This window comes from Amphibalanus amphitrite, unplaced genomic scaffold (genome assembly GCF_019059575.1).
Source record: "Amphibalanus amphitrite isolate SeventyFive unplaced genomic scaffold, NRLGWU_Aamphi_draft 000067F_arrow, whole genome shotgun sequence".
Lineage (NCBI taxonomy): Eukaryota > Metazoa > Arthropoda > Thecostraca > Balanomorpha > Balanidae > Amphibalanus > Amphibalanus amphitrite.
The window spans coordinates 115,620-403,977 of record NW_024881563.1 but is presented as its reverse complement, the minus strand read 5'-3'; the positions used below and the strand labels follow the sequence as shown (position 1 = coordinate 403,977).

The 288,358-nt window shown below is 48.7% G+C and overlaps 6 protein-coding genes and 2 long non-coding RNA genes across 22 annotated transcripts; 5 read left to right on the top strand and 3 right to left on the bottom strand.

The window, feature by feature from the left end:
* Nucleotides 1-11,150: 11,150 nt before the first annotated feature.
* LOC122378892 (uncharacterized protein K02A2.6-like) lies at nucleotides 11,151-14,659 on the bottom strand. Of its 8 annotated transcripts, XR_006256100.1 has the most exons (3): nucleotides 12,467-14,659; nucleotides 11,989-12,135; nucleotides 11,151-11,792 (listed from the first exon to the last, which is right to left on the bottom strand). XR_006256100.1 is itself a non-coding variant. In XM_043360529.1 (2 exons), the coding sequence occupies exons 1-2, from the start codon at nucleotides 14,620-14,622 to the stop codon at nucleotides 11,778-11,780; spliced, it is 2,649 nt and encodes an 882-aa protein (XP_043216464.1). In that variant the 5' UTR covers nucleotides 14,623-14,659; the 3' UTR covers nucleotides 11,151-11,777. The 8 variants fall into 8 exon arrangements, 7 of the variants coding, with proteins under 7 accessions (XP_043216464.1, XP_043216465.1, XP_043216469.1 ...); XM_043360529.1 differs by having other exon boundaries at nucleotides 11,989-14,659; XM_043360530.1 differs by having other exon boundaries at nucleotides 11,151-12,135.
* A 15,738-nt stretch (nucleotides 14,660-30,397) lies between these two features.
* LOC122378898 (uncharacterized protein K02A2.6-like) lies at nucleotides 30,398-33,155 on the top strand. Its single transcript, XM_043360539.1, has 3 exons — nucleotides 30,398-32,638; nucleotides 32,786-32,940; nucleotides 33,062-33,155. The coding sequence occupies exons 1-3, from the start codon at nucleotides 30,398-30,400 to the stop codon at nucleotides 33,153-33,155; spliced, it is 2,490 nt and encodes an 829-aa protein (XP_043216474.1).
* A 4,624-nt stretch (nucleotides 33,156-37,779) lies between these two features.
* On the bottom strand, nucleotides 37,780-40,069 carry LOC122378891. Its single transcript, XR_006256098.1, has 2 exons — nucleotides 39,767-40,069; nucleotides 37,780-38,787 (listed from the first exon to the last, which is right to left on the bottom strand). It is a non-coding gene; the product is annotated as an uncharacterized LOC122378891 (long non-coding RNA).
* Nucleotides 40,070-41,091: 1,022 nt separating this feature from the next.
* On the top strand, nucleotides 41,092-42,111 carry LOC122378897. The gene has a single exon (XM_043360538.1). It carries the CDS (start codon nucleotides 41,092-41,094, stop codon nucleotides 42,109-42,111), a length of 1,020 nt encoding a protein of 339 aa, XP_043216473.1.
* Nucleotides 42,112-56,263: 14,152 nt separating this feature from the next.
* Nucleotides 56,264-86,968, bottom strand: LOC122378896. Its single transcript, XM_043360537.1, has 3 exons — nucleotides 86,548-86,968; nucleotides 84,660-86,495; nucleotides 56,264-56,325 (listed from the first exon to the last, which is right to left on the bottom strand). Exons 2-3 carry the CDS (start codon nucleotides 86,473-86,475, stop codon nucleotides 56,264-56,266), a joined length of 1,878 nt encoding a protein of 625 aa, XP_043216472.1. The 5' UTR covers nucleotides 86,476-86,495; nucleotides 86,548-86,968.
* Nucleotides 86,969-93,886: 6,918 nt separating this feature from the next.
* On the top strand, nucleotides 93,887-216,433 carry LOC122378890 (selenoprotein M-like). Of its 3 annotated transcripts, none has more exons than XM_043360527.1 (4): nucleotides 93,887-93,974; nucleotides 188,705-188,808; nucleotides 200,950-201,090; nucleotides 215,933-216,433. In XM_043360527.1, exons 2-4 carry the CDS (start codon nucleotides 188,716-188,718, stop codon nucleotides 216,086-216,088), a joined length of 390 nt encoding a protein of 129 aa, XP_043216462.1. In that variant the 5' UTR covers nucleotides 93,887-93,974; nucleotides 188,705-188,715; the 3' UTR covers nucleotides 216,089-216,433. The 3 variants fall into 3 exon arrangements, with proteins under 3 accessions (XP_043216462.1, XP_043216460.1, XP_043216461.1); XM_043360525.1 differs by having other exon boundaries at nucleotides 93,893-93,974; nucleotides 188,701-188,808; XM_043360526.1 differs by lacking the exon at nucleotides 93,887-93,974 and adding an exon at nucleotides 95,343-96,606 and having other exon boundaries at nucleotides 188,701-188,808.
* A 30,813-nt stretch (nucleotides 216,434-247,246) lies between these two features.
* Nucleotides 247,247-249,453, top strand: LOC122378889. Its single transcript, XR_006256097.1, has 3 exons — nucleotides 247,247-247,625; nucleotides 248,064-248,208; nucleotides 248,643-249,453. It is a non-coding gene; the product is annotated as an uncharacterized LOC122378889 (long non-coding RNA).
* Nucleotides 249,454-259,837: 10,384 nt separating this feature from the next.
* Nucleotides 259,838-268,074, top strand: LOC122378888 (uncharacterized protein K02A2.6-like). 6 transcript variants are annotated; one of them, XM_043360520.1, is made up of 3 exons: nucleotides 264,633-265,486; nucleotides 265,705-267,057; nucleotides 267,230-268,071. In XM_043360520.1, exons 2-3 carry the CDS (start codon nucleotides 265,918-265,920, stop codon nucleotides 267,563-267,565), a joined length of 1,476 nt encoding a protein of 491 aa, XP_043216455.1. In that variant the 5' UTR covers nucleotides 264,633-265,486; nucleotides 265,705-265,917; the 3' UTR covers nucleotides 267,566-268,071. The 6 variants fall into 6 exon arrangements, with proteins under 6 accessions (XP_043216454.1, XP_043216456.1, XP_043216455.1 ...); XM_043360519.1 differs by lacking the exons at nucleotides 264,633-265,486; nucleotides 265,705-267,057 and adding an exon at nucleotides 259,838-264,625 and having other exon boundaries at nucleotides 267,230-268,074; XM_043360521.1 differs by lacking the exon at nucleotides 264,633-265,486 and adding an exon at nucleotides 259,838-264,625 and having other exon boundaries at nucleotides 266,116-268,071.
* Nucleotides 268,075-288,358: the final 20,284 nt, after the last annotated feature.

The following is a 288,358-nucleotide window of genomic DNA, read 5'->3' as shown; positions in this document are numbered from 1 at the left end:
ACCTTCCACACGTTGGCGAAGAACCACAGCTCCTAATCGGGATCGACCACGCGGAGCTGATTGCTTCACAGTCACTTCGGCGTCCTTCCAAGAACGGTCCTATTCTGCAGAAGACTAGGCTGGGATGGACACTCACAGGGCGCGTGCTAGACACCGAAGACTCCAGAGCCGCGTGGCAGGTTCATCGGATCGCTCAGGAGAGTCCTTCCCTGGAGAGCTTGGTCAAAGCTAACTGGGAGGCAGAAACATTCGGCTGCAAGTATCAGTACGATACCCCTCGCAGCCCAGAGGATCGAAAATCTGAAGAGATTCTCAAATCCCAAGTCTACCACAACGGGGAGCGTTGGGTAACACCCCTGCTGAGAAGGGATCGAGGTGAAAAGTTTCCTCCGAGCCGTCAAATGGCTGAAAAGAGAGCGTTGGCATTCGAGAGACGCCTGGACAGAGACAAACTCTCTGGAGACAACCCCAACGGGTTGGCAGATCTGACAGAGGCGAAACTGCAGAAGATGCTGCGTAACGGTCACTTCCGTAAACTGACTGTGGAGGAGGCGTCACGAGAGCCACACAACACCTGGCACTTACCTCTCATGGCCATTAGGAACCAGAACAAGCCCAAAAAAGTGCGTCTGGTTCTAGACGCCGCAGCAAAAAGCCACGGAATGAGCTTAAACGATGCATTGATGCAAGGACTGCAAGGATGCCTGATGAACTCGCTGAGTGGCATCCTGCAGCGTTGGCGGGAGAAGGCAGTCGCTGTCACATCGGACGTGGTGGCTATGTTTAGCCAGGTCAGCATGGACGTAAAAGACCGCCCAAGCCTACGTTTCCTATGGCGTGGCTCACGACGCACCGGCGAGTTTGATGTTTATGAGTCGCCAGTGCTCATATTCGGTGCAACATGTTCACCCAGCGTGGGCAACTACTGCTTCAGGCGAACAGTAGAAGACTTTGGAGATGGCGACTCTGTGGTGGCAAGAGCAGCAATGGAAGACACGTATGTTGACGACGTGATCACTGGGACGGACAATGAAGATGAAGCAGCTACGCTCATCAACAAGCTGACAACAGTCCTCAGTCGGGGAGGCTTTGAGCTGGGTCCTTGGGCTTCCAATTCACACGCAGTTCTCAGCCAGCTCCAGCCCGAGCAACGGAATGATGAGGACATCGCGCTCAATGATGAAGAATGTCACCGAGCTCTAGGCGTCGTCTGGAAACCTGGACAGGACATTCTCACATATCGAGCTCATGAGCCGCCAGAATCCCCAACGAAGCGCCTCATTCTGAAGACCGTCATGTCTGTGTATGACCCGATCGGTTTCTTGGCTGGCTGGCATCTTCGAGGCCGGCTGGTGCTTCAACAACTCTGGGATTACAAGCTCGACTGGGATGATGGTATCCCATCTGACATCAACGCAGAGTGGCAGAGGTGGACCCAAGAGCTGCGAAGAATCTGTGATGTACAGCTACCCAGGCATGTCTTTCAGGGGCATCTGATCAAGGAGGTGGACTTGCACGGATTTTGCGACGCTAGTGAGAGAGGATTCGCCGCAGTCCTCTTCTACCGGTGGGAAGTAGATGGCGAAGTCCATGTCAGCTTTGTGGGAGCTCGAGCAAAGCTAGCCCCCACCAAAAGACTTTCTATCCCCAGATTGGAGCTTCAAGCTGCGGTGCTGCTCACTAGAATGATCTCCTGCGTGAAGAAAGAGGCACGAGTGGTGATCAAATCTACTCTGTGCTGGTCAGACTCAAAGACTGTTCTTGCGTGGATTCAGTCCAGCAGGCGAAGATATCACGTGTTTGTCAGCAACCGGATAGCTGAGATCCATGACGTCACGAGGCCGGAGGACTGGCGATACGTTCCCACTGCGCTAAACCCAGCGGACGCCGCATCGCGCGGTCAGAGTCTTCATGACCTGAGGCCGGAAAGTAGCTGGGCGCGCGGCCCTGACTTCTTGTGGCTTCCAGAGACAGAGTGGCCTTGTAGCGATCATGTCGAACCTGATGTGATCCTAAAAGATGATCCAGAGACCAAAACAGTACTGGCGACAGTGCCGTCATCGCCGCCACCACTGCCTCAGTTCTACCCGATCCAGACCGGTTCTCTCGGTGGACAGTGGCTGTGCGCGCTGTAGCGACAATGAGACGCTGGTTGACAAGCCGGCGAGACGGAGAATCAGGCGAATTCTCGGTAGAAGAGTTGACTGAAGCAGAACACTTATGGATGAAGTCAGTTCAGGAAGAACACTACTCGCAAGAGCTGAAGGACTTACGAGCCGGGCTGCCAGCTGATCCGAAGAGCACGATCCCGGGTTTGTCACCGATACTGGTCAACGGTCTGCTCTGTGTGGACACGAGGATGAAGCATGCTCAATCACTGAGCCCCAGCGCAAAGCAGCCTCCAATACTGGATCGTCGTCACCGGTACGTTCAGCTGCTGATACAACATCTACATGAGCGGATGGGTCATCGGGCTAATGAAGCTGTTCTCGCAGACCTGAGGCAGCGCTGCTGGATACCGCACGCGCGGTCAGCAATCCGCTCTGTGGTGATCAACACTGTCAAGTCTGTAAAAACCGAAAGGCTCAGCCTCAGTCAGCACAGATGGGGCAACTGCCCAGGTCACGCGTGACTATGCTGGATGGTCCATTCGCCTCTACTGCGGTAGATTATTTCGGTCCAATCCTTTCAACAAGGGGTAGGTCCACGGTGAAGTTGTGGGGCATTTTCTTCAGATGCATGGCGACAAAGGCGACCCACCTGGAGGTGACAGACAGTCTCGACACAGAGGCGACACAGAGGCGACTCTTATGGCGATCTCAAGATTTCAGGCCAGGCGCGGAAACGTGAGAGAGCTGTGGTCCGATAATGGAACGAATCTTCGAGCCGCAGAAAAGGAACTCAGAAAATGCATTGAAAGCCTAGACCAGAACAGGATGAGAGAAAAGCTAGCAGTGAGCAAGATCACTTGGCACTTTTATCCCCCCGCTGATCCGGAGGCCGGTGGTGTCTGGGAGAGAGGAATCCGCACGGTGAAGGAGACCCTAAGACTCATCCTAAAGGAGCAGAGGCCGAGATATGAAGTGCTGATGACACTCCTCTGCGAAGTGGAAAAAATCATGAACTTAACGCCCTTGACTCACGTTTCAGTGGACCCAGCAGATGATGACGTTCTGACACCGTTCCATTTTCTCATCGGAAGATCGACAGCGTCATACCCTGTTGGAACGGAAGAGCAGGACGGCGACTTGAGGAAGAGGTGGCGGTACGCACAAACACTGGCGGACCACTTCTGGCGTCGCTGGATGCGCGAATACTTACCAGCTATAAGCAGGCGATCGAAGTGGCTAAACAGCACGCGGAATGTGGAAATCGGTGATGTAGTCGTCGTGGCAGATGAACGCCATCCACGAGGGCTATGGCCGAAAGGCATAGTTGAAGAAGTGATGACGGGTCAAGATGGGGCGGTCCGATCGGCACGGGTACGGACCATGCACGGACATCTCCATCGACCGGTGCGGAAACTCGTCGTCCTCCCAATTATCTCGAGACAAGGCTCGAGGAGGCCGGGATGTTGAGGACGGCTCGAGCATCATTCATTCTCATTGATTCATTCATTCAATCATGTTTCATTTAGATGCGCACGTCCATCAGAGGACTGCAATGCCAGATTCATGCGCCTCTGCGCGAGGATCAATAAAATCAAGATCAGTGTGACAAAGTGATCATGTAAAAGAAGAGAGAGAAAATTATTGTTCATGGTGGATTTTAGTGTTTTGTACGATGCCGATTTTTACAATAAACTAATCCAGAATTGGAGGATCAAAAGCATGCGATAGCATGCTTTTGCATCCGGAAATTCCCATTGGTGGGTCGCTGAAAAAAAGTTCGGCTGAACCTGTTTGTCAGTGAGTATGTGAGTTTGTCCAAGCTTTTTTGGACCTGGAGTCAAAATGGGTGGACCGATCGGGACGAAAGTGGGACCGTTTGATTCGTCTCCGGCGAGGTAAACTTTTGGTGCTGGCCTCAGTTCGCTCGGTGCTTCGTGGCACATGCTATTCCGCTTCAAAGTTTCGGTGACACGAAATTTTTTGTCAAGGCTACAGGTCAACCCGAGGTCACGGGCAAAGCCATACTGGCGGGACACATCGGTAACACCTTGAACCAGTTTCCAGGGGGGTCACCGTCTGCGAGGGGTGCAGGCTGCACGTGCTGGGGTCGGAAAACTGTTTTGACGTGAGGTCCTCTGGCTCAAAGAAATTTTAAGCTATCAACCTCAAAATCGGTTCAATGGTAGTCCCAGGCAAGGCCTCCAAAAAAATGCACATTTGGTTGAGCTAAACTCTGTGGTGCATGAGCTATGCACGTGCAAGCCGATTGCACCCCTTCGTACGTTGCCACGCCTGCAGGGTAAACGGCAGCTCTAACTGGTTCAAAACTTGCAGGTCATAAGAAGAATACATTTGAGCACGACATTCCGGCGAGATAATATCCGAGGGGTGCAAGCTGCGCGTGCGGGGGGCGGATAACGGTTTTGACGAGGGATCCTCTGATCCCGGGAAACGTCGATCTAGCGACACAAAAGTCGGTACACTGATAGAACTAGACACACGCTATTAGAAACAGAAAGATGGCATGGCGCAGCCGCTATTAATGAAGTCATTGGGCTATGGATCCTCCAATTCTGGCCCAAGGCAACGCACGAGCGCTGCCGGCATCTAGTATGATATCGCCATAGAACTAACTCTCCCTGTACAGTACGTACGTACACTGTTGCAGTACGCAACACGGTGTCCTTCGATTTGGCTGAAAATCGGTATACAGGGCCTCCTCGATGGGCTGATGCCGAAAATGTAGCTCTTTGGGGTGGTATTTTCCACCGTTAACGAGTTAACGACCAATTAACATTTTAACGGGAAACGGCGGCGTCTTTCGATTTGGCTGAAAATCAGTGTACAGGGCCTCCTCGATGCGCTGATTCCGAAAATGTACCTCTTTGGGGTGGTATTTTGCACTGTTAACGAGTTAACGGCCAGTTAACATTTTAACGGGAAACAGCGGGGTCTTTCGATTTGGCTGAAAATCGGTGTACAGGGCCTTCTCGATGCGCTGATTCCGAAAATGGGCCTCTTTGGGGTGGTATTTGGCACCGTTAACGAGTTAACGACCAAATAACATTTTAACGGGAAACGGCGGGTCTTTCGATTTGGCTGAAAACCGGTATGCAGGGCCTCCTCGATGCGCTAATTTCGAAAATGTGCCGCTTTGGGGTGGTCTTTTGCACCGTTAACGAGTTAACCACCAATTAACATTTAACGGGGAACGGCCCCAGTAAACATGCCAACGTCGGCCCAACGTCGGTTCAACCTCGGCCCGACATCGGCTGGACGTCGGATATGCCCGCATGTTCCGACGTCCAGCCGAAGTCCAGCCGACGTCGAGCCGACGTCGGGCCGAGGTTGTTTGCCGAGGTTGACGAGATCGTTTGTCGTTGGACCGACGGGGCCGACGTCGGCATGTTTATTGGGACAACGCGCCAAAAATATCAACCGGCATACGGCATGTTTACTGGGACAACACGCCAAAAGCATCAGCCTGTGATGGGATTCGAACGCAGTGTCATTTGAACGCGAGGTTAGTGCGCTAACCACTACACCACGCAGCCAGATAGCGACTTTAGTTTGTTTTGTTGGGTTGTGCCCTTTCGGTCTGACAAGACCATTTCAGAGCCGGAAGGATGATAGGATGGAGACATTGGTCTTCTTGGCGAGCACCCTGGGTACAGTTCATATAGAGTCCCTGGTCCAATTGCTGTTACGTGACACTTATTGGAAAGGGCGACCCCACAATGGATTCATATAGCCACTCTTACATACCTGCACCAACGTTTCCCAAAGTATCCCTTTGATAAGTGGCACTTTAGCAAAGTGACACTTGCCGACTGGCCTTTCTATATGAACTGGGCCCGGCCCTGGTGAGTTGCCGGGGCTGAGCCTGACCAAAGGATAGGCCGAGCAGCCCCCAAGCACTCACCGCACCCGGCTGCGGGCGAGCTCGGCTTATTCCAAATGGGATAAAGTTTCCCGTCCAGTCTGGATCAGGGGGTTGCGGCGTGGAGGAAGATTTGAGTTTCCTGAGGATATTTTGAATACAGAAGCTCTTTATAAAACATGAAACATGCATTTTATATTATTTTAACGGTCAAAACAGCGGCCGATGTCGGTCCGACGTCGCCCCGACGTCGGCCCGACGTCGGCTGGACCTCATCAATTGATCTCGGTCCGACGTCGGCCCGACGTCGGCTGGACCTCGGCTGGACGTCGGAACATGCGGGCATATCCGACATCCAGCCGACGTCGGCATGTTTACTGGGGCGGGGTCTTTCGATTTTGCTGAAAATCCTACCCCAAAATACCACCCCAAAGAGGTACATTTTCGGAATCAGCGCATCGAGAAGGCCCTGTACACCGATTTTCAGCCAAATCGAAAGACCCCGCTGTTTCCCGTTAAAATGTTAATTGGCCGTTAACTCGTTAATGGTCCAAAATACCACCACAAAGAGGTACATTTTCGGAATCAACGCATCGAGGAGGCCCTGTATACCGATTTTCAGCCAAATCGAAAGACCCCGAAAATTTGCTGCTGAAATCGATATATGCTGCTTAAATGTTAACGGATCGTTAACTCGTTAACAGTGCAAAATACCACCCGAAAGAGGCACATTTTCGTAATCAGCGCATCGAGGAGGCCATGAGGCCATGAGTTTTTGGCCACACCTGCCAGTTTTTGCGCGTGTAAAGAAGACGGCGGCGCGCAGCGCCGCGAAACTGGATAAGCTTATGATACATCAATTTCGCATCGTGTGTGAAACTTTTGACCCCAGGTCACGTAAGGTCAGGTCACCAGGCCAAGTTAAGTAACCATACCTCTAAAAACACTTTATGACTCTGACATTCCAATAGTTTAAATCCCAGAAGCTTGAAACTCGGGTTTTTGCATTAGGTAATCAATATGAATAATTCCCACATCTCGGAATTTTTATGACGGTGACCTAAGGTCAGGTCGATTAATGTCAATTTTGTAAGTTCGTGACACAGGTAAAAATGACACACTGAACCGGAAAATTTCACCCGTGTGCCCCTTGTATGCCCCTGAGGTTATCTCAGGTCATGAAACATCTCCACCAGTTTTTTATCATAACTTTAGTTAGAAACATGCTAGAGCGCTGAAAACACCATAGGTGTGTTCAGCTAAACAAATTAACAATACTAATCGAATGACATGCAACATGACCTTTTCCGTGAGTGTCATAGTAGCCTCTTTGCTCAGGGCGTGTTCTATGAGGGTGTTCTATGATCTATGAGCTTTTCAGCTCCATGTATATCTCTTTAATAGTGTGTCGAGTGTACATAGGTCAACGCGGGACACGCGCAATAGTGAATTAAGGAAGTATCTTTATGGGAGCATTTGGCTCCGAAGAGCCGAAGAGTGTAATTTTTTTTTGTGTGAAGGGCTCAATTTTTTTTTTCATATGCAGGGCCACTTGACTTGGTGATCAGATCTTCGGTGCTGTGGCATCAAACTTGTTACACGGGCTGCAAAATGTATGTGTTTTTAGAGCTGTTTTGCCAAGTGATTTTGCCAATTTTCGCGGCGCTTCGCGCCGCCAATTCATACTCGAATCAAAAAGATACCGTGAGTTGTGACTAATAAAGCACTCTCGCACGCAGGTATGTATGCATTACATGCTGACATACACTGGCGGTCCCAGGGGGGGGGCCACGGGGGCCATGGCCCCCCCTTTGGTGCTGAAAGGTGGGGCCATACTACCTATCTTTTGGCCCCACCTTTCAGATCGAACAAAAGTCCTAGAAAAGCTTTTCGTATGTTTCATTTTCTTTCTTGCGCCATCAAAGGACGTAAATTTCACTCATGAGTGGGCTCAGTTTCGCATTCTGTCAATTTGGCGGTCAGCGTCGCTGGCACCGGTTCACGAGTATGGCCGGATCTTATATGGAATATCAGCGTGGGTTTACTTGAGGCTCTCGTAGGCCCAGCAATGGCTGGCATGAGACCCTCTTCGGCAGTGGTGGGTGGGCCCTGCTAAAGGAGATTGGCTCTAAGACACTAAAGTAAGACCTCATGGGTTGGTGCTGTGTACCTCAGAAGCCCGGTGGTGACGCCGTATGCCGGCTTGGTTTCTTAAGGATTAGCGTGGGAACTCCGGGGCCTGCATAGAGTTTGCATGAGCTAGTATGTAATCTCAGAGGCATGTGTGTAATGTGTACACAGTGGCGGTCGCGGAGGGGGGGGGGGGGATCAGGGCCATGCCCCCCCAAAGGTCAATAAAGGGGGCCATCTTATCATTTGCCCCCCCCCCCCTCAAACAACCAATGGGCCCCCATATAGGTGTATGGGGCCCTGGCAATTATTCGATCGTCACGAGGCTCAAAAAACCCACGTCCAGCTATTAATATAGCTCCCACACCGGTCTTTGAGCGTCCTACACTGACCTCTGAGGGAACTTCAGTGGCGGTCAAGCGCCCACGTTGACCGCTAAGAGCCTACATCAACCTCTGAGACTCCACATCTAGCCTATGAGGGCCCCTAACCGGCCTCAGGGGTCCCAACCGGCGTCTGAGGGTCTCACACCGGTCTCTGGTGGCCTTAGTCTGTGGTGTCCCAAGACGAACCTTTAGGTGCCAAAGAGGGCCCCGCACTGGCTGCTGAAGACCCGATGCCGGCCTCTAAGGGCCTGCATTGGCCTCTGAGGAGGGCCCATCTTGGCCTTTGAGGGCCCTCTGCTGGCCTCTGGGGTCCAACGACGGCTCATGCCGGTCTTTTAGGGCCCCACGCTGACCTCTGAGGGCCCATGTTGGCCTGTAATGACCCACATTAGCCTCTGAGAGCCCAACTCGGCCACTGATTGTCTCAAACTACTGGCCTTTGTAGTTTGCAGGCCCTGTACTGGTCTCTGAGGGCCCTAAACTGGCCTCTACGTGAAAAGATACATGGGTGGGTTTCTGAAGATCAGAGGGCTCACGCAGTCTCCGGCACAGCCTTACGTTGGTCCTGATCGAGATTACTTTACGTCCTGATGGTCCCGCGCAGATTCCCTCATATTTCGACGTCAAGACCCCATGAGCCGGTGTGGGTCCTGGGGCTGGCAGAGACTGATGAAGTCCTTAGGGCTCAGGGCCAGTCTTTTTAGCAGTAAGACTAGGCAGGTTGAGTGTGCCCCAATAGAGCCGATGCGAAGCCCCGCAGGAGTCGCGCGCGGCCCTCAGATGCCAATTTTGAAAGCTCGGAACCTGTGGGGGTCTCCAGAGGTCGGTGTACCTACTCTCTCCCGCCGCCACACAACTAGGTATGTTTAATGTTACCTATATGGGTAAATGTCATAGTCTGAAAATGCTCTCTGGGTTTCACATGCTTGTTCAAAGCAAGAGGTGTCTGTACTTTTCCGAATTGTTTTATAGTGGTAAGGTCATGAATCCGCGTGCCTGGCCTTCCAGTATACACCTATGCTACACCGATCCGTCGTCATGGTGCAGTGGGCCGACCGGTGGAAGCACCGTGGGACGGGAAATGGAACTGGTGATTTTGCCTTAAATTGAGCTTAAAGATTTCACACAAGAATCAGATGGCTGATGAAGCATAAGTAATGCCAACTGCGCGGCACCTCGTGGACGTAAAAAATTAGCCGATCACCCCCCCCCCCCCTCCCGGTGGCGGATAAATGTTATGTCCCGCGAGTGTGACTTTGGCCCCCCCTTTTGCTAGCGGCTGCGACCGCCAGTGCTGACATAAATATACAAGGAGTCGATGCAGGGTATCAGTCGATGCACATCACACACTTCACAAAAACAAGACAACAAAAACAAAAACAAGACTTCCGTTTTCCACAAGGCTACCTTTACCGGACTAGGATTGAGCTTCTTTAGTTTCGTCCCATTTTCCATCAAGTGGGCAGTCATCCAGTCATTTATTTATCGCGCCTACCGTTTATGCTCGAGCTACAAGCTCTTCGATCTAGAGCTAAGATCCCTCAAAGGTTTTTTCTTGGATAACGGTTACCCAAGGTCGTTGGTAGATGCCGCCATTGCCATGTTTCTTAACAGAAGGTTCATTACTATCACAAATCAACCACAGGTTGAAAAACTCGAAAGCTTTTTCACTTTGCCGTTTTTCGGAAAACGCTCAATTAAGCTCAAAAATGAAATAAGCGCTCTCCTACAAAAGTACTACCCATATCTAAGCCCGCGATTCATTCTCAGAAACAACTTCACTATTGGATCTCTGTTCAAGTTCAAGGACTCTATCCCTAAAATGTGTCGATCTGCTGTAGTTTATAAGTTCAGTTGTCCTTCGTGTGAAGGATCTTACATAGGTTCTGCCTATGTTAGGCTCCACAGCAGAGTTTGTCAACACAAGGGTAGGTCACACAGAACGGGCGAACTCTTATCCAGTCCAGTAGCATCGTCTGTACGGGATCATTCTTTGGCATGTGACACCCCCTTCAGTATAGACGATTTCAAAATCATAGATCAAAAACGCTCAAACTTCAATTTACGAATTTTAGAATCTTTACACATATTTGAAGCGAAACCGACCATCAATGACCGATCATCTGCGTTTAAACTAAGTATCGTTCTGTAGGAAGACGACCGAACCAACACGAATGATGTTTTATGTCTTGTTTTTGTGAAGTGTGTGATGTGCATCGACTGATACCCTGCATCGACTGCTTGTATATCTATGTCAGCATGTAATTGTGTACTTGGTCTATCTTAACACTGAAGATGACTTTGAATAAAGTCGAAACGTTTGAAAATGTATGCATTACCTATCAGACTGGTGCACGGGCATCACTTTCCGAAATTAATTGGTAGGGCTTTAAAAGTTAATTTTGGGATACAAAAGCCATTTTTATCATGCATCGCCATACGGTTAATGATAAAATAATGAAATCATTGGTAGGGCTCGGGCCCTACCAAGCCTATACAAAACGACACCCATGGACTGGTGGCACACTTCAGTCATCTCATACCTCGTAGAAGACAAAAGTCTAGTGCCGTTAACGGTGTTAAATTGAACCGGACTTCAGACTGTACTGTGTAGGAATTTGGTCTATTACTGTAAAGTCCGTGCCGAGCTCCTTGCTGTATTGGGTCCAGCTGCAGACTGCCGCGCGGTCGGCCGACCGGCCGCCGCGCCAGGCCACACAAAACCGCCCGAGGCACATGCGCCGCGACACGCAGGGACGGACACCGCGCAGGGACGGACACAGGGACGGCCGATAAGGGAGGAGCAGCGGCGCACTCAGGCCACAGGTGGGGGAGGCGTGAACCATAGTTCACTACACTGCCCCCTCACAAAACACAAGTAATATGAACAGAGCTAGGAACCAAAAAACTTAGTCTGCTTTCTCACTCTAGTTCCGCGACGAACACCACCACCCTCGTCCAACACACGAGACTGTACACCTGCACCAGCCTCCACTCCGAGCCCCGAACGCAGTGGGGTTTCCGTCCGTGCACCAGCGTCGCCGGCGACACACGCGGGCTCGAGCTCTGATGCCTCAGGCCGGGGCTCCGACGGAGCAGGCGCCGAAGACGATGGCGATGCTGCTGGAGCGCTAGGCGCCGCTCCAGGTGTGCTGAACGGCGGCAGCGACGCGTCCAAGCCAGACTCCCCCGGACGAGACGGCTGCAGCGCCGCCGTCGGATTCCGAGATGGCTGCCCTCCTTCCGCAGGAATGTCACCGGGCTCCGAAGTCAGCGCAGAACGTCCTGCAAACAGTTCGCCGTCAGACCTATGCCGAAGCTGATCGATATGTCGTCTCCACAGCCTACCATCTTCAGTCTCCACAGCGTAAGACACAGGTCCATCCACTCCGACGACAACACCAGCAACCCACTTCGAGCCAACACCATAGTTCCTTGCAAACACTAGATCAGCCACATCCAGTCTCCTGCCAGTGCTCACCTTAGCATCGTGGTTTTCCTTTTGGATCACCTGTTTCTTCACCTCAGTTCGCAGGTCCGGGTGCAGAAGGTCCAGGCGACTTCGGAGGACACGCCCCACCATCAGCTCTGAGGGGGCTACGGAAGTTGTGCTGTGCGGGGTGATACGCTGGCAAAGCAACCATCGTGATAGCGTAGTCTCCCAGTCACTGTTCGACCTCTGCAACGCTAGTTTGACATCTTGTACAGCACGTTCAGCTAGTCCATTCCCCTGACTATGGCGAGGTTCTATGGTCTTATGATGAATGCCGTTCTGGCGCACGAACTTCTCAAAATCTGCTGACGTGAACGATGAAGCGTTATCAGTTACGATTACGTCCGGTAGCCCCCACCTTGAAAACATCTGTCTCAGTTTGGCTATAGTCGTCTGGGAGCAGACACTGGTACAACACTCTGCCTCCACCCACTTGGAATAAGCATCCACCACGATCAGGACGTACCTTCCCTTCTTCGGCTCAGCGAAGTCCACGTGGATCCTCGACCATGCCCGCTCAGGCCACGGCCACATGCAGATTGGAGAACGTCCCGGTGCAGGTCGGCTTTCCTGGCAGGCTTGACAGGAGTTCACGATGTGCTCAATATGCTGGTCCAGTTGAGGCCACCAGACACAGCCTCTCGCCAGAGCCTTCATGCGGCGGATGCCAGGGTGCGCCACATGCAGCTCCTTCAAGACTGCTTCACGTGCCCTGCTGGGAACGACGACACGGTGACCCCACATCAGCACTCCACGACAAACAGACAACTCCAGACGCTTCGAGGCAAAAGGTGACAGGTCTGCATCTGTAACCTGCGGCCAGCCACCCCTCTGGACAAGACGCATTACCCGAGACAGCACCGGGTCACGAGACGTCAGGAGGGCTACCTTCCTGGCGTCAAACAGCTGTTGATCATCGACCAGGAGCACCAGATCCTCCTCCTGCGAAGAGTTCGAGTCAGGCAGAGGACAGCGGCTGAGGGCATCAGCATTGCCCATCTCTTCAGTCCGCCGGTACTGAATCTCGTATCGGTACGTCGAGAGCTTCAACGCCCACCTCCGGATTCTGGAAGACGCCATCTCAGGTAGGTCAGCATGTTCACCGAACAACATCACCAGAGGTTTATGGTCGGTGACCAGCGAGAACATGTTACCGGCCAGGTACGCGTGAAACTTGGTAACCCCGAAAACGATTGCCAATGCTTCCCTCTCGATCTGAGAATATTTGCGTTCACATGGGGACAGACTTCTAGAAACGAATCCCACTGGCTTCTCAGTCCCATCAGCTTCCCTCTGAGCCAAAACGGCACCGATTCCCACAGAGGAGGCATCACACACTAGGACTTGCCGTTTGTTGATGGCGAAGTGACCCAACACGGAGCCAGACGAGAGGACGTCACGAGCCCACTGGAAGCTGGCAGCCTGCTCTGCACCCCAGCGCCATGCCACGTCCTTCTGCAGGAGGAGATGAAGTGGCGCCAGCTTCTGACTGCGGTCTGGAATATATCTGGAATAATACGTCAGAATTCCCAGGAACGACTTCAGCTGCTTAACGTTCTTCGGTTCTGGCGCTGACTGTATGGCTCGCACCTTGGCTGGTGTCGGCCTGATGCCGTCCTTGTCAACGATGTGACCCAAGTACTCGACACTGTGCACCAAGAATCTACACTTGGCTGGTCTCACCTTCAACCCGGCTCTCTTCAGTCTTCCGAGGACGTCGTCCAGCGTCTTCAGATGCTCCTCCGTCGTTCTGCTGGAGATCAGGATGTCGTCCAGGTAAGCCACCACACCAGGTAAGTCACGAAGCACCCGCTCAATCTCCCTCTGAAACAGACTGACCGCCGAATTGAGCCCAAAAGGCAGACGAGAGTAACGCATCAACCCCTTCGGCGTGTTCACCGTCAGTACATCGCGCGAGTCTTCATGCACAATGACCTGGTTATACGCCTGTGCTAGATCCAGCGTAGTGAAGACTCGTCCCCCAGCAAGCTGCGCGAAAATATCCTGCGCGCGCGGAAGCGGATATGTGTCACACTTCACAGCCTTATTTGCAGTCAGCTTTAAGTTAGCACATACTCTGACAGTGCCATCCTTTTTCAAGACAGGAACTAGCGGAGCGGCCCACCTGCTGTGCGTTACCTGTTCAAGTACACCAGACTCTACGTCCTTTTGCAGCTGCTTCTCCACCTTTTCCTTATAGGCGTATGGCATGGAACGAGCTCTGAAAAACTTGGGCTGCACACTTCGGTCAATGTTCAGGCGGAGCTTCACATCCTTCAACTCCCCCAGACCTGGTTCAAACACTTCCGCATACTTCCTTCTCAACGCCGCTACTGACACATTCTCAACAGCACACACTTCCTTCCAGTCTAACTTGACAGCTTTCAACCAGTCCCGTCCCAATAGGCTGGTCCTATTTCCTTGTACCACAACAACCTTGAGGTTAGCATGCTTCTGGCCCTTGTAAGTTACTGCAGTTCTGAATTCCCCCAGGACTGAAATCACATCTCCTGTGTACGTTCTCAACCTGAGAGCGCTGGGTTTCAACCTGGGACGTATCCGTAGAGATTTGTATGTGTCCTCTCCTATCAGAGTGTTACCCGAGCCGGTGTCTATCTCCATGTCTACTTGCGTTCGCTGAAAGTAAACAGAACAGCGAAGTGGCAGAGAACTCACCTGGAGGACGCTTGCAGATTGTGGGCTGTCGCTGCTGGTAGCCGCCACCTGCTGGACGTTCCCGGCGTCTTCATCGGGCCAGTTGTCCCAGTCCTCGGTGTCTGAAGCGCTGACGGCGTTCGTCACCTGCCGACGACCCCTGCCGCGGCCGGCTGGGGGCCTGCCTCGACCTGCTCCTGTGCGGCGGGGCTTTGGACAGGCCTTGGACACGTGTCCAAGTCCGTGGCAGTTGTAGCATTTGGAGTTACGGAAGCGACAAACATCAGCGCTGTGATTGTCTCCAGTACACCGCCAACACTGCGGATGGGCCTGCTGCTCCCTACGAGAACCTGCACTCACTGCCTGTAAAGGCTCGGCCCTCTCACCGTTATGAGACATGAGGTGGGCGTCCTTGGTCGACGTCTCCAGAGCCAGGCAGATTCTCACGGCGTTGCTGAAGTCCAGGCTCTTCTCCGAGAGAAGACGCCGCTGCATCCTCTCGTCTCCGACTCCAATCACCAGCTGCTCCAACAACCTGTCCTCCACAGTGTCCTCAAAGCAGCAATGTTCAGACGCTTTCCTGGGAGCAGCAACATAGTCAGCTACAGCCTGACCCGGACGGCGATTACATGTTCCGAACTTGAAACGACTGACCAGTACGGACGGTTTGGGATCCTGATGCTCCTTAATCTTTTCAAGCAAATCCTTGAAACTGACTTCACCGGGCTTGCTAGGCGACACAAGACTGCGTACAAGTGAGTAGGTCTGTTTGCCACATACCGTGAGAAATGTCGCTCTTTTTCTGCTGTCCGATGTGATGCCGTTACTCTCCAAGAAGAATTGCAGACGCTCCTCCCACTCCGTCCACGAACCTGAAGCTGGCTCAAACGGCTCCAGTTGCAGGTGCCCCGCTGCTGCAGTGCCGTCTTCGTTCGACATCTTCAGCTCTTCACTCCACCATCAGCCGGGCCTGAAGTTCACCTCGTCGCCAGTGTAAAGTCCGTGCCGAGCTCCTTGCTGTATTGGGTCCAGCTGCAGACTGCCGCGCGGCCGGCCGACCGGCCGCCGCGCCAGGCCACACAAAACCGCCCGAGGCACATGCGCCGCGACACGCAGGGACGGACACCGCGCAGGGACGGACACAGGGACGGCCGATAAGGGAGGAGCAGCGGCGCACTCAGGCCACAGGTGGGGGAGGCGTGAACCATAGTTCACTACAATTACCATTGGACAGATGGTATCAGATGGCATCGGCCTGAAAAAGTACGGTAACAATACCTACAGTTTTTAGTCGGCTGATCCGTCCCCCTGTCGAAAACTCGTGGCGATGCCCCTGAATTAAAGGAAATAGTTCACTTTTTAACATGGGTTTTGAACTGGAATAGCAGTTCCGTAGCTTGGGCTGAGACGAGCATAAATCAGGAGCTTTTACAGCCCAACTATCACCCTAGGCAAAGATATTCTATTTCTCGTCCCGAAAAATGTGTCTTGCGTTGAGGATGTGTGCCTTGCATATATTCGCATCCAGTATGAAACGAGCATAGGTCCCGAAAATTCTTCAGAAACTAGAGAAATTATCTACGAGAACTCTAGAGAAATTCGCTCCAGTGAGGCGCTCCAGTAACAAAAGCACGAGCAAATCGCCCAAATGCCGGTGGCCGCGATAATTTCTAGTTTCTGAAGAATTTTCGGGACCCATGCTCTTTTCATACTGGATCGCGTGTGCCTTACAGAAACTGAAAAGTTCTTCCTATATCAAAAAGATAGAAAATAATCTTTTGTTGTAAAAAGGTTTTATTTTCTTTGCTGATCATTTTGAACATAAAAAATCACAAACCCATTGCAAAAAAAATAATTTCGTGAAAGTGAACTATTTCCTTTAATAGGTGCAGACATCCCAAAAGTATGGGAAGTTTTACTGCTGACTGCTGAGCCCCCCCTGACAATATCATAAAGTTACACCCCTGCACACTACCCGACCAGGTTTTTGCTGCTGAGGTCATTTCAGGTCAAGTTAGGTCAAGGTCAATTATATGTGTTTGTATGTCTGTGTGTGTCTGTGTGTATACTGATGTGTGCACCGATTGTTTATGTGTCCATATTACATGAAATCATGAAGCTTTTACCAAAAATGCAGTCAAAAAAATTCACAAAAAGTAAGTTCCGCTTGCCTAAAACGCAATTATCTTAGATGACCTAGGTTGACCTTGACCCTGACCTTGACATCTGTACATCGTCGAACGACATGTTCCATGATAGGTGGGAGGTAAGACTGGCAAAAAAGGCCGAAATCAAGGTGTCAAAAGCTCACAAGGCCCATAGCCAGCGCAAGATGTTGAGAATTGGCCATTTGGGTCATGACATGACCTGAAAAACAAGGTCATATCTCCGAAACCGAAAACCACAGAAACTTGAAATTTTCAGTGGACATCGAGAAAGGATAGAGGAGCAGCTATACGAAAAATCAGCCCTCTAGCTCTAAAAATGTTGAGTGCAGAGCAGAAAAACTACCTGGGGGATGGCAACCACCCCCCCCCCCATGTGCGGGCGAGGGTTAAAGGAAGGGGCGCGTCAAAAGTGCCTCAAGGGTTCGTCTGATCGCCAAAGTTAAGGGTCGCAATCGATTCATCGGGTCAATATCTAGCCGCAGCCTCGGGTTCCAGATGTGTGAATCTTACCCCTTACCCATTAATCGTCCCGAGGCGCCTCAATATCTAGCCGAACCTGAGGCTTCGGCTAGATATTGACCCGAGGAATCGATTGTGACCCTTACTTAGCGATCAGACGAACCGTTGGGGCATTTTTGACGCGCCCCTTCCTTTAACCCGGCAGTTGCTGGGGTATTTCGCCACCCACCGTTTGCTGGGGGGGGGGGGGGGGGCGTTAAACGCCCCCAGCCGATAACTCGAGAACCAATAGGCGCAGCGAAACGCACGAGACGGCAAACGAAAGAGCGCGACGAGACGCTTCAGATGAGTACTTTAAAGTTGAATTTTTAGGTCACAGGTCGGGTCAAGGTCATGTCAAACACCTGAAATCGGGCTTTCAGTAGCATGGACTTCAGGACTTCGCAATGGGCGCCTCTCGTCATAAACTCTGTCAAAACGGCAGTGGCGGCGGAATAGGGGGTGCAGGGGGTGCAGCTGCACCCCATCGAAAAACATGGGGATGCAAACATATCTTTTTGCACCCCCAAAATTCGTACAAGGGGCCCGTCGCACCATCCAATACATTTTCTCCTGAAAACCAGTGATCGGGAAACGAACACTGATGTGGAATCATCCGGGATGTCCAATTATGGTCAGGAGCACCCCGTGCTAGTCTTTGGGGCCCCCACACCGGCTAGAAGTGTCCCGAGCCGCGTTTGGTGCTCCATGCGGCATCTGAGGGCCCCCACGACGGCCTCAGAGGGCCCTTTTATGACGATCTCTGAGGGCTCCCACGACGACCTCTGTCCCCTGGGGCCCTACAACGGCCACTAAGGGCCCTCATGACGACCGCTGAAGGTCCCACAGAGACTCCAGGGCCCCAAGGAGACTCCAGGGGCCAGGTTGGCCTCTAAGGGCCCTATGACGGCCTCTGAGGGCCCCTACGATGATCTCTGAGGGCTCTCACGACGACCTCTGTCCCCTGGAGCCCTATAACGACCACTAAGGGCCCTCATGACGACCGCCGAGGGTCTCACAGGACTCCAGGGCCCCGCTGGTCTCTGAGGGCCCTCGTGACGGCCAAAGACCCAACTCAAGTCTGAGGGCCCATTTGGCTTCAGACGGCCCAGCGACGGCCTCTGAGGGCCCAACACAACCAGGATTCAGGGGCTATGCTGGCATCTGAGGGCCCTGCAACGGTCTATTGAGGGCCCTAACGATGGCTTCTAGCGGTCTTACCAAGGCCTCTGAGAGCCCTGCAAAGGTATCTGAGGGCCCATGAAGACCCTCACTAATCCATGGACCCTCATGACGACCTCTGATGATCCTCTCGAAGGCTTCTAAGGACCCTCACACCAACTTCTGAGGACCCCAGAACGGTCCCTGAGGGGCTGAGGGCCCTGACGACGACCTCTCTGGGCCCTCACGATGGTCTCTAAGACCCAACGCAAGCTCCAAAGGCCCACGCTGGCGTCTGAGGGCCCCACGACGGCCTCTGAGGGCCTCAACGCGTGCAGGCTCCAGGGGCCATGCTGACCTCTGAGGGCCCTCTTGATGGCTTCTAAGGCCTAACGAAGGATTCAAATTTCAAGGGCCAACGCCATGGCCTCTGAAGAACCCTACGACGGCCTCGGGGGTCTCAACTCAACGCAGGCAGGTGCCAGGAGACATATGCTGGCCTCTGAGGGCCCCGCAGAGTTCAGATTCAGAGGACCCAACGACCTTTGTGGACCTTACGAAATACGAAGGTCTCCGAGAGCTCACACAGGCTCCTGGAATTCCACAATGATTCTCAGGCCCCATGTCGGCTTGTCGAGGCACTTAATCTGCTCTTGATGCCCCGTCGCCGGCCTCTGAGACTCTCAATGTGGGAACTTATGGGGCCATGGGCCCTATACCGGCTTTTATGGCCACTACATCGACTCTTGGAACTCATGACCCATGAAATTTGGGTCTAAGCAGCTTCTAAGAATCCCCATGCTGGTTCTAGTAGCCGCCAGCCGAATATTTGGGCTCACACGCGAGCTCCTGGGACCCCGTGCATACCCCAGGGGTCTACCTGCCTCTAAGACCCCACACATACTTTTGGGGCTCAAACGCTTGCCCCACTGAGACCCCTTTCCTCTATTCAGTCCTCCATACCGGCTCTTTAGGCTAAACATCGGCTCCTGTGGCCTTTATCCCGGCTTTGGAGGGCCTCCATACAGGCTTTTTTGGGGTCCGATGCCGGTTTCTGAGAGCCCTCAAAAGACTTTCGAGCCTATACTGCCTTCTGAAACGTTCAGCAACTTTCAAGGGACCGACCCTGATCGGAGGGCATTCAGTCTGGTTCATGTAGGTCTCTGGAGGAGTCTCTATGTAGTCGGTTTCCAAGGGGCTTCTAAACACGGTCTTCTTGGAACGGTCTCGTAGGGCCCTCAATGGTCCACTGCGGATCCAGAAAAGTGGTTTGAGACGCTGCGGGTGTTGGCTAGACTAAAAGATTAGCCGATAAAAATAGCTGCATTTGCTTCTTTATGCTTTCATTATTTGAGATAGGTTGTAGCAGAATACAAGTATTAATAAGCAAATTCTTGTTTGTGATAGTCTAGATTTGTAGGACCGTAGTTGTTCTTGCCGTTCAACCAACCGATTCCAATAATAAACAGAATGTAAAATACAAAGTTGGGCCTGTATTCAATTCACGGCCACAGAAACAAAAGATAACAAACAAATTGACTTTGCCAAGGTCCGAAGACAGACTGATCCGCCGAGCAGTAAAGACAGAAGTGCCCGGCTGCAACTCTAAGACCGAAGTGCCCTACCGCGCGGCACCGGCCGAGTTCACGACACACACACACATACGTCACATATACACGTCAGACATACCGATGTACGTCATATCATAGCACCAATCAGCAGCGGGCAAGGACAGGCGTCGCAGGTGAGGAGTGAGGACCATATAAGGATATTGTAAGTGGGCGAGGGAGCTGGGCAGTAAGTAGGTACAGAGGGAGGTGGAGGACGGGGTAGGAACGAATTTCGTTACAACACAACGCGAGGTCCTTAAAGCTGCAATTTTGACCAAAATTTTCGGCTTGGGATACTCCTAATATGATGCATGATATAACGTACACAACACACGACACAGCACAAACAACACATAATACAACAATATACACAGCACCTTAACGCACAATTTCTCGTTTTTTCCGATCGTTGTAGTCCTCGTAGCTATAAGTCTATAGAGTCTTCATCATTGTCCGCTTACGAAACATAGTCTACTGTCCCACTCGTGCTCATCGATTCGGTTCTCGCTTCGCAATCACTGGTAAGATTCCGCTGCGGCACATCAGTTCAGGGAGTTCAGAGGGTTTAGGTCACCTTTGACGCTGCTGTCTGACACGTGTTTGTCAGTCCATTGTCCATTGACACCAGATCGTGTGTCAGGTGTCGACACGCTGTCGCCAGATGGCGTGTCAGTGTAACCTTGCGCTCGTGATAGTAAAAAAGAAATATAACCTGAATTCTCGCGTTGTGTTTTAAAAGAAGATGTTCCTTCTGGCTTTTATTGCCTTTAGCCAAAAGAGGTTAGTAAAAGTGTGGCCGCAAGTGACCAGGCCCGACAGTCGAATCCCGGGGGCTCTGCCCGCTCCGGCCCGGCCACGGCTCGGCCGGCGCACAATGCTACACGTCATACATGTACGTCATATCTCGGGGCCAATCATGAAAGGATTACCATATTAGGAATTAAAGCGGGGCGATCGGCAAGGAGGCTAATTGAGAGGACAGGGAAGTTACTTCGTTACATCACAACTGCGAGGTCCTTTTGAAATTTGATTCAAATAAATCATAATTTCAACTTCAATTACTTTATGGGAAAGGATATGACGTACAACACAAGTTAGTCATATCATTCACAACACAACACATAATACAACACTACACGCATACCACAACACATCCCAGTACAACACAACATAACACAATATAACCCAACACTAGCGATATATAAGAACAGAAAAGACGGTCGATGATATTTAAGTCTCGTAGTTGAAGAAGTAGTTACTGTTTATAAGAGTCCACCAGTTCAGTTCAAAGTTCACTTCTGGTTGCAGTTCATGTGACTCACTCACCCATTTCTGTCTTTGTCGCTCACACTATTGCTCAATGTTCATACTTTCAGTCTCTATCGAACCATTAAAAGTCCACTGATACTGTACCGGGGCACCGCACTATGGTTGGAAACGGCCTCACGGATGGCCGTGGGCAATTTCGGAATTTATGTATATTTGGGGTGTCATTCTGTTGGAAATTGATGAAATGTTTTGAATTGGGCAGAAAAAATTATTTAGTTGCGCATTTAGTCTCCATTATTGTACAGTCTGTCTTAAAAGTACCGCGCAAAGTGACGGTGGATCCATCAAGCCTGACCGATGAAGGACTGCCAAATTTGAGTCACCGAAGCAATGGACATCCTCGTCCATTCCCCAGCTCCATTGGTTCGGTGACTTTCAAATTATAGCAGGCCCTTCCTCGGTCAGGCTTGATGGATCCACCGTCACTTTGCGCGGTACTTTTAAGACAGACTGTACGTGGAATCGGGAGTTTCTGATAGTGGCTTTTTTGGTGCGCCGTCAAAGGTTTAAACAACCGCGCTGGTGATAGCATGTGGAGTACCTCCATGACGTTGTAAAACTGGATTATTATATATCAAAATAATCCTTGTTATGTTGGCTATCGAGTGGAGTGACTCTTTTTCCCATGCGTGTTCAAAATCAGGAACGGCATTGCATTCTGTTTGCAGTGTCACCACAGCAATATTTGCAAAATTACGTTTATGTTTCATTGGACATACAAAAAGTTCTCAATCGACCTCCATTGAGCTTTTTGGCAGAATAAATCTCTGTTCAATTCTGCGTAAGGGGAACGTAAAAGCAGACTGCGCACTTGTGCGCAAAATCGTCCGTGAAGCTTCATCTCCCGAGGCGTACCTACCCGTCGCTTCGTTAGCACCAGGTCGGCTCGTCAGTCTTGCAATCGCTTATCCTTATAATTGATGGTAAGAAGCAGGTTTGCGGAGTCGTGGTGGCGCCAAATCCGACTCCGACTACGACTCCGACTCCTGACTCGTTGTCATGACTCCGGCCGACTCTGTCTCCGACTCCGGACCCCTGCCAGTGTTTCGGAGTCGTGATGGAGCTGTTCCGATTCGGACCGACTCCGACTTCCACTGCGGGCTCCTGACCGACCCCGACTCCGACTCCGACTCCTGGCTCGTTGCCACGACTCTGGGCGACTCTGACTCCGACTCCGACTCTGACTCCGACTCTGACTTCGACTCCGCACCCCTCGTAAGAAGTAACTGCTCGCCCCTGCACCTGGAGTATGGATATCGTGCAAACGTGTATGGATATCCTGGAGTATGGATATGGATATCCACCGACAGAGCAGACATACAGACATGCTGTAAACGCCATTACACTGCCAATACCATGGCAAATCAAATGGCTATCTATGGTTTTTGATCATCGTTCTACATTTTCCAAAATCTTGAACTGAATGTTGGCAATTTCTCGTGACTACTTCACGACCATGATGCATGCATTTCTGAAATTGATCTTTTTCAACCAGCCACGTACTCGTATGATAACATGAATGTCACCATCGTGTTCTACGCCCAAAAGTACCCATAAAACATGTGTCATGCATGGGCTGCGAATAGGTACCAGTTTTAATTTTCGGGGTTATGTGCTTACCTGATTGACCTGACTTTGACCCTGGCCAGTGGCCTATGTTTGACTGACCCCTACATTGATCTGACACTCTTTTAGCACTTATATGAAGGGTTGTGACAGTTGTGACAGTTGTGACAGATTGTTTAGGACCAACTGATGACTGAATTTATTTAGGACCAACTGATGACGATATAATCGAAACGCGAAACGCGAGGCACCGATTGCGAGGTTCTAAAGTCCATGCTACTGAAAGCCCGATTTCAAGTGTTTGACCTGACCTTGACCCGACCTGTGACCTCGAAATTCAACTTTAAAGTATTCATGTGAATCGTCTCGTCGCGTTCTTCTTTCGTTTGCCGCGCCTCGTGCGTTTCGCTGCGCCTATTTGTTCGCGAGTTATCGGCTGGGGGCGTTGAACGCCCCCCCCCCGGCAAACGGGGGATGGGGAAATACCCTAGCAACTGCCGGGTTAATCTGACGCATGTTTTGTCATTTGATCGTCATTTTATTTCTTACTTTTTTGCCCAATCTAAAAAAAAAATCATAAATACTCTTTTTCTAAATTTTTGACCCTTTATGACCAATAGTAAGACACTGTGCGTCACTACGTTGATATTTCTCGCCCTAAAGCATAACAACAATATCCATTCAGTAATAGCAGTATTCAAAACATGTTCAAAATGCCTAGCGATATCGATAACATAACGAAAGACATAGGCGACTTATAGCATACTTGCAATGATGACGTCACACACGCGTGAGGTGACGTGACCTCGTCATTTCTGAGTTACTGTATGATGCACGAAAGACACTGGTATATCTATGCAAAGTTTCATCGCAGTCGGTCTACGCATTAACAAGTTATGGGCAAAACATTTTTTTCGCGTTGACCCCCGGCCATCCGTGAGGCCGTTTCCAACCATAGTGCACCGGGGCGATGGGGTCCAGGTGAACAGGTGTCGGGGACACGGTGCTGATGTAGGACGTTCCGCCGGCTGTGGGGTCCCGTGGGCGGCTCTGGTGCTCACCGCGCACCACGAGACCCTGAGGGCATCGAGTGTGTACCCAGTGCCGGGCGGAACGACGTTACCGTTGGTCAGCAGAGCACCGAGTCCGGGCGGCTTCGTTGTGTCGCCGTCGTCAGGTATTGTCAGCCGACGTCAGTTCTGTCACCCGACAGCAGCAGCGTCAGCTGATGCGCCGCGCCTGTGTGGTGTCACCTGGGGTACCCGTTGACCGGCGGCAGCCTGGCAGGTCATCTAGTATTTGTCTCCATGACCGGCTGCGACCTCGGCGCCAGTCAGCCTCTGTGGTGTCTGGCGGCCTCCGGGGCCCGGTTTCATATCTCTCGGTTCGATAGGCTGGTCTCTTGTTTCTGCCGAGACAAAGAAGACGAGCGGCAGTATCTTATGGGCGGTGACAGATGGGGAGCCAAGTTAGGTGTTTGTCGTGTCCTCCAGGGCTGGTGTCGGTCGTTTGGTCCGGTGCAGAGTCGTCATGAGTCGAGTCGGGGGTAGGATTTATGTCAGGGGATGAGAAGTCACAGGGGACAGAGGGGCTGAACGTCAGACATCGGGCGTACTTTACAGTTAGAAGCACTAACGCAACCAATGCTTCACTTATCAATGTTAACTACTTAGTTAACCATTATTTAATAACATATTTAACATTTAAATATATTAATTTCCGTAAGTAATTTAACTGGTCAATACACCGATGTCATCGGTGCTTTGAAAAACGACAAGAAACTTGGTAATTTAACATTTTAACACGGTATGGTAACTTTGACACATACGTCCACAATGTCTGCGTCGAAGTAGGGCATTGTATCGTCAAGTGATAGAAAAGTACATTAGTATAGACGGGTTGTTGAGATACTAGAACGATAAAATGATAAAACCAATCCGTCCACATCTGCAAACACACAACAATTCATGAGTTAGTATGGGTTAGACACTGGGTTGTCGTACAGACAACACGTCAATACCAACGTAAATTACACTTGACGACATTCCAGCCGTCCGAACCATCCGTTACATCTGACATACTAGCCAGTGTACTAATAATGGCACATAACGGCATTCTAGCCGTCCAAATCATCCGTTACATCTGACTGTCCGGTCAGTGTACCAATACTGCCATGACACATAGTTTACCGTTCTGGCACGTCTGCCGTTTGACGGTAGCGCGGCAGCGTCCTCTCAGTTAGGTAGCGCTGCGATTTGATGCATGAGCTCCTGCATCATGTCCAAACTACGAGCTAACAACATGTTTTTAGTAGGGTTAGTAGCACTCACACTTTGCACACATTCACCGGCTGACTGTTCCATATCAGAATCCACGTCTGACTGCCCATGACAAGAAAATTTCGACGGGGGGGCTTGAGTTTCAGAATCGGACGACAGTGACTCAGAGAGAACACGAGGCCTCTTGACAGGAAAGTGCGGCATCACGTCAAGCTTACGTTGTTTTTCCTTTTAATTTAAATTCATTACGAGGACAACATGTTTAGGTGATTCTGCAATTCGTTTGGACGTGTCCGATTTGATCAAATTTCACGCTAATTTTTTTTTTTTTTTTTTAAGCCGCCGCCCATGAATAGACGACCAGGAGTGTCCACCCACTGACCCGCGCGACACATAGAACCTTACGTTAACACCACCCCGAAACATAATACATCAAGTCGCGACACTCCCTGCTAGGAGAATGAAGAAAACAAAATCAAAGCTGGAATAAGCGCGGTAAGGCCCTTGTTAGTATGGTATATGGCTTAAAAGAGAAGCAAAGAAGTCAAGGCTAAATGTAGCTTGACTGACCACTACACCTTCCCATTTAAGAATAAGCCAAAGGATCAGTCATTCCATCGGTTAGTTAGGTTAATCGTGCAGCGCATTCACACATTTTTGCGGGGGGGGGGGGCAGTATCTGGTCTGGGTTCGGCAGAGTCAAATGCCCACTGAAAAGAGCCGCCGAGCTAAGCAAGCTTGTTGCTCAGCGAACTCAAATCAGCGGGCAAACGTCAGGGCGTTATTTGAAGTGTTACGTATTGTTACGTAGTTTATAAGCGGTCGAAATATATCATGTTGTTACAAACATGAATTCGAGAATGCGAACACAACACATACATGAGTGACTCCACGAAAAAGATATAAGGAAAATACACGGTAGCGTAACTAAAGAAAAAAAAATGGAAAGCACAAATACATTAAAGAGGTCAAAATACAATGATGACATAGTGAGATAACGATTCATCGAAGTAGGCCACCTCTCGCTCTGGTTTAGGTATATATGCATAATACCTACCTATGTTATTGTAAACACGCAGTGGCATTATGGGTCTCCTTCATTTTATCACATTGTATACAAATATACAGACAAAAACAGTGCGGGGGTGAACTGTGACAGCATGAAAATGTATAAAGTTATTGTAATATAAAATGCGTGGTCAATTGTGTCAGTTCAGTAAGAATCAAAGAAAAATTGTTTTAAGAGACCTTTGATAAGTCTCTTGGGGGTTGGAACGTCTCGTAGGTTTGGGAACTTTGGCCCCATAACTTGGTTCCAAAGCCTGGGTCCAGCCCAACGTACTGTGTGCGTACAGTATAATTTGTGTGTAAATGTTTCCTGGAAGTGATGAAGTGAACGGGTGGTTCGGAGCGGTTCAAAAACAGTAAAAAGTTCGTCAAGAGGCGTGGGCAAAGTACCATTCAACTTTTTATGCATCAATAGCATCATTTGTAGCTTGCCCATGTCTCTCAGACGAAGGATCTTCAGCTTCTTAAAAATGGGTGCAGTGTGGGCAAATCTGTCTTGTCCATCAATCATTCTTACTACACGCTTTTGTAGTTTTTCAAGCTTCTCAATATAAGTTACATGTGTATTGCTAAAAAGCATACAACAGTAGTTAATATATGGTTGGAACAGTGCATTGTACAAAAGTATGAGCTGCTTAGGCAAAAGAAAATGCCTAACTCGACTTATCAAGCCTACGTTACGACCTAACGTATGAGTAAGATAAGTAATATGGGATTTCCATCTCATATCATCATCCACATACATACCCAAATATTTCACAGTTTTAACGAACTTGATATTAACACCAGAGAGAGAAACAGATACACTTATATCGCTTTTAGAAATATTATACAATTGACAAACTGTTTTGTCAGTGTTTAGTGAAAGTCTGTTTGATTTAAACCAGTCTGTGATTTTAGGCATGGTGACATTGATGATGCTTTGAAGACGGTTTTCATCTTTGCCTTCTATAAAAATTGCCGTGTCATCTGCGTAAAGATACGCAGTAAAATCGTCAGATATAGTGGGAAAGTCATTAATGTATATAAGAAAAAGGAGAGGTCCTAAAATGGAGCCCTGTGGCACGCCTATGTCTACTGGGAGGAAGCTAGATCGGACATGATCTATTTGTGTGCATTGGGCACGATCCTGCAAATACGAAGTCATCATTTTATGCGCATCTCCACGTATACCATAAGCATATAGTTTTTTTAGTAAAACATTTTGGTCCACCGTGTCAAACGCTTTTCGTAGATCAAGATATAGGCCACAGACAACATTGCCTGCCTCAAAAGCTTGGCTTACCTTCTCCTGAACCAAAATTAGAGGCATATAAGTGCTTCTATTACTCCTAAAACCGAACTGATACTTAGATAACGTATCGTTGAGGTTAAAAAAAGTATCGAGCCGATTAAAGACCAGTTTTTCCAGTATCTTCGAGATAAAAGGCAGTATACTTATAGGTCTATAATTGTTAAAGCTCCGTTTGTCTCCGGATTTATAAATCGGCTTTATAACAGCTCTTTTCAGGGGCAGAGGGAATACATTTTGTCGTAAACAAAGATTCATAAGATATACAAGGTGTCTACGTATTACACGAAAAGTTGCTTTAAATATGCGTGCATTGATACCGTCGATCCCAGCGCCAACATTTTTCGTACATTTTACGATTTCTTCAAGTTCTACTTCATTTGTATCTGTGAAAGATGATAGTGTATTTCCTATTTCACTAGGAAAGCTTCCCAATGGGTCGATATGACTGGGGGGAATCAGTTCCTCCAGTTGTTTTCCAACCTGTGAGAAGTACGAGTTGAAAGATTTAGCAATCTTTTCTGGATCTTTGACAATATCATTGTCAATCTTAAAAGCGGTAGATATTTTTCCTTCAGGCGCGTTGCCTTTAGTCATTTCATTAAGTATTCGCCAGGTTTCTTTAGGACCACAGTCATGCAGTGCAGTTTGGTAGTAAATCTTTTTAGCATTCCGTAAAACTTTAGTGAACATGTTCTTATATTTCTTATAACTGCTTATGTTATAAGTAGTAGGATGTTTGCACTTGATACGAAACAGCTCATTTTTCTTATTAATTGAAGCGAGTAGGCCAGGAGTGATCCATGGCTTAATTGGCGTACTTTTGCGGGAAGGTGTATAGGTACTACTGTACCTAGCAATCCCGGACGTATACGCATCAATTAAAATTTTACACGCATTCTCTGCATTTGTTTCCTGAAAGAAGTCTGTCAGTTCCGTCTGCAAGTAAGATCGTAAATCATGTATCTTGTGATAATTAAATGAGGTAACAGTTTGTTTTGTAAGATTATGTCTGTCATTTTTAAGAGTGAGACCAACAAGGATAGGAAAGTGATCGGATATATCACTTATGATAATACCTGATCTTTCTATTATGTCAAGATTGTTGGAGAAGAAATTATCAAGGAGAGAAGCACTTTCAGCAGCCAGCCTCGTAGTTCTTGAGATACAAGGGAAATAGCCGTGAGAAGTAAACATGTTAAAAAAGCTCTCAACAGAGGATTCTGTTGATGTGTGAAAAAGGTCAAAGTTAAAATCCCCTGCAATTATAACATTTTTTGAGGTATGACCAATTTCTTCTAATACCTCTTGTATCGTGGTGGCTGCTGTGGTCACACCCCGCTCTATAGCCTGGAGCCGCCGCTGAGCCGGCGCCGGTATCGTATGCAGTCTGGGCTGTGGCCGCCCGGGCCACCGCCGCCCCGCTCGCTGAATACAGTTCTCGGCTGGTACTGGTGGCGTCTGCACCCTGGGGTTCGTGAGCCAAGCAAGCAAGCACACAAACATGGCGCAGCCTGCCTTCTGAACCTCCCGTGCCACTAATCAAGCAAGCATAAGCAAGCGTTAGTGACTTTTTTGTGAAGCGTGCATCTAATTATTGTGATTTTTATCTGCCGTTATTGAAGACCTTCGTGTAGCTGCTGTGCTGCATCGTCACTCAAGATGCCTGGTTTCCATCCACCAGAAGACTTTGACTTCACCTCTCCTGAAAAGTGGCCGGCGTGGCGTGATCGCTTCATCCGCTACCGACTGGCATCGGGACTTCACAAGGAGGACGGTGATGTACAAGTAGCTGCGTTGATCTATAGCATGGGCCCGCAGGCCGAGCATATCGTGTCAACTTTTAAGCTAACTGCTGAGCAAAGCAAAGATTTTGATTTTGTACAGAGCAAGCTAGACGAGTATTTCATTCCGAGACGGAACTTCGTTGCAGAACGTCACAACTTCGAGCTCCGATGCCAAGGGTCACACGAGACCAACGAATCGTATATCAGGGCATTGTTCTCTCTCGCCGAGCATTGTGGCTTTGCAGACGCTGACGAGCGGATCCGGGATCGTCTTATATCAGGGATGTCCGACAGGGAGCTGTCCCGCAAGATCCAGCTCAAATCGCTCGAGGAAGAAGTGTCTATGAATACGGTCATTACTATGATGCGTAACGTCGAAATCGTAAGCAGCCGTGACAGCTCCGGTCCATTTGATGTCAACAGGGTTCAAGCACCGACGCAGTACGGACAGCCGCGCCAGCAGCCGCAGCATGCCCGTCAGCGCCAGCGTGGCCATCAGCAGCAGCACCAACGGCGCCAGCAGCACGGGCGACAGCAGCAGTCACCTGTCACGCAGCCAAGACAGCAAGCGCGTCACATCGACTCTGCAACAACATGCAGGTATTGCGGGAGAGAGCGGCATGCTTCACCGAGGGACTGTCCCGCTAAGGGAAAAGTTTGTTCCAACTGTCAGAAAATGGATCACTTCGCAGCCGTCTGCCGATCACCTAGCGTCAGGCAGATAGAGCGTACAGAATCAAGCGAGCCGTTAGCGCCACATGATGCTTTCGTTGGTGAAATCGACAAAGCGTGCGCGCCGTGGAGAATCACAGTCAGTCTCTGCGGTCAAGAGGTCACGTTCAAAGTTGATTCTGGTGCCGACGTTAGCATTCTGTCTTTGAAAACCTACCAGCGACTGAACCTGCCCTCCCTTGAGCATGCCTCAAGCACGCTCACTAGCGTCGGTGGCGTGCTAACCGTAAAAGGAAAGCTGAATGGGACAATCATGTTCAAAAGCAAAGCAGAGTCGGAGGTGTTCTATGTAGTGGACTCAGCAGATAACCTCCTCTCCCGGTCGGCGTGCTCGCGTCTGGGTGTTCTCCAGTTCACAGGAGAGGTGCATGAAGATGTCTTCGGAGAAGCAGGTCTCATGAAGACGGCACCGATCAGCATCCTGCTACGCGAGGATGCCGTCCCGGTCGCCCTCTCCGCAGCAAGACACGTCCCCCTGCCGCTGATGAAGCCAGTGGAGGAGGAGCTGAAGAGAATGGAAGAGCAGGGCATCATCGTACCAGAGACTGAACCCACAGACTGGGTATCCGCGCTCGTCCCTGTCCCGAAGAACAGTGGTGTCCGGATCACAGTTGACTACAAAAAGCTGAACCAAGCCGTAAAGCGTGAGATCTTCCCGATCCCGACCCTGGAGCACCTGACGTCCAAGCTGGGCGGTGCGACACTGTTCTCCAAGCTGGACGCTTCTTCTGGCTTCTACCAGATCCCGTTGGACGAGGCAAGCTCCAAAATGACTACGTTCATCACACCGTTCGGCAGGAAGAGGTTCCTGCGCCTGCCGATGGGAATCTCACTGGCTCCGGAGTGCTTCCAGCGAAAGATGCAAGAGATGCTGGATGGACTGCCTGGAGTCATCGTCTACATGGACGACACGCTGGTTTTTGGAGATGCAAGCAGCCATGACGCACGTCTCGAAGCCGTCATCAGAAGAATCCACGAATCTGGCCTCAAGCTGAACAAGACGAAATGTGAGTTCCGAAGGGACGAGGTCAAGTTTCTTGGCATGAAGATAAGCAAGAATGGCATCGGCGTGGACGACGAGAAGCTCGAAGCGATACAGCAGCTCCAGCAGCCAAAGAACGTCACAGAGCTCCGGTCTCTGCTAGAGGTGGTCAACTACCTCTGCAGGTTCGTCCCGCACATCCAGGAGCGCCTAAAGCCCCTCAACGATCTGCTGAAAAAGGACGCTGCGTGGAACTGGACGCCTCAGCAGCAGCAAGCACTGGATGATGTGAAAGCAACCGTCACGTCCGCTCCAGTCCTGGCGTTCTACGACCCAGCGCGTGAGACAGTGGTCTGCGCAGACGCAAGCAGCTACGGAATCGGAGGATGCATCCTTCAGAAGCATGGTTCCAGCTTCAAGCCCGTCGCATTCTGCAGCAGAAGTCTGACGGACACAGAGACGAGGTGGGCCCAGATTGAAAAGGAACTACTCGCTGCAACTTGGACATGCGAAAAGATGCACATGTTCCTGTCTGGACTGCCGTCGTTCGACCTACAACTGGATCACAAGCCACTGATCCCGCTCATCAACACGAAAAATCTCGTAGATGCGCCAATCAGGTGTCAGCGCATGCTCATGCGACTAATGCGTTACAACGCAACAGCGGTGTTCATTCCAGGGAAGCAGCACCTGGTACCTGACTTCCTCTCGCGTCACCCACTCCAGAAGCACGATGCGATCGGCGCTGTGCTACAGGAAGACGTCCACAACTTCTGCAAGAGGGTCTTCGATGACCTGTCCGCCACACCGCAGCGTCTGGTGGAGATCAGCAGGGCTCAACAGGCAGATGAACTCCTCCAGCGCGTGGTTCAGCAGACTCTCTCTGGCTGGAAGGAGGGAGCAAAGCACCCCGACATGCTGGACTACTTCGCCGCGCGTGGAGAAATCAGCGTTCTCTACCTGACAAGCGGCACACTGCTGATGTACGGCCGCCGCATCATCATACCGCCTAGTCTGCGTGAAGAGATGCTCAACCGTCTACATGACGACGGTCACTTCGGGCTCAACAAGTGCCGCCAGCGAGCAGCAGAATCCGTCTGGTGGCCCAAGATAAGCATCGACTTGAAGCGCCACGTCGAGCACTGCGCGTTCTGCCAAGTGCACGCGCCCTCCCAGCACGCTGAGCCACTGGTAACGACTCCAACGCCGTCAAGACCGTGGACTCACATCGCAGCAGATATTTTCCACTTCAACAACAGCAACTGGCTCGTGACTGTGGACCTCTTCATCAGGTATCTGGAAATTCAACGCTTGCCCAGCCTCACAAGCACCGCAGTCATCGAGCGGCTGAAGCGCCTGTTCTCCAGACTGGGGATACCGGATCTGATGACAACAGACGGAGGAACGCAGTTCACTTCCAGCTCATTCGCCGACTTCGCAGCGTCGTACGGCTTCACACATCGCGTCACTGACCCGCACACGCCATCATCCAACGGAGCAGCTGAACGGGCCGTGAGGACCGCAAAGTGGATACTTCGCCAAAAAGATCCTCACCTCGCTCTCCTGAACTACCGGACAACGGCTGTGGAAGCTACAGGATACTCCCCAGCCCGCCTCCTGATGGGACGTGAGCTTCAGTCCCGTCTCCCCGTCGCTCAGCAGCCCGCCAAGAAGGCATGGCGGCACGCCAAACTCCGCGATGGGCGGAGAAAGAAGAAACAGGAGTCAACCGTCAATCAGAGGCGAGGCGCCCGCAACCTGCCTCCGCTGCAGCCCGGCGCCAGAGTCCGGATCAAGACAGAAAAGGGAAGCTGGTCGGAGCCCGCCATCGTCACGCAAAGGATCTCCAGACGCAACTATCTGGTGGAGCTGGGCGGCTGCCAATATCGCCGCAACCGACGGCACCTGCTGCTGATCCCTCCTGTTCCGTTACAGGTCCCGGCACAGCACGGAACCGGGCAACGGGCAGCACCAGTGCCACCTCCGGTGGTGCCGCCGACATCCGTGGCAGCACCACGCCCGGTGGTGACGCCACCACCACCACAGCAGCTTCCGCCAGCTGCGCCGTCACCTGAGCCGGCGACGTCTCCGCTGGCACCCGCTCCACCATCAGTGCAGCCCGCTGACGACCCGGTACACGTTAGCCCTCGTAAAACTCGCAGCGGTCGGATTTTCGGGGTTTAAGAAAACCAGCTTTGTGCTTGGAGTACAGCTTAGCTTTCTATAGGAGATCTTATTAGCACACGCGTAAGAGGGGGAGATGTATCGTGGTGGCTGCTGTGGTCACACCCCGCTCTATAGCCTGGAGCCGCCGCTGAGCCGGCGCCGGTATCGTATGCAGTCTGGGCTGTGGCCGCCCGGGCCACCGCCGCCCCGCTCGCTGAATACAGTTCTCGGCTGGTACGGGTGGCGTCTGCACCCTGGGGTTCGTGAGCCAAGCAAGCAAGCACACAAACACCTCTGTCATTTTTTCTATGAATAGTGTTGAATTAACTCTTGGTGGTCTATACACTACCCCAATTATAAACTTAATGGACTGCAGAGTACATTCTACAAATGTAGCTTCAGCCCCAGCTATGTTGATATGCTGCATGAGAGATGTTGAATTTATGCATTCATTGCATACATATAGTGCTACTCCTCCACCAGTTCTATCTTGGCGACTGTTGAACATAGATGTGTAGCCATCTAGATGTCTATATTGTTCGGTGCTTGAGTCCAGCCAAGTTTCTGATAAGCAAATGATGCTCCAATGTTTACCTGTAGTGTAAAGGAAAGTTTGGAATTCCTCGAACTTATCATTAGTTAAGATAGATCTGGTGTTAACATGTAAGATGAGGAGTTCAGTGCTGTGCTTATGTAAGAATGATCCAGGACTGGAGGATACAACATGTTGACAATCATTTCTGAGCTGCTCAAACCTCTGATGTTGAAACGAGAGCCCTGATGGGCCGATATTTTTGAATGGATCAATGACTTTGTCATTAAGGAGAGGTGGAATATGTTCATATGGATCTATTTGCATATGACACTATGCAAACTAGCAGTGATCCACACAAAAGGTGGGAAAAACAAAAGATACACTGATTGGGAATGGATGTCAGTAAGTTTAACATCCATGAACAGATGTAAAGCAAGTATAGGTAACACAAAAAGATTCATACCAATACAGCCATTCGCTGTATGACACGCTGCCTACATATTGATGAATTGATGAATTAACTGTCAAGTAAACCGATCCACAGTATTAAATGATCCAGCACTCTACCACGCGGCGCCACCGTATACATAGGTGGCGCTACTGTTGTGTCCCAGCTTCCAATAGGCATCAGGCAACCTGGCAGGTGAAAGGTGGCTGGAGGACAGCAGCGCCCATACAGTAGGTAAGACTAAGCCGCCACTAGGTAAAGGAAGCTGACATCAGAGTAGGGGAAGAATGACATCAGCTAGAATACATATATACGTATTATAGATATATGGCTGTCCCATTTTCCATATTGTGCTTAGGGCAGGCCGGCAGGTGAGCAGCTAGGGGTACGGAAACAGATAAGGCTGGGCGAAAAAAATTGACCTTTCTCATAATAAAAGGAAAAGCAGATCAAAGGTGCTGTGTTATGTTGAGTGTTATATAGTGGTGTCAATTCGCCACAGGTTGTGCATATCGTCAATATTGTATGCATGAGTGGTACTCAATGTAGGACAGCAGCGCCCATTGTCATGTATACTACAAACATGTAGTATCATATCATGTGCTATTTCTCACATAAACACTTAGGCACAGGTGTCGCCAGGTGCTCATTCATATCCCATACATTTAAAACAGGTTAAAATGACCCATCTGCCGGGTCAAGCACAGCTGGTGCAGACAAGCAGCCAAAGGTGCTCACTCATGCCATTCACTCATTAAAACAGGTTAAAATGACCCTTCTGCCAGGTCAAGCAATCTGCAAATCACGAGTGATCACACTTGCTCATTCATAACCCATTCTTATTAAAACAGATAAAAATGGCCCACTGCCTGGCCAAGCTCACTGGTGCTCTTAGAAGCACCAGTGGCTCACACATAACCCATACATTTAAAACAGGTTAAAATGACCCATCTGCCGGGTCAAGCACACTGGCGCTCACAGTGCATCATAAATCACATGTAGTGAATTACATTGTCATCAACACATCTGAGGAATCACACTTACAGCCAGTGTGTCAAATGTCAACTGTCATGACATCATGTGGTGTCAAACACAAGTAGCACCCTTGTGCGAGTGTGTGATGCAGTTGCTTTGGGGTGGATGAAAAGCAAATAGCTCATCAGAGTGTTTAAAGGAACTGCTAGTTTTAGGGTCTAGAACTGATAGCGGAATAAAGTCAGGATGTAATAATAACAGTTAAGGATGAAATAAAATAAATCAAAGTAAATAAATGTAACAACAATTAGGATAACAGAATAAAGGACAAGCACACTCCACCAGCCGGCCCACCGAAAGATCCAAATTGAATTTAAGCATCAGCCATCAGTATTATAAGTAGATACCTATCTACTTTGGGGTCTGGCGCTTTGAGCGCTTTGAGTCCACAACAAACTCACTCAGGTCTGCAGCACGTCCAGCGACATGTCCAGCTGGGATGTTGGCAAGGGTCTGGGATCTCAAAAAACGATCAGGTCCACTGCCAGATTGCCCTGGGCCCCTTGTTTGCTTCAAAGGAGCTGCTTCCATTGCCTTGACAATCTCCGTCTCAGAGAACCATGGTTCTATGTTTGCATATCTTTTTTCAGTAGAGTTCCTTGCAAATATGTTGCCATTTTTGGTATGGTAGTTCATCACCACATTTTTTTCCCTTAGTTCACCCAGAGTCCTAATCATGTTGGCCCTTGGTTCGGTGAGGTTTTCATGGATAATTATCCTATTGTTCCCCTCCCCTTCCTGTTCGAACCTGGCCTGGTAAACAGCATCACGGTCAGAGAGATCCTGGAACTTGACAAGGATTCTTTTTTTGTTTTTCAGTCTGTGGCATGCCACGATAGATCCCTGCATTTCTACCTTGAGTTTGTCTTTGATCGCTTTAGTTGCGATGGTCCTTGTTTCGGCTGGGGTCTCAACTCGGTCAGATGGGGGAACAGGAATTGTCTTACCGCTCAGAATCAGAGATGTTTTCCTGCTATACTGTTCATTTTTCTCTAAAGCTCTTTCCATGGTCATCATTTTTACCTTCAAGCAGCTATTTTCCTCCTTCACCTTGTCTAACTCGACACGGAGTGAGTCAGTCGCCTCTCTCACCGCTCTCTCTACTAGCTCCTTCACCTCGTCCATTGTGACACCCATTCCCAGATCACTCACAGACAAATTAATAACACGGAAACTATAGGATATAATTGAGAACCGAAGCACTAGTCACCGACAGACACAACCACAAGCACAATCACAGCACAACCACAGCACAAGCACAACTCACCACTCACAGAACACTCCCTGGAGAAAAAGAAAGAAGAGAATAGAAATTACCAAAGTAGACTAAAGAGACAAAACACAAAAATAACCAGATTAAACTAAAGATCCAATAAGGCTACCCCCACAATCACACAAACCACACAAAAGTCACTGTGCAAAGCGCCACAAACGCCCCGCTCAGACACGTCCTCTCTCTACGGAGTCCCGACACGGAGTCCCTAATTCAAGGCCATATAACCAGGTATGGTCATCAGGCTTTTTTTTACCGTCCCCCTACCGGGCCCGAATGACGTCATTGGGATGGTAACTCGCCGGCCGCCGTCCGTAGCCATTATGGAGGACGGACGTTTAAATACGTTTTCAGCGGATTTTAGTGCAGTTTTGATGTCCGATGCAAGGCAGAACGGTGTGATGTTTCCTCAGTGAAGCAAATCAGGACCAGCTGTTACTCGAACCAAAGATTTGGCGACATTATTGGGATCGGACCGAGCCAACGTGCGCCCCGCCGGTGATCCGGCCAGCACATCGGCGGCTCTCTCGTAGATGAAAATCGCCATAGTTTTGCGCCAGGCTTCGGAGTCAATGGATTTCTGGTGACTCTGACTCCAACCGCGACTTCCAAAAACCAACTCCGACTCCGACTCCGGGCTGGGTAATCAACTCCGACCGACTCTAACTCCGACTCCGCAGCCCTGCCAGATCTGCGGAGCGGCCAGGGCTGCGGAGTCGGAGTCGGAGTCGGTCGGAGTCGACAGTTGTGACCGGAGTCGGAGTCGGAGTCGACTTTAGAAACCCGAGCCGGAGTCGGAGTCGGAGTCACCGAAAATATGTCGACTCCGCAGCCCTGCTAGGTCTGCGGAGTCGGAGTCGGGAGTTGGAGTCGGTCGGAGTCGACAATTCTGCCCGGAGTCGGAGTCGGAGCTGGTTTTTTAAAGCCGGAGTCGGAGTCGGAGTCGCCGAAAATCCATCGACTCCGCAGCCCTGGCGGAGCCGATGGATTTTCGGTGACCCCGACTCCGACTCGGTTTCCAAAATCGACTCCGAGTCCGGTCAGAACTGTCGACCCTGACTCCGACTCCGCAGCCCTGGTTTTGCGTCTATTTCGCCCCATAATTAAGAGAGGTGTGAACTGCACAAACCGAAATTGTACCGTAACACAAGTATATGTACACATTCCAAACTTCTGACTGGAACGAACCAAATGCGTACACAATATACCGGTTTATGTCATACCATAAATCGTAGTTATAAAAAACCATATTGGACATATTGGTAGAGGACAAATAAGGCACAAGCCTAATCTCTTGCGACTTGAGTAGGTACAATAAAATGCTCCGAACTGTCGGAAAGTTGTACAAGATGTCGCCTCTCCAAACACAATGTGCCGATTGACTCCGCGACAGCCAGGAACCGGGCAACATAACACGTGAAACAGAGCGGTGGCACCTCAGCACAGGCTCCCCAAGCTCGTCAAGGCGGCGAGAAAGGTCCGGCAAGTCGGTAACAGGTTCACCACGGCAGCGACAGGTCAGGCAGGTCGGCAGCAGATTCACCAGGGCGGTGGCAGGTGCGACAGGTCGGCAGCAGGTTTACCAGGGCGGCGACAGATCCGGCAGGGCGACGGCAGTTTCACCAGGGCGGAAGCGTAGACGCGGCGGCAGGTCCGCCGGGGTGGCAGCAGGTCCAGGGCGGCCGCAGGCTCACCAGGGCGGCGACAGGTTCGGCAGGGCGACGGCAGTTTCACCAGGGCGGCAGCGTAGACACGGCGGCAAGTCCCAGGGCGGCTCAGGCTCACCAGGGCGGCGACAGGTCCGGCAGGTCGTCGGCAGGTCGGCCTCAGCAGCAGGCAGTCAGCACTAGCAGATTCTCGGGGCAGCCCTGGCTGAGGTGGGATGTCATCAGAAACTGCACGTCTGAGTGCCGGTGTCGGATGTCGTACAGACCACGCAGCGAGGCTTTACTGCGCAGCACGCCCTGCTGGCAGCGCAGGAGTGTCGGCAGCCCAGCGGGTGCTTTCGGGTCGCCTTCCTCAACTTCCTTTCGGAAACTGGCGCTCGCCACTCAGGGAGTCGGGCGACGTCTCCAAAGCTGGGAGACAGATGCTGAAGTCGATATGATGTGATTTTATGCCCTCAGCTCGGTGCCAGTCATTGTGTTGTTATGTGCAGGTAGCCACTCCTCGCCGTCCTGCACGCCAGAGGACCAGCCCCGGACCTGCAAAACACATTACCAAGTTTATTAACACAATACAACATGAAAAAGTTCACTAAGCGATGGCAAGCAAAAATAATCAATGCCCAAAGGTGCCTTTTCTTCGATTGCCTTTTCTATGTGCTGATATGAAGCCTCAAAACATGTACCATTTTATATTATGTATTGATTGCAGGCCTGACTCAGAATTCAGTTGAAACAAGCAAATAACACAATTTTTCATTATTATTTTGAATTTGGGTCTGGCATTACTGTTCCATGCACAGGTGCGTCTGCGTATAAAATCATATGAAGCAAATGCATTAGGTAAATAGTCTCAACAAATAGAAATTAGTAGTAGCACAGGTGGTATAAATAGAAACCAATATATAGACATTAGACAAGGATGAGCTTGTTTAGTTAGCAAATGTCAATGACATAACATTTACATAAACAAGAATGGGATTTTCAGTAATAAACATGTCAGAAATCCTTTTAAATTCAATTTTGAAAGTTTAGATACAGATTATAAAATCTGGCAACAACTAATATTGAAAAGAAGTAACAATGAGCTTCAACTTTGCACAAAAGATGTGCCAAAATTTTGGTGAGAAATCACTTGAGCTGAATTTTGAGACCCGAAAGCCCCTGGGCCCTGACGCATCTGACAGTGAGTGAATTTTTTTTCCAGTCTGGGAGGTAAGCATAGATTGATTTGTTATTTGATACTATTTAATTTGACAAATAAGTTGTTATTTTCACAAAGCATTAAGATTTATAGAAGCTAACCACTTCCGATCCGAAACAATTTACAACTATTCCATCTCCATTCTCCTTCTCATTATGTTTTAAACAATGCTAAGGTATTTTACAACTTAATATGAGATTATCATGCTCCCTTTGAAAGCCAAAAATGACAAAAAAAAGGTTAAACCGGGTTGAACTGAAACGTGGCTGATCTGCCTATGATACTCATGCTTATACAGTTGAATTAATTGAATACCTGAGCTGAACTGCTGAAGCTGGTCATTCTTCATGATCTCTGAGACGACAAGTGTGTGAATGCCACTTATGTATATGCTTTTCCGATCTTCAAACACATAAAAAGTGATATTATTATCAAATAAACAATATTCAAACTCCGTATAACAATACACGCAACGGCTGGAAAACACTGCGCCGGTGCGCCAGAATTGACAGCATCGCCTGAATCTCAGCGACCAATCAGCTTTCGACCATCCCAGTGACGTCACATTGGCAGCATTTGGTAGCAATTTTCCTCCTATGGCCCGGTAAAGGGACGGACCCCCCCCCGCCCTAATTGGCCGTCCGTCCTTGGTCTATGGGTACCACGATGTACCGCGTGGTACCTGCCTTGCATTTGTGACCGACTGTGGCGGTCGGCAAGGCGCGGTCGGGTGATATCTAGCATGTTGCCAGATGGCCTGGGTTGATGGGCATTGAGGCTTGGCAGCCATTACGAAACACGTTAGTCAAAACACTATACGGTTACACAACACACAAATCAACAAATACAATTTAACAAATGCAAAGTTGCAACACAAAACAATAAAGAGATGTGATCGAATTAGTTTAACGGAAAATAGGAAAGAAAACCGACTGACTGATGACTGACGAGTAGTAGTAGAAGATGACGTACCGTTAATGTTGATGAAGAATGAAGAAGAAGAATTTGAAGACGAGGCTTGTAGTCCCGACGTATCCGGGTCTCACGGCGCCAATTTGTAACCTTTGCGCTCGTGATAGTCAAAATAAATCCTGAATTCTCGCGTTGTGTTTTAAAAGAAGATGTTCCTTCTGGCTTTTATTGCCTTTAGCCAAAAGAGGTTAGCAAAAGTGTGGCCGCAAGTGACCAGGCCCGACAGTCGAATCCCGGGGGCTCTGCCCGCTCCGGCCCGGCCACGGCTCGGCCGGCGCACAATGCTACACGTCATACATGTACGTCATATCTCGGGGCCAATCATGAAAGGATTACCATATTAGGAATTAAAGCGGGGCGGTCGGCAAGGAGGCTAATTGAGAGGACAGGGAAGTTACTTCGTTACAGTCAGATGTTGACACACTGACGTTCCCACGTCTCGCGTCTTGTTGTGGGTCGTCCGTCCGGTGTCGGGCTGACCAGACCACGCGTCAGCGTAGTTTTATTGGGGCGCCCGGACGTTGGGTGTCCGATGCGGGGCGGCCCGATCTCAGTGGCGCTGACTAGCACCGGCGGCGGCTCGACCGAGTGTGGGAGCGCTGGAGCACGCTGCCGCTGCATGGCTGCCAGCGGCTGCGCCATCTCACGCCGAGCTCATTGAGCGCGAGATGAGGGCGGCCGCGCGGATCGTCACCGGATGCCCCCGCTCCACGCCGACACACGCGGTGATGGCGGAGGCGGGGCTGACCCCTATGGAAGAACGGAAGAAGGTCCTCGCCGCTCGGCTACTGGACCGTGCCCTGGCGTTACCGCCGACCGACCCCCTGTGCAGGACAGCTGAGGCCTCGGCGCCCTCGCGGCTGTCTTCTGTGCGGGGGTGGCGAACGCTGGGCCGCCAGATGCTGGCTGAGGTGGAGGTCACCGCACCAATCGAACCGGTGCTGCCTCCTCGCATCCCGCCGTGGGAGCGCGGAGGAAACGTCACATTCTGCCTGGACGTGGGGCCGCTACGAACCGGTGCGACAGAGGGAGAGAAGATACGGGCTGCCACCCGTCATCTTGCCACTCTGCCACAGAGAGCAACCTGGTTGTGGACAGACGGCTCCGTGGAGGGTGGCGTCAAGGACGGAGGTTCTGGAGCTGTGGTCATCTGGTCGGACGGGGAGGAGGAAGACCTGAAGACACCGGCCGGTCGACACTGCTCCAGCTACCGAGCAGAGATGCTCGCCCTGGCGTCCGGGTTTGAGCACCTGCTCGACAACCCACGAGACCGTGACATCCCCATCGTGATCTGCACGGACAGTATGGCCTCCCTGGCTACCCTCCGGGCGGGGCCAACCGCGCAGACGTCACCGCTAGGCGTCAGGATCTGGCGGGCGTTTTCGCGTCTGTCCCGGGAGGGTCACCGCCCGATTCACGCCCAGTGGGTGCCTTCCCACTGCGGGATCGAAGGCAACGAGCGGGCAGACGCCATGGCAAAGGAAGCGGCGGAGCTACCACAGGAGGACATCCCCGTCGACACCAGGACCATCTGCCGAGCAGTAGCCAGAGCCGCCAGAGAGGCTACCATCAAGAACTGGCCAGCCGGGTGGTTCCGGTCCGTGATGGGCGACCGCCTACCGCCCCGAGTTACCGGCTTGGAGCGGTCCAGCGCGGTGGATGTCCACCAGCTGAGGGCCGGGCACTGATCTGGTGCCCGGTCCTACCTGCACAGAATCGGACGCTCCCCATCTCCGATCCCAGGCGGATGCCAGGGGTGCAACAGAGACGAATGTCGAGAGTCATGGTGCCCCCTGTGCCGAGAGGAGCCGGACAAGCCGGACCATGTCCTCCTCCGCTGCCCCGCCCTGATGGGAACGAGAACAAGAACATGTTACACCATTCACCCGGAACCGGAGGAGGTCCGGGAGACCGCCGTGGTGGCGGCCCTGGCGGCGGCCGCCAGAGGCGCCCAGAGCCGACAGGCTACACTTCACTGAAGTGGAGGGAACAACAACAACAACAGTGTGGGAGCGCCGCTACTGGTATACCTCTGCTGCGGAGAAAGAACTCCTCTGGAAAATATTTGTATCAGACATCTGCGGATTTCTGAGAAGCGAGGGTCGGAAACGGTTTTAACCATTGTAAGCACGAGGGACTTGGGTCCGTGAGTTTCTCCCGGGGCTTGATATTTGGAGCTACACTTGACATTTGTATTGTATTGTATTGTATTTCATTTGAAGAGCACTCCACAGCAACAGTGGCTTTTACGGCTCTGAGTCAACAAGGTGAGCGATGCATTAAAAGGTCGGCATTTAAATCAGGCATACAAACACACTCGTACGTCAATAGACATGTCAGTTGGTACAACCACGGGCAAGGAAGCGCTTCAGCGCCCGGCGGAAGCGCTGTCCGTCGAGAGCAGTCACGACCGGTGGCAGCTGGTTATATAGTGTTGGCGCTCTGGTACAAAAGCGTCGTCTGCCGGTCTCGGTTCTGAAGCGCGGCACGTGCAGCAGACCGTCCTGCCTGGTAGTACGGTGTCGTACTGCCGCGTTCGGACGGAGGACAGTTGCCAGCGATTTCGGCTCTCCACTTCGGAACACTTTGTGGGTGAGACAGATCGTACTATGGTCTGCCAGCTGCTGCACGTCCAGCCAGCCCAGCTGCTTCCGCAGGTCCGCAGCGTGGTCAAATTTTCGCCTGCCGAAAATGACTTTAGCGGAGAAGTTCAAAATCTTTTGAATTTTTTGCTGCGTTCTTTTTTGACCCATTGCCGTAGACAGAGATGCAGTAGCGGACCTGCGAAAGCACCAGGGCTGACACGAGCATAGTAATAATGCCACGGGGTACTAAGTGGCGGGCATGGGAGAGACCTAGGAGAGTCCCCGTGCAGCGGCGGCTGACGGCATCCACGTGGCTGTCCCAGGTGAGGTGTTTGTCGAAAAGTACTCCAAGGTTCTTGACTTGATCAGAGGGAACAAGTCTGGTTTCACAGAATTTAACAGTAAATTTTGGCAAGTGGCGGAGATTTTGACGGCATCCAAAAACAATCAGCTCCGTTTTACCCGCGTTCACCTTAAGGGCGTTTGCGGTAAACCATTGATCTAAAGAGGCCAGAGATGTCTCTAAGTTAGAGATGAGCGTTTGTAGTTCGTTCTTTTTACCTGAGATCAGCACCTGGGTGTCGTCAGCGTATTGGACCACCGCAGCACCTTCAGCGTATGCCGACATGTCATTCGCGAACACCGTGAAAAGTAGCGGCCCGAGCGCCGACCCCTGGAAGACTCCCATGGAGTTGGGCAGCGGCTGTGAAACATTTTCGGCACCCGCGGCATTACGGAGTGAGACACTTTGTGTGTGGCCGCAGAGATATGCTTCAAACCACTCGGTGTCAACGCCGTGCAGCCGTAGTTTGTTTAAAAGTATTCGGTGGTCTACAACGTCAAAACATTTGCTGAGGTCGATCAAGCACATGAGGGTGATCTCCCCGCCGTCAGCGGCTGTGAGGATGTGGTCGGAGACCGACACCAGCGCGGTCTCCGTCGAGTGGTGTGGGCGGAAGCCGTGCTGGTTAGATGACAGGAGGTAATTTGAAGACAGGTAGTGGAAGAACTGCCGCTGAACGATGCGTTCAACGAATTTGGATATGATGGGAATTATGGATATAGGACGGAAGTTAGAAGGGTCGGAAGGGTCACCTTTTTTTGAAAATAGGATGAACGATAGAGTGTTTCCAGGATGAAGGATAATCGGCTCGGATCAGACAGGTGTTGATGATGTGTAGGATGATCTCGCCGACGGCGGGGAACGCGGCCTTCAGTACTCGTACACAAATACCATCTGCACCACAGGCGGACGAGTTGCGCATGCTCAACAGTGTACAGGTCAAAGTGTCTATATCGATAGGTGAGACGCTAAAACCACAGGCACCGACACGTGGAAGACGACAGGGTACTGGACCACTCGCGCCCCGGCCCCGGTTCGCCACCTCAGCGGCCACTCGCGGTCCGACGGACACGAAAAAGTGGTTCAGCTCCTCGCTGGTCAGCTGGGGCAGCACCGGTGTACCGGAGCGTTTACCGCCAACCACGCACTGCAGGCTGCGCCAAACAGATTGTGGCCCCCGCTCACTGATCCTGGCCTCTATGCTCTCACGGGTGTCACGGCGGATGGCTGAGCGGACGGCGCGGTTCAGCTCCCGGTACTCGGCCGAGCCCCTCCCGACGAGGCGTAAGGCAGAGCGGCGGCGAGACATCAGGTCCCTGGTGTCAGCCGAGAGCGGAGGGGCGGCAGGGTCCCTCACTCGCACCGAGCGGAGCGGCGCGTGGCTGTCCAGTATAGGTAAGAATGTAGATGTGAAGGCGTCCCATTTCTCAGTGACAGTCTCAGAGTAAAAGACGCTGCTCCAGTCGGCTAAATACAAATCGGTAAGATAAGCTCGGTGATCCAAGTTTTTCAAACGTCAAGATTGTGTAACTACCGGTCTGCGGCGGTTGCGAGGTAAAATGATGGTAGCATGAACGATATGGTGCGGGCTAAAATGGCAAAAAGTCGTACAGCATTGTGTGACAAGGCCGCGACAGGTCGTTATACAAATATCAATTAGAGAGCCAAAAGTAAAAGTGGGTGTGGTCACAAGCTGATATAGTGAATACTCAGATAAGAACGTCTCGAGTCGAGTACGAGCAGGAGCTGGTGCGCTTTTCAACAGATCGCAGTTGAGGTCACCGCAGATCAGCACCTGCACCGTCGGGTGACTGAGGACGACACTCTGTAGTTGATGTTCCAGGTCTCTGAAGTCGGCGTCGAGCGCCGCCGCCGTGTATCTGGGTGGTCGGTAAACGGAGCACAGCAGCAGCTGTCGGCCGCGGTCGGTCTTCAGCAGCGACCAGACGGACTCCAGACGGCTGTCCGGCGGGCGCTCCGAGGCCGGTTTCAGTGGCGTCACGGACAGGTCCTCCCTGGCAGCGATCGCCACGCCTCCGTATCCCCGCCCGTCGGGACGGTCCACACGGTGGATGGAGTAGCCGGGGAGAACCAATAATCGGTTTGGCACTGCTGGCCTGAGCCAAGTTTCTGACAGTAGCATTACATCATACTTCTGGCGGTGAAGTACGTCTGACAGTTCTGTCAGCTTGGGACGCAGTGACTGAATGTTGAGCGAGCCGATCACCAAGCCCGAGCTGGCCGACGTATGCTGCGGTCCCGACCGGCGCCTCCGTCCCCGAGCCCCGCGCCGCTGAGGCCGCCGGCCGCCGTCCCGGCCCCGCCGCGGCTCCCGAGCCTCCCCACCGCCGCCCGCCGGTAACGGGCCAGGTGACCGAGCACAGGTCGGCGGCGAGACACCAGGAGGGTCGGCCCGGAGCGTCCCGGGCCGCAGGGCGAGTCGGGTCACACCGCCGGGGGCGACGGCGTCCAGCCGAACGGACGGACAGCCGCGGCCAGCTGGCGGGAGCGGAGGAGCAGCCCGGCAAAGGAGAGGAGCCACCGCAGGCAGGCCAGGCGGCCGCGGCGCCGCCGATCGTCTCTGTGTGATGCGCTGACGCAGTGACCGGTCCAGCTCACGGTGACGCGGTGACCCCACCGCCGGTGAAGGTGACGAACGCAGGCGAGTGAGAACACCCGAACGACCGCGAGCAGGACCAGCAGCCGCGCGATGTCACGATGCATTGTCACAGTCCAGGTATGTTAAACCCGATGTCGGGTGCAAGGTAGCACTCAGTGCCGCCTGTGGTTGCAATCGTTAGCCTCACTTTGGACTCTTCACGTTCTCACTCTCTCTTCGCACTAACACAAGGCACAAGGCAGATGAACAAGGGAAGGAGCGAGCAGCGCTCGCGTCCGCACAGGGCGGCGCGCTCAGCTGAACTGGGCGGCGCGCTCCCGGAGCTCAGCTTCTTCAACAATAACGCTGTCAGGGGCAGGATTTTGAGCGGATACTTTCTGGGGTCGGATCATAATGGGTTTAAACACACGACATCGGACGTATAGAACAGTTAATAGCACTAACACAACCACAATACACGTTGTGACCGAGATGGCGGGGATAACGACAGTTTTTATTATGCTGAGCATTGCGTACTCGAATCTGCTGAATATGTTTCTTCAAGTTAGACAAATGGACACTTTTGTCCTGAAGTGGGGGAATGAAGTTTACTGCTTCGGGGAGTGAAACATCAGTTTCCGAAAGATCAACAAGTACATTTGACCCAACATTCATTTCATGGTCGAGAACTCTTACATCCTGATTAAACTTAGTAAAAAGCTGAGTTGCCTGGTCACTTCGCAATTGTTGGCGGTGCTCTGCAAATATACTACTGACTTTACTTTTAAAGAGCTTCACATGATGCTCCAGCTTCAATACAAACGTCCATGATGTCCTGGTTTCGATGGGGATGTGAAGAGTCCAGTGGTCATACGAAGCGTAGAGATGGCCTCGGGGCAGGAAGAGAACGTTTGCCGTTGTCGGAGATGTCAGATAGAACAGGAATGTCAGGAAGAACGGTCTCGCCCACATCTCTGGAACACACACAAACAACTATTAACGTTTCGCAAACATGAGGTTAGTACACGAACAATTGAACGGTTCACTGACCGAACGTAAAATGAACAACAAATAAATGGCTGCGGCATACTAGCCAGAGTCGGCATATCATTAAACACAATACAACGTTGTAACGCGATTACGTTGTCTTCGGCATACAAACCGGGACACATATAAAATCCTCAACACGACTACCACGTTTAGGCACACTAGCCTAAACCTACAAATCGTAGTCCTCGACAGATGGGCATTACGGCCCAATGACAATATTTTGGCATACTAGCCTATTGTCCACATAATCTACAAATCCTATTCCACAATCAATCCAAGGGCACTAAGGCCGAACGTCAAGGTTTAGGCATGCTAGCCTAAAATCTCCATAACTGCTCCATACTTATCAAAAACTTGCAAGGCACAGTTCTTTCGCACTGGGTTCAGTCACACTGGGATTAGTATGCAGTCATTTTCTCCTTTTCCAAATCCACACCATTCCACCAAGCTCAAATCCGTCCGTATCCGATTCCTGATCTGAATTCTGCTCGGTCATCATGATGTAATTTTGAGGTCAGTGGCCATGTAAAAGGGGCTGTTTGATGCGGTTTGTCTTTAACATTTTTCTGCAGCGTTGGGGTGAGCGAACGTCAGATCATGTGCCTCGACTACCTTTGTTCCTCCGGAAAGTTGACCTTTTATGACAAACGTAGCGTCACTCAAAACTTTGACTATTCGATAACAAGGTTTCCGATCTGGAGGTGACTTTAGAGACTGAGTGTTTTCAGTTGGGTACTCCAAATACACTATATCACCCACCTTCAAATTACTCGGTTTCACTTTTGTGGCGGTTTTCTCAGCCATATTGCAGACAATGAATTGCACAACAAGATACAGTTCAGTTGACACACGAAAACATCCACGTAGGTAACAGTCAAACAATGCAAAAATTACACAAATGTACACAGGCACAATAACAGTTGAGCAATCGAAAGCGAAAATGTGGGCGAAGACGTTCACGGAAAAGATAGGACAGAGTGACAGCTTACTGTTCGTAGACTTTTAGAGCAATTTCTTGCGGAACCAATTTCAATTCTTGAGTTTTTATTAGATCCGGGTCACGGCACCATTTGTAGCAGAATACAAGTATTAATAAGCAAATTCTTGTTTGTGATAGTCTAGATTTGTAGGACCGTAGTTGTTCTTGCCGTTCAACAAACCGATTCCAATAATAAACAGAATGTAAAATACAAAGTTGGGCCTGTATTCAATTCACGGTCACAGAAACACAAGATAACAAACAAATTGACTTTGCCAAGGTCCGAAGACAGACTGATCCGCCGAGCAGTAAAGACAGAAGTGCCCGGCTGCGACTCTAAGACCGAAGTGCCCTACCGCGCGGCACCGGCCGAGTTCACGACACACACACACATACGTCACATATACACGTCAGACATACAGATGTACGTCATATCATAGCACCAATCAGAAGCGGGCAAGGACAGGCGTCGCAGGTGAGGAGTGAGGACCATATAAGGATATTGTAAGTGGGCGAGGGGGCTGGGCAGTAAGTAGGTACAGAGGGAGGTGGAGGACGGGGTAGGAACGAATTTCGTTACATAGGTAGGTACACTGCAATTTCAAACCTTTTACAGAACTTGTGTGTGTGGGGATAATTTTCTAAAATCTTCGTTCTTCATAAATCAATAATAATTACTAAAAAAATGAAGGGGGCCCAAAACTTCCACAGGGGCCCCTTGAGAAAACTTTGCACCCCCATCCAAACTTACCTTCCACCGCCACTGCAAAACGGTGCACAATCCTTCATATAAGGCCTACAAGAGTGTCAGTTCCATGTAGGGGTCAGTCAAGCATAGGTCAGGTGTAGTGTTATGGAACCCGAACTGATATCTGTTGTATACCATGGCCAGGTGGAACGCAGACTGTATTTTCCCAAAATGGCGGAGTCACGTGAGGTCATGTAAAAAGCACTAAACTACTGCCATAGCGAACACTACACCCGCTGGCCCTTTAAGTTACACTTCTCGCCGATCACGTAAATCGGCGCGGCAAGAATCGGCGGCGTCCTCGGGAGGAGGCCGGCAACTAACGGCGCGGGGTGCCGCCGACGGGCGCCCTCTGAGGCGGGCGCGGCCCACCGGGGGACCGGTCACGAGCAGCGCCGGTGGCGGCCGGCAGCGCGACGTCAGCGACATCTGACGGGCGGGCGCTCTCTGTCGACGCTGTAGGTGGCGCGGTGGACGCTGTCGGCTGCGGTGGTGGCGGCTGGGACTCGCCGGAGCTCGGAGGAGCCGGGTCGGCCGGCGGCGGCGGCGGCGGCGGTTCCGGCCTGTCGGTGCTCGGAGGTGCTGAGCCGGTCGGCGCCGCGTCTGGGATGCGGGCGAGGTGTGCAGCGTTCCTCTTTGTCCCGTCGGACAGGATGAAGGTCGCCGGGCCGAGCTGTCTGGCGATTCGGCGCGGGCTGGAGAACCGACTCTGGTTCTTGGGCACGTGCCCCTGTCGCCGCACGCGCACCGTGTCGCCAGGCTGGAGATCTGACGGCCGGGAGGCTTGTCGCGAGTCGTACCCGCGGCTGTTGCGCTGCTGCTGGGTAGCGACTCGGTGCTGTAGCGAGCTGTCGCGCGGCGGAGTCTCTGTGGTGACCGGCAGGTGCAGACGCATGCGCCGGCCGTGCAGGAGCGCCGAGGGTGACTGGCCGGTGGTGCAGTGCGGGGTCGCTCGGTACAGAGCGAGACGCTGTCGCACGTGTCCGCTGAAGCTGGCGGCCGTCCGCGACTGCAGCTGTGTGGCCTCCTTGAGCCACACCTTCACTTCTCGGTTGAGCCGCTCCACTGCTCCGTTTCCGCGCGGCCAGTAGACGGCAGATGTGTGGTGTCTGATACCGCGCTGGGCCAGATACTGTCGGAACCTGTCGCTGGTGAACTGGGGTCCGTTGTCGGTCACCAGCTCGTCACACAGTCCCTCTCTGGACCAGGCCTGGCTCAAGAACTGGATGACGTCATCAGTCTCGATGGATGACGTCAGAGCGACCTCTGGCCACTTACTATGGTAATCCGTCATAGTAATGGCGTACTTTGCAGACGGTGGGGCGCCGGGGCTCGGGCTTACGATGTCCAGTCCGAGCTTAGACCAGGGCCGGTCTGGAAGCTCGACCGGTTGCAGCGGCGCGGGGCGTGCCTGCTGCGTCAGCACGGCGTCCTTTGCGTGGCAGGACGGGCAGTCGGCGACCAGTGCAGCGGCGTCCTTCGACATTCCAGGCCACCAGGCGAGGTCGCGCAGGAGCTGCTTTGTTCGCACGACACCGTCGTGCGCTCGGTGCTCCAGTTGGAGGTACTTTGAGCGGAGCGCGGCCGGGACGACGGCGCGGTCCGGGCCGCGCAGCACGACTCCGTCCTGGCGGACTTGCAGCTCGTGCCGCACGGCGAAGTAGTCGCGCGTCTCCGGCGTGCACTGGCGCGCGGCGGCGGGCCAGCCGGTGCGGATGACAGACCGCAGCTGCTCCATGACTGGATCGGCGGTCGACGCGGCACATACGTCGTCATCAGTGATGACGTCACTGACGTCATCGGTGAGCAGGGCGACGATCTCGTCGCCGTCCGTCTCGGCGGCGCCGGTGTCCGGCAGCGGCAGGCGCGACAGGGCGTCAGCCACTGGGATGCTGCGCCCGGGCCGGTACTCCACTGTGTACGAGTACGGCAGCAGGCGGGACTGCCACCTGGCGATGCGCGCGCCGGCGCGGTTGGACGTCTTCGGCGTAAGCAGAGTGGTGAGCGCAGAGTGGTCCGTCCGCAGGGTGAATGAACGGCCCCACAGGTACGTCCGCCAATGCTCGACAGCATTGACCGCGCTGAGGGCTTCCTTCTCGGAGACGGAGTACCGCGACTCGGCGTCGGTGAAGGAGCGGGACCAGTACGCCACTGGCCGCTCCTCGCCGTCCGGCTGGATCTGAGTGAGCATGGCACCGGCGCCGCGGTCGCTGGCGTCGGTCGTCACGATCGTCCGGAGGCGGGCGCTGAAGGGCTTCATCACCGGCCTGGCTGAGATGAGCCGTTTCACCTCGTTGAAGGCGTCGTTGGCCTCCTTAGTCCACTGGAACGTGGCGTCCTTCTTCAGCATGATGGCGAGGGGTCTCACCACAGCTGAGTACTGAGGCACGAACCTGCTGAACCAGCCGGTTGAGCCCAGGAGACTGCGCAGCTCCTTTACGTTGGTGGGAGGCGGGGCCTCGGCCACGGCCTTGGTGGTAGACAGGAGGGGTACCACCCCGTGTCTGGAGAGCTGATGACCGCAAAACTCCACCTCTGGCTGGCTGAAGGAGGACTTCTCTGTGTTGATGGTGACATTTGCCTGCTTGAGGCGGTCCAGCACGGTGCGGAGGCGCCTGTCGTGCTCGGACTGATCGCGGCCGGTGACCAGGATGTCATCCAGATAGTGTCCACAGCCGTCGATACCCTGCAGTAGATGACTGAGCAGCTTCTGGAACGCACTGCCGCTAGAAACCAGGCTGAACGGGACCCTGGTGTAGTGCATCAGGCCGTCTGGCGTGAGGAAGGCGGTGATGTCACGCGAGTCCTCGTGCAGACGCAGCTAGTGGTAGGCCGACTTCAAGTCGATGCTGCTGTAGAGGGTGCCACAGAGCTTGGACTCCAGCTCGTCGATTGTGGGCAGTGGGTGGACCTCTGGTACGATTTGGCTGTTCGGCCCACGCAGGTCTACACAGACCCTGATCCTGCCGTCCTTCTTCCTTGAGACGGTCAGCGGGCTGATCCACTGGGAGGAGTCGATCCTCTCGATGACTCCTGCTTCCAGCAGACTGTTCAGCTCTGCTGAGACCTCCTCTCGCACGGAGAGGGGCAGCCGGCGCAGCTTGTAGGCAGCTGGTACTGCGTCCGGCTTCAGCTTGATTCGGTGGACGTAGCCCTCGATGGCAGGTAGCTCTGACGGGGCTGAGCCTGCCACCGTGTAGACGCTGTGCGAGGCTGGGTGGAGGTTGACTCCCAGGGCCTGCAGCAGGTCCATACCCATGATGGCCTCCGTCTTCTTGGTGTCCACCAGGTAGAAGTTTGTTGGCACAGCCTGATTATTGTAGGTCACCGTGGTAGGCAGCGTTCCCAGGACTGGGAGTGGCTGCTGGTCGAATCCGTAGAGCCGTGAGCTGGAGGGGCTGAACGCCACGCCTCTGAACAGCTCCTTGGCACGGTTCACACTCAGGAGTGAGCAGGTGGCACCCGTGTCCACCTGGAGGGGTACCTCCTGTGTGACGTCACCTGCAGTCACCTGGACGGTACAGGTGAGGCGTGACCCAGTGGTGGCTGCACAGGAGAGCACGTTCAGCTCCTTCACTGCCTTGTGGTGCTGTCGTTGAGCTGGCCTTGCTGGGGCTGCTCCACTGCCGCCCCTGCACCAGCTGGCGAAGTGGCCCTTCTTTCTGCAGGAGTGGCACGTCACTCTGCGGGCTGGACAGACAGCATCCCTGGGTGCGTGATCGTCACGTCCGCAGTTGGTGCAGAAGTCGCTGCTGGTGCTCTGCTGCCGCTGCTGCTGTCGCTTCTGTTGTGGCTTCCTCGTAACTTTTGCCACGGATGAGACGGGTGGGGCTGCAACTGGTTGGGAGATGGCTGCAGCCTCACGCAGGGAGTCCTCGTAGGTCTCTGCGATGCTCAGGACCTTGTCCAGAGTGAGGTCCCGGTCCTGAAGGAGCCGCTCCCTCAGGCGCTGGTGGGGGGTCTTCTCCACCACCACGTCCCGGATGAGTTCCGACTCCATTGGGCCGAACTGGCAGGTACGAGCCAGGCCGCGCAGAGCAGCAACAAAGTCCCCAGTAAACATGCCGACGTCGGCCCGACGTCGGTCCAACCTCGGCACGACGTCGGCTGGATGTCGGATATGCCCGCATGTACCGACGTCCAGCCGAGGTCAATTGCTGAGGTCCAGCCGACGTCGGACCGACATCGGCCGCTGTTTTGACCGTTAAAATAATATAAAATACATGTTTCATGTTTCATAAAGAGTAGGGTGGCCAATTTTTTTGCAAAGTACACGGAATCACCGCTCCTAGCCTCGATTCTGATGCATTTTTTCATGCTGATTCCGAATCCGTCGAGAAAAATGAAAAATTCGTAAAAAAATTTGACCCCTGAACGCCCTTAAAGTTTTTGGATAAAGTGAAAATATCGACGTCTCATTGCATAATCGAAAGCTGCGTTGTGTTTAGGCTGAAAAGTTTATATGAGCGTGAAACATTGTTTGTTGGCGTCACAATGCCGCTAAAACCAGCAATATCACTCAATTGGTTTGGCGACAAAATTCAATAATATCCGCACCCTTCGGGTCAACTTGCCTCTGATGGCGAATATCGAACTAATAGTGATACGCGTCTGCCTGTAGGTGGCAGCACTGTTCCCCAAACTTCGATTCTTTGATAAGTCATTGTGATATCATTAACACGTTTTATCATCATGTCTTCCTTGCCAAAAGATACATTAACCATTAATATGTTCGTCTGAAAGAAATTTCAAGCATCATTATGTCATTTTCCTTACCTAAACAATGATTAAAATAAGGCTTTTTCTAACCAAAAGCAAACAATCTGGGTGAAACGGCAATGCCCCAGCAATGTAAGCAACGATTACACAAGGAATTGTTTATGACAGGCTTATTTCGTTTAGTGTCATGCAGGGGATGTACCTAGATGTTCGGCGAGCCCCACCGGCAAGTGGTCGTAAAACCCTGTGACCTGACTTCAGCCCAGCTGCCGACCTGCAGTGATGTCTTTGGAAGATTATGCAAGCTCAAGCTAGAGGCGATGGCGTCGTACGGCACTGATATGTATCACGTACCAATAAAGCCCATCACATGTCTCCAATACGCGTCCTCTCCAATTGCCTGTCTGGAGTGTGTGAGACTGCCGTCCGCGGCGCCGCGGAGACCGTGTCGCTGCAGACACTTACCGGGGTTACATGAGCAAGTAAATGCGTATCAGGAACGGATTTTCCTATTCGCTCACCATTGTAGTCCGTTTGTAATGCGTATTAACTCTGCTCATGTAACCCCGAGCACTGACCTCCGAGAAGAGCGGCCCAAGTCGGAGACGGCCTTGCTGGCTGTTTTTCAGCGGACCCGACCTGTCGCCTAACTATACCGGATTCACTGCCAGCCGCAATGAGCGAATTCCCGCAGAGGAAGTGTAAACGTAGCGAGGCAGAAGGCCCACTGAAGGGTGTCTCACTCTGCCGAGCAGCGGCACAGAGCAAAGGAGCAGCGCTGCCGGTTTTTCACCTGTCCTTTCCAGTATCCCGCTGTTGCCTAGCGACTGGCCGATGTGCTAATGCCTGGCACCGAGCTGATCTGCGAGGAAGGACAAATCCTCGGGATGTTCCGGTAACTGATTCCGGTGCGCTGTCAAACAGCGAGCTGGTCCCTTCAGATTGTGCAGTTGTTAGAGTTTGACGCTTTAACGATCTTGCCTATTGTTCGACAGTTCATGATTTTGGCCACCATTGAGTCAATGCGCTGGGCAGGCAAGTAAGTGCATAACCATACTTCACCGGTGACCTGTTAAATGATGGGGTTTATTGGTCCGTGACACATCAGTGCCGCACAACGCCATCGGCTCTAGTCTACGATTGCATAATCTTCCAACGACATCACTGCGGGCCGGCAGCTGGGTTTAATCAAGTCATAGGGTCTTACGACCAAACCAAATGCCGGTGGGGCTCGCTGAGCATCTAGGTGCATCCCGTCCCGTGTATGCTATTGAACGAAACGTGTCGTACACGATTCCTTGTGTAATCGTGTTTACCATGGGCTATTACCGTTTCATCCAGATTGTTTGCTTTTACCTTATTTTACCTCATTTTTAACATTGTTTAGGAAAGGAAAATGACACACTGATGCTTGATATTTCTTTCAGACAATCAGTGGCGGATCTAGGATTTAAGTTTAGGGGGGGCAAACATTGCGCCGCCAGGCAAGTCGGCGAGAATTTCAAACGTCCAGTCTTAGGAACAAAAAAAAAAAAAAAAAAAAGAAAACGAGCTACCCCTATTTTTCTCCTCGGATTTCGGGAATTATTTTTTTATTTTTTTTTTACATTTTTGTCAGTCCGGCCAAGCCAGGGCAGCGCAAAAAAAAAAATTTGCAGCCACCCTGACTCCGGGAGATAGTTAGAGAATAGCTCACCAGCGCTATGGACGGTCCGTCCTCTACCTCCCGCATCACCTCGGCAAGACCTCGTCCGAAAGGTCCGCCCGCGCCGGTTCTCAAGGGCTTCTGTATCCGGAGACCGATAAGGGTCGCAGCAGCAGGTTCATGTGTAAATGCCCACGACCAAAGGCCACATCAGCGTACCTGCGATACTATACGCAGTCAGGGTTGCCACGTAGTTAAACGTATTAACAGTTGTTTCCGGTAAAAGAAAATGAGATCAGTCGATTAAAGGAAAAGGGCCACCTTTAACATGGGGATTGAAACTGAGATAGCCATCTTGTAGCCCGTGTCCGAAAACCAGTCTGTCTACCTCCTTACGGCCGATTTCGGCCTCCATTCGTAGTTATCGGCAATTTTAAAAGAAAATACGCCAGGAATGCGTCCTTATCCCAGGAATGCGTTCTTATCCGACAATACAGCCACCCGTGGCGAGGCTTTGGTTTTTTACCAGTCAGCTCTAACCAGCTCAGCTTTAACCAATCAGCTTATCTGACACAATCCGACGAGTCTGTCTTCTGAACGCTGATTGGCTTGAGTGTGACGTCATCGCTATGCCATCATACAGTAGGTGCCGAAGAGAGTATCAACATAGTACCAATATGTTAAATAGTTTGAAATACTTTTTCGCGAATTGTGCACTTCTGGCACCAGTTTTAAAAAGAAAATGAAAAATAATAATGTCAAAATGAAAAACAACGATATCTTCATATTTCACGAAGGTGGCCCTTTTCCTTTAGGAATCCCAACAAGAAATAGACGAAGAACAGCGCATTTGTTTTCGGTCCTGCATTTATTGATGGAATTACAATGAACATTCCTTAACCTTGGGACTAAACTTCGCGAGCTAGCAAAAATTATACAATAAGTGTTACTTTCGAGAGGAGATAAACGATGCTTCTACAGACTACATAGGACCACAGCGCAACAGCCAACGGAATCACACTGAACAGCGTTAAGTTCCCACAACATACTGAGCTTCTCCATCACCTCGCAAACCAAAAGCTCTGACTGAGCCTTTCTGTGGTTGTCCCCGTTAGATAACGGTATGGTTCATGAAAAAGCCGCGATTGGTAATCTTCTTTACGTTATTCCTCTCAGAAACCTATCTCGCACTTGTTCTCAAAGGCACGCAGTACACCGTTCTTTCTGGCCATCACTGAGTGACACAGCGGCAGTAGCTCAACCATATCGTTCACTCAACCAGTTCTATCTCGCCTGCCATGTTACAGCTACCACCAGCGCAGCTTTACTTCACATTTCACAGCGTCTGACTGCCACATTGTTTACCCATCACTAATCCCCACCGAACTCATCACTAATCCTCACCGACACCCTCTCCGGGTCAGATAAGTAGCCGGACTTATTAAGTGTCCACACCTCTCACTCACCTTCAGCGAGGACGCCTTGCACCATCCAGGAATCGCCTGACGACCTCAGACGTGGCTGGTAGCTCGGTGCGGTGTGCTTGTAGCAGAATCAGCGACTCAAGACGTTCCTCGGTCATGGTCGCGCGTATGGCCGACAGGGTGAGGTTCACTTTCGAGAAAGTGCGTTCCGACTCAGCAGTCGACACTGCACAGTGGCCCTTTTTCAGAATTAGCACGCATTAATTCCCACATTACCTGAAAGTGGTGCAAGACATCACCACGTGATCAAGGACGTATTCCCTGCCAATGCAAAGACAAGAAAAGAAACGAACTGCCCAAGGAGATTCGGCCCAACAGCGACAGGCCGCTCGGCCCAATATTTGGCGCACGTTCGCACGGCTCGCCCGCCGGCCCAGGCCGCTCCGAACGCAAGTGTGGCGAGCCCGCCAGCCGACCGCGCTGCACTGACCGCCAGGACGCCTCAGGGCGTCACGTGACCGGATCTGCAGCTGTTGCCAGCCACCGTTAATCGGCCCCGGCCGGGCAGCAACTAAGGTCAGCGCGACGCGAACAATACAAACACATAGGCGCTTTTGACGTTAGATCTTAAGCCGACCACGGGACTTGTGCGGCTTGGACATCAAACGCGACAAGAAATCGGACAGTTTTTCTTGAGCACAGCGTTATGCCTATATGACATTTCAATAAGCACATCTTATGGCAAAAGTCAAGCCACATTTAGGCGCCCACCAGGTGACACCAGCTTCGAGCCAGGTCAATGAGCTTAGTCGTATCGAATAGGAGCCACAGCCGCTCGCGGACTGAACTGGCTCACGTTATTCACCGTAGAAGCAAAATGGCGCAAAATGGCGCGATGCCCTTTGGTGGACATGGTCAGAAGAGATCGGCGATTCGAACGATGTATAATACGATATGTCCCAGAGTGTGTTACTTAACATAAAGCTTCATATGTATGCCGCCATCTCCAGTTAATAATTGTCCTGTTATTGTGTCCACAATATTCGGCAAAAGTCGTCTATTTAAGTTTATACAATGAAAATTGTGGTTTCTAGGGCTTCTACGTAAACTCAGCTTCACAGCCATGCCACTAATTTTTAATATTTTCTCACCGAAAGCCTTACAAATTGATGTTCATCTCACCCTACTTTTTAGGGTCCGCCGGTGGTGTCCGCGCGCCTCTCGACAAACTTCGATTTTGCGGTCAGTTTTACCAAAGATAATTATTTTTTAGGAGGTAAAAATGGCACCATCGGATAGTTTGGAATGTTTTGCACACGATTAGACTGCTTGTTACTCAAAAGAAGAAAAAAAATATTTTGAATTTATGCGTGCTAATTCTGAAAAAGGGCCACTGTGCACTGGTAGCGTCGCCAGGATCCTCAGCATTGCTGATACCGCTGGGAACACTGTCTTGTCACAGGCAGCGAGTGCTCTGATGGCTGTCACTGGCCGCTCACTTGGCGGAGTTCGGGACCACCGTGCCTTCCAGATGGTGAACTCTGCATCGGTCTGTCTTTCCGACGACTTGACGAGTCCCTGGTACTTTTCCCATACAGGCTTGACCTCTTCCCGCTCACTAGTGTGGTGACCCCTGACCCCACTGGCGTCTGGCGGTCTGCTGTTGACGGTTTGTTTACTTGGTTCAAGGTTTCAATAAATCGCGTTTTTTGTAGCAGTAGCAGTAGTAGCACCGCTGATGGATGATGGACTGACATTCATGGGGCGGAGGACTTTTTATCAGCTCACAACTTAATATCACGAATATGACAACCTTCTACATAGTCCTCCATTTATTTCACATTTGCTTTTCAAACACCATATTTTTAGTATTCAAGTTGTAGTTTTTTTAGGGGGGGGGGGGGCAACAAGCTATGTTTGCCCAGAGGTTTTCCGTTTAGGGGGGGGGGGGGCAATTGCCCATTTTGCCCCAACGTAGATCCGCCACTGCAGACAATCAGATTAATGGTTATTATATCTTTTGGCAAGGAAAACATGATGATAAAACGTGTTAATGATATCACAATGACCTATCAAAGAATCGAAGGTTGGGGAACAGTGCTGCCACCTACAGGCAGACGTTTATCACTATTAGTTCAATACTCGCCATCAGAGGCAGATTGCCCCAAAGGGTGCGGATATTATTGAACGCTGTTGCTAAACCAAATGAGTAATATTGCTGGTTTTAGCGGCATTGTGGCGCCAACAGACCATATTTCACGTTCATAAAAACTGTTTAGTCTAAACACAACGCAACTTTCGATTAGACAGTTAGACGTCGATATTTTCACTTTATCCAAAAACTTCAAGGACGTTCAGGGGTCAATTTTTTACGAATTTTTCATTTTTCTTGACGGATTCGGAATCAGCATGAAAAAATGCATCAGAATCGAGGCTAGGAGCGGTGATTCCGTGTACTTTGCAAAAAAATGGCCACCCTAATAAAGAGCTTCTGTATCCAAAATATCCTCAGGAAACTCAAATCTTCCTCCACGCCGCAACCCCCTGATCCGGACTGGACGGGAAACTTTATCCCATTTGAGATTGCCCGTAAGCCGAGCTCGCCCGTAGCCGGGTGCGGTGAGTGCTTGGGGGCTGCTCGGCCTATCCTTTGGTCAGGCTCAGCCCCGGCAACTCACCAGGGCCGGGCCCAGTTCATATAGAAAGGCCAGTCGGCAAGTGTTACTTTGCCAAAGTGCCACTTATCAAAGGGACACTTTGGGAAACGTTGGTGCAGGTGCGTAAGGATGTCCGTCAAGACAGCCCATATTCAGCCCAGATTCAGCCCGGATTCAGCCCAGATTCGGGACACCTCCGATCAAGCTGAAACTCGCACACAATGTAGGCCATGACATGCCTAATCCACAGTCCAAGTCATTTGGTGGCACTCCCAGCCGTTTGACCTACAGAGGTCAGCAAAGGTCACGTGGCCCAAATTTGCACAGCAGATTGTGGCCCACCCAGAAGAGCTAGAGCGCTAAAAATGGCAACAAGCGACTCGCCAGCATCTAATCTTACTTTCCTGACACTCATTTGACCTCTCAAGGTCATGCGATGACCCAAGGTCATTTGTGGGCTATGTCGAAAATACACTTGCACAGCAGTTTTCGAGTACATGGATTGACAGAATTCCAAATCAAAGCACATCATCGGGTAGCCCATAGGCCGTAGTAACTTTCCTTAAAAACCGCTTTTCGATATGTGACCCCGTTTGACCTCGGCAGGTCAAAATGTGCAAATAAACGACACTCAATACGTCGCAGCCCGGATTCAGCCCAGATTCGGGACACCTTCGATCAAGCTGAAACTCGCACACAATGTAGGCCATGACATTCTTAATCCACAGTCCAAGTCATTCGGTGGCATTCCCAGCCGTTTGACCTACAGAGGTCAGCAAAGGTCACGTGGCCCAAATTTGCACAGCAGATTGTGGCCCACCCAGTAGAGCTAGAGGGCTTAAAATGGCACCAATCGACTCGCCTGCATCTAATCTTACTTTCCCAACACTCATTTGACCTCTCAAGGTCATGCGATGACCTAAGGTCATTTGTGGGCTATGTCGAAAATACACTTGCACAACAGTTTTCGAGTAGATAGATTGACCGAATTCCAAATCAAAGCACATCATCGGGTAGCCCATAGGATGTAGTAACTTTCCTTAAAAATGGCTTTACGATATGTGACCCCGTTTGACCTCGGCAGGTCAAAATGTGCAAATAAACGGCATTCAATACGTCGCAGCCCGGATTCAGCCCAGATTCGGGACACCTCCGATCAAGCTGAAACTCGCACACAATGTAGGCCAGGACATGCCCAATCCACAGTCCAAGTCATTCGGTGGCACTCCCAGCCGTTTGACCTACAGAGGTCAGCAAAGGTCACGTGGCCCAAATTTGCACAGCAGATTGTGGCCCACCCAGTAGAGCTAGAGCGCTAAAAATGGCACCAATCGACTCGCCTGCATCTAATCTTACTTTCCCAACACTCATTTGACCTCTCAAGGTTATGCGATGACCTAAGGTCATTTGTGGGCTATGTCGAAAATACACTCGCACAGCAGTTTTCGAGTAGATGGATTGACCGAATTCCAAATCAAAGCACATCATCGGGCAGCCCATAGGCCGTAGTAACTTTCCTTAAAATTCACTTTTCTATATGTGACCCCGTTTGACCTCGGCAGGTCAAAATGTGCAAATAAACGACACTCAATACGTCGCAGCCCGGATTCAGCCCAGATTCGGGACACCTCCGATCAAGGTGAAACTTGCACAGTGTCGGGAAAAGGTTGAGTGTCGGGAAAGTAAGATTAGATGCTGGCGAGTCGATTGGTGCCGTTTTTAGCGCTCTAGCTCTACTGGGTGGGCCACAAGCTGCTGTGCAAATTTGGGCCACGTGACCTTTGCTGACCTCTGTAGGTCAAACGGCTGTGAGTGCCAACGAATGACTTAGACTGTGGATTGGGCATGTCATGGCCTACATTGTGTGCGAGTTTCAGCTTGATCGGAGGTGTCCCGAATCTGGGCTGAATCCGGGCTGCGACGCATTGAGTGTCGTTTATTTGCACATTTTGACCTGCCGAGGTCAAACGGGGTCACATATCGTAAAGCCATTTTAAGGAAAGTTACTACGGCCTATGGGCTACCCGATGATGTGCTTTGATTTGAAATTCGGTCAATTCATCTACTCGAAAATTGTTGTGCAAGTGTATTTTCGACATAGCCCACAAATGACCCTAGGTCATCGCATGACCTTGAGAGGTCAAATGAGTGTTGGGAAAGTAAGATTAGATGCAGGGGAGTCGATTGGTGCCATTTTAAGCGCTCTAGCTCTACTGGGTGGGCCACAATCTGCTGTGCAAATTTGGGCCACCTGACCTTTGCTGACCTCTGTAGGTCAAACGGCTGGTATCGCCACAGCCAAAATTACAGGTCAGTTAAGTGAAAACTTCTTCACGCATTTAAGTAATATATTCGCAGTAATAACAAACAATAATGGTTAAGAACAGTTTTCGACGTTACAGTTTCGTTGTGGCGGGATTCAACTCAATTTTGTTTGGTTCTTTTCATTCGTTTCGCTTCGTTTGTTTCGTTCGAGTGAATTGTCTCGTCTTGTCTCGGTATATGTTCTCATCACTACAACTTCATTTCTTCATGTCCCTCTTCTTTATCAATTCTTCTTGCTGTTATTTATCTCTTCTTTCCCTTTTACATTTCTGTTTCTATTCTCAATTTCTTGGCTTTTCTGTTATTTCCGTTATTTTGGGTCACTTGAATTTGAAATATTTACAGCACAAAATCTTATTCAAATCGCGCACACAAATTTACGTTCAGTGCTTCCATGCGCGGAGATAAAATCACCACTGAGGGTAAATCGATTCCACACCCTCCCCCCGCGCATTGGGGCTTGCACGCGCAATCATGTCTCGGCCAGCACAACATGTCCTTGCTGGTTGTTGCTACCGTGCGGTACGTCTTCATGGACATTCTTCTAAACCGCATATCTTGGTGACTGGTCGCTGATAGGTGCCTCCAGCGGCTGCCTGCACCTCCACCGAGCGCACTTGACCGTCTTGTCCTGGAAATGTCTTGGTCACCCGTGCCAGTGGCCAATAACCTCTGGGTGCTGTGTCATCGACGATAAGGACTACTTGGCCGACTTCGAGATTGGCCGGGTCCTGCAGCCACTTGCATCTCTTCATGAGGGTGGGAAGATATTCCTTCCTCCAACGTTTCCAAAATTGGTCAGCGAGGACCTGTGCTTGGCGCCAACGACGGCGACTGTTTATTTCCCGATCTTGAAACTGACCAGGAGAAAGCAGCACCTGCGAGCAGCCGAGGAGAATGTGGTTTGGTGTGAGCGGCTCCATATCACCGGAATCTGAGCTGACGTACGTCAGTGGTCGTCCGTTGACCATTCCTTCGACTTCAACAAGCGTAGTGAGCAGAACTTCATCTGTCAATGTCTGTGTTCCTATGACGATCTTCAGGGCCCGTTTTACTGTACCTACCAACCTTTCCCATACTCCGCCCATATGGCTGGCTGTATGTGGCAAAAAACTTCCAGATAATGTTGTCCTGGCTCAACTCATCTTGGATGTGGGCTTGATTCCACGCAGCCATTGCTTCTCTGAGTTCTCTTTCCGCTCCAATGAAGTTTGAACCATTGTCACTCATGATCGTCGCTGGTTTCCCTCGTCTTGCAATGAAACGCCGTAGCGCCATTATAAAACTATCTGTGTCCAGAGCGTGGGAAACTTCAATGTGGACCGCTCTTGTCGCCATGCATGTGATTAGCAGTCCGTATCTCTTCTCTGTTTTTCTGTTTTTCTTCACAAGCAGTGGCCCAAAGTAGTCTATTCCAGCCGTAGCGAAAGCCCGCGTCATGTCAAAGCGCTCTTCTGGAAGATCTGACATGTACGGAGGTGTGGGGCGAGCTCTTCTCTTGCGACACACCGGACAACCGTGAATGACTCGTTTCACACGGGATCTTCCTTTCGGTATCCAGTACTGCCGTCTGACGTCAGTCAGGGTCCGCTCCATGCCAGAGTGCAGCACTCTGTGGTGAGAGTAAACGATGATGAGCCTTGTGACGTCATCATCCGATGATAACGCTACTGGATGTCTCACATCGTAGGACACTGGGGCACGATCGATCCGGCCGCCCACTCGTATAACGCCACTGTCATCAATGAACGGCGAGAATGGCCGCAGCTTGCTGTCTGGTGCCACTGGCTTATTGGCCTCGAGGGCGGCTAGTTCTTCGGCAAACGCCTGCTTCTGGGCATCTCTCACAATGCTCAATTCCGCGCCGTGTATTTCGTCCGCTGTCAAGTTGCCTGATCGAGAACTAGATGGCCTGTTTGCTACCTTCCTTGACTGCAGATCTATATTATGATTTATAACATGTCCGTGCGTCCATCCGTGTGTCAGACCTTATGTGTCTTATTGCGCCTGAAAGGCGCCGCATATCGGCGTGAAATTTGGCATGTCGAATCTGTGGGCGTGGGCGGCTTTGGTATTAAAATTTGGGCGTGATCGGACCAGGGGTGCGCCGTCAGCACGTGCAAAAGGGCGCCCTCATAGGGATACCATGGTGTCGGCGAGAGCGGCGGTCGGCCGAAAATCGGGCCGACACGGCTCGCTTTCCGGCTTGATATCTCGGCAATGGGTGGACGCAACGAAAAGCGGTTGCCACCAATGGATAGATGAGAGATGGAACTAGCGTATTGATATGGTTTCATAGTGTAGCACGCGCCACGTGCAAGACAGCACCCCCGGTTGTGAAAAAATGACCGATTTCGTGCATTGTGGGAAGAAAACCGATGCCGCTGGAAAACGGCTTGACGGAATGAAATCGGTGTTGTATCATTTTGCCGATAAATGTACGTGTAATCAGAGAACAGCAAACAAAAAGTGATGATCCATACCATTTCTTTAATAATGAAAAATTAATTGGAAAATTTGATTCGTTCGGAGCGCGATGTCCTTTACAACATCAAAACGTATTGAAAACGCTGATCAATCGCTATGAAACCTACATATTCGGAAAGAGCATTCTTTTCTGACCAATATCCACCCAAAATATTATCGAAAAGTCAATAAACGTTTGTGAAAATGACTCAAACATACGACCGTGTTTTGTTAACGTTACAGGTATTTTTCGACAAAATCCGATCGATGGCTTATGGCCGGCAGGCCATTCAACTTTTGACAATAGCTATCAAAGCATGGGCTGCAATGCACCGCTCGCCAAGGGGAATTCCAAACACTGAAAATAAGCGCCTACCAATAAACAGCACATTATTGTACTACGAATAACTCAGCTACTACTGGGCCGATTGCGCTGAAACTTGGACTGTGGGTGGAGGGGACAATAACCTGGCGATGCATGGTCATGTGTGACAGGTAGGGTGGATCGATTGCACGTGCGCACGTGAGGGGTCCACTAATACATCTCAAGAACGGCTGGGCCGATTTCGCTCAAATTTTGTTCACTGTTGGGGACAATTTAGAAAGGTGGCTGGCACAAGTCATCTGGAGTCTCAGCTAGCGCGTGCGCACGTGCAGTGGGCCAGTTTTATATCTCAAGAACGGCTGGGCCGATTGCGCTCAAATTTGGTACGTTACTTTAATCGAGTATGAGAAGGGTAACTACGTGTAGGTTATTAGTAAGGTAGGGTATGGGTAGGTAAGGGTAGGGTAGGGTGGGTTTGAGTGCGATAAAGGCAAACCATGAGACAGGCTCTAACAACCCGCAACCAGCACCAGCATACCATACCGTTCAAACAAACATCCAACTCCGACAAAATAAGACAAATAAAAATCACAAGCTCCCACACCCAAACTAATGCCCCATCAAACGCATCTATCAAAACGCACAGTTATAGCGCAAAATATGCCATCTAGTCTTACTTAATAAATTTCAAGTTGTCTCTGCGTCTGTCAGCCTCATGTGTCTTCTTGCGCCGGAACGGCGCCGCGTAGCGACGTGAAATTTGGTGACCACAAACTTTGGGTGGGGCGGACCATCGTATCAAAAGATGGGCGCAATCGGACCACGGGTGCGGCGTCAGCGCGTGAATCTCTGCCCCAGGCTGGCCGAGGCCGGCGCCGAGCAGAGAGCACGTGCTTTAGGCTCAGTTGTTCGCTTAAATAACTGAGTGAAAACGATGAGAGCCAGCTCGGGAGATCATTAAACTTTGAACTCTGTGGATATTAAGAATACAGGTTTGCGATAAGAATCAGGTATAGGCGCAGGTACAGGTATTCGGTACAGGTTTTACCGCTAAATAAAATAAATTTATTATCAAGCGAGCGAAGCGAGCAAAGTGCGAGCGAAGCGAGCAAAGTTTCGGATCTGCAGCGCTCCTCGAAAAGCGCATGTACAGGGACCCGCAGTTGCTACTGTACACATATATTACCAATTTAGAATTGTGCTATTATTTGCTAAGTGCTGGCCATTGGAGAAAGGAAATGTAGCGCAAAATATGGAGGAATAACACATGTTTCCTCCTAGGACGTATGTTTTGTATAATTCCTCTTACCGCAACATATATTCTTTCAAAACTACAATCGTGCTATTTTTCCGTGCCGGTTGCCTCCCCAGAGCCCGTCCTTGGTATCGCCTATAGCTTCCGTTCCCGCTACGTGAATGAAAGTCACGTGACTACTACACGTTTGCACTCAGTACTAACACACCTAGCCCGAGGGCCGGTCCGTAGCGGGGAGGGGTAGAACGCCAGAGCTCCAGCGCAGTGGAGGTGGTGGTGGCCCGTATCATAAAGAGGCAACCGTAAGCAGAACTACAATGCCGCAGTGTGAGGTTATGATAAAGTTTTATTTAAATGTATTGATTGACAAGAAAGTGCAATGCTTATCCGATATAATAAAACGGTGTCCAAGGCCTTGGAAGAACTATAAAACATATTCAGCAACGTATAAATTTATGATACAGGCCATGACCTTTCACCTTGCCTCCGGGGAGGACCGCTCAGGACTCCACATACCGAACGAATCGAGGCCTCGCAGCGCGGCGGCAGAGGAGATGGATAAACCATCGCCAGATCTTTCGGTTACTTATGTTTCCAGAACGAGGGGGGGTGGAGGGTGAGGGCTGTTTTCAACCCACTCACCAACCCTTTCCTTATTAACTTACAGCTTACCGAAAAAAAATGCAACACAATGGTGGCCGCCACGGATGTAGCGAATAGTGCCTCAGCCACACCGGTTTTGAGTAAACTAAGCATTGGAATTCAGGCCAGTGATCCTGAAGCATTATTTTATTTTTTTCCTTCATGCCGGGGTATGTCATAAGCACAGCACGAGCCGGGCAGTAAAACTATGACCAAGAAACTGTCGGTGTCAAAATGCCATGTTATTTGATAGGCCGGGCAGTAAACAAAAGTTTACTGCCCGGGTTTACTGCCCAGGGCAATGACCTCTGAACTATTGTTTATCGCATTAGCCCAGAGTAATTGACGGGGAGTGTATAATTGACATCATTATTGCATGATATTTGCCTCGTAAAATTAGAAAACTGACCTTTTTGGTAAACAATATCTGCTCTGCTCATCAAGGGTTTTGAAATATTTTTGTTCCGAAGTTTGTAGCCCTTTCCTCGAAAAAAAAACATGTAAAATATGTTAAATATAATGTATTTCACGAAGTTTAGCCATAGGGCATCAACAAAGTACGATTACATGAATAAAGGAAAGATTCTTGCAAGAGCACTGGAAAATTCACGTTTAATCACTAGAAATATTATACTTTCTTCTTGTTCTTATGTCGTGGCAAATCATTCATGTATTATGTTCCTTGCCGATATCAACTTGTTGTGCCATTCGAGTTGATGTTTTCAAACGCGATTCTTTTTGAAGTAAGGAGTTTGATGCATTTTCTTCTATCAATTTTCTTTAAAGCTTTATCAACAGCAGTAGCGCAATCACTGTTAGGAAATTATGGACAAAACAATCGTATAAAAGTGACACCAAAACCTGACGAAACTGCTTAAAGGAAATAGTTCACTTTTTAACATGGGTTTTGAACTGGAATAGCAGTTCCGTAGCCTGGGCTGAGACGAGCATAAATCAGGAGCTTTTACAGCCCAACGATCACCCTAGGCAAAGATATTCTATTTCTCGTCCCGAAAAAGGTGTCTTGCGTTGAGGATGTGTGCCTTGCATATATTTGCATCCAGTATGAAAAGAGCATGGGTACCGAAAATTCTTCAGAAACTAGAGAAATTATCTACGAGAACTCTAGAGAAATTCTCGTACTGATCAATAAGGACATTCAGCAGCAGCAGAGGCCTCTTGCACCAAACTACCTAGCTAGGTAGAATCGGCAAAATACCTACCTAGTAAAACTACCTACGACGGTAACTTCTCTTGCACCATCCTACCTAGCTACCTAGGTAAACTTGACAGCTCGCGTTTTTAGGATTTGTTTTGATTGGCTGTTCGGCGACGAATTATTCATGGGCGCAAACAAATAGTAAGCAAAGAAAACTAATAAATGGATATTGTTTCTATAAATATATATTTTGGTATTATGAAATCATTTTTCATTTATGTAAATACCGATGAAAGCTGCCTAGATATCAAATTATTTGAACAAATAGGCTTCGTTTCCATGGCAACGAGTGAGTCTTTAATGAGGCTGTTTTGTTACGGAGGTTTATCGCCTTGATACGGAGAAGCACCTCAGTGTACCCATGGAGTATGTGGTCAATTATATTATTATTCACTCATAAAGGATTGATTTATCATTGTCTTAAACATTTTATAATGCCTAATTTACATCAAAGTACCCGTGGATTATCATGTATTGTGCCTATTATTACTAATTGAATCATTTTACCTAAGGTTTTGCTAGTTATTTTGGAAGCCCGAGTTTACCGTCAAATCGTCAAAAATTCCTCCGCGAGTACTTCTTTCCGGCTTTCGGTGCAAGAGGAAAACAGCCGGTCGGACTTTAACAACTGGTAAGTTCCGATGCCGTTCGTTGGAATTTCTAGGTAAATTTTCACGGTAGCGTTTTTTGGTAGGTAGTTTGGTGCAAGAGAATTTAGGTATAATCGGAATTTACCTAGGTAGGTAGTTTGGTGCAAGAGGCCTCAGATCGCCCAAATGCCGGTGGCCGCGATAATTTCTCTAGTTTCTGAAGAATTTTCGGAACCCATGCTCTTTTCATACTGGATCGCCTGTGCCTTACAGAAACTGAAAAGTTCTTCTTATATCAAAATATAGAAAATAATCTTTTGTTATAAATAGGTTTTATTTTCTTTGCTGATCATTTTGAACATAAAAAATCATAAATCCATTGCAAAAAAAAATAATTTCGTGAAAGTGAACTATTTCCTTTAACAGGTATGCGGCATGTAGGAAAAATCTTACTGACCTCAGCCGTACGAAATTATTTGGAAACTCGGCTTGCAAATTTTGACTCCGGCCCTCGTGCTCCGCACTCGGGCCTCCGTCAATTTTGCAAACCTCGTTTCCAAATAATTTCGTCGGCCCGGTCAGTAATATACAGGGTGATCCAAAAAAATTGGAACCCCTAACTTAAAATGTCTATAAGTCTAAAAGTATTCATTTTATTGACAAATCGCAAACACCATTAGAAAGAACATTAAATCCTCTATAAAATCATGCCAACTTGGTGCATGTGTGCTGTAAAGTATTGACACACTGTTAGGTTTCGGAATGAGCGTCAGAAAACTGAGTGAAACGAAATCGCCAATTGTTAACAATGCACTGAAATCCGTTAGCTTTCCATCTGTTGTTTTTTACGAATAATACCACATCCAAATTCAATTTTATTACATAAAAGTTTTCGCAGAAGCACACAATAAAACAGATACACGCATCCTAGCTTCCGCTGTTCATCTCAGCATGTGCTCAAACCGAGCTCCGTGGGCCGTCACGCAGGCCAGCAGTCGCTTGCGGACGGCTCCAACTGCGCGGGCCAGCAGTCTCTGGGACAACTGGTCCCAGCAGGCCGTCAGCCTTTCCTTCAGCTCCTCGATGGTGCTGATCCTCTTGACCTCTGTACACCATTCGCTCCAGTTCGCTCCACACGAATTAGTTAAAAGGGTTGAGGACAGGGCTCTTCGGTGGCCAGGCATCTGGCTCGATGAAGGCCGGGCAGGCCTGTTCCTGAAACTCGACCACTGAGTGGGCCGTGTGGCACGGAGCACCGAATGACAATTTTTTTGCTCCTGTTGAAATTTAAATTCATTACAATAGCACGTGAATGAGATATTTTTATTCATGAGCCTCCGACATGCGACATGGTCAGAACAGCAAACCGCAAATCACTGATTTGCGGATAATGTTGAAAACCGTTTCACTGAGTTTCGTGACACAAATTTTATAGGCATATAACTAGGGTAATATTTATAGTAATAGTTAAGTTCAATTAACTTGGTTTTATAAAGAATTGAACGCTCTTTCTAATGATGTTGGCAATTTGTCAATAAAGTGAAAACTTTCGGACTTACAGACATTTTAAGTTAGGGGTTCCAATTTTTTTGGATCACCCTGTATAGTCGTGCATAAGCTGGGATGACGTGGGCCAAGTTGATTGCGAAGAAACGGTTTTAGTTTCAGAACATTTCTGAGGCTAGTCGCGCCAAATAGTATACGGTTGTTGCAAAATGTCAAAAAGAATGTTGACGTGCTATCCAGATGATGGAATTAATTTGACACAAGAAGTCAAAAAGTGGCGTTAGTCATCGTGCATGCGTGTAACTGTAAATCGATTCGTCACCTCGGTTCGAGCTCAATAGTTCTTTTCGCGGATGATCGGTTTCGTTTTTTTTTTGGGGGGGGGGACAGTTTATGAGCCAGCAACCACCCTCCCCAGTCCCCCCCAACAACAATTGTTGACAAATACTGTGATGGCCTAAAATGCCCTCAATTGTGTTACGTATTTGGGGCTCTCAACTTTGATTTGTTAAAGTTATTTGTCTATTCATTATAAAAGCTGTCAAATTTGCCGTATCATTAAACTTTTATTGAGTTTGTATTTCACACTTATCTAAAATGAACAATTTTATCTCTGGCTTCTTTTATGAATGGATGGTCGCATGAATGAACGAATGAATAGCTCTACATCCTTTGAGCATCAGCTGAAATCAATCCTAAAATTTAACCCTCGCCCGTATTGGGGGGGGGGTCGAACGGACCCCCCTAGGGTTTTCGCGAATAACTCGCGTAAAAAGCGGCCGATCGCAACGAAACTTTCAGTACCCTCGCTTTTATCAATTTTACACCTACCCTGAAATTTTCATGACCCTGACCTTAATGACCTTTGACCTGTGACCTACTTTTCGAGACCATGTTTGGCCGGAATCGCGATTCGGCGTATGTTGGCTCGCATTAGCCGCGCGTTTGCAGTCTTTTCGTGGTTTTAAGCGTCCAAACATGGGATATGATGCTGCTCCCATGCATTAGGGTAGGTGTCAAGGTCACCGGAAAGGTCAGGTAATTGACCTTTGATGACCTCGGTTCACTTTTTCGAGTTTTACATGTTTTCAGGTCAGTTTTTTTTAGCTGGATTCGAATTTAGCAACCATATGAACATTTACGAAGTAGTTTTGGCACCTTCGTAACATGTTACGAAGCTGTCAGAGGCGGTTGCCACCTACTACGAATACCCTTACTGGTTGACCTGACCTGACCTGACCTGGCCGAAATGCATAAAGGCATCATCTGTAATCAAAACTAACATGATATTCGTGATCAGCACCCAGAAAAACCCCACAGCAGCCACGCTTTACGACTTTCTAACAGGTCCCGATTTTCCCCGACTTTTGGGTCATTGACCTGACCTGGAAGGTCAACCGATGACCTAGGACCTTAAAATTGGGTATCATCGGCTTCCTCTCGTGACGGGCAACACGCTCGTTTTTTTTCTGCGAAGCTCTAGCTCGATCAGGGGCGAAACGGCAAGGGGGGTCCAACGGACCCCCCCCCCCCTTATACGTTCGCGGCTGGAAAAACACCAATACGGGCGAGGGTTAATCTACAAGTCTGCAACGAAAAGGTTTAAAAAGCAGTGCAAGTTAGGTGCAGTTCCTAATCTATGCCGTTTTTTTATTAGGTGTCTCATAGCTCCTAAATCTTGAGCCGCTTCTCTCACGATTCATTTTATGTGGTGCTTACATGCATTGTTCAAGAAGTTATAGTATTCGAGCTAGTTGGTCAAACTGCTATCGAAGTAAATTAAAGTGCTTCAGGCTTCGGCACTTAAAAAACCAATCGATATTTAACCCTCACCCATTTAGGCATTTCTTTTCAGCGTCTTACATGTAGCGGAGGGGCGTAGAATAGAAACCCTCAGCCATTCGGCCCTTGATAAAAAGAGCCAGAGCTTCGCTGAAAAAAGCAAAAAAAAAAAGCGAGCTGCTCGTGACGAGAGAAATCCGATGATTTGAGGGTCCTGGTCATCGCTGACGAGGAGAAAGCCAATTATTTTTATGTCCTGGTCAATGTTGACTGTTGAGATCCTAGGTCATGTTGACCTCCCAGATCAGGTTAATAACCCAGGCACGGAAAATTGGGTCTTGCTTGAATTTCTAAAAGTGAGGTTTGCTGGGACTTGGCTTGCTTCTGATTCCGAATTTGCACTTGCTTTGATCAAAGATGATGTATCAAAGCATTTGGGGTAGGACAGGTCACGCCAGATCACCCATTAGGCGTTCTGCCGGCTATCCATGGAATGTTAACCAGCACTTACAGCCTTGCAACATATTGCATAGGCACTATAACTGATACCTAAGTATGCCTAGTTTTCAAATACTAAAATGGGTGCTAAATTTCAAACCAACACTTCCTAAAAACCACAGTAAAAAGGTGTAAATTTAAGGAAGTTAACCGAGATCATTTCAAGTAAATGCCCTTAGCCTGAGTTTCACGTGACCTTGGCACCTACAACAATCAATGAAACAAACATAAGATAGTATATTTCACATGTTGACACGTCCCTAATCACGAAACGACTATGGAAACACACAGAAGATGTGCGCTGACTTTCAATTGCTATTCTGGCCTGACATGATCTTGAGAAAAATAATCACAGGTTAGAGGTAATTTGGTTCAGGGATTAAAAAATCTCGGAAAAGATGCAAAAATGATAGGGGCTATTTAATTTTCCGGGAAGTTGTAAAATTTATTAACGCCAGGGCACCAAAGAATCGTCGCAATCCTTCGCTTTGCCGCGATTTATTGGTGAAAAACAGGGGGCGCGGTCTATTTACCTCTACTTATATGTGCGGTGAGGGTTAATGTTCATTTTATCTGTGTTGATGAATGTTCAACAATTTCTACATGAACTGAGACCAGTCCATATGAGTATGTTTTTCTCACGGACAATGACAATATAAAAACAATGCGAATCAAACCAAATGTTTCGGACAACAACGTGCCTTCGTCAGTGGAGAAAAATAAGTGTAGGTTTAACATCAATGAGAACTATATGCGGCACCGTCTCGGTCTGGGCAGCCGGGTTGCCGATAAAATGCACAAATGTTTATAACCTTCCATGATGTGCTTAATAAACTGCTGAAAATATATCTAAAAAAGTAAAGATAACAACTTCATCGATTTTATCGAAAGAAAACATGTCAGCCTAGTTACTTATTTCTTGCCACTGACGGAGGCACTTTTGGTGTGCGAAACGTCTGGTTTTATTCGTATTTTTATTGTATTGTCATTCCCTGTGAGAAAAAAGGATAACTCTTCAGTTAGTAACCATAAGAGCGAAACGGCTTAATGTAACACAATTCACTGTGTATACGAAACCTGTAAGTCCCTAAATATAATCCTATTTACGTCTTTTAAAAGGATACAGCTTATACAGCTAAGGCATACATTTTTTTCTGCGTTAAGATAATATTCATTTATCGCCGCAGAATATGGTAAATTAGTGCTGCTGAAGTTCGCTTTCGAAGCGTCTCCTCCAAGCATTCTACAGCTCTCGTGCGATTTTGGATCACGGAACATGGCTGGGCGCGGGACAGGTCGTCTGCGAGCTTGGACGGACCACGTGACCACCTCCTCCCCTCCCCCTCACTCCCGTCCCCTTCCCCAGCAGGGCGTCCGATCTAACCGCGCCTCAGGCAGTCGGCTCGGTCCGACCCTCACTGGGCGAGCCACGGCCCGGTGCCGCCTGAGTTTGTGCCGGGTGCAAAGTTGGAGCAGTTACTAGCGCCGGAACTAGTAATCAGCACGACCATCGTCAGATGGCAGGAGTGAATGGAATAAGCGGTTCCAGGTTTCAGAAGGAATGGGGTAGGAAAAAGCGCTGAAAACAATGTTTTGCTGATATAGCCATAAAAAGTTAACTGAATTAGGAGAGCAGCACATCAGTTTAAAGCCCTTCAGATGATGGTTTTAATAAGCACACAATCATTTCCCAATTCGCCTGCAACGGTGTCACAGGCCAAGAATACGCTGAAATACTAGTGTGTACAGAAGCAACTGCGGGTCCCTGTACCTACATGCCTACCATACAGCTAAATGAAGTAAGTAAACAAAGTTAACCCTACTGGCATGAACATACAAGTTTTAACGGCCAAACTAATAATCCCCTCAAACATATATCTCGAATCTGTACAGTTATCGCGTAAACCTGTATTCTAGGCCGGCCGGCCGTGGTGACGCTTTTGCGAGGCTTATATCTCAGCAACCACTTGACCGATTTACATGCGGTAATTTGTGTAGGGTAGCTTCATTCTTTCTACCAAGTATTTGACTATTCCCAATGTACGTGGGTGACCACTTATGCACGTGCCACGTGCAAAACGAAGAGGTGTTGGTTTTGCAACAATTGCAATATCTCGGTAACTACTGGGCCGATTGCGCTGAAAGTTGGCATGTAGTCTTACTTAATAATGTGTCTCAATGCTTCTAAATCCTCTGCCGCTCATTCTCCGTCACTATCCACCCTAATCTGTGTTTTTATTTAGGAGTAGCAAACCAACTTTCAACACGGCATTGCCGTACAGTATGCACTCAGGCGGCTATAACCGCCAGAAGCGACATTGCGGTACAGTATGCAATCAGGTGTTTGATAGTTCTGCCATCTAGCGCGTAGAAGGAAAGGTGGGGCGGCGGACACGACATTGCGGTACAGTATGCACTCAGGCGGCTTTATTCGCCAGCACCGTCATTGCGGTACAGCATGCAATCAGGCGTTTGATGGCTGTGCCATCTAGCGCGAAACAGGAAAGGTGGGATGGCCACGCAATGGATAGTAGCCGGTTCACGACGGCCATCTGGTAAGTACAAATTTGATGCAGGTTTGGTGCGATTAGGTTCAGTGTGTTTCTTAGCAGCTATCAGCTAGGGTTACATTAATTGCTTATAGCTGTTCCTGCTTTTTCATAGTATCAGACATTATTATCGATCAACCCTATTACTGGTGGGGGGCCGATGCCCCCCACCTGTAGTATTTTTGCTGTCGATGGAAAATCGCCTTAGGGGTTCGAAATTTGGCGACTTTTCCTTAGCTAGAGGCGTATCCAGGATCAGTTTCTCGGGGGTAAATCTGGTCACACTTAAAACAAAAATAATTTCAAAGCAAACGTGTCCATCTGTATGTGTGCATATGCTCTAGAGACAGTATTGCGGTACAGTGTGCATTCAGGCGGTGATACGGCAGACGCGGCACTGCGGCACAGCGTCCATTCAGGCGCTTGACGCTCCTGCCATCTAGCGAGTAAAAAGGAATGTTTGGGCGGCTATGCGAGCCGCACTTATTGGGTAGGTATGCGCACTCGATTACCTACCTGGCAATCTTCAAGAGAACAACCTTTCACCATTTACTGCATTAATAATATCCATGATGTTGAACAAACGAATGTGATAGAATACAATTAGAGTAGTTTACAGTGCTCATGTTAAGAACGTAGGTATGTTATGTTACGACTTACTGGTGGTTATAGGAATGCACTAGAGTAAGGTGGGAATAGAGCCTATGAGTAGGGTATGGGTAGGGTGTAGGTAGCGTATAGGTAGGGTAGGACATGTATATGGGTAGAATAGCGCTTTTTTGCGGCGTTCCCGATTGGCGGCGGGTGGGCGGGCGATGTGGGCGATTTTCATTTTTGTGGCGTTTGCGGTTGGCGGCGGGCGGGCGGGCGCGCGATGCGGGCGGTTTTCATTTTTTCGAGGCGTTTGCGGTTGGCGGCGGTCGGGCGGGCGGTTTTCATTTTTTTGCGGCGTTTGTAGTTGGCGGCGGGCGGGCGTGCGATGTGGGCGGTTTTTATTTTTTGCGGCGTTTGTGGTTGGCGGCGGGCGGGCGTGCGATGCGGGCGGTTTTTATTTTTTTGCGGCGTTTGCGGTTGGCGGCGGGCGGGCGCGCGATGCGGGCGGTTTTTATTTTTTGCGGCGTTTGCGGCGTTGTTTGCGGTTGGAGGCGGTCATTTTTACTTTTGCGGCGTTTGCGGTTGGCGGCGGGCGGGCGGGCGCACGATGCGGGCGGTTTTCATTTTTTCGAGGCGTTTGCGGTTGGCGGCGGTCGGGCGGGCGGTTTTTATTTTGTTGCGGCGTTTGCGGTTGGCGGCGGGCGGGCGTGCGATGCGGGCGGTTTTTATTTTTTGCGGCGTTTGTGGTTGGCGGCGAGCGGGCGTGCGATGCGGGCGGTTTTTATTTTTTGCGGCGTTTCCGGTTGGCGGCGGGCGGGCGCGCGATGCGGGCGGTTTTTTGCGGCGTTTGCGGTGTTGTTTGCGGTTGGAGGCGGTCGTTTTATTTTTGCGGCGTTTGCGGTTGGCGGCGGGCGGGCGTGTTTTTTTTTTTTAATAATTCAATGTCCAAACCTTTGGATTCGTAGTGCTCCTCGAAAAGCCATCCCTACCTCCTATACAATTAAGAGAAGTAACTACCAAACACAACCCTACTTATATAAACATAAAAGTTTTGACAACCAAACTAATGGCCCCATCAGCGATATCTATCCAAACGTACAGTTATCGCGTAAACCTGTATTCTAGTCTTACTTAATAAATTTCAAGTTGTCTGTGTGTGTGTCAGCCGTATGTGTCTTCTTGCGCCGGAACGGCGCCGCGTAGCGACGTGAAATTTGGTGACTACAAACTTTGGGTGGGGCGGACCATCGTATCAAAAGATGGGCGCAATCGGACCAGGGGTGCGGCGTCAGCGCGTGCATCTCTGCCCCAGGCTGGCCGAGGCCAACGCCGAGCAGAGAGCACGTGCTTTAGGCTCAGTTGTTCGCTTAAAAAACTGAGTGAAAACGATGAGAGCTAGCTCGGGAGATCATTAAACTTTGAACTCTGTGGATATTAAGAATACACCTGTTTTCAATTAGGATCAGGTATAGGCGCAGGTACAGGTATTCGGTACAGGTTTTACCGGTAAATAAAATAAATGTATTATCAAGCGAGCGAAGCGAGCAAAGTGCGAGCGAAGCGAGCAAACTTTCGGATCTGCAGCGCTCCTCGAAAAGCGCATATACCTACATGCCTACCATACAGCTAAATGAAGTAAGTAAACAAACTTAACCCTACTGGCATGAACATACAAGTTTTAACAACCAAACTAATAATCCCCTTAAACATATATCTCGAATCTATACAGTTATAGCGTAAACCTGTATTCTAGGCCGGCCGGCCGTGGTCACGCTTTTGCGAGGCTTATATCTCAGCAACCACTTGACCGATTTACATGCGGTAATTTTTGTAGGGTAGCTTCATTCTTTCTACCAAGCATTAGCCCTCGCCCGTAAACGGCGATCTGCCACCTTCGCCCATGCAGGGGGGGGGGGGGGTTGGTGCGACCCCCCCCTTGGCGTTTGAAAACGGAGCGTCGTAGAGCTTAGCGGAAAAGACCAACGGATTGCTCTCGCCGAGATCTCGCGATTGGTGGTATATTTTTTGGTCCTAGGTCAACATTTGACCTACTTTTGACCGGTCAAAGGTCAAATTTTCGGAAAAATAGAATTTTTTCAACTTTCCGCGGCGATTGCGGCAAAACGGTGGGAGATATCGACTTGAAACCTTCACTATCGTGTTCCTTGATCAATTCTCTATCGTTTGGTATGTATTTCGTTTCCCTAGCTCTAAAAATGGCGCGTTGGGAGCGCCGGAAGTCGGCAAGGTCACAGTCGGCGGCAGAAATTCGAAAAATCAAAATTTTAAATTTTTGAAATCTGATTGTATTTTTGGATTTGGGAGGTCCATTTGCTCCCTATAGAAGCTAATATTGCTGCATATTCCCATTGAGGTGACAAGAATTAGCAAAATAGTGGTTCGGGCGCTTTTCAAAAATAGTACCGGACGCTGTTCCTCTTGTGACGTCATAGCTCCGTGACCTGACCTGACCCGGTCAAGTTTCTTATACCATATGATAGCCAATACTTGCCCCAACATGCATGGGAAGTTTCATCACGATCCATCAACCGATGTCTGTACCACCGGCAGGAAACCTCGGGCGTTGGCACTCAGTTTGTGAAAATCCGGCCGGAGGCTGTTCCCTTTGTGACGTCATAACTCCGTGACCTGACATGACCCGGTCAAATTTTTTTTTATCAAAAGATGCGCAAGGTTTGCCCCATAAGGTACCCAAAATTTGGCGGCGCTGCGCGCCGCCGTTTTTGCTCTATTTCCGAAAAACCTCAGGGGGGGTTGCACCAACCCCCCCCCCCTACATGGGCGAGGGTTAGACTATTCCCGATGTACGTGGGTGACCACTTATGCACGTGCCACGTGCAAAACGAAGAGGTGTTGGTTTTGCAACAATTGCAATATCTCGGTAACTACTGGGCCGATTGCGCTGAAAGTTGGCATGTAGTCTTACTTAATAATGTGTCTCAATGCTTCTAAATCCTCTGCCGCTCATTCTCCGTCACTATCCACCCTAATCTGTGTTTTCATTTAAGAGTAGCGAACCAACTTTCAACACGGCATTGCCGTACAGCATGCACTCAGGCGGCTATAACCGCCAGAAGCGACATTGCGGTACAGTATGCAATCAGGCGTTTGATAGTTCTGCCATCTAGCGCGTAAAAGGAAAGGTTGGGCGGCGGACACGACATTGCGGTACAGTATGCACTCAGGCGGCTTTATTCGCCAGCACCGTCATTTCGGTACAGTATGCAATCAGGCGTTTGATGGCTCTGCCATCTAGCGCGAAACAGGAAAGGTGGAGTGGCCACGCAATGCATAGTAGCCGGTTCACGACAGCCATCTGGTAAGTACAAATTTGGTGCAGGTTTGGTGCGATTAGGTTTAGTGTGTTTCTTAGCAGCTATCAGCTAGGGTTACATTAATTGCTTATAGCTATTCCTGCTTTTTCATAGTATCAGACATTATTATCGATCAACCCTATTACTGGTGGGGGGGGGGGGGGGGCATCGGCCCCCACCTGTAGTATTTTTGCTGTCGATGGAAAATCGCCTTAGGGGTTCGAAATTTGGCGACTTTTCCTTAGCTAGAGGCGTATCCAGGATCAGTTTCTGGGGGGTAAATCTGGTCGCACTTTAAACAAAAATAATTTCAAAACAAACGTGTCTATCTGTATGTGTGCATATGCCCTAGAGACAGTATTGCGGTACAGTGTGCATTCAGGCGGTGATACGGCAGACGCGGCACTGCGGCACAGCGTCCATTCAGGCGCTTGACGCTCCTGCCATCTAGCGAGTAAAAAGGAATGTTTGGGCGGCTATGCGAGCCGCACTTATTGGGTAGGTATGCGCACTCGATTACCTACCTGGCAATCTTCAAGAGAACAACCTTTCACCATTTACAGCATTAATAATATCCATGATATTGAACAAACGAATGTGATAGAATACAATTAGAGTAGTTTACAGTGCTCATGTTAAGAACGTAGGTATGTTATGTTACGACTTACTGGTGGTTATAGGAATGCACTAGAGTAAGGTGGGAATAGAGCCTATGAGAAGGGTATGGGAAGGGTGTAGGTAGGGTATAGGTAGGGTAGGACATGTATATGGGTAGAATAGCGCTTTTTTGCGGCGTTCCCGATTGGCGGCGGGCGGGCGGGCGATGCGGGCGATTTTCATTTTTTTTTTGTGGCGTTTGCGGATGGCGGCGGGCGGGCGGGCGCACGATGCGGACGGTTTTCATTTTTCGAGGCGTTTGCGGTTGGCGGCGGTCGGGCGGGCGGTTTTCATTTTTTGCGGCGTTTGTAGTTGGCGGCGGGCGGGCGTGCGATGCGGGTGGTTTTTATTTTTTGCGGCGTTTGTGGTTGGCGGCGGGCGGGCGTGCGATGCGGGCGGTTTTTATTTTTTGCGGCGTTTGCGGTTGGCGGCGGGCGGGCGCGCGATGCGGGCGGTTTTTATTTTTTGCGGCGTTTGCGGTGTTGTTTGCGGTTGGAGGCGGTCGTTTTTACTTTTGCGGCGTTTGCGGTTGGCGGCGGGCGGGCGGGCGCACGATGCGGGCGGTTTTCATTTTTTCGAGGCGTTTGCGGTTGGCGGCGGTCGGGCGGGCGGTTTTTATTTTGTTGCGGCGTTTGCGGTTGGCGGCGGGCGGGCGTGCGATGCGGGCGGTTTTTATTTTTTGCGGCGTTTGTGGTTGGCGGCGAGCGGGCGTGCGATGCGGGCGGTTTTTATTTTTTGCGGCGTTTCCGGTTGGCGGCGGGCGGGCGCGCGATGCGGGCGGTTTTTTGCGGCGTTTGCGGTGTTGTTTGCGGTTGGAGGCGGTCGTTTTATTTTTGCGGCGTTTGCGGTTGGCGGCGGGCGGGCGTGTTTTTTTTTTAATAATTCAATGTCCAAACCTTTGGATTCGTAGTGCTCCTCGAAAAGCCATCCCTACCTCCTATACAATTAAGAGAAGTAACTACCAAACACAACCCTACTTATATAAACATAAAAGTTTTGACAACCAAACTAATGGCCCCATCAGCGATATCTATCCAAACGTACAGTTATCGCGTAAACCTGTATTCTAGTCTTACTTAATAAATTATAAGTTGTCATCATCGCTGTGTCATGCCTTATGTGTCTTAAAGCGCCGGAACGGCGCCGCGTATCGACATGAAATTTAGTGACCACAAACTTTGGGTGGGGCGGACCATCGTATCAAAAGATGGGCGCAATCGGACCACGGGTGCGGCGTCAGCGCGTGCATCTCTGCCCCAGGCTGGCCGAGGCCGGCGCCGAGCAGAGAGCACGCGCTTTAGGCTCAGTTGTTCGCTTAAAAAAAACTGAGTGAAAAGTATCCGAGCCGGGAGGTCGTTGACCTTTGACAACCAAGGCCGACACAAGGCACCGCTCGCCAAGAGGATTCACAATTAACCCGGCAGGCGGTGGGCCTAGCAGCCACCTTCCGCGCGGTGGGGGGGGGGGGGGGGGGCACTTTTTTGCCCCCCCCCCCCGTATCTCCGAAACTACTGGACGGATCCGGAAAATTCAAACGGCGTTCGATAGCCCTGTCAAATTTGTCGAGGGAAACCAAATTTCATTGACCTCGGGGTAACCGATGACGTCACAGGTCAGGTCAAAGATAAAATGTTTCACCGTTCACGGGGCTTCTAGGGAAAGCGCTATAACACCGAGTAAAACGCATTTTGTCGACAATCAGCGATAAGGCGCCAGTTGTCTAGTACATATGTTGCTATTAGAGGTCACTGGTCATACCAGGTCAGGTCACAGGTCAGGTCACCAAAGGTCACCAAGGGTCACCACATGAGCCCAACTTTACTAAGGTTATGCGATGCATGTTTTATGGCCAGTTTTTCATTTCCAACTCAATGGTGTTGGTTATAAGACCATCAGGTACGGTTTAGGTCACTTTCTGGTGGAGGTCAGGTCAAGGTCAGGTCAAAAAAGGTCAAATTTCAAAGTTAATATTTTTGCATAAAATGGGTATCGATTCGATGCAGCTCGTCACGGGGAGTCTAATGGTGGTCTTTGTTTTGCGCTACGAGGTCTAGAATTGCTAAAAATTGAGTTTAAAAATTTGACGTCATCAATTTTGAACAGTTTTTTCGCTATAACTTGGCCAAAAAAAGAGGTATCGATCTCAAATTTGGTATGTAGAGAGAAGGCGGTAGGGGCTATCACATATATTCCGTTTTTTTTCGAAATTCAAAAAACTTTTTGGATTTTTTGGCTATTATATTCAAAAAATCTATTTTTTTATTTTTGGGGGTCAAAATCCAAAAAATTCGAAAAACCGAGATAGCAGTTTTGTAGCCCTGTCAATTCCACACCTTTTATGTCTAAAACATTTTTCTGTATCTCTAAAGCTGTAGGCCTGACAGCTCTTCCCGCGAAACCTTTTTTTGGGTCGAAAATGGCAAAAATGACGTCACTCTGACGTCATTAGCGGCCAACCTATCGTAGCCTTTGCAAAAATTTTTGGTCACCATGTGCGCTAGCTGCTCCCGGGAGGGTACTGAAAGTTTGGTGACGATCGGCGCAGCGGTTCTCGAGATATATCGAAAAAACTAAAGGGGGGGCAAAAAATTGCCCCCCCCCCACCGCCTGGAAGGTTAATTTGTTTTTGCAATATCTCAGCCGTTTCTGGGCCGATTTAGCTGAAACTTGGACTGTCGGTGGTAGTATAGTGTAGGGTAGGGTAGGGACTAGGGGTAGGGTTGGGTAGGGTAGGGGTAGGGTAGGGGTAGTGTAGGGTAGGGTAGGGTAGTGTAAGGGTAGGGTAGGGGTAGGGTAGGGTAGGGTAGGGTAGGGTAGGTTAGGGTAGTGTAGGGGTAGGGTAGGGTAAGGGTAGGGTAGGGTAGGGTAGTGTATGTAAGGGTAGGGTAGGGTAGGGAAGGATATGGTAGGTAGGGTAGGGTAGGGTAGGGACTAGGGGTAGGGTTGGTAGGGTAGGGTAGGGGTAGGGTGGGGTAGGGTAGGGTAGGGGTAGGGTAGGGTAGGGGTAGGGTAGGGTAGGGGTAGGGTAGGGTAGGGTAGGGTAGGTTAGTGTAGGGTAGGGGTAGGTTAGGGTAGTGTAAGGGTAAGGTAGGGTAGGGTTGAATTGAGTAATATCCTAACTTACAAAGGGCTCGAACAACTCGCATGCATCACCATCATGCTTTACAGTTCAATTAAAAGCAGTTACCCAGTTCTACACAAATAATACCAACAAAAATGCAAGTTTCTACACCCAAACTAATGCATCCGTTAATCATACATATCAAAACATACAGTTATCGCGTAAACCTGTATTCTAGTTGTGTATGAATCTCAACATCCAAGCAACAATCCGTCGGTACCGTGTCCAAGATGAGAATCTCTCTGGCGAAGGGAGCACTGACAGGCCGCCGGTGGTATCTCGCTGTGTGAGGAAGGTCGCCCTGACCTCTGGGTCATCTCTATCTTCTTGTTGTGTGATTGAGTTCGGAGGCCAGCCAGCTTCTTGCTGCTTCAGAAATTCTGGGCCGCTGAGCCAGTCCGTCCTTTTCAACAGATTTGCAGCTGAGGTTCCGCGAGAGCCAAGATCGGCGGGATTCAGTCCGCTCGGTACGTATCGCCACTGTTCAGGTGATGAAGAGCATCTGATCTCAGCAATTCGATTCGCTACAAATGTGTGAAATCTTTTCTCATCGTTTCGAATGTAGTGCAAAATGACTTTGCTATTGCTCCAGAATGTGGTCTTCACGGAATTCAAGCAGTTTAGTTCTTTCTTGATCGTGCTCACTAGACGAATTGCCAGTACTGCCGCCTGCAGTTCAAGTCGAACTACAGTGAGTTGTCGCAGTGGCGCGACTTTAGACCTTGCCATCAAGAAGTTACACTCGCCGGTGCCGTTCTCCTGGGCCAGGCGTAGATACACCACCGCCGCAAACGCCGTTTCCGATGCATCGCAGAATACGTGTAGCTCATGGAATTCGTCTGCGACTGTGCCGAGCTTGATGTTTCGGGGTATCTGCAAACTTGGTATGATCATCAAACCGCTCAGCCATTCACGCCATTCACCCTTTTCTCCCTGGAGGAGCGGATCATCCCATGCGCACTTCCGTAGCCAGAGACGCTGTACAAGCAGCTTAGCTTGCAGCACGAACGGTAGAGCCATCCCCAAAGGATCAAATAGTCTGGCCACTACCTGAACAATGCCTCGCTTGGATTCCAGCGGAGATGTTTCAACCTGGCGAAGGCTTAGCGTGTCAACAGATGTGTTCCACATGCAGCCTAGAACGCTTTCATCTGTAAAGTTGATTTCCTTTTGGGCGCGCTCTGTAGGATGAATTGCTTCCAATACGACCGGGCTGTTGCTCTTCCACTTTGTCAAGCGGAATCCTCCCTTTGCCAGCAGATGTGTGATGTCATTTTGCATAGTCTTTGCTTCGTGAACGTTTCTACACGAATACAAAAAATCGTCCATGTAAAAATTGTTGCGGATAGCTTCTGTCATTGCTCGTCGTTGTTGGTGACTTCCAGCATAGTCTTCCCCAGTGCGTCGGAGCACAAAGTTGGCAGACGCCGGGCTGCACTTGGCCCCAAAAATCGTAGCCGTCATTTGATAGACTTCTGGTTTCTTTCGTAAATCTAAACCTCTCCAAAGAAATCGCAGAGCCTCTTGATCTTCGGCACGGACTTTAACTTGATGATACATTTCCTCTATGTCTGCAGTTATAGCTAAAGCCTGCTGTCTAAACCTTAAAAGCACCCCTGTGAGATTTCGTAGTAGATCTGGTCCAGTGAGCAAGTAGCTATTCAATGATACCCCGGCGAATTGGGCAGCAGCATCAAAAACGACCCGTAGCTTCCCAGGCTTGTGTGGGTGGATAACCGCATGATGTGGTAAATACCACGTCCTTGGGCCGTGACGATTCTCCTCTCCTTGGTCTACCTTCCTGGCATGTCCCTTTTCAATATACCCGTTCAGTATTTTCTGGTAGGCCTCCGCCTTCTCTGGTTTCTGTAGCAAGCTTCTCTCAAGCGATTCTAGGCGACGTAATGCCATTCCCTTGTTATCCGGTAATGATACACCGTCATTCTTCCATAACAGGCCGGTCTCGTATCTAGATCCGATCTTTCTTGTTGAGTTTTCCATGATTTCGATTGCCCTTTTATCTTCCTGTGATATCGGTTGTGTGTAGTCAAATTTTGTCCCAAAAGCCTCTGTCGTACACCATTCTTGCAACAGAACATTGGATTCTTCATCGGCGGAGGCGTTGTGGACTACATGACCCGTCTGGCGCCTCGTGGTAGCCCATTCACTGAACCGGTCAGCGTCCATCCAAAGGCCGTCCTCAACGCCACTGGCTGACCAGATCGACCGACTCGAACGTCTTGGTGTAGAACCGCTTCTACGACATTGGCACCTAACAGCACCTCAATGTCGCCATCACAGCGGGGAATGTCCAGACCGTTGAGATGGGTCCATGAGTTTCGCTGCTCCTCTGAGATGTGATGAGCCAGAGCGTTAACGTTTATCCGTGGGGTACCAAAAGCTTCAGGCACCTGTATCAATTCCTTTGTGCCTGAAGCTGTTCGTGAGCTAACATCGAAAGCAACTCGAGTTGATGTTTGGGGAACTCCACTGCTTTCTACGTTATCAATGCGTAGTATTCGCTCAGGGCCCTTTAATCCCAAGTAGGGCATGAGATCTTCAGAGGTAAGCGATGTTTCTGAACCAGGATCCAGCAAACCATACGTGTCTCTAAGTCTCCCACCGACTCCATGGACTCGTATAGGAACGATCTGCAGCAACGTAACGGCTCCCGCACGATCCTGAACTGATGTTGCTATCGTACGATGTGCAGTTTTGCCCTGCCGACTTTCTTCTCGGTCGGGTGCTGACTCGCTCCTTTTCACTTGTGCCCCGTGCAGGCTTTCATGATGTTTGAATCTGCATCCGTCGATTCCGCAAACTCTTGCTGTCCGGCAATCTCGAGCCAGGTGATTTCTGCGCAAACATCCAAAGCACATTCGATTTTTTGTCAGAAATAGGAGTCGCTCGTCTGGTGTCTTCTGCTGATATGATTCACATGACTGAAGGTCATGGGTATCTCCACAACACGGACATTCTCTAGTCCATGTGTTTGTCACCAAATTTGTTCGTCTTACTGCCTGTCCCTTTGAAGAACAGCTCAATGCTATTTTGAGTTGTTTTCCTAGCCACGCATTGAAATCAACGAGCGTGGGTCGATCAATGTTCCTTTCAACAACATGCCTACCCCACTCCCGTCGCAACTCTCTCGGTAATCTGTCAACCATTCGCCGAAGGTTTTCGTAACTCTCGAGGTCACCAACGAAACCGAGCTTCTGTAGCACAGTCACCGTGTTGTTAATAACTCCGCAGAACTGCTCCATGCCAGCTGTACCAAACAACGTTGGTGGCGGGGCCGACAGCATTGCATCTAAATGTGATTGTACTATGTCCTGCTCCCTGCCAAATCTTGCCTTTAGCACGTCTATAGCCTGGGGATATAGTTCAGGATCGAAAATGAGTCCCGATATTGCTTGCTTTGCGCTCCCTTGTACAACCGACTGCAAATGAACCATCTTTTCTGTGTTTGATAAATCTGGCTGGTCGTCTATTAGATGCTTGAAAAGGCTAAACCATCGCGGCCATTCAAGTGGATTGCCATCAAATACAGGAAGGGTCAAACGAGGAATACTGTTAGGTGGTAACAGATGACCACTAGTACGCGAATGGCTAGTAGCTTTGTGGCCCGAATGGTCAAGTGCTCCACTATCAACCGGTTTGGAAGTGCTGTGGAGCTCATTCTCCTCTACCTGCCGTTCATCAATGTCTGGCAATGCACGATGCTGATCGAATTTATGTAAAGAATTAGAGACAGATTCAGATTCGGTCTTACCTCTGTTCGTCTGTTCCGCCTCTGCGCCCAACGCCTTCGGCCAAGACGGTAAATCATGTAATTCCGCCTGTTCTACAGGCGTCCCGAAGTCAGAATGGTCACATTCAGATCCGTCCGCTTCCTTTCTCCAATCTGCCTCCATTCTAGCCAACTGTGCAGCGTCTCTAGCTTCTTGCAGTTTTCTCTGGTGTGCCAATTCTTGCTCTTTCCTCTGCTCCGCCAATTGGCGTTCTAGCTGTTGAAGCCGTAGCTCCTTGAGTTTCGCCTGAATCTCGGCTTCTTTAGAATTGCAGAATCGTTCTTGGACAACTTCTGTCTCGGTCTCTGGTTCATGATCATTACTGGGCTCATTACTGGGCTCAACTGCGGTTCGTCGGCTCTTTAGATATTCTCGTATTTGCATCACTGTCTCAACATGCTTTGTCTCCTCCTCCTCCATATACCTTTCAATCTCACAACTCGCGTCATCACCGATCAAAAGCGCATACTCGTCACTCACCTCGATTAAAGATCGTAGCGCCTTGTCCGATTCTTCAACCAGATTCAGGAGCTTCGTGTGGTTACCGTTGCCTTCAATGATAGCAAGGGCCTGGTTGCGTAGCCGAGTCAAAGTACCACGATGCCTTCCTCTTATTTTCTTGATTTTTGCAATCTTCTGTTCTTCCATGGTTTTCGAACTGTTCTTAACTATCGCCACAGCCAAAATTACAGGTCAGTTAAGTGAAAACTTCTTCACGCATTTAAGTAATATATTCGCAGTAATAACAAATAATAATGGTTAAGAACAGTTTTCGACGTTACAGTTTCGGTGTGGCGGGATTCAACTCAATTTTGTTTGGTTCTTTTCATTCGTTTCGCTTCGTTTGTTTCGTTCGAGTGAATTGTCTCGTCTTGTCTCGGTATATGTTCTCATCACTACAACTTCATTTCTTCATGTTCCTCTTCTTTATCAATTCTTCTTGCTGTTATTTATCTCTTCTTTCCCTTTCACATTTCTGTTTCTATTCTCAATTTCTTGGCTTTTCTGTGTTATTTCCGTTATTTTGGGTCACTTGAATTTGAAATATTTACAGCACAAAATCTTATTCAAATCGCGCACACAAATTTACGTTCAGTGCTTCCATGCGCGGAGATAAAATCACCACTGAGGGTAAATCAATTCCACAGCTGGGAGTGCCACCGAATGACTTGGACTGTGGATTGGGCATGTCATGGCCTACATTGTGTGCGAGTTTCAGCTTGATCAGAGGTGTCCCGAATCTGGGCTGAATCCGGGCTGCGACGTATTGAGTGTCGTTTATTTGCACATTTTGAACTGCCGAGGTCAAACGGGGTCACATATCGAAAAGCGGTTTTTAAGGAAAGTTACTACGGCCTATGGGCTACCCGATGATGTGCTTTGATTTGGAATTCGGCCAATCCATCTACTCGAAAACTGCTGTGCAAGTGTATTCTCGACATAGCCCACAAATGACCTTGGGTCATCGCATGACCTTGAGAGGTCAAATGAGTGTTGGGAAAGTAAGATTAGATGCAGGCGAGTCGATTGGTGCCATTTTTAGCACTCTAGCTCTACTGGGTGGGCCACAATCTGCTGTGCAAATTTGGGCCACGTGACCTTTGCTGACCTCTGTAGGTCAAACGGCTGGGAGTGCCACCGAATGACTTCGACTGTGGATTGGACATGTCATGGCCTACATTGTGTGCGAGTTTCAGCTTGATCGGAGGTGTCCCGAATCTGGGCTGAATCCGGGCTGTGACGTATTGAGTGTCGTTTATTTGCACATTTTGACCTGCCGAGGTCAAACGGGGTCACATATCGAAAAACGGTTTTTAAGGAAAGTTACTACGGGCTATGGGCTACCCGATGATGTGCTTTGATTTGGAATTCGGTCAATCCATCTACTCGAAAACTGCTGTGCAAGTGTATTTTCGACATAGCCCACAAATGACCTTAGGTCATCGCATGACCTTGAGAGGTCAAATGAGTGTTGGGAAAGTCAGATTAGATGCAGGCGAGTCGATTGGTGCCATTTTAAGCGCTCTAACTCTACTGAGTGGGCCACAATCTGCTGTGCAAATTTGGGCCACCTGACCTTTGCTGACCTCTGTAGGTCAAACGGCTGGGAGTGCCACCGAATGACTTGGACTGTGGATTGGGCATGTCATGGCCTACATTGTGTGCGAGTTTCAGCTTGATCGGAGGTGTCCCGAATCTGGGCTGAATCGGGGCTGCGACGCATTGAGTGTCGTTTATTTGCACATTTTGACCTGCCGAGGTCAAACGGGGTCACATATCGAAAAGCGGTTTTCAAGGAAAGTTACTACGGCCTATGGGCTACCCGATGATGTGCTTTGATTTGGAATTCGGTCAATCCATCTACTCGAAATCTGCTGTGCAAGTGTATTTTCGACATAGCCCACAAATGACCTTGGGTCATCGCATGACCTTGAGAGGTCAAATGAGTGTTGGGAAAGTAAAATTAGATGCAGGCGAGTCGATTGGTGCCATTTTTAGCGCTCTAGCTCTACTGGGTGGGCCACAATCTGCTGTGCAAATTTGGGCCAGGTGACCTTTGCTGACCTCTGTAGGTCAAACGGCTGGGAGTGCCACCAAATGACTTGGACTGTGGATTGGACATGTCATGGTCTACATTGTGTGCGAGTTTCAGCTTGATCGGAGATGTCCCGAATCTGGGCTGAATCCGGGCTGCGACGTATTGAGTGTCGTTTATTTGCACATTTTGACCGGCCGAGGTCAAACGGGGTCACATATCGAAAAGCAGTTTTTAAGGAAAGTTATTACGGCCTATGGGCTACCCGATGATGTGCTTTGATTTGGAATTCGGTCAATTCATTTACTCGAAAACTGCTGTGCAAGTAAATTTTCGACATAGCCCACAAATGACCTTAGGTCATCGCATGACCTTGAGAGGTCAAATGAGTGTTGGGAAAGTAAGATTAGATGCAGGCGAGTCGATTGGTGCCATTTTTAGCGCTCTAGCTCTAGTGGGTGGGCCACAATCTGCTGTGCAAATTTGGGCCACGTGACCTTTGCTGACCTCTGTAGGTCAAACGGCTGGGAGTGCCACCGAATGACTTGGACTGTGGATTGGGCATGTCATGGTCTACATTGTGTGCGAGTTTCAGCTTGATCGGAGGTGTCCCGAATCTGGGCTGAATCCGGGCTGAATCTGGGCGGAATATGGGCTGTCTTGATCAACATGTGCGTAAGAGTGGCTATATGAATCCATTGTGGGGTCGCCCTTTCCAATAAGTGTCACGTAACAGCAATGGGACCAGGGACTCTATATGAACTGAACCCAGGGTGCTCGCCAAGAAGACCAATGTCTCCATCCTATCATCCTTCCGGCTCTGAAATGGTCTTGTTAGACCGAAAGGGCATAACCCAACAAAACAAACCAAATTCGCCATCTGGCTGCGTGGTGTAGTGGTTAGTGCACTAACCTCGTGTTCAAATGACACGGGGTTCGAATCCCATCGCCGGCTGATGCTTTTGGCGTGTTGTCCCAGTAAACATGCCGACGTCGGCGACTGGGGGGCTCGAATCCCGCCGCCGGTTGATATTTTTGGCGCGTTGTCCCAATAAACATGCCGACGTCGGCCCCGTCGGTCCAACGACAAACGATCTCGTCAACCTCGGCAAACGACCTCGGCCCGACGTCGGCTCGACGTCAGCTGGACTTCGGCTGGACGTCGGAACATGCGGGCATATCCGACGTCCAGCCGATGTCGGGCCGAGGTTGAACCAAACATGCCGACGTCGGCCCGACGTCGGGCCGAGTCTCGGCCCGACGTCGGGCCGACGTCGGCATGTTTACTGGGTCTGCTGTGGACTCTGTGGGGGCCTGGGCTCGCTGTCGGAACCGGAATCGTTCCACGATTACGTTAGTCCTGGGAGTGTAGAACTCCCGGAGCTGGCGGAGGGTGACGTCGTAGTCGTCCTCGCCGTCACGTTTCGCGACCGGCGGCAGGGTGTCGAACACCCGGTACGCCTCGTCACCGATCGCGCACAGAAGCAGAGCGCACCGCTGCTCGGGGGGCAGGGGGCTCGTGCCGCACCTGGCCAACAGATAAAGTTCGAATTTTTGTTCCCAGTTCCTCCACGGGACGGCCGGCGTCCCGGAATGGGGCAAAAACGGCGCGGGTAGGGGCGGTCCACTGTCGCCGCTCATGGCCGTACCGCGGGCCGAGACACAAAAAAGGTTACACGGAAACTCGCGACACGCGATTTCACTAAAGTCCGCACTTATCTCGTGCTAGTCGCCAAAATGTAGTGTTATGGAACCCAAACTAATATCTGTTGTATACAATGGCCAGGTGGAACGCAGACTGTATTTTCCCAAAATGACGGAGTCACGTGAGGTCATGTAAAAAGCACTAAACTACTGCCATAGTGAACACTACAAGGGTCAAGGTCAGGTCAACCGGGTACGCACATCCCGAAAATCAAAACTGATATTTGCAGCCTGTGACACATGTTTAATTTGGGCGTAGAACACGATGGTGACATTCATTTTATCATATGTATGTGTACGTGTTTGGTTCAAAAAGTTCAATTTCAGAAATGCATGTATCATGGTCGTGAAATAGTCACAAGAAATTGCCAAGATTCAGTTCAAGATTTTGGAAAATGCAGAACGATAATCAATAGGTAATCGAAGATAGCCATTTGATTGTTCATGGTATTGGCAGTCTAATGGCGTTTACGGCATGTCTTTATGTCTATTCTGTGATTTTATATGATTTTTTGAACATATGCCGTTTTTGGTCGAAAACTCAGAAAACATGACGTCACTAAAACCTCGGTATCTCAAAAATTTTCCGACCGATTTTTTGAAACTTTGTCACAATAAACTTCAATCAATTCCCTACAGGTACCCAAATTTTGGCGCGCCTGCGCGCGCCGTTTTTATGCTATGGCCCGGCGAAAAAAGTGGGGGCGTTTAACGCCCCCCAGCAACTCGCGGGTTGCCGATTAAGGGGTAAGGGGTAAGATAATATATTCCTGCCCGGGGCCGGGATGATTCAATAAATGTCACCGAGGTTTTCTAGCGAAAACTCCGAGGGCCGTTAGGCCCGAGGTGCTTTTCGCTAAAAAAGCGAGGTGACATTTATTGAATTCCCGGCCTTAGGGCTGGAAGGTGTTTCCCATACCTGCCAAAAAGCTCACAACTATAATTGATAGTGACGTCAGCATCCGTGTGGTTCAACGCGTTTAACCACACCCCTTGAACCACACGGCTGGCAATATTAAAGCACTGCATTAAACTTTGAAAAGTGTGGTACAGTGCACGTGCCATTAAAATGCCTGGATGTCTCGATTTAATCATGCAATGTAGCAGGTATGGGAAATTCACATCTGGAACCCGAGGCCACTGCCATATATTGACCCGAGGAATCGATTGCGACCTTTATTTTGGCGATCAGACCAACCCTTGAGGCACTTTTGACGCGCCCCTTCCTTTAAGGAACGATTAAGGGAGGAGGGGAGCTAGGACAACATAAATGCCATATTCGTGCTCCCCGTCTCCCAATGATTAGAGTGTTAGAAACGATTCTAAATCCGACGCTGTATTCGATGCTGTTGCTGACGCTAACTTCACGGACATGCCCTAGCTAATCGCTAACTAGAATCAGCGCACACAGGCGTTGCGGTTTATGTGTTTACGCATAGATGTCGCAACTATAGCGAGATATGCGATGCAAATGGTAGCAGAGAGCAGTAGTTTCCCCTACACAAGTGGTGGTTTTCTACCACAGACGCTCGTCGAGGTCGGTATTTCCAAATACGCGTTGGAGGAATAGGCTTGTTGACGTCTCCATGGAAACCCAATTTGACACGTGTAATGAGGGGAAGCCAGTAACAGTTGGTAGCATTAGACCAAATGGGCGCTAAAAAACTACTACCCCATAGGGTTTCCATGTTAAATCGACCTTATTCAAACGAGCTTCACGCGTAAGGTAAAAAATAAAGTGTCAATATTATTGTGGGGAAAGGTAGCCTCAAGCTTCCCCTACAACCTTTTATCTAGCGTTTTTCGACGCGGAGGCCATAACAGGTTCAAAAAGCATTGGGCGCTGTCCGAGGTACCAAAAGCCGAGCACAGGTTCGTGCGCATGCGCACATTGCCTCAACCCTGTACTGACGTAAATTAGTGATACTGCTCACGGACTCAATCAGCCAATCAGCATCCCCGATTAAATCAACAGATGTCGCTAGCATCACGTAAATCCTGCGTGCGAACACATTTTAAGAATGAAACGGCTGCGCAATTTCTGCCTTCCATTGATTCCTTCCATTTTAGTACCAACTATACGCTTTTCAACTAACTTTAGACTAAGTTTTAAACTATGGGTAATATGTTATTTCTGGTACATATAATTTAAAAATTACTGCTTTATGAATTTGGCTTTACTCGGCAGAATAGAATACCCTATTTTTTTCCATATTCAAAAAATATATCAACTACCATGTAACTCATCTAGGTCAAATGGGCGCTTTCCGCGTCGTTGGGGTACCCAGGTGTACCTGTTGTTCTAATTTGGTATACACCGGTGCAAGGCTATATAAACCAGGTAGAACGTTCCCGACGAAAAAGTGGTGACAAGCGATAATTAGTAGCCGCGACCCTCACTTGTTCAAAACTATATCCGCAAGCAGCATTTACAGGCTAGCGGAAATCGACCAATCGGCGTTCGGCAATACTCGACGCTGATTGGCCCGATGCTCGTGACGAAATTGCGGGGGACTGTAGCTATTCCCCTATGGCGTTTAATAGACTTACGGCTTTTGAAGGGGATTTATACCAGTTTTTGTTGGGTTTGAGGCCATTTTTGAGCTTGGATATTCTTTCTGTGACTTTTGACTGTGTAATAACGACATTTAATCATGACATTCTATATACTACCGGTGTCACATCGGCCAAAAAGACCGTAAGTACATGGGATAGACGGACCACTGCTGATGGGGCCACACATGTCGGCGTGTGGTCATCGGAGGTCCGTGAGGGTTCGACATAGACCCTTCATGGGTCGGTATAGGCCCGGTGGGTCCAGTGTGCAAGCCTATCGGGGGCCGGGGCTGACCCAACAGGGCCCAGTGGCATATAATGTAAGGCTGTCTAGGCCGACGTTGAGGGCTCATGGGGGCCATATAGGACCAATAGGGACCACATCAGTCAATCAGGGGCCATTTAGGCCAATAAAGGCACTTCAGGGGACTTGAAAAGGTCATTCAAGAGCTGTGGTGGGCCCATGAGGGGACGGCATTGGTCCAGCAGGTGCAGTCAGGGGATGTTGTACGGGTTTCTCAGTGGCCCATTTGGGCATATCAGTGACCAATTTGGACCCAGCAGAGGGCTTTGTAGACCTATCAGGGGCTGGTGATGGTTCATCAGGGGCCAGCGTTAGTCCATCGGGGCACGGCATATGCCCATCAGAGGTAATTGCGAGCCCACGCTGAACAATGATGGCCCTTCAACGGCCCCTAATGGATCTACATTGACCCATGGGCCATGATGTGTCATGTATGCCCCTATGACAGGCCTACTCAGACCCCTGATGGACATTCTGATGACCCTATACTGAATGCTAAAGGGGCTCTAAGTTTCTCCAATAACCCTTCGTCAACCCATTATTACCATACGCTGGCACTAGGGGCCCCACATCAGCCGCAGGGCAGTCCGTGCCATGACAGCATGTCTTTTCGGCCGATATTACATCGGTAATATTTATTAAAATCATGATTTTATGGTGTCATTATATAGCTAACAGTCATAAGAAATATATTTCAACTCGAAAACAGCTCCAAACAGCATATAATTTTAAAGAAACTCCTCCGAAATCCAAAAGCCTATTCGGGTCCATAGAGAATAACTGCGGTCCCCCGCAATTTCGTCACGAGCGTCGGACCAATCAGCGTCGAGTACTGCCGAGCGCTGATTGGTGAATTTTCCGCTAGCGTGTAAGTACTGCTCGCGGAACAATAGTTCGTCGACAATCCTCCACAAACGTCTGTCACCATTTTTCGTAATGCTAAACAGCCGGAGCGTACCCCCCTGCACCGGTGCAACAGGGCCCTGATTGCTGATCTGCCCAAGATTCTTACAGGCCTTACAGGTAGATCTGCCGGATAATTCTCAGGTGAGGTTTGAGGGAGTTCCCTGAGATTTTTCCAAGTATTCTTATCTTTTCTACATAAGAACTTTATACAGTGAGCTGGTAAAAAAGACTGAAAATTCGAGTGTACAATACCGTTCTCGCCTGAGGCGCCACTGGCAACAGCAACTGTACGTTCATTTTAGCACATAGCTCTGCGCGAGTGCTGAAACGGGCCAGAATGACATTGGTGACATTTGTGTGACATTTGGTTGTCTTGCCACTGCACTGGCTGAAATCATCAGTATTTAAGAGTATGGGCCCAGAGTCTGAAATAAAGCTTATCTATCTATCTATCTATCTATACATAGCCATAGCAAATGCCATGACATGACGAGACCAGCTCGGCAGTTCTCTATATACGTGGGCAGTTGTAGGCTGGTTGAACTTGGGGTCCCTAAGGTTCTGTGCTCAGCCTATTCAGTTGGGGAAACTACGAGGCGAACGTCAAAAAATGGATTGGTCAATAAATGGACTTTTGATGACCATATATGGGCATAAATGCAGCCCTCGCTACTAAGGGTGAAAAACGGTATAACGAGCCGGTAATTGCGGTATCGCGTCCACTTATTGGAGAGAAAAGGCTTCCATTTTTCACTAGGAATTGGTGTGATTTGATTAAATTCGGCGAATCGACTCGAAAATGGCGATAGGAAAACAGCTTTTCTGCAGGTTCTGGGCGTCACAATCAGCTGGCCATTCAATAAATGGATTGGTTTTATGAAAGAAAACTGTTAAAAAGATTTAATTTAATTACAATAAACAAAAATATTTAATTCTAAAATAATAATTTAACTACAATTAGAAAAACCATAAACAAAATAATAAAAATAATGACATTTTTAAACCACGGTACTGCTTACATTTTTTGGCGCGTGTGTTTCAATCCGCCATATTTGCCAATCACGGTTTGACCTTGCGTTGTAACTCTGCGATTTAGAGACGCCAATTAATTATGCACCGGGTGAGTGTAGGCCTTGTGTGGTTAAAAAACATCCTTATGCCTTATTTTTTCATTTGAATGCTAAAATTCATTGAAAAGATGAAGTTGTCTGATTTTATGACCATATATGGTCATCGCCCCGCCCACTCCAGACGCTGATTGGCTAATCCAATTTTTGTTTGGCTCCTCGTAGTTTCCCCAACTGTATTGTTACTTCTTATCTTTTTCAACCATATAGGTTCAAAGTTAATATCAGTCTAGGAAGTTGTGGTTAATTCTTCCATTTTTATATTTTTTTTTCATTTTGGAAGATTCTTCCATAAATGGGTACGCAACTTCCAGCAACTTCAAAAAATGGGTACCTATGCTGGTGATGCAAGTATACCCAAATATAGAAAATGTTGAGCATATGTTGGGGATAACCTATTTGCTCCGAAAATGACACAAATGCGACTTTTGCCCCTGGTTGCATTCAATTAAGCTTTGTGAAGTGCCCAGAGGCCAGTTTTACCAACAGAAAAAGCTCAGTTGGGGAAACTACGAGGCGAAGATCCAAAAATGGATTGGGCAATAAATATACTTCTGATGACCATATATGGGACGACGGTGAAAACAGGGCGCCTGGGGCGATTTGATCAAGGTTCGTGAAATTTACATGTGATGTTTAGCACGTAGAAGACCCGCGGAGTGGGAGAAGCTCCAAATGTCACGTGACTAATATGCCCTCCGGCGCCCTGTTTTCACCGGCGTCCCATATATGGGCATAAATGCAGCCCTCACTACTACGGGTGAAAAACGATATAACCTGCAGGTACTTGCAGCATCGCGTCCACTTATCGGGGAGAAAAGGCTTCCATTTTCCACTAGGGATTAACGCGATTCGATTAAATTCGACGAATTCAATCGGAAATGGCGTTAGAAAACAGCTTTTCTGCAGGTTCTGGGCTTCACGATCAGCTGGCCATTCCATAAATGGATTGGTATTTTGAAAGAAAATAATAGCTCTGTTCACACCCCGTTTATTTATCAGCAGGCTGTGACCATGCTGCTACTTCTTGGCTCCTCATTGGTCGAATTCAAGTGGTCTATTCGTTAGACCAATGAGAGGCCAAGCCGCGCCAGCAATAACTTCCTTATATGAGGAAAACTGACAGCACACTGATATAAAAACAGGGACCGAACAGGGCCAATTAAACGATTTATTTTTATTACAATAAAGAAAGATATTTGATATTAAAATGATAATTTAACCACAATAGTAAAAACCATATGTTCGTTCCTTCGTTCCAGTTCCTTCCCAATCCTCGCCCTGGTTGGACGTGCGCCAGATTAGCTCCTCACCTCACAGCCAAGGTCACAGCAAGAGCCGGTGTGTTTTCAAAAAGAAGAACATTGCTTAGAATAAGAAACAAAAGAAAACAGACAAAAAATTAAAAAAAAATTACAAAAAGAAAAAGGTGATCAAAATTATTTTAAAAGCACTTGTAGAGATTTTCAATGCCGCCAAAATGGGCCGGGACAAATATGGTGCAGGCAACTGTGGAACATGAAGAAGGTGATAGTGAAATCAGCAAGGCAAGCGAGGGTGAAGAGATAGGTGGATAGGAAAAGAAGGGTTGGAGTCCAGCGAGGAAGTCGAGAAAAACAAGGTACACGTGCAAAGGAGGACAAAAGGTCAGAATCAGAATCAGAGTCAGAATATATTTAAAGCTCATCCAGACAATCACTGGTTTTTCATGTGCTCGCGTCAACAATATGGGCAAAGGACACTTAACTGGTAAAAGACACGATATGGGTAAAAGACATGTCTTTATTTGCACAATTTACATGTCAATTTACATTGTAAATGGTAAATTACAACATACTTTATTTACATGTCATGTAAAACAAAAGTGGAAGTGCTAAGATCACAATAAAAGCTCTTGTGCGTACATATATGTGCGTTCACCGCCGCGCCGTGCTCAAGTATTTCTTGACGGTCCCTCTGAACGCCGATATGCGGGTCTCCCTAATGTCGCGCGGCATGGCATTGAACGCGCTGGCGGCTCGATAGGCAAACCTTCGCTTGCCAGACTCAGTTTTGACACGTGGCAAAACAAGAAGGTCATCCAGTCTGGTCGACCTCGATCTCACACTCAGCGCAGTACGAAACAGGCCAGCGGAGCCGCTCGGCTGTCCATGGGTCAGGACGGCTTTGATTAAACACAATGTGCGGTACATTACGAGGTCCTGGGCAGGTAACCAGTTCAACTCAGCCAGTACATCGCTTACGTGCTCACGTCTACGCCGTCCTGAGACCACTATTGCACAAAAGTTAAGTAACGTTAGTTTCACAGTTAGTGTGCACAGTTAGTTTCTGCACACGTGACAATGAGTGAGCGGTAGAGTTTCCGTATACAGAGATGCAATAGCGAATCAGGGAAATCACTAGTCCATCCACGAGCGCTGGTAGTACCTCATGGGGGATACGATGTCTCGCATGACTGAGGCCGACCAATAAGCCAGTACACTTCGCTACCAACTGGTTGACATGCGGTTCGTAAGTCAAGTGTCTGTCCATTACTAGGTACGCCTAAATTTTTGACTCGCGGAATCTCTTCTACAATCACACCGTTTACATTGATACACATTTTTGGTAGGCCGAGTAGCATTTGACGAGTGCCGAGTACAATCAGTTGAGTCTTACTAGAGTTTACTTTCATCTGATTTTGAGCGAACCACTGAAGCAAAGTGCACAGAGCCGATTCCATGCGCTGAACGAGTTGCGCAATTTCACATTTACGTCCGGTAACCAGGATCTGTGAGTCATCGGCGTATTGCGCGATGTTGACATCGCTGTTGACATATAAGCTAAGATCGTTGGAGAAAACGTTGTACAAGAGGGGTCCGAGCGAGGTGCCCTGATAGACGCCAATTGGATTTCTGACTGCGTTGGATAAGCGCTGACGTCCAGCGGGAGTGCTCAGTCTGACATGCTGATAGTGATTTGAAAGGTAACTCGAAAACCAAGCGGTCTCCACGCCGTAAAGCTGTATTTTTTTCAATCAGTTTTGAATGATTGACAACATCAAAGCACTTGCTTAAATCTAACAGTACAAGAAGAGATATTTCACCATGGTCCATGCCCTCTAGTACACGATCTGTAACGTCTATAAGCGCTGTTTCAGTAGAGTGATTTCGTCGAAAGCCGTGTTGCGTGTGAGAGAATAGGTGGTTCTGATCGAAATAGGCATACAGCTGCTTGTGAACAACACGTTCTACTATTTTGGCTAAACAAGGCACAAGTGATATCGGTCTGAAGTTAGAGGGGTCTCTGATGGAGCCCGACGACTTATATATGGGCTGAACAACTGCGACTTTTCACGAATCAGGTACAGTGCCGGTGACAAGGCTGGTATTCACAATGCATAAAACAACATGTGAGATAGCACTGAAACACTTTTTGAAAAAGTTCATGGACAGTCCATCCAAGGTATGTGGACTATCTATTTCTAGTAAAGAGGATAGCATTATGTGCGATGCCTGCAAAGAATGGTTTTCATCCAAAATGCCAGGGCCTATCTGTGGAGGCATTTACAGCCCTGTCAGAATATGATTTCCTGTGGCTGTGTTCGGCATGCAGGCCTAAGGTCACTGCTCTTCTGGATTTGGGAAACAAGTTAGAGTCTGGGATAGCTGAAGCCCAGAAGAAAATTTTGGACAAGGGCGCACACAAGGGGGGGGGGGCACACGGGCCCGTGCCCCCAGTCGAGTTGGGGGGCCCGCCGTCCGACGTGGATCGCCTCCTCGAGGTGGACGGTGGAGGGGCCTGGCCCCACCCCAGGCGTGGCGAGCGCTTGGGGGAAACCAAACGACCACAACACGCCTCCTGCAGGGGGCGAACGCCGGTGGCCGACGCGCCACCACGTCGTCCAACAACCTCAACATCCAAGAGCATCTACGGGATCGGGCGCCGCGCGGCGAGCAGAGCCGAGGCGGCCCCGGTCCCAGTAGATAAGTGAGCGACACGGACCCCGCCGGTAGCGCCCCCGGCGGGGGTCCGGGTGTCCGCAGCGACCGTGCCCGGGGAGGACGGAGTCGCCGCGCCAAGAACCGCCGCTACCGCCTGAACCGCTCCGCGCGAAGCCGCCTGGTCATCGTGTCCTGGAACGCGGAGGGGCTCCGCACTAAGATGCAGGAGTTCCAACGCTGGCTGAGCGCAACGAAGGCGGACGTGGTAGCTGTGCAAGAGGCTCAGCTAGCGGCCAACAAGAACCCGTCAATTCCTGGGTACCAGACAGCTGTGGTCACCCGTCGGGCGCGTGGGAGGAGGGACGGCGGACCTGTCAAGGGCGGAGACGTGGCACTCTTCGTTCGCGACGGCCTTCAGTTCACCACCATCGACCAACCGCCTCTCCACCCTCTGGACGACTCCACGGAATGGTGCGCCACCCGGGTATTCCTCTACTCTAGTCACCCGAATCAGACGCAGAACACTAAAGCAAGACCAAGACCGAGCTCAATCACCAGCATCGACGTCCACAACGTATACCGGCCCCCGATCCGAGCCACAGGGGACGACGAACGCGTGGATCGGTTCTCCATGGCCGCCTTCCCAACAACCAGCAGCGCCATCATCACTGGCGACTTCAATGCCCACCACGGAACCTGGGACCCGTCGTGCACCGAGCCAGACAGTACCGGCCAACTGCTGCAAGACTGGATGGAGACCAATGGATGGGAGGCCCTCAACTCCGGAGCTGCCACCCGCTCTGGTTACGGAACCGGCCCGCCGACTGCACCGGACGTGTCCATGGCACACCGAGACCTGGCAAGACGCTGCACCTGGCGTACCGGTGATGATCTGGGCAGTGACCACCTGCCACAGGTGATGACAGTCACCGTCAGCGGGTGCCGGCCTCGACGGATCCGGAAGACCCGATGGTCGTTCCGGAAGGCGAGCTGGACGGCGTACACCCAAGACTGCGAGACTGCACTCACAGCCGCCGCGCCTGCTCATCTGACCGTCGATCAGCTGAGCAACCGCCTCACAGACGCCATCATGCAAGCCAGCGCGAAACACATACCCAGAGGGGCCAGGGCCGACCCGAAGCCATGGGCGCTGGACCCGGAGCTGGAGCGTGCCGTGGCGGAGCGACGAGAGGCGAGGGCTGCCCTCGATCAGTCGCCCACACCGGAGAACCGCGAGGCGTGGAAACGCGCCAAGAAGAAGGTCGCGGAGACCGAAGAGGAAGCGAGGAAGAGAGCGTTCCGGACGTTCGCCACAGAAGAGCTCAACCAACATACGAACCTGGGCCGTATCACCAAGTTGCTCCGCAAGATGGAGGGCGGTGTACAGTCAACTGCCCCTGGCCAAGCTATCAACGGGGACCGCGGCCGCGAGGCCGTGGAGGACCGTAGCAAGGCCGAGGCATTTGTCGCAACGTACGCTGCTGTCAGCAAGCACGTGCGCAGCAAGAAGTGGGACAGGCGCACCAAGGCGGAGTTGAAAGGACGTCGGCGGGCCCCCTGCTCCTGTGGTAATAACAGGACAGACGCCTGCCAGCCTTTCTCTATGCAAGAGATGAACGCCCAGATGAAGAAGATGAAGTCGCGGAAGGCGCCGGGTCCGGACCAAGTATGCGCGGAGCACCTGCAGCACCTGGGCCCCAGAGCGCGCGAGACGCTGCTCCATCTGATCAACTCGACCTGGACAAAGGGCGCGATCCCGGCAAGCTGGAAACGGGCTACTATCATCCCGATCCCGAAGCCAGGGAAGAACCCCAAGGACGTCTCCAGCTATCGTCCAATCGCCCTGACGAGCACTGTGGCTAAGCTCGCCGAACGGATGGTGGCCGCCCGTCTCACGCACCTCTGCGAGATGCACTGTCTGATCCCGCCGGAGCAGGTGGGTTTCCGCCGTGGCCGCGCCGCTGAAGATAACCTGAGCCGACTGATCCAGTCGGTACAAGATGGCTGGAACAAGCCGAAGGCTCGCGGCCGCCCAAAGGACGGCATCACTGCAGACAAGTTTGTGCTCGTCGCCTACGATTTCGCGCGAGCATATGATACCATCGACCACAAGATGCTCCAGAACAAACTGCTGAGACACCTACCTAAATGCCTCGTCACCTGGATCTTCCAGCTGCTCAGGGATCGCCGAGCCTGCGTGGAGGTAAACGGCGTTCGCAGCCGGGACAGGCCCTTCAGAGCCGGCCTGCCGCAGGGATCCGTGCTCGCGCCGACCCTATACACGCTCTGGGCCGCCGACCTCATCGAGGAGCTGCGCAAGGTGCCCCGCACGGACTGCTACATGTACGCAGACGACACCGCCACAGTGAGCGCCGGCCCGAACATCCAGATGGCTCTGTCCCGAGCACAGCAATCGGCAGACATGATGGCGAGATGGGCGACCAAGAACAAGATGAACATCGCCGGCCACAAAACCCAAATCCTGGTTCTGTCTCAGTGGGCCCCTGACGCCAAGAATGTCACGCTCAAGGTCGCAGGATCGGACGTCACCGCAACATCTCATGTCAAGCTGCTGGGAGTGACGCTAGACCGCCTCCTCCACTTCGGCGAGCACTGCGCCAGCCTGCGCCGCAAGGTCCGCCCACGCACAGCACAGTTGAGGAAGCTCACCGGCCACTCATGGGGACTACGAGAGCATCACCTGCGCACAGTAGCCAACGGCTATGTTCGCGGCGCGTTAGAGTACGCTGCAGCAGCCTGGCTGCCGGCGGCCTCCCCGTCCCACGTGGAGCTGGTCGATCGGGAACTGCGCGCGGCGGCCAGGGCAGTCACCGGCTGTCCCATGTCGACGCCGACGCACGGCCTGATGGCGGAGGCCGGCATGGCCACGGCAGAGATGCGACGCACCACTCTAGCCACGAGAATGGTGATGAGAGCAGCCTCGCTGCCTCCAGACGACCCACTGAGAGCCGTGGCCACCGCGACACAGCACTCCCGCCTCTCCGCCGTTCGCGGCTGGCGCGAGCTGGGGCGCAACACCCTACGCGACCTGGGAGCGCTGGATGTTCCAGTCGAGCCCAGCCTTGCGGCAACTCTCCCTCCGTGGACTCCTACGGAAGGAGTCTCCATCGCCCCCACCGCTGGACCCGCATGCGCAAGAGGCAGATCAGATGAGTCCCGGAGAACCGCGGCAGAGGACATACTAGAGAAGCTCCCGGGGGCGGAGCGCGCGATCTGGATATGGTCGGACGGATCAGCGACAGGAGGAGTGACATCGGGCGGAGGAGGCGCCCACATCACCCTCCCGAACGGCAACACGGAAGAGGTCAGAACCCCAGCAGGCGTCTACTGTTCGAGCACAAGAGCGGAGCTGGTTGCACTCCGAGACGCGCTCGCAAAGATCGTGGAGATCGAGCAAGAGGACGCCGCCCCCGCCGGCGGTGACGACCCAATCATAGCCTGCCTAGACTCCCGTGCGGCGCTGATGACACTGGAGAGCGGTCCCGCAGCCCAGACTACCCAGCTGGGAGCCACCATCTGGCAGCAGCTGCTGCTACTGGTGGAGCGCGGTCGACCGGTGCACCTCCAGTGGGTGCCCGCCCACTGTGGCCTGGCCGGCAACGAGCGCGCCGATGCAATCGCAAAGGAGGCCGCAGGCATGGACCAGTCAAATGCCCCTATTGACACCAGGAGCGCCACCCGCGCCGCCGCCAGGTCTGCCCGGCGCCAGTGGCAACGTGCATGGCCAGACGGCTGGTACAAGGAAATATTCGGTGAAGAACATCTACCGGGACCGGTCAGCGGTGACAACCGGATGGCCGCGGTTGACACACATCAGCTGCGGGCGGGACACTGGAGCCAGTCGGCCCAGTACCTGCACCGCATCGGACGCCGCCCAACTGACACCTGTCAGGGCTGCGCCGACACCGAGTGCCCAGCGGCTCGATGCCTGGTGTGCGGCGAGGAGGCGGATACGCCGCGACACGTGCTGCTTCGCTGCCCGTGCCTGTGCGGCACGCGCCTCCACGCGCTGGGAAACATGCACGGTCGACCACCTGACCTACGACGGGACGACGTGGTGGCGGCCTTTGCCGCCGGCTTTCGCTCATTCCAGAGCCGATCGGCTACGCCCCGGCAATAGCTGGGGCCGGGAGGAACATCATCATCATCATCAGTTGGGGGGCCCAGCTCGAAGGAATAGGGGCCTATTTGAGGCGGCCTTCGGCCGCCTCAAATGCGCGTCCAACTAATCCTTAGACCACCGAAGACCGTGTACAAGGCTGCGCATCGGCCATACGTATGCCACGCATGGTCATCTCCTCCGCGGAGAAGAGCAGCCCACCTGTCGCAGGTGTACCGTGCCTCTCACTGTCTCTCACGTGCTTTTATCGTGTCCTCTCGCTGCACAGTGGAGATTTTTCCGATCTAGCACGTATTTATTCGTAGAGGGCAAACCATAGGTAGAATTGTAGCCAGATTGTGCACAGATGTTGGCTGGTGTCTTCTGGTGAGAATTTTACCTGTAAATTTGCATTATCAACATAGTATAGGGGGTTCAATTGGACCCCCCGCTCAGCCGTTTGGCCCCTGATCAAGCTAGAGCTTCGCAGAAAAGTCAAGCGTGCTGCCTATGACGAAATGAGGCCGAATATATTCAATTTCAAAGTCCAAGGTCATGAGCTGACTTTCCAAGTCAGTTTAATGACCCAACTAAAGTTGGGAAATCGAGACCTCTTGAAACTTCGCAAAGTTAGGGTGTTACGGGGTATTTTGGGGTGCTGATCACGAATTTCATGTCAGTTTTGATCACAGACGATGTCTTTATGCATTTGGGCCAGGTCGGGTCAGGTCAGGTTAGATCAACTAGTAGGCGTCCTGCCGGCCATCCATAGAAGTGTCACCTACTACTGATAGCTTCGTAACATGGAACGAAGGCACCAGAACTACTTCGTAAATATTCAAATGGCTGCTAAAATCGAAATCAGCATAGGTGGAGAATTGTGACCAGCTGGGGGTGCTCGGGCGCAGCAAATCCGCCGCCGCCTAGCGGTGACCTTGACCCGCGCCGCCCGGCCGCGGCTCCAAAGCCAAGCCGGCGTGGCCGGCGTGGAATTGGGAGAGCTCGAGCACCCCCAGTCCAGCACAATTCTCCACCCGTGGAAATCAGCACCAAAAACTACCCTAGAAACAAGTAAAACTCGAAAAAGTGAACCAAGGTCATCAAAAGGTCAATGACCTTGACTTGACCTTCACGTGACCTTGACACCCACCATTATGCATGGCACCAACATCATTTCACATATTTGAACGTTTAAAACCACAAAAAGACTGGAAACCGCGGATAATGTGAGCTGGCATACGCCGAATCGCGATTCCGGCCAAACATGGTCTCGAGAAATATGCCACAGGTCAAAGGTCAGTTGGGTCAGAGTCATGAAATTCTTAGGTTAGATGTAAAATTGATGATCTCGAGGGCATCGAAAGTTTCGGCGCGATCAGCCGCTTTTTGCGCGAGTAATTTGCGGAAAACCATGGGGTTTTATCCGACCCCTTCCCCCTCCCCCTCCCCACATGTGCGATGGTTCATAAGGTTACGGTATGTATAATTTACGCTTGTCATCCTATTCCTAATGAATGTGTCTCAGAAAATATGCATCATATAAATCACGAAGTAAAATTATTCGCCTATGTCCGGAACATGCTGTTTGCCCTAGCGCTCCTCGAGTGGGGTGTTAAGATACTCTAATGTGAATATTCCGTGTTCAGGCAAGTTTCGGCAGCCAAACTAGGCGTTGTCTTGTGCAGGAGAAAGTGGCGAATTCGATAGGATATATTTCGGAGTGGAAAAGTGTGGAGAACATTGTTGATTTCCTACATTTATTTAGAATACCATTCCTTCAATATGGTGTCTGTAAGGGTTTTTTGTAAAGGGCATTTTTGTGACCTTAGTAAGGTTGTGGCATACTTCCTGTTTGCCATTCCATTCCTAATAAAGGTGCCTTTCAGACGATATGCAACTTTAAGACCTCGCAAGATTAAAACCAACAGGACAGGACAATGAAATTGAGCTATACTTTCGGGCCTTGCTGAGCCCATTGAGTAATCACGCATGAGTGTGAACTTTGGGCGCATTTTTCCTAGTTTTGCTGTGGACATACAGATAAAACAATGCCATATATGAAAAATTGAGACATTTTTTAGCCCTACTGACACAAAAAATAAACAAAAATCCAAAAAAAGATTTTTTGAATTAAGAGGCGCTAGATCGGAAAAATCCCCACTGTGCGCTGAACCGAACCGGACACGCTACATCGGGCGCATCGCTCCGGGTACCACTATCCGCCGCTTACTAGTTACTGGGTGACGAGTCACCCTGGGTTTTATCCGGCAACATCTTTTCTTTTATCCGTTCGATCAACTTCCAAGTGATTTACTCGACCTGACCCCAATCCAACTAGCCCTCTCTAGTCCTTTCATCTAGTCAGTTGTCTAGGACGACACTCTTGCGCTGTTTTATCTTACCTTGCTCTTTTATATCGGGTCTTTCTTTCTAGTCTTAGTATCTAGAAGGTTCTTTTTTGTGGCACACTTGTTTTATTAGTACGACGTTATGGGCGCAAAATGACCTTAGCAGTCGGCGCGCCCTAAAGCCTCAATCAACAAACAAACAACAAAAGTTTTTTTGTCAGCGTGCGACTGTTAAATAGGCCGAACAACTAGCCGCCTTTGTCTAAACATCACGGACGGCACGTATGCCGCCCACATACTGCACACTTGTTTTTATTTGTCCCAATCGCTCTGGAATTTCTCAAACTCCCTGACCGGTCAGTGAGTTTGCAAACTCCCTAGTGAATTTACAAACTCCTGATTTCTCAAACTACCTGTAACATATATATGTTACAGCCACAGGCAAAGTGAAAACTCGGGCAGGCGGGTCAGGCATTTTGCAAACTGCCTAGGCATTTTGCAAAAGGACGCCATTTAATTGCGTCCCAGAAAAGCTATTTCTGGCACCTAACAGCTGACTCGCCCCAAAATTGGTCCTCAGCACCTATTTGGTGGATACCAGCAGGGGCGCACCCAGGATTTTCCAGGGGAGGGGGCCCGGGCTCAAAGGGGCCTCCGTGTTCCGCTTGCCAGGGGGCCTTTTCTCTATCGAGGGGGCCTCCAAATGGCTTACTTTTTGACGGCCTCTGTATGTTTGGTGACGTTCTTAGCGTTATTAGTAAAGCTTAACCCTCACCCTGGCAGGGGGGTCGATGCGACCCCCCCTAAGGTTTTTCAAAGATAGCGTAAAATTGGCGGCGCGCAACGCCGCTAAATTTGGCACAACCTATGGGGCAACCTTTTTTCATGTGATCTGCAAATTTCAGGTCCGGTCGACCTTGGGTCAGGCCACCATGTCAGAAAAACGGGTACAAGGTTATGGTCAAATTTAATTTTTTATGTACCTGTCCAACGCACAGTTTTGGACTGATTTCCTTCAAACTTTCAGGATGTGCTAAGTTCACCGAGCTGTATAATATGTAGTTCGTTTTTTATGTCACTGACCTGAGGTCAGTTAGGGGTCATTACGTCGTAATGTTAAGCCTATGGGAAAATATTCAAATAACTCCTATTCGGAAAATATAGAGATGTCCGCTTCGTTGTATCCCTTTTGTTCTTTGATACCACAGTACTTAACATAATGTCACTCGGTGTTTCTTTGTTTGGTGTACTTATCTAAGGTTCAGGTCAAATGAGGTCAACTCAGGTCAAATGACGTTTGTGCCGATAACTTGTCACATAATAGAACAGGTTTCAAAATGGTATCATTCTGTTCCTCTTGAACAGCTGAGTCGAATGATATGCAACATTAAGCATTTCAACCATTCCTAAGACTTAAGTTTTACTTAAGTTGTGCACTTAAGTACACTTTAATACCTACACTTTTAAGTACACTTAAGCAAACAAAAAAAGTATATCATTCGACACGCCTTGACGTGCTGAGTTCACTGGTGCTTTTGTTTTGCTCTATCTTAACCCGCGCCGGGCCGGGGGGTGTTTGAACACCCCCCCCCCCCGGCGGCTTTTCACAGCTCCGCGCCGCCGTTTTTAACACACCTGTTCGTGCATCTTTTCCGCACATGCTGTGAAAATTTCAGACCCAGGTCTCTCAAGGTCAGGTCAGAAACAAATTAGAATGTTCGTCATGGCTACACCGACCGCACGATTGCCTTGAAACTTTCAGCGATTGATGAGAGTAACAGTGTATCTCGTGTATCCTATAAAAGCGTGTATAAAAACCTATTAAACGTGTATCTCGGAATTTCGATATCGGTGACCTAAGGTCAGGCCAATTTTGCGGCCTCTCTATTATAATTCAATGGGAGAAAATTGAAAGGCGTCTGTTTTGCACGAACGCCATTCTAGACACTCTCAAACATCGGGATGTAGGTAAAATGGACACACTGAACCCGAAAATTGCACCTGTGACCCGGAGTGTGACCCCTCGTTCTGAGATGTCCCCGAGGTCATCTCAGGTCACGAATAGTATCTAACAGTTTTTTGCTAATAACTTCTGATAGAGGCATGATAGAGCGATGAAAACGTCTTAGATGTGTTCGGCTCGACGATGCGGATCGACTGATATGCAACATGACCTTTTCCGGTCAGGTCCTGAGGTCAAATTTTTAAGTTGACTTTTCAAGGTCAACTTATAGTTCATTCGACGCGTTTTGACAAGAGGAACACGATTCTGGCAAAAGTAATGTCGTGGCTTTTTTGAGTCAGAAGTTATTGCCGAAAAACACTGTTCGTAAAAAACGGCTATTTTTGGAGTTTTTGCCCTCTGGAGGCTAAACCGTTGACCTGAGGTCAAATCTGAGGACATATTGGCGAAACAGCGTCAAAAGAGCTATCGAATGCGCTTTTCCGCGGCGCTGTAGCTCTATCGGTTCCCGAGTTAGCCGTTGGCAGTTTCCAAAATGTTGAAATAGCCAACATTTTACCTTTGGTGACCTCTGGTAACCTGACCTTTGACCTGACCCAAAAAATGACTGAAGTGTTTTCGTACTTATTTTGGACGCTCTTTTGAATGCCGCTTACCGCGTGTCGCTACGTGACCCAGGAGCCGAGTTAGAAGGGGGGTTTTCAGACACCCCCCCCGGCCCGGCGCGGAAGTCGCGGAGCACCTGCCCGGCGCGGGTTAATTAGATCAAAAGTTATCAGCGAAAACTTTTGACCTGTTTTAGCAAATTTTTTACAATTATACCTCCCAAAAACCCCTAAATATTGACCTAGAGCAACCAAATTTGCACAGGGACGAGGATTTTAAGAGGGCCACCTACCTACCAAATTTGGTATTTCTAGGTGCCATAGGATCCAATCGCGAGGGGGGTCGCATCGACCCCCCCCCTCTGCCAGGCCGCGTTATGAAAAATGCCCTGCCAGGGCGAGGCGCTGCCCGGATAGGACCTCTTGTGAAGAGGGGCCTCCTATCCAGAGATGGCCTCTTTCCCAGAGACGGTCTCCTTCCAGAGGGGATCCAGAGAGAGTCCTGCCAGAAGGGGCCTCTTGTGCAGAGGGAGCCTTCCATCAGGAGAGGGCATAAAGGGTCTCGTTCAAGAGGCCAGAGGGGCCTCCTGACTCCTGCCCAGAAAGGGCCCCTGTGCAGAGGAAGCCTCGGGGTCTCCTGCCCATAAAGGAGCTCCTGCCAGATGGGGCCTCCTGGCTCCTGCCTAGATAGGGCCCTCTGTGCAGAAGGGAGCGTCCCATCCAGAAGGGGCCTCCTAAGCATAAAAGGTCCTCTGCCAGAGGGGACTCCTGCCCATAAAGGGTCTCCTGCCAGAGGGGGCCTCCTGGCTCCTGCCCACAAAGGGCCTCCTGTGCAGAGGGAGTCTCGGGGCCTCCTGCCCATATAGGATCTCCTGCCAGAGGGGGCCTCCTGGCTCCTACCCAGATAGGACATTTTGTGCAGAGGGGGCCTCCTGACTGCTGCCAAGATATGTCCTCTTATGCAGAGAGAGACTCCCATCCAGAGAGGGCCTCCTGCCCAGAAAGGGTCTCCTGCAAGAGGCCAGAGGGGCCCCCTGACTCCGGCCCAGAAAGGGCCCCTAAGTAGAGGAAACCTCGGGGCCTCCTGCCCAGTATAAGATTTCCTGCCAGAGGGGGCCTCCTGCCCAGTATAAGATTTCCTGCCAGAGGGGGCCTCCTGGCTCCCACCCAGATAGGGCCATCTGTGCAGAAGGGAGCCTCCCATGCAGAAGGGGCCTACTAAGCAGAAAAGGTGTCCTGCCAGAGGGGCCTCCTGCCTATAAAGGCTTTCCTGCCAGAGGGGGCCTCCTGCTCCTGTCCAGAAAGGGCCTCCTGTGAAGAGCGAGCCTCGGGGGCCTCCTGCTCATGAATGATCTCCTGCCAGAGGGGGCCTCTTGATTCCTGCCCAGATAGGGCCTCTTGTGAGAGGTGCCTCAAATCCAGAAGGGGCCTCCTGTGCATAAAAGGTCCCCTGCCAGACGGGGCCTCCTGCCCATCAAGGGTCGCTTACCAGAGGGGGCCTCCTGTGCAGAGGGAGCCTCGGGGGCCTCCTGCCCATGAAGGATCTCCTGCCAGAGGGGGCCTCTTGATTCCTGCCCAGATAGGGCCTCCTGTGAGAAGGTGCCTCACATCCAGAAGGGGCCTCCTGCCCATCAAGGGTCGCCTACCAGAGGGGGCCTCCTGGCCTCTGCCCAGATAGTGCATCTTGTGCAGAATTATAGTAGGTTAGGCAGGAAAGTCAAGTGTAAAAGTACCCTAAGCGGTGCTCAGGGGGCCTCCTAATTATGACCGAGCGGGGGGGGGGGGCCGGGCCCCAAGGCCCCCCCCCTTGGGTGCGCCACTGGATACCAGCACCAATCATGGAAAATGACCTTAATTAGCTGTTTCTGGCACCTATTCATCGGTACGCCTTACTCTTTTTTCTGAATCTGGCACCTAAATGCTGAGCGTAGCACCAATCTAGTAGAAAAATGAACTACTGGCTGGTAGAATCATGTTGTTCTGGTATAATGACCCCTGGAGTCTAGCCTAAAGGTTGCCAGTGTAGCTACACTCTAAGACAGCCCCGTAGTGATCTCAGCGTCAGCATTGTATATGACGTTTAAGTAAGCAAATAATATTGATTTGTTTAAAAAAAACAATGTCATTTAAATATTTAAAAGTATTTATTTGTAATGCTTAAAGGGAAACATTTTTGTGAGTAATTGTCTCGATTTTGACCATTAAAACGGGTATTGTATTTTTTGACGTCATCAAATAGTTCCAAAAAAGAAATGTAATGTTTTCATTCCGTTCAAGGCCGCTGAAGAAACGCGGGATCTTGCGTGGGACATTGTCCGTTGTTTGCCGCGCAGAGTTGTGCCGTGGTTGTGCCTTTTTCATCCGTTTCTTACTTATGTGTGTGTGCATGAAGCTTTGATTTTGTTTTTGGCTATTGTGTGGCCGGTCAGTCAAACGCCCCTGTAGAAACCGGATGCTGCGTTTGATCGAGATGGAGTCAGACGATGATTGCAGAAAGCTAATAGGTAATATTGAAAAGAGGGCCGGTTGCGTGGCATGTCTGTTCAGAGTTGACATTTTGCTTTACTCCAGTTTATGACCTGAGAGCCTGGCTGGAAGTGACGGATCCAAACTTTTCACGTTAAAATGGCTGAGGGTGCAATAATCTCTACATAGCGGGCTGGTATAGGAGCGTCTTGCTATGCTGCACCATAGCTGGCTAGTGATTCTCTTTTGGCTAGAAATGGCATTAATCCAGAATTGGAGGATCAAAAGCATGCGATAGCATGCTTTTGCATCCGGAAATTCCCATTGTTCCGACCGCAGCCGATTGCACCCCTTCGTGCGTTGCCACGCCTGCAGGGTAAACGGCCGCTCTAACTGGTTCAAAACTTGCAGGTCATAAGAAGAATACATTGAGTCATAACATTCCGGCGAGATAATATCCGAGGGGTGCAAGCTGCGCGTGCGGGGGGCGGATAACGGTTTTGACTAGGGATCCTCTGATCCCGGGAAACGTCGATCTAGCGACACAAAAGTCGGTACACTGATAGAACTAGACACACGCTACATGATGTTATGAAAATGACTGCACTGGGGTGCCTGGGACATGAACTATGCACGTGCATTTAATTCATACCATACTGTAGGTGGATATCCGCACCAATCTCACGTGCTTCGAAGCATTTTTGGGATGTTTCGTTTGGTTTCAGGTTCAGTCCAAGCTCAGTCTGGGTTTCGGTGGTTTGGCCCGGTGTGTGCCCTCAGTACCGTTCCTCCAATTCTGGCCCAAGGCAACGCAAGAGCGCTGCCGGCATCTAGTCATTATCTCCACTTATCTCCACTGGCACTTGACATCACCGAATGCAACGTTCATGTTTGTTAGGATACATAAAATCAGGAAGATTACGCGAATTAGGTAGGCAAACGTGGAATAAAATAGGTGCTGGATGTTTTGGTTTTGGTGCTGAATCAGCAAACAGCAAATACGGAGTTCAACTAGACGATCTGGCAACTTTAGGCTGTATGGAAGCAATTAGGTGCCAGATTCAGATATTAGGGTCGAATAAGCATTTTGGGGCTGATCAGCAATTAGGTGCCAGAAACAGCTTTTTAGGGACCAGAAACAAATATTCCCCTTTGCAAAATGCCTGACCCGCCAGGCATTTTGCAAAATGCCTGGGTTTCCATATATTCCACCGTTTTTGTTGACTACAGGCGTTGATCATAAACGTTCCACTGTGACTGACCCCACAGCACATTTCACATGTGTTGTGGGCACATGTGACACATTCCACGGTCACGAATACAGGGTGTCACGAAATTGTTGCGGGATGTTGTACTTGTGTCCCGAAATGTATTGCATCGTAGTTGCGTCAGTGTTCTCAAGCACCTCGCTGACAAGTTATCAGCGGCCACATGGTCTGTCCCGGCGGCACCTGGTGAAGCTCAAATAGGTCTCTGTAGCCCATCATGCCCCAAACGAGAATCCCCAGTGCCCAGTGGGTGCTTCACCGTCTCGACGGTGCAGCGCCTCTGAGCTGCTGTTGGCCCAGAACTGCTTGTCGGGACGGTTAGTGACTAAGAATAGCTCTAACTAGGGCTACCCGCGTGCTCCGCAACGCGAAGAAGGGTTATTTTTGACCCGTGGGTATTGGGTTGGTCTTTGTCGATTTGGTTGGTATCCATTTCGTTCGATTGCTTTTTGACGGCCAAGCATTTTGTAATAAAACAAAAAAGATGCATCGCATCGAGGTGCCCGTGTCGTATTATCATGCGTTCTACCATGGATGAGATAATAATGGATTGGTGTCTTCGCAGTTTTTGGCGACATTGAGCTCAGGCCTGCCATCTAGCGGGAGAATTGTCGTAAGTTAGGAGGAAGCCGAGTGAACGCCGCTGATTAGCATTGTGACACACGGGAGTGTGGTGTAGTAGCAGGCTTGTTGTGCAATTTTTCAAAAGGTTATGACTATATATGCCAGTAAAAGCGAAGAAATTAATAGATTTATGTGCATGGTCAGTAATAAGATAAGCAGTTCCATGTTATTTCCTCATTAAATCGTGAAACAGGGAGTTATTAGAAACTTCGCCAGCACGTGTCGTTTTCGCTATTTTTCACATGAGTCTTTACTTGGTCTAAATCAAACAAATTGCCCGATCAAAGAACAAAACGAACGTAAGTACTATCTACAAGTCTAATGAAAAAGTTAAACAGAATTGCTAACGTCATTGCCGCTCAATGTCATTCAAGACGCTCTATGAAAAGGACCCAACCAGTGCTGCGTAGTCGATGAAATTTCAGTGACTTTGGCTCCAACTCTGATTCCGGTATCCAAATATCGACTCCGACTCCTTCGGGCAGAACTGTCGATTCACACAGACTCCGACTCTGCATCCCTGGTGAGTCTGTGGAGTCGATGACTTTTCGGTGACATTCGACTCATACTCCAAATGCAGCTTTTAAAAATCAACCGACTCCGAGTCGGAACAAAACCGCTGGCTCTGACTACAGCTCCGCAGCCCTGGCCCAAGATAGCCGCCTAAAACAACTTTGATGTGTGATCTTCTTCGTACATTGTTAATGTTATTTTAAACAAGGAGTGGAAAAGGGAGACGAAGCCTTCACAAACAAGGATCTCCTGTTGCGGATCAATCAGCTGCTGGAACAGAAAGGCATAAACATCACGCATCTCATTTAATCGTTTTCCTAACGACTCCAATGTAAGCACTGATGAATGCAGTGCGAGCATCGATGTGACATTTGTGTACCAAGTTTGAGTGTTATCCGCCCAGCCGTTCTTGAGATATGGAAGCGGCACACTGCACGTGCGCACGTGCAGTAGCACCCCCATAGTGACACATGGAAATGCATTGGCCACTGGGTGCCTAACTATTGACGAAGTTTTACTGTAATGGGCCCAGCCATTGCGGAGTTACTTCATGTGGAACAATTTCGACACCCCTAAGTTGGCACGTGACACGTGCCGTAACATTAACTAAGATGAAGAAAATCGGGCGAAATTCGGAGAAGAAGGAATAAGCCTACCCAATATGTTTGACATATTGTCAAACTGCTGTACCATTGTGAGTAAATGGCCATATAAAAGCTCGTAGAAGCCGATGGGACTGGGCGTTTTAATACACACCGTCTTACGCATTTTATTTTCGTTATTACCTAAAGGCTGCTTGACGTTTTTGGCTTTCAAGCATTTAAGACATGTTTTGTCGTCTCAGGTCCAGTAAGATTACCTCCAACTCGTGGGAATATGCACTTCGAGTCAACTAACACACCACACCTACGTGTGTCATAATGCTGAGAGATGGCGTTCACTCGGCTTGCTCCTAACTTACGATAATTCTCTCGCTAGATGGCAGGCCTGATCCCAATGTCGCGGATCCCAATGTTAATTTCCACGAGACACCAATTCAGTGTTATATCATCCATGGTTCTACTTTAGAATGATTCGAAAACTGGCGTGAAGTCTTTTGAGGGCCATCGATGAATTTCGCTAAAAATGACAATGTAATGGTTTGGAACATGTACATTTTTAAGAATACTGTTGCTCATCCTGCAAAAATGAAGACAGAACCTTGGACAGAATTGAACGGTCTTTCCAACGGTGCCATTTTTAATTGCCTGAGATATCAGATTATGGAGCAAAGCCCGTGTGATTAATAAAGTAGCACAAAATTGGCAAACACCTTTTTCTCCCGTGATTTGTACCATCTTGATTTGGATCAATCAGCTTTTCACAATTTGCATATGAGAGGCGGTACCTTTCTCTTGCAAATAGGCGTTGATTCAACTCGCTCCATTTAACGGTCACCTAAAAATAAAATTAATTCCAAAATCCCTCAAAAACCGCAATTTTTCAAATAAAAGTGCCCTCTCCGGTGCACGTGGCGCGTGCTATCCTCTGCATTGCACACCATTCAATTGCCCATTCAATTATCTCCACGATGCTGTTTTCCCCGTGCCAGTCGGACGGACCCCTGGTCACCAAGATATTGCGCCGGGACCGGACCCGTGTCGGCCAAAATTAGCCGTTTTCGCCCGATTTCGCACGCCGATTTATACATGTAAAGTCTATGACGCGAATTTGCACTTTTTGAGCACGCGCCACGCGCTCCCTATCAATCCGATCGAGCTGAGACCCCTCAAAGGCACGTCGCGCATCCTTGATCTATAAGTTGTGCAAATTTCACTGGGCTAAATGCAACTGTTTGTCCTGTAGTCCACGCAAAGCACCACCAAGTCGGGACCTCGGTAACGGACAGACGCACCCTCCTCAAATAGTAATATAGATAGCTGTTTTCACGACGGGATATCCGGTGAGTGCACCTAATTTGACCAAATCTGCACCTAATCTCTTTTACAGCAAATATCTTTATTTTATGAATTTATTTCAGTGTTTTAACCGATGATGCTCTCTGATAATATGACAAAGGAGGCATATAAGCAATTAGTACAACCCTAGCTGATAGCTACTAAGAGACACACTGAACCTAATTTGACCAAAATGCACCTAATCTGCACCAGATGTGAACCAAATGTGTACCAGATGGCCGTCGTGAAAACAGCTACCTATCGCCTCACGGCCTCATCATTGGAAAGTCTGAATCTCTAGTTCTGAATTGTCCAGATTTGGTGGGTTTTGTCGAAATCCAGCTGCATCACTTATGGATGACGGTAAATCAGGGTTGCAGCCTGAGGTTGAGCGGCTTCAGCTTCAGGGTAAAATCTTCAGATAACGGGGGATGGACGATTTAGACGCCGAGTGCCCTGGTCCAAATGCCCTGGTGCTGGACCCGTTCAAATTACATCCCGGCACTCAGGAGGGGCATGAAGGGACAAGACCGCGCCAACCGCGTATCAAGATCGTGACACTCTGTATACCTACGTCTTGCGTCAATTCTGTCGAGATGGAGCCAACGCTGAATGGACTCCAGCCACCGTCTCCGTACCTTTCGTATATACGGAGTTGTAGCCGTGTGTATAAAAGCTGCGATGTCCAGTATTCTGCCCTGGTGGGCAACTGTTCCGACAGAGACGATTGATAATGTAGGTACCTAAACGTGTAACAATCAAGTTTTCGTAAATTGGAAGAGTATTCTTTTCTGATCAATATCCACCCATAGTATTTTCAAAAAGCCACCAAGAGCTCTTAGAAACAGTACAATCATTATACCGAGCGCATGTTTACCCACGAAACCACGCCCGGTCCTCGGCACCCGACGGCCGCTGGGGCTCAGTGACCTGAACTCGGCGGCGCTACCCGGAGAACACAGTGTCCCCTCACTTGGTGCGCATTGACAACGAATAACTTTTGTAAGCGGCAGTTACAAATGATACTTACTTATACATCGTCGCTAGTGCGAGTTTGATGTCAGACATTTTGCAAAATGCCTGGGAAAATATTTCAGGCAGTTTGCAAAATGTCTGGTGGGTCAGGCAGTTTGCAAACTGCCTGGGCATTTTGCAAAATGCCTGGCCGGTCAGGCATTTTGCAAATTGCCTAGGCATTTTGCAAAATGCCCGAGTTTTCACTTTGCCTGTAACTTATATAATATATATATTGCAGGCACTTCAGAAAATCAGTCATTTTGTAAAATGCCTAGGCATTTTGCAGAATGCCTGATTTTCCAGGCTTTTTGCAAAAAGCCTAGGCATTTTACAAAATGACTGACCCTCCAGTCATTTTGCAAAATGCCTAGGCATTTTACAAAATACCTAGCCATTTTACAAAATGACTGAGCAACGTGTTGTAGATACGAGTACCTAATTATAAACGTTTTGGTAGCGTGTAGGTGGACCGAGGAGTCCAGCATTATGACCAGAGGAATCCAGCAGTGGGAAGTCCATACCTACCTCTCTCTATTTTGAGAAGTGCAGGCCCGCGATATTTCCAACCCCCACGTCAGCTACGCTGCTGGATTTAAAATGATCGATCTGGAGCGTCAACAAACGACTGGCCCTATGCCGGCCTGTATCTGTAAAACCATTAGAGGTCGCGAGGATTCGATCCCACACACTTAGGCGTTAGTGTCTTCTGAAACCAACGCTCTCGTCCTACGCCAAGCGACCTGATGATTCTCCCGATGTGGAGCTTGATATTTTTAACTGGGACCATGCAAGTAGGTACTCAAAGCTGTCAAACAAAGACACAATCAAACAAAGATTACACTCATTCGTTTACATGTAATTGTACATCAACCGGGCCTGCCTATTGACTAGGGCCGGTCTCCAGCTGGTTTTGTTAGGTTTAGTTGTTTCAGCCAGAACATGAACGGCGTTGATGTGCTTGGGAGTTTTTACAGCGTTAACTAAACAATGCTTTATGCTACAGCTGAGTCTGCAACTCAACCTGGTCGTTACTCAGCATTGTCGTCATCACAGAGCTTCAAATCTATCAGCTACAGGCTGAACACATATAGTCGACTACAGAATGATGTTCCACTTTTCACAGGCAATTATTTGCCTGGAGTTGTAGGCTGTGCCGCATCACACGGGCTGAGTTCACAAATTATAGTTTTGTCCCAATGCTCACAATCGACACGCTTAATCGCGTGATAAACGGCACAATTTAGCGCTCCGGTCAACTGATAGCTTCTGAGGAGTGGAACATCATTCTGTAGTCGACTATACCTATAGGGTATAGGAAGACGTCCAAAAACTGTTGGCCATAGTATCTGTAGTGGGATCTACGTTCCATGCTGGTCAGGCATTTTGCAAAATGCCTAGCCATTTTGAGAAAAGCCTGGTAATGCCTAGGCATTTTACAAAATGACGGATTTTCTAAAGTGCCTGCAACATATATATATATATATATATATATATATATATATATATATATATATATATATATATATAAGTTTTATTATATATATATATTATATATATATATAAGTTTTATTAAAAATGACCGCGTTTTTTGCCTTTTCACGTTTCTTTTGAAGCTTTTCTATCGTTCTTATGAGTGTTTTTTGCTCAGACGTCAGATCAAAGATAAGATTACCAAGTGACATTTATATGCATAATTCGACGTTTCAAATAGACACCGCTATCCATTTTCAAGATAACATGGTTCGCTCGATGCTACGTTTGCAAGCTTCGGTTTGCAATACATAAATGCAAGCATAAATGACAATAATAAAATGCAAGTTTGCGCGAGCCTAATTTCCTAAATATCTTACATCATACAAACATTCAATCGACGACAATCACATAAATCGCACCGCTGCGGCACAGTAAGTTGTCTGCTCTAACCCATGTTCTCATGCTGCTACACTTCCCCAGAGTAAAAGATTGGAATACTGTTGGACCTGTTTGTTAAGCGTTGGTCGCTTTTCATGTATGTGTAGTGCTTCTAACACTGCTAATTTTCGCTTATCGTGACATGATGTGATGATGGTGGTGTTCTCTGTCAGGTGTTGTCTTGTAAGTGCTGTGTGAGAAATTGCAATTCCACAATATCTCATATATGCAATCATTCATTATCCCAACGCCATTGCCGACCTCCCCTCTCTTCCTATCGCCACTTGTGGGGGGCCGGGCGGGTAGGGGAGGAGCGGCCGGCCCAGTGGAGCGGCGGCCACGTCAGACGCAGGGCTGCCAGCTGATTGGCCGGCTCAGAGGACTGCCGCCCGGGGCGACCGGGTCAGCGGTCGCTGACCTTGCCCGAGCCAGACGTCCAGTCTGCTCTGGTCTCGAATGGGTCGCGCGCGTGCAGTGATAAACGGCAGTGCAGTGCGCTCAAATACTTTCAAACTTGAACTACGACTACCTACCTCAATGCCACTACTCGTGGTGTCCTGTCATACTCAAGAGAGGATACTGCAGTGACACAAATAATCACAGAGGCCAAACCGACAGACAACTACCCAGGTAAGCCCGGCCTCGCAGGCAGTGGCATCACTTTTTTCCTTTCCATCATTTTCCGTGTTCGAATTATTCATTAATTCCTACATAGAAAAGCTGTGATTATTTGTGTCAGGTCCCTCGCTCCTCGGGACTTGCCCTATACTGTTCACAGTTTTCCTTCACAAAACATCGCTATATTTTCTCACACTGACCTCTCGTGCGATTTGCAATTGATCTTCAAGACAGCAATTGTGCGAGACGGCTCAACTATTCAATCTAAACGAATCGCTCGATTAATCGCCTGCTGTGGATTAATGATAAGACGCGCGTCTCTGAGCACATTATCGCTCAATATAATACTAACACAGATACGGCTGTGACCCGTCTGCTGATCGCCGCATCGAGACGTCAACAACTTCACCTGCTGCTTCGGCGCTCTAGCGGGTCATCAACCTCGCCTGCTGCATCGGCGCTCTAGCGGGTCATCAACCTCGCCTGCCTCGGCGTCTCAGCGGGTCACCAACCTCGCCTGCCTCGGCGCCTCAGCGGGTCATCAGACTCGCCTGCTTCGGCGCTTCAGCGGGTCATCAGACTCGCCTGCTTCAGCGCTTCAGCGGGTCATCAGCCTCGCCTGCTTCGGCGCTCAAGCGGGTCATCAACTTCGCCTGCTGCTTCGGCGCCTCAGCGGGTCATCAGACTCGCCTGCTTCGGCGCTTCAGCGGGTCATCAGACTCGCCTGCTTCAGCGCTTCAGCGGGTCATCAGCCTCGCCTGCTTCGGCGCTCAAGCGGGTCATCAACTTCGCCTGCTGCTTCGGCGCCTCAGCGGATCATCAGACTCGCCTGCTTCGGCGCTTCAGCGGGTCATCAGCCTCGCCTGCTTCGGCGCTCAAGCGGGTCATCAACTTCGCCTGCTGTTTCGGCGCTCTAGCGGGTCATCAACCTCGCCTGCTGCTTCGGCGCTCTAGCGGGTCATCAACCTCGCCTGCCTCGGCGCCTCAGCGGGTCACCAACCTCGCCTGCTTCGGCGCTTCAGCGGGTCATCAGCCTCGCCTGCTTCGGCGCTCAAGCGGGTCATCAACTTCACCTGCTGCTTCGGCGCTCTAGCGGGTCATCTACCTCGCCTGCTTCGGTGCTTCAGCGGATCAATACCTCGCCTGCTTCGGCGCTTCAGCGGGTCATCAGCCTCGCCTGCTTCGGCGCTCAAGCGGGTCATCAACTTCACCTGCTGCTTCGGCGCTCTAGCGGGTCATCAACCTCGCCTGCTGCATCGGCGCTCTAGCGGGTCATCAACCTCGCCTGCCTCGGCGTCTCAGCGGGTCACCAACCTCGCCTGCCTCGGCGCCTCAGCGGGTCATCAGACTCGCCTGCTTCGGCGCTTCAGCGGGTCATCAGCCTCACCTGCTTCGGCGCTTCAGTGGGCCACCTACCTCGCCTGCTTCGGCGCTTCAGCGGGTCATCAGCTTCGCCTGCTGCTTCGGTGCTTCAGCAGATCATCTACCTCGCCTGCTTCGGCGCTTCAGCTGGTCATCAACCTCGCCTGCTTCGGCGCTCAAGCGGGTCATCAATCTCGCCTGCTGCTTCGGCGCTCTAGCGGGTCACCAACCTCGCCTGCCTCGGCGCCTCAGCGGGTCATCAGACTCGCCTGCTTCAGCGCTTCAGCGGGTCTTCAGCCTCACCTGCTTCGGCGCTTCAGTGGGCCACCTACCTCGCGCTTCAGCGGGTCATCAGCTTCGCCTGCTGCTTCGGTGCTTCAGCAGGTCAACAACCTTGCCTGCCTCAGCGCTTCAGCAGGTCATCAACCCCGCCTGCTTCGGCGCTTCAGTGGGTCTTCAGCCTCACCTGCTTCGGCGCTTCAGTGGGCCACCTACCTCGCCTGCTTCGGCGCTTCAGCGGGTCATCAGCTTCGCCTGCTGCTTCGGTGCTTCAGCGGGCCATCAGCCTCGCCTGCTTCGGCGCTTCAGCGGGTCAACTACCTCGCCTGCTTCGGCGCTTCAGCGGGTCTTCAGCCTCACCTGCTTCGGCGCTTCAGCGGGTCACCAACCTCGCCTACTTCGGCGCTTCAGCAGGTCAACTACTTCGCCTGCTTCGGTGCTTCAGCGGGTCACCAATCTCGCCTGCTTCGACGCTTCAGCAGGTCATCAACCTCACCTGCTTCGGCGCTTCAGTGGGTCATCAACCTCTCCTGCTTCGGCGCTCTAGTGGGTCATCAGACTCGCCTGCTTCGGCGCTTCAGCGGGGCTTCAGCCTCACCTGCTTCGGCGCTTCAGCGGGTCATCAGCCTCGCCTGCTTCGGCGCTCAAGCGGGTCATCAACCTCGCCTGCTTCGGCGCTCAAGCGGGTCATCAACTTCGCCTGCTGCTTCGGCGCTCTAGCGGGTCATCAACCTCGCCTGCCTCGGCGCCTCAGCGGGTCATCAGACTCGCCTGCTTCGGCGCTTCAGCGGGTCTTCAGCCTCACCTGCTTCGGCGCTTCAGCGGGTCATCAGCCTCGCCTGCTTCGGCGCTCAAGCGGGTCATCAACCTCGCCTGCTTCGGCGCTCAAGCGGGTCATCAACTTCGCCTGCTGCTTCGGCGCTCTAGCGGGTCAACTACCTCGCCTGCTTCGGCGCTCTAGCGGGTCATCAGACTCGCCTGCTTCAGCGCTTCAGCTGGCCATCAACCTCGCCTGCTTCTGCGCTTCAGCGGGTCAACTACCTCGCCTGCTTCGGTGCTTCAGCGGGTCAATACCTCGCCTGCTTCAGCGCTTCTACAAGCCATCTGCTTCGATTCATCTTCAGCGAGGTTATAGGCACTTGTCTGTCGTAAGAAGCTTCCACCAAGATGGAGAAATTGAAGACAGCACGTTCAAACAGCAAACGGTCTTTCACGAGAATCAACAGAAACCTATTGAAGGTCATAGCTGAAGGAGCAGAACCTAGCCTGGTCGGAGACTGCTGGGTCGAGCTTCAAACTGCGTGGTCCGACGTTGAAGCCAAGCATAACGACTACGTCTCGTCAATGACGAGCGAGGCCGAAATGGAATATGAAGATGCCTGGATGGATGCAGTCTACGAAGTATACTCAACCACCAAGAAGGCGTACTTTGCTTTTACCTCTGGTTCAGCGAAGAACGTCAAAGAAGAAGCTGCAGTCAACAAAACCTACATCACACAGCCAGACATTCAGAAGTTGAAAATGCCACTATTTTCTGGATCACAAGATGATGTGATGTCATTCAATGATTTCCTGCACATGTACGATGACCTCGTGGGAAACAACGCAGCGTACAGCAACTCCGCCAAGCTGATGTATCTGAAGAGCTACCTTCGTGGAAACGCCTTAGATACAATCAAACATCTGTCAAACGATGAACAGAACTACGCACTTGCCAGGAAGTTCTTGACCGAAGAATACCTGGACACAGACATCATTGTAGAGGAACACATCAGGAAACTTCACAACCTCAAGTCGCCATCAGCAAAAGACTTCCCGGCGATACGAGCATTCTTCAACACGGCCCGCGCTTCAGTGTACGAGCTGAAAGCATTCGGCTACAACGCTCTTGAGGATGACACTCTGGGCAGCAAGATCGTCAGCTTCATGATCTGCGAGAAGCTCCCCACGAACTTCAAGCTGAAGTTGAGCAGCATTCTGCAGACTGACTTCCCCTCAACAAAGCAACTAATGGACAACTACAACACGGTTATCAAGTCACTGATGAAGACGTCTGCACCAGCAAAACATCAAGAAACAAAAGAGACTCCGGGAGCCAGACCAAAGACAGAGAAATCTCGTCTCTCTCGTGGTCATGAACAACCAGGAGCTACGTCTGTGAAGTCAACTTTACAGAGATTTCAAACTGGAACAGAAACTGTGAAAAAGTCCGCAGGTGCAAACTCTACATCCGGACCACAGCAACAACCAACAGCAAACAAGTTTAAACCATGCAAGCTATGCGAAGGAGCTCATTCCATGTTGAAGTGTGCCAAGTACACGACACCACAGTCGAGAGTTCGACGGCTGAAAGAGCTGAAGCTCTGCACTAAGTGCAGTGGTGCTCACCAGCTCTCGGACTGCAAAAGTCAGGCTGCTGGACTGCGATACCCGTGCACCATGTGTGGCAGCAAGCAACACATTTCGGCAGTGTGTGTGAACACCGATGAACAGCACACCATGCTTCAGAGCGGCTTGACACTCATGTGCAACAACATAAACAAGGGGCAGACTGTCATACTACCATCGATGTCGGTCATCATGCACGTCAACGACCAGAAGACATGCGAACTCGTCAGATGCATGATTGACTACGGCTCTCAGGCTTCCTACATCAGCGAAGATCTGGCAAGGAAGCTAGGCTTCGACTTGAGCACTCCAAAGACGTGCTTCAACGTGAAGACGTGCATCGGCGTCAAGGAACTGAGTTACAGCTCGGTCACCTGTGATGTCATCTTCACGCCTGATTCCACCGCCAGACACACCTTCTTGGTGGATCCAGCTATGAATCTGGAGTACGAAGTTCCCGGAATCAAGTCTCTGGTTGAGCAATTCCAGGCCAATGGGGCTCGTCTCGCGGACTCGTTCTTCAACGACATCACTTCAGACACCGTTGGCGACTTCGATTGTCTGCTCGGATCGGACATCATTGGAGCGCTCAAGCCACTGAAGACTGTAGACCTCGCGCTCGGAACGGCCTTGGAGGTGCGAGATGGCTACATTCTCTTCGGGAGAGTCGACAGCTACTTTGAAGATGAGCTTCAAGAGACTGCGGCAGGAGACAAAGACAAAAGTGATCGACAGGATCATGAACCCAACAGGGGCGCACCGGGGTCATCCAGGAAACCGGACAGAGATGACAAGTTTGGTGGAAGCGGTGTGAACTCGCCACCATCACATACAAGCGGAAGCGAGCAGACATCTAGCACCAGCCACGGACAGCAAGACGTTCAGACCACGCTGCAATCGGTCGCGACGGACAGAAACGAGTCTTCAAAAGAAGTTCAACAGATGCAAGATGTGAAGCATCTGGCAGCAGACTACTCACATCTACAAACTAAACAAACACAAACACACTGCAGTCTGGCTCATGAGAAACAGGCGGAGGATGACGACGCTGTCAGTCAGACCAGTGAACAACAAACTCAAACTCCAGCACAAACACAAACACAAACACAAACCCAACAAACACAAACAAACGAACACTACGATTGTGTTTTGCACACATCGACAGACACACAACAAAATGATCAAACACTGGCCTCGACGGTAGAATCGCAAACAGATGAAACGTCGAAACAGTCATCTGCATCCGACAACCAGTCGTCGCTCATTGACGGCGCTGCTGATGTAGCTGACCAGTCGCCTCGCATTGAACTGATGGTGAATGCAACGCTGCATCCGAAGACTTCATACTTCCACCCACTGGCTCACATGTCCACTGATAGTGACGTGGATCTCCAGATCGAACACTTGTTCAGCGTTGAGAGCTTGGGCATCAAAGAAAGTGATGAAAGTATATCAGCTCAAGAAAAGCGGCTGGTGGACAGCTTTACTGAAGAAGTAGAGTTCAAGGATGGGAAATACTTTGTCAAAGTGCCGTTCTACGACATGGTTTCACAAGTGCCAACCAACTACGATGTAGCATTTGCAACTATGAAGAAAGTTCGCCAAAAGCTAATCAAGCGACAGCTCGCTGACTCATACACGGCAGTTTTCGAGCAACAGCTTGGAGACGGCATAATTGAAGAAATCAATCCCAAAGAACCAACATCAAACCAGAGAGTCTTCATTCCACACCATCCTGTGGTGAAGACTGACGAGCAAACCACGACGAAAATACGTCCAGTATTCAACTGCAGTCTGAAGACGGGCAACCAGCCCTCTCTCAACGAGGCATGCTTCGGAGGGATCGATCTGTTGAACGACCTCGTACAACTTCTCATGCGATTCCGAACAAACAATCACGTTCTTCTTGCTGATATTGAGAAGGCCTTTCTCCAAATCTACTTGAAGTATGAAGAGGACAAGGACAGGTTCTGCTTCCTCTGGGAGACTGACGACGGGATGAAGATGTACCGTTTTCGAACCATCCTCTTCGGACTGAACTGCTCTCCATTCATTCTCAATCACATCATACAGCTTCATCTGCAGAAGTATGAACACGCGTTGGCTGCGATCGCACTGAAGGAGTCGTTGTATGTTGACAACTTTATCTTCACAACTTCAAATCAACAGAAACTTGTTGACATCTACGAAGATGCCAGACAGATCATGAACGAAGGAGGCTTCAACCTCCGCAGCTGGATGTCTAACCATCCTTCACTGGTTGACATCATGACATCAGAAGGAACCCTTCACCAGCATGAGGCCCCAGCGGAGAAGGTGCTGGGGTACATGTACGACACCAAGGAAGATGAAATGATGCTTGCTGACTTCATCTTCGAAGAAAAGGATCACAGCATCACCAAGAGACAACTGCTGAGTAACATCAGCAAGATCTTTGACCCTCTTTCTCTTGTGCTTCCTGTGACCATCAGAGGAAGACTCCTCATGAAGCAGGTCTGGAAAGATGGCACAGCATGGGACGAAGACGTGTCACTCGAAGTGTACAGAGAATGGATGAAACTGAAGGAAGATCTCAATGCACTGCGCGATCTGAAGTTTCCAAGAAAAACGATCAGCACAGAAAACAACCAACCAACTGAACTCCATCTCTTCTGTGACGGAAGCAAGTCTTGCTACGGATTCGCTTGCTACATGAAGCAAGAAAACTCTGAACCTCAGCTGATCTTTGCGAAAAGCAAGCTCGCACCAGACAACAAGAGCATTCCCCAGCTGGAACTGCTTGCAGTCTTTCTTGCCCTGAAGTGTGTGCCAGTCATACTGGACTCTCTGGCCACATCCACAGAACACGTCTACGTCTGGAGCGATGCTCAGGTGGTGCTCGAGTGGTTGACCTCAGGCTGCAAGTCAAAGAGCAAGTTTACATCAAACCGACTGGAAGACATCGCATCTATGAGGGCGAAACTTCAGAAGAAACACAACTGCAACATCACTCATCATTATGTCACCACAACATCGAACGTAGCCGACATGCTGACGCGCGGCCTGACCACCAGAGAGTTCAACAAGAAACTGCCCCTCTGGCTTCACGGACCTGACTGGCTCTGTGAGGAACCAGAACTGTGGCCAACAAGTCCACTCTTCTGTCTATCGGACGAAGCAAGAAGTGCTGTTGAACTACAGCATCAGCAAGTCAGGATTGAGGAAAGTGAACGGCAACCAGCGCTGCAGCCGATTCTGAACATCGAAGACTTTTCATCGCTGCGCAAGTTACATGGTGTGACAGCACGAGTGTTTCACTTCGTCAACAAGTTGAGACACAAGAAAGCTGATGCCAGAGAACAATCAGAGAGATACTGGCTCAAGATCATGCAAGAACAGTCCTTCGCTCAAGAGCTCGGTTACTTGAGAGCCTCAAAAGACAACACCTCCAGAACATCAGTCCCCAAGCTGCTGAATGACCTGAATGGGTTCATTGACGGAACAGGAATCGTGAGATGCAGAGGGAGACTATCGAAACTCAACATGTACTCCTATGCAGTCCACAATCCCATTCTTCTCTCCAAGAAACACCGGTTGACTGATCTCATGATTGAAGAGCAGCACCGGCGCTGCAAGCACCTGGGAGTCGGTACAACTCTGACCGAGCTGCGGGAGAGAGGATTCTGGATCCCAAGTGGACGGCAAGTTGTGAAGCGTGTCCTCAAAGACTGCATCACGTGCAAGAAGCTGAACGCTCTTGCCTTTGACTACCCGAAGATGACAAACCTCCCAAGAGAGCGAGTCTCTTTCATCAAGCCATACAGCAACACTGCGATTGACTACACAGGACACATTTTTGTCGCAGACGAAGATGGGAACATGAAAAAGATGTACATTGTGTTGTACACTTGCCTTGCAATTCGGTCTGTGCACCTAGACCTGGTCCCCGACCTCGCATTGAACTCGTTTTTACAGTCATTCAGACGGTTTTGCAGCATGTATTGTGTCCCTGACTTCTTGTTCACGGACAACGCAAAGCAGTTCTTGGCAAGTCAGAAAGTTCTTAACAATATTTTCACGTCTGATGAATTTGAAGAACACCTGAGACAGCACAAGATTCAACATCGCACCATCCCCGTGTACGCAAGCTGGGTTGGTGGCGTATACGAGCGCCAGATCAAGACGGTGAAACAATGCTTGTACAAGAGTGTAGGCAAGGCCAAACTTAACTACTTCGAGCTTCTCACTCAGCTTAGTGAGATACAGAACATGGTGAACTGTCGCCCAATTACCTACGTTCACAGCAAGCTGGACGACATTGAACCCCTCACGCCAAACAAAATACTCAAGCTTCACACCAACCCGAGACTGCGACTCGTTGAGTGCTCTGTCGATGATGATCCTCTGTGGACTTCAACACCCGACGACTCTCACCAGCAGCTCAACAAGACTCTTCAAGAGCAACAGAAACTTCAAGATCGCTACAAGAGCATGTGGTACAGCGACTACTTGCTCAGTTTGCGCGAGAACACTCGAGATTTGTTCCAGACAGAATGGCAAGACAAGATAGCTGTAGGTGACATCGTCCTCATCAATACGAAGAACCGACCAAGAATGTTCTGGCTCATGGGACGAGTTATGCAGCTGTTGTACGGAGATGATGGCCATGTCCGCCAAGTTCTCTTGAAAACTAGTGCTGGACGTACAGAAAGGTATTCCATCTCTCAGCTGTACCCACTTGAGATTCACAGCACGCACACTGGTCGCCGTGTCCTGAACGATGAACAGCAGGCCGACTCAACTTGCCAGCAGGTCCAAGATGGTGTTGAAAAGGCGCAGGAAGAAGTGACCAGGCGTCCAAAGCGACAAGCTGCGGTCAAACAAGACGAACTCATCAAGTCTCTCCTTCGTACTGGAAGCATCTAGAGCATGCTTCTCAAACATGTATGCTAAACGTTGTTTAGCATCAGTCCGCGGGAGGGTGTGAGAAATTGCAATTCCACAATATCTCATATATGCAATCATTCATTATCCCAACGCCATTGCCGACCTCCCCTCTCTTCCTATCGCCACTTGTGGGGGGCCGGGCGGGTAGGGGAGGAGCGGCCGGCCCAGTGGAGCGGCGGCCACGTCAGACGCAGGGCTGCCAGCTGATTGGCCGGCTCAGAGGACTGCCGCCCGGGGCGACCGGGTCAGCGGTCGCTGACCTTGCCCGAGCCAGACGTCCAGTCTGCTCTGGTCTCGAATGGGTCGCGCGCGTGCAGTGATAAACGGCAGTGCAGTGCGCTCAAATACTTTCAAACTTGAACTACGACTACCTACCTCAATGCCACTACTCGTGGTGTCCTGTCATACTCAAGAGAGGATACTGCAGTGACACAAATAATCACAGAGGCCAAACCGACAGACAACTACCCAGGTAAGCCCGGCCTCGCAGTGGCATCACTTTTTTCCTTTCCATCATTTTCCGTGTTCGAATTATTCATTAATTCCTACAGCTGAGCCGTGTTTCTCATGCATGTGTTCTTTTGGTGCTCCATCTCTTAAATGCATAGTGAGTCTTCTAGAGAGCGAAGTTGTAGTGACACCAATATAGGTTTCTTTACGAAGCCTGCAATCTTCGTGAGGACATGTGAATTGATACACTACATTGGTGCACTTCAACTTATCTGCTAGAGTTGATGTTGTTTTTCATGACAAGGCTACGTGTTTTCATGTTTTGGTAAAAGATGACCAGTTGTAGTTTTTGGTTGTCTTGTACACACTTAACATTTTTCTTTACAATGTGCTTAATGACTGTTTCGTCAACCTTGTGGGACGTATTCATGAAGTTTCGATAAAACAATGTAAGATGCGTCTCTGACTGTGCGCCAGCACCCACTGCGTCACTACGATCCATGTGTTTTTCCAGTTGCGCCTTGATCTCAGCATCTACTGCCCTATTTGAATAGCCGTTGTTGACTAAGATTTGTTTGACTCTTGTGAATTCAGAGTGCATCAGGTCATAGGTAGATGAAACCTTAATAGCCCTCCTTACAAATGCTTTGATGACACTCTTTTTATACTTATCAGGGCACTCGCTTTTAGCACTCATGACCTGACCTGTGTTTGTAGGCTTGCGAAAAACACTTGTTGTGAACTTATTTTCCTCCACAGTAACGCTAACGTCTAAAAAGGCTAACGTTTTGTCGATACTTTTCTCAAAAGTGTACCGGAGTACAGAGTTCGCTTCAAGACCTGCTATTACTCTTTGTAAATGCTCATCGTCCTGTACCTCTACAAAAATATCATCAACGTATCTGCAGTACGTTGTTGGGACCGGACAAACTTCGCTCAGTGTTTTGTTTTCAACAAAGCACATGTAAAAATTCGCAAAGAGAGGCCCCAGGGGTGAACCCATTGCCACACCCTCTTTTTGGACATATAATTTTCCATCGGGACCACTTAATGGGCATTCAGTAGTGCACGCACGGAGAAGTTTTTCGAGAATCTTTTTGGGCAGTTTCAGCGGGGGTAGACCAGTGCTGCGCTTGTCGTACACCTCATCAAGAATGATTTTGATGGTGTCCTCTACGGGAACGTTGGTAAAGAGACTCTCTACGTCGATCGAAGCTATGTTTCCCTGTGGCTTTTTGGCACGCAAGATGTCTAGAAACTCTTCAACAGATTCAATGGAATGTTGTGCGGGTATGTATGGCTTCAAAAGAGTGTTAAGTCGCTTGGATAATCCATATGTTGGTGTGTGAATCTGCGAAATGATTGGCCTAAGTGGTTTGCCTGGCTTATGTACTTTAACATTGCCATATGCATAGCCTGGTGAGTACTCACCGGATATTTTGACAAAATGCACACCGCCATTCACCGCATTAGCACTGTCAATGATACGGTTCACCTTAGCTTTCAGTGCGTCGGTGGGGTCCTTTTTGATAGGTTTGAATTTTGTTTCATCGCCAATAGTTTCTTGCATCTTTTGAAGGTAGTCATTCCGGTCAAGGATAACGAACACTGAAGACTTGTCCGCTCTTCGGATGATGATTCTTTCATCTTCCCTGAGCTGCTTTGCTGCTTCACGTAGTTCCTTTGTCAATATCTTGCTTTTAGAGTTGCCGCGCAGTTTTGCACCTTCTCCGATGAGCTCATTCCGGAGGCTGGGGTTAACTTGCACTTTCTTTTCTTTTTCAAGCCTAAGAATATCTTGGTAAAGTAGCTCTAATTAAAAAAGAAGGTAGAATTAGAGCTACTTTACCAAGATATTCTTAGGCTTGAAAAAGAAAAGAAAGTGCAAGTTAACCCCAGCCTCCGGAATGAGCTCATCGGAGAAGGTGCAAAACTGCGCGGCAACTCTAAAAGCAAGATATTGACAAAGGAACTACGTGAAGCAGCAAAGCAGCTCAGGGAAGATGAAAGAATCATCATCCGAAGAGCGGACAAGTCTTCAGTGTTCGTTATCCTTGACCGGAATGACTACCTTCAAAAGATGCAAGAAACTATTGGCGATGAAACAAAATTCAAACCTATCAAAAAGGACCCCACCGACGCACTGAAAGCTAAGGTGAACCGTATCATTGACAGTGCTAATGCGGTGAATGGCGGTGTGCATTTTGTCAAAATATCCGGTGAGTACTCACCAGGCTATGCATATGGCAATGTTAAAGTACATAAGCCAGGCAAACCACTTAGGCCAATCATTTCGCAGATTCACACACCAACATATGGATTATCCAAGCGACTTAACACTCTTTTGAAGCCATACATACCCGCACAACATTCCATTGAATCTGTTGAAGAGTTTCTAGACATCTTGCGTGCCAAAAAGCCACAGGGAAACATAGCTTCGATCGACGTAGAGAGTCTCTTTACCAACGTTCCCGTAGAGGACACCATCAAAATCATTCTTGATGAGGTGTACGACAAGCGCAGCACTGGTCTACCCCCGCTGAAACTGCCCAAAAAGATTCTCGAAAAACTTCTCCGTGCGTGCACTACTGAATGCCCATTAAGTGGTCCCGATGGAAAATTATATGTCCAAAAAGAGGGTGTGGCAATGGGTTCACCCCTGGGGCCTCTCTTTGCGAATTTTTACATGTGCTTTGTTGAAAACAAAACACTGAGCGAAGTTTGTCCGGTCCCAACAACGTACTGCAGATACGTTGATGATATTTTTGTAGAGGTACAGGACGATGAGCATTTACAAAGAGTAATAGCAGGTCTTGAAGCGAACTCTGTACTCCGGTACACTTTTGAGAAAAGTATCGACAAAACGTTAGCCTTTTTAGACGTTAGCGTTACTGTGGAGGAAAATAAGTTCACAACAAGTGTTTTTCGCAAGCCTACAAACACAGGTCAGGTCATGAGTGCTAAAAGCGAGTGCCCTGATAAGTATAAAAAGAGTGTCATCAAAGCATTTGTAAGGAGGGCTATTAAGGTTTCATCTACCTATGACCTGATGCACTCTGAATTCACAAGAGTCAAACAAGTCTTAGTCAACAACGGCTATTCAAATAGGGCAGTAGATGCTGAGATCAAGGCGCAACTGGAAAAACACATGGATCGTAGTGACGCAGTGGGTGCTGGCGCACAGTCAGAGACGCATCTTACATTGTTTTATCGAAACTTCATGAATACGTCCCACAAGGTTGACGAAACAGTCATTAAGCACATTGTAAAGAAAAATGTTAAGTGTGTACAAGACAACCAAAAACTACAACTGGTCATCTTTTACCAAAACATGAAAACACGTAGCCTTGTCATGAAAAACAACATCAACTCTAGCAGAGATAAGTTGAAGTGCACCAATGTAGTGTATCAATTCACATGTCCTCACGAAGATTGCAGGCTTCGTAAAGAAACCTATATTGGTGTCACTACAACTTCGCTCTCTAGAAGACTCACTATGCATTTAAGAGATGGAGCACCAAAAGAACACATGCATGAGAAACACGGCTCAGCACTTACAAGACAACACCTGACAGAGAACACCACCATCATCACATCATGTCACGATAAGCGAAAATTAGCAGTGTTAGAAGCACTACACATACATGAAAAGCGACCAACGCTTAACAAACAGGTCCAACAGTATTCCAATCTTTTACTCTGGGGAAGTGTAGCAGCATGAGAACATGGGTTAGAGCAGACAACTTACTGTGCCGCAGCGGTGCGATTTATGTGATTGTCGTCGATTGAATGTTTGTATGATGTAAGATATTTAGGAAATTAGGCTCGCGCAAACTTGCATTTTATTATTGTCATTTATGTATTGCAAACCGAAGCTTGCAAACGTAGCATCGAGCGAACCATGTTATCTTGAAAATGGATAGCGGTGTCTATTTGAAACGTCGAATTATGCATATAAATGTCACTTGGTAATCTTATCTTTGATCTGACGTCTGAGCAAAAAACACCCATAAGAACGATAGAAAAGCTTCAAAAGAAACGTGAAAAGGCAAAAAAACGCGGTTATTTTTAATAAAACTTGTATTCAAGAAGATATCCTGCCGAAATATACAAATATATATATATATATATATATATATATATATATATATATATATATATATATATATATATATATATATATATATATATATGTTGCAGGCACTTTAGAAAATCAGTCATTTTGTAAAATGCCTAGGCATTTTACAAAAAGACGGCTGTTTGAAAAATGACTGAACGCAACCAGGCTTTTTTCAAAATGGCTAGCCATTTTACAAAATGACTAGGCATTTTGCAAAATGCCTGACCAGAGGCCTCTTGCACCAAAATCCTCTTGCACCAATGCTTGGATTATTTTGCATCGTATACCCAGTCCAAGTCTCCAATGTAACAATTTGCATGCAAAATTTTGCAAGCACTTGTAGGATTATGTATTGGGCTATTGCAAGCAAATTTACCACCGTTAGATTAGCTTATTCTGAAACCGGTTTTTCGATTTTACCTAGCTAGGTAGTTTGGTGCAAGAGGCCTCAGCATGGAACGTAGATCCCACTACAGATACTATGGCCAACAGTTTTTGGACGTCTTCCTATACCTTATAGGTACAGTCCACAGCAGAAGTAATGTGGGGTTTCAGTCATGGGTATGTTCTGCTTCTGAAGCCTAGGAACGATTAGCCAGACTACAATGAAACTTTGAATGTAGCTTATATGTATCGTCACCCTCGCAGCTGCAACATTAGCTATTGACATCTTCTTTTCGATCACTCCGCATTAAACAATCGCCAGTCAAAGCCAACCGTTGAGATTGGTAAAACCCTACATTACTTTAGCGGTGGGCTGTACGTGTTCACTCACTGTTCAGCCTGTAGCTGATCGATTTGAAGGTCTGTGATGACGACAATGCTGAGTAACGACCAGGTTGAGTTGCAGACTCGGCTGTAGCATAAATCATTGTTTAGTTAACGCTGTAAAAACTCCCAAGTACCTACATCAACGCCGTTCATGTTCTGCCTGAAACTAGACCTAACAAAACCAGCCGGAGACCGGCCCTAGTCAATAGGCAGGCCCGGTTGATGTACAATTACATGTAAACGAATGAGTGTAGTCTTTGTTTGATTGTGCCATTACGGACAAAACTGCATTATGTATTTGGACATTAAAAACACGTTCGAATTTAATTATAATTTCCCACTCCTTCTCTCTCATCCTCACATTTTAAGAAACATCGTTGCTGTCAGTTCTATTTATTATTGCAGTGCGTACTGCGATGGCACCGGCTGCTGCACGTTAGGCCATGCTTCCTGCACGTACAGCGTGCTGTGCACATCTTCCTGCATGAGCACTTCAAAAATCCCTGGCCGGTGCCCCCTGACGCGAGACGCGCGGCCTGTCGCACGCTGACTGTGCCGTCGGGGACATCGACACGCCGGAGATGCTGACCGCGGCAGACGTCCAGCTGGTTGCGGGTGTACTGGCCAGCAAGGCGCCCGTGTCGGGTGCCAATCGTGTAGAGATCGTCGTTAACCTGAGAAGGTTAACGACGTAGGACGTAGGACGAGAGCGTTGGTTTCAGAAGACACTAACGCCTAAGTGTGTGGGATCGAATCCTCGCGACCTCTAATAGTTTTACAGATACAGGCCGGCATAGGGCCAGTCGTTTGTTGACGCTCCAGATCGATCATTTTAACCCGCGCCCCACTGGGGTCTGCGTATAACACGCCCTACTGGGGGGGGGGGGGGGGGGCTTTACATAGCCCCCCCCTCCTAGCTCTGAAACTACTGGGCCGATCGTCAAAATTCAAACGGCGTCTGATAGCCCTGGAAAAACTGTCGAGCGAAAGCTAATTTCATTGACCTCGAGGTCACCGATAACGTCACAGGTCAGGTCAAAGTAAAAGTTATTAGCATTTCGGCTTGTTCACATTTTGGGCTCTGGCCGCCGTCTTACAAGTCAGATCAGGCTCATTTTTGGTTTACACACTCGTGGACAGATGCTCTAGATGCCTTGAGGGTACCAAACTTGTACTTTGATTTTCAGGTCAGGGTCAGGTCATCACAGGTCACCAAAATATTATATCATGCGTCGGTCACGTAACACATGTTTTTTGGTCCATTTAGGCCATAAATTTCGAATTTGATGTCGTCTGTGTCATTCGAGGCCATTTTGAGTCGAATTTAGCTTAGGTCAGGTCACTTTCAGGTCAAAAAAGGTCAAATTTTGAAGTTTACATTTTTCAACAAAAAAGGTGTATATTGGATGCAGTTTGAGCTCAGGAACACGATGATGCTATTTATATTGGTGTACGATGTCAAAAACGTACTGAAAAATTGATTTGAAAAATTAATACCTAATTGTGAATTTTTTTGCAATAATGCGTATAACTTGGCCATTTTTGAAGATATTTCGCTAAAACTGGCTAGAGCTAGTCATAAGCATGCGTTCTGTCACATATATTCCGTTTTTTTTTTTCGAAAAGTCAAAAACTTTTTGAAAAAATGTAAAAATATAAATTTTGAATATTATTTTATAAAATTTTCGAAATTTTCAAAATTTTGAAAATCCGAGATAGCAGTTTGATAGCGCTTCTAAGTCCAATTCTAAGTCCTTTCGTGCAAAGAAATTGGATCTAGCTTAAAAACTGAGCTCTTGGGAGCGATTGCCATGGTTCAATGTTTTGCGTCGAAATCGGCCGAACATGACGTCACTCTGACGTCATTTCCGGCCGACCTATGGTAGCTACGAAGTTCAAATTTTGACACAAGGTGTCAAATTGATGCAGCCGAAGGTACTGAAAGTTTGGCGTCGATACGTCAAGTGGTTTGGAAGTTATTGCAGAAAAACGGGAGGGGGCTATGAATAGCCCCCCCCCCCAGTGGGGCGCGGGTTAAATCCAGCAGCGTCGCTGACGTGGGGATTGGAAATGTCGCGGGCCTGCACTTCTCAAAATAGAGGTAGGTATGGACTTCCCACTGCTGGACTCCTCTGGTCATAATGCTGGACTCCTCGGTCCACCTACACGCTACCAAAACCTATATAATTAGGTACTCGTATCTACAACACGCTGCTCAGTCATTTTGTAAAATGGCTAGGTATTTTGTAAAATGCCTAGGCTTTTTGCAAAAAGCCTGGAAAATCAGGCATTTTGCAAAATGCGTAGGCATTTTACAAAATGACTGATTTTCTAAAGTGCCTGCAACATATATATATATATATATATATATATATATATATATATATATATATATATATATATATATATATATATATATATATATATATATATATATATATATATATATATATATATATATATATATATATATATATATATATATATATATATATATATATATATATATATATATATATATATATATATATATATATATATATATATATATATATATATATATATATATATATATATATATATATATATATATATATATATATATATATATATATATATATATATATATATATATATATATATATATATATATATATATATATATATATATATATATATATATATATATATATATATATATATATATATATATATATATATATATATATATATATATATATATACACACTTAACATTTTTCTTTACAATGTGCTTAATGACTGTTTCGTCAACCTTGTGGGACGTATTCATGAAGTTTCGATAAAACAATGTAAGATGCGTCTCTGACTGTGCGCCAGCACCCACTGCGTCACTACGATCCATGTGTTTTTCCAGTTGCGCCTTGATCTCAGCATCTACTGCCCTATTTGAATAGCCGTTGTTGACTAAGATTTGTTTGACTCTTGTGAATTCAGAGTGCATCAGGTCATAGGTAGATGAAACCTTAATAGCCCTCCTTACAAATGCTTTGATGACACTCTTTTTATACTTATCAGGGCACTCGCTTTTAGCACTCATGACCTGACCTGTGTTTGTAGGCTTGCGAAAAACACTTGTTGTGAACTTATTTTCCTCCACAGTAACGCTAACGTCTAAAAAGGCTAACGTTTTGTCGATACTTTTCTCAAAAGTGTACCGGAGTACAGAGTTCGCTTCAAGACCTGCTATTACTCTTTGTAAATGCTCATCGTCCTGTACCTCTACAAAAATATCATCAACGTATCTGCAGTACGTTGTTGGGACCGGACAAACTTCGCTCAGTGTTTTGTTTTCAACAAAGCACATGTAAAAATTCGCAAAGAGAGGCCCCAGGGGTGAACCCATTGCCACACCCTCTTTTTGGACATATAATTTTCCATCGGGACCACTTAATGGGCATTCAGTAGTGCACGCACGGAGAAGTTTTTCGAGAATCTTTTTGGGCAGTTTCAGCGGGGGTAGACCAGTGCTGCGCTTGTCGTACACCTCATCAAGAATGATTTTGATGGTGTCCTCTACGGGAACGTTGGTAAAGAGACTCTCTACGTCGATCGAAGCTATGTTTCCCTGTGGCTTTTTGGCACGCAAGATGTCTAGAAACTCTTCAACAGATTCAATGGAATGTTGTGCGGGTATGTATGGCTTCAAAAGAGTGTTAAGTCGCTTGGATAATCCATATGTTGGTGTGTGAATCTGCGAAATGATTGGCCTAAGTGGTTTGCCTGGCTTATGTACTTTAACATTGCCATATGCATAGCCTGGTGAGTACTCACCGGATATTTTGACAAAATGCACACCGCCATTCACCGCATTAGCACTGTCAATGATACGGTTCACCTTAGCTTTCAGTGCGTCGGTGGGGTCCTTTTTGATAGGTTTGAATTTTGTTTCATCGCCAATAGTTTCTTGCATCTTTTGAAGGTAGTCATTCCGGTCAAGGATAACGAACACTGAAGACTTGTCCGCTCTTCGGATGATGATTCTTTCATCTTCCCTGAGCTGCTTTGCTGCTTCACGTAGTTCCTTTGTCAATATCTTGCTTTTAGAGTTGCCGCGCAGTTTTGCACCTTCTCCGATGAGCTCATTCCGGAGGCTGGGGTTAACTTGCACTTTCTTTTCTTTTTCAAGCCTAAGAATATCTTGGTAAAGTAGCTCTAATTAAAAAAGAAGGTAGAATTAGAGCTACTTTACCAAGATATTCTTAGGCTTGAAAAAGAAAAGAAAGTGCAAGTTAACCCCAGCCTCCGGAATGAGCTCATCGGAGAAGGTGCAAAACTGCGCGGCAACTCTAAAAGCAAGATATTGACAAAGGAACTACGTGAAGCAGCAAAGCAGCTCAGGGAAGATGAAAGAATCATCATCCGAAGAGCGGACAAGTCTTCAGTGTTCGTTATCCTTGACCGGAATGACTACCTTCAAAAGATGCAAGAAACTATTGGCGATGAAACAAAATTCAAACCTATCAAAAAGGACCCCACCGACGCACTGAAAGCTAAGGTGAACCGTATCATTGACAGTGCTAATGCGGTGAATGGCGGTGTGCATTTTGTCAAAATATCCGGTGAGTACTCACCAGGCTATGCATATGGCAATGTTAAAGTACATAAGCCAGGCAAACCACTTAGGCCAATCATTTCGCAGATTCACACACCAACATATGGATTATCCAAGCGACTTAACACTCTTTTGAAGCCATACATACCCGCACAACATTCCATTGAATCTGTTGAAGAGTTTCTAGACATCTTGCGTGCCAAAAAGCCACAGGGAAACATAGCTTCGATCGACGTAGAGAGTCTCTTTACCAACGTTCCCGTAGAGGACACCATCAAAATCATTCTTGATGAGGTGTACGACAAGCGCAGCACTGGTCTACCCCCGCTGAAACTGCCCAAAAAGATTCTCGAAAAACTTCTCCGTGCGTGCACTACTGAATGCCCATTAAGTGGTCCCGATGGAAAATTATATGTCCAAAAAGAGGGTGTGGCAATGGGTTCACCCCTGGGGCCTCTCTTTGCGAATTTTTACATGTGCTTTGTTGAAAACAAAACACTGAGCGAAGTTTGTCCGGTCCCAACAACGTACTGCAGATACGTTGATGATATTTTTGTAGAGGTACAGGACGATGAGCATTTACAAAGAGTAATAGCAGGTCTTGAAGCGAACTCTGTACTCCGGTACACTTTTGAGAAAAGTATCGACAAAACGTTAGCCTTTTTAGACGTTAGCGTTACTGTGGAGGAAAATAAGTTCACAACAAGTGTTTTTCGCAAGCCTACAAACACAGGTCAGGTCATGAGTGCTAAAAGCGAGTGCCCTGATAAGTATAAAAAGAGTGTCATCAAAGCATTTGTAAGGAGGGCTATTAAGGTTTCATCTACCTATGACCTGATGCACTCTGAATTCACAAGAGTCAAACAAGTCTTAGTCAACAACGGCTATTCAAATAGGGCAGTAGATGCTGAGATCAAGGCGCAACTGGAAAAACACATGGATCGTAGTGACGCAGTGGGTGCTGGCGCACAGTCAGAGACGCATCTTACATTGTTTTATCGAAACTTCATGAATACGTCCCACAAGGTTGACGAAACAGTCATTAAGCACATTGTAAAGAAAAATGTTAAGTGTGTACAAGACAACCAAAAACTACAACTGGTCATCTTTTACCAAAACATGAAAACACGTAGCCTTGTCATGAAAAACAACATCAACTCTAGCAGAGATAAGTTGAAGTGCACCAATGTAGTGTATCAATTCACATGTCCTCACGAAGATTGCAGGCTTCGTAAAGAAACCTATATTGGTGTCACTACAACTTCGCTCTCTAGAAGACTCACTATGCATTTAAGAGATGGAGCACCAAAAGAACACATGCATGAGAAACACGGCTCAGCACTTACAAGACAACACCTGACAGAGAACACCACCATCATCACATCATGTCACGATAAGCGAAAATTAGCAGTGTTAGAAGCACTACACATACATGAAAAGCGACCAACGCTTAACAAACAGGTCCAACAGTATTCCAATCTTTTACTCTGGGGAAGTGTAGCAGCATGAGAACATGGGTTAGAGCAGACAACTTACTGTGCCGCAGCGGTGCGATTTATGTGATTGTCGTCGATTGAATGTTTGTATGATGTAAGATATTTAGGAAATTAGGCTCGCGCAAACTTGCATTTTATTATTGTCATTTATGTATTGCAAACCGAAGCTTGCAAACGTAGCATCGAGCGAACCATGTTATCTTGAAAATGGATAGCGGTGTCTATTTGAAACGTCGAATTATGCATATAAATGTCACTTGGTAATCTTATCTTTGATCTGACGTCTGAGCAAAAAACACCCATAAGAACGATAGAAAAGCTTCAAAAGAAACGTGAAAAGGCAAAAAACGCGGTTATTTTTAATAAAACTTGTATTCAAGAAGATATCCTGCCGAAATATACAAATATATATATATATATATATATATATATATATATATATATATATATATATATATATATATATATATATATATATATATGTTGCAGGCACTTTAGAAAATCAGTCATTTTGTAAAATGCCTAGGCATTTTACAAAAAGACGGCTGTTTGAAAAATGACTGAACGCAACCAGGCTTTTTTCAAAATGGCTAGCCATTTTACAAAATGACTAGGCATTTTGCAAAATGCCTGACCAGAGGCCTCTTGCACCAAAATCCTCTTGCACCAATGCTTGGATTATTTTGCATCGTATACCCAGTCCAAGTCTCCAATGTAACAATTTGCATGCAAAATTTTGCAAGCACTTGTAGGATTATGTATTGGGCTATTGCAAGCAAATTTACCACCGTTAGATTAGCTTATTCTGAAACCGGTTTTTCGATTTTACCTAGCTAGGTAGTTTGGTGCAAGAGGCCTCAGCATGGAACGTAGATCCCACTACAGATACTATGGCCAACAGTTTTTGGACGTCTTCCTATACCTTATAGGTACAGTCCACAGCAGAAGTAATGTGGGGTTTCAGTCATGGGTATGTTCTGCTTCTGAAGCCTAGGAACGATTAGCCAGACTACAATGAAACTTTGAATGTAGCTTATATGTATCGTCACCCTCGCAGCTGCAACATTAGCTATTGACATCTTCTTTTCGATCACTCCGCATTAAACAATCGCCAGTCAAAGCCAACCGTTGAGATTGGTAAAACCCTACATTACTTTAGCGGTGGGCTGTACGTGTTCACTCACTGTTCAGCCTGTAGCTGATCGATTTGAAGGTCTGTGATGACGACAATGCTGAGTAACGACCAGGTTGAGTTGCAGACTCGGCTGTAGCATAAATCATTGTTTAGTTAACGCTGTAAAAACTCCCAAGTACCTACATCAACGCCGTTCATGTTCTGCCTGAAACTAGACCTAACAAAACCAGCCGGAGACCGGCCCTAGTCAATAGGCAGGCCCGGTTGATGTACAATTACATGTAAACGAATGAGTGTAGTCTTTGTTTGATTGTGCCATTACGGACAAAACTGCATTATGTATTTGGACATTAAAAACACGTTCGAATTTAATTATAATTTCCCACTCCTTCTCTCTCATCCTCACATTTTAAGAAACATCGTTGCTGTCAGTTCTATTTATTATTGCAGTGCGTACTGCGATGGCACCGGCTGCTGCACGTTAGGCCATGCTTCCTGCACGTACAGCGTGCTGTGCACATCTTCCTGCATGAGCACTTCAAAAATCCCTGGCCGGTGCCCCCTGACGCGAGACGCGCGGCCTGTCGCACGCTGACTGTGCCGTCGGGGACATCGACACGCCGGAGATGCTGACCGCGGCAGACGTCCAGCTGGTTGCGGGTGTACTGGCCAGCAAGGCGCCCGTGTCGGGTGCCAATCGTGTAGAGATCGTCGTTAACCTGAGAAGGTTAACGACGTAGGACGTAGGACGAGAGCGTTGGTTTCAGAAGACACTAACGCCTAAGTGTGTGGGATCGAATCCTCGCGACCTCTAATAGTTTTACAGATACAGGCCGGCATAGGGCCAGTCGTTTGTTGACGCTCCAGATCGATCATTTTAACCCGCGCCCCACTGGGGTCTGCGTATAACACGCCCTACTGGGGGGGGGGGGGGCTTTACATAGCCCCCCCCTCCTAGCTCTGAAACTACTGGGCCGATCGTCAAAATTCAAACGGCGTCTGATAGCCCTGGAAAAACTGTCGAGCGAAAGCTAATTTCATTGACCTCGAGGTCACCGATAACGTCACAGGTCAGGTCAAAGTAAAAGTTATTAGCATTTCGGCTTGTTCACATTTTGGGCTCTGGCCGCCGTCTTACAAGTCAGATCAGGCTCATTTTTGGTTTACACACTCGTGGACAGATGCTCTAGATGCCTTGAGGGTACCAAACTTGTACTTTGATTTTCAGGTCAGGGTCAGGTCATCACAGGTCACCAAAATATTATATCATGCGTCGGTCACGTAACACATGTTTTTTGGTCCATTTAGGCCATAAATTTCGAATTTGATGTCGTCTGTGTCATTCGAGGCCATTTTGAGTCGAATTTAGCTTAGGTCAGGTCACTTTCAGGTCAAAAAAGGTCAAATTTTGAAGTTTACATTTTTCAACAAAAAAGGTGTATATTGGATGCAGTTTGAGCTCAGGAACACGATGATGCTATTTATATTGGTGTACGATGTCAAAAACGTACTGAAAAATTGATTTGAAAAATTAATACCTAATTGTGAATTTTTTTTGCAATAATGCGTATAACTTGGCCATTTTTGAAGATATTTCGCTAAAACTGGCTAGAGCTAGTCATAAGCATGCGTTCTGTCACATATATTCCGTTTTTTTTTTTTCGAAAAGTCAAAAACTTTTTGAAAAAATGTAAAAATATAAATTTTGAATATTATTTTATAAAATTTTCGAAATTTTCAAAATTTTGAAAATCCGAGATAGCAGTTTGATAGCGCTTCTAAGTCCAATTCTAAGTCCTTTCGTGCAAAGAAATTGGATCTAGCTTAAAAACTGAGCTCTTGGGAGCGATTGCCATGGTTCAATGTTTTGCGTCGAAATCGGCCGAACATGACGTCACTCTGACGTCATTTCCGGCCGACCTATGGTAGCTACGAAGTTCAAATTTTGACACAAGGTGTCAAATTGATGCAGCCGAAGGTACTGAAAGTTTGGCGTCGATACGTCAAGTGGTTTGGAAGTTATTGCAGAAAAACGGGAGGGGGCTATGAATAGCCCCCCCCCCCCAGTGGGGCGCGGGTTAAATCCAGCAGCGTCGCTGACGTGGGGATTGGAAATGTCGCGGGCCTGCACTTCTCAAAATAGAGGTAGGTATGGACTTCCCACTGCTGGACTCCTCTGGTCATAATGCTGGACTCCTCGGTCCACCTACACGCTACCAAAACCTATATAATTAGGTACTCGTATCTACAACACGCTGCTCAGTCATTTTGTAAAATGGCTAGGTATTTTGTAAAATGCCTAGGCTTTTTGCAAAAAGCCTGGAAAATCAGGCATTTTGCAAAATGCGTAGGCATTTTACAAAATGACTGATACAGGGTGTTGCAGGTAAATCCGACACTTGGAAAAAACGTGTTTATTCGAGTGCTATGCTCACGATGAAAAGTTGGGCAGTATGTTACATCTCTATGATCAATTGCCTCCCCAAAAACACAAACACAGGATCGCCAACGGACGCCCCCACGTCTTCCAGCAAGACTCCGCCCCGGCGCACAAGGCCAGGACGACGCAGGCGTGGCTGCTCAACAACGTCCCTCACCACTGGTCGCCGGACTTGTGGCCGCCCTCCTCACCTGACTGCAACCCCCTCGATTATTTCTTCTGGGGCGTGATCGAGGCCAAGACCAACAAGCACGCACACAATACCGTCGACTCTCTCAAGGCCGCCATCGCGGCAGAGTTCGCCGCCGTAGACAAGGGCACGGACGCCAAGGCGTGCGAATCATTTCGCCCTCGGCTTGAGATGGTCGTCGCCGCCGACGGCGGTTACATCGAGTAGAAGTGCAGCATATGACTCGAACTGGTGCTGAATAAAATGACAGGCCTGTGTGTGCAATATTCATGCTTTCATTGCCGATTTCGTATTTTGCCTGTCAAGTGTCGGATTTATCTGCAACACCCTGTATATATATATATATATATATATATATATATATATATATATACAGGGTGGGGCAGAAAGATTTACCTCTTGATTTTTGAAAATATTTCGGTCCAGAACTAAGATATTCAAATTATTTTTGGTACACGTATTCAGTAGCATGTACACATCTCAGCAACGGCACTATGAACCAATATGGCCACCTTTGGTCTTCACCCCTGCCCCGAAACCTCCCCCTGCGGAGAGGCGCGAGCGCCGCACGGTGTCCTCGTCGAAATTCGACCATGCCGTCTCGAGGGCCAGCTTCAGAGCGGCGATGCTGCTGTGTGGTGTTGCGCACATCTCGCTCTCCAGGATGGCCCAGGTGGTGAAGTCCATCGGGTTCAGGTCTGGACTTGATGGTGGCCACATGTCCTTGTCCCAGAATCCAGGCATGTGGGTCTTGCACCAATGTTGAGTGAAGTTGGCCGTATGAGACGACGCAACGTCCTGGACGACGACGTATCCGTCTCGGAACGACTGAGCGATCCAAGGCAGGGCATGTTCCTCTAGCAGATGGACATAAACGTGTGAGCTGACTTTCACACCCGCCTCGATGAAGATCAAGGGTCCTTTTGAGCCGTCGAATGCGACGGCAGCTCAAATCATGACACCAGCAGGGTTGTGGCGACCAAAACTGGCCTGGATAGCAGGATTAATGCTGCATGTACCATCTGCCAAGATTATGTCGCCTTGAGAGTTCATCTGGGGCTGAACCGTGGAAATCTTTTTTTATCAGATCAGAGGAAGACCTTGCTACCGGCGCTTCTGATTTCCTCCAATATCTTTTGGGCCCTGTGAAGCCGCCTCTCCTTGGATGCCGCCGAAATTAGGTGTCGACGTTGCATCGTGTACGACACAAGGCTCAAAACGTCGTTTATGATTCTTCTGATCGTTTTGGGCCAAAAATCGAGGTCCTTTGCCAGTTTGCGCATGTTTCGCCAAGGATTTCGAGACACCATCTTGTGTACGGTATCAACCAGCTTTTTGGTGCGGACATGTCTTGTTCTGCCTGGGATGGGCTTCGTCGACACTGTACCTGTCCCTTTAAGGCATTTCATTAGATTGTTAACAGTTTTCATGGCAACACCGAGCTGTTTTGGAACGTTTCGGACGCTGTGGCCAGCCTGCATCGGCGCCGCAATTTGGGCTCTTTTTGTAATCTCCGCCGTAGCTCATCAACAACCACGACGGAATTAAAACCGATCAGAACAATTATACACGAGTCAGTTGGGAAATCGCATGCAAAATCTTACTAAAATCCGTCCAAAACTTTTTGAGTTATGGGCTAAAAACAAACAGGTAAATCTCTCTGCCCCACCCTGTATATATATATATATATATATATATATATATATATATATATATATATATATATATATATATATATATATATATATATATATATATATATATATATATATATATGCATTGTTCATTGAACTTGACAGCAGATTCTGCTTTAATAAGCTTCTTGTTCAAGTGTTCGATAGATCGAATGGTTTTCTTGACGTGACACGATACTTGTTTAACAATCTCATTAAAAGTTGTCATATATTGAGTTTATTCAAGACTTAAGCTTTCGAAATTATCACAATTTCATGATCACAAGGTTTCAGGGTTTTTGTTTTTATCAACAACTAGAGGTACAGGTTTACGCGATAACTGTATGTTTTGATATGTATGATTAACGGATGCATTAGTTTGGGTGTAGAAACTTGCATTTTTATTGGTATGATTTTTGTAGAAGTGGGTAACTGCTTTTAATTGAACTGTAAAGTATGATGGTGATGCATGCGAGTTCTTCGAGCCCTTTGTAAGTTAAGATGTTACTGAACGCAACCCTACCCTACCCTACCCTACCCTACCCTACCCTACCCTACCCCTACACTACCCTACCCTACCCTACCCTACCATACCCTACCCTACCCTACCCTACCCTACCCTAAGCTACCCTACTCCTACACTACACTACCCTACCCTACCATACCCTACCCTACCCTACCCTACCATACCCTACCCTACCCTATCCTACCCCTACACTACACTACCCTACCCTACCCTACCTTACCACTACCCTACCCTACCCTACACTGTAAAAAAAGTTTAGCACCATAGAGGTACTTTTCAATTGACTAATTTTCAGTACCCTAGCGGTGCTAAGCTAAGCATTTTATTCGTACTTAACTGAGATCTAGTTTAGTATCAAGGTGCTAATATAAGTACCCATATTTGTTTAGCACCCGTGTACTAAATGTAGTACCCTACACCTGCTAGACCAATTTTCAGTACCCTAGCGGTGCTAAACTTTAAAAGGTGCTAAGAATAGCATGCAGTTAGTACCTTCCGTACTCACATATGAACCGTTTTAGCGCTATTGTTACCCCACGACAAGTAGAATAATGCTAACGAAAGCATTGGGGCTGAAAGTAGAATATCTATACTATAATAGTTAAAGCTGCTGCATGAAAAGTTCGCAAAAACTGCTTCTTTAGCAGCACATACTTTCACTAGTTACTGCAAAAAGGACTAATCAATTACCAAAAAGGAAATTGTGTAAGGCCGAAAAGACGTGCAAAAAAGGTTATATCCTAGATAAGTGATAACTACAAGTCTCAATGATTGTGTTTTGCATTCTGCAATATTCCCGTGTAAGTGCATCTTTCAAGCATCCAACACATTATAAAATTAAAAAATAATAATGGAACATTTATTAACACTTCATATCATCTGCATGAAAAACAAATGTAAATATATACACAAACAAACGCACGGGAAATAACGAAAGGTCGCTCATATACCTGCACACTCGCAGTGACCGACGATTAACGCGAGATCGACTGGGGGAGGCGGGGGGGGGGGGGGTCGTTGAACCGACGTTCCGTTCATGGCCATAAGTTCGACCTCATCCACGACCAGACGGCGTTTAGTGATAGACGGAACCGGAGACCCCGTGTTGTTGTCGTAGTTGTCCTCCATTGTAAGTGGTAGTCGACGGAAGAACTGACCAGGCCCCATGCCTGGAGCAAAAAAAAAAACTGGATCAGTTCCAAGATTTTGTTTCTGTTGAGAGCTATTTTCGCAAACAACACAACTTTCCTTCAGACCAAGAAGCGCCATTTGCCAAAGTCGGAATAAGAAGCACTTAAACAATATAAGATAATGTCAAAAAATACAGCGTGTCAGACTCACCAAAGTCGATCAACGTCGGTGTCGGTGGCATGTGTCGGTGGCAAATGCTCATGTACCACCCGGCCCCGGAGCACTTCACTTCACTTCACTGCACTGCTGCACTGCACTTCCCTCCACCTCAATGCATCCCAGAGCAGGGGCACGCACTCCCATGCCACGCACGACGGATTCCACCGATAATAGCTGATTTAAGCTATCATTCCAGAGCTATCACTCGGTGGCATGTGCCCGGAGCACTTCACTTCACTTCATTTCACTTCATATACCGGAGCACGTGCACACACTCCCACCACGACCAACGGACTCCACTAAAATGGCGCAACACGTGGCCGGAAACAGCTGGCACGCGCATGCGCATATCGCTCTGCGCCGTCAAAACGTGCTAAAGGGCTGGTGATAAGACTCCCAGAGATTTGTAAAGCAGGGCTTAGCTACTTTCTTTGGCGCCAATTTCAAATTTGTTTCCTCTGTAAGCATGTCCTGTTCTATTGTGATGCTAACGTAAGCACCATATTCAGCATTACCAACTTCTAAAACACTTAAAATGGTTCTAATTAGAAATCCAGCTTGAAAGAGCACTCACTGATGGACTGGGTACTATAGAAGAAGTAGACGTTAAGCTCAGTAGAAGAATAGGTGATCTAAAGTTATAATATTTGATGGGAATGTTAGCTATCATTAGCACAGTATTAGCACCATGCTTCTTTGTAAATACGTCGTAGGGTTCTTTTGACGCTAAAAGGTGCTACGAATAGCAGCCGTTAGTACCCCAAATGCTAAACTTTTTTTACAGTGTACCTACCCTACCCTACCCTACCCTACCCTACCTACCCTACCTACCCTACCCTACCCTACCCTACTCCTACCCTACCCTACTCCTACCCTACTCCTACCCTACCCTACCCTACCCCACCCTACCTTACCCTACCCTTACCCTACCCTACCCTACTCCTACCCTACCCTACCCTACCCTACCCTACCTTTCCACTACCCTACCCTACCCTGCCCTACCCTACCCTTACACTACCCTACCCTACCCTACCCTACCATACCCTACCCTTACACTACCCTACCCTACCCTACCCTACCCTACCCCTACCCTACTCCTACCCTACCCTACCCTACCCTACTCCTACACTAACCTACCCTACCCTACCCTACCATACCCTACCCTTACACTACCCTACCCTACCCTACCCTACCCTACCCCTACCCTACCCTACCCTACCCTACCCTACCCTACCCTACCCTACCCTTACACTACCCTACCCTACCCTACCCTACCTTACCCTACCCTACCCTACCCTACCCTACCCTACCCTACCCTACCCTACCCTACCCTACCCTACCTAACTCTACCCTACAATCCCCTACAATCCCCTACCCTACCCTACCCTACCCTACAATCCCCTACCCAACCCTACCCTACAATCCCCTACCCTACCCTACCCTACCCTACCCTACCCTACCCTACCCTACCCTACCCTACACTACCACCGACAGTCCAAGTTTCAGCTAAATCGGCCCAGAAACGGCTGAGATATTGCAAAAACAAATTAATTGTTTTTGGGGAATATTTGTTTCTGGTCCCTAAAAAGCTGTTCCTGGCACCTAATTGCTGATCAGCCCCAAAATGCTTATTCGACCCTAATATCTGAATCTGGCACCTAATTGCTTCCACACAGCCTAAAGTTGCCAGATCGTCTAGTTGAACTCCGTATTTGCTGTTTGCTGATTCAGCACCAAAACCAAAACATCCAGCACCTATTTTATTCCACGTTTGCCTACCTAATTCGCGTAATCTTCCTGATTTTATGTATCCTAACAAACATGAACGTTGCATTCGGTGATGTCAAGTGCCATTTTCGCCAGTGGAGATAATGATTAATGACATTTCTAGCCAAAAGAGAATCACTAGCCAGCTATGGTGCAGCATAGCAAGACGCTCCTATGCCAGCCCGCTATGTAGAGATTATTGCACCCTCAGCCATTTTAACGTGAAAAGTTTGGATCCGTCACTTCCAGCCAGGCTCTCAGGTCATAAACTGGAGTAAAGCAAAATGTCAACTCTGAACAGACATGCCACGCAACCGGCCCTCTTTTCAATATTATTAGCTTTCTGGCTTTCTGCAATCATCGTCTGACTCCATCTCGATCAAACGCAGCGTCCGGTTTCTACAGGGGCGTTTGACTGACCGGCCACACAATAACCAAAAACAAAATCAAAGCTTCATGCACACATAAGTAAGAAACGGATGAAAAAGGCACAACCACGGCACAACTCTGCGCGGCAAACAACGGACAATGTCCCACGCAAGATCTCGCGTTTCTTCAGCGGCCTTGAACGGAATGAAAACATTACATTTCTTTTTTGGAGCTATTTGATGACGTCAAAAAATACAATACCCGTTTTAATGGTCAAAATCGAGACAATTACTCACAAAAATGTTTCCCTTTAAGCATTACAAATAAATACTTTTAAATATTTAAATGACATTGTTTTTTTCAAACAAATCAATATTATTTGCTTACTTAAACGTCATATACAATGCTGAGATCACTACGGGGCTGTCTTTAGAGTGTGGCTGCACTGGCAACCTTTAGGCTAGACTCCAGGGGTCATTATACCAGAACAACATGATTCTACCAGCCAGTAGTTCCTTTTTCTACTAGATTGGTGCTACGCTCAGCATTTAGGTGCCAGATTCAGAAAAAAGAGTAAGGCGTACCGATGAATAGGTGCCAGAAACAGCTAATTAAGGTCATTTTCCATGATTGGTGCTGGTATCCACCAAATAGGTGCTGAGGACCAATTTTGGGGCGAGTCAGCTTTTAGATGCCAGAAATAGCTTTTCTGGGACGCAATTAAAGGAAAAGTGCCACCTCCGTGAAATATGAAGATATCGTTGCTTTTCATTTTGACATTATTATTTTTCATTTTCTTTTTAAATCTGGTGCCAGAAGTGCATAATTCGCAAAAAATTATTTCAAACTATTTAACATATTGGTACTATGTTTGTACTCTCTACCGCACCTTCTGTATGATGTCATAGCGATGACGTCACACTTAAGCCAATCAGCCTTCAGAAGACAGACTCGTCGGATTGTGTCAGATAAGCTGATTGGTTAAAGCTGAGCTGATTGCAGCTGATTGGTTAAAAACCAAAGCCTCGCCGCGGGTGGCTGTATTACAGGATAAGAACGCATTCTTGGGATAAGACCGCATTCCTGGCATATTTTCTTTTAAAATTGCCGATACCTACGAATGGAGGCCGAAATCGGCGGTAAGGAGGTAGACTCTCGGGGTTTTCGGACACGGGCTACAAGATGGCTATCTCAGTTTCAAACCCCATGTTAAAGGTGGCCCTTTTCCTTTAAATGGCGTCCATTGTTTTTACTGGCGAATCCCCTTGGCGAGCGGTGCCTTGTGTCGGCCTTCGTTGGCTCTGATGCTTTTCACTCAGTTTTCTAAGCGAACAACTGAGCCTAAAGCACGTGCCTTATGCTCGGCACCGGTCGCGGCCCCACCACGTGCACACCGCTGAACCAACCCCCTCGAAAATTTAATACGACAAATGAGTGCACGCGCTCGACTTGGCATGAAAATTTCACCCCCGTAGCCCTCACCGTTTCCGAGCAATAGCCTGTTTAATAAGTGTTTATGCCGATTCTAATGCTAACCCTATGGCGCACATGAGCACGCGCCACGGGCGCACCCCCGGCCGCATCGTGCCCAAAATTTAATGCGACCTGTTGAATGACGTGACCCACGAGTCGTGAAAATTTCACCCTCCTGCGTCAATCGACGGCGCCGTAATAAGCCTTTTAGGGAGTAACCCCGACGGCGGCGTGGAACTTTTTAAGATTTATAATAGTAGACTAGAGGTACAGGTTTACGCGATAACTGTATGTTTTGATATGTATGATTAACGGGTGCATTAGTTTGGGTGTAGAAGCTTGCATTTTTATTGGTATTATTTGTGAAGAACTGGGTAACTGCTTTTAATTGAACTGTAAAGTATGATGGTGATGCATGCGAGTTGTTCGAGTCCTTTGTAAGTTAGGATTTTACTCAATTCAACCCTACCCTACCCTACCCTACCCTACCCCTACCCAACCCTACCCCTACACTACCCTACCCTACCCTACCATACCCTACCCTACCCTACCCTTACACTACCCTATCCTACCCTACCCTTACCCTACCCTACCCTACCCTACCCTAACCCTACCCCTAAATTACCCTTACCTACCCTACCCTACCCTACCCTACCCTACCCTACCCCTACACTGCCCTACCCTACCCTACCCTACCCTACCCTTACACTACCCTACCCTACCCTTACACTACCCTACCATACCCTACCCTACCCCTACCCTACCCTACCCTACCCTACCCTACCCCTACCTCTACCCCTACACTACCCTACCCTACCCTACCCTACCCCACCCTACCCTTACCCTGTAAGCGTGGGCCGGGGCGACGACGTCGGCGTCGGCTCTCGAGCACGCGGGCCAACACAGCAGTCGGTCATCTTCTAATTTATTAGAACCATAGTCTGGCCAACAAAGCCCGCGTCCTTCAAACCGCGTCCTTCAAACCGCGTCCTTCAAACCGCGTCCTTCAAACCGCGTCCGTTCGAGATCAGACGCACTCAATCACCATGTGCACTTCACAGCGGTCGGCACGGAAATAGCCCACCTGCGCGGACACGCCCCGACCCCCGGCCGGCGCAGGGCCGGACGGCACGCGATTGGTCGGCGCCGGGCGGTCACGTGACAGGTCGCGCAGGACGTCACATCCGCCGGACAAAAGGAAAGCGACAACTAAATAATAATAACGCGTTAAACAGTGCACCACTTACACTCTCCCCCCTAATGGAAAAAAAGACACGCGAGTAAACGTATTTCGGTAGCCGGATCACCAACAGTCACAGAGACGCAGCAAACACACCGCGTCATCAGTAATGTCACTAATGCTTCTTCAGATGACGACCTCAGAAACGTTATGATTATCAGCCATTTCCGGTACAGAAACTTTCCAAGCACAGGCGAGCGCTACCTTCATTCACCAAAGGCACAACACCGACTAGAATTCGTATACAATTCAGACGCTGTCCGCTACAATGCCCATATCACTTATCAGTAACTGCTGTCCGATAATATCACGCTGAACAATCACGCATTCTACTCACCTAACTAACACAAAAACAGCAAAACTAGTCATAGGTCAGGCGGTCTGGAGGCACGCCCTTTGTGCTCCTAGCTGACCTACGGGGAGCGGGTAGTGGCCTCGCGGGACCCACAACAGTCTGCTCATCTCTCGAGCTCGCCTGAGTATCACACATCACTTGGGGAGTGAAAAGCATATAAGACGGGATCAGGAACGGATGAGGGGCTCGGTCTGGCTGCTCGACAGGATTCACAGGTTCAGCTGGTACACTTGAATGCCCATTCCACTGAAACCCATTTATCTCACTGTCAATGCCACCTCCACCCCTCAGCGCAGAGCCCGAGCGAGTCCCACCTCCCACTGGGGCGGGAGTCGACTGTCCCGGCGCTGGATCTACGTCATCACACACTCGAGGCTTGAGACGATTGTGATGGACCAGCAATGTCGACTTTGCACCTAGCACTCGTATCCTATAATTTAACTCTCCGACCTTGTCGACAACGACTGCCGGCTTCCAGGGTCTCAGAAACTTGTAGTACGCTCCCCTGGGAACCACGCCTTTGTGTAAATAAACCTTGTCTCCTGGCATGAAATTGAAATCATGAATTCTCCGATCATAAATACACTTGTTTTTCCTATGGCTCTCTCGCGACTTCTGAAGAGCCGCACTGTGGAAGCTCCTCAGGTTAGATCTGAGCTCGTCCAAGTACTCAGTGATGGACTTTGTCCGACCTTTGATCGGCTCACCGAGCTCAAGCTGAACGGGCAGACGAGGCTCACGCCCGAACAGGACACAGTAGGGAGAAACGCCCAGTGACCGGTGTACTTGGGAGCGCAACCCAAGCAGTAACAGTGGCAGATTCCGGTCCCACTCGGCATGCTGATGGTTCTCCAGAAACTTTGAAAACATGCTCAGCAGCGTACGATTGGTCCTCTCCACGATGGAGTTGGCCTGGGGATGAAAACTAGTCGTCTTTGACTGATCAATCCCCATCATCTCACAAGTCAGTCTCATTACTTCCCCAACAAAGCAGCCTCCGCGATCAGAGTGGACCCGTCTGGGACAACCAAATCGGGACACAAACTCATTCACAAACACCGATGCAACTTCAGTTGCCTCCTGCGTCTTCAGCGGGTAAGCCTCCACCCACCGAGAGAAATGGTCAACAACCAGCAGGATATGCTTGTGGCCACTGGCCGTCTCCGGCAGAGACGAGAGAATGTCGAGGCCAACAACCTCGAGTGGCTCACTCGCCGAGAGCTCGCCAAGAGACGCTCTGGGCGCGGGAATAGGAGCATTCCTGGATCCACACTGAGAGCAGTGCTTACAGAAATCGTCAATGGCGGTTCTCATCTTGGGCCACCAGAATCGGAGACGGACCTGCTCAAACAGCTTATCGGCCGCAAAATGGCCTCCAGCTGGTCCAGCGTGAAGTGATGCCAGCGTACCGGCAATCAGAGATCTGGGCAGAACAAACTGCAACTGATCAGAGTCATGCGGCTGTCGTCTGTAAACTCGGTACAGTACTCCGTCAATCAGCCGCAAGCGTGACCACTGCGAAAGGAATTGACTCGCGTCAGGCGAGTGGAGCTCGCGCTTCTTTGGCTTTCTGCCCGCAGACAGATGCCGTGTCATCTCACAGATGTCTGGATCAGCGTCCTGCTCAGCTCTGATGAAGCTGGTGGACCAGTCGGTCGCAGTCACACGAAGTGTCTGCTCAGAACCGAGCGGCTCAGTCTGACACGCCTTGTCAGTGACGTCATCAGCCGGGAGTCTGCTGAGGGCGTCAGCCAGCACGTGCTCAGCGCCCGGGCGGTGCTCAATTGAGAACTGAAATCGCGCGAGGATCTCAAGCCAACGAGCGATAATGCCGGTAGGGTTGCGGAAATTCATTATCCAACGGAGCGATGAATGGTCAGTGCGGATAACGAACTGTCGACCGAGAAGGTACGGGGCAAACTTCTCGACAAAAATCACCACTGCCAGTAGCTCTCTCTTAGTGGTGCTGTAATTGGTCTGAGCTTTTGAAAATCGATGACTGCCATAGGCAATCACCTTCTCATCATCACCAAAACGCTGCTTCAGACAAGCACCAGCCGCCTCGAGAGAAGCGTCGGTCTCGAGAATAAATGTGCCAGAGTCAGGCCTGAAGTCGGGAACTGCGAGGATCGGCGCCTCACACAATGCTCGACGCAGCCGGTCGAACGACGTCTGGGCCTCATCGGACCACTGAAATCGAGTGTCCTTGTGCAGAAGTTTCTGCAGAGGCGCGGCGACGAGGGCGAAATCTTTCACATGCTTTCGCATGTAGCTGGCCATTCCCAGAAAAGAGGCTAGCTGCTTGGCCGTGCGCGGAACAGGCCACTTCGCCACTTTGTCGATTTTGTCTGGATCGACAGCGACGCCCTCACTGGAAATCACATGGCCCAAAAACTTAACGCTCTTCTGGAAAAATGAGCACTTGCTCAAATTAATAGTCAAACCTGCAGCGTGTAGCCGGCTCAAAACCAGCTCCAACTTCCCCATCACATCGGAAAAATCGTTGCCGCCGATCAAAATGTCATCAAAATAAGGCCAAGCTGTGTCAGGAGGCAGATCACGGAGTACCAGATCCATGAGGCGCGCACAAGTCATCGGCGCACCGCTGATACCTAGCGGCATACGGCGGTGACGATACGAGCCGAACGGAGTGACGATAGTCGTCTTATCGGCGTCTTCAGGGCACATGCCGATCTGATAAAAGAACTGCTTCAGATCCAGCACACAAAATAAAGAGCAACCTCCGAGGGAATCCAAAATGACATCAATACGCGGAATCCCATACGCCGGAATTCGGGTAAGGGCATTAACGCGACGCAAATCTGCACAAATGCGAATGCTACCATCCTTCTTTGTCACCACACAAATCGGTGAGCCCCAGCAACTGCCGAAGTTTTCCTCCAAAATTCCAGCTTTCACCATACGATCCAATTCAGCTTTCACCTGATCCTGCTGAAACGGAGGGATCCTGCGAGGAGATGATCTCACAGGCGGGGCGTCGACCATATCGATACGATGCTGGATCAGAGGAGTAAATCCAACATGACCATCTATCATGTCCTCGTAAGTTGAAAATAAAGAAATTACTCGCTCCTTCTCAGACTCACTGAGATCGGCACCGGACAACTGAGAAATTAAATCAGCTCGCCAGTCCGACTTGGATTGGCTCTCAGGATAAAGCGGATGCTCGGCTACACCCACTTCGAGTTGTCCCAGCTCAAAACGCTTCGGAATGGTCACTGGCTCAGTGGAAACATTCCGGACGACACAAGGGACGGCCTGACCGGACACTGTAACCATGGACGGCACAAACTCGAGTCCCTCGATGTCAGCAGACGGCTCTAACATCGCTGGACCACTGAAATCAACATTTGGAACGAATCCCGGAATGATCAGCTCATGACCCGGAGGGACGGACAAATCGTGCTGCAAAATAACTCGGCCTACGGAAATAACTGAAGCTGACACCGATCGCACCACCCGAGATGGTGTCATCACGAGCTGTCCCCTGGAAACATCCACGACACATGGGCAGGCTGACAAAAACTCCAATCCCAGCAAGACGGGAACGTCAATGCTATCGGTCAGGGAAAACGAAACTGCAGTTGTCTGTCCTCCCAGCTTGAGTGAAGTCTTTACTTTACCCAGCAAAGGCAAGGGATCTTGGGTTGCTGTCTTAGCCTGCGTTGAAGTCTTCATGAGCGGTGGCTGGTGGGGTAAAACGTCAAAAACGCTCTTACTAAGCAAATTAATTGAACTTCCTGTATCCAACAAAAGTGAACAATTAACCCCTCCAACTACACCATCAAAAGTCATGTCGTTCCTCAGAGGTACGACTCTATCGGGAACTACCGAGGCAGAGCTAGACTCGCCGCCGGAGCGCTGCTCGGGACCGGCGCGCGACTGAGCGCGGTCAGCTGACTGGCCGGTGCGGGCGGCGGAAGCGCCTGAGGCACGCCTGGCGTCCCTCTGACCTGCTGTTGAGCGGGTCCTACCGTCGGGACGGTGGCGGGGACCCACTGGGAGTTTCCCGACTCAATCTGACACACTGAGGACAGATGACCCTTGCCACCACAGCGGTAACACACCGAGTTCCTATGGCGACAATCCCGTCTGACGTGTCCCTTCCTCCCACAACAAAAGCACGTCCTATCCTGTCTCATCGGTCTACTGGGACGCTGCAGGCGAGCTAGCTGTCCCTCGAGCTCCTTTACCCTGTCGCGGAGAGCCTCTGTCTCCGAGGAGACCTGTCTCACTGGTGCAGCCTGGGCACCAGCAAGTCGAGCTGCACAGCACATGTTGCGAATCGACGCGACTGCAGCCTCAAAAGTAGTGACACCATCTGAGACGAGCTTCGATTGGAAAGTCAACGGGAGTGACTGCAGAAAGTAATTGAACAAAAGTCCCTCCTCGTCACTATCAGGGAATGCGGCTGAGACTAAGCCCCTGAGGCGAATCACAAAGGAGTCTAGGTCAGCATTCTGATCAAACTTCACAGCCCTCAGCTGGACCTGGGCCTCGACGACACCACGAGAGGGGAAAGCCTTACGAAGGCCGATGAAGGCAGCTTTGACAGTTTTACGTGACTCTTCCGGCAAACAATCGTATGCGTCCCTAGCTACCCCGGAAAGACACAACGGCAAAAGTGAAGCTTGTTTGGTTGCATCAAAACCTTGCAAGAGTGAAAACGTTTCAAAATCCTGAATGAACCTCGTAATCGAGCCAGAAGGGCCAGAAAAAGTAGGCAAACCAACTGAAGCTGCGAAAGGCTGAGAGGTAGCCATGATCAAATGTAAGACGGAACAAAAGGAAAGAAGGATGCACAATTAGCGACTCTGCGTATTAATAAACACCTTTTTGAGTACGAATCAGTAAAACATAGTACCTAACTAAACGGCAAGGCGGACAGCGATCGGAATTTTAACAATATGAAACAGGTTACCCAAGCATCAATTAAACATAACGGCTACAGTCACACTCACGAATAAAAAAAATCAGTCTACGTAACACTCACGGTATCGTTGCAGTCCTCATTCAGTCACCTGATGTGTAGCACACACTCAGCTCGGCGTCGTGCGGGGTCCTTGGCAGTCTGCCAGCCGCACGGTGTCACGGCCGGTCACGGCCAGCGGCTCCTGGCACTCCGCCAGCTCCGGCCCGCTCGGTCGCGGCGAGTCGGCCCCCGGAGGGTAGGCTGTGCCGCCGGGCGCCGGCAGCGGACGGTCCTCGGCGGGCGGCGAACAGCTGTCAGCAGCAGCTGCGGCTGCGGCTGCGGCTGCGTCCTCGGCTGCGGATGGCGACAGGGTGGCTCAGGGCTACGCTGGTAGCACCACGTCGACGGTATCAGTGGCTCAGCAGGCCACGGAGCGCTGGAACTCAGCGCAGGCCAGCGAAGCTGAGAGCCAGCCCACGGCGACGCAGATGAAGCAGGCCATCGGAAGTCGCCACGGCTCGAGTCTGAGTCGACGGTCCAGTCGCTTCGCCCAGGCGTGTGGCTCGAAGAGACCAGTAGCTGCCATAGTTGCAGGCGCTGTCGGCTGTCTTCAACAGATCCCACCGCTGCCACCAAATGTAAGCGTGGGCCGGGGCGACGACGTCGGCGTCGGCTCTCGAGCACGCGGGCCAACACAGCAGTCGGTCATCTTCTAATTTATTAGAACCATAGTCTGGCCAACAAAGCCCGCGTCCTTCAAACCGCGTCCTTCAAACCGCGTCCTTCAAACCGCGTCCTTCAAACCGCGTCCGTTCGAGATCAGACGCACTCAATCACCATGTGCACTTCACAGCGGTCGGCACGGAAATAGCCCACCTGCGCGGACACGCCCCGACCCCCGGCCGGCGCAGGGCCGGACGGCACGCGATTGGTCGGCGCCGGGCGGTCACGTGACAGGTCGCGCAGGACGTCACATCCGCCGGACAAAAGGAAAGCGACAACTAAATAATAATAACGCGTTAAACAGTGCACCACTTACAACCCTACCCTGTCCTACCCTACCCTACCCTACCCTACCCTTACCCTACCCTGCCCTACCCTACCCTACCCTACCCTTACACTACCCTACCCTACCCTACCCCTACACTACCCTACACTACCCTACCCTAACCTACCCTACACTACCCTACCCTACCCTACCCCTACACTACCCTACCATACCTTACCCTACCCTACCCTACCCCTACACTACCCTACCCTACCCTACCCTAACCTACCCTTCACTACCCTACCCTACCCTACCCTACCCCTACCCCTACACTACCCTATCCTACCCTACCCTACACTACCCTACCCTACCCTACCCTACAATCCCCTACCCTACCCTACCCTACCCTACAATCCCCTACCCTACCCTACCCCTACACTACCCTACCCTACCCCTACACTACCCTACCCTACCCCTACCCTACCCTACTCTACCCTACCCTACGCTACCCTACAATCCCCTACCCTACCCTATCCTACCCTACCCTACCCTACAATCCCCTACCCTACCCTACCCTACAATCCCCTACCCTACCCTACCCTACCCTACCCTACCCTAACGTTACACTACCCTACCCTACCCTACCCTACCCTACCCCTACACCTACACTACCCTACCCTACCCTACCCTTCCCTTCCCTACCCTACCCCTACCCTACCCTACCCCTACACTACCCTACCCTACCCTACCCTACCCTACCCTACCATACACTGCCACCGACAATCCAAGTTTCAGCTAAATCGGCCCAGAAACGGCTGAGATATTGCAAGAACAAATTTATTGTATTTACTGGCGAATCCCCTTGGCGAGGGGTGCCTTGTGTCGGCCTTCGTTGTCAAAGGTCAATACGCCTACCCTACCCTACCCTACCCTACCTACCCTACCCTACCCTACCCTACCCCTACACTATCCTACCTTACCCTACCTTACCCTACCCTACCCTACCCTGCCCTACCCTACCCCTACACTACCCTACCCCTACCCTTACCCTACCCTACCCCTACACTACCCTACCCTACCCTGCCCTACCCTACCCTTACACTACCCTACCCTACCCTACCCTACCCTACCCCTACCCCTACACCACCCTAACCTACCCTACCCCTACCCTACCCCTACCCTACCCTACCCTACCCCTACCCCTACCCAACCCTACCCTATCCTACCCTACCCTACCCTACCCTACCCCTACCCCTACACTACCTTACCCTACCCTACCCTACCCTACTACCCTACCCTACCCTTCCCCTACCCTACCCTACCCTACCCCTACCCTACCCCTACATTACCCTACCCTACCCTACCCCTACCCTACCCTACCCTTACACTACCCTACCCTACCCTACCCTACCCTTACACTACCCTACCCTACCCTACCCTACCCTATCCTACCCCTACCCCTACACTACCCTACCCTACCTACCCTACCCTACCCTACCCATACTACCAGCTACCATACCTTACCCTACCCTACCCTACCCTACCCTACTCTACCCTACCCTACCCTACCCTACCCTACTCTACCCTACCCTACCCTACTACCCTAACCTACCCTACTATACCCTACCCTACCCTACCCTACCTAATTCTACCCTACCTAACTCTACCCTGCCCTACGCTACCCTACCCTACCACCCTACCATACCCTATCCTACCCTACCCTTCCCTACCCTACCCTACCCTACCCTACCTTACCCTACCCTAGTCCCTACCCTACCCTACCCTACTACCCTACCCTAACCTACCTTACCCTACCCTACCCTACCCTACCCTTACCCTACCCTACCCTACCCTACCCCTACCCTACCCCTACCCTACCCTACCCTACCCTACCCCTACCCCTACCCTACACTACCCTACCCTACCGTACCGTACCGTACCGTACCCTACCCTACCCTACCCTACCCTACCCTACCCTACCCTACCCTACCCTACCCTACCCTACCACCGACAGTCCAAGTTTCAGCTAAATCGGCCCAGAAACGGCTGAGATATTGCAAACACAAATTTATCGTATTTACTGGCGAATCCCCTTGGCGAGGGGTGCCCGGCGCCGGTATTCGTTGCCAAAGGTCAATGACCTTCCGGCTCTGATTATTTCCAGTCAGTTTTTAAGCGAACAACTGAGCCTAAAGCACGTGCCCTCTGCTCGGCGCCGGTCGCGGCCCCATCACGTGCACACCGCTGAACCCACCCCCTCAAGAATTTAATACGACAAATTAGTGCACGTGATCGACTTACAGCGAAAATTTCACCCCCGTAGCACTTACCGTTTCCGAGCAATAGCCTGTTTCTACCGATTCTAATGCTAACCCTATGGCGCACATGAGCACGCGCCACGGGCGCACCCCCGGCCGCATCGTGCCCAAAATTTAATACAACCTGTTGAATGACGTGACCCACTAGTCGTGAAAATTTCACCCTCGTGCGTCAATCGACGGCGCCTTAATAAGCCTTTTAGGGAGTAACCCCGACGGCGGCGGCGAACTTTTTAAGATTTATAATAGTAGACTAGAGGTACAGGTTTACGCGATAACTGTATGTTTTGATTTATGTTATGTTACGGGCGCATTAGTTTGGGTGATTGACTTGTATTTTTAGGTGTATTATTTGGGTAGATTTGGGTAGCTGTTTTTAATTGAACTGTAAGGGATGGTGATAGTTGCGGGGTGTTCAAGTGTTTTGTATGTTGGGCCCTTTTTGAACTCAACCCTACCCCTACCCTACCCCTACCCTATCCTACCCTACCCCCTACCCTACCCTACCCTACCCTACTACCCTACCCTACCCTACCCTACCCTACCCTACTACCTTACCCTACCCTACCCTACCTTACTACCCTACCCTACTCTACCCTACCCTACTCTACCCTACCCTACCCTACCCTACCCTACCATACTACCCTAACCTACCCTACTATACCCTACCCTACCTAATTCTACCCTACCTAACTCTACCCTACCCTACGCTACCCTACCCTACCCTACCTTACCCTACCCTACCCTACCCTAGTCCCTACCCTACCCTACCCTACTACCCTACTTTACCCTACCCTACCCTACCCTACCCTACACTACCCTACCCTACTACCTTACCCTACCCTACCCTACCTTACTACCCTACCCAACTCTACCCTACCCTACCTTACCCTACTACCCTACCCTACCCTACCCTACCCTACCATACTACCCTAACCTACCCTACTATACCCTACCCTACCTAATTCTACCCTACCTAACTCTACCCTACCCTACGCTACCCTACCCTACCCTACCTTACCCTACCCTACCCTACCCTAGTCCCTACCCTACCCTACTACCCTACCCTACTCTACCCTACCCTACTACCCTACCCTACTCTACCCTATCCTATCCTACCCTACCCTACTACCCTAACCTACCCTACTATACCCTACCCTACCCTACCCTACCCAATTCTACCCTACCTAACTCTACCCTACCCTACGCTACCCTACCCTACCTTACCCTACCCTACCCTAGTCCCTACCCTACCCTACCCTACGCTACCCTACAATCCCCTACCCTACCCTATCCTACCCTACCCTACCCTACCCTACCCCACCCCACCCTACCCTACCCTACCCTACCCTACCCTACTACCCTACTACCCTACCTTACCCTACCCTACCCTACCCTACCCTACCCTTACCCTACCCTACCCTACCCTACCCTTACCCTACCCTACCCTACCCTACACTACCCCAACCTACCATACCCTACCCCTACCCTACCCTACCCTACCCTACCCTACCCTACCCCACCCTACCCTACCCTAACCTACCATACCCTACCCCTACCCTACCCTACCCCTACCCTACCCTACCTTAACCTTACCCCTACACTACCCTACACTACACTACCCTAAACTACCACCGACAGTCCAAGTTTCAGCTAAATCGGCCCAGAAACGGCTGAGATATTGCAAAAACAAATTAATTTACTGGCGAATCCCCTTGGCCAGCGGTGCCTTGTGTCGGCCTTCGTTGGCTCTGATGCTTTTCACTCAGTTTTCTAAGCGAACATCTGAGCCTAAAGCACGTGCCCTCTGCTCGGCGCCGGTCGCGGCCCCATCACGTGCACACCGCTGAACCCACACCGTCGAAAATTTAATACGACAAATGAGTGCACGCGCTCGACTTGGCGTGAAAATTTCACCCCCGTAGCCCTTACCGTTCCCGAGCAATAGCCTGTTTTTGTCGATTCTAATGCTAACCCTATGGCGCACATGAGCACGCGCCACGGGCGCACCCCCGGCCGCATCGTGCCCAAAATTTAATACGACCTCTTGAATGACGTGACCCACGAGTCGTGAAAATTTCACCCTCCTGCATGAATCGACGGCGCCGCAATAAGCGTTTTTGGGAGTAACCGGCGGCGGACTTTTTAGGATTTATAAATAGTAGATGAGATGCAGAGTACATTGCAAGTTAAAATTCTAAGTAAAAGAAAATCGTGACATGGTGAGTAGCCATCTCCGTTGAAGCAATTTCTTGGCAGTGAGGAAAATGGGTACATGTAACCTACAGATATGGGTCATTCATTAACATCTACACAGTGCACTGTGCACATCCACAGCGTCAATGTTGAGGACAGTTTCCATCTAAACCTAGTTCCAGAGAGACAGTGTTGTTGTAGACTGGCACTGTTTGTTTAGATGAGGGCTGTACTATCGGATGTACAGGGCCTCTGTAATCCATATTCTTCTATGGTCATTACACGAATGGATGACATCCGTGTTTTCGGTGAGCGTTTTGCGTGTGATGTCTTGTCCGTGCTCCTCTTTTGCGTGCTTCTTGATGGCACCTTCCCTGAGGTGCATTGTTAGCCGTCGAGAGAGGCTGGTCGTCGTAGCGCCAATGTATTTATCGCGGTTGAGGAGTCTGCAACCTCCTTCAGGGCAACTATACTGATAAATCACATTGGTTTTCTGTAGATGGTTGTTTTTCTTCGTTCTGGCTTTTGTTTTTTGCATGTTGTTTTTCAGCACAAGACTTGATGTTTTGGCTGTGTTGTAGTATATGACGACATTAATACGTTTGTTGGCATTAATTTTATTATTTACATTACAGATTGTATTACATTAATACAATCTGTGCTTGTGACGTTTGATGTGATGATGTTTTTCACGATACGTTCTTCAAGCTTGTAGTCAGAGTTCATCTGACTTCGATAGAACAGATTGATGTTGTCTTTCTTGTCTGATGTAAATTGGTGGTTTTCATGAAGTTTGTTGAGATGCGACCTAATTTCTGAGCTGACTTGTTGGTTGCTGTAACCGTTGTTGACCAGCACTTGCTGTGTTCGGATCAGCTCGCTGTGCATTGTTTCCCAAGAGGAACAGTGTGTGATCGCTCTTCTGACAAAGGAGCGAATCACGCTAGCCTTGTACCGTTCTGGGCACTCGCTTCTAGCATTGAGACAGCTGGGGCATTCCACGATAGATCGTACCAGGCCCGTCACCCTCATCTCTCAGATTTTAATGAAAATCGGTCCTAGGGGTAATCATAGGCCCCAAAGACGCCTGGTAAATTATCAGACTTCTCAGATCAAAACTTTTTGAGTTATATTGCATTACATTTTTTTAACTTCGGTATGTAACGGTGAGTTTGATGGCCTATAACTCAAGAACGGGTTAAGCAACCAACAAAAAGTAAACAACACTAAGCTTGCGATGAATCAAAAATTAATATTACTATTTAAAAATTCCAAAGAAAAAATTTCATTGTTGAGCAAAAAACTTAATCTTTTTTCATTTGCCTCTAATGACTTTTGGGACCAAAATTTTTCACATTTTTATTTTTTCAAAATAATCTTCATGTCATTGCAAATCGACATGCAAAAAATTAGAAAGGTGTTCTGTCTATAAGTTCCTCATTTTCCCGCAAACAAAATGGGTTTCGGAGGGGTTGATACGACCCCAGCACGCCGTTTCGCTTCTAATAGAGCTAGAGCCTCGCGGAAAAAACGAGCGTGTGTGCCGTTACAAGTCTCAGCGATTGGTACCCGATTTTAAGGTCTCAGCTTAACCGGTAGCGTCTGAGGTCAGGTCACGTGACTGAAGTTACGGGTTCGGTTTTTTGTAAATAACTTCGCAAAAAATGGCCGCACAGCCGCGATTTTGGCATCATTATGTTCGCCTAGCTCAGGTGCATCGAATGGCATACTTTTTGCTAGGATGAGGTCAACTTAAGTAGTTGACCTCGGGTCAAGGTCAGTTCAGAGCCCCTCAGGTCACGAAGATTGGCAAAGGGTATCATATGGCATATCATTCGATTCGGAAGGTCTTCACGAGTCCATTGGTGGCTTTCCCGACTCTCTAGCTCCATTTGATCGGGAGTTATTGACGAAAAACTTGTATGACCCTAGTGACGTCATAAATGACGTCACGCAAGGTTAACCATGCAAAAGTAAAGCATTGGACTTTGCAAGGAGTGCATGAAATCACGATACCATGTACGTGGGATAGTTTTAGATCATTCTCGGCGCCAAAATAACAGTTTTTATATTTCCCCATTGATATACAACAGTGATGTCACGTGACCGACCTGAACTCATGTAACCTTGAAAAATTCCCAGATATGCAAGTTGTGAGACCTCTGGAGGACACCATGTATGCGTCCTGTAACTTTCATCTCGGACAGCTATGGTCATTGGCGCCCAAAACAATGTCAGAACCAAACAGCCTTTTTCACCCTCGCGCTTATAGGAAAGAGGGTTGAATGAACCCTCTTTTCACTTTTTTCAGATGACTCAGACTTGAATTGAAATTTCAGTAACCCGTGATGTCACTAGGCAGCTTTACCACGCCATTTGTAAGCTCCCCTCCCGAAATCACTATTCGAAACCGTTATCGTGACGTAAAATAAATACATTTATAGAAAGAACACCTTCCTAATTTTTTGCATACTTCTTAACAATGAGCCAAATATTTTTTTAAAGAAATAAAAATTCAAAAAAAATTTGGTCCCAAAGTCCAAAAAATACAAATGAAAGAAAACTCGATATGTCATATATAAAAATAGCGTATTTTTCGAAATTTCAAAAATACATATTAATCTCTGTTTCATTGCAAGTTCAATGTTATATCACATTTGGCATTTGAATAATCCGTCTTAGAGTTACAGCCCGCCAAACTTAGCGCTGCAAAGCAAGATCCAAAAAATGTTATACACCATAACTCAAAAAATACTTATCTGATAAGCCTGAAATTGTTACAGGTGGATTCAGAGCCCCTGATTACCCCTGAGACCAATTCTCGTCAAATTCCGAGAGATGAGGGTGTCAAATTGGAAAAAAGTGGTACGATCTATCGTGGAATGCCCCAGCTGCCTTCGTCAGTTGCCTTCCTATAGACCGATGTTACACACCTGCCGTTCGCGACTTCGATGTTGACGTCCAAAAAGGGGAGTCTGTTCTCGACACTCATCTCATAAGTGAACTTCAGTACCGACTGCTGTTCAAAGGTTGATTTGAGGGCGATCACTTGTGCCTCATCTCTGACACAGATAAGTATGTCGTCCACATACCTAGCGTACATGCTTGGCTTAATCAGTGGGTTTTCCAGGATACGGTTCTCAACAGAGCACATATAGAAGTTCGCGAAGAGGGGACCTAAGGGTGAGCCCATCGCGACGCCATCCTTCTGTCTGTAGATGGTGCCGTCGGGTCCTCTGAAGGGCGATTCTGTGGTGCAGATCATGAGCAGCTGTTGAAGTATCTTCCTAGGGAGGCGGAGAGATGGAAGAATATCACCACTGTACACATTATCAAGAATGATGTCTATCGTTTGTTCCACTGGCACATTCGTGAAAAGGCTCTCTACATCCAGCGATGCGAGAACACCATCGACTTGTTTCTCACGAAGGAGATCGATCAGTTCTTCGCTCGATTTCAGACAGTGCTTCGCGGGCATGAAGGGAATGAGAAGCTCATTTAGACGCTTAGCAAGCTTGTACGTTGGAGATGTGACCTGCGCTATTATTGGTCGCAATGGATTGTTCGTCTTGTGTGTTTTCACGTTTCCGTAGGCATAGCCTGGGCTGTATTCACCGACTATTTTGGAGAAATGGACCGCACCAGCCTCAGCATTTGCTGCGGTGATCAGACGGTTTGCTTTTGCTTTAACTTTATCGGTTGGGTCATCTTTCAGTTGTATGAATTTCGTTTCATCACTGAGTATGTCTTTCATCTGGTCGAGGTAAGTGTTTTTGTCCAGAACTACGAACACCGAAGACTTGTCGGCTCTACGGATAACGATATTCTCGTTTTCCCGCAGCTCCTTTGCAGCCTGTCTCAGTTCCTTGTTGAGTATTTTTGACTGGCTGTTTCCTCTGAGCTTTGCACTTTCTCCGATGAGCAGATCCCTCAGTGCTGTGTCGACGGTAACTTTCTGCTCCTTTTCCAGTCTTAGAATGTCTTGATACAATATTTCAAGTGATGTTTTCTTTTCGATTGTACTATTTCTTGATTGGTAATGACATTTGAGTCCTAAATTCAAAAACTTTTTCTGAGTCTCTGTCAGCTCTACATCCGACAGATTCACGAAGTTGTCGTTCCCTTCGGGTAGCATAGCACGACCACCGTAAAGTTTGGAAAGCTTCTTAGATATTTTGATTTTGTTTTGATGGCGGCAATTCTCCCGAGCGATATCCAAGTGCTCCTGGATTTGCACACGCAAATCCGGGTGGATGTCGCTCTCTGACAATGTGTTTTCCTTTTCAAGGATCTGTTGCTTGAGTTCTTTGATGGCAACATTTTTCTTTTCGATCTGATGAACAATCAGCCTCTTACGAAAGTCCTTCACAAAGGGTTCCTGCTTTACTGCCGGGTCATGGGGCTTAATATTAGTATATATTGGCAGCGTATTTTCCAGTATGCATTGTTCATTGAACTTGACAGCAGATTCTGCTTTAATAAGCTTCTTGTTCAAGTGTTCGATAGATCGAATGGTTTTCTTGACGTGACACGATACTTGTTTAACAATCTCATTAAAAGTTGTCATATATTGAGTTTATTCAAGACTTAGGCTTTCGAAATTATCACAATTTCATGATCACAAGGTTTCAGGGTTTTTGTTTTTATCAACAATGAGATGCAGAGTACATTGCAAGTTAAAATTCTAAGTAAAAGAAAATCGTGACATGGTGAGTAGCCATCTCCGTTGAAGCAATTTCTTGGCAGTGAGGAAAATGGGTACATGTAACCTACAGATATGGGTCATTCATTAACATCTACACAGTGCACTGTGCACATCCACAGCGTCAATGTTGAGGACAGTTTCCATCTAAACCTAGTTCCAGAGAGACAGTGTTGTTGTAGACTGGCACTGTTTGTTTAGATGAGGGCTGTACTCTCGGATGTACAGGGCCTCTGTAATCCATATTCTTCTATGGTCATTACACGAATGGATGACATCCGTGTTTTCGGTGAGCGTTTTGCGTGTGATGTCTTGTCCGTGCTCCTCTTTTGCGTGCTTCTTGATGGCACCTTCCCTGAGGTGCATTGTTAGCCGTCGAGAGAGGCTGGTCGTCGTAGCGCCAATGTATTTATCGCGGTTGAGGAGTCTGCAACCTCCTTCAGGGCAACTATACTGATAAATCACATTGGTTTTCTGTAGATGGTTGTTTTTCTTCGTTCTGGCTTTTGTTTTTTGCATGTTGTTTTTCAGCACAAGACTTGATGTTTTGGCTGTGTTGTAGTATATGACGACATTAATACGTTTGTTGGCATCTGTGCTTGTGACGTTTGATGTGATGATGTTTTTCACGATACGTTCTTCAAGCTTGTAGTCAGAGTTCATCTGACTTCGATAGAACAGATTGATGTTGTCTTTCTTGTCTGATGTAAATTGGTGGTTTTCATGAAGTTTGTTGAGATGCGACCTAATTTCTGAGCTGACTTGTTGGTTGCTGTAACCGTTGTTGACCAGCACTTGCTGTGTTCGGATCAGCTCGCTGTGCATTGTTTCCCAAGAGGAACAGTGTGTGATCGCTCTTCTGACAAAGGAGCGAATCACGCTAGCCTTGTACCGTTCTGGGCACTCGCTTCTAGCATTGAGACAGCTGCCTTCGTCAGTTGCCTTCCTATAGACCGATGTTACACACCTGCCGTTCGCGACTTCGATGTTGACGTCCAAAAAGGGGAGTCTGTTCTCGACACTCATCTCATAAGTGAACTTCAGTACCGACTGCTGTTCAAAGGTTGATTTGAGGGCGATCACTTGTGCCTTATCTCTGACACAGATAAGTATGTCGTCCACATACCTAGCGTACATGCTTGGCTTAATCAGTGGGTTTTCCAGGATACGGTTCTCAACAGAGCACATATAGAAGTTCGCGAAGAGGGGACCTAAGGGTGAGCCCATCGCGGCGCCATCCTTCTGTCTGTAGATGGTGCCGTCGGGTCCTCTGAAGGGCGATTCTGTGGTGCAGATCATGAGCAGCTGTTGAAGTATCTTCCTATGAAATCGAGCGAAGAACTGATCGATCTCCTTCGTGAGAAACAAGTCGATGGTGTTCTCGCATCGCTGGATGTAGAGAGCCTTTTCACGAATGTGCCAGTGCACAGTGGGGATTTTTCCGATCTAGCGCCTATTAATTCAAAAAATATTTTTTGGATTCTTGTTTATTTTTTGTGTCAGTAGGGCTAAGAAATGTCTGAATTTTTCATATATGGCATTGTTTTATCTGTATGTCCACAGCAAAACTAGGAAAAATGCGCCCAAAGTTCACACTCATGCGTGCTTACTCAATGGGCTCAGCAAGGCCCGAAAGTATAGCTCAATTTCATTGTCCTGTCCTGTTGGTTTTAATCTAGCGAGGTCTTAAAGTTGCATATCGTCTGAAAGGCACCTTTATTAGGAATGGAATGGCAAACAGAAAGTATGCCACAACCTTACTAAGGTCACAAAAATGCCCTTTACAAAAAACCCTTACAGACACCATATTGGAGGAATGGTATTCTAAACAAATGTAGGAAATCAACAATGTTCTCCACACTTTTCCACTCCGAAATATATCCTATCAAATTCGCCACTTTCTTCTGCACAAGACAACGCCTAGTTTGGCTGCCGAAACTTGCCTGAACACGGAATATTCACATTAGAGTATCTTAACACCCCACTCGAGGAGCGCTAGGGCAAACAGCACGATATAGGTATGTTCCGGACATAGGCGAATAATTTTACTTCGTGATTTATATGATGCATATTTTCTGAGACACATTCATTAGGAATAGGATGACAAGCGTAAATTATACATACCGTAACCTTATTAACCATCGCACTTGTGGGGAGGGGGAGGGGGAAGGGGTCGGATAAAACCCCATGGTTTTCCGCAAATTACTCGCGCAAAAAGCGGCCGATCGCGCCGAAACTTTCGGTACCCTCGAGATCATCAATTTTACATCTAACCTAAAAATTTCATGACTCTGACCCAACTGACCTTTGACCTGTGGCATATTTCTCGAGACCATGTTTGGCCGGAATCGCGATTCGGCGTATGCCAGCTCACATTATCCGCGGTTTCCAGTCTTTTTGTGGTTTTAAACGTTCAAATATGTGAAATGATGTTGGTGCCATGCATAATGGTGGGAGTCAAGGTCACGTGAAGGTCAAGTCAAGGTCATTGACCTTTTGATGACCTTGGTTCACTTTTTCGAGTTTTACTTGTTTCTAGGGTAGTTTTTGGTGCTGATTTCGATTTTAGCAGCCATTTGAATATTTACGAAGTAGTTCTAGTGCCTTCGTTCCATGTTACGAAGCTATCAGTAGTAGGTGACACTTCTATGGATGGCCGGCAGGACGCCTACTAATTGATCTAACCTGACCTCGACCTGACCCGACCTGACCTAAATGCATAAAGACATCGTCTGTGATCAAAACTAACATGAAATTCGTGATCAGCACCCCAAAATACCCCGTAACACCCTAACTTTGCGAAGTTTCAAGAGGTCTCGATTTCCCAACTTTAGTTGGGTCATTAAACTGACTTGGAAAGTCAGCTTATGACCTTGGACTTTGAAATTGGATATATTCGGCCTAATTTCGTCATAGGCAGCACGCTTGACTTTTCCGCGAAGCTCTAGCTTGATCAGGGGCCAAACGGCTGAGCGGGGGGGTCCAATTGAACCCCCTATACTATGTTGATTATGCACATTTACAGGTAAAATTCTCACCAGGACACACCAGCCAACATCTATGCACAACCTAGCTACAATTCTACCTATGGTTTGCCCTCTACGAATAAATACGTGCTAGATCGGAAAAATCCCCACTGTGCAGTGGAACAAACGATAGACATCATTCTTGATAATGTATACAGTGGTGATATTCTTCCACCTCTCCGCCTCCCTAGGAAGATACTAGGAAGATACTAGGCAACTGACGAAGGCAGCTGTCTCAATGCTAGAAGCGAGTGCCCAGAACGGTACAAGGCTAGCGTGATTCGCTCCTTTGTCAGAAGAGCGATCACACACTGTTCCTCTTGGGAAACAATGCACAGCGAGCTGATCCGAACACAGCAAGTGCTGGTCAACAACGGGTACAGCAACCAACAAGTCAGCTCAGAAATTAGGTCGCATCTCAACAAACTTCATGAAAACCACCAATTTACATCAGACAAGAAAGACAACATCAATCTGTTCTATCGAAGTCAGATGAACTCTGACTACAAGCTTGAAGAACGTATCGTGAAAAACATCATCACATCAAACGTCACAAGCACAGATGCCAACAAACGTATTAATGTCGTCATATACTACAACACAGCCAAAACATCAAGTCTTGTGCTGAAAAACAACATGCAAAAAACAAAAGCCAGAACGAAGAAAAACAACCATCTACAGAAAACCAATGTGATTTATCAGTATAGTTGCCCTGAAGGAGGTTGCAGACTCCTCAACCGCGATAAATACATTGGCGCTACGACGACCAGCCTCTCTCGACGGCTAACAATGCACCTCAGGGAAGGTGCCATCAAGAAGCACGCAAAAGAGGAGCACGGACAAGACATCACACGCAAAACGCTCACCGAAAACACGGATGTCATCCATTCGTGTAATGACCATAGAAGAATATGGATTACAGAGGCCCTGTACATCCGAGAGTACAGCCCTCATCTAAACAAACAGTGCCAGTCTACAACAACACTGTCTCTCTGGAACTAGGTTTAGATGGAAACTGTCCTCAACATTGACGCTGTGGATGTGCACAGTGCACTGTGTAGATGTTAATGAATGACCCATATCTGTAGGTTACATGTACCCATTTTCCTCACTGCCAAGAAATTGCTTCAACGGAGATGGCTACTCACCATGTCACGATTTTCTTTTACTTAGAATTTTAACTTGCAATGTACTCTGCATCTCATTGTTGATAAAAACAAAAACCCTGAAACCTTTTGATCATGAAATTGTGATAATTTCGAAAGCTTAAGTCTTGAATAAACTCAATATATGACAACTTTTAATGAGATTGTTAAACAAGTATCGTGTCACGTCAAGAAAACCATTCGATCTATCGAACACTTGAACAAGAAGCTTATTAAAGCAGAATCTGCTGTCAAGTTCAATGAACAATGCATACTGGAAAATACGCTGCCAATATATACTAATATATATATATATATATATATATATATATATATATATATATATATATATATATATGATTATGACATTACGCTGTTCTGGAGAAACTTGAAATAAGAGTTGCCCAAAATTAGCAATGATGAAGATGTTCAGAACCAATTGTAAAATAACTTTCGCGTTCATTTGATGTTATAGGTACTGAATGGGCGAAATTCGAGTCACATGATCGTTTTATTGAAAATTAATAAAGCTTTCGGTCTACATTGACCATCATCAGTAATTACACAGTTTGATGCCTTTTTCTTCTCTAGCATAATGACACAAACGATAAAACACGCTATTTCGTACATACGGCACCACTTTCTTGGATACACGTCATTCTTGCCCTCATTAAAATACATGACATTTGAACATAGGATACAATATACGTACATATACATATGGCATACAATATACTTACATAGCATACAATATACATAGATTCAAGTGTCACTATTTCACATGTTTTTTAAACTACAGAAGTAATTTGTCTGTCAAAGAGAGGGAGGCTTGTCACGGTCTTAGTCTGGGTGTTGATAATCGGGGCTGAGTCACGAATGTAAATGGCTTCAGTCATTGCAAGTCTGCGTTTGTCGTGCTGCCGTGTTAGAATTGTGGTGTTGGCAGTCAGGATGTCCCTTGTCAGTCTCATGTCATGTTCGGTTCGTAAGTGTGTTTTTGGTCCACCGTCTTGTAGGTGCATCGTCAGTCGTCGGCTGAGAGTGGTGGTGGTGTATCCAATGTAGCTTACGTTGCGGGTTGCACAGTCCCCGGTAGAGCATTTGAAACGGTAAACTACATTGGTGAGCTGAAGTGTTGATATGTTTTCCAAATTGTTTCGCATAACGAGAGAAGATGTTCGAGGACTTTTGTAATAAATTTTGAGGCGAGTTTGTTGGTCTTCTTGAACAGGTCTTACGTTCTTGTGCACGATGTCTCGAATGGCTTTCTCGTCCTTTTTCCAGGCTGATGTGAGCGTATTTCTGTAATAAATGTCAATGTTGTTGGATGTGGGCTGTGTGTTGTCATTTGTCCTGGATGTTGTCATGTGTTTGTCCAGCATGTCGCGCACAATATTGTCGAAGTCAGTGTTGCTATACCCGTTGTTGACGAGCATCTGTTTGACGCGCTTGAGCTCCTTATCAACTAGCTGCCATGTTGAGCAATGCTTTATCGCCCGCCTGACATAGGCCCGAACTACACCTTTTTTGTACGCATCGGTGCAGTCACCATTCGCGTTCATACATCGGCCGAGGTTCGTCTATTTGACATAGACATCAGTTTCAAAACTATCACCATTGGCATCATTGGTTGATGTCATTCGGCGATTGGAAAACGAAACAAAAAAGTTAAACAACACAAAACATGCTGTCGTCTTCAATGAAATATATATATATATATATATATATATATATATATATATATATATATATATATATATATATATATATATATATATATATATATATATATATAATATATAATATATGTTACAGGGAGTTTGAGAAATCCGTGAGTTTGCAAACTCCCTAGGGAGTTTGCAAACTCCCTGACCCATCAGTGAGTTTGCAAACTCACTAGGGAGTTTACAAATTCACTAGAGAGTTTGCAAACTCACTGACCGGTCAGGGAGTTTGAGAAATTCCAGAGCGATTGGGCCAAATGAAAACAAGTGTGCAGCATGTGGGTGTCCGTGATGTTAAAACAAAGGTGGCTAGTTGTAGGGCCTCGCACGCTGACAAAAAGCTTACAGATCCTTAATTGTTTTACCGAAAAAATGCTACTCTCACGGCTATGTAAAGGGGAGGTTCGGAGCAACGTGCTCCTCCGTTCCGTCGTTTCCATCCTCAGGAATCAGGATACTGAAATCCTTCTCCTCCACGCCGAACCCCCCCCCCCCCCACTCCGGGCTGGACAGGCACCTTTATCTCATGCGGGCTGCTCCCTTGAGCGGCACCGCTACTCCCGAGCGAATGCACCCCGTAGCCGGGTGCAGAAAGTGCTTGGGTGGGGGGGGGGGGGCTGGTCGGTCTGTCCATTCGGACGGGCTCAGCCCCGGCGACTCTGTAGGGTGCCTGCCCAGACCAATGTCTCCCCCTAATTCCTATCATTCGTCCGGCTCTGAAATGGTCTTGTCAGACCGAAAGGGCCTAACCCAACAAAACAAAAACAAACAAGCAGCGTGCGCCAGTCGTACCTGGGCTGGCTGCCAGCAGCGCCGGCTCTCGATGACACGTCTATGGCGGAGTGGGAATGGGCGTGAATCAGTGCGTGTGCCTGTAGTTTAGCATAAGTGACCAACAGTGAGCTGTTTGATATTGAGCCTGACTCTTGAATAGCCACACTTGAGTGGAACGGATCTAATTGGGACGTGAACTAAATAAATGTATGACTAAATAAGGCGGTACATGCATGGATAGATCACTGAGCAGTTTAAAATAAAAAAGTTATTTATGGTGTGCATATGATCTATAAGCTTTTTGTCAGCGTGCGAGGCCCTACAACTAGCCGCCTTTGTTTTAACATCACGGACGGCACGTATGACTATGCCACCCACATGCTGCACACTTGTTTTTATTTGGCCCAATCGCTCTGGAATTTCTCAAACTCCCTGACCGGTCAGGGAGTTTGCAAACTCACTAGGGAGTTTGCAAACTCACGGAGTATTTATCTTAACGCTAGAAAGACGATGGTGGTAATGTCAATATCGGAAACGCCTTTGGTAAAAAAAATTACACAGAAAAAATTGACAAATCGTCCATTTTTGGAGGTGTTTGCCTTCCAAGGAATTGATTTAAGGTCAAACTGGAGAAAACGGCTACGAGCCAAAAATGGACAAAAATTGGGCTGACCTAAAAAATCTCTTAGCTATTTGTTTTAGAAATGGCACCCTTTCGAACATTGCCAAAGAAGAACTGAAGTAAAATTTCATAATTTTGAGTCTTTGACGACCTTTCGAATACCGCATGGCCCAGAAGTCAAGCTGGAAGGGGAGATCGAACAACACCTAATCCGGCTCTTGTTACGGCCGGGCCACCGCCCAGACGTGGAATAATGAACCATTTATTCAGGTTATTCCCTGACATTACGGTGTAGGTTGAGCTGTCCATGTATGTATATTGAGAGTCGTTACACAAAGTGCTTATGACGACATAAAATGTGACCTTTGGTGTATTTTTCACCTTCATTTCTAACATCAGAACAAAGCCATCGTCATTCGCAATCACTTTCGATTCAAGCCTACGGTCCACCCTCCCAGCCAACACTCTTCTAATGCAGCTTCGTATCTGTAGCAGCATAATCCTCCGAGGGTAACCGTTTAAGCGACTGGTTGGCCTGTGACTCTCCCGCGTGCCTTGCGCCGTGGCTCTCCCGTGCCAACGGAATTGGATCAGCTGCTGCTTGCGGCGCACCATTTGGTGGTCGGCATAGCCCAATACCTCCCTCGCTTCCTCTCAGCTCATTGCCCTGAAATGGTGTGAGGTGACGACCGGCCTAGGCCAACAATGAAAATTAGGTAAACAAATAGCATTACTGCCACTGACCCCTAATTTTCGAAGTGTGTTTCGGACAATCAAAATACTTAGGCATTCTATAGAATGCCTGGGAGCTTAAGCCAGGCATTCTATAGAATGCCTAAGCAGTCAGGGATTCTATAGAATACCTAGGGATTCTATAGAATGCCTAAGCAGTCAGGGATTCTATAGAATACCTAGGGATTCTATAGAATGCCTGGTCGGTCAGGCATTCTATAGAATGCCTGATTCCACACATTGCCTGTAACACACACATATATATATATATATATATATATATATATATATATATATATATATATATATATATATATATATATATACATATATATGTTACAGGGAGTATGCGATTTCAGTTAGTTTGCAACGACCCTAGGGTGGTTGTAACCTCCCTGAAGGATCAGTTTGTTTGCAACGACCCTAGGGACGTTACAAAATAACTGCTCGTTCCGGGACGTTGTAACGAAACTAGGGTCGTTGCAACCTCCCTAGTTAGTATGCAACGAACCTAGGGTTGTTTCAAAATAACTAGGGAGTTTAAGAATTCATCGAGTTTCGTTTCACAGGAGGGCCGTCAACAATCTTGACCAATGAAAATCTTGTTCAATCTACATAGTTCAGTTTAAAAGAAAAGGAGGACAAAATTTGAACATTCAGCCAAGGAGTATAATATGTGGTGCCCGGGACAAAGCACGTAACTGTGATAATTTTGGCTGCATTATATCGCCAGCATATGCTTACATGTAGAAAATATAGTTACTGGGGTAGGTGTGATGGATATCCGTCACTATCCGTGTGCGGGTTATCCCTCACACTTTTAGGGGTGTGGGTCGGATAAAACCCCTCGTTTTATTTCGCGATTATCTCGCGCTAAAAGCGGCCGATCGTGACGAAACTTTGAGTGTCCTCGAACTTATCTACGAGTTCATGATCCTGAAACTAATGGCCTTTGATCTTTGATCTGATTTCTGAGACCATGGCAGACCGAAATGATTTGCCATTTATGTTAGCGCACATAAAATTGCGTTTCCAGACTTCTATTGTGATTACATATAAACGTGCCAACATGTGAACTGATGGTTGTCCCATGCATCATGATGTGTTTCAAGTTGAATTGTCAGTTGTCGGCCAGGTCAAGGTCATTGACGTTTGGTGACTTCGGGTGACTGTTTCAAATTTTACGATTTTAAGGGATTTTTTTTTTTAGCTTATTTTGAATCCAGCATTCGTTGAGACATTTGAGAAGTACGTAGGTGTAGTTGTAACGCCAATACAACTTGCTACAAAGCTGTCGCTGGTGGTTTAGGTACAACTGCTATAAACAGGTGGTGCGGGTGGGACGCCTACTACGAGTACTTGACCCAAACTTACCCAACCCAGCCTGGCTTTATCCTCGCCCCCCCCCCCCAAGTTTTTTTTTTCGCGATAGCTCCGAACACGCCAGCAACAGAGAGCTGAAACTACGCATACCTGACCTTTGATTCAAGCCGGATCTCGTGATATCAACCAGATTTTCAGGTCAGGTCAGGTTACTGACCTATGACGTCATAAGTGGACGGTCCTCAGATCCGCAACTTCGCAACGCCCTCAGTCCCATGAGGAGTTTTTACAGGGTGATGAAGCTTACAGTACGTGCATCTTCTAGAAGTCTCACAACTTGTACCTCTAGGATTTTTCCTAAAAATCACATGAGGTCAGGTCGGTCACGTGACCTCACCACTAAAAGTCCATTGAGAAAAATGAAAACTGCTATTCTGGCGCCGGGAACGATCTCAAACTATCTCAAGCACACGGATCGTGATTTAATGCACTCCTTGCAAGGTTAGATGCTTCAATTTTGCATTGTTGACGTTCCATGACGTCATTTATGACGTCACTAGGGTCATACGAGCTTTTCGTCAATAACTCCCGATCAAACTGAGCTAGCGAGACGGTTAAGCCACCGATGGACACAGGAAGACCTGCCGAATCGAATAATATGCAACATGACCTCCTTTGACCAATTTCGCGACCTAGGGGTCTTTGACCTGACCTTGACCCGAGGTCAACGCCTCAAGTTGACCTCACCCGAACAAAAAGTATACCATTCGATGTGCGTAAGCAAGGCGAGCACGTTGATGCTAAAATCGCGCTCAGCGACTGTTTTTTTAAAGAAGTTATTAATCAAAAACCGAACCCGTGTCTTGGGTCACCTGACCTGACCTCAGAGGTCACCGGTTGACCTGAGATCTTAAACTCGGGTACTTGTTGCTGTGTCTCCTAACGGCACACACGCTCGTTTTTTCCGCGACGCTTTAACTCCATCAGGGGTTAAAAACGACGAGAGGGTCGTACCAACCCTCCCCTCGGCCGGCGCGTATGTAGAAAACCAACAGGTCCTGCGGTGTTAACTCTCGCCCTTATTGGTGTTTTGCTAGCCGCAAACGCACAGGGCGGGGATAGGTTATGGGTTGACCTTCCAGGTCAGGTCAGTGACTAAAAAGTCGGGAAAATCGGGACCTGTTAAAACTTTGGAGAGTTAGGTTGTTACGAGTTTTTTTTCGGGGCGCTGATCACGAATTTCATATTAGCTTTGATCACCGATTATGTCTAGATATTTTTAGGCCAGGTCGGGTCAGGTCAGGTCAGGTCAGGTCAACCAGTAGGCGTCTTGCTAGCTGTCCATAGTAGGTGTCAACCATCACTGGCAGCTTCGTGACATGGTGCGAAGGCGCCAAAATTACTTCGTTAATGTTCAAATGGGTGCTAAATTCAAAATCAGCTCCAAAAACTAGCCTAAATATATATGAACCCAGAAAAAGTTAGCTAAGGTCATCAAAGGTCAATGACATTGACCTGACCTTCACGTGACCTTGACACCCACCATAATGCATGGGACCACCATCATTTCACATGTTTGAACGTTTATAATCACAAAAAGTCTGGAAAGGAGCGGATAATGACCGTTTTTACGAAGGGCTTCCTGGCAAATGTCCATCTAATTTGCACAAAACTGCACCAAATGTGCACCTAATCTGCACAAAATCTGCACTAGATGGCCGTCGTGAAATACTCCTGAGCTGAATGTTCAAATTTTGTTCTCCTTTTCTTTTAAACTGAACGAGATTAGATTGAACAACATTTTCATTGGTCAAGATTGTTGACGGCCCTCCTGTGAAACGAGACTCGATGAATTCTTAAACTTCCTAGTTATTTTGTAACAACCCTAGGTTCGTTGCATACTAACTAGGGAGGTTGCAACGACCCTAGTTTCGTTACAACGTCCCGGAACGAGCAGTTATTTTGTAACGTCCCTAGGGTCGTTGCAAACAAACTGATCGTTCAGGGAGGTTACAACCACCCTAGGGTCGTTGCAAACTAACTGAAATCGCATACTCCCTGTAACATATATATATATATATATATATACATATACATATATATATATACATATACATATATATTGAATGTGACAGCAGCTTCATTGTTGATTATCTTCCTTGATACACCTTCGATGTGTCGAACTAGCCGTTTGTTTTCGGGTGAGAATCTGCTTAGAATGGAAGCGAAACTCATAATTGTAAAGATTGTCGGTATCATACACTTCGTGGTTTTCTGTATTTCACATATGTCGACGTTTCGTCATATCTTATGACATTATCAAGACTAAATACGTTGCATGACAGTACAATTATAGGCAATCAAGTAACACCGGTCATGGTACACTTAATCATCATTATCAGTTAGATACAGGCAGCAAATTACAGTAAATCCCCAGGCCAATGCGAATATCGCGCAAGAAGAAAGGAGACAAAATACCTAAGCCGAAAAACAAAAAACAAAAACATAACGTGCTTACATTGAACACGAACTTCTAACACGTCACCTCGCAAATGACAGCCCTGTTATATGAACCACTAAATCACCTGGCGCCTAGTGGTGCTCCCTCATAGAGGGCCAAGGTGCCCCTTGCATTAACTTGTCGGTTAACCCTCGCCCATGTAGGGGGGGGGGTTGGTGCAACCCCCCCCCCTGTTTTTTTTCGGAAATAGTGCAAAAACGGCGGCGCGCAGCGCCGCCAAATTTTGGGTACCTTATGGGGCAAACCTTGCGCATCTTTTGATAAAAAAAATTTGACCGGGTCATGTCAGGTCACGGAGTTATGACGTCACAAAGGGAACAGCCTCCGGCCGGATTTTCACAAACTGAGTGCCAACGCCCGAGGTTTCCTGCCGGTGGTACGGACATCGGTTGATGGATCGTGATGAAACTTCCCATGCATGTTGGGGCAAGTATTGGCTATCATATGGTATAAGAAACTTGACCGGGTCAGGTCAGGTCACGGAGCTATGACGTCACAAGAGGAACAGCGTCCGGTACTATTTTTGAAAAGCGCCCGAACCACTATTTTGCTAATTCTTGTCACCTCAATGGGAATATGCAGCAATATTAGCTTCTATAGGGAGCAAATGGACCTTCCAAATCCAAAAATACAATCAGATTTCAAAAATTTAAATTTTGATTTTTCGAATTTCTGCCGCCGACTGTGACCTTGCCGACTTCCGGCGCTCCCAACGCGCCATTTTTAGAGCTAGGGAAACGAAATACATACCAAACGATGGAGAATTGATCAAGGAACACGATAGTGAAGGTTTCAAGTCGATATCTCCCACCGTTTTGCCGCAATCGCCGCGGAAAGTTGAAAAAAGTCTATTTTTCCGAAAATTTGACCTTTGACCGGTCAAAAGTAGGTCAAATGTTGACCTAGGACCAAAAAATATACCACCAATCGCGAGATCTCGTTGAGAGCAATCCGTTGGTTTTTTCCGCTAAGCTCTACGACGCTCCGTTTTCAAACGCCAAGGGGGGGGGTCGCACCAACCCCCCCCCCCTGCATGGGCGAAGGTGGCAGATCGCCGTTTACGGGCGAGGGTTAATGAGCGGGTCCCGATCACGAATGTAAACGGCTTCCAGGATGTTTAGCCGTCGAACGTCTGAGCATTTGTCGAGGATGGAAGTGTTTTTGGTCATGTCCTGTCTGGTTAGTCTATGTCCGTGGTGAGTGTCACAGTGAGTTTTTGGGCCTCCACTTTGCAAATGCATCGTAATGCGCCGACTAAGTGAGGTTGTGGTTAGTCCAATGTAATTACAGTTTGGTCGGAGCGCACAGTCTCCAAGAGTGCATTTGTAACTGTATATTACGTTGGTCTGTTTCAAGAGGTCTGTGTCACGCGTCGGATTGTTTTTCATCAGAAGTGAGCGGGTGGTGGGATTTTGGTAGAAAATGATCAGTTGCAGTTGGTCACCTTGTGTCACTGGTCTACAGTGTCGCCGTACTATCGACCTCAAAGCTCGCTCGTCCGCTTTGTAGGCCGGTGACATTGTGTTCTTGTAGAAAAGTTTATGGACACTAGCGTCTTGTACAGGGGTCTGCCGTCCTTGTGTGTACACTGTCACTGCGTCACGTATGTGTCTGTCGATTGCTAGCACAGGGTAGTTGTTATTAGTCAAAATCTGATTTACTCTTCCCATCTCTTTATAGACGAGCTCCCATGTCGAACAATGAGTCAGAGCCCGTCGAGTCAGAGCCCGTTAACGGGGCCAGCCAATGTCCCGACAGATACAAGGACAGTGTGATCAAGGCATATGTGAGACGGGCTCTGACTCATTGTTCGACATGGGAGCTCGTCCATAAAGAGATGGGAAGAGTAAAGCAGATTTTGACTAATAACAACTACCCTGTGCTAGCAATCGACAAACACATACGTGACGCAGTGACAGTGTACACACAAGGACGGCAGACCCCTGTACAAGACGCTAGTGTCCATAAACTTTTCTACAAGAACACAATGTCACCGGCCTACAAAGCGGACGAGCGAGCTTTGAGGTCGATAGTACGGCGACACTGTAGACCAGTGACACAAGGTGACCAACTGCAACTGATCATTTTCTACCAAAATCCCACCACCCGCTCACTTCTGATGAAAAACAATCCGACGCGTGACACAGACCTCTTGAAACAGACCAACGTAATATACAGTTACAAATGCACTCTTGGAGACTGTGCGCTCCGACCAAACTGTAATTACATTGGACTGACCACAACCTCACTTAGTCGGCGCATTACGATGCATTTGCAAAGTGGAGGCCCAAAAACTCACTGTGACACTCACCACGGGCATAGACTAACCAGACAGGACATGACCAAAAACACTTCCATCCTCGACAAATGCTCAGACGTTTGACGGCTAAACATCCTGGAAGCCGTTTACATTCGTGATCGGGACCCGCTCATTAACCGACAAGTTAATGCAAGGGGCACCTTGGCCCTCTATGAGGGAGCACCACTAGGCGCCAGGTGATTTAGTGGTTCATATAACAGGGCTGTCATTTGCGAGGTGACGTGTTAGAAGTTCGTGTTCAATGTAAGCACGTTATGTTTATGTTTTTTTTCGGCTTAGGTATTTTGTCTCCTTTCTTCTTGCGCGATATTCGCATTGGCCTGGGGATTTACTGTAATTTGCTGCCTGTATCTAACTGATAATGATGATTAAGTGTACCATGACCGGTGTTACTTGATTGCCTATAATTGTACTGTCATGCAACGTATTTAGTCTTGATAATGTCATTAGATATGACGAAACGTCGACATATGTGAAATACAGAAAACCACGAAGTGTATGATACCGACAATCTTTACAATTATGAGTTTCGCTTCCATTCTAAGCAGATTCTCACCCGAAAACAAACGGCTAGTTCGACACATCGAAGGTGTATCAAGGAAGATAATCAACAATGAAGCTGCTGTCACATTCAATAATCAGTGTCTATTGAACAATCTGCTTCCAAAATACACATACATATATATATATATGTATATATATATATATATATATATATATATATATATATATATATATATATATATATATATATATATATATATATATATATGTAGCGCGGGGGGGGGACTGAACAGGGGTGCGATGGAGTGGGGGATGGTTGTTTTCCGGGGGGGGGGGAGACTTTCTTGTTGATCTTTTAGGAGTGGATTGTTCGGGGTCAATGTGAAGCGCTGGGATTGTGCTGTTGGCGACTGGAAGTGCGTGCGTAAGTAAAGTTGATTTCTGGAAGCCCACCCGGCATACAAATGCATCTGATGGGAGATGCTTTCATTTTGAGGCTTGATCATCATCGCATTGTATAGACGTCGACTCGGTAACTTCACTGCTCGGGCAGGATGGACAGGTTCCAACCCGTGGGTAATCGACACAGTGAGAGAAAGGCCGGATACGGCAGTTGGGGTCTTAATGATCACTGCCAAGCCATTTGTTGGCGTTTAACTTGACTAACTGGATGGTCATTTGTCCACTCACCAATTCATCATCACTGGTCTACTCTACCCTTTTCAAATTTGCCCACTTATATCGTATTAGCGTAGCTGAATTTAAGTGCCCTCGAGAATCATTGTCGTGACTGTCCTAACCGAGCTGCACTTAACTCCTATCGGCCTTAATCTAAGATTCATTCTTTTATCATACGCACTCACATTCTCACATACAAGCGCTCTTCATTTATTCACCAAAATTTATTTAGTGCCCCTCGAAATCCCTCCGATAGTGTTAGGTGTCTGGCAACAATAACCTCCCCGGCGAGATAAATGTCTCTCTTATGAATCCATGTGTGCTCCCGCTAACCGGTGGCCAAGCCACAGGGCCGTCCAGTATTGCATGCAGATAATTATTCACCTTTGTAATTTAGTCGGATCCACAACACGTCCAATAGACTTATGATGCGAATTCGCGAATTACACCCGGCTGGTTTCCCTTTTGAGAGAGCGCTAGGCCTCGCGCTCCCTCCGGTCCACGTCCTGGAATTTACCGTTCACGTCCTGGGACCATAGTTCACGTATCCATGTCCTGGAACTATCTGCCTGGAACTCATCTGGTTCCGTGGGTCTTACGTTACCAGGACTCACGAACTCCGAGGGGGGACTCTCCCGGTCCCCCAGAGGCTGTCCATCACCGGATGTGGCCGGAAACTCCTGGCTCATGCCGATGATCAAGATGCAGATAAGTATGATGACTTCCTGGGACATACGGCTTCCTGCACCACCTGTGGATGACTTACCAGTGACCCAGCACTTCACCATTCCTGATGGATCCTTGACTTCCGCTGGGATCCGCCGTCTCATGCCTCTGAGCCTGCCTACCTTTGCCCACTAAATAATCCTGCGGGAAGCCAACGACAACCGCGGTATCACCACGGTGGGTAACGTGAATAGCTCTGCTAAAGACGATGTGCTCCTTACCTTACATTACCGGTCTGGACTAATTTCTCAGGAAGTTCTGTGTCTAAGTCATGCTAGTCAACATTCCGACATAAGAGCCGGGCAAACAAACCCTCTCCTCATTTAGACTCCGGCTTATTGATCTAAGATAGTCAGCTTGCAATATACCTTGTAGCCACTCGAATATGACAGATAGAAAGGTCAAATGTATCATCTTGAGCCCTTAAATTTTCGTCAATCTTTGTCGGGTGAAATGATTGTCACCAGCAACCACAAAACCACGAGTATTCAGGTTCGCTAAAATATAAGCCCCAACAATTTCACTGATATTGTTTACCTGGTCTGAAATAATCTGCGTCAATAAATCTCCCATAAATTACGACCGAGAGCCGACGGACCGTCCTGTCCGCCGCCAGCTCTGTCCCACGACTAGTGATGCAAACAGTACGCCCGGACTGCCCATGATAAACGTCATTTGATGGCTATGCGCTCGATAATTCCACGACATTACGACGACCTAGTGACATTATGATGACCCAACATCTTTGAACAATTTACCACGTTAGTTCCAAAATTGCATGCCTCGAGTAATTGAATTCCTTAACAGCTGAATTCTGACCTGAATTTGCAGTCCTGAGCCCATAAACCTGGGCGGCCCACCGCCGCGCCGCTTCACCCGTCGGAATTAACAGCTGGACCAAGGCCGATCAGACACCGTGTCATGCTTCTTCTGCTCTTCGTATTCGGTGTGTGTGTGTGTGTATCTAATGTAAACCTCTATACTGTAGTGCGAACTCCACGAAACACCAGAGTGGGAAAGCGTTGATGACATCTCGACGGATGATCTTATTGACCCTGTGGCCAATCACCCGTTTCCAAATTTGTAAGAGTTCGATCCTTCCCACTATGCCCACAACAGAACGTTTCATAGCTTTAGTGTGTATTCTAAATTAAACACGTTGAATTTAAATACAGTCTAATTAATGTTCCAAGTCAAGACGCTAATTCAACAGAATACCAATAATAAATGACTTACGCCTAACCGGTTAAATTGTAACTTTGTCTTTGACAGGTTCGTACAGAAACTAACAGCTTCATTATTAACCCGCTATGTGGCGCAGCAATACCAGCTCACATCACTGTAAAAGAGACTGAAACCACGCCCTGAACTCTCACAAACCCAACTGAACGTCACTGTTGAACATAAACACACTGAGAATCCCATTGTAATCCTAGTCTGCAAATGGTAAGCTGGAGATCCTAACAATGACATGTACGCACTCGTGAATTTTCAGCTAAATCTCGATCACCTATAACGCAGCTTATCCGGTAGTAAGACCCCAAGAACAAAACCGCAATACAGCTTTGCACCAATGATTTCTGGCGATCGCGGAGAGTGGAGACCACAACTAGAATTGTCTGGACCGACCGTATAAATCAAAGCAATTTGCTATTAGCTTGACAACGATCATTGGAGAGATCGGGCAAGGCGTGAACCAGGGGGGGGGGGGAGATAGGATCAGGGAGAGCAGACTTTCGAACATTCAGATTGAACACTCACATTAGCAGCTGGAGTGTGACGTCAACCTCGGCAGTTGCACTTGCGTCCTTTCTCGTCGACGGCTGCTGTCCTGCGTCTCCATCACTCGAAGCACTAGCAGAGAACTGGAGCAGGACGATTGCAGCGATGCGGCTGAACTGGCCCGTCTCCCGGCGGCATGGCTTCTCGGGCGCGGTGATCCCGACGCGACTGCGGCGGTCCCACTGACTCGGTCCTCCCGTCCCGGTCTCACTGTCTCGGTCTGACTGCTCCGGTCTAACTGATCTCGAAGTAAAGCGGTCCCTTTTTTATAGTTGGGTCGGGGTGGCGTCGCCCTCTCCTGACCTGGTTCCGGGTGCTGGCTCCGATTCAGGTGCACTTCTTTGTCTTCTTACTGCGGTGGTTTGAGGGCGTGCTCGGTTTTGCATTTGCAACGGCCTTTCCAAAATGTGTGAAAGCATTTGAATAGGCATTAGATGGCACAATTCTTCGGTTCCAGTCTTCAACGGCGAACGATGCCCGTTATTGTTGATCTGCGCTTGTTTCTGATAAAGCGGCTTGAAATCGAAATGCTTGTTTACAGTAGGCAGCCCGCAACCATTTATCCTTTGTAATGTTGTCTCTAGTTTCCGTTACACTTGCTCACTCACTCGTACTCTAGGTGCTGTACCTCTTGTTCAGATGCTCCTCCGCCACAAGGACTTGCTTTCCGAGCTCATGAGCTGCTAGCGCAATGACTTCCTCTGGATATCATTTAGACAGTCTATATTCCAAAAACGTCCTTGCTGCACTGGTCGTTGCTGGAATGCTATATGGTGGGGTCAGGCGATAAAACTATTGCGACTTTCGGATTGCTTGGTGATCAAGTTGATCTGAATTGCAGCTTTGTGCAACGTCCAGTATTGAGTCGATTTTTTTTGCATAACTGCATTCTTGCATGGCTTTATCATATTCCCTTCCGGTTGGTGCTGCCCTCAGGTGACGACGTCCGTAACGAACGGTGACCCGCTTGGTCTCCGCGTCTCTTTCTTCCGCGTTACCTCGCTCTGTGCTGCTGTCCTTTCTAAATTATGGGCGGCCGGTGTCGATAGGGACGTGGGACACGGGAAAACAAAGGAAAGGGTCTCTACGGAACGCGGCCAGCGTGTCCGGATCGGGCAGTAGTCGGTCGTGCCAGGATTTAAAGTTTACAGCTAATAGTAAACTAATAGAAAAGATGTAGCCCGCTACATATATATATATATATATATATATATATATATATATATATATATATATATATATATATATATATATATATATACAGGGTGTCCCATAAGTTCGTTCTCACATTATGTTTGCATGTGAAACAGAGTACATTGCGGTTTGGTATATTTATGACCCCTCAATGTGCTCCCCATTTAATAGGCAAACACATGAATACATGCTGCGGCATGCCAACCGGCATGTTTGGCTGCATAGCAGGCTTAAAGTTAACCCAGACTGACTTGACATGCGCCGTGAGCTCCTCGAGGCTGGAACAGCGCTACGCTTCAATGAGCCTCAACTTCAGCATAACCAACAAATTTTTATGAAATTTTGATCCGATGAGGTGCCTGGCATGTGATCTTGCCACAAACACCTGTCACAGTCTCCTTGCACCGCTTTTAAGCTTTGCTTGACCTGTGCACTGATGCACTGTCTTGCCTGAAGATGGGCCTACGACCTCCCGGATGCCATTTTCTCCTCTATAAATGTGTTCATACTCGCGGTTCGAGTTCAGCTTGAGGGCTGAAATTCCTCCTAGATGTTCTTGGAAAAGCATTCTGCTTCCCAAAACTGTTTCCGGGTTGCCACTTGTAACTTGATCAACTCCAGAACGCCTATAACCCCACAACACAGTGACCCTGGCCTTTTGCATAGGAACATAACGGGACGAAATGAAGGCCTCCTCCTTCGCCCTTATGGGGTTGTTTTCGGGTTTGGACGGGTGTTTCATCTCGAACGTGGACTAGTTAGTCCAGATGACCTGGTTGATGTCATCAGCCCTCTAGTTTTGTTTAGCCTCAGGCATAACGAAACTCATGTTTGGCCATTTTAAGACGTTTTTGACTGTTTTGAGCCCTCCGGTAAGCAAAGCTTAAGTCACCTTGAGTTATGTACCCCGAAAGAACACTCTTAGACAGCTGGTAATCCATCCTGAAAAGTCTGTTTACCAACTTTCTAACCCTTTGACCTTTTTGATGGCCACTTTGGCGCCACACAGTTTTGGCCACTTGGCTCATTCCTGAGGGCTGGCTAGAAAGAGGATAAACTTGCAGTTATTGACTCCCAACAAATCATCGGCGTCACTTGCTGACTGTGCGTCCAGTTAGCGATGGATATTGGCTACCGACTGGTAGGCCTCAATCACCCTCAATCGTCGCGAATGGTCACGTGCTGACTAAATACTGAGACGTACCCGTATCGGAGACCTCTATGTTGCGGCGTTAGCCGTCTCTGTAGGAAGCGGGCTCTCTAGCAAAAACTATTTTGTCTACAGAAATTAGCTACTGTGGAGCATATTTCTACCAGCCATGGCAACCATGCAAGCTCAGTTACGAACCAATTTCAGCGTGCCTTTAAGCAAGAAAGCCTAAAAACGTAAAATTTAGGTGAGAACGAACTTATGGGACACCCTGTATATATATATAGGGTGACACAGAGAAGCGGTCATCACCAAAATTCGAATAACTTCGGAAGTTTTATTCAGATCATCACCAAACTTCGGCCACTTTAGGTCACACCTATGTAGCAGACATCCATTAAGTTTCAAGTCTTCACTACGAATACTTTTAGTACAGTGTGTGTTTTACGGACGCTCCACAATGTGCTCCAGGTGAGCGCCCCGGCGCTGCAAGGCGTGGACACACCTGCATCCGGCGGGCAAAGTTGCCGATAACCCGATAAGAATAACGTTTCAGGGGTAGCACACCCCCTGAGCACTGTCTCCAGAGGCCATTGCACTCTGTAAAGTGCACAGCCATCGGGTTATCGACAACTTTGCCCGCCGGATGCAAGTGTGCCTACGCCCTGCAGCGCCGTGGCGCACACCTGGAGCACATTGTGGAGCGTCAGTAAAACACACACTGTACTAAAAGTATTCGTAGTGAAGACTTGAAACTTGGTGGATGTATGCTACATAGGTGTGACCTTAAGTTGCCGAAGTTTGGTGATGATCTGAATAAAACTTCCGAAGTTATTCGAAATTTGGTGATGACCGTTTTTTCGTGTCACCCTGTATATAAACTTATATATATATATATATATATATATATATATATATATATATATATATATATATATATATATATATATATATATATATATATATATATATATATATATATATATATATATATATATTTGTGTATTTTGGCAATATATTTTCTTTAATACACGTTTGGTTAAAGACCAAGGCATATTTGCATTTCGTTATCTTCTTGTTGTTCTGTTCGATTGATCGTAATGTTCGTTTTGTCGCATCAGGTAAAGAAAATATCAAAGTCGAGAAGTTCGACATTCACTACATTATCTGTATTGGTCACTTTCAACGTTTCGGAATAATTCCTATTCCATTTTCAAGAAATTAAACATGTTCGATCGTATCCATTGCTTCAACAAACAAAACAATGCAGTAATGAATGATGAGGTACAGTAAACATACAAACATAGGCGTTGTCATGGCTACACTTATATATATATATATATATATATATATATATATATATATATATATATATATATATATATATATATATATATATATAAACTTAAATCCCTGGTAGCTGCTTCATACACAGCTGTAGGGATTGTGCTAAGAAAAAAAGAGCATAAAATGACTCAGCATAGCATATTTGTTTTAGATAATTGATTGATGTGGATTATTGCACAAAAAGTAGCAAATTTCCGAGCGTAAGGGCCACTGGAATTTCGGGTTTCTAAGTACCATGTTTTCTTTCAAGTTTTTGGTCTTCGCGGAACAGAAAATTTGGGATTTCGATGTTTCGTACAAACTTTTTTCTTGTAAAATAGTTTGTAAATTGTTAACTCAAAATTCATGCTCGGAGGTTTCGTGAAATCCAAACCTCAAATGTTGGTAATTATTTCTTGTTAACAGACGTTTTTCCTTGGTATTTGCAAACAAAAGTTTTTTCTCGTAAAAACGGTTATTTTTAGTTTTTTTTCTGCGGCGCTGTTACTCTATTGGTTGCCGAGACATGTGGCGGTGTTTCGAGAAATGCTGAAATAGGCAACATTTTGCTTTTGATGACCTCTGGTGACCTGACCTTCGGCCTGACCTAGAAAATGGCCGAAGTGTTTTCGTTCGTCTTTATTTTGGACGTTCTTTCGAATACCGCTTACCGTTAAGTGACCTAGGAGCGAGTTAGAGGGGGGTGTTCAAACACCCCCAGCAGGCCTTGGAAATCCGGGACCCCCAGCGGGGTGCGTATCAATGTTTGACCAAACGGCTTGTGATTTGAGTTTGGTGCTGCGTATCGCAAATGCCGTGACGGTCCTGGTCTTCCCGCAGATAGTTTTCTGAAGGATGCCGGCTCCGGTGCTGCTGCTGCTGCTGCTTCTGGCGACAACTCTTGCCGACCAGGACATGGACAAGGCCGTCTTCAAGGCGCGCGTAGAGGTGTGTAGGTGCCCCACTAGCCAACTAGGTGACCCAGAGCCGCGCTCTTGTACTAGTATCCCTCTAAATGGCGTGTTATATGACTTGCCCCCCCCCCCCCCCCGAAGAAGACGTTCCCAACTTTTAGCCTTCAACGCAGTGTTACTTTTGCTGGTAACTGTATGGTAGGTGTAAAATTTATAAAATTCAGATGATTGTAAGTTTTGTCGCAATCGACAGCTTTCCCGATCTCGTCGCGAAAAACCGAGGGAGAAGAGGTCCATCCAACCTCCTTATAAGCAGGGTTTCGGAGTCGTGGTAGCGCTTTTCCGACTCCGACTCCGACTCCGAGCTCCGGGTGACGGGTCGGAGTTGGAGGGACAAGTGATAGTCGGGTGACAAGTGATACGAAGCATTGAAAACGACACTTTATTAACCCGCGCCCTGCTGGGAGGTGTTTGAACACCCCCTCCGGCGGCGGCCGTTTTCGGCACACCTTATGCATCTTTTTTGCAATTTTTTTGCTGAGGGGCCATGTCGATGCCTGAGGGCCGCACTCTGATTCCCTAGGGCCCTACGGTGATATCCTTGGCCCCATGCCGATTCCCGAGGACCCCACGCCGGTATCCGGGGGGGGGGGGGGCCATGTCGGTATCCGAGGGCCTCACGCCGATACAAAGGGGCCCCATGCCGGTGGCCGAGGGGCGAGGCCCCCTGCCGATTCCCGAGTGCCCAACGCCAATTTCTGAAGGATTCCACGAATAGGTACGTTTTGGGTAAGGCCGATCTCGAGGGCCCCATTCGGGACTCTAAAGTGGCCTCAACTGCCTGGCCGGCGTTGGGGTCTAGAACCTGGCAAGAGGCCTGCATGGGAGCTAAAGGCCGGCAGAGTTTCTAACTTGAATAGAGCGCGAATCGTTTTTAAATACATAAAAGGAGACTTATTTTAAAAGCATGTAACCTTTGATGAGAAAGAATATGACGGCGCATTTAGACAGTTAACCCGCGCCGGGCCGGTGCTCCGCGACTTCCGCGCCGGGCCGGGGGGGGGGGGGGTCTGAACACCCCCCGTCTAACTCGGCTCCTGGGCCACGTAGCGACACGCGGTAAGCGGCATTCGAAAGAGCGTCAAAAATAAGGACGAAAACTTGGGTCATTTTTTGGGTCAGATCAAAGGTCAGGTCGCCAGAGGTCATTAAAGGTCAAATGTTGTCTATTTCAACAATTTTGGAAACTGCCAACGGCTACCTCGGGAACCAATAGAGCTACAGCGCTGCGAAAAAGCTCATACGATAGCCCTTTTACAGACCTTTCTGAGTACTGTTCTCAGATTTGACCCCAGGTCAATGGTTTAGCCTCCAGAGGGCAAAAACTGTAAAAATAGCAGTTTTCACGAAAATGGTTTTTCGTCAATTACTTTTGACTCAAGAGAGCCACGACATTTCTTTTGGCAGCATCGTGTTCCTCTCGTCGAGACGCTTCGAATGAACTATTTGTTGACCTTGAAAGGTCATTTTGAAAATTTGACCTCAGGTCAAGGTCATGACCTGACTGGAAAGGGTCATGTTGCATATCAGTCGATCCGTGTCGTCGAGCTGAATACATGTCGGCCCCCCTATCGACCCAGTATCGCAGGCGAGCGCCCCCCGTGGGAAGTGAAGAGCGGGGTCACCATCAGCCTGGACGTGGGACCACTACCACTGAATGCGACTTCCACACAGAAGAGAGACGCGGCGACCTGTCACCTAGGTAGCCTGCCACAGTGCGCGACTTGGGTTTGGTCCGACGCACTATGGTTGGAAACGGCCTCACGGATGGCCATGGGCAATTTCGGAATATATGTATATTTGGGGTGTCATTCTGTTGAAAATTGATTAAATGTTTTCAATTGGGCAGAAAAAATATTTAGCTGCGCATTTAGTGTTCATTATCGTACGTAGAATCGGGAGTTTCTGATAGTGGCTTTTTTGGTGCGCCGTCAGAGGTTTAAACAACCGCGCTGGTGGTAGCATGTGGAGTACCTCAATGACGTTGTAAAACTGGATTATTATATATCAAAATAATCCTTGTTATGTTGGCTATCGAGTGGAGTGACTCTTTTTCCCATGCCTGTTCAAAATCAGGAACGGCATTGCATTCTGTTTGCAGTGTCACCACAGCAACATTTGCAAAATTACGTTTATGTTTCATTGGACATACAAAAAGTTCTCCATCGACCTCCATTGAGCTTTTTGGCTGAACAAATCTCTGTTCAATTCTGCGTGAGGGGAACCTAAAAGCAAACTGCGCACTTGTGCGCAAATTCGTCCATGAAGCTTCATCTCCCGAGGCGTACCTACCCGTCGCTTCGTTAGCAGCAGGTCGGCTCGTCAGTCGTGCAATGGCTTATCCTAATGAATGATGGTAAGAAGCAGGGTTGCGGAGTCGTGGTGGCGCCAAATCCGGTTCCGACTCCGACTCCGACTCCTGTCTCGTTGCCATGACTCCGGGCGACTCCGTCTCCGACTCCGGACCCCTGCCAGTGTTTCGGAGTTGTGATGGAGCTGTTCCGATTCCGACCGACTCCGACTTCCACTACGGGCTCCTGACCGACACCGACTCCGACTCCGACTCCTGGCTCGTTGCCACGACTCTGGGCGACTCTGACTCCGACTCCGACTCTGACTCCGACTCTGACTTCAACTCCGCACCCCTCGTAAGAAGTAACTGCTCGCCCCTGCACCTGGAGTATGGATATCGTGCAAACGTGTATGAATATCCTGGAGTATGGATATGGATATCCACTGACAGAACAGACATACAGACATGCTGTAAACGCCATTACACTGCCACTACCATGGCAAACCCAATGGCTATCTATGATTTTTGATCATCGTTCTACATTTTCCAAAATCTTGAACTGAATCTTGGCAATTTCTCGTGACTACTTCACGACCATGATGCATGCATTTCTGAAATTGATCTTTTTTCAACTAACCACGTACTCGTATGATAAAATGAATGTCACCATCGTGTTCTACGCCCAAAAGTACCCATAAAACATGTGTCATGGGCTGCGAATAGGTACCAGTTTTGATTTTCGGGGTTATGTGCTTACCTGATTGACTTGACTTTGACCCTGGCCTATGTTTGACTGACCCCTACATGGATCTGACACTCTTTTAGCACTTATATGAAGGGTTGTGCACAGTTGTGACAGAGTTTATGACGAGAGGCACCGATTGCGAGGTTTTAAAGTCCATGCTACTGAAAGCCTGATTTCAAGTGTTTGACCTGACCTTGACCCGAACGGTGATCTCGAAATTCAACTTTCAAGTATTCATCTGAATTGTCTCGTCGTGTTCTTTCGTTTGCCGCCTCGTGCGTTTCGCTGCGCCTATTGGTTCTCGAGTTATCGGCTGGGGGCGTTGAACGCCTCCCCCCGGCAAACGGCGGGTGGGGAAATACCCCAGGGCCCAGCAAACTGCCGGGTTAATCAGACGCATTTTTTGTCATTTTGATCGTCATTTTATTTCTTACTTTTTTGCCCAATCTAAAAATAAATCATTAATACTTTTTCTCCAAATTTTTGACCCTTTTTGACAAATAGTAGAACACTGTGCGTCACTACGTTGATATTTCTCGCCCTAAAGCATAACAACAATATCCATTCAGTATAGCAGTGTTCAAAACATAGTTATAGAAGACATAATTGAACACCAGCTATTAGGTACTTTATTTAATGGGAGCTTTCGAAAGCTATGCAGCTTTCTTCGTCAGCCTTGGTACAAAACACTAAAACAGATCCATATGAAATTGAACAGTTACATTAGACACCACAAAAAGCGAAAATGGCGCATCTGGATATTTTTTTTTTAAAGTATCCTTTTTCAAAAAATATCCAGATGCGCCATATTCTTTCAAACAAAGACCGTTAAATGAAATAGCGTTTTCACATTTGACAAGTTTCTTGTGTGTCTTTATAAGCTTATTTACTGTTTTTTTAAGATCATTAGAAAGAGAAGGCAAAATAGATCCAAGGCATTAGATCTAAGGGGAGATGTCATTAGGTATATTTTTACCGACGCGTTTCGAATGTAAACATGACACTCATTTTCAAGGTACAGTAAAGCCCGTTGTACACGGGCAACTCTCGTCGGCAACTCCCAGCAATCGGTTGCTCGGCGACAGCCTTTTCTGTTGCTCTGGGTTGCTGAAGTGCTGCCAAATGCTATTCAGGGTTGTTCAAAAATTGCCCAATATGTCGGCAACATCCGACGATCGCCGACGGTCGCTGAGCGTGACGTCACGATAATTATAACCAATGGACGAGCTGTTGCTCTCGATCGCCGAGAAGTTGAATATTTTGAACTTTCTGGCTGTTGCTGCGGTGTTGCTGGCTGCTTCTGCTGTACGAGCATGCAGCTATGGAGCAGCAAATACAGGGTGGGGCAGCATAATCGGGAATAAATATCAAACGGGATTATTTGGTCATGAATTTAAAAATATAGCTCCAAGCACTATTTTAACAACATCCCATCAATCGGTCACCTTTTACCTATCCCTCATCCTATTTGACCGCCCTTCGCGTCGATGACCTTCTCAAGGCGGGTCCAAAAGCACGCGCATGCACGTGCAACCTCCTGCTTGTCCATGATCGCCCATCAGCTTCGTACCTTGCACTGAAGACCGTTTTTACTGATGATAAGTTGTTCATTAAACTTCTACCAAAAAACGCTCCATATAAAGAATTTGGTCGGATTTAAATCGGCGGAGTTGAAGGACCAGAAGTTTTTGGTTCATCTCAGGTGGAGGTGCCCTACACAATAACATGTCGTCCTCACTGCAGTACCAGCACGGACAGAGTCCTCGTAAAACGTGATCTGGACCGTCAGTGATCCTCTCTTCCGACGACTCCACGTGAGTCTGCCAGAGTGTGGATGTATTTACCAGAGGTGCTCGTTTTATCCGGGCTCGATGAAGTAGGGTGCACCACGTGCACCTCCCTTGAAGACCACCCATAGGTCCATCACCTCAACAGGATGTTTACTTTGCATGACCGCTGCAATATTCTCGATACAATCCCCTATATGGCATGCCATTCTTTTTTATCGTATTCCAGTCGGTGATAAGATTTTTGGTCGCTGAAGTTTTGAACATTGTTTCTTTTTAATATGCTCAAGAGCTTCTTCCTTATATTCAAGTGAGTCATCTTGTATGTCCTCTGCTAAGAGTTATTTTACGACGATTACGTTAACTTTTTGTCCTAAGTATCCCCACACAATCCTTATCGTCCGTGATAACACGTTGATCTGTCCAGCAACCTTTACGTGGAATGGCATTGTTTTAAACAAAATGTTCTTGTTTTACTCGTTTAACATTAGTGTCTATGGGCGCGCGCAAAGCACTTGGAGCACCGTCGAACTATTTTGCTGCTCTTTTCCAGGAAGTTGCATGCTCATGGATGTAGTCATGTCAGATGATGCACAACTTTTGGGCGTTTCATTGCCATGATATAATTTATCAAAATAATGCCATGCCTACTCATGACCAGAGCCCAAAAAGCATTCCCGATTATGCTGCCCCACCCTGTAGGTAAAATATTCACAAAATACCGTCCTTTTATATTTTTCAATGCCGATTACTGGTCAGGATATCTGAAAGGGATTTTGACAGGTTGGATATTGGTCTCAATTCTGATTTATTGGTGGGGATGATCAGTGCCGGAGAAACCGTGGGGGACCGTCCCCCGGACCCCATTAATTCCATTTTCTGGGGGGACCTGGGGGCATAATATGTAACGAAAGTGGCCCTTTTTACTTATGTTTTAAAGAAAATTAATCACTTGGGCCTGTATTGGTGTTCTAAATCTCATTCCAAATATCGGAGCCCTATATCAGTGAGTAGATCTCAATAAGTCGGAGTTCACAGCAAGCTAGTGGGCCCAGTCTGAAGCTTCCAGAAATCTTCGTATGGCATTTCTTCGTCGCGCAATTCTTCGTCCGCAAATCTTCGTCGGCGCATTTCTTCGTGTCGCATTATTTCGTCTCGCATTTCTTCGTAGGCGCAAATATTCGTAGCGCATTTCTGGGCCCATGAAGGGAGCTGTATGACCCCTGAAAGCACCCATTCAATAAAACAATCGCTTTGGACTAATTATCATTTTAGTGATTATCAACCCATGCCACAGATAAACAACATACACAAGCTACTCCAACCTTTGATATTTGTTTTAACTTTTAATACCACGTTTTGGCATTAAAAAGATAGTGACATCACTAGCGAACGATGGCACAGGCAAGCTGTCATTAAAACATATCGATACATATATAATATGTAGAAAACTTTAATATCCAACGCCAGCCCATAAACCTCAAAACACATCTGCGTCCGGTTGCCGGTGGGCTCTGGAATGCCGGTTGTCGAGAGTCGCCCAGTTCCTCGGCGTTACGTAATTGTGACGTCAGCAATGTGAAAGCAAATTCATCGGTGTTGCTAGGAGTTGCTCGCATGCTGCCACCGGTTGCTGGGCGATCGGTTGCCCAGAGTCGCCGAGCAACCGATTGCTGAGAGTTGCCGGCGGAAGTTGCCCGTGTACAACGGCCTAAAGTCCGCTCAGAGGTTTTTCATGCACCAGCATATTCTTGAAAAACAAAATATTCATTATGAACAATTCGCGAGCGATAATCACTAATTCGACTTTCACCATAGAAATTCACATGATCACAAAATACAAAAAGTACATCTATATCATTGCCTTGCTGGCCGTCACGACTAAAGCTACCTAACCTATCCTTCGTCATCAGTGTATCGTGTGTCGTTCTCAGAGTCGTGAGTGTGGTGCGTGTGACGAGGGTGTAGGGTCTGTTGTTTTTTCCCCCAAAGTGCGAGTTTTTCCAGCCTCTGGTTCCTTTGGTGGTTGATGGCGGGTGCATAGTCACGGATGTAGATGGCTTCAATGATTTCAATTCGCTTGGGGTCGTGGTTTGAGTGTATAACGGTAGTGTTATCTACTAGGTAATCTACACATGGAAGAAGAACACAACACAACACTCACACGACAACACCTAGTAGATAACACTACCGTCATACACTCAAACCACGACCCCAAGCGAATTGAAATCATTGAAGCCATCTACATCCGTGACTATGCACCCGCCATCAACCACCAAAGGAACCAGAGGCTAGAAAAACTCGCACTTTGGGGGACAAAACAACAGACCCTACACCCTCGTCACACGCACCACACTCACGACTCTGAGAACGACACACGATACACTGATGACGAAGGATAGGTTAGGTTGCTTTAGTCGTGACGGCCAGCAAGGCAATGATATAGATGTACTTTTTGTATTTTGTGATCATGTGAATTTCTATGGTGAAAGTCGAATTAGTGATTATCGCTCGCGAATTGTTCATAATGAATATTTTGTTTTTCAAGAATATGCTGGTGCATGAAAAACCTCTGAGCGGACTTATTGTACCTTGAAAATGAGTGTCATGTTTACATTCGAAACGCGTCGGTAAAAATATACCTAATGACATCTACCTATGAGCCTTGGATCTATTTTGCCTTCTCTTTCTAATGATCTTAAAAAAAAAAACAGTAAATAAGCTTATAAAGACACACAAGAAACTTGTTAAATGTGAAAACGCTATTTCATTTAACGGTCTTTGTTTGAAAGAAGACTTACTGCCTAATTTTACGAATATATATATATATATATATATATATATATATATATATATATATATATATATATATATATATATATATATATATATATATATATATTTACACTGTTTGTTGAACGTTATCGCAGCTTTGGCCTCAGTTGACCTCAGGTCACGTGACCTCGAGGTCATCATGTATATCATTCGATGTGCCTTGACGAGCTGAACACAATGAGACCATCCGCGCGACTGTATCTTGTTCCTGTACGGAGTTATTGGCAAAAAAACTTTGGTGACTTTTGATGACGTCACATGACCTTACAGCTGCCCAACAGCAAAACAGACCTCAAGGTAGCTTGGTCCCGTAGCTCAGTTGGTAGAGCGTTGGACTCCGCGTGGTGAGAGCACGCGTTCCCGGTTACAACAGTCCGGGTTCGAAGCGCGACGGGCGCTTGACATTTATGGGCCTCCTGACAGGTATGGTTGCGGTTGGTGGCAGGCCGTAGCCAGGTGAAGTCAGTGAGGGGACCGGCCGTGCGCGGCTATGTGCGCACGTTAAACTTTGGACTCTAAATTCTGCCATAGAACTGGAATTGCGCGATCGGAGGGTAGAGGGCAGGGTCACCGCAACAAGCTTTGCTTAGCGGTGGCTCTGTCCTTGTGAATCCTTCCCATCAAAAGGTTCGGACTAAATTTATAAAAAAAAGTTAGTGAAGGTTGATCGTATATGAAGTCATGCATGGTTTATGGGGCCATTCCGACCCGTTTTAGTGGTAAAAACGGGGAGTTGATTTTTTTCCCATTGACTTATGATGGGGAGGTCGAGAAATTGACCTGACCTTAGGTCATCGATATTAAAATTCCGAGATATACAAATTGTAGCTACTAATGACCTTATAACATCCTGGGACTTTCAAATTCCAAGGCCTCCGACATCTACTGTAGCTCTGGCACGGTGACAAAGTTGCAAAAAAGTGACTTGAGGTTGAGTCATTCAAAGTGACCTGGTGACCTGACCTTAAAGGCCGCCGTCCACTGTGCGGAACGCGTGCGGTCCGTACGGAATTTAACACAGAATCCTATGGGCGCATCCGGTCCGTACGGAAATCGTGTGCGCTCCGTCCGGACCGCATCCGAACGGCAATCAGCTGTTGATTTTCCGTCAGCTCTCCGCATGCGTTTCGGATGCGGTTGCTACGGAGACGGAAGAGTGATGTCCGACGCGTTGAACTTTTCTGCGGAAAACGCATCCGGAACGTCCGGAACAGACGTGGTTTGGGGCCGTATCGGAGTCAAACATTGTGAATTGTACGAAGAATTGGAACTCGATCATCATGAAGTAAGTAAAAATTATTTCCTTAGAATGGCAAGAGTATTCGCTGCTGGTTACTTGCAATATTTTATTTGGTAATAAGTGATAGGAAACATTTATTAGCTCTCCGCATCCGGACCGCATCCGGACCGCATCCGGACCGGATGCGGCCAGCGTGCGGCGACATTCCGGACGGACTCCGGACGGAATTCCGTCGCAGTGGACGGCGGCCTTAAAAGTTAGGAGGTTCAAACTTGCACACCATGTGTAAAATTGATGAGAGAATGCTAGTAGAACCACCAACCACTAGTACCAAGCTACGCGCCGCCGTTTTCCCGCTATCTACGAAAAACCTCAGGGGGCGGATATCCGCCTGCCCCCGTCGGTGCGCGGGTTAATGAATGGTATACCTACCTACTCAAATATTTTCGTGACCCCAGTGACATTTTTATTGAGTTTTTGAAATTTGAATGAACTTCACTCGGTAACTTTCTCTCCGGCTCGACCGGCGGACATATGGTATGGAAATATGGTATATGGCTCCAAATATGGTATATGAACCAATAATGGTATGTCATCACAATGACATACCATTACCATACGGAGGGCAATGGTATGTATGCCGCCACCGGAAAGGGGCGGCATACATACCATTTTGAGGGCGGTGGTATGTATGTCGGCATACATACCACCGACACTGTAAGGGGCGGCACCATCACTTTGAGGGGCGTCTCGGATGGTTTGAGAAGCGGCACCATTATGTATAAGAAGGGACGCTACAGAAAATTAGAGGGCGGCAACATTGTATTGATGAGTTCCTCCAAAAGTTTGAAGGGCGCCACTGACACTGTAAGGGCGGCACCAGCACTTTTAGGAGCGGCAACATCATTTTGAAGGCCGCCACCGACTCGTTGACAGGAGACACCATCACATTTAGGGGCGTCACTGGCACTTTTTTGAGGGAGGCACCATCACATTGAGGGGCGCCACGGATACTGAAAGGGGCGGCATCATCTTCTTGAGGGGCGGCATCATCTGCTTGAGGGGCAGCTCCATCACAATGACGGGCTATGTGAAACCTAGAAGGGCGGCACCATTATATTGGTGGGTTCCTCTGACACCTCGAAGAGCGTCACTGACACTATAAGGGGCGGCACTGACACTTTAAGGGGCGGCAGCATCATTTTGAGGGGCGCCACCGACTCGTTGGCGGGCAGCACCATCACATTCAGGGGCGGCATCATCTTCTTGAGGAGCGGCATCATCTGCTTGAGGGGCGGCTCCATCACAATGAGGGGCTATGTGGATACCTAGAGGGGCGGTACCATTATATTGATGGGTTCCTCCGACACTTCGAAGTGCATGGCTGACACTATAAGGGGCGGCGCCAACACTTTAAGGGGCGGCAGCATCATTTTGAGGGGCACCACCATAGTTGGCGGGCAGCAACATCACATTCAGGGGCGCCACCGGCACTTTGAGGGCGGCACCATCACATTGAGGGGCGCCACCGATACTGAAAGGGGCGGCATCATCTTCTTGAGGGGCGGTATCATCACATTGAGGGGCTCCACAGATGCTTAGAAGGGCGGCACCATTACATTGAGTGGGGCTACTAACAGATTTAGGGGCGGCACTGTCACATTGAGTTGCGGGATCATCACTTTCTATAGACGGCTGCTTCACTTTAATAGGCGGCATTATCATTTCGGAGGGCAGCAGCCTCACTATGAATGACGGCACCTAGCCTGCATGTGCGTGCTGCATCCTAGAGGGGGCGGCAACTGGGTCGGCAAACGGCTGTCACTGGGTCGGCATTCCCCGTGACTGGGTCGGCAATAGCCGACCCAGTTAACATGTTAAAATACGCCCTGTTTTTTTACATCTGAAGTGGGGAAGCTCCATGCCTGAACATGGCGCGACATTTGGCTTCCAACAGATTTGGTTTCCAAAACAAACCCGTTCATGGCCATTTGGTTCACGGCATCCAGTTTTTGTAATGCTAGAATATTACCGCAGTAGTACTCTACGCTAACGGTTGTCTTTGGGCCATCATATCAAGCCGAATGAGTGCACCGTGACTCAAAATGTCTCATAATTTGATTTTCGACGGGTGCCTGGCCGTCTCCGCTGTTGGTGCGTTGTAGCCATCTGACGTTCACACACGCCTTTTTCGGGCGGTTCAAATGACAGAATGCCTTCGTTAGACCACAATGTGCTTCAATATACTTTTGTGTTGTACCTATATGTTATGTTTTTGGGATGAATTGTAGCGATTTGCGCTGCTTTTCCCGTATTTTTCGCATACTCGTATTTTTCAGGCGGAGGACCCCAAATTCCAAAATTTTGTCAAGGATAGTGGTGCAAAGTAGGCTGATGTTTTGTAGATAATCTTGATCTATCGTTTAGCTAGTTTTTAGCTAGCTCGGTGACGTTTGTTGTCCATGACAAGCAACCACTCGCTTGACAACTGGTGTATGACCCTTTTTGGCCGAGCTCAAGCTTGTCAATTAGGTTTATCTCTTGCTCTCTCTGGCTTCGTTAGCTGATATAATTGCGCTGTGTTCAATCCTAATTCCTAACTGCTTGCAGATGAGCTGCTGAAGCTCTCCAGCAAAAACCATGCCGAAAGTCCCTTTACAAAGTTGAGAACGGGAGTGGATTTACCATGGTTGCCTATTAGTGGCTTAAGCTGAAAACGGAAAGGGCTACTCTTACTTGACTGGATAATAATTGACTCGAGTCGTGACCGTTCACCAAAAGCACACAGTCCCTAAGCTCGATAGCTAAGGGATATCTGATAAAAGTATGATGCTTGTATATCATTAGAATCGAGCGCACTCGTTCTTTTAGCCAGAAAATAAATGTTCGGGTAATTCTGGGACACCCTGTACCTGACCTGAGCCCGGCGCGATATGGGACAGGCATACGGGGGTTCGGCTCAGCGGAGGCAATGCCCACTGGTGGTGGGGACTTTTGTAATAGACCTACTGTACCCTACTCCTACATTACCCCTACTCTTCCCCTGCCCCTGCCCTTACCCCTACAACTACCCCACCCTACCCTATAAATACCCGGTATTTAGTGGTACTGACTGAAGTGTCCAAAGCTCAGAGTATGCTACTTTTACTTGCTACATTAACTACTTTTACATCGCACGTTGGTTGGTAACGAGGTGTGTCTGGCGCCTCCGGCAGAGCTGCGGCGGATGACGGCTGAACCGGCTTCCGGAGGTGAAAAAATTCATCTACGAAGACATTCCCATGTTCCATAACGTTATCTTCAAGGCAGTGCCCGGCGCGGCGCCCGAGGCCGTTCTGCTGAACAAACTCGACCAGGTACGATGCGTCCCGAGACCCGCACACTGGACACGTGCGTCCCGAGACCCGCACACTGGACACGTGCGTCCCGAGACCCGCACACTGGACACGCTCTTTTACCAAGAATGAATGGAAAGCTCTTAGCCTTACACAGTCACGGGTGTATGTACATGTGTAAGCTTTTCATGCTTCGCGGTTCACGTTCCTGATCCTGACCGAATGTGACCCCAAGTTATTCAAGGGCGTCTTAGTCATCTTTGCTCTCATTCATGTTCGTCCGTTCATTTTATATTGTACGTTGCTGCAATAACAAAAACACATCCCATCACTCTGTCTTAAGCTCGACCTTCAGCTCTCCCCCCCCCCGACTCCCTACTCTGAGTCGTTGCCAAGCAACCGTTGGCATGACAACCAATCTGGGCACTCCGATTGGCTAAGGTTTCCCGCCATACCGGGATCACGGATTGTGAAGGATGCTCAGTTGCAATTGCATGCAACTGGCCTCGGGGCACCTCTCCCGAGGTGGATCCACAATCCACCTACATCCCCCCATCGTCAAATCAAGACCTGGGCTCGCGCTTGAAGAGACGAGCATGCCTCGCAAGGGCCACATACGCACACAAGCACGATTAATTTAACATGTAACACACTGCTCGTTAGTGCACAGCTCGCGAACGAAAGCGATCCATTGTGCAGAGCATATTGCACATCTCTGGCGTACGAGCGGCGGACGCGATACATTATTAACATACGCGACAGAAAATACACAAGTGGCAATACACAAGCAGTTCATAGCACATGATCACACCCCTCGAACGCCCTTTTGATTGGCTCGCTACCGATATGGGATCCCTCTTAATCGGCATTGGCTGCGCATGACTCCAACCAGTCGGGGTGCTTACGAGTTAACAGGAATCATGATTTATTGCCGTTGTGACTCCGTGCCAGCTTAGTGGCGCTCGCACAAGAAAACTATGTACATAATACACATATGTGTCAAACGACTCGGCTACAATCTCACATTGGGTTGAAGCGGTCTGGAGGATGTCGGTGGCGCGTCGATCTCCGGGGTGTCGGCACGGGCAACGGCGACCTTTTAACCTGTTGGGCTTCAATTATCTGCGAACCAACTGACGTACTCGGGTCCCACTCAGATCCTGAGCACCGGTCATCAGTCTCTGCCGCCGTCTGATCCTCGGACTCGACCTCGTTCCCCGAGTCACTTACCGTGGCCCGACTCGTCCCAGGTGCACCCGCAGTGCTGCCGGTACACGGTCCGCCAGCGGGGTCGCTGGGCTCTGGATGGGTAGCGCTCAACATCTGCTTGTCAGTGCTTACCGAAACGCTCCTATCCCTTACCACAGCTCTCTCGCTCGCTGTCTGGGGTGGTCTGGGGTGTGCGACGCCGGGTCCTAGCTGTTGGACTTAGCCGGTTGTGGTGCACTATGATTGTCCTTCGTGAGCCCTCTAGCTGCACCCGATAATTCATGTCGCTCACTTTGGCCTTAATGATAGCGGGTTTGTATGGCCGGATAAACTTATAGTACTGCCCTCGCGGTACTACTCCTCGGTGGAGCTGTCCGGACGGTGGAGCTGTCCAGGGGAAATCAGCTGTCCAAGCTGATTTCCCCTGGCAGCCTGACACTTCTCCCGAACATCAATTCATGTGGGGAAAATCTAGTGAACGGTGGACCTGTGACCGATATCCCAGCATCAGAAGGGGCAAATGCTCATCCCACTTGTCATGGTCACTCGTCTCCAGATACTTTGACAACATTGCCAAAATGGTTCTGTTGACCCGTTCCACTACTCCGTTGCCCATTGGGTGACAACTGCTGATCGTTGACCGTTCTATTCCCAACATATCGCATGTTTTAGTTAAAACGTCGCCCACGAAAGAACCTCCTTTGTCAGAGTGAATTCGCGAGGGTAACCCGAATCTGCTAATGAAATCATTCACCAGCATCCTAGCTACACTGAGTGCCGTGAGATCGCGCAGAGGGTACACCTCACACCACCGAGAGAAGTAGTCAACAACGACTAAAAGATGTTTATTGCCGTTTGTAGTGCACGGCAGCCCCGAAAGAATATCCATTCCCACCACCTCCATTGGTCGGGATGCGGACAACTGGCCTAACGAAGCTCTCGGTGCAGGAACTGGAGGGTTTCTCGTCTCGCACCGCTCGCATTGATCGCAGAATTCCTGCGCATCCCGCCGAACGGATGGCCACCACATCCGAGCTCTGATTTGTGCGATCAATTTATCAGCTGCAAAATGGCCACCTGACGGGCCACCGTGCGTCGAGCTGAGCACCTCCCGTACCAGTGTCTGTGGTACCACCACCTGCAACTGATCCTCATCTGAGGGACGCCTGCGATAAACCCGGTACAAAACGCCGCCCAGTAGCCGCAATTTGGCCCAGTGGGAGAGGTAGGGCACGCTGTGCTTTAACGCTTTCTTATGCGGCTTCTGTCCCCGCGAGAGGTGGTCGGTAATCTCCGCTATCGCCGCGTCGCTTTGCTGTTCATTCTTAATGAAACTCAAAGACCAGTCAAGGCAGTGAATCATGCGGCGACACTGATCCTCTTCGGTCTGTGTCGCGACGTCAGCCGTCGGCTCGGGTCGGCGCACAGTGTGGCCGAACACCAGTTTAGCGCGAATTTAATCCCAGCGCCGCTCGAATCCACTGAAAATGGTTCTCTGGTTCCAAAACTGACATTTACCCCTCGCCGGACCTATTGGTTTTCAAAATACCCCCCTTCGCCGGCCGAAGGGGGGGGGGGGGTACGACCCCCGTCGCTGTTTCGCCCCTGATGAAGCTAGAGCCTCGCGGAAAAAAACGAGCGTGTGTGCCGTTACGAGACGCAGCAACTGGTATCCGATTTTAAGGTCTCAGGTTAACCTGTGACCTCTGAGTTCAGGTCAAGTGGCCCAAGGCACGGATTCGTTTTTTATTAATAACTTCGCGAAAAAAATGCCGCAGAGCCGCGATTTTGGCATCATCGTGTTCGCCTCGCTCAGGTGCGTCGAATGGTATACTTTTTGTTCGGCTGAAGTCAACTTAAGGTGTTGACCTCGGGTCAAGGTCAGGTTAGAGCCCCCCAGATCACGAAGTTGGTCGAAGGAGGTCATGTTGCATATCATTCGATTCGGCAGGTCTTCCTGAGTCCATTGGTGGCTTTCCCGACTCGCTAGCTCAATTTGATCAGGAGTTATTGACGAAAAACTCTTATTACCCTAGTGACGTCATAAATGACGTCACGTAAGGCCAATAATGCAAAAGTGAAGCATCGGACCTTGCAAGGAGTGCATGAAATCACGATTCCGAGTGCTTGAGATAGTTAATTAGGCTGGAGCCTGTTCGGCCGCGCCGCCCCCGACCTTGGTCAGGTCACGCCGGGCGGCCGACTAGACATGTTCAAAGCTGAATTGACGGCAAATAGGCAAAAAGTGGCAGCTGAAACTTGCTCCCTTATGTTCAGAAATGTGCGGAGAGTTCAGCCATGCCCTATTCGTCATATCCATTTTTATCCATTTTAACATTTTCCAACTTCTTTGTGAAATAATTTTGTGAGAACGATACACACGCAGGGCTCCTGTTATAACTCATTAAACTCAGAAACCGTTCATTGAAAAGCTACCATGATAGCAGAAACAGCTTCATCATGAATTGTGCTATCCGGTGATATGCTATTTTCTCATATATCTTCTCGAAGCTTCCGTAAAATTTACATTGAAAACTGGACATATTTCTCAGTACCATAGCCCGATTTCAGGAACCGGAGCGTAGGTCTACTTTCGGCAGGGATATAAGTCCTCAAATGATAAAGTGGCTTAAAAATAAGGTTCTATCCGATAACTTCGGACAATTTCCTACCCATTGATAGGTATAAATAACAGTTTATCGAAAGTCGGGTTTTTGATTAAATTCGCGCTAATCTGGTATTTGGCAAGACCGTGCGGCGGCTGAGGGCGTCTGCTGCAGTATTCTCCTTCCCCGGTTTGTAAGCGATGTTAAATGAATACTGACTGAGAGTCTCTAACCAGCGCGCCAGCATCCCTGAAGGGTTTTTGAATTGCATCAGCCACTGTAGGGACGCATGATCACTCCGTAGCGAAAAACGTTTTCCAACCAAATATGGATGGAACAATCGCACAAAGACAACAACACTTAACATTTCCTTTTTAGTGACACCGTAATTTTTCTCGCTTTTTGACATTCGTCTGCTACCATAGGCTATGAGTCGCTCCTTTCCATCCTGTCGTTGCAGTAACACGGCTCCTACCGCGTCATCTGAAGCGTCACACTCTAAAATGAACTCCCCTACATCCTTGTCGAAACGGGGCAAGGCGAGAACTGGTGCGCTGCACAGCGCGTCTTTTAGCCGGTCAAACGCTGCCTGAGCATCATTACTCCAAATGAATCGTACGTCTTTGTTTGTCGGACGGAAAAGAGGGGCTGCTAGGGAAGCGAACCCTGATATATATTTCCGGAAATAGGCAGCGAGGCCCAGAAAACTTGCCAGCTGCTTAGCAGTTTTAGGCACGGGCCACTGTCGAACTTTCTCGACTTTGACGGGATCGGCCCTCAGACCGTCCTCTGACATCACATGACCTAGGAAGGTCACACTGGGCTGGAACCAGAGACACTTTTTTCAAATTCAGTGTCAGACCTGCATCGTTCAGTCGACCCAGAACGGTATCTAGATTGGTCAATAGCTCATCGAATGAACGACCATGTAGCATGACGTCATCAAAATAGCTCAGAACAACTTTGGGTGAGAGATCAGCCAAAACAATGTCCAACAATCGGGCGCACGTGGCTGGCGACCCGGACAGACCCATGGGCATACGCCGGTGGCGGTACGACCCGAATGGCGTCACAATAGTAGTCTTGTCACGATCTTTGGGATCGAGACACCTGATAGAACGCCGAATTAAAGTCGAGGACTATGAAAAGAGAGCTCCCCGCTAAAGCCTCTAACGTGTCGTCTATCTTGGGGATATGGTACGCTGGAACAGTAGTCTCAGCATTCAACCGTCGGAAATCAGCACAGATGCGTAACTTCCCGTTCCGACGCCTCACTAGACAGATAGGAGACGCCCATGTCCCTTCCGATTCCTCTAGGACTTCCTGGGTTACCAGTTCATCGAGAGCACCTTTAACTTCCTCCCTGAGATGTGGAGGAATGCGACGTGGAGCCTGACGAATGGGAGCGCAGGAGCCGGTGTCGATAGAGCGGGTTACCAGTTCAGAATGTCCCAAATGACCGCCAAACATCGACTCGTACCGCCCCAATACGTCCCAAAGTCGCTCTTTTTGCTCCCGAGATATATTACTGCCCTCTAGAGTTACTTCCCCCTTGAAATCGGGCGGTTTGTCCTGTGGTCCTGTGGCTAGCTGACACCGCTGTTCCACATCGGACTCCTCGACAAACCCAACTTCCAACTGAGCCAACTCAGAGCGTCTCGGAACTGAAATCGGCTCAGAACTGATATTTCGGACGGCAACTGGAACCGAATCGCTTGAAACATTCACTAAAGCACTAACAATTTCTAAATTCTCGATTTCCAGGATTGGCTCTACCATTGCGGGTCCCCTGTAATCACAGTTGGGCAAAAATCCACGTAAAATGAGCTCAGCACCCGGCGGTACTGAAATGTCTTTTGCGTTCACGACTTTCCCTACTGAGACTGCTTCAACCGAAATCGATCTCACCGACTCAGCGGGCGCCAAGATAAGACAGCGCCGTTTCATGTCAATGACACACGGACACACGCGCAAAAATTCTAGACCCAGCAGAACGGGAACATCAATCTTGTCAGAAACATAGCACGGTACCGTGTACTGCAAGTTTGCTATTTCAAAGCACAAAACTACACGTCCTAGCAGTGGAAGAGCTTCTTGCGATGCTGTGTGGGCTACGGTCGCCGTGGGCTGAATGCGTGGTGCGCGGGGCAACATATCTAAGGCAGCTTTAGATATAACATTTAAATTCGACCCCGTATCAAGCAAACACGAACCTGCGACACGAGCCGTAAAGGTCATAGACGGACTTAGGGGAACATGTTTGCTGGCTGTGGCTCCGGAATCTCCCGGAACCTCTGCTAGTTTCCCTGACCGCGCTCCCGGCACATCGACTGCCGATGTCCCTTTTTGCCGCACAGTGAGCAGCTATCGTTCCGATTGGGACATGTCCGTTTTACATGGCCTGACTCACCGCAAGTCCAACAGACTCTGGGGCTGTCTGTCCGACGATCAGATGGCGGGCGAGGATCTGACCTGGCTCGAGCTGACCTTTGACCCGGAGCCGATGTCACCGGCCGGCCGACATCCCGAGAGATGACGCAGCCAGCTGACTCTCCAGTTCGCTCACCCTCCGTTGCTTCTCCATCCTAGTTGACCTTCATCCTCCCAACACCCAATCCTGTCCCCTAGTGAGAATCCTAGCCACACAAACCAACCATAACAATGCAACCCATCGATCAAAGTAAAAGTTAAAGTTTAAGAAATCAAGGAGGTGCCGATACAAAGGCTAAACCTCCGAAAACCATCGCATCGCATCGCATCGTTGGAGCTGCTGGATCAAATCAGAGTCAGAGCGATCGAGCTGTCGCACGGAGGCGCCAATATCACCAGCTGCCGAAGCGGCACTCCTGATATTGCGTACTTTTCCTACCGCATCCTCAAAGCTAGTGATCCCCGCTAGGGTGGGTCGATAATCTAGAATCGATGGGAGACAGCAATATTTTATGGCGCTGATTCAATATTAGGGTGGGTCAAGATGGGGGTCAATCTCTCGGATTTTGGGGAGACAGCACTTTTTTGTGTCCCGTGGTCCACTAGCATCGATTGCTCCCCATATAAGTCCTGAATACGTTGTATTTGGTACGCTAGAGTGATTTTTCTGATGTAAAAATTTCGCTAAAACAGGTCAAAAGTTTTTCGCTTATAACTTTTGATCTAGTTAAGATAGAGCAAAAACAAAAGCACCAGTGAACTCAGCACGCCAAGGCGCGTCGAATGATATACTTGTTTGCTTGCTTAAGTGCACTTAAACAGTTAAGCACATCTTAAGTACAACTTAATTCTTAAGAACGGTGGAAATGCTTAATGTTGCATATCATTCGACTCGGCTGTTCAACAGGAACATAATGATACCATTTTGAAAGCTTTAAATTTATTATGTGACAAGTTGTTGGCACAAAAGTCATTTGACCTCAGTTGACCACCCTTGGATAAGCACACTTAACAAAGAAGCACCAAGTGACATAATGTTAAGTACTGTGGTTTCAAAGCACAAAAGTGATAGAACGAAGCGGATCTCTCCAGTATTCTCCAATTTGAATATTTTCCCGTAGGCTTAACATCCTACGACGTAACGACCTCTAACTGACCTCAGGTCAGTGACATAAAAAAACGAACTGTATGGTATATAACTTGGTGAGCTTACCACATCCTGAAAGTTTAAAGGAAATCAGTCCAAGACTCCAAAACTGTGAGTTGGACAGGTGCACAAAGAAAGTTGAAATTTGACCATGGCCTTGCACCGGTTTTTCGAACTGGTGACCTGATCCAAAGTCATACGGACCTGAAATTTTCAGGTCATATGTAAAAAGGCTGCCCCATAGGCTGCGCCAAATTTGGCGGCCATTTTTACACTATCTTTAAAAAACCTTAGGTGGGGTTGCATCACCCCCCCCCCCCCCTGCCAGGGCGAAGGTTTAAGAGAGGGGCGACTCTCCCTATTATTCGGCATCTTCTCCGTCACGGTCGTCCTGTTCTAGCTCCTGGCCCCCCTCCTGGTCTGAGAGAGCCGGAGGCGACCACCGGAGGAGGTAGCTACTGATGTTCTGCCTGTTGATCCTGGAGAGACAGAGCTTGCATGGCCTGCGCGTCGTAGCCATTTCCCTAATCTCTGCTTCCGTCAGCCGATGAAGGTGATCTATGAAGCGGCGCGGCCGAGGAGGTGAGGGCTGCAGCTGTGTTACATCCAATGTCGGCGGACCCTGGTATTCGTCGTCAGAGTCGGTTTCAGACGGTTCTGTAGAGGCCTCCGGCCAGTTGGCACTCGAACTCCTGCCCAGAATACTGTCCAGGTCGGGCAGTTCGGGCAGGCAGGAGGGCGACAGAGGCAGCGGCCGTGGCGAGGGAGTCAGCAGCTGGTGCAGGTCAGGCAGCGACTCAATCTCATCGATGGTCTGCTGCGACTCGGCACTGATGAGAGAACCTGCTAGCGAGAGCGAATCATCGCTGGGGCTCAGAGCCTCATTCATAGGTGCAGGTGGTGCCTCATCTGCTGGGACGTCAGCCAGGTGCGGTCGCTCTTGAAGCTGAAGCGGAGAATCCGCTGACTGTTGTTGACGAGGGACGAGCCTCTGGAGGAGGGGCCCTGCTTCCGGCTGCCAAGCCGGGAGGGCCCCTGCGGGGCCCGGCACGCGAGCTCCGTCGGGGCGGGGGAGGATCGGAGGGACCGTAGCTACACCCCGCACCGTCGCGTGCCAGGCCGCTATGATGCTGTTGATGCGTACCGCCCGCGGCGGCCGCTGCCTGCCTCTTACGACAGCGGCGGCGACTGGCAGCAGGGCCGGGGGCCACACTCCCGGCATACTGTACCGAAGGGGCCGGAGCAGGCGGCAGGTGCAGCACAGGGGCGGGCGGCAGCAGCTGGACTCCCAGCTGCTGCAGCTCTAGATCCGGGAGAGCCGTAAGGGCGGCCGCCCAGCCGCCGTGGCCGACGATGACAAATATCTTCAGCCTGTTTGGGAGAAACTGAAAGTCTTGGATGTCGGCGGGGACCTGAGCGGTAGCTGGCAGAAGTAGGTACCCGTATCTCCTGCCGGTCCCTGGTCTGGTAGTTGTCGTTGATGAGTCGTTGGGCTACCAGAAAGTCCCGCCACTGTTGGTTAAACATAGGCGGGGGGAGCGGGCGCTGGCTGGTCGAACCCAGGCGCGGTGTCGAATATCTGGTTCGACGGCTGGGAAGAGCGAGCGGCTGCAAAAGCGCCGCCACTCGACGGGCAAGCTGAAATACTTGCATGTTTGATGTCTGCATTTGTTACGTGATTTGACTTCCCTCTTGTATTGGTTTTTAGAAATCTAACCCTGAGCTGGCCTGTCTGGATAGGTGGCGCCACTATCGCCTTGGGTGGCATTCGTGATTAGAGAAAATCTTATCTAGCGTACCAATTATTGGGTTAAGGGCAAATATTTTGTTATCGATCATCATATATGTCCAAAACTGCCCGAAACTGTTCATTATCTGTGTCACAATTTTCATGCACCGAAATGTCTTTCCGAGCGGTTCTTGCGACGTGGCGATGTGTCGAGGAGGCGGACACACGTGCTACAGAAAATTTGGCGCTCGAGGTACCGAGAGTACGTTCTGAACACGTCCGTACGTTTTTTTCTCAATATCGCGCTACCTGCCTATGGAACTCGCTCCCCGCTGACGTTCGAGAATCGCAATCATCGGCGCTGTGTCGCAAACGCTGTAGGAAGCACCTCAACGTTAGGTACTAGTCTGGTGTCACTTTTATTGATTATATTGATAGCGTGATGATGATAGCTGTATGAACTTACTGTATTTGACTCTTGTACTGAAAAGCCATGTATATGGAGTTCCAATCGAAATAAATGATGATGATGATTCACAGGGGGCCTGCTCTCTACAGAGGGCCTCCTTTTTACAAAAGGGCATCTTTTTTACAGAAGGCCTCCTTTTTGTAGAGGGCCTCCTTTTTGCAGAGGGCCTCCTCTCTACTGGGGATCTCCTCTCTAAGGGGGCCTCCTCTCTACACAGGGCCTCCTACCCACAGAGGGCCTCCTCTCTACTAAGGAGTCAGAGGGGCCCTAGCGTTAAGACACACACACACTAGTGGTTACTCACAGGAGGTGAGAAGGACAGGGGCGGTCGCAGACTTGGCGTATGGGGGGGGGGGCAACTTGGCAAAGAGGCCCCTGCACTGACCCGGGGGCCCGGTGCTAGCTTAAAGGGGCCCACGGCCGTAGTGCATGGGTGCAGAAATCTAGCCATGGCCGGTGAATCGGGGGGGGGGGGGGGGGTAGGGAGCGGCACCCGAGCGGAGGCTCATTGCCAGCTTTGAACCGGCTAACTTAGCCATTTTCGAAGATATCGTGCTAAAACTTTTGACAGTGGGTCATCGGTATGTGTTCAATCACATGTGTTCCGTTTCTTATTTTTACTTGAGCACAAATGTAAGTTTTGAAGACCATCACAGTAGCAAATGCATCGAAAGATGGATAGTAGTGAGTGGGCAAAATATCCTGAGGGCTGTTCACGGGCACCGCACACTGCTGCGTGCGGTGGGTGCGGTGGGTCCAGCAGGCGTGGGGGTAGGGGATGGGTAGGCGGTTCTGACGTCACGGCTGTGTGCGGTGGACGGTTTCCTGTGGCCGGTCCCGACCGGGTGTGCGGTCCGACCGCACACAGGGCCCGTGAACAACCCTCTGAATTTGTCGTGCTGCATCGAAAGTAGTGTTGATGAGAAAAGGGGTTTTTATTCCAGATTATTTTGGGTGCAGAATACATTGTCTGCACCCACCGGAGAATTATTGTTGGTGCAACTGCATCCACTGCACCCATGGTTCCTACACTTATAGGCCCATGGATAACGCTTCGGCGATACCTATCGCATAGAGGCTGCAATGTGGCCCTTAGAGTACAGTGTCAGACCCCCCCAGAGGCCGGCGTTGGAGCCAAGGGTCAGCGAAGGGCCTCAAAGGCCCCAGATGGGGCCCCAGAGGCTAATGTGGGCCCTCAGAGGCAATTGCGTGATGCCCTAAGGTAAGTATTGGGCCCCCATAGAACATAATAGGGCCATCAGTGGCCGGTGTAGAGACCTCATAGGTAAGCTGGGGGCATATAGAGGCAAGTTTGGGGCACCTAAGAGGCTAGTGTTGGGCCTCAGATGTCGGTGTGAGGCCCTTAAAGGTAGTGTGCCAGCTTTCTTGGACCATATGGAGTTAATGACCCGGATAAGGAGAACCGGATTTTTAGAACTTATCCATACCTTCAAAACTTATGGAAACGTCTTAAATTCTTCAAATTTTGAGTACCCCAGTGCGAAATTCGCCCCGACGGGTTGTCGGTCGTACCCCAACCACATTTCACACCCCTATGAACAATAAATGCACACACTAAAATCGCTATTACCGATAGGCTCATCCAATCAAGTTTCGATAAACCCGTTCATCATCATCTCCTGCGGTTTCGAACACGCCTGTTAGGTGGCTTCTGATGCTCGTCGAGGTCGGAATTTCCAAATACGCGTGGTGCGTCGGGCCGCGCGCTCTGACTTCGGCCAAGAAAAATGCGTCAGCTGATCATTGTCATTTCTGCCACTTGCGTGTGGTGTAATGGGGTCATAACTTAAGAGACGGCTGTTTCATATCAATTATTTTACATAAAATCATATTTCAAACCACAAATTAATGTTCGACAGCCAAATTTAAGAAACAATACCAATACAGGCTTACAGTTTAAGGCTCGACATTGTGTTGTCTACGATTAGACAGCTGATTACTCATTCCCGTACGTCGTATGGTCGTAACACTATAATGACCTTTGCTTATTGTCACAAGTGCGCCGCATTCGCGATTGTTGCCCGACGCCTGTTTGCAGGTGAGCCCACTACAGTTGTTATACATATCTAAAAACCGATAAACTTTTAGGCGAAAAAGGCACTATTCCAGGCCCATTTTTGATTTTTTTTGCGATATTAGGTAAAAACAGAAGCTTCTTATCCTAGGAAAAATAAAACGGGAAATCTTTCAAAGGTGGCACACTACCTTTAAAGACCGGTATGGGTCCTCAGAAGCCGGCATCGATCCTTCAGGAGCCAGTACGGGGCCCTCAGAGGCACATCAGGGTCAGCTTGGGTCCCAGAGACAGAAATGGGACCATCAGAGGACGGTGTGGAACCTTTAAGAGGCCGGTTTGGGCCCTTAGAGGCCAGTTTAGGGCCCTCAGAGACCAGTACAGGGCCTGCAAAGGGCAGTTTGAGACCATCAGAGACCGACTTGGGCACTCAGATGCTAATGAGTAATGTTGGTCATTACAGGCCAGCATGGGACCCTCAGAGGTTAGCGTGGGGCCCTAAAAGACCGGCATGGGTCGGCGTTGGACCCCAGAGGCTAGCCTCAAAGGCCAAAGATGGGCCCTCAAAGGTGATGCGGGCCCTAAGAGGCCGGCATCGGGTGTTCAGAATCCAGTGCGGGGCCCTCAGAGGCTAATGTGCGCCCTTGCAGCCCAGCATGAGGCCCTCAGAGGTCAGAATGGGGCCCTGAAAGACTGGCATGGGCCGGCGTTGGACCCCAGAGGCTAACAGAGGGCCCTCAAAGGCCAAGATGGGCTTTCAGGGCCCTTAGAGGCCGGCATCGGGTCTTCAAAATCCAGTGCGGGGCCCATAGAGGCTAATATGCATACGATATGTCCCCCACGTCCATTCGCAACCCTGCCGCGCCTCCGGTCAGTTACCGGGGTTACATGAGCAAGTAAATGCGTGTCAGGAACGGATTTTCCTATTCGCTCACCATTGTAGTCCGTTTGTAATGCGTATTAACTCTGCTCATGTAACCCCGAGCAGTGACACCACTAAAGCCGTCATGGCGGAGCGCCGGGCTGCACTTCGTGACGGTGACCGTGAGCTCTACAAACAGCTGAACCGACAGGTGCGCAGCAGCATACTGAGGGACAGCAGGAGCGCGATCCGTGACATCCGTGACGTCACGATCCGTGACGGATCCGTGACGGTAGAGCTCACGGTCACCGTCACGAAGTTAGCCTCCGCACCGCCGGCCGCCGCCTGTCTCGCGCGCTGGTCAACCCGCTAGGCACGTACCAGGGATCCGCCCTCGGGCCTCTGTTGTATAGCATTTACAGTAATGACAGTAATGACAAAGTGACGGTGGACCCATCAAGCCTGACCGAGGAAGAGCCTGCTATAATTTGAAAGTCAGCGAACCAATTGACCTGAGGAATGGACGAGAATGTCAATTGCTCCGGTGGATCAAATTTAGCAGGCCCTTCCTCAGTCAGGCTCGATGGATCCACCGTCACTTTGCGCGGTACTTTTAAGACAGACTATACGTCGAGGATGCCAATTCCAACATCATTCAGTACGCTGATGATACACAGGTTTTAGTCACAGGTCCAAAGCATACGATGCCGCTCAACATTTCGAATATGGAGCGCAGTTTAGCTGCTCTTTCATGGTGGTTTCGAAAGAACGCCACGAAGCTCAAGGCCAGCAAAACTCAACTTATTGTTTTCGGCTCTCGTCCTAACCTTAGACTCCTGCCGCCGGTAACGGTAACAATTGACGACACTTTGATCAGAGAGAGCCCAACAGCCAAGAACTTGGGCGTCATTTTCGACCGACATCTGTCATTTGATAGCCATATTGATCATGTGGTGCGAAAGTGTTCAGGTATTCTGCTGTCGCTGTGCCATGCCAAACATGGACTACCAGCTGAGGTGTTACCTCGACTCATAGACGGTCTCGTCATGTCCTCTATTCGCTACTGTGTATCGGTGTACGGGGCAACCAGCGGTCAGCTTGTCCAGAGAATTCAAAAGTGCATAAACTTTTGTGCCAGAGTCCTATCGGGCAAGCGCAAATATGACCATATCAGCGACACGCTGAGGTCTCTGGGCTGGCTGTCTGCTGGTCAACTCCATCAGTATTACACTCTGACGGCCTTGCGCAGGCTGTCTGACATGTCCGAACCCGAGGAGCTAGCTGCATTGTTTGTCAGAAACAGCGAGGTGCACGAGGGCCAGAAACCAGCTCCATCTGCCACGCATCCGGAACGAGTACGGGCGGAGGCGCTTTGCCTACAGGGCAGCTTCCCTCATGAACTCTCTTCCGTCCCATGTTTGTGATTGTCGCGGCAGTAGAAAGCAGTTTGGGGCTGCCCTCAAACGCCACATGCTCTCCAATACCTGACTGTCCGATTTTTACACTGATGGTGTTGTGTTTGTGTGTTTGTGTGTGTGAAGTGTGTATGACAACCGTGCCAGCATTCTCAATTTAGTCGTCCCCTGTGTTCTATTCTTGTATGACGAAAACATGTAATAGCCTCTTTATAGAGGATATGTTTGATATGTTAAATAAATAAATAAATAAATAGCGGCGGAACACCCTCAATTAAGGGGGGAGGGGGCACTGCTCGCTTTTGGTCCCATTCTTTCCATGCAACGCCCATAGGGCTAACGTTAAAATGCCAAAATCAAAGGGGTGCACGGTGCCCCGGTGCCCTCCCCGTTCCGCCGCCTATGCTAATATGTGTCCTTACAAGCCAGCATAGGACCCTCAGAGGTCAGTGTGGGGCCCTAAAAGACTGGCATGGGCTGGCGTTGGACCCCAGAGGCCAGCGGAGGGCCCTTAAAGGCCAAGATGGGCCCTCCGAGGCCGATTCGGCCCTAGCTTTCAGGCTGGTCAGAGGGCCCTGATTGTTCTGACGTCATTTTTTTTTAGATTCCCGTGAATTTCGTTCGCCTCCGACGTGATTTTGGCCAACGTGGGCCTGGGGCCTCCTGAAAACCCCAAGGGAGGAGTGGGCGCCCCTTCCGCCCCCCCCCCCCCCCCCGTTGACTACGTCCCTGAATATGTAAAACATTTCAATAAATAAATTGTGTGCCCTTTCACACCCTAATTGTGTGTTGATGACCATTTCTTGTAATAATATAGGTGTCCCCAACACCCCACATTGGGGTGCTAAGGGACAGTGATAAAAAATAATAAAAAGACCCGGGCTACTGAGAAGCGGCTGTGTCCTGTACTGACTGTCCTGCCCTGTACTGATGGGTCCCGTGGCGCCGCTCTTTCCGACAGGTGGTGGAGCGTATCCCTCTGGAAAAACTCAGCCGAAAGGCCTGCAACGCGCTGCTCACCGAGCGCGGCTTCTTCCGGCGGCAGAAGCACGACGAGCCGGTGCCGGAGCGCTACCAGCACGGCCCGTACGGGGCCGCCAGCCACCAGGAGCTGTAGGCGGCGGCGGCGGCGGCGGCGGCGGCGGCGGCGGCGCTGGCAGCGCCCGATGACGCGCCGCTCCGAAGGGCCTCCGGGCTTGGGGCGGCGCCGATGTAGCGTGGCCAGCGCCCCCTCCAGGCCTGCAACCGCATGCCTCACCGCACCAATTTGAGTTTAACGAAATTGGAGGGCTGAGGTCATATTTTCTTCATAATGATTATCTGTTGGTGAGTCGATGTATTTGGTATCAAATTTGGTGACAGGATCACGATATTTTGGATTTGTAGTTCTGGAAGTACACATTTTTACAGCGCATTCAGGCGCCAGTGCACCCGTTCCATTAATATAGCTCTTTTTTCCAAAGCGGTTTGCTCCAAGTTAATGACCGAAGCTGTAGCGTGTTACGATAGCCTCAGAAGGCGGCCCAAAAAATGTCAGCCTATCCCTTAAACCCTCGCCGGCCGAAAGGGTGCGGCGGGTGCCGCCCCCCCCATATTTCTTTTTCGCGATAGCTCCGAACGCGCTGGCGATAGAGAGCTGAAACTCCGCATACCTGATGTTTGATTCAAGCCGGATCTTTTGACGCCAAAAACCAGTTCGTATTTTTTATTGCGCTCGGCCTGCACGCTGGTTGAAGATGAAGTGGGCGATCGCCAACAGAATGACAGCCTGTTTCAGATCGTCTGTGTCACCCACCACCACGAAGACACACACTCCACGAAGATGTTGTAAGACATGCCGTCCTGAGCGATGTGGGGGCGTTTGTTGGACTCCTCCGGCAGAATCTCTTCAAACTCCCGAGAATGCGCAGCAGGGACTCCAGTGCACTCTCTGAAAAAGTGTTGCAGTACAGCGGTCATTCTCGAGAAAAAGTATGGTTTCCTGTACCGAGGTTCGTAAACTAGACTTCGTAAGCAAGTTTTCATATGCAAAGGCTTATACCAGATAAGCTTTGTTAACCCTCGCCCATATAGGGGAGGGGTTAACAAAGCCCTTATAATCCTCGGTTTTTCGCAAATGACTCGCGTAAAAAGCGGCCGATCGCGACGAAACTTTCAGTACCCTCGAGTCAGTAAATTTTACACATACCCTAAGCCTTGGTTTCAAGCAGTTTCAAGCTATCAAACATATGATATAATGTATTGTATTGTATTGTATTGTATTGTATTTATACTGGAAACTCTCCACAGGTGGCTATTACGAGCCCAGTTAACATGGCGATGCATTGACAGCACAACATACATTTGCAAACACACATACATGTAATGAAAGTAACAGAGTTGAAAACAAGCAGATAAGGAGGGTATTTGTCACTGTTCCAGCCTGGTCATGAGCTGGCGACGTGACATGGAAAGTGTAGTCACACGCGAAAGTTTATTCCATGACACGGCGGCTCGGTAAGGAAAAAGTCGCCGCGCGGTCGTCAGCTGGAGGCGAGGGGGCGCGAGTACCGCAGCGCCGGCGGCGGTGGCTCGCGTTCGACGCGAACACACTGTTTGGCGAGGGCGCGCCATGGCTTTGAGCGGCTGGGGGGCTGCGGGGTCATGTAGGGCGCGATAGATGTTTATCGCGTCGCGACGCATCACTAGCGTGTCGATATCGGGCCACCCAAGCGTCGCGAGGGCGGGGGATATATGGTCGCCTCGGCGTAAACCAGATACCAGTCGGGCGGCAAAATTTATGACCTTCTGCAGTCGGTTCAGGCGGGTGCGTGTCGCCCCACCCCATACTGACAAGCAATACTGAAGGTGAGGGAGAACGTGGGTCTGTACAAGAATTTTGAGGATGTCATTTGAGAGGTGAGATCGGATTTTGAAAAGAGATATGATTATTGCGTTGGTACGCCGGGCGACTGAGGATATGTGGCGCTCCCAGGTGAGGGTCTGATCGAATTCAACGCCCAGGATTTTTAGATGTTTTTGTGGCCGGATTTCTTCGTTATTTATCCGAATCGTGAAGGATGATGCTTTTTCAACTGCATTTACTGTGCCAATGATAATGAAAGAAGTTTTGCTTGCGTTCATTTTCAGACTGTTTCTACTAAACCATTGCTGAAGACATTCAACGTTATTTTCGGCTCGATACCTCAGCGCTTGGAGTTCGTCAGGATTGTTAGGTGCTGAGTCTAGGATTTGGGTATCATCTGCGTAGGATACTAGTCTACCATGGGGCAGGAAAGATGGTAGGTCGTTGATAAAGATGAGGAAGAGGATGGGACCGATTATAGAGCCTTGGGGGACTCCATGTGAGAGAGGAAGAGCCGCTGAGGATCCTCCACGGACAAGTTGGGAGCGACCGAACAGGTAGCTGCTGAACCAGCTGGATGATACACCGTACCACTCTAACTTGTCCAGCAGTATCGGGTGGTCGACGCTGTCGAAGGCCTTGCTCAAGTCGATCGATGTCACAAGGTGACCGACATCAATCTTTTCAGCTGTCCATCCGACAATGTCGAGGAGGGCATCTTCTGTAGAGTGTGATGGGCGATAAGCGTATTGGGAGGGTGAGAGGATGTGGTTTGTGATAAGGTAGGAACTGAGTTGGGAGCATACCACTTTTTCAAGGATCTTTGATAAGGCTGGAAGAATTGATATTGGGCGGTAGTTGCTTGGGTCGTTGAGATCTCCTGATTTGTGGATGGGAGTGACGACGGCGACCTTCCAGGCATCTGGAAAGGTACAGGTGGATATGGATGTGTTGACAAGGTGGAGAATATGGGGGACTATGACGGGGAGACAACTCCGGAGGGCGTGCAGGGGTATGCCGTCTAAACCTACTGCCCGTGACGCTCCGAGCCGAGATATAATGCGCGAAAGTTCTGGAAGGGTTACACAATGTGGGACGAAAGAGGTAGCACATACTCGATTTGGGCGAGGCTCGGCGCTGAGGCCGTGGTCGCGGCGAGCGGCGTGTGCGGCCTCCGCCACGCGAGCACCGACGCTGGCAAAGTGCTTGTTTAGAGAGTCTGCGGAGAGGCTGTTTTCCGCTGTTTTCGATTTGGAGCGGTGGCTTTTAGAGGAGAGGTCCGCGCCAAAGTCTTTCAATCTCGCCCAAAAGCGCCTTGCGTCTTGTCCTAACCATTCCGTGAGGTAGGAACGACGATGCTCGGTCAGCACAACTTTGGCTCTATTGCGCAAGCGACGGTACTCGTTTTTGTCCGCGTCAGAATGGGTTCGATTCCAAGCGCGACGCGCAGCATCTCGCTCGGACATAACAGTTCTTACTTCTTCATTTTTGAGCCAGGGACAGTATGGGCGCTTCACACGTTTAGTTGTAACAGGACAGTGTACACTTACAACGTTATTCCAGATATTCATAAAGCATGTCAGTTTCGTGTTTATATCGGGGGCGAGGTAAAACGAGTTCCAGTTTGCACACAAAATGTCGAGGGAGAAAGCATCCCAATCTACTGTGTTCCATGCACGTGTCTGAAAAGTCACAGGAGCTCTCCGGGCTCGTCTGGCGGTTGTACGAATGATAACAGGAAAATGATCAGTTAACCCGCGCCCTGCTGGGGGGGGGGGTGTTTGAACACCCCCTTGTGGTTTTTCGCGAATATCTCAAAAACGGCGGCGCGAAGCGCCGCCGTTTTTTGTACACCTTATCATACATCAATTCTACACATGTTGTGAAAATTTCAGACCAAGGTCATTCAAGGTCAGGTCACCAGGTCACTTGAAGTGACCTCACCTCATAAAAAGTTTCAATGTCTGTCATAGCTACACCAAATGACCGATCGCTTTGAAACTTTCAGCGATTGCTAAGAGCAATAGCATGTACAAAATGTATATCTCAGAATTTCGATATCGATGACCTAAGGTCAGGTCAATTTTGCGACCTCCCCATTATAAGTCAATGGGAGAAAATTGAAATGCGCCTCTTTTGGACGAAAGACATTATAAACACTCCCAAACACCGAATTACAAGTGGTTTAGGCACACAGAATATGAAAATGGTGTCCGTGACCCTTGTTTATGCCCTGAGGTCATCTTAGGTCACGAATGGTATCTAACAGTTTTTCGCAAATAACTCTTGATAGAGGCATGCTAGAGCGATGAAAACGCCTTAGATGTGTTCAGCTCGACGATACGGATCGACTGATATGCAACATGACCCTTTCCGGTCAGGTCATGACCTTGACCTGAGGTCAAATTTTCAAGTTGACCTTTCAAGGTCAACTTATATTTCATTCGATGCGTCTTGACGAGAGGAACACGATGCCGGTAAAAGAAAGCTCGTACAAGGCTTGGGTCAAAAGTTATTGCAGAAAAACTGTTTCCGAAAAAAATCGGCTATTTTTGCAGTTTTTGCCCCCTGCAGGCAAAACCGTTGACGTTAGGTCAAATCTGAGAGAATTACTCAGAAAGGGCGTTAATAGGGCTATCGAATGCGCTTTTCCGCGGCGCTGTAGCTCTATTAGTTCCCGAGTTATGCGTTGGCTTCTTAAAAATTTTCGACATTCGACCTGGAAATCGGCGAAATTTTGCCTTCAGTGACCTCTGGTGACCTGACCTATGACCTGACCAAAAAATTGACCGAAATGATTTCGTCATTATTTTTGACGCTCTTTCGAACGCCGCCTTCCGCGTATCGCTACGTGGCCCAGGAGCCGAGTTACAAGGGGGGGGTGTTCAAACACCCCCCCCCCCCCCCCAGCAGGGCGTGGAAATCCAGGACCCCAGCCGGGCGCGGGTTAAAAGATGAGTATTAGTGATGTCAATTACAGAAAATCGGAATACCGATACCAAACCAAATACCAACCTAAACCATGGGGAAATACCGAAACCAAACCAACTTGGGAACATGAGAGAAATACCAACTTTTTACCGATTTCTTAGCCTCTTATACATTAGCGAGGGTTCATGATACCAACAAAATACCAAACACATTAGGATCCGAAATACCAAATACCAAGTTGGTATCGGTTTGGTATCGGTATACCAAAAAGTTAATATCCGATTGACATCTCTAATGAGTATGAACAGAGGCTCTGACATCGATGATAGACGAGTCAGATATGATCAAATCGAGCAATGCGGGCGATGGATGTGGATGTGTGATATCAGAAACATGTTGAGCAAGATTTAGATCATTCAACAACGCATTGAAAAGACGACATTCGGCAGATTCAGCATTCATAAGGTTCACATTAAAATCACCGAGGGCAAAAACACGATTGCCTAATGCAAGTGCGATCTCAAACTGATTACGAATGCAGTCTAATTGTTGTGCGTTCAAAGCACCTGGTGGTCGGTAGAAAGCACCCACAGTCACGGTCGCTCGGCGGGCGCCGCCCACGGACAGCCAGAGGGCTTCCACGCCGGAGCTGTTGTCGCTGTTGGTGTCGTGGAGGCGGGACGTGCGCAGCTCATCAGACACCAGGAGGGCCACGCCGCCCCCTCGGCGCCCGCCAGGACGGTCGCATCTGTATAATGAGTACCCCGGTACGATGAGAGCGCCGTCGAGGTTTCGGAGATGCATAGAACTTCAATTTCTTCGCTTTGCACAAGGTGGCAGACCTCGTTTAGCCGAGGAGCGAGGGAGCGGGCATTTATGTGGCCGATGCAGTAGGCATTACTCTGCCGTCCAAAGGCAAAACCGCATATGTCGGGTCAGGTCATGAACCGATATATGCGTTTTTGCCTTTGGACGGCAGCACTCTCTGTCTTATCTCGTTGCAGTAGGTGGGTTTGGTGCGCGGTCAGGCGGGGCGGCTTCAGGAGACAGCGAGCTGCAGGGCGGTCCAGGCGCGCTCGGGGTGGGGATGGGTGGCGCCCTACACGGAGAGGTCCGGCTGGGACCCCGACGCCGGGAGCGGTCAGCTGGTCGCCGCTCCCTCGTGCCTTGGCGCGGCGAACCCGCCACCCGCCTCGGCACCCCCGCCTGGCCGGCCGCCGGGGACGGGCCCCGGCGACCGTCCCACCGTCCGGCATTGTTGACTTTAGCCGGACGGTGAGCCCTCGAGCGGCCCCGGGTGCAAATTCCCAATAGTGCTACACGCTACGCACAGCCCGGGCGGGTGACGTCATGGTGTCGTCACTCGCGTCCGGGGCATGCGCATGGGGGCCCGCTCGGCTCTGGAGGCGCCGGCGGCAGGCGTCTGCACGGTCGATGGGAGGGGTTCCGAGATGTGCACGGCCGATGGGAGGGCTCGAAGACCACTGCTCTGATGCTTAGTAGTCAACTACACTGCGAACGATTTATCGGGTTTATCCGACGCAAGGGAAGTTGCGGCGAAAGAACCCGAGGTTGTTGCGTCATGCAGCATTACGGTAATCGAAATGTACTCTGCTCGTGCGGTGCGAGTTGGAGTGTTGGCTCGGTGGTAGGGCGAGCTGTGCACGGCTGGTGGCAGGTTTTGAGGACCAACATTCCACCACGGCTCAAGTAAGCGTATCCGTCGTGAATGATTTACGCACCAGATGTTTGACAAAGCAAATGACCTCAAACAAGTGACACCGAATAGCGAGATGCTACGTTATTGCAACGTAGGTGAACGAGATGCACTCGCATCAATTACGAGTTTGACGGCAGCTGTAGCTGATCCGTTTATACCAAGGCTATAGAACGTTTATACATAGTGTTCGGCGGTGTCCCTGGTAGAGGTGTCAATCGGATACCAACTTTTTGGTATACCGATACCAAACCGATACCAACTTGGTATTTGGTATTTCAAGGCGAGTGCATTTGGTATTTTGTTGGTATTATGAATCTTCACTAATGTAAAAGAGGCTGAGAATTTGGTAAAAAGTTGATATTTTCCTCATATTCCCAAGTCGGTTCGGTATCGGTATTTTTCCATGGATACTGTTGGTATTTGGTTTGGTATCGGTATTACGAGTTTCCATAATTGACATCACTAGTCCCTGGCCCCTGGGTTTAGGTAAGTTGAGGTAGAAGAACAGCAAATTTCCAGCCAGTTTCTGAACTCTTCTCGGGTTTTGACGTTACATCTCAAAGCCAAATCTTTGCAGTTCACGTGGATGTTCAAAATGCCTGAAGATTCATTTTTTTTTTCGATAAAAAACATCCTTTTCCATCGAACACCACAGGTGCAGAAACAACAATCGTTTTCAAGTGATTCTAAATGGTCCGCACTCCGCACTCCGCAGACCATCAATATCGAATATGAATCTCAATCTAAATACGTTACCAAGATTATAGACATATTCGTCCAAGGAGACTGCGAATTCGGGATGAGTCTCCGAGCAAGAGGGGCCTATCTTCATACAGACGATGGATTAAGTCAGCGCACCCAACAAACGCCAGCAGGCAGCAATAGCCCCCTTGAATTCGCGCCTTAGGTCCGCGCTTGGATAACTAACAAGGTAATTATCCATGGTTCGCGTGTGGTTCGTGCATAGACTCGTATACTGTCCTCGTAAGTTTCCTTAACCTGTATCTGGACTAGCGAATAGACCCCACCTCGTCCAACTATTGCTTGGCTGATAGATGTGACGTCACATAACCCGCACGCCAATGAGCGTGGCGTCAGGCTATGACGTCATCTCCCGCGACAACCAGCCACTCAGCGCTGGAGGTGCGTAGCGTGTAGCATTATTGGGAATTTGCGCCCCGGGTGAGGGGGAGCTCGGCCGTCCAGTATCGTTGTCATGGCGACGAAGGGGAGAGGTGACGAATTCCTCCGCGTCGTCTTGAAAGTATTCGTGGGCGAGAAAGTAGTTTTGAAAAATCGAGCAGAACTTGCGTGTAATTATTGTTATATTGAAACACAGGTTACACCAGGTATACAACGCGGGAAAACCTCAATGCTCACAAATAGTTAATCCGGATTTAAGGTAATTGTGGGCCAATGTCACGGCCGGTGCGGTAGGCGCTTCAATGGTGATGTATCTCACGTTTTCGTTGATTTCTTAGAAAATACTAGCGGTTCTTGATCAAAAACACTTCCCAGATATGCACTTGCGGCTTACGATCACAGTAATAGTAAAAGCACTGGCAGAAGTATAAAGTAACCGGAGAAAACGATGAAAAACTGAGGAGCGAGATGGGGGTCGCCCGTCTAGCGCGCCGCCCACGCACGGTACTGTTGCTGCCCAATGTTGCTCCCATGCATTATCGTGGGTGTCAAGGTCGCCTGAAGGTCAGGTCAGGTCATTGACCTCTAATGACCTCGGCTCACTTTTTCGAGTTTTACATGTTTCTAGGCTAGTTTTTTTTTATGGCTGATTTCGAATTCAGCAACCATTTGAACATTTACGAAGTTGTTTTGGTGCCTTCGTAACATGTTACGGAGCTGTCAGTAGCGGTTGACACGTACAGGTCACCGCTAAAGTAATGTGGGGTTCTACTCTGATCGAACAAAACATAGCGCCATTCCTTGACGGTAAGATATATCGTCAAAAGCGAGGATCGCACAGCTTCGTATTTCAGATTGACAACTTTCTCTAATGTGTCACCATTCTACCTGCCACAGCATGCTCGTTATCATCGAAAAACAAATATCGAGCCCCTTGGAGCACCCCGGAGTCATGTTTCTGTGACCGCCACTGAACACAGAGTTGTAAACCTACGCGCGTGCGTACTACGCAATAGTAAGGAGTCATTGCTGGACCCTCCAGTAGAGAGTAGCCACTAGCCATTGATGATCCGGACACCAGCATCGGCCGATAGGAGCTGCTCTCTGACAGGCGAGGAGGGGGAGGGTCTGAGGTGGGGATGGGTTGACCGCGGGGCTACTGGCCAGCGCGGTGGGAGGGGTGGGTGGAGGTAGGGTGACAGGGACACCAGCCTCAGGGCAACAGTGAGCTTTGACCCGAGGAGTGCGAGAGCGATGCCCGATGCCATTTTGTGAAGCAGCCCGCGTGTCACGGATTCACGTGGGAGCTTTGACTGAAATAACTATCAAGGCTACAGTTTTGAAGGTAAAAAAACAGCATTTGAGAGAAGATGTTCGTAATGAGCAGTTGTAACTTACTACAATATCAGATTTACCATTTATTTTATTTAAAATATTTGAATGAATTGATGTTTTGCATAACAATAGCCGATCAGAATACGTTAGGTAAATTTCAACCACCTGTATAGTCTAATTCTGTAAAATATTTGGCTTCGGTTGTCCGCCGAACTTTTTTGTTCATTGAGGGCCTCATCGACATGACCTGTATTACAGGATTTACGCTGTAGCAAAATCCTACGCTAGCTGTATGAGTAGAAATGCTGTATGACAAAGGCACGGGCGCCCGACAACTGGGTCGAGGCAGGTGGAGCCGGCCAGAGGTCATGCTCGTATCAATCACCCTTGACCCCGTCCACCGCCCCCGGCGGATAGGTACTCAACAGTGCGCTCATTGGCTCATTGGTTTGTCTCAGTGATTCCAATCACAGTCAGTTCAGTGTGCGTGCTGCGTGTGAGATCACAGCGAAGCACGATACCGCCATAACCCTATACTTGGAAGAGGCCTTCTGGACGGCGTTGCCAGTTAATGGGGTGGGGGGAGAAATTCGACATACAAATAAGTTTCTAAAATAAAATGGTCAGTGGATGAATAGCATAACATTTCTTTCAACGTTCACTCGTTTTCATAAAAAAGACGAAGAGAAGAAATAACGTTGAAGCATATGACTATTAAGCGAGCCAATACTTTTTTTAAATTTATGTTTATAGAAGGGTGCAATGTAATTGCAGTCACACTTCACTTGTATTTTTTTAGCGATTGCAATTTGAATTAGTGATCATTCCGTACACGGTCTGAAGCTATCGGGATAAATAATTGAAATACCTGGGTGAATTGCGCCACCCATGTGCCGATGAGTTTGAATTTTTCCGCTTTGCGATAAAAAAACAACTGTTTTGCAAGTAGGACGGCTTCCGTTGACCAAACGTTTATTATCATCTCAAAGGGCGGCGACCACCTCCCCGTCCCTCCTCGACCCCTCCCCTTTATTTACACGACGAAGTCCCGTCCCTCACCGCCGACTGGTCACGTGATTGGCCTCGCCCGAGGCCCAGCCGACTGACCCGGAGCGCGGTAGGCGTCATGCCATGCCGCTTTAATCACTCACCACATCGCGGCTACTGTTCAGAGAGCCGTGACTCCAGAAACGTCGTGGCGGAGCGGTTAAGCGTTAGGCTATGGATCGCGGGGTCGCGGGTCCGGTCCGCGCCGGGGTTGTCCGTTTTCCACAGACCGGTTCTGGCCGGCTCAGGCGAGATGGATATATCTTTTGAGGTTATGACCTCACGAGCACTATGAATACAATCGACATTCGTTGACTCTTGTTCGGTCATAAGATATTAGCCGATTATATGTTTGTGTATGGAAATATCTCTTTTCTAATTCGCAAAAAGTAGCCGACTCACTTTATCATCATATAACTCACTTGACGTCATTGCACTGGCAAGTGAGTTGCTAGAAATGTGACCTCGTCAGAACCATTTTGCAGGTTGTTAAAAGGACAGACAAGTCAATTGGCTGCGGTGACTATGCAACCTGCCCTGATCATGTAAACGGCATTGTGACTAGTTCAGCCACGAACACATTCCGCATTTTCCTAGAAAGAACTAACGGCACGCTCGGTGCCGCGGAGGGTATGCCAACCTGACAGACCCGCACTGCCCAGCGCTCCGCTAGCCCGGAGGCGGTTGGCGAGGCTGACCCCACTGACCTCGCTCCGCGACCAGACTCTCGGTCACTCACGCCACAACCGAGAGGCGCCAGCCTCGACGCAGGGGCATCTGGCGCCATTCATGCTGCCTCCGAACACGGTGATTGGTTTACTGCAGAGTCACGTGGTTGGGGCATCAGTGGCGTAGTCAGGAATTCGGTTACCAATCTCACCAACAGATGGCTCTGACCGACGATTTTTAAATACGGAGTGATCTAAAGGTAGGTGACATAATACGAGCTTACAGCTGCAATGATGATGGCACATGTAGGCTACATTCCAAGTTTCATGATAATCTGACAAATAGTTCCCAAGATACAGATGCAAACTCTAACCACTACGGATACCCCACATTAATTCAGCGGTGACCTGTACATACAGTGGGTCAGGGGTGTAGGATCGCAAAATAGGTTGGGGGGGCTGAACCCCGGACGCCGGTGGGGCGGCGACGAAAGGTGCTGAGCGGGGGGGGCAGCAGTGGAAAAGGTGTTGACCGGGGGGGGGGGGGAGGGAGCGTGGACCATGGTGGTGAAAAGCGGGTCTATGACTTGAGTGATATGACTTTTTCTCCCCCTGGATCCAAGTTCAGGCTTATAAAATAAGGCGTAGGTATTTATATTCCGGCTCAACGTTTTGCAACCACATTTATGCAGTGTATGTTCCCGCTCTTTTCAAATGCAAAGTGATGCCACTAAAACGGTATATGTATGCTCTTCTTATACTTAAGGCTGATGAGAGATTCAATTTCTTGATTGATTCAGTATTTAGATTCCTATCCCCTAGTTTGGCAAACTGTTTCGGGGGTTCCTTGGAGGTCCCCTGCACTTTCCTAAAATCTAGGTACTCATTTTTCACCCACTTCATTTCGGAAGGGTCAAGTTTTTGTGTAAAGATTGTAGACTGTTTAATGGCTCCCTTTTGGCTGTTTCAGGGACCTCCTCGACTACTTCTAGGGCCACGATAGCGGTATCGACAAATTAGGCGGATTGTGATCGGTAAAACAGGACAGTAACAGAACAATTTATGTTGTAGTATTTCGCAAAACCCCCACATTCTGCATAGCATTGGAAGCATAATTTTGTTTTTAAAGTTGTAGGTCGTGTAGCCACACGAATACTCTCAAAATGCACGAAACAATTGCAGGCACGTACCTAGGATTTGGCCAAGGGGGGGGGCGGAGGATCCCGGGGGCCTCCTCTCTACAGAGGGCAAGGGAGGATCTAGTCGAGCGTTTTTGTGGGGGGGGGGAGTTACAGGTCGGCCGACATGCCGGGTCTGATGGATGAATTCTGACGACCGGGGGAGGGGGAGCGAGTATGTCGAGATCAAAAGGCATTTCGTCTTCGCCGCTTCTAAGATGAAGCTTTATCGTTATAAGTCACTCGGCTCAGTAGTTTAAGTTAAATCCACCTATACAAGTGCGTCGCCACGGATTTCTTACTGGGGGGGGGGGGGGCGTATCAACCGACTTAAAAACCCAGAAGTTGATATTGTAACCGCACTTTTAGCCTAATGCATTAGTAGCATACAGTAGCGATCTCTCTTATTGACCTGTTAACGAACCGGCGGCGCGAAGCGCTGCGCAAATTTGCACACAAAAAAAAGTTTGTCAAAACACAGCTCCAAAACACAAATTTTACCACCCTTTTAGTATGCTAGTACAAGCCGGAGTTCCTTAACAGTATAGGTAGTCGACTACAGAATGATGTTCCACTTTTCACAGGCAAATATTTGCCTGGAGTGGTAGGCTGTGCCGCATCACACGGGCTGAGTTCACAAATTATAACTTTGTCCTAATGCTCACAATCGACAGGCGTTTAATTGCGTGATAAACGGCACAACTATTATAGCGCTCCAGTCAACTGATAGCTTCTGAGGAGTGGAACATCATTCTGTAGTCGACTATACACTTAAGGGAATTTTGATTCAATTTGACACGGTTGGTGTTATTACAGTTACCTTTCTTATTGATTGGTGTATGAATCGGAGGCGCGGAGCGCCGAGAAAATTTGCAAAAGCATTTGTCAAAACACTGCTCCAAATCACAAATTTTACAACTCTTTTAGTATGGTAGTACAAGCCGGAGTTCCTTCACACTCCACAGTACACATATGAATTCCGATTCAATTTGACACGGTTGGTTGGTGTAATTACAGTCACGGTCTAGTATTGACTTGACCTACCTGTACGTACACAAATTTGCAAAAAAAAAAAAATCAAAACACAGAGGGACCTCCTCTCTAGAGAGAACCACCTCTCTACTGTGGGCCTCCTCTTTTCACAGGGCCTATCAACTACAGAAGGCCTCCTCTCTACAGAGGACCTCCTTTCTACTGAGAGTTTATCTCTTTCAGAGGGCACCCTTTCTTCAGAGGACCTCCTCTCTAGTCTCTACAGGGGACCTCCTCTCTACAGAGGACCTCATCTCTGCAAAGGGCCTCCGGCCTCCTCTCTACTGAGGGAGTCCTCTCTACAGACGGCATCCTCTCTTCAGAGGGCCTCCTCTCTACAGCGGGCCTCCTCTCTTCAGAGGGCCTTCTGCTTTCAGGCGGTCTCCTTTCTACAGAGGGCCTCCTCTCTACAGAGGGCCTTCTTTCTACAGATGGTCTCTTCTCTACAGAGGGCCTCCTTTCTACAGAGGGCCTCCTCTCTAAAGGGGCCTCCTCTCTACAGAGGGGCCTCCTCTTACAGAGGGCCTCCTCTCTACTGAGGAGTCAGAGGGGCCCTAGCGGTCAGACACAGACACTAGCAGTTATTCACAGGAGGCCCCAGGAAGCAAGAAGGACCCTAGCTGTCAGACTGGTCAGAGGCCCTGAATATCCTGACGTGATTTTTGGGATTCCCTTGAATTTCTTTCGCCTCCGACGTGATTTTGGTTCCCGTGGCCTTCGGCCCACGGGGCCTCCTGAAAACCCCGAGGGGGGGGGGGGCACCCCGTCCATCTTGGGTACGTCCCTGAACAATTGTCCTCATCGTTCGTCCAACCGTCCGAGTTCCACCCACATGGCCGGCTTGCACCCACCCCTAAACAAACGAAACGAAGCCGTCAAGTGTCGTGCCTTTGTTTTGTTGTGTTTTTCTGCTTTCTGCGCCGCTTTAGCGTGCGTTCGGCATCCGGAAAATATCGTTTGGATATTCTCGGCCGGAAAATTATTGGTGAAAGCCTATCTTCAACATGTCTCGTTATCGCGATACCGAACGTAATCCCCGATAATTATCGCTGATCCCGGATAATTTTCCCTGATTATCCGGATGCCGAACGCACGCATAGAAACATGGCAAAGTTTTGTGCTGTATCGTCAGCTGATCATGGGCGGCGCCACCGCGGGGGACGGGGGGGACAGGTCCCCCGCTATCGAAAGTTAGGGGGGTACAGTACCCCCCTATCGGCGAGGCCCGTTCAATAGTTGATAATAATGCATTATAGAGCTATCCGTCGCATTTAATGCATCGTTGGTTAACCAAGGCAGGTTCTGAATAAAGATAGCTGTTGGGATGCATCGCAGGGGGTCCTGGCCATCTGCAAAAGGTGTGGAGCTGTGATGCCTGTAGTTATTAGGTGATCGGCAGGGCCTCGGGGATCGTGCCCCCTTTTTGGGGCGCCAGGCAGGGTTATTACTTATTACCTCCCCACCCCACTGCCAGACCCCATTGCCGATAAAACCAAGTTCACTGAAATTCCATAGATTTCCGTTACTATATGAAAATTTTCCATTCCTAATTAGTCAAATTCAAGCATGGCAGTTCTACCACAGGAACCATTTGAAATCTATGCCATTTAACCCCAGCACTTGTGGGGAGAAGTGTTCGGATAGATCACAGGCAGGACCAAAAAAGCACGCAGTAGCCCAAGACCTTATAATTGGATATAGCATCGGCTCCCTCTCGTCAACTGTCAAGGGGTTCGATAGCACTCGTTTTTTTTCTGCAAAACTAAGTTGGGTCGGCGGCCGAACGGCTGGGGGTCTAATCGAGCCCCCATCCCTCCCCTTCTTAGTCAGCGGCTGTGAAAATGCCATTACCAGCTGTTGAAACATGGCAGTTGCTTTTGCATGAGTGCACGAAAGGGTTTTAGGTCCGTGATACGTGAAAGGTTCTACATGAAAATTGAGATACACCAGCTTATCAAATTGTGCTCACTGTGGTGCGCTCGGTTTTACCTTGACTAGTCTTTGAATTCTGGGGTGAAACAGACCAGTCAAGAAACCTGTTCCATAAGGAGAGCCACTAATGCTAAAGAGATGTGGGATGAGGTTTCCAGAGACCTTCATTACCTCCCAAAGGGGGTGCCCCGCCATTTGCCAATCCCTGCTGTAGTTGTTACGATTGGAGAGTGAATATGAGAACGATGCAGGTCGTGCCAGCTCGATCATGAGAACACAGTGGTGCCGAGATCACAGCTCTACTGCCATTTTTGACGAAGTTAATCAACAAGCACCGGAATCCTACCCTGGGGCATTTCACCTGCAGAGGCCGCCGGACCTGAGACCCGTATTTAGTCGACGGACCTGTATTTAGGGCCTTGCTGAGACCCTTTCACTCAATTTTTTCAACGGTGCATGCGCTCGTTTTTCCCGCGAAGCTCTTGGCAAGTAAAATCCATCAGAAAGTGTGATCAAATAACGGCTGGTGACCTTCCAAGACCTAGCATGGCCTTTTGAGTGACCACCGATGACATGACCACTGACGGCTAGCCATTAGCTGCACCCTGCCCGTTGCATATCGATCAGGTGGTGATGTCATGATTCTGAAATTATATTGCAGTTTTGGCGCACTTGTCAGAGCAGAAGACATTCCCACTTTTCCTCCATGACTATATGATGGTGAAGCCCTGAAGCTGACCAGACGTAAGATTGAAAATTTGAAAGTACGAAACGTAAGAATAGCTGGCACTGCTACTCATACCTAAGCAATTCGCAGCTTGTAGGAAACCAGCTTTGAGTTGGCAAGACTGCAAATTTTGATTTAGAGGCAAGTATGCTTGAAAAGGTGATCGATCTTAGGTGTCCTAGGATAAGTTTGGAAACGGGATGCACCATTCGATGTGTTTTGGGCCTTGCAAAGTTTCGCGGCGTTACGTGCCTCGTTTTTTTTTTTTTTTGCATACACGATCAGTATCTACTTTTGGGATTTTCGATTTTCGGTCCCCGTCCCCCCCTATCGAAAACCCGTGGCGCCGCCCCTGCAGCTGATAATGTCTGCGATGGCGTCAAATTCCGTAAAAAGGATTTGGCTTTCTTCTGAAGGCGAGACATAAGAGATATCTTGGAAAAAAGATGAAAAAAAACAGTTAAAAGTTAGTGAATGTGCAAATTTCTTTCACCAAATCCTTTTAAGATAATGCCAATTTATTTTTATTCATTATGACGTTATCATTTTAAAAATTTGACATAATCATAAACATAATCAGCTGACGATATTTCACCGGCCTTGATTTCACCTCTATTTTACTAGTCTTGTTACAAAAACGGTGTGACAACGTTCGGGAGGTGAGGTCTATAGATGGCCTTGGGTGAGATAACCCACATAAATATATAAAGATATTCGTTCGTGTAAAATACCGCAACCGAAGTTGCTTGGTGACGCCTGCTGTACTGGTGTCCTAACATGCTGAACAATTGATTATTTCAGGCTTGCTAAAACCACAGTTGATTTTTATGTGTACCTTCCTGGTTTTGTTTTGCTAGTATGTTCTTTCAAATGACTCGAAAGTCATTTTATAAATTTGATTTACTCCCTCCATTGCAATGCACATTTTCAAAGCCCCCAGTTAGTTTTAAGGCCAAAATTGGGTAGTTAGTCGTAAAGCAGAGAGGCGCTTTACCCAGACTCCAGAGATGCTTTCTAATCGGACCAAACCTTACCAAACGTGACCTAAACTCACCTACAACCTACAACCAAAAACCTGCAACCTACAACCTAAAATCTAGCACCTAAAATCTAAAACCTACACCCTACAGTCTAACCTATAGCGCATCTCCTTGGTTGCAAAAAGAAGTGTGACGCCTGCTTTACTACTACCCAAAATTGTAACTTTGCCAAGTTGAGCTTTCTTTAATTTGTCCATATTTTATAATGTTGGGGGGGCTGCCTGGCAAGTTGGGGGGGCTGACCAGCAGGTTGGGGGGGGGCTGAAGCCCCCCCAACTGTATAGGATCCTACGCCCCTGCAGTGGGTCTATTTAAGATCTCCAGAGCCACCACGTGGCGCTACGGTCGGGGTAGGGCGAGTCCAAATCCCGAGGGAAGTGAGGTCACCGGTCATTGTGGGGGAAGGAGGGAGGGGGAGTGACGCGGTATCACGGCGCATAGGGCGTGCGTAGCGCCGGGAGTGGGCCGCCCAGGGCCGCCCGCCACTGCGCCGCGGCTGAGGGGAGGGGATGATGGTTGCGGGTGCGTTCACTCCGGTATGGTGGTATCCTGTTCATGTGGCACCGGCAAGAATGCGACTGAAGGGAATCATTATCTCAAACAAACGGGCAAGCCAGAGGCAGCGTCAGTTCCAGCGAAAATGTTGAACAATGATATTTGAAATCTTAGACGTATTCATAGCATGCAACTATTTCGATATTTCGACTATTCAGTCGATAGTTGCATGATGCTTTTCATGATGCATGATAAGGCTTTTCTAAACTGTTATTTGAGTTAGATATTTTTCATTTGGCACGTTCAGGTTTGGTGGGTTTTATAGGGTCGAAAAGAAGCAGAAAAGAAAAAAAAAGTTGAAATGGTTTCAGACAAATGACCAAAAACATTTTTTTAAAGATGAAACTTAGCTTAACATTTAGGTATAAGCGATAATTTTGACTTTTGGAGAGGATTTTGGGGAAAGATATCATCGTGCTTATCTCTGCTGCAGTAGAAGTAAAGGTTTTGGTTCGTGTCTAGATAAAACCTGACCCGGGAGTGGGGCTCGAACTCACGACATCGCATTCAGCTCACAGGTTTGAGGTTACCCAACCTCAACGCTACGCAGCTTGCTCAGTGTTTCGGCTAAAGTTCGGCCAAAGTGTCTGACGTCTGTTAATGTCACGAGGCGAAACCCCAAGGCAAATGTCCGTCCCGGTAGCTCGGTCGGTAGAGTGCTGGACTCCATGTGCCATGTGGCGAGAGCGCACGTCCCGGTTGCAAAAGTCCGGGTTCGAAACGCGACGTGTGCTTGACGTATTTGAGCGGCTCCTGACGGGTATGATTGTGGTTGGTGGCAGGCCGCTGCCATGGCGAAGTCAGTGAGGGGACCGGCCGTGCGAGGCTATGTGCGCACGTTAAAATTTGGACTCTTAATTCTGCCATAGACCAGGAATTGCTTGATCGGAGGGTAGAGAGCAGGGTCAACGCAACAAGCTCAGCTTAGCGGGGACTTTGTCCTTGTAATTCCTTTCTTTCAAAAGGTTCGGGCCAAATTCATACTAAAAAAGGGGGAGCCGAGCCAGGTTGGGCCGGGTTGAACCCGATTGGACCGGTGTCTTATACGATATCATGTTCAGACAAAACGGAGGCTAATTTCGGGTCAAATATTTTTATTAACTTATCTTATTGTTTTTAGCTTACACGCCTAATAACTTTTAGCTTTTTTAACTCCAGACTTCATGCACAAAAATGTGGCATTCGTCCACTTCTCCTCATCTTCTCTTAGCGACTTGATTTGGCCTTAAAGGCCCATCTTACCAGCAAAAAAAAAAAAATCACCTGCGTGATAATTATTTGCCAAAGGGCGCTCTACGCATGAAACGCCAGCCGGTCAAAAATTGTATTGTATTGTATTGTATTGAACAATCATGAGCGATCCACATTCTGAAAGTGCGTGGCGATTACTGCTCAGAATCCGTATCCGCGGTTACTAATCTAAACATTCACAGCATTCACACATTCGCTCACGTCAAAGCACGAACAGAGACACTTTCGTAATACCACAGGTACAACTCACCCACCCACCAACCCGTTGGTCAGCGACGATCAGTTGATGCCCCGTCCACTATCGCGGCTTTAACAGATCGGGCAAAGGGGGCGGGAGACAGCTGCGACAGCTGAGTTGGGAGACTGTTGAGAAGAGCTGCGGCTCGATAGCCGAACCGCCGCCTACCCGTTTCCAGCCGTGGTCGCGGAAGGTGAAAGAGGTGGTCTTGCCTGGAGTGTCTCTCCCGGACAGCGCTGTTTGTGACGAACATGGTTGCCAATTCCTCGGGTTCGCCGCGCTGTATGGCTTTGTGGGCGATAACAAGGGTTTGGTAATCAGCCATATGACGCGGGGACAACCACCCGAGCTTTTTTCGCAGGTCAGAGACATGGGCAAATTTACGGCGACCGAAAATGACTCTAGCAGCAAAGTTCAAAATTTTTTGGAGACGATCAAAAAAATTTTGGGACCCATTGCCATAAACTGAGAGGTAGAACTGGATGTGTGAGATAACGAGTGCTGTCACGAGCGTTCTAATGATGCCATCCGGGAGACTGTGGTGCGCATGGGAGAGACCGATCAACAGTCCCGTACACCGGCGGCTGAGTTCGGAGACGTGAGCGTCCCAGGATAGATTATTGTCAAAAGTGACGCCCAGGTTCCCCACCTGCACGCACGGCTGCAACGCTGCGTCACGGAACGATACCCTGAAATCTGGCAATTTGCGTAAATTTTGACGACTGCCGAAGACAATGAGCTGTGTTTTACTGGCGTTGACCTTCAGGGCGTTAGCGCAGAACCATTCGTTGAGTGACGCGAGCGAAACCTCCATGCGCGAGATGAGAACTCCAAGGTCCCTGGCAGGACCGCTAACCAATACTTGGGTGTCGTCGGCATATTGAAAGACTACTGCATCACCCGCGTACAGCGATAAGTTGTTAGAGAAGATGGTGAAAAGTAACGGCCCTAACGCGGAGCCCTGGAAGACACCCATGGTATTAGGAAGAGGCCGAGACAGTACTTCCGGACCCATTGTTCAACGACACGCTCTGGGTGTGTCCATTAACCCGCGCGGGGCTGGGGGGGTAAATTTTACCCCCCCTCGCGAATTTTTGCAATATCTCAAAAACGGCGGCGCGCAGCGCCGCCAAACTTTCAGTACCTTTTGTTACATCAATTTGACACGTTCCCTGAAAATTTGAGCGAAATCCGTCGGAATTTTTTTTGAGAAATTGACGTTTTAGTGACGTCAAGTTCGCCATTTTCGCCTCAAAAACGGCAAAATTTCAAACGCCGCTAACATCTTCATTTTTAAAGGAATCAAGACGTAACAAAAAAGTTTATACGTAATTCTACTTTGTCTATCAAATGGCTATCTCGGTTTTTTGAAAATTTTGGATTTTGGCCCAAATTTTTCCAAAAAACTGACTTTTTTGGGAAAATAATTATAAAATCCAAAATTTTGAGTGTATCGAAAAAAAAGGAATATATGTCAGAGGAGTGGTCTATGTGCACCTACATACCAATTTTTAGAAGAATCGGTTAAAAAATGTGGGAGTTAAAAAACATTTTATGACGTCACGACACAAAAAAATGAAAAATGACTTTTTGGAAGTTGTAGACCTCGTACGGAAACAAAAATAGCACCATTCGATTCGCCGTGAAAAACTGCATCAGATAGACACCTTTTTAGGGCTTAACAACCAACTTCAAAATTTGACCTCACTTGACCTGACCTTGACCTGACCTCGACCTGAAATTAATCCAGAGGTGGTCCATATCACTTATTGAGTGTGCCTATTGAATTCTATGAGTAAAATGACCCATAAAACATGTGTCGCACATGCCCTTTTCTATATTTTGTTTTTGGTGACCTGACCTGACCTGACCTGACCTGACCTGACCTTGACCTTGACCTTGACCTCTGAATGATATTGTATGCAACGAATATTGTCTTGGTAGCCTAAGAACACGTTTTGGGCAATCAGTCTCAGTCCATGACTCCATTCTTCGGCAACTACGGTGCAAGGCCGATACTGTAGGAACTTGCAATTTGTACCCTTGACCTGACCTTGACCTGACCTCAAACTTTAAATTAAGTACATGTTTTTAGTTGTTCGTGATGAGATCTTTCGATTGGCGTTTGAATTTTCCAAATCGGACCATTAGTTCGGGAGATAACAGGGGGGGGGGGGGTAAAATTTACACCCCCCCCCCCCAGCCCCGCGCGTTCGGCTGGAGACCCCAGCCCCGCGCGGGTTAAAGGGACTATCCCACCTTTAACATGGGGTTTGAGTTGAGATAGCCAAGTTTGCGGCGAGGTTCAGAAACCACTATCTATCTAGGTTGCAACCCCCGCGGACTCTTGGTGTTGAAGAAATTCGTTCCCTTCATTTGAAAATGGGCCTTGTGCATTGTGCAAGGCCCTAGAGCACTTCACGGATAGGCTTTTCAGGATCCGGCCCGGCCCATATCCGGCAAGTCATATCCAGATCCGCCCATTATCCGTGTTTCTTTGAATTTCAAAATCCGGCCCGCCCATGGCCCGTGTCTCAGCCATACATCCAAAAAATATCCATAATAATCCGTTTCATTACAAACCGGTTGTGACTGTGAGACTATCAGCATATCGCCATAAGATCCAAACGTTGGACACTAGGAAGCTATCAAATTGTAATAACAGCAATCTTAGCCACTGCAAAATACATTTTGTGGTAAAAGCTGCATTGCTAAGGATAGGGGTAACACATTGACATGGACCTCAGCATTTCACAAGGTTGGCTATCATTAGAATTGTTAAGAATCTACTGTGGTCTATAAAAGGAAGAGTACTTATTCATATAGCAAAACCACAATCAATTAGTAAGTCAAATGGTAGGTAATAATAAGTATAATACAATGAATAAATAAAGTTTCATGACATTGGCAACATTCTATATGGGAAAAGGCAGAATCAAAACACCTCAAAACACATTGTTTGGAAACTAGCCTTGGAATGTGGTCTGACACACTCTACAAAGAATTTGGCACTGAAAACCCAGCTGAAAAGGTAGGTATTAAATAGCCTTGAGCCTGACTGGTCCTCAAATGAAAGGAAGATAAGTTAAACCGGCATTTTGTCGTATCAACAAGACGACACAACACAATACACAGACAAAATTGACGATAGTGGCGCAAAAAAGCAAGCAAGGATTGATTTTTTTAAGATCCGCTCTCTCTTTATGAAATAGGCGAGCTGATGACGTAATATTGATTCGTTTACCTTTTAAAGGGACCCTCCCACCTTAACATTAGATTTGAGTTGAGATAGCCAAAATGGGGTCCCTGGCTCACAATTACCGGTTTCGGCACTCACAACATCGAGAAATGCCTTAAATCGGAAATATTGAATTTCAAAATTGCAGCATTTTGATTCAGAGGGGCTAATGCATAGGAATACCCCTCTGAATGTGTGACGTCAGCGCAGATATCTAACGATTTTTAAATGTTTGACTAAAACGTTTTGTAGCACGCGCTGGTATATGCTGCTTTGCGCGCAACAAATGCCGCACTTTCAAATAAAGTCGCTATAGGAACAGCGGAGATCCCAAAAAGTAAACAAAAGTAAAAGTCTAATATCTTGAAAACCGGTGAATATTTTTCGATGAAATTTGGTAGATATTCGTTTTTGCTCTTTCTGAACCGAGCGACATCCCTTCCATGCCAATTCATTTACTTTTTTGAAGGTGGGAGGGTCCCTTTAAGTTGAATTTCTGATCAGAAAATATTTTTTGGCGTCATTTACACTGAAAATGTTGATAACATCAGAATTTAATATCGTCTTGGATCGTTTTTATTTCTAAAAAAAAAAAATCATCCACGAGGCATATTGCGCCAAGTTTAAAACTTTTTTTTGCAGCGTTTTATTCAGCTGGTTAAAAGCATCTGTTATTGCGCATGTGTTTCTAACCTTGCGCAGTGTTTGTTGCTGTCTGGAAGATTGAAAAATTCGAGAACGCATTATCGTTTTTATACATATTATATGGGGACTGTTCTCAGGACAAGTGAGTTATTAACACATTTTTTTACATGATTCGTATCTTATTCAGGAACCAGCGAGCCATGGTGGATATGATGCCATGGCGGTTGTTCTCGCTTCCTCGGTTAGGAACATGGCTGAGTCTGCAGATTTTATGTTGTGACCATCTATATTTAAAAATTTGGTTGGTGCTGCCATATACCTTACAGACTATCATGGCTCACAAAGGTATGCTTATAAATCTCATGTAAATCAATTAATACTTCTGCTGCAGTGCCTAACAAGTTAAGTTACCTAATTCTTAACATGAATATTGAATGCTACAATTTTATCCGTTCTGATCCGTGTTCAACATTCAATTCCCAAATCCGGCCCGCCCAGATCCGTTCTATTTTTCCAAATTTGGGATCCAATCCTATCCGGTCCACGGATTTATCCGTGGATAACGGATTTATCCGGCCCATGAAGTGCTCTACAAGGCCCTATCTTCAACATGGAGCGACCGTTAGTGTGACGTCACCTCGTTTAGTCATTCTGATTTAAATGGGTTTGTTCGTTAAAAAATCGCTTAAAACTTGGTCTTAACTTTGTTGTGGTGCCTACAGAGTAAAAAGAATCAGCTTTATGACAGTAATGTGGCCTGGGGAAGGAGGTAATTTTGGGCTGTGACGTCACATATTTGAAAGTTTGTGTTTGGAATATGGGAAGCCTAAGATTTTTAATGAAAAATAAATGCCAGAACCGTGTTCCTGGTCATCCAATCTATAAAGTCGGGCACAATTTAACTGGTTTTAACAACATTTTAGAAGGTGGGATAGTCCCTTTAACCCGCGCCCCACTGTGGTCTGCGTATAACACGCCCTACTAGGGGGGGGGGGGGCTCTACATAGCCCCCCTCCTAACTCCGAAACTACTGGGCCGATCGTCAAAATTCAAACGGCGTCTGATAGCCCCGGAAAAACTGTCGAGCGAAACCTAATTTCACTGACCTCGAGGTCACCTATGACGTCACAGGTCAGGTCAAAGTAAAAATTATTAGCATTTTGGCTTGTTCACATTTTGGGCTCTGGCCGCCGTCTTACAAGTCAGATCAGGCTCATTTTTGGTTTCCACACTCGTGAACAGAGGCTCTAGATACCTTGAGGGTACCAAACTTGTACTTTGATTTTCAGGTGAGGGTCAGGTCATCACAAGTCACGGAAATATTATATCATGCATCGGTCACGTGACACATGTTTTATGGTCCATTTAAGCCATAGATTTCGAATTTGATGTCGTCTGTGTCATTCGAGGTCATTTTGAGTCGAATTTAGCTTAGGTCAGGTCACTTTCAGGTCACAAAAGGTCAAATTTTGAAGTTAAAATTTTCAACAAAAAAGGTGTCTATTGGATGCAGTTTGAGCTCAGAAACACGATGGTGCTATTTTTATTGGTGTACGATGTCAATTACGTACTGAAAAATTGATTTGAAAATTTAATAATTGTTAATTTTTTTGCAATAATGCGTATAACTTGGCCATTTTTTAAGATATTTAGCTAAAACTTGCTAGACTTAGTCATAAGCATGCGTTCTGTCACATATATTCCGTTTTTTTTCGAAAAGTCAAAAACATTTTGGAAAAAAAATATAAAAATATAAATTTTGAATATTATTGTATAAAATTTTCGAAATTTTCCAAATATTGAAAATCCGAGATAGCAGTTTCATAGCGCAGTCAATTCTGAGTCCCTTCATGCAAAGAAATTGGATCTAGCTTAAAAACTGAGCTCTTGGGAGCGATTGCCGTGGTTCAATGTTTTGCGTCGAAATCGGCCGAACATGACGTCACTCTGACGTCATTTCCGGCCGACCTATGGTAGCTACGAACTTCAAATTTTGACACAAGGTGTCAAATTGATGCAGCCGAAGGTACTGAAAGTTTGGCGTCGATACGTCAAGTGGTCTGGAAGTTATTGCAGAAAAACGGGAGGGGGGCTATGAATAGCCCCCCCCCCCCAGTGGGGCCCGGGTTTAGATAGGCGGCGAACCAGGAAATTTCGATACCGTGCAGCATAAGTTTTTGCATCAGAAGCTCGTGGTCTATCACGTCAAAACATTTACTAAGATCGAGAAGGCATAGCATTGAGATCTCCCCCCTGTCGGTGGCGGCCAGGATGCGTTCAGTGACGGACAACAACGCGGTTTCAGTAGAGTGCCGGGGGCGGAAGCCGTGCTGTGAGGATGCCAGAAGGTGATTGTGAGAGAGGTGGATGTAGAGCTGCTGATGGACAATGCGCTCAACCACTTTCATGATTACAGGAACCAGGGAAATGGGCCGGAAGTTTGCGAGGTCTGAAGGATTGCCGGATTTGAACAGAGGGTGAACTATGGAATGTTTCCATAAATCGGGGATATCGGATTGAATTAAGCAGGTATTGATAATATGCAGGATGACACCACCGATAGCTCGGAATCCGGCTTTCAGCATGCGAACGCAGACACTGTCTGTACCGCAAGCACCCGAGCTACGCATGCTGAAAATCGTCCGCTCAAGCTCGGCAAGTGTGATTTCCCGAAGTTGAAAACTGCATGCGCCAACACGGGTAAGACGTACAGTGGGTCTATTTAAGATCTCCAGAGCCACCACGTGGCGCTACGGTCGGGGTAGGGCGAGTCCAACTCCCGAGGGGAGCGAGGTCACCGGTCATTGTGGGGGAAGGAGGGAGGAGGGGGGGGGGGGTGACGCGCTGCTGTCGCGGCGTGGAGCGTACGTAGCGCCGGGAGTGGGCCGCCCGCCACTGCGCTGCGGCTTGGGGGGGGGATGCTGGTTGCGGGTGCGCTCCCTCAGGTATGGTGGTATCCCGGGTGGTGTTTCACCGGTGATGTCTGCTGACGTCACACTTCTGGTAGTTTTGGAGCAATGGGCTTGTTGACGTCTCCATGGAAACCCAATTTGACACGTAGTAATAGCAGCGTCCTGCGATCGCCGGTGAAATAACACCCTGTTCATTCATGTGAAGCCAGCAAGAATGCGACTGAAGGGAATAGCTATCTCAAACAAACGGGCAAGCGAAAGGCAACGCCTCAAACTTGCAGCAAAAATGCTAACCAATCATAATTGAAATCTAGGACCTATACTTTCAGTCGATCCTTGCATGATGTGTAAGGCTTTTCTAAATTTATAGTCAGTTGCATAATTTCTTTCATTATTTGGCACGCTCAGCCTTGATGGGTTTTTATCGGATCGAAAAGAATCACGAGCTGAAATGGGTCCAGAGAAACAACCAAAAATAAAAAATGAAAATTCATGAAATTCAGCAAAATATTAGAATACATATATAGGTGCGACAATTTTGACTTTGTTAACCCGCGCCCCGTAGGGCTACCGGCGGACCCTACCACCCGTAGGGGGGGGGGGGGGCCGTTTCGGCCCCCCCTAAGATCTCGGAAAGTTACCGGCCGATTTTCAAAATTCAAACGGCGTTCGATAGCCCTACCCGGGAACTACCTTGTGACCAAATTTCATTGACCTAGGTCAAACCGATGACGTCACAGGTCAGGTCAAAGGTCAGATTTTCACCGTTCACAGGCAATTCAAGAAATGTGCTGTGAAATCGAGTAAATTGGTAATTTATTGAAAACCATCGATGGTATATTGTTCGTCAAACACATACTTTGCTATCTGAGGTCACTGATACCAGGTCAGGTCACAGCGAGGTCAGGTCACCGGGGGTCACAATATGAATGTGTCGTGTGATACATGTTTTATGGTCCATTTTACATGACAAATGCGATTATGTGGGTTAGGCAGCCTTTGGGGCCAGCCTAGGTCACGTTTTGGTGAAGGTCAGGTCAAGGTCAGGTCAAATTAGGTCAAATTTCAAAGTTGATATTTTTGCATAAAATGGGTATCGATTCGATGCAGCTCGTCACGGGGAGTCTAATGGTGGTCTTTGTTTTGCTCTACGAGTTCTAGAATTGCCACAAATTGAGTTTGAAAATTTGACGTCATCATTTTTGAACAGTTTTTTCGCTATAACTTGGCCAAAAAACGAGGTATCGATCTGAAATTTGGTATGTAGATAGAAGATGGTAGGTACTATCACATATATTCCGGTTTTCTCGTAACTCAAAAAACGTTTTGGATTTTTTGGCTAATATATAAAAAAAAATGCTTTTTTGATTTTTGGGGATCAAAACTCAAAAATTTCAAAAATCCGAGATAGCAGTTTTGTAGCCCTGTCAATTCTACACGTTTTATGTCTTGATCATTTTTCTTTATCTTCAAAGCTGTAGGCCTGACAGGTCTTCTCGCGAAGGTCTTTTTTCGGTCGAAAATGACAGAACATGACGTCACTCTGACGTCATTTGTGGCCAACCTATCACAGACTCTGGAAAAATTTTTGGTCACAATGTGTAAAATTGATGCCCGGAGGGGTCCTGAAAGTTTGGTGGCGATATCTCCAGCCGTTTAGGAGATATCGACCGAAAAGGACAGGGGGGGGCCGTTTCGCCCCCCCCCTATGGGGCGCGGGTTAAGAGGATATCGGGAATGATAAATCACCTTGCTTGTCAGTATTGCAGTAAAAGGAAAGGTTTTGGCTAGTGTCTAGATAAAACCAGAGCCGTGTGGGGCTCGAACCCACGACATCGCACTCGGCACACAGACCACCTAGCCCCAACGCTACGAACACCCGTCACCCTACGCCCCTGCGCAGCTTGCTGGATAGCGTTTCCGCCAAAATTGTTTGTTGAATGTCTGACGTCTGTGAATGTCACGAGGCCAAGCCCGAAGGTAAATGAGGGAGCCGAACCAGGTGCTGAAAATGAGGCCGCTTTTTGGTCCCGGCGTTTTATTCTCCGGGTGGGTTAGCCCCGTCCAGCGCTTAGCCTTTCGGGACCCTCTCAGAGCCGCGGTTGTTTTCGCCGCTCGGCCCATTCGAGATGCAAAGTTGATAGTCACACGAACTTTATTTGAGGCCCCTTAATATACGACTTCGAAACTAATCGATTCTACAAAACCTTTTTCTTCCATTTAATTGCATACATTTAACAGTGACTCCAGATTAGGCTGGTTTGGCTGGCCGTAAAAAAGCTTCGTGTGACTATTAACTTTGCATCTCGACTGGGGCGCGCGGCGAAAACAACCGCGACCCTGAGTGGGTCTCGAAAGGCTAAACGCTGGACGGGAAAAGTTACAAAACATGAACTCTGACTGGTCAGTTGAAATGTCTTTAGTCAGTGAACCACGCCTGGGCTGGAGGTGGTCAGTTCCCTGGCTTGCGCGACCTCGGGCAGGAGCTGTGGGACTTGTACATGGACAAATTGAATAGATGCTAGTGTAACGCTGGTGCGTTTCATTTTCCCTCCCTAAATCAACCCGTTCCCAAATTCATCCTTCATAACAGCAGCGCGCCGGCGACCAGACACCGCTGACCCGCCGACCATCTGGCCGACACCGGACGGCAGGACAAACACGGATCCGAGACCGCGCCGCCAAATGCTATTATCCTGCGGCCCTTACAGAGCCGTCTCACCGCCGCTGACCGTGGAAGGGTCCAGCAATGGGTCCCAACCCCGGTCAAGGGGGGGGGGGGACGGACGAACACAAAGGCACGCAGCCTCCTACGCGCGGCGAACGGACACCGTCAGCCTGGGAAACAGGACACGACAGCGCCGCTGCGGCAGCGGGAGGCCGGGGCGCCCGGGACCAAATTGACCACCGGTATCACACTTCAAAGGCAATTTCTTCAAAACACGGCTCGAAATAGCACATTTCCAGGATGTGCCGAGACTGGCGCCGACAATCAGCATCGGGAAACTGGGACAGCCGACAGAGTAACAACATCCAAATTCCAGTATGGCACGGCACATCCGCATTCCCGGGCCCATCTTCCCACGCTGGCAAACCTGGCCGGCGTGGCAAATCTGCCGGCATCGCCAGGGGCAGAAGATTCAAATTCACCTATCGGCGCCAGAATATTTGAAGGGAGGAGGAGCACCCAGGGAGGATAGCAGTCACCATGGAAACGGCACGCCGGAGGCTGCACAGCGGGAAAACGCATACGTTTCGGCCCAACATAGCGTTAAATTTAATAGGAATCTCACCCTTTCGGCAACCAGACTCAGCAGAAAATACAGAAGACTGGTTAGACAGAGAGAAGACATGGAAAATTGGCCCTTACTGGAAATTCAGAGAGCAGCAGAACTCGGAAGAAGGAGGCGGAGCGAAGACGGCAAATCCAGAGACAGCCCGAGGCAGATGGAGCTCCAGCAAAACTTTGAGGATTTTGAGGAGAGTTGAGTTGGAGAGTCGGAGGCGTTGGGGACGCTGACCGGCGGCAGTTCAGTTGGAGTTGGAGAGCTGGGAAGTGGAGTTCAGAGGTGGGCGAGACAGTCAGTTTGTAGCGGCGGGATGGAGAAGGACAGGCGATGGAGGGAGTGAGTTCGAGCGGAGAGGAGAGTTTGAGAGGAGGAGTCGGCGGTGATAGTTCTGGAGGAGGAGGATGGAGGACTGCCTGCCACTGGAGGACTCTGCGCCGCTCCGCCGTTCTGCCGCCCGCCACCACCGCTCCGCGGGCTGCCGCCAACTCTGCCACCCGTCCGTCGTCGCTGTGCCGCCCGTCCGCCGATAAATCTGCTACCAGCCGGCCGTCAGCCCTGTCGTCCACAGCCAACAGTTAAGCGGTAGGTCGGCACTGGAGGTCATGAAGCTGCTTTCCTATCATAATCCTTCCCCAATGTGCCCCGCCTGCTGCCCCGGCTTTTCTCTCGCCCCGGGGATGTAATTTTATTTAGGCCCGTTTGGGGGGGGGGGTCTGTACGTATGCGTGAGCGTGTGAACTTGTTGTATGATTGGGTGGCATTGTGCCTTGATCTGGATATCAAAAATGGAGGTGGCTGGGACATGTTATGTACGTATGTGTGAGCGTGTGATTGTTGAATGAGTTAACGGCATTGCGCCTTGCTGTAGGGTATCAAAAAGGGGTGGTTGGGATATGTTTCATTTTTTCACTTAACAGACTTAAATTGGCAATCTTGTCTAAAGCGGGGTAGGACTGGTCTTGAATGTGTGCGTGCGTGAGTGTAAATGTGAGCGCCCGGACGCATCAGAGTGACGGGCCATTGGGACGAATTTTGGCCTTCATTACGCGAACGGCGGTAGTACTTTCTTCAAAATGCATCTGATGCTCAGCTACGTTCGTCTCGGTTACTCCAGCCGGTTGTCCAATATTCAGTTGCAGGCTCAAAAGACGGCATTTATGTAGTAGCTATTTAGTTTAAAGTTGACATCGGTAATCTGGCGCTCTGTTTTGGAGATCGGCTCAGTTCACTATGTTTTATGGCTATAGTTTAAGTCCAGTTTTTGCATATCTCTGAAAACTCTGTCGTTTCACTGCTAGTTTCTCTTTCTTCGTTTTGACTGAATATATCTTGGGAAAGTACTTATATTTGTTGGGGATATTAGGGAGGGAAAAATGAATGGATTACGGGACGAGATGAAAGTGCTGAAGGAGAGAATGAGAGAATTCGGACTTCGGAGAGAATGGGAGGGCCGAGCAGAACACCGTTTCTGACACCGTTCACACGTCGGCATGTTTTTTTTTTTGGAACACAGGCACCGGTGGGAGGTCACACTACATCATACTGGGTTGTTGTTGTCCTCGTGGTTGTTGTTTGATAGAGCTCTGATTCGAGACCGTCGAAGTAAACAGGCATTTGCGTCAGTAGTACTGTCAGGTTTTTCGTAGTCATGTGGCCGGATTTATTATTTAATTATTCAGCACGATTTAGCATTTATCACGAGATTTTTTTATTTAGCCCGATGGGATTCAATTAATTTTGATGCAGTGCAAATCGACGTACGTTGCAGTATATACTCGATCGCTTCAATGTCCGGTAAACGTTGTTTATTTCTCACTATCTGCGAATTAGCGTAACGATAAGTTTTGAGCGTTTTAGCCCCAGAAATCCATGCGTAGCTTCATTCAGTATGTAGCGTAACTCAGTGCTGAACGACGAGTGTCTTCTAGGTTTCAGGGTTGGTAAATATGCGAAACAAAACCATGTAAGTCATTAACGACCAAATAAATTTTCATTTCCGAAATTGTCATTTCCGGCGGGTTGGAATGCCCGAGCTAAAGTAAAAGCCAGTCAAATTTGATGTAAATTAACGTAAGCCCGAGATGAGATTAGTATCTTGACGACTCAGTTATGATTTAAAATATATTATATTGGCCGGCATTTTTGTTTTCGCTCCACTGTCATTTAATCGAGACGTGACCTACCTGTGAAATTAACATGCTCTACCTAACAGTTAACGTTACCTGGTTTGTATTTCCGGCAATATACCCCATAATCATCAGTTGATTTCACGATTCTGATCGAGTGTGGCAAGAACGATTTTGCTAAGCTTAATTTTAAAATTTGCCCGAACGCCGCTCATTATTTCCGACAATTAACGACGATATCAATACCGTTTATGGACGATTTAAATGTCCCTGCCCGCGCCGTCCGGACCCATCAGCCGGCTGCGGTGGCCGACCCGGCTAATCCCCAGGAAGGTGTGTGAAGGAGGGGGTGTCCCGCCGCTCGTGGGGAGGGGTTACCTGGCGGCTGGTCAGACGGTGACGCCGGCGGTGGGGGGCCGGCGCCGGTCGAGAGAAGCGGCCATCTTTGGGTGCCTGATCGGTCCCGGCCGCCGGTCCTGCGGCGGCTAGAGCAATGGGGATGTTCGGCTTATTTCCTCACCAGGTGGCAGCACTGCCTTCTTTGGACACAGAAACTGTGGCGGCGAATGCGCCACTGTGTTTTACACTGTGTGGAGTCGGTGCGGTGTCGGTCCGAGGGACTGAATTTCGGTGAATTTGATAGCAATTGATTTGAATTTTGCTCAGATGGGTTGTGAATTTATATTCAGCAAGTGTCACAAACATGGAAAGGCAAGTTTACAAAGGACAGGAGACTTAGAAAGGCTTCAATTGACGTAGCCGAAGAGAGGCGAGAAGCCGAAGATAGACCGACTCCAAACGGTAATTCCATCGATGTAACACGTTTCCCGACATTTTTTTTATGGCGAGCATAATTAAGAGTATAAAATAGTCTAACTTAACTCATAGCAGGATCTTGTATTGCCCATATGAGGTAATTCACCTGTGTAAGTTTATGGGCATATCAATATAGGAAGTTGACCTGCCCTTTGAGAAAGGCATTAAAAGATGATACATGCTGCTGAGAATGATTATATAAATTCAATGCATTTTTATAAGATTCATTGCAAGCATTTTAGCAGTGTTCTTTTGTCTGGTACCAAAGATATTGCATGCAGATAAAGGTTATGATGGAAACAGACAAATAGGACCTATTTTGACACCAGTAACCAGGAGGTATATGTAATAGAACACTATTCACTAAGCTACCTACTATTTATGAATTGTTGCAAGTATTGATCATCCCACATGGTGTTCCAGGTGCCCAGTGCAATCATGCTTCTGGTGCGGAGTTGTCAGGATGGAGTCCGAGGAATCAAGGAAGGCAGAGGACCTGCGTATGAAGGAACCAGCCCTGTGGATGAAGATCTGAGGTGCATACAGAGGGATCCCACTGAAGGACCAGGTAGGAGTTGGTGAACAGCTTGTGCACTGCAGTATATCATCCAGAAGTAACTGATAGCCTTTCTTGCAAAATGTTTTTTTTTTTAACTCATCACCACCTAAAGCTACTCATTATTGATATAATATCTTAATTTTATCAGGTAAATAATTGTTTACTCTAAGTTTTGATTCACACTGAAGTAAACAATATTTTAGAATATTCACTCAGCTTTTTTAGCAACTAAATACGGGTAAGTTTTTTGTTGTTTTTAAAAATAAATTTTTACCTGTATCCAGTTCATCATATCAGATTACAACTGTGTTTAAACTGCAATGTTTTGCTAATTGCTTCAGTATATAATGTCCTTTTATCCATGCATGTTAAACATATGTATCTCATTATGACTTGCCAAGATCTTTCCCTACTGTCTTATGCCATTTTTCATTTATCCACAGGTGCAATGCTGCATTGATAAGATCCAGATTCAAGAGCATGGATGCTACCAGATCCTGTGATTTGAAGTTACCTACCAGTGTCACTGCTGCTACAAATGACATCAGCAACACTTCCTTTGGTGAAAGTTTAGAGGAGCAAACAGTTGGTACTCTGTGTAGTCAAGCAGTGGAGTTTTGCCACAATCAATCAGCTCTAGAAGAGCTGTCGTCATAGCAATGCTTCATATGTGAAGGATACTTGCCTGAACAGAACATTGTGGATTTGTTAATTAAGTACCTCTTTATTACAAGTTTGTGCCCATTACAAGCCAAGCCAAGCTTAGTTTACTTAGTTCGTTGCAAGTTTTCCAGGCAGCCTTCACACTTGTGTCGCTGAATATTAAACTTTGACTGATAGACCGACGAGATATTGTCCCTTTCGCATCAGATTGTAATCAGTCAGTTGTGTTGGTAGAAGGTACAGTCAGCCTTAAAAGTACCGCGCAAAGTGACGGTGGATCCATCAAGCCTGACCGAGGAAGGGCCTGCTATAATTTGAAAGTCACCGAACCAGTTGACCTGGGGAACGGACGAGGATGTCATATAGAGCCACGCAGAAATCGCCGGTGATTCGTTGCCCATCATTACAGAATGAACGCATGCCGGATGAAGGGTTAAGTCAATAATCTGTACAAACTACAGGGATGTGATTGACTTATCTGACAGTGACGAGCGCTAGAGGTCAACTTAAGACCGTAGGTATGCGTTCTTGTCATGGAATGTGTGCTGTAAATCGATTGTTTCATGCGTGTGAATATATGTCTGAATGTAATAAGGTTTTTAATTTCAACTGTGTAAAAATATGTGATAACATCGTAATTCGTATCTTTCGTACTCCGTAGCTTTTGGTGACCATTCGATCAGCTCCCTTTCCTTCCGCTCAATGACGATGTAGTAGTTTGCCTTTCACACGCGTCATTATCTTCCTAATATCGAAATCAACTGTAGCTACTCATTTTAGCAAAATGATGAACCTGAAAAAGACATGAAACGCAGTTTCCGTTCGCGGCGCGTCGGCCGCCGTCGCCGCCCGCAGTGTTATCCCATGATTCCCCGGCCCGGCCGGCGCGTTGTGTCCAAAGCATACCGTGCTGCCACCTGGCGAGACTTTTCGGAACTCTTAGCGCGAACATCCCCATTAACGCGTGCCACTGGCCGTCCAGCGCGGGTTCACAGGGAAACTGGGATGGGGCGCTAGGTCCGACGGCGGCACACGATCACTCGACGCGGTGGTAGAGCACCGACTGAAGACGGAGCATGGATGCGACGCGTGTAAGAATGTGATCTATCGACATTCCACCTTTCCTATCAGTCTTCTCCGAGTGATCGTTAATGCAGTCTCTGAGTGTCGGCCAGTCGCTCTGTCGGCTTGTCGGCCTGTCAGTCCGTCAGTTTGCCGTTCACGGTCTGATGGTCTGTTGGTTTGATGGTACGTCGGTCTGTCAGTAGGGCGGTCTGTCTGTCTGTCTGTATGTATGTCTTTCTCTCTTCTCTCTCTTCTCTCTCTCTCTCTCTCTTCTCTCTCTCTCCCTTCTCCCTCTCTCCCTCTCACTTTCTCTCTCTCTCTCTCTCTCTTTCTCTCTCTCTTTCTCTCTCTCTCTCTCTCTCTCTCTCTCTCTCTCTCTCTCTCTCTCTCTCTCTCTCTCTCTCTCACTTTTCTCCCTCTTTCTCTCTCTCTCTCGCTCTCTCTCTCTCTCTCTCTCTCCCCCTCTCTCTCTCTCTCCCTCTCTCCCTCTCTCTCTCTCTCTCTCTCTCTCTCTCTCTCTCTCTCTCTCTCTCTCTCTCTCTCTCTCTCTCTCTCTCATTCATGGCCCCCAACACGCATTTCATGTCGTCAGTTGATAATCCGAGATTGTGTCGTTGGGTCTGCTGCGTATATGTATGACGTCACGGAGGAGGTGCTGTCTCGGGACGCGTGGGGAGGACGGGCCCCCAACCCGCGGGCGCGGCGACGCCCGGGCCGGACGGGCTCGGCCGCGCTAATGATCAGGGGATCGGCGGGTGACCCTCGCTGCTCGCACCACGCTGGGGTGCGGGATGACAATGGCTGGGCCGAACCCGCAGTCAGAGGTGACCTGTGGTCCACTGAGAGCGGCTATCATTACGCGGACCGCCGAGTCATTAACAATTATACCCGGATCGACATAAACATTACCGATGATTGTATTATGGTCAGGCATCGATTACAACTTCCAATTGTTTAAGTCGGACAATGTTTCTTTTTTTACAAATGGGTTGAGTTAATGTTTTGTCAGAGTTACATGGTTTGTCGAAATTAGAACACTGTCTTTAATCGCACTACAAAATGCCTATCGGTAAAACTCGAGGAAAGGAATTAAGATAAATCGTATCGAATTAAGAGGTACTATATAAGGGAATAATTCGGGGCTGCGAGGCCAGTCTATGCGTGTCGTACCCCCGTGTACGTTGTGTTCACCGACACGGTTATCTACACTTACGAGTGATGGGAAACAGGGACGGGTTATTGTCTGGGTTGATCGATTGAATGTGCAATTATGATTGATCGCATTCGGGCCTAAACTCACTTTAAACGTACAAATAGGATTATTGGTTAAAGCATCAGTGGTAGGGGACGTTTAACGTTGGTGATTTAGAGGTGCTAAATTTTAGCGATTGGTTTGTTCCGGAACGGTAGGTTAAAACGGCTGGGTTATAAGGGGAACGCCATGAGGGCGCGGGGAACGCCACGAGGGCGCGGGGAACGCCACGAGGGCACAGGGAACGCCATGAGGGCGCGGGGAACGCCATGAGGGCGCGGGGAACGCCATGAGGGCGCAGGGAACGCCATGAGGGCGCGGGGAACGCCATGAGGGCGCGGGGAACACCATGGGCGGAGACGGGAGAGACTAATGGAATCAGCGATGTTACAAGCGTTTCACCCGGGGCGCGCTTTACAGTCGTCGAAATTAATGGAAACTGCCGCAAAGGGAAAGTTAAGTGAAATGGGAAGGGAGGGAATATCTTCATAATTCCTGTTTTAGTAAAAAGTGCCAGATGAGTTCATCGAGGGTGGAAGTATACATATCTATATATATAATGGTATGGATATGAATAGACATAGTGTGGCCACACCTGGTTGTAGAAAAAAAAAGTACGCAGCATTCAACTATCCGCTGCACACCATTGGGGGATGTTAGGTAAAGAGGGAGGGACCAGAGTCGTGACCTGGTATATTCATAGGTAAGTAAGGATTGTCGAATGTATGAAGGATGAATGAATGAGCGAGTGATTGTGGTTAGATCCAGTGGGAGGCACTCCTCTGTGCAGTGGTAGGGAGATGCCGCGTCACCAAAGTAGGGTTAATCATTAATATAAACTGACCCGAGTGAGGGTTGAGAGAGAGCCTCGGGCAGTCAACCTGATTAAATTATCCTCCTTGAATGCCCATAACCCAATGACCCATCACCGTACAGTGTAGCAGCCTATATGCCCCAGTGACTGACCAGCCTCGCAACCAACAAATAAACAAATAATTATCTTGCAGCTGAGCCCCGCTACACTAGCCTAGATCATGTCGTGGCTGCAGTCCAAGACATGTTCACTAGTTGCCGTTGCTGCCGCCGCCTGCTGCTGCCCTGCGTGCCGGCTGGCAGCTCACTGCTGGTCTGTTAGCGCGCCAGGCATCCTACTGGACGAGTGGGGTAGGTCGCAGATCTTTGAGAGTGAAACGTTTGGTCTAAATGTAGCTGAAACTCTTACAAATAATTAAATAAAAAGGCAAAATTTCAGAGGACTCCATTGGTGTCTCAGTGGTGACAATCAGAACTTGATCAGAACTGTTATCATGCTGAATGCTGAAACTGAGAATAGGGCTGAGCTGGTGGGCTAGAATTTAATATGCATGCTTACAAGGTCCCCAGTTAATCCACAAATTTGTCAGAGTTGCCTGTAGGCAAATTTATGCAGATGAAATGTTTCTGGCAGATAGCCCTGAGGCAAAATGCTATTCAAGCTTGTTCCGCAGCTCGTTGCGTTCCACATGAGCCACTAAATCAGAGTCACACAACTCTGCCAAATGTGCTGAAAGGCCACGATTTTTCCAATAGGTAGGTATATTTATTATTTTTCACAGACACAACAAAAATACAAATGCAGGTCACTACAATTCATTCTGATTCAATTACAATTGCTGGAATGTGTTTTGCAGACTTATTATATTGAATCTTCACTGTAAAAAAAAGTTTAGCACCCATGTCAAAAACCAGCACCCTATACCTGCTTATTTTAAGCAGGTTAAATGGGTACTAAATTTCAGCACCCTTTTTGAAAAATAGCTCCCTGTGCCGGCTTATTTTAAGCACCCTAAATGGCTGCAACCATTTAGGGTGCTTAAAATAAGCCGGCACTGGGAGCTATTTTTCGAAAAGGGTGCTAAAATTTAGCAACCAGTTAGCCTGCTTAAAATAAGCAGGTACAGGGTGCTGGTTTTTGACATGGGTTTTTACAGTGTTGAACAGAATATATTTAATTACTTTGGTCATGGGCCCAGGCCAGTACTGCAGAGTATGGCTCGCAGGTCGCCAAGGAGCACAGGCCCAACTCCCAAGTTCAAAATTGACACAAACCCTTCACACAGAGCCCGAAAATTCACACCAAAGGGGGCTGAGAGAACACAAAAAAATGCACCAAACCCCAAAATGGCCAGTCAAAATCTGCACTGACCTCAAATCCCCACAATGCTACACAATGACATCTGCACCACAGCAAGCCAAATTCGCACCCCGCCACACTAAATCTGCACCACACTAAACCAAATCCGCACCGCACCACACCTAAATCCGCACCAGGCAAAGGAGTCCACACTGACAAAATCTAGACAAAATTGCCATACTTTGCAGTCTGGCTCATGGCTATATCCATTGTGATTCTTAGGTCTGATTATTGAAGTTGAGCTCACTTCCATCATCCATCATCCATGTGCCCAAGACATTGTGGGCAGCATCAATAATCTAAACATCAAATATCTTGCTTTTGCTTATTTAGGAGCATTCTATAATCTTTTAAAAATGATAAATAAGGCCTTGTTGATATTCTTTAAAGTTTGCGACCTTCTTGACAAAGTTCAAGCTTCAATTTTCCAATTTTCCTGATATTTGATTTCATGCGCAATGTTTGTACTATTCGCGGCAGAAGCGTAACAAAACTTTGTGCCACCGATTTGGCAGCTAGGAAAAAAACTTTGCCCGATAAAAAAAACAATCATATGACGTAATCGATCCAAAAGCTTTAAATTGGAATTTTTAAACAATTAGCCAACTATGGGCCGAATGTTTGCCAATTTCGTGTAAAGGGGCCCCTAATATATGTCTTGCAACACAAGAACAGTATATCAAAGCAATTTTTTGAAGGTGGGACAGTCCCTTTAACCCGCCCGGAGAATAAAACGCCGGGACCAGAAAGCGGCCTCATTTCCAGCACCCGTTAGACCGGGTTGAACCAGGCTGGACCGGGGTCTTACACCTAATCATGATCATACAAAACAGAAGTTAGTTTCAGGTCATATAGGTATTCTTATGATTCTTTTTTTGTTTAGCTTATTTTGGCTTAGTTTTTTTAATGCGAAACCTTATGCACAAAAATGCAACACTCGTCCACTTTTGCTCATCCCCTTTTAGCGACTAAATTTGACCTTAGTCCGATGTGACCCGTCATACAAAAAAAAAAATCGCCGGCCATGATAATTATTTGTCAAAAGGCGCTCTACGCAAGAAACACCAGCCAGTCCAAAACTGGTTAAGGATATTTCTGGTGCTGGAATTATCTTCAATGAAAATTTCAGGCTATATCTAGAATCTTAATCCTTTGAGCTATTCGGCGCTCGGAGCATTCGCTAGTATTCCACTGTCAGCTGCATTACCAACATCGCAATCATTACCAACAATAATACCTACCATAGCATCATGCATTATCAACATCACATATGCAGCACTTTGAGTGCGTCATATAGGTGACAATAGATGAACCGACCACGGCAAACCCATGCCTTTATCCTTTCCTTCCAAGCAGCCAGGCTACGGGCCGCCAGGCCCGCCACCGCGATATGGAACAGCGAGCCGGCTGGAATGCGTCCTTTGCCTACGGCAGCGCCCAGCTGCGCCGGGGCTGTTTGACAGGTCACCCGCACCGTGACCTCGCCCCTCCCCACCTCCCCACCGGGCCCAGCTCGGTACTGACCTCCCCTTGAATTTGACATGGACTCCACTAAGGCTCAACGCCATCTAGTTACGTCTGGAGATCCTAACTAGATCCACTGTACATTCAAATCGGTAGGTGCGTTTTGGGCTCGGATCTCGGCAGCGCCACGAGGACCGACGGATACAAAGAAAGAATTTAAGTCATTGGCAGATAGGTCAGGCTGAACATCAGAACCATCCTTCTTACCGGCAACCACCGACCTGATACATTGCCAAACTTTGTTGGGGCCCCGTTCCCCGATATCCCTCTGTAGTTCCACCCGCCGGTCGCAACGCAAAGCCGCCCGGACAGAGCGGTTAAGGTTTTTGTACTCGCTCGAGTTGCGGCCTAAATGGCGGAGCGCAGCGCGACGTTGGGACATGAGATCTCGAGTGGCGGCGGAGACGGGAGGAGCAGTCGGGTTACGGATAGACACACGCTTAATTGGGGCACGGGCATCGAAAACAGGTACGAAGAAAGACAAGAAAGCATCCCACTTATCACTGACGGTTTCGGCGGAGAATGCATAATCCCAGTCAACATCGAGTAAGTCATGATGCAGTGCAGGGTGATCTAAACGCTTAAAGGAGCGAGACGAGATAACAGTGGGCTTTTGACGCAGTTTCGGCACATCTCACAACGACATCGATAAATTTGTGAGGACTGAAGTGACAATATGTATTTAACATGGGTGTCGCAAACGAGCTCACGGTTGTTAACAATACACACATCCAGGAGCGAGCCGGAGGTAAATGTTGCAGTTGTCACTAATTGATCTAATGAGTAATTTGATAGGAAGCTGCTTATTGGTGTTGACGCGCGCGGAAATTAGGCTCTTTCAATAAATCACAGTTGAGGTCGCCGCAGATGAAAAGCGGAACACTGCACTGGGGTAATCGATTATGTAACATTATAAGTCACCTGATAATGTTTTTTCTCCGCGGTGAGGGCGAGCGCCGCCCATGTGATTGCGTCATACCGCCCGCTCGTCAGGTCCGCATGACCCGAGCCCGGGTCATTCGCGCTCGCAGCGCCGCCGAGAGCAGTCAGCCACTGAGCCGTGGGCTGAGCGCGGCGCTTCCTGCTTTTCGTGACGTGTCGTGTTTTTTTCGACACTGCTGCTGCTTGACAGCACTGGAGGTGAGGTGTCTTGGAGATCGCATTAGTGATGACTATGTCGATACCTTTGCGGCCGCATTGCCGATCAGCAGATATTGCATCTAGATTCTTTGCTTGGACTTTCCAAGTCTGACTGGTCTCATCGCTGATGACATCTTAATGTTTCGCGTTACGTGCGAGCTTGACAGTCTGTGCTGTGCGCGCAATATTCTCGGCCCTCGTCAACCTCCGGTCTAGCAGCATGATTTTCGCATTTTAGGAGGCTCGTTTGTAAATTACCTAAGTACCTATAGGTAGCACCAATCAAGCAAAACTAACTTCTCGCTGAGTTTTGAGCTGCATGGGACGGTCTAATTCCGTCCCCGCCTACCGGTTTCCTTCCCCGTCTGTGCCGTGGACGGTCGCCAGCCGCATCAGCTGCTCATGCCTCGGGGCAATTATCGGCGTCTGGTGCCTGGCCGGCGCGGCCCGGACACTAGTCCGGCCGACCTGCCCACTGGGCCCCCGGGGCATTGACCTACTGACCTCTCTCCCGCATGGGGCGATTCGCATTGACCAGATTCGGACGCAGATACATAAGTGAGTGATGGACAAATAACTTACAGCTACATCACTACAGCTATTACAGCAGCCTGGCATGAAAATTTTGCGATGGATTAGTACATATGAGCTTTTCCACCGCTGCATTGGCGTCTCAGTGCATCGCTTGCCTCAACCTCGGTCGTCTCCGGGCGTTTTGCAAAATGAAAAAAAAACTCTGGTAACACAAAGTAGCCTTGGGTAACACGACTCATTATGCATTGCTGCCTCAGTACAGGGCTCGCTTAACGCGTGCCCCGTGCGTCTATGGTTTGCTTTTTTCTCTAACGAGATGAGCAGAAGTACGCGTCACTTGGCAATATTATTCCATTAGTAGTCAAGTTCCGGTTGTCTCCGGCACACAGGGCAGCCTGACGCATTAAATGCTGCGTTCTGGCATGAGACAGTAGCATAAAGGCCTCTCAATTGCACTGGCTCAGGACGTGTTGGATTTTTCTCCGGCCATGCCAAGTGTTACCGGCTATTACTTAGAGTACGCCATGTTGGCACGCCACATGCCACATTTTTAGGTAACACAAGTTGGCTTGTTTGTCCGGTCGTTTTATCGGCATTGCCGGTTCTTCGTATTAAACGGCAGACTATGTAAAGAAAAGGCTGCACTATTTGCGACTTTTCCGTCGTTTATAGGCATCACAGCTGCGTTGTCGGCTCAGTGCATAGCCAGTCTCGGCTCTGGTCGTCTCCGGTGCTGCGTTTTAGATGAACACGTGCAAAACTGCGTTTTCTGGAATTTATTAGCACGCATTTCACACTGCGTCGCCGTCTATGAATAATTTGTTTATGCTACGGTCGCACCCGAGTCCGGTGCTGCCGCCTTGTTAATGGCAAACCAGTAAAATACTGGTCAAATTTCAGTAGCATATTCAGCTAGCGCTGCGTTTGAGTCGAGCGCGCGTTCAAAGCGTTGTCGTCTCAGGGTCGAGCTAGCATAGGCTCCGGTCGACTCCGGTGCTGCCGCCTTGTTAATGGCAAACAAATAAAAGGGTCGAGCTAGCATAGGCTCCGGTCGACTCCGGTGCTGCCGCCTTGTTAATGGCAAACCAATAAAATACGTACTACTGGTCAAATTTCCGTAACACATTTCACAGCTGCGTTGTCGGCTTAGTGCAGTCTCGGCTCCGGTCGTCTCCGGTGCAGCCGTCGGAGAAATTAGTACGTAGGTATCTCCCGGCCGTTTCCATAGCCCAATGCGTAATACCTCGTTAGAAGCACATAGGATAATTTGCACTCGATATCTTAAATATCTCAAACAAATTATTAAAGTAATGAAATGTCCAGTAAAGCATAGCATCTCTCAAATTCAGTAACTCATCAGCTCAGTATATATAGCTCGCTTATGCTCCCGTCGTTCCCGGTACTGCCGAATGCCGGCTGCAATACCAGAGCTATGTTTGAGCCCCCAGACAGAGTTATCTCTCAAACTACATGCATTATCCGGGTGTGTCACTTGACGGTTTTTGCGTCACGCCTCTAGCAATGCAATCGTTGTCTTCGTATACGAAGACAACGTTACGAAGGCAATGATATACTCGTACGGAGCTGCTTTCCGCTTATGTCTTACCCCAGTAATACCGACTTAAACCTGCTGAGTCAAACTGGCTTTTATCTTAAGTTTGATAACAATTGTCTCAATGATGTTGTCGTCTCAATGCAGAGCTTGATTATGAGCCGGTCGTCTCCGGTCCGGTATCGCCTGCTCATGGCCTTGCATAGTCCGGTCGTCTCCGGTATCGCCTGCTCATGGCCTTGCATAGTCCGGTCGTCTCCGGTATCGCCTGCTCATGGCCTTTGCATAGTCCGGTCGTCTCCGGTATTGCCTGCTTATGGCCTTGCATAGTCCGGTCGTCTCCATTATCGCCTGCTCATGGCCTTGCATAGTCCGGTCGTCTCCGGTATCGCCTGCTCATAGCCTTGCATAGTCCGGTCGTCTCCGGTATTGCCTGCTCATGGCCTTGCATAGTCCGGTCGTCTCCGGTATCGCCTGCTTATGGCCTTGCATAGTCTGGTCGTCTCCATTATCGCCTGCTCATGGCCTTGCATAGTCCGGTCGTCTCCGGTATCACCCAACCCTGTGTCAAATGCGCATTACTGGTCAATCATCGGAAACTTATGGCCTTGCACCTATGGCCTTGCACCTAAATCGGTCGTCTCCGATGTCGCCGATGCTTATGGCCTTGTAAATATGTATAGTCCGGTCGTCTCCGGTATGGTCTGCTTATGGCTTTGCACCTAGTCCGGTCGTCTTAGTATCGACTGGCTTATGACCTTGCATAGTCAACGCTGTTGCATAACGCATTATACCGCTCCGCTTAGGGCATAATTGCAAGGCAAAGCGGAACAAGCGAACGTGTCGGTGATAAGCGTTTCCACTGTCTCCTGCGGCGCCAGACACAACAGGTCGCCCTGTTCATCGGCGGCAACGATATCGCACGCAGGGTATTCCAGCAGCTTGAGCTCCTCTGCAGCAGGTTGAGGAACTCTGCATGGCTGTAATTGCTATATGAGCTGAATCAGTTATATAGTTCGCGTATACCCCGTCATGTTCAGAGACAATCTTCGGAACCCTCGCGCTTTTACCCCCGGGCCTGTTTCTCTGGGGCGGGATGGTGTCCACCCTTCGAAGATATAGGGCGAAGGGCTCTGGAAGCGTTCTTACCTACCCTTGTTGAATTTAAGATTGGGCACAGGCAATGAGCTAGCAGAGGAACATGACGGTGAGCAGTGTGTGCTACTTTCGTGAGGTGTGTTGCAGTGCGCATGATGTGGAACATATGATGTGAGCATGATTTCTGTCTTTTTCATGCCTGCCACGAGTCCGCCTGATCGACACACCCAAAGCCTCGGCGTCAACACGCAGCAGCCGGCCTGACAAGCACGCCTCGTCCAGCGTCGCTCCGCAGAGCACAAGGGGCGCCCTCAGGGGCTGCACAGCGCCCAGAGGCAACTCCGTCGCCGCTATGCCCCGACGTTCTCCAGTCCCTGCACTGGCTGACGCAGTAGCATCTCTAAGGACTGCTCAGTGCCCAGCTACACTCGTCCGCTACACCAGCAGCCCCTGCCGATACCATCGCGATCAGCAAAAAGCAGCTGCACGGGATAGTCGTCGGGATGGTTCAGGCAGCCATCGCGGCCGCTGCACCAGCTGTCATCCCCGTCCCATCTACGCAGCACACGTCGTCGGGACCATCTCTAGGTCTCGAGTAGCCGGCGCAGTTCCGGAGGAGACGAACACCCAGGTAATACCTCAGGTTCAGCGACATGCCTTTAAAATTAGATATAAAAAATAACAATTACAATGTGTGTCCGCGGACATCACTTTTAGTGTATCAGCTATCAGATACAACATCGAGAGCCACCGTTTTGTCAATCTTGACAACTGGTTTTGTACCTCTGATCCTCGCTATGAGGAGTCTGTAGTGTCGGCACCTTCAGCGTTGTGGGTGGTCTTCTGCAGCCAAGCCATCCATACGCGTCATCCAGACATTCGCAGTCAGTAGTTTTTGTCCGATATACGGGTGGTTACTTGAGCCCATCCTGAGAATGTCGCTCACATGCGTCAAGTCAGCTTTCTCTCAGCTCCCGGCATGGGGCTCTCCTGGAGGGAATATGACAAGTGGTTAACACGCGCTAGTGAGCTCTCTCCACACCTGTACAGTGTACAAAGTGGGGCGAATCTGATGCTATTTCGCCAATCTGGCTCAACTCCACTGGCCGCGGCATCACCACTCACCAGCGTATCAGCAAGGTAGGAGCTGGGGCGTTCGGGGTGCGGAGTTCTCAACTCCTGTGTTTCCGGTGGATGCACGCACGGTCGCTGCCACTACAGCCACTCCTGGCGTGTCTGCCGCGGAAACCACGGCGCTCTCCGCTGCCCCCGCCGCAACGCCATTCGCAGCCAGCGGCCGGTCACCCCTCACGCCGCCCTACTCGCTCCTCGGGAATAGCAGACTACCCGCTGGCAGAGTGCCCGCCATCAGCGTGCCACATGTCGTTCTTCGTGAGCTTCTTAGTAGCTATAACTTATTTCTTGCGCCCTATGTTGGTGTAAGACTTCGAAAACTGCTTCATAATTGGATGTTTGGGGGCTGCTCTCAGTAGCAAGCGGCCAAATCTATTTTCATTCGTGTGATCCGTCGCCCATTATAGTGGATGCATATGTCAATTGCGATAGACGCGCGGGTCGCATTGCCGGTCCTGCTTCCTCAAGCAGTCAATGGATAAGAAAGTTTTTCCCGAGCAGACTTATTCCCGAAAACGCCGGGGATGTAACACTTTAACCGCTACCTCTCCCTTCCGGAGGCCGATCTGTTAATGAATTTATCCCCACCTTATAAGTTAGAACACAGACACTTAGAAATAGCGACCCCCAAATATAGCTGACTCATAGACAATCCTCTCGGACGGATGGTTTCTGTGCTGATATTTTTTTTTCAAAGACGGCATTCATGACGTCTCTGAATTCGCTTCAGCGCATGTGCAGCGAGCTCCACGTTCCTTTTTGCTCTAGCAAGGCAAAGGAGCCCTACCGTATCCTCACATTCCCACGTAAAGAATGTTTTACATTCCAAGTTCTTAATGAGTACTGTAGATACATCAGCATGAGTGCGTCCAGCGGGCAGAAAGTGAAGCTCCAGTGTGATCACCGGGGTAGGACGGATTAGGCTCGCTATTAACGCTTAAAAATCTCCCCTATCGCGACGTTCAAATCTTACATTCGTTTCATAACTTGCGTGCGTGGGTGGATCGGCCTTGGGAGTGTTTTCCTACGCCGAACGTATGATCTGCACCAAGGCGCGTTCCGTCCGTACCATCGCATGGCGGTCAGAAAGACAGCACGTTTGGATCTCAGGGCATGGCCGATGATGTTGGTCCTTTTTTGCCCAGGCCATGGGACTGGGGCTACCACGTCCCCGTAATCCATAGAAGTGTTCAGGGCAGTGGCGCTGGCTCCTGCTACGACACGAGCCTATCACGCTGTCTGAAAGGAGCAGAACTTTCCTCGGGAGTCGGCTTCTGACAGCCTGTTTCTAGTCAGCGTCACAAATGTTGACAACCTTTGGCCAAGCAGAGTTTTGCGTACTGCAATGCTTTTGCTAGAGCTGGGACAGCTATGTAACGCTCGCCGGCAAGTCACCATGTTTCGTTCAAATTGCTCAACGTTCCATGCCATTTTCACGCTGTTTTTTTGCCCCTCTCCGTCGCGGCGAAATGGTCCGTTGCGGGCTACAGGAACATACTGGTGCACTTGCAGTACCATAGAGTCCTGGCCACGACGCAGTTGTAGTATTCCGTGCTTCTTCCCGTGCTCTCTTTCCGGTGCGTGTTAGTCGCCATGCTCCACTGAGCGTTGGTCGTCGTGCCAGTTTGGCCAGAGGATTCATGTAAGTGATTCTCCTGGCTCTCTTGCTGTGCACTGGTCCGAAAGGAAAGGTTGCCAGTTCCGCCAGCCGAACTTTCTCTTTGCACTGTTCAGCCGTGCGCTGGTCCAAGATTGGTGCCAGTTACGCCGGCCGATTTTTCGTTGCACTGCTCAGCTGTGCGCTGGTGCCAGTTACGCTGGCCGATTTTTCGTTGCACTGCTCAGCCGTGCGCTGGTCCAAGATTGGTGCCAGTTTCGCCGGCCGATTTTTCATTGCACTGCTCAGCCGTACGCTGGTCCAAGAAAGGTGCCAGTCTCGCCGCTACACTGCTCAGCCGTGCGCTGGTCCAATATTGGTGCCAGTTACGCCGGCCGATTTTTCGTTGCACTGCTCAGCCGTGCGCTGGTCCAAGATTGGTGCCAGTTTCGCCGGCCGATTTTTCATTGCACTGCTCAGCCGTACGCTGGTCCAAGAAAGGTGCCAGTCTCGCCGCTACACTGCTCAGCCGTGCGCTGGTCCAAGATTGGTGCCAGTTACGCCGGCCGATTTTTCGTTGTAATGCTCAGCCGTGCGCTGGTCCAAGATTGGTGCCAGTTACGCCGCTACACCGCTCATGCAGCTGCGCGCTGGTCCAAGTTTGGTGCCAGTTACGCCAGCCGAAATTCGCGACACGAATGTTCTGTAGTCCCTGTTCTGCTGATCTCCCCCGTGCTATAGCAGCGCATTACTCTCAACGTAATGTAACTCGCTGGGGCTTCCGTGTATGCAGCAGATGTAGTTTTGCTAATTTACAAGCACGCTGCGTGTGTTGCGGACCATGTGCTGGTGTTGAAGCGAGCTGCGTCTCACGCGCTCCTCAGTTACCGTTTGCGGCTATTGTATGTTGTGTGCCGGACATGCGCCGGGTGAATGCATTTGTTTTACTTTTATGCAAATTTTTATCTGCACTTAATTTTGCTAAGCTTACCTGCCTACGCATCGTTCTCGGGTTCGTGGGGGTAATGGGCTTTTCCTCACCCAAAGGCATTGTTGGAGTGCACAATACATAGACCCATAATCACAACAACGCCTTTGCGAGCTCGAACGAAGCGTAGAAATGTAACATTATTGTGGTGACTTGATGTAAATCAAATGCGTGTGACATGGATCCGGCGGTATCCGGCTACCCGCCGCCCTCCGCTAGCGCCACGCCTGCCGGGTAGGCTGACCCGGGCGGGGCGGCCGACCGCCGGGTCGCGGCGGCGGCCTGACCTTGGGGTCGTCAGTCGGGTCGGGAGCGCAGCGGCCGCCGGGCTGTGGTGTATTGGTATGGTGTCAGTGGTCGCCGAATACAGATACACTTCATTGGCGACGAGGATGAGATGGCGTCGTTCGGCAGCATCGGACCGTATGAAGCGGGACGAGCGGAGTCCTGGGATGAGTACTGCGAGAGGCTGGATCAATTTTTCATCGCAAATGAAGTAAGTGACCCTGCTAAGCAGAGAGCAATTTTCTTGAGTGTTGTCGGCGGGGAAACTTACGGGAAGCTAAGATCCCTTGTGGCCCCTCAGAAGCCAGGTGAGATGCCGCTCAAGGAACTGTTGACTCACTTGCAACGCCATTTTGAGCCAAGGCCTTCAGAAACAGTGGCCAGATTCAGATTTTTTACTTTTTGTCGGGCTGAGGGTCAGTCTGTGCAAGATTACATTGCAAAACTGAGGAAGCTGTCTGAACATTGTAATTTTGGTTCTTTCTTGTCCGCCATGATTCGAGATCGGTTAATTTGCGGAGTCAACTCGGACGCTATTCAGACGCGTCTATTGTCTGAAAGTAATCTCACACTGGAACGAGCTACCGAGATCGCTGTGGCTTTGGAGGCTGCTGGCCATGATGTTCAGGAACTGAGAAGTGGTTTCAGGGACAGAGAAGGTGGCAGCATCCAGGTCTCCACAGCGGACGTGCACCGAGTCGACAGAGCTCCTCGAGCGGCGGCAGAAGCGGGAGCCGACCGAGACAGGAGCACCAGGCGCTGGGGAGCCGGAGTTCGTCAGGTGACTGGTCAGAGGAGTGCAGGCGATTCTCGCAAACCAAGTAAGTCCAGCGCATCCGTTGCGTCCGGAAATGATGCCAAATACCGGTGCTGGAGATGCTTAAGTGGGCAGCATCTTGACCGTAACTGCCCGTTCAAACTAAGACGCTGTTTCGAGTGTTCTAGGCTTGGACACACGCGAGCGGCTCACAGAGCAGGAACGGTTCACGTTGTAGAAGAAGACTTTGAGGTAGAGGCAGCTGAGCCGGCAGCTGAACAAGTTGGTCAGGTTGACGAAGATGTTTATGATTTGTTCAGCTGTAATAGTGCAAGCAAACGGCCCCCTATTGTCATTACAGCTGAGTTGAGTGGCAAACCAGTCCAGATGGAGCTCGACACAGGCGCTAGTGCATCACTGATCAGTGAGGAGCTCTATGAAAGTATGTGGCCTGCCAGTGACCTTCCATTGCAGGACTGTCCGCAGCGGTTCCGTACCTACACCGGCGAGGAGATCAAGATCCGAGGTGTCGCCGAGGTTGACGTCGCTGTTGATGGTGCACCTGCGGTTCGACTACCGCTCATGGTGGTCCATGGAAAGGGCCCCAGCCTGTTTGGCCGCAACTGGCTTGAGAAGATACGGCTGAACTGGAACAAGCTGTTCGGTAAGTGTTCCGTGTACACGCTGTCTGCAATGTCGCATGTGCGGAAGGTGGAGGACGAGTTTCCCGCTGTTTTTCAGGAAGGACTTGGACGGTACACCGGTGGTCCAGTTTCCCTCCACCAAGACAGTTCCGTGAAGCCTCGGTTCTTCAAGGCCCGCCCAGTTCCCCTGGCTCGGCAGCAGAGAGTCGAAGACGAGCTCAAGCGGCTAGAAGAGGCTGGCATCATCAGACCAGTAAGTCACAGCGAGTGGGCTGCTCCCATTGTTGTCGTGCCCAAACATAATGGGGAACTCCGCCTGTGTGGAGACTTCAGGCTCACTGTGAACAGAGCAACAGCTTTGGAGCAATACCCATTGCCTAAGGTAGATGAACTGCTACCTAAGCTGTCTGGTTGTGCAGTGTTTAGCAAGCTGGATTTACGACAGGCCTACAATCAAGTTGAACTGTCGCCAGAGTCTCAAAAACTGGCCACAATAAATACATCAAAAGGCTTGTATAGCTTCGTCCGCCTAGCTTACGGCATTCACTCAGCCCCGGCGATTTTTCAGAGGATTATGACGTCACTGTTGGCGGGTATTCCTCATGTGACTGTATTCCTCGATGACGTCCTGGTGGGCGGACGTGATGTAGCTGAACATGACCGAGCGCTTCGTGAGGTGCTCTCTCGGATGAGCAGCGCTGGTTTACGCCTGAACAAGAAGAAATGCAGCCTCAGGGTACCAGACGTTACCTACCTGGGGTACCGGATCAGCGGAAGTGGAGTGCATCCGACTTCAGAGAAGCAGAGGGCCATACTCGAGGCACCAGCTCCAGCGGACGTGTCTCAGCTACGAGCCTGGCTGGGGCTGTTGAACTATTACAGTAAGTTCATGAAGGGAGTGTCATCAGTTTTGTCACCCCTGTACCGACTGCTGCGAAAGGGTGAAAAATGGATGTGGGGCCCTAAAGAAAATGCAGCTTTTGAGGCAGCTAAAAATCTTATTATCGATCCACCATGTTTGGCTCACTTCTATGCAAACAGGGAAACGCTTCTAGCATGTGACGCCAGCCCTTATGGCCTGGGCTGCGTTCTGTCCCAGATTGATCCGGAGGGAAAGGAGCGGCCAGTGGCGTTCTACTCCAGAACGCTGACAGACACCGAGAAGCGCTATGCCCAAACTGACAAAGAGGGTTTGGCTATTGTCTCTGGCGTCAAGAAGTTTCATTATTATCTGTGTGGCAGGCAATTCTTGATCAAAACTGACCACAAGCCATTGTTGGGGCTTCTGGGAGAAGGTAAGCCTCTTCCAGTGATGGCCTCTCCTCGCGTGCAGCGCTGGGCTATGCTTCTGTCTGCATATAACTATCGGATGACTTATTCCCCAGCCAGGGAGCAGATACACTGCGATGCGTTGAGCCGCCTACCGCTGCCTGACAAGCCACAGGATGTCCCGACTCCTGCAGAAACTGTGCAGCTGATGGAGTTTGTTAATTCTGGTCCTGTCTCGCAGAAGCAGATCCAGATCTGGACACAGGCGGATCCAGTGCTGTCACGCGTCCTGGAGCTCACCAGAAACGGCTGGACGGCAGATGCTGCGGACAACACATCAGACCTGAAGCCGTACATCAACAGGCAAGCTGAGTTGAGCATCGAAAATGGTTGCGTTTTGTGGGGCAGTAGAGTAATCATACCGCCACAGGGTCGTCACGCTATGTTGTGTCAGCTGCATGAGGGTCATTTTGGTGTGGCCCGCATGAAAAGTTTTGGCAGGATGCACTTCTGGTGGCCGGGCTTTGACCAGGACGTAGAGAGGATGGCTGCAGGATGCCGTAGCTGCCAACGCTGGAGGAATGCGGCGCCTCCAACGCCTCTGCATCCATGGGAGTGGCCCCGCTCTCCCTGGCAACGGCTCCATGTCGACTATTGCGGACCTGTCAACGGGGTGATGCTTCTTGTCATCATCGATGCTCACAGTAAGTGGATGGATGTGCACATGACCAGAACATCCTCGGCTGAGGTTACCATTGAAAAGTTGAGGGAAACATTTGCATGTCACGGAGTTCCGGAGACTGTGGTCACAGACAATGCCAGATACTTTGTGTGTCCGGAGTTTAAAACGTTTTGTAAGCGAAATGGAGTCAGACATGTCACCTCTCCACCGTACTCGCCTCATTCAAACGGTCTTGTGGAGAGAGCTGTGCAGACGCTGAAGCAGGGCCTACAACGTCAGTCTACAGGTAGCCTGAGTACTCGTCTGTCGAGGTTTTTGTTCCGCTACCGCAGTATGCCCCACAGCGTGACGCAGCAGTCTCCCGCTGAGATGCTCCTCGGCCGGCCAATGCGGACTCAGCTGGACCTGCTGCGTGAAGACGCCAGACGGAGCGTGATGGAGGCGTACCAGAGGAAGCAGAAGGCTCAGTATGACGTGAGAGCACAGCCTCGCATATTCCAGGTGGGAGACAAAGTGTACATGTATGTTCTTCCTCCCGCTACGTCCGGCCCGAGGTGGCTGCCCGGAACAGTCCGACAGGTCGATGGCTGTTCATGTTGGATTTTGCTGGAGGATGGGAGGACCTTCCGCAGACATTTTGATCATGTGAGACTCAGACCCGTTCCCCTTCCAGACGTGTCGGTGCCGAACCACGAGTACCGGCGGACGATGGTGCCAGATGAGCCTCCGGACTCCTCTGCTCTGGACAGCGCCGCTCACGCCGTCGCCGGAGAATCCAGAGACGCGACTGTGGGCGGTGCGGAGGCGTCAGAGACCGGCGCCCTCCCCTCTGAGAAGTGCGCGGACGTCGGACGACATCCCTCGACGTCGTCGCCGTCTCCGCCGTCGCGGTTCGAGGCTGCGACCGCTTCTGCGCCGGTGCCGCGTCGTTCAGCGCGGGAGAGGCGTTGCCCAGTGCGATTCCGGGCGGGGCAGTCTAATCCTGTGGGGGAGGAGTGTGGTGACTTGATGTAAATCAAATGCGTGTGACATGGATCCGGCGGTATCCGGCTACCCGCCGCCCTCCGCTAGCGCCACGCCTGCCGGGTAGGCTGACCCGGGCGGGGCGGCCGACCGCCGGGTCGCGGCGGCGGCCTGACCTTGGGGTCGTCAGTCGGGTCGGGAGCGCAGCGGCCGCCGGGCTGTGGTGTATTGGTATGGTGTCAGTGGTCGCCGAATACAGATACACTTCAATTATAAGTCACCTGATAATGTTTTTTCTCCGCGGTGAGGGCGAGCGCCGCCCATGTGATTGCGTCATACCGCCCGCTCGTCAGGTCCGCATGACCCGAGCCCGGGTCATTCGCGCTCGCAGCGCCGCCGAGAGCAGTCAGCCACTGAGCCGTGGGCTGAGCGCGGCGCTTCCTGCTTTTCGCCATCCACCTCCCCTCCGCCACCGACGCGACTGTATTTTATCATTCGTGTAATTGTGCAGCTTCGCGTACATGCTTGATGCGTGGTGCAATGTACATACCCTCGTCTTCGGCTATGTATTGTGGGCTTTTCCTCACCCAAAGGCATTGTTGGAGTGCACAATACATAGACCCATAATCACAACAACGCCTTTGCGAGCTCGAACGAAGCGTAGAAATAACTTGTTGCAGTTGGGCTTCGAGGTCCGTGAAGTCGGCAAGCAGAGCTGCACACTGTAAAAAAATCTTACAAGCCCCTTGTAGGAAAACCGCTGGCGCAAAAATGAGCATGCAGCGACGCGTAAAAATCGCCTCATATTTAGCTAGTAAGAGGGTCCAAGCTTGTTTCGTTAGTAAATGACAAGCCCACGCCTCATAAACCGAGCACCCCGTGTCAGCCCCTCGTTTCGTTATTCGGTACCTCGTTTGAAAACGAGGGCAAAACCAGCAGATCGGTACGCCGATTAGGCTCCTTAGCAGGACTCGCCTGGTAACCCAACCAGCTAGCGCCTGCTATTGCTGCCCAGTAGTAATACTAGCTCAATTGCGTCACTCCCCCCCCCCCCTCCTTCTCCCCAGCCGCCCCTCCGACTGGTGGACGACCCGGCCAACGACAGCCACGACAGCGTGCCAGCCACGTTAGAAAAAAAAATATACACAAAAATAACGTTTATTACTTATTAGCATACGATACAAAATATCTAAATATATACATATTACAATATCATAGCGGAGTGGTGCAAAAGCTGATTCGAGTCACCACCAATAACATTCACAAAATAATACGGTTGCATGAGACACGATCGGGCACTTCCACGGGCTTTGACGCAACGGCACTTACAACAGGCGAGTGAGCAAGTTGATCCTGCCATGTCAGGTACATTGTGCACTGTGCAGTCCATCAAATATTTGCCATACTTTGCAGATTCAAGCAAGTTTTTTTTCTTGGTGAGGCTTACCAACAGAAATATCGCTGGCTTCCGGTATACCTTCATGCCTCAGTCTCCCACAACTTTAAGCAACTCTGCAAACAGAAAAGAAAATTAACTGCTGATTTTAAAATATCAGTGAGGATGGCTTTATTATCTACATCAACTGACTTTTGTATAAGATAAATCAATGTGAGGCAATATGTGTAGCTTACACATTTGGAAAAAAGGCTAGACAGCAACTGAAAGAAAGTCCGTCTTCCAACAGTCGGAATTCAAACGAAACAGTGGCCCACAACGGTCAAGGGGTGAATTCTATGACGCAACATGTGTTCAGAATATTACAAAATAAATAAAATGTCCCCCATTGCTACGTAAATATCACACAATATAACGTACTTTCGAAATATCCCAGCCCGAGAACTTCACAACGCACCGTGCCACAACACAACCGCACCAACCGCCGGCAGCCGCAGAACTGAACAATGGCGGCCGGAAATGACGGCCCCGCGCCGGAAGTGAAGGACGCGTTTTAGAAGCAGTCTCAGACTCGTCGCTGCTCACCGTACCAGGGATTTATGAGGCACTACCGAATCAAAGTCGTTTCGCCTCATTCGGCAACACGAAAACCCTACCAGGACTAGTCCGATGATGAGTTTCCGACTAGGTGGCGTGTGCGCAGGATTATATTTAAAGCACGTGCAGGGCGGTGCCTCATTAGCCGACATAATAATAATATGACACGATAATGAAACACGCATGTAACTAGCATGCAACAAGCTTCTGGCGGATTTAATTATGAGACTATGCGTAGTTTTCCGACACAGCGCGAAATCTGTTGATAAGCAGGAAGGGGTGTTAGGGAAGCATTTAAGTTATTAGGTTACCGTTTGTAACCAATTGTTTCACGAGGCCACTCTTTAACTAACAACCCTCAGGCTGATAATGTCCCTATATATAACAGCAAGGTACAATGGACGACCGTGTAACCCACTCCTTGTCATAGAATTGGCTCGTGACATTTTTCTATGTGCAGCCTCACTGTGTCGGGGTGGCCGACACAGGGAGCAGATAATCAGCTGCCGGCCCTGTTCAAGCTTTAGCAGCGCCCACAGTGACTCCAGGCTGCTGGCAGAGCTCCCACTGCCCGGTATATATCTTGAGTGCGGTTGACGTGATTTTAGCCTTGGTGATAATTGCGACACCGCCGTAACCGCTACCATCTGGGCGGTCCACGCGACAGAGCGTTTATCCTGGAATGACCAGGAGGCGGTTCGGGGTGGTCGAGCGGAGCCTGGTCTCAGCCAGAAGCATGACGTCGTAGTTGTGACGATTGAGCTCAAACGTCAGCTCCGGAATTTTGGGCTTCAGGCTTTGAATATTCAGGGAGCCGATGAGTAATTTGGGCGGGTCGGTCGGCCGGCTAGACTGGCGCTGAGTCTGTCTAGCGGGCCGGCCATGTGCTCCGTCCACTGGGCTGAGGGGGCGTGGCCGATTATGACGGCGGATGACATGGGCGGGAAGACTGCGCCGGATAGTCTCGGCGACCTCCCGAGCCGTGTTGTTGTTAACCCGCGCCCCGTAGGGGGGGCCGAAACGACCCCCCCCCCCTGTCCTTTTCCATCGATATCTCCTAAACGGCTGGAGATATCGCCACCAAACTTTCAGGACCCCTCCGGGCATCAATTTTACACATTGTGACCAAATTTTTTTTTTCCAGAGGCTATGATAGGTCCGCCACCAATGACGTCAGAATGACGTCATGTTCTGTCATTTTCGACCGAAAAAAGACCTTCACGAGAAGACCTGTCAGGCCTACAGCTTTGAAGATACAGAAAAATGATCAAAATGTAAAAGGTGTAGAATTGACAGGGCTACAAAACTGCTATCTCGGATTTTTGAATTTTTTGAGTTTTGACCCCCAAAAATCAAAAACCTTTTTTTGGATATATTTGCCAAAAAAATCCAAAAAGTTTTTTGAGTTTCGAAAAAACCGGAATATATGTGATAGTACCTATCGTCTTCTATCTACATACCAAATTTCAGATCGATACCTCGTTTTTTTGGCTAAGTTATAGCGAAAGAACTGTTCAAAAATGATGACGTCAAAATTTCAAACTCAATTTTTGGCAGTTCTAGACATCCTAGAGCAAAACAAAGACCACCATTAGACTCCCCGTGACAAGCTGCATCGAATCGATACCCATTTTATGCAAAAATATCAACTTTGAAATTTGACCTAATTTGACCTGACCTTGACCTGACCTTCACCAAAACGTGACCTAGACTGGCCCCAAAGGCTGCCTACCCACATAATCGCATTTGTCATGTAAAATGGACCATAAAACATGTATCACACGACACTTTCATATTGTGACCCCCGGTGACCTGACCTCGCTGTGACCTGACCTGGTATCAGTGACCTCAAATAGCAAAGTATGTGTTTGACGAACAATGTACCATCGATGGTTTTCAATAAATTACCAATTTACTCTATTTCACAACACATTTCTTGAAATGCCTGTGAACGGTGAAAATCCGACCTTTGACCTGACCTGTGACGTCATCGGTTTGATCTAGGTCAATGAAATTTAGTCACAAGATAGTTCCCGGGTGGGGCTATCGAACGCTGTTTGAGTTTTGAAAATCGGCCGGTAAATTTCCGAGATCTTAGGGGGGGGGGGGCCGAAACGCCCCCCCCCCTACGGGTGGTAGGGTCCGCCGGTAGCCCTACGGAGCGCGGGTTAAGCCGGTCACGCACCTCCATCAGAAATGCCAGGTCGTATGCACAGGCAGGAGCAATTTGGTCGTCCCGTCGATGGTTGATGTCAGGTGTTTGGCACTCTACACGACGAGACCCGTGAGGGGTCCCAGTGCCGGGAGCAGTCAGCTGTTCGCTGCTCCCATGTACCCTCGCGCGCCGAGCACGCCGGCCCGCGCGACGGCCGCGCCGGGCGGGCCGCCGGGGCAGGGGACGAGGGTCGGCCGGCATTGTTGTTAGCCGGCTACCGGCGTCTCGGGCGCCGGCCGGGACCGAAAATAGTCCTGCAGAACTTGATGATTATCTTGAAAACGACTGCAGATAGACGCTTAACCCATTAATGACCAAGCATATAAATACGGCGATATTGGGACCGTATTAGCGCCGGCAAAAATCACGGGACATTAGTGAAAGGGCAGACTGCGGCGACCCCTAGGTTGATGAACAGCTAGGGAGAACAACATTCGACAGATGGCAGCACTAGACGAGATAATCAGGCAATACTTTAATATTAATGGGAAAGGAAATAATGCCAATATGTGTGTTATCCATGACAGATATATATAAAAAAAGCCGCTCATATTATCTCACGCGAAACATTTAATACTAGGAGTGGGTTCATTCCTTTAGCGTCTGGTGCTGTTCGTCTAGTTATAGGTAGTCCCTGAACTGTATCCCGTGCGATGAAGTCAATTTGCCTTTTGAAATATTTGAAAATATTCCTTCATTTTAGCATACACAGTGATCAAGGTATTTGTTACCGAAAGCTCTGTTTTTTAATTGTGTATTTGAATATATTGTCGTTTTTTATATATAAATGCCAATATTTTGCCCTCACCAAGCATGTTACAACGACAATGGAATTATTAGGTATAATAAATATGTGAGTAGCAAATCCAACAAAAAACAAAATCCATGAAAGAAAGGCAACGCTGGAAAACATCACCATAGTTTTCCGACGCCGAAAGAGTTCCTGCACACCGGCATCAGCGAGAGAAAAAACCTAGGATCCTAACAGACCCACCCACCACCCCACCATCACCACATTCCTTCCCCAGTCTCCTTCCCCTCCGCTCGGTGTCTTTCAGCTACGCAGCCAAAAAAGAGAAAACAACCAAGGTAGGTGGTAGGTAACTACACCTGCGCTATCTACATCACACTAATTGATATTTCGAATGGTGTTCCGATGGTTTTCGACGTCACTGATTCCAGCTGTGGCATTGGTTTTACCCTAAAAAAAAATCGAACTTGGTGAAAAATTATGTTCCCATTTGGGAACATTGGGCACAAATGGGGGGTAAGAGGCGTATGCAGTATGCGGATAGAAACGAAGAAAGCAACAGTAGAAACGCATATTATACAACGTTTTAAAGAAGGGCTTTTTTTTCTTTTTGACCTTGTCACTATCCACAATGAGATCGTGGTCTCACTTCACTGATCGACCATTGTCAACACACATTTTTGACACCCAAAGTCGTTTTATTCTACTTTTACGGTAGAGCGAGACATTTAGAACGATAAATCACAAGCCAGCGATACCAGTTTTCCATCCATCACCAAAGTGTCTCACCTGTCGAAGCGAGACATCATCTCAAGCCTGTGTTGCGCACAGTGCCCGTTGCTCGGGATTAGTCAGCAGTGTCAGAGCATCAGTGTATAGGTATTAGGTAGGTACAGTCGTGTACAGGTTGATGGTCCCCTACTCTTTATCCACCGGGTTCCTATGGCTCAGCATTGGCAGCAGCCGCCTGGTACCGGTAGGCTGTGCCGCATGACCCGAGAGTGAAGCGGCACAGCCTACCCACACTGTATGACACCGGCTCGGGTCGCCTGGTAGAGCGATTTGACCGGACGCTGCGTTACACCGGCTGGGGGGAGGGGGGGGGGTCAAGGTCAGGCCTGTCTATTTAGCTCGGCTCGGTGGATGAGGCGGGCTGGAGTGTGGTGTGGGACGGGGGTGATGTGGGGAGGGAGTGAGCGGACCTGGGGCTGGGTGTGTATGGTCACTTGTCGCATAGAACCGATCGTAATCCACCCTCCAAAAATTCGCTTTAGAGATATTCACAAAACCCAGGGGGGGTTCAAACACCCATCTCCCAAGTGGGGTGCGGAAGGACAGGTAAGGGTCCATACGGTCTCCTCATGAATTGCAGCAAAGAAAGAAAACAGACCTGTCACCAAATAATCTTTCTGAAAAGTGGACTAATCGCATAGCCTCGGACACAGAAATAAACATCCAGCACGCGAAGCGTCTCGAACCGGGCCTCTCACTACCGGTCAGTTTGACAGTCTAGCACTCCTACGCTGAGCTACACCGGATGGTGGCCACGGCCGGGGCAAAGTCTGGCCGGGCGGGCGGCGGGGCCGGGAGGTCGGCAGCAAAGTCAATGAATGTTTTTGTGGTTCCGGGTGCCGGTCGCTCTAGCTTGGTGGAATGAGGATGGATCATTGGCAAAACTTTCAACGTGGAGTCCCGGTTCGAGCCTCATCGGGGCTCCGGCTACTTTTCCTATAGAGTTAGGATCTGGTTTGATATTATTGGTTGCGAGCCATTTATACGATTTTATATCTACATGTCAATTATCGATTGATTGATTGATTCATTCATTCGTTCATTGATTACATGTCGACATTTAGCATACGAATTGACATCCAGGATCAATCCGATCAATCTACCATTTTCATAAGCGTATTGCCTAAATATCATGCATATATGTGGCACAAGACCTATGGTTGCCTCGATACCGTGCCAAATCACGTTTTGCACAATGCACAAGTAAATTATATTCGCTGGGTCTTCCGTGCATTGTGCTTAGCAAAAACGGGAATGCAATTGTTAAGCGACGCAAAATGTGCAATGCAGCAAGTGGCCACACAACCCGCCCAGCCCGCATGGTCCACCAATACGCCCCACACCACTCCCCAGCCCACGCCAACCACCGAGACGAGCCCCTCCCCCCGCGCTGGTCTGACGTGACAGCTGGTCTACAAAGCGCTCCACCCGGCGACCCGAGCCGATGTCAAACGGCGTGGGTAGACTGTGCCGCTTCACTCTCCGGTCATGCGGCACAGCCTACCGGTACCAGGCGGCTGCTGCCAATGCTGAGCCATAGGAACCCGGTGGATAAAGAGTAGGGGACCATCAACCTGTACACGACTGTACTACATATGCGTCTGCAGTGCCAGCCCCGTGGCGGCAGCCTAGGTGTGGTAGTTCTGGCTGCAGTGGTTATGCAGTCGTACTTGGCAGATGCTACACATTGTACGCGTATTTTTTTTTTTTGACACAGCTTGCAGCGGCCTTGAGTGGCAGCCGGGACGATGAAGTGGTTTTGTGCAGTCCGGGAGACCACCGTCACCCGGCCGCTGCTGGGTCCTGGTCCGCTGCCGGTGACGTTTGGCGGACATGGCTCTTGTCTCGTTTTTTTTTTTTTTAGGAGCTCCAGAGCGACCTCGCGAGTGAACACCAGCTGGTCCACACTTCTCCCGGTGCAGCTGCGGTACATGCGCCAGCTGGCTACTCTCAGTAGACCGAATGCGTGGGTGACGAGCGTGCCGTACCATTTCTTCCACCGGATCACAGGCCTGTAAGCCGCCACCGCTCCGTCCACTAGGTCTACGCCACCCATGTACTGGTTATATTCGTATATGAGGTTCGGCTGCTTGACCGTCACCTTTTTTTCTTTTCGTCACCCGACCAGCGCTGCACGTCTTTGAGTGGGCTGATGCCCGAGTGATTTGTGACCACTGTCACTGCCCTGTTGTCTCTCCACTTCACGGCCAGCACCCCGTTAGTGGATTGGTACCAATGCTGTCCCCTAAGCGCCGTTTCAGCAGTTTTATTGTCAGGCAGGGGACACTTCTTCAGCCTGTTGTCGCGCACAGTGCCCGTTGCTCGGATGCCTCTTTGACGGAGAGCTATCATCAAGGCATACGACGAGAAGTAGTTGTCAAAGAACACATGGTGCAAGGCAGGCGTCTGAAGACATTCCAGGAGCCGAAGGACGACATCTCCGCCCAGCCCAAGAGACTCGCACCCTGCTCCGACCCCCACCAAACACGATTTGGCAGCACTGTAAAGACGTCTGCTGGGCGTGAAGTTTTCCCTTCACCATAGGGTTTACACACAAACTGGTCAAAGTTTGAGCCAGGATATACTAGTCTAAAAATGCAAAAAACGAACAAATTTTGGCATCAATAGATTCAGCATTTCATCGTGTGCCTCAAACCGTCCATCATTTGGCCTCAAAGGAGGTAAAAATTGTTCAAAATCGAAGTTGAAAAGATGCTTTCTGAGCACATAATCTGGTAGCAATCACGTGACCTGCTATAAGCAGCTTATCGATAATTTACAAACATAATTATTAATATGCTGCTTTAAACAGGATTAATCATTCATTTTGAGCTTTCAGTACTTAAGATAAGGTCAAAACATCGCAAAACACAAAAGTTAATACAATAGTCACGTGGGTGTCAGGAAATGTCACAGGTGCGTCAAATTTGTGACTGGGGCTTTACTTTCAAACATCGGATCTACCTGTTTCTTATAGGTATCTTGCCCTGCTCTGCCCTCACCTGGCCCAGCGTTCTTGACTCGTCGATACCAATGACCCTACTCCATTCGCTGACATTGGCGCCGACGGATATGACACTGGACTAGACGACGCTCTATCATCCGAGCATCAGTAACGTGAGCGATACTGTCACTTGACACACCGGGTGTAGAACCTAGCGTGAGAGCAGAACCAGCCAGAGAGGACGTGCAAATTGAGTCAGTGGAAATTGAGAACAAGTGAGAGTGAGAAAAAGAGAGGGAGGGAGGAAATGGGAGATGGAGAGAGAGAGAGAGAGAGAGAGAGAGAGAGAGAGAGAGAGAGAGAGAGAGAGAGAGAGAGAGAGATGAGAGAGCGCGAGGAGAGAGAAAAAGAGCTTCGCTTTTGCCTTCCAATGTCAGTCCATTATGAGCTGACATACCAGTGGATGTGCCCAATGTTCCCATTTGGGAACATCCAAATTTTGGAAGCCCCCGACGCTTTTGTGGTGAAGCATTTCTTTTGATATTTCTCCCGTACAATTGGAACTTATTGTTGAAACATTACTGGAAATTATAAGGAAATCTATCAAGAAATCGATTTTAAGGAAATTATTTTCTTGATGAAGGTACAGTGTGGCAAAAAAGGGCTATTTCAAAAATCAAGAGAGGTGTTTTATAAGGGTGAAATTCAAGTTTTTTAGGCTGCTAAATTTTGTTGAGGGCTTCAGATGCCAGAACCAATAGGTATTCATAATCGCTGTGCAATCCCAGGATCAGAGCCTAGAGCCAAAATTGTCGATGTTCCCAAATGGGAACATTGGGCACTAATGGGTTAAAAATTGCACTGTTGAGTGCGTCATTAAAAAATACGTAAGTCTTTATGTAACGATGAGCTCTTCTCTTCGATAATTTTTCCGATGGCCTCACGACAGCGGCTCCAGCGACGGGTACCGACAATTTTAAACAGCAAATAAAACCAGATAAGGTTCACTCACAGGTCAGGTGACTCCAAAATCAGATGCAGGATGAGAAGTAGAACACAGAATACACAATGTTACCAATCGTACGACAGTTTTTCCCACTCAAAATGCTAAAATACCGCGGAGCGGCCGGGGTTCGCCGGTGTAGTGCTCAACCCGGCACGCAAGAGGCGTGCCGGGCGAACGATAAAAAACAAACTGGCGAACGATACGATCTTTCTATGGCTTGAATTATATTCAATGAAAATTTTCGGAGGCATAAATAATCTTAATCCTTATAGCTACTGGGCGCCCGGAGCATTCGCTAGCATTTCATTGCCAGCTGCATTACCAACATCACATTTGCATTACTTTGGGTTTACCATGGTTGGCAGTAGATGAGCCGGCCACAGCAAACCCATGCCTCATTATCCTTTCCTTCCAAGCAGCCAACTGCCAAGATAACCGGCCGCCCGGCCCACCACCGCGATATAGAACAACGCTGGAGTGCGCCATTTGCCTGCGGCAGTGCCCCACCGTGCCGGGGCTGTTTGACAGGTTACCCGCACCGTGACCTCACCCCCCCCCCCCCCCGCCCACCTCCCCATCGGGCCCAGCAGCTCGGTAGTGACCTCTCCTTGAATCTCACATGGACTCGACTGAGGCTCAACGCCATCTAGTTGCGTCTGGAGTCTGGAGATCCTTACTAGATCCACTGTACTATGAACACCCACCCGGCAGGACGCCTACCGGTTGACCTGACCTGACCTGGTCTAAATGCAAGAAGACATCATCTGTAATCAAAACGAACTTGAAATTCGTGATCAGCACACCGAAAACCCCCTTAGAAACATCACATTACAATGTTCCGACAGGTCCCGATTTTCCAGACTTTTTTATCGTATATTTGTTACAGGGAGTATGAGAAATCAGTTAGTTTGCAAACTACCTAGGGAGTTTGCAAACTCCCTGAACGATCAGGTAGTTTGCAAACTCCCTAGGTAGTTTGCAAAGTACCTGGTCGAACAGGTAGTTTGCAAACTCCCTAGGTAGTTTGCAAAGTCCCTAGTTAGTTTGCAAACTTCCTAGGGTTGTTGCAAACTACCTAGGTAAAATGCGAAAACGACGAAACAACAGCCATATACGAGTACACATGTAGATAAGAGGCGATGAATCGGCTCAGAGCTCATAATGAAGCTTGGCAGGAATGGTGCATAACGAGACGATGAGGTGTTTTGATGACGCTCTTTCGCAGCTTACTATTTATTTTTGTCTTGCTCGCAAATATCACCTTACAGATTAATGTCTGCCTTTTTTCTTGTAGTCGACAACATGTTACGTTGCCATTCACTTCCTTTCCTTGGACGTCAGCCGCGGCCTCTCCTCCACCGGTCTGGCGTCCATCAGAAAGCGGATGACGTCGCCATGCTCGGCTTCTTCCACGACTCGAGTTATTGCCGCTCAACGTTTCCTCCCACTCCCAGAATCTCTGATCGAACAGTTCGTGAGACATCCCCACAGAACCACAGAGCAGCCACGGAACAGAAATTGCGATCACTATGCTGCCTCTCCACACTCCGCTCAGCACTTATGACCCGCCTGCGCTGAGCACCGTCCACCAGCCGTGACCCGACAGCGCCTTTCATCCGTATCCCGCAGGCACACACTGATCTGACCTGTCAAGCTCAGGGCAGTCGACTGCTGGCTACCAGGATCGGGTGGAAGCGGGGCGTTGGGTTGACTAAAGATGACATTCTGATTTCTAACCCGCGCCCCGTAGGGGGGGGGGGGGCGGGCCGAAACGGCCTTCCTGTCCTTTTCCTTCAATATCTCCTAAACGGCTGCAGCTATCGCCACCAAACTTTCAGGACTTCTCCGGGCATCGATCAATATTTTCCAGAGGCTATGATAGGTTGGCCACAAATGACATCAGAATGACGTAATGTTCTGCCATTTTCGACCGGAGCTTCGCGAGAAGAGCTGTCAGACCATACAGCTTTGAAGATGATGATGCATTATGTATGATAGTACAGTAGGTCTATTAAAAAAGTCCCCAGCACCAGTGGGCGCTGCCTTCGCTGAGCCGAACCCCCGTCTGCCTGTCCAATATCGCGCCGGGCTCAGGTCAGGTAGGGTCAGCGGGACCGCTCGGTCCGGCCCGCGGGCGGTGGACGGGCGGCCGGTAACGCTTTCCGCCAGCCAGCTGTAGAATCCAACAAACGGGACGGCCACCGCTCAGCGCAGCGAAACCGGTGTTTAAGAATGGCAGTTCATGGCCACAATGATTATAGATAGTCATTGTTAGCCTGTGCCCCACAGGAATGCCTAGACTCTAACGCCCTGTTGGAGGGGAAATGGGGATTGAGCATCATTCTTATATACAGCTTTGGGCATTTAAGTGGCATTCGAAGTAGCGTCAAAAGTAGCAAAAGAAGAAGAAAAATACTTCAGCCAATTTAAGATCGGGTCAGAACCAGAGGTCATGTCACCAGAGGTCATCGGTAGTAAAATTTTGCTTGGACAGGGTGCGTTGCGCGCACCGGTGCATTGGGTTTCCAATTTCCATGGAAACATCAACAGACTCGGAAGCTCGCAACGCTAGCGTGGAGCCGAATTCATATCAACCGCCGCAACAATGCAGCAGCGCAGCGCAGCGTGCTGCAGCGTGGGGCCGTGAAACACCGCCCAGGCCCCCTGTCTCCCCCTAATTCCTGTCATCCTTCCCACTCTGAAATCGACCGAGCCTAGCCTAACACAACAATCATCTCGTTTACCGCTATGTCTTAATAATATTGTCGGATTTAATTAAGGTGAACGGCTTAGCACGTAAATAACAGCAACTGCCACCATCGGTATTATGAGAAAACCAATCGCTTTTCCACAAACACTTACAAGTTTTTAGCTTAAAACTTACTCGAAATTAATTTTATCAGCCTCGTGTTCCTCTTATCAAAACGCTTCGAATGAATCAAAAGTTAATCTTTAAAGGTCATTTGAAAAATTTGGCATATGTTCAAAGACATGACCTGACCAGAAATGGCCACATGATGCATAGCAGGATATTAGATCCGTATCGTGGAACTTTACAAACAGTTCAGATGATTTCATAACTTAAGCATGTCTATAAAAATAATTATTACATGGCTCATATGTAGGCTGGGTGTGTGATCATGCTTACGAGTATGAAGTATGAACGCAACTGATAATTTTCTGTTGGCCACAATTTCTATATTTAACCCTCGCCCATGTAGGGGGGGGGGGGTTGGTGCAACCCCCCCTGAGGTTTTTCTTAGCTACACGCCGAACCGTTTCAGATAGCCTGCTCAAATTTTCAGTACCCTTTGGGGCATCCTTTACGCAACTTTTGGTAAAAATTTTTTTGTCAAGGTCATGTCAGGTCACGGAGTTATGACGTCATAAAGGGAACAACCTCCGGCCAGATTTACGCTAAATTGGAGATTGCTTCACATTGGTATAAATGCCGACTGACCTGACACACTGATGGATTGTTTTAGAATCACAACTGGCTGATTTGACATTGGCACAATGTCCGTTGACATTTTGAAGGTTACTAAAGGTCAAGGTAAGGTCAGTGACCTCGGTTGACCTGTAATAACTTCTTGCACTTGTATGCCTTTTCGGGGTATTTTGATGCCCTGAATTCGAATTTGCTATCCATTTCAGGCATCGTCGGTTGTTTCTTGTAGTTCATTTTGGGTCAGGGTCAGGTCAGTGACGTCACACGCCTGACGTGACCCAATGCACAAATGACCTTGCAGACTTCCCGAAGCTCCCAACGCATCATTTTTAGAGTTATGACATCGAAATAGGTATACACCAAACGATAGAGAATTGATCAAGGATCACGACAGTGAAGGTTTCAAGTCGATATCTCTTACCGTTTTGCCGCAATCGGCGCGGAAATCTGAAAAAGTTAGATTTTTCCGAAAATTTGACCTTTGACCGGTCATAAGTAGGTCAAATGTTGACCTAGGACCACAAAATATACCACCAATCGCGAGATCTCGTTGAGAGCAATCCGTTGGTCTTTTCCGCTAAGCTCTACGACGCTCCGTTTTCAAACGCCAGGGGGGGTCGCACCAACCCCCCCCCCCTGCATGGGCGAAGGTGGCAAAACACCGTTTACGGGCGAGGGTTAATTTATCCTCCAGGATTTCATACGTTTATTAATGACACCTTGACGACATCGAGAAAAAAAATGCTTAGGAGATTTAACAGCCTGAGATACATTCAGTATGAGGAAGGGTCAAGGGTGCTAGATTCCTTCCGTCCTCGCTATCCTCAGGAAAAAAAATCCGCATCGCCCCTAGTCTTCATGCTTCCCTCTCTGGACTGGAGGTCATCCCACCAGCCAACCTGTAGTTGATGTCGGATCAATTCCAATTTCCAGGACAAATAATCCTCTTCGTGGTGACGGTTTGGGAGACGGCTGGACCGTCCCGACAGGGCAATCGTCCCACGGGAACAGTCTCGCTTCCGCAGATCACTGTCGCTGGCTCGCACAACCTAATTACTACACCAGAGCATAGTTATGTCATGTTATGTCATAGCTCTGCAAGGGCCTTTTCAGACCGAAAAAGATGGCTCCCAGCAAAACAAACAATTTTCTCAATTAGTATTGTATATCATCAAACACCACATGTTTTCAGAGTGTTTATTATGCGTTCCGTCCAAAAAAGCGCAGTTCAATTTTCTCCCATTGACTTGAACGATCTCAAAATTGACCCGGCCTTTCTGTCAACAATGTCAAACTTGCAAAGTAAACGTTTCAAATACATAGGTATAGTGTTGCCCATTGAAATCGCTGAAAGTTCTAAGGCGATCGGTTAGTCGATGTATTTAGATTGATGAGCACAGGAACTTTCCTTGAGGTAAGGTCACTTGACGTGACCTGGTGTTATGACCTTGAATTGAAAGACTTGGGCACACTATCCCGGCCAAGCACTATCCCGGCCAAATAGTGAGTGAGAAGGGAGCGATCCCCCAACCCCATGTTTAGCTCCTATAATTCAGCTAGCTGCTAGAGCCTCGCGGAAAAAACGAGCGTTTGCTTCGTTACGTGACGCAGCGACTGGTATCCCATTTTAAAATATCAGTGACCTCTTAGGGCAGGTCAAGGGCCCCAAGGCATTCGATCGGTTTTTGGTAAATAACCACAAAAATTGTCGCATTATCGTCCTTTCGATACAATCGTGTTTTCTGTTCTCAGACGCGTCGATTTACATGCTTTTTGTTTAGGTGAAACAATCTAGGATGTTTACCTGAGGTCAATGTCATGTTAGGGCAACACAGGTCACGAAACTGTTGAAAGGAGGACATGTTGCATAACATTTGATTCGGCAAGTCTTGCAAAGTCCATTGATGGCTGTCCCGACTGGCTAGCTCATTTTGATCGGGAGTTATTGACGAAACACTCCTATCACCCTAGTGACGTCATAAATGACGTCACGCAAGGTGAACAATGCAAAAGTGAAGCATTAGACCTTGCCAAGAATGTATGAAGTCACGATTTGAAGTGCTTGAGAGTTGAGGTATAATTTTAGATCATTTCCGACTCCAAGATTAACAGTTTCCATATTTCCCCATTATGCTTAGGTATATGGCACTAAGTGCATTGCGGATTCGCATCATTTTATAACCGACAACCGTGCAGAGGTTTACTTAAGACGCCATGGTTAAGTGACCTGACCTGAAATTGTTGTGGTTGTGGTTGATGTCAAATGATCCGGCTTGAATCAAATGCAAGGCATATGAAATGTCAGCCTTCTATCATCAGTGTGCTTTGAGCTACCGCAAAAAAAAAATACATGGTGGCGGCATTCACCCCTTCTTCTCGGCCGGCGAGGGCTAAACCTCGCTTCGAATTATTGCAGATAATGATGCGACCGAAAACAAAGCATTTATCTGTGTCTAGAACGGCCACTGACTTCTTGGACAAGATCCCCAGTCTTGATTTGCTAGATGGGAATAAAATACTCGGTATGTGATACATATATAGTATATACCCCTCGATTTGCCCTCGTGCTAAGTCTACTTTAATCATCACTATCGCTTTTTTCCGATATGATGTCGCCGCTAAGCGGGTTGTTTTGTTTGCTTGCTTGCGTTGAATGGTCATTACGGATTATTGAATGATCATGTGATAAAATAGGAATGGGGCGAGGGAGGATATGCACTGTGTCTGCAGGTGTTTAATTTAGATCACAAAGGCATCATTTCCGGCATAGTGCAGAGTCACTATCTTCCCCCTCCTCTGCACTGCGGCATCTCTGCGCCCCACACACGGCGTCCTCACTCCACGGCCGGCCGCCGCCAACTGACCCACTCGCCGGGCGCCGCGAACTGACCCGTGTCGCTGCCGCGGCCTGCGCAATAGAGTCGGGGCTGGCATCCGGGGGTTCGGCCGGCCGGCCGCCTCTGGAGCGGGGGACTTTTTTTGTAGACCTACTGTACATACCGTCTTCTATCTACATAACAAATTTCAGATCGATATCTCTTTTTTTGGCCAAGTTATAGCGAAACAACTGTTCAACAATGATGACATAAAATTTTCAAACTCAATTTTGGGCTACTTTGCTATCTGAGGTCACTGATACCAGGTCAGGTCACAGAGGTCAGGTCACTGGGGGTCACAATATGAAAGTGTCGTGTGATACATGTTTTGTGGTCCATTTTACATGACAAATGCGATTATGTGGGTCAGGCAGCCTTTGGGGTCAGCTTAGGTTACGTTCTGGTGAAGGTCAGGTCAAGGTCAGGTCAAATTAGGTCAAATTTCAAAGTTGATATTTTTGCATAAAATTCTTGCACAAAATTCGATGCAGCTCGTCATAGTGAGTCTAATGGTGGTCTTCGTTTGCCCTACGTGGTCTAGAATTGCCAACAAAGTGTTTTCGCTATAACTTGGCCAAAAAAAGATATATCCATCTGAAATTTGGTATGTAGATAGAATACGGTAGGTACTATCATATATTTTCCGTTTTTTTTCGAAACTCAAAAAACTTTTTGATTTTTTGGCTAATATATTCATGTTCATTTTTCATTTTTGGATGTCAAAAATCAAAAAATTCAAAAATTCGAGATAGCAGTTTTGTAGCACTGTTGATTTCACACTTTTTATGTCTTGATCATTTTTCTGTCTTCAAAGCTGTAGGTCTGACAGCTCTTCTCGCGAAGCACTTTTTTTTGTCGAAAATGGCAGAACATTACGTCATTCTGACGTCATTTATGGCCAACCTATCATAGCCTCTGGAAAATTTGTCACAATGTGTAAAATTGATGCCCGGAGAAGTCCTGAAAGTTTGGTGGCGATAGCTGCAGCCGTTTAGGAGATATGGACGGAAAAGGACAGGGGGGCCGTTTCGGCCCCGTCCCCCTCCCCCCACCTACGGGGCATGGTTAAAAATCAGGATGTTATCTAGTCAACCCAACGCCCCGCTTCCACCCGATCCTGGTAGCCAGCAGTCGACTGCCCTGAGCTTGACAGGTCAGATCAGTGTGTGCCTGCGGGATACGGATGAAAGGCGCTGTCGGGTCACGGCTGGTGGACGGTGCTCAGCGCAGGCGGGTCATAAGTGCTGAGCGGAGTGTGGAGAGGCAGCATAGTGATCGCAATTTCTGTTCCGTGGCTGCTCTGTGGTTCTGTGGGGATGTCTCACGAACTGTTCGATCAGAGATTCTGGGAGTGGGAGGAAACGTTGAGCGGCAATAACTCGAGTCGTGGAAGAAGCCGAGCATGGCGACGTCATCCGCTTTCTGATGGACGCCAGACCGGTGGAGGAGAGGCCGCTGACGTCCAAGGAAAGGAGGTGGATGGCAACGTAATATGTTGTCGACTACAAGAAAAAAGGCAGACATTAATCTGTAACGTGATTTTTGCGAGCAAGACAAAAATAAATAGTAAGCTGCGAAAGAGCGTCATCAAAACACCACATCGTCTCGTTATGCACCATTCCTGCCAAGCTTCATTCTGCAAGCTCTGAACCAATTCATCGCGTCTTATCTACATGTGTACTCGTATATGGCTGTTGTTTCGTCGTTTTCGCATTTTACCTAGGTAGTTTGCAACAGCCCTAGGGAGTTTGCAAACTAACTAGGGACTTTGCAAACTACCTAGGGAGTTTGCAAACTACCTGTTCGACCAGGTACTTTGCAAACTAACTAGGGAGTTTGCAAACTACCTGATCGTTCAGGGAGTTTGCAAACTCCCTAGGTAGTTTGCAAACTAACTGATTTCTCATATTCCCTGTAACATATATATATATATATATATATATATATATATATATATATATATATATATATATATATATATATATATATATATATATATATATATATATATATATATATATATATATGTTACGGGTCATATGCTAACTTGGGCAGTATGCAAACTACCCAACAGCCCGGGCAGTTTGCATACTGCCCGGGTAGTATGCATACTACCCACCTTTCGTCTCACGGGCAAGATGTTTACTCGGGCGATATGCTGACCGTGGCTCGTGAGACTAGTTAATGCAATAGCTCGCATATACATGTCAATGACAGACGCTTTAACCCGTGCCGGGGCGGTGCTCGGCGTCAGCCGTGCCGGGCTGTGGGGGGGGGGGGAATTGAACACTCCTGCTCGGCTCCTGTGCCAAGCGGCATGTAAGATGCGGTAACCGCGGCATTTGAAAGTGTCAAAAATCATGACGAAAGTACTCTAGTAATCTTTAGGTCTGGTCAAAGAATAGGGCATCAGAGGTCATCAAAGGTCAAATTTCGCCTTTTTAATTTTTTTCTTTACAAATTTGCCCATAACTCAGCGTATTCGATAGCTCTTTTAGCGGTTTGTGGAATAAGCACTCAAAGTTGATCCAAGTTCAAAATTTGACCTGAGTTTAAGGTCAACCTGACATGAAAAGGTCACATTGTTTATCAGCCGGTCCTTATCGTCGACCTGATCACATCTAATGTTGTTTCCATCGCTCCAACACGTCTCCATAAAAAATTACCTACCGTCAAAGAACTGCACTGGATATCTTTTATGACCTGATATGACCTCATGGTCATGAAAAGGGGTCACAGTGCAGTTTATCGATCAAGTGTGTCATTTTTACCTGTAACATGAAGTTTGCGAGTATTTATAACGACGTTCATCCAAAAGGTGTCCTGCAGCTTTCTCCTGTCAACTTCTAAGGGAGATTGTGCAAATTTACCTGACCTAAGGTCATTGGTATGATATTAAAATTCAAATACAAGCATTCTGTAACTAATTTTACTCTTATTAATCGCTAAGAGTTTCAAAGCGATCGTTCAGTCGGTGTAACTATGGCAAGCATTCTAGCTTTTTTTTTCTAAGGTAAGGTCACTTCACCCGAACTGAAAACCTGACCATAACAATTTGTAACGTGATACATGTAAATCGTTTCATGCAACATTAGCTATTGAAATAATAACGCCCTCTACAGGTCCAGGTGCCAAACCAAGGCCAGCGAGTGATGACACTATATATCTGTCATTTCAGATGAAAATGACTTGTTGGCCGCCTGGCTAATTAACAATGAAGTTCTGGGAAAATAATTTTAAGTCTTTATATTCCAATCCTTCTTCTACCTTTCAACCGATAAATGACGTTTGACGGCAAAAAGACTTCGCGATTAAACTACACTATTTAGAGAGCCATTAATGTTTTGAAAATGGACATGGAATACACAACTTCAAGACAAGAACATGCATACTTCGGCAGTATGCAAACTGCCCAAGCTTTTGGGCGGTATGCATACTGCCCAAGGGGTCGGGTAGTATGCATACCACCCGGGCAGTTTGCATACTGCCCAAGTTAGCATATGACCCGTAACATATATATATATATATATATATATATATATATATATATATATATATATATATATATATATATATATATATATATATATATATATATATATATATATATATATATATATATATATATATATATATATATATATATACAGAGAGAGAGAGAGAGAGAGAGAGAGAGAGAGAGAGAGAGAGAGAGAGAGAGAGAGAGAGAGAGAGAGAGAGGAAGATAGAGGAGAGAGCGAGAGAGAGAGAGGAAGAGAGGAGAGAGCGAGAGCGAGAGCGAGAGAGAGAGCGAGAGAGCGAGAGAGCAAGCGAGAGAGCGAGAGAGAGAGAGAGAGAGAGAGAGAGAGAGAGAGAGAGAGAGAGAGAGAGAGAGAGAGAGAGAGAGAGAGAGAGAGAGAGAGAGAGAGAGAGAGAGAGAGAGAGAGAGAGAGAGAGAGAGAGAGAGAGAGAGAGAGAATGAGGACTTTTGCCATAGTTGCCCTAAAATAACAATCGTTCCAAAAGACATCAATCGTCGTCACCTCGAAGACTGTTGAAATAGCCCCATGCTGGAGAGTCCAGGGAGCCACCCTGTATGAAGATGGGTACCAGCTCGCCATGTCGCCCGCCCTCATCGTCATCGTCTCCTTTTCCATTTCCATTGAGGTCGATTGGTGGTACCAGGCGGCTAGCCGCAGAAACAAAGCCACTGGCGACACTATTGGCTAGCCCTAAGCCTGCAGGCAATGGCTGGTTTCCAAAAGTGGGTTCCCGGTAAGCGCCATATCTCCACGTCATGTCTGCCGAGCCCTGATGTGTCGAGTAGCCTGAAGATCCAGACACACCATAGTCAGACACGGGCTCCAGTGTCGTGTCTTCTTGTTCCTCGCTGGGCTCGGATGGCTCCGAGGCGTTGTTTGGCTCTTGTGATGGCAACATACCTTCGGTGGACGACGTGGTTGATGCCATCTCGTCTCTAGACGGTGTGGTCTCTTGGGTGCTGTAGTGTTGGGAGGCGCTGTTGTAGTGCGGGCCAGTGTTACCTTGCACAGTTTCCAAGTCGCCGTAGGACCAGTCGGTGCTGCCCAGTCGGGCTGCGTTCTGGAGATTTGCTGACGGCAGTACGTCCGCCGTGCTGCCGCTGGGCGCGATTCGGTCCACCTCAGATGGCAACATGGCACCCATCGGCTCCCAGGGGGAAATAATTCGACCCGATCCACTTTGGGCCGCTGCGGCGCGCTGGACTGTAGAGGTGTCCGGGGTGAGGTGACTGGGTGGCCGTAGAGACGTCGGGCCACTGTCAGCACGGCCAGCCGCAGCGCGGTCCGTGAGCG

Excerpts from the sequence above, each read along its gene's own strand:
- LOC122378892 (XM_043360528.1), bottom strand. The coding sequence starts at position 14,622 with ATGGAGATAGACACCGGCTCGGGTAACACTCTGATAGGAGAGGACACA. Across the intron at positions 13,456-13,683 it reads TGAAGAGAGCCGGGTTGAAG|AAGGACGTGGCATGGCGCTG; the intron begins GTGAGACCAGCC and ends CTCCTCCTGCAG.
- LOC122378898 (XM_043360539.1), top strand. The coding sequence starts at position 30,398 with ATGTTCAAAAGCAAAGCAGAGTCGGAGGTGTTCTATGTAGTGGACTCA. Across the intron at positions 32,639-32,785 it reads ACGGAGCAGCTGAACGGGCC|CAGCCCGCCAAGAAGGCATG; the intron begins GTGAGGACCGCA and ends CCCGTCGCTCAG. Across the intron at positions 32,941-33,061 it reads AAGACAGAAAAGGGAAGCTG|GTCCCGGCACAGCACGGAAC; the intron begins GTCGGAGCCCGC and ends GTTCCGTTACAG.
- LOC122378897 (XM_043360538.1), top strand. The coding sequence starts at position 41,092 with ATGAGGGCGGCCGCGCGGATCGTCACCGGATGCCCCCGCTCCACGCCG.
- LOC122378896 (XM_043360537.1), bottom strand. The coding sequence starts at position 86,475 with ATGGAAGAACAGAAGATTGCAAAAATCAAGAAAATAAGAGGAAGGCAT. Across the intron at positions 56,326-84,659 it reads TATACGAGTCCATGGAGTCG|TGATGGCCAGAAAGAACGGT; the intron begins GTGGGAGACTTA and ends TGTGTCACTCAG.
- LOC122378888 (XM_043360518.1), top strand. The coding sequence starts at position 265,918 with ATGGCCTCTCCTCGCGTGCAGCGCTGGGCTATGCTTCTGTCTGCATAT.